A 288,358-nucleotide genomic window follows, 5' to 3' on the forward strand; every position below is an offset into this window, starting at 1 on the left:
TGAAGTGTACTAAAAGTTGTTTGAAAATAATTTAAAATATTAGAAAAATCGGTACTTAAGTAGCACTGCAACATATATATCTACTGTTGTAAAATCTTAAAGTGAAGTTCACTCCTCGTCTCTCCACAATCTGAGTACAGAATTGAGCTATGTAACTTGGAAATGTGTGTAACTTTCTACCCATGTGCAAAGCACAGCATGATACTCACTTATATTTGATTCCTGCAGGCCTATTCAAGCAAATATGGGAGACTTATTTTATAATTGGAGATTTTTTTTAAAATGAGGGCCTTTATTAATCTGATATGCAAGACTTCAAACTTTTGCACAATGCAGGGTCATTGTAACTGAGACAAGTAAAATATTGGACATAATTCATATTCTCTTCTTTTAAATTAGCTGACAAACATTTGTTTACTTAAATTATTTAACAAAGATCTTGAATTTTTCCAGACCTTAGAAGTGAAACAAAAATTTGAAGTACTTACTGGACCCTTCTTAGAAGTTGCAGCCCCATAGTTGAAGCTGTAATTGCAGCTTGGCTGTAAAAACAGTTCACCCTTAATTAAATCTAAGGCACACCAGCACATTTCTTAACTTACAATATTTAATTGTGTAAGTGAAAAACTTCTAAACTTTATTATTCTTTGTAAATACTATTGCAATCCTCCAATGATTCACCTTTCAATTTCAGTAACAGCAAACATATTTCAAAAACACAGACCTCATAACCAAGTACATACACAATCCATTTTTCAAACAATGCTGTTTTCTGATGAAGTACCTCTCCCATCCCTTCCCCTGTACCAATCTTATTTTTAACTTTTCTGACAGCACTAATTCATGCTGGTACACATTTGGTCAGCTGCCGGCAATTCTCTTGTAACTAGCACATTGCCATTCTTCATGCTGGAGCTTAGGCTATGAGTATTAGCAGGCAATTCAAATGTGGGGAGGATATCAGCTGAGTTGAATCCTATTCTCACCCGATGTCTGGACACAGTGACTTTCCTGCAAATTCACCAGCAGTGAGATTCCTTTCCCTTGCTCAAGGTTGAGGAGGCCAATTATAGCATCCCCAATGCAACCCTGACTGAGGTCAGCAAGCTCAAAACAGATCATGGATCATATCTTGAAAATTCCTGGTCTATAGGGCATGGTACTATGTCAGGAGTGTTTATCTACAGGTGAAGTGCTTTTAAGTTAATAAGGTGACAAGAGTGTGTCCATAGAGATGGACAGGCAGGTAGAAGGACATACAAGAATCAAAATCCATAATTTCTAAAGGCACTGGGAAAGGAGCCTATCCAGCAATTAAAAAGCATGCGATAATTTACACAAATTTTCAAAGTCTAACATACGACTGCAGGAGTAGCCTGATAATAAGCAGACTACACTGTATTTTTGTTGAGGTATTTCAACTCTGGCATACGCCTTAAGAGTCAGTATCCCCTATTAATTGACCAATGTACGCTACAATATAACCCATCCCTACCCTTCAAAAAAATTAGACCTACAAAATACCATTCAAAATAAGTCATTCTTTCAAATAAATATATGTATATACAGTAGTTGCTTTACAGAATTGAACGTTTTTTTTCATATAAAATCTGCAGACTCATTTCTTGCATTAATGAAAATAGAGAGCAAATTATAGAAATAGAGAGAACCACAGAACATTTGTTTGTTCACAGCATATTGGAATAAACTGAACAAGAAAACTGATCCTAATATTGTGATGCAGACATGCTCCTGCAGTCCTTGAAAGGGTCCAACACTTACAGTTTTATGGGAACTGTTGAACATGACAGCTGACCATCACTGTCTATCGTTTTACTGGAGTGAAAACAGAATTTTTGTTTTAAAAAACGATGAGCTTTCTTTTGACCCAAACAAGTAAAACAAGTTGCTCAACAGAGTTCTTATGCGATTGTTTTAATCCAGCTTATATACATCCTTCAAAAAGGATATCATCTCTAACAAAAATACTTGTTTTGACATCATGGTTGTAACTTCCACAATTCCAATGACCTACCTTCCACCAAAGAGGAGTGGGAGAGTGCACGTGCTTGGCTGAGCATCAGATCATAATGTTCAGCCTGGCACTGAATTTATCCAAGCAACCAACATTTCATTTACGTCACATCATCAAATCCTTTATAGAACCTTGGCTGATGCTAATTTAGAGAATGTAAACAATTACAGTACTGTTAACTCCACCTGGCCCAGCTGCATTTCTCATAAGCCCATCCATGCTCCATGCTAAGAAAAAAAAATAAAGTGCAATTTTTCCAACTTGTTGTGGTCAAACAGGTCCATTGCATTTATAAGGACATACTTTCAAACTTGATTTTTGGGAGAATATCTCTGCCTAAAATTCCAAAGGGCATTTGTTATTTTGTGGTAGCCAAATCATCATTAAAAACAAATTTTCAAAAAGCTTATTTAGAGAAAATCACATTGATGTTTCAACAAATTTGTTTTGTACAAATCTGCAATCATCCTGCAGGAAAACTGTAGAGCTGATTTTTTTTTAAGGACAGGATAAAAAGCCACATCAGGGTGATTTTGTGATCCAGTCTTCCAGGAAACATCACAAAAAAATAGAAGTCCACACACCCATGATTTTCTGAGATGAGTGTATTGCGAGTACTGTTCCCTGCATGTGCTAGATCATCCCATATGTTTCATGGATGTCATTTATTATTTCAGATTCAGCTTTCCAGTACAACTACTATGCCTAAGGTGATTTTCTATATATTATTTATCTATTTGCTATTTAAAACTTCAAGGCTGTGTGCCACATATCATTCATATCAAAGGAAAACAAAGAGTTACTGTAGTGGTACCACTATTCAAGATAGCTGTCAAGTTAACTGCTGTACTTTTTATAAAAACTTCTGGAATTAAAAAAAAGTCTCTTACTGCAGGATAAGCAGCTTGTGCAAGAAGAGTATGGAATAACTATGCTCAATGCACTACATTTGCTTTCACATTAGAGTGACTTCAGAGAGTAATACTACTGGATGCTACTCAGAACTCTCCAAAATATGCAGATCATAGAATCTATTTTTTTTATTAGCATCGAGCTCTGGGCAACGACCCTTATACAGATCTGACCCAATTAAAGAACAGAATAGATAACGTATGGTGACAAAAGGAAAATACTGCTAGCCTCCAAGGCACAAGTTAACATCCGGCATTATGAGCAATTTAGTCCATAACAGATAAAAATGATCAGTGGGGCCCAACCCTGTTTTGGTTTAGATATTCCCTTCCCTCCTTGTAACATCTTAACTGAATTGTAGCTTCATACAAATAATTTATTGCCACAAATTTACCTAAAACATCTCTCAAATCTATTTGGTGATTGAACTAAAATATGCATGGAATGAAATTAAATACTAACTTAATTTTTAAAAAAAATCAACTAAAATCAAAGTTTGTCAGATGTACAGGCTGCAATGGAGACACACAGAAATCCACTTACAGAACACAACAGAGAGGCCCAAACACTGACAGGTCATCTTCCAATAGTCTTTGTGTGACTAAGCAATAGTCTTGGGGCATGTAGCACAGTAATGAAGGCCCATGCTTTCCACTGCCTCATGATGTGCCCTGCCGCTTTTGCTGCTGGGCTCTTATGTATTCTAGCTGTTTCTTACATTGTTGATAGTATGTGGATAAACTTTTGTTTTCTTCCAAAAGCTTCTTATGTTCTTGAACCAGCCGGGAGGTATTCTGTTGATCTTTTTCATCCTGGTCCAGTTCTGCTATTAGTTCTTGTCTATAATTATAGAGGGAGAAAAACAATTTTGAAAAAGTTACTGAATTTCACACCTTTTAACAGAGCTGATGATACTATTGTGCTATGACATATGTTTCTGAATCAATCATTGGAGAGTGCTCAGAAGAGATTTAGTGGATTGGCACCATGTGGAGAGACTGGAGAATTTGGGGTTGTTCTCCTTGGAGCAGAGAAGGTTAAGAGGAGATTTGATAGAGAAGTTCAAAATCGTGAAAGATTTTGATAGTTTTTACTTATTTACCCGGTTTTCAGTGGCAGAGGGTAAGTAACCACAGGACACATTTAAAGCAAAAGGACCAGAAGCAATGAGGAAACCATTTTTAAAAACACTGCCAACTGTTTTGATCTGGAACGTTCTTCTTGGAAGGATTGTGAAGGCAGATTCTGACTACCCAAAGCCTGTCCACCATCTACATGGCACAAGTCAGAAGTATGATGACTTGCCCGGATGAGTGCAGCTCCCACAACACTCAAGGAGCTTGACACCGTCCAGGAGGAAGCAGCCCACTTGATTGGCACCACATCCACAAACATTCACTCCCTCCACCACTGATGCACAATAGCAGCGATGTGTACCATCTACAAGATGCACATCAAAGCTCCTTCGACAGGACCTTCCATACCCACGACCATTACCATCTAGGAGGACAAGGGCAGCAGACAGATGGGAACACCACCACCTGGAAGTTCCCCTCCAAGCCACTCGCCATCCTGACTTGGAAATATATTGCTGTTCCTTCACTGTCGCTGGGTCAAAATCCTGGAACTCCCTAACACCACTCTGGGTGTACCTACACTACATGGACAGTTGCGGTTCAAGAAGGCAGCTCACCACCACCTTCTCAAGGGCAACTAGGGATGGGCAATAAATGCTGGCCCAGCCAGTGAAGCCCACATCCTATGAATGAATGAAAAAAAGTAACTTTCAAGAGAATTAGGTAAATATTTTAAGGGAAAAAAGTTATAGGGCTATGGGGCAAGAGCAGGGGAGTGGGAGTAGTTTGATATCTCTATTAAAGAAATGTAACAGGGTTGAACGGCCTCCTTCTGTGTTGAATCAATGATTCAACATCAATAACATCTTTAAAAGAAATCTTACAGTAATTTTAGTACTGACCAATGAAGCCAAGACAAAGTGAGAATACTACATGGAAAGTACAGCACAGAAACAGGCCATAAAGTCCAATTGGTCCATTCCTGCGTTTATGACCCACACGAGCCTCCTCCCATCCTATTTCATTTAACCCTGTCAACATATCCTTCTACTCTTTTCTCCCTCACGTGTTTACCTAGATTTCCTTTAAATGCATTAATGCTAATTGCCTCAACCACTCTTTGTGGTAGTGAGTTCCGCATTTTGCCATTCTCTGGGTAATGAAGTTTATCTTCTGTTAACAACGATGAAAAGGGGGAAAATATCTCAGTTTTAGGGCAACAGCATTGAAAGCGGTGTGCAGGCACACATCTATTACACATGCCTAACATTGCTATTTCTATTTGTGTCGCAAATATATTTTGTGATAGCCATAGTGCATCGCTGCAATAATATGGGAACAGTAAACCATTCTGATCCCTGAGCCATTTACACTCATCAGTTATATCATGTCTGACCTGCACAGGATACAAAGTGTATGCAAAGGGATATAGATAGGTTAACTGAGTGGGAAGACATTTGGCAGATGGGAAGTATAATGTGGAAATGTGAAGTTGTTCACTTTGGCAAGAAGAATAGAAAAGCAGATGATTATTTAAATGGAGAGAGACTGCAGAATGCTGTATTACAGAGGGACTTGGGTGTCCTTGTACATTAATTGCAAGAAGTCAACACGCAAATACAGCATGTAATTAAAGGCAGCAAACTGAATGTTGCCCTTTATTGCAAGGGTAATAGAAGACAAAAGTAGGGAAGTCTTGCTACAACTGTACAGGGCTTTGGTGAGACCACACTTAATTTTTTTCAGTTTTGGCCACCCTACTTAAGGAGGGGCATATTTGCATTGGAGGTAGTTCAGGGAAGATTCATTAGGCTGATACCTGGATGAAGGGTTGAGCAGGTTGGGCCTATACTCATTGGAATTTAGATGAATGAAAGGTGATCTTATTTAAACATAAGATTCGGAGGGGGCTTGATAGGGTAGAGGCTGAGACGATGTTTCCCTTCGTGGGGAATCTAGAACTAGGGGGCACAGTTTCAAAATAAGGGGTATGCCATTTAAGATGGAGATGAGGAGGAATTTCTTATTTCAGAGGGTTGTTGGTGTTTGGAATCCTCTCAGCCAGTGAGCTGGGTCATTGAATATATTCAAGGTTGAGTTAGAAAGATTTTTGAGCGACACTCAAGGGTCCTGGGGGAAAAGCAGGAAATTGGAATTAAGGCTCCATCAGATCAGCCATGATCTTATTGACTGACGGTGCAGGCTTGAGGGCCATAAATGGCTTACTCCAGCTCCTATTTCTTATGTTTTTATACTGCAACTCTATTTAACAACTTTTATTTCATTTTACCTGCAAAATTCTATCAATTGCAGTCTAAAAACTGCAATTTACTCAGTGTGCACAGCTTTTATCGGGGTGACTATTTCAAATTTCCACTGCCCTTTGTGCAAAAAAGTGCTTCCTGGTTTTATTTCTAATTACCACTTAAAGAAACTTGCATTAACCCTACAAAATAAAATTCCACCCCTGAATTTATTTCTTTAGTTCCGTTGTTGGTATTTTTTTCCTTGGCTGCATTTGCTGACACCGCAGCTGCAGTGCACATACAGTCTGTAACGTCACTGCCAGCGACAACGCAGGTAGATGTCTGCATCAAAGAAGTGGACCATCTGTAGTACTGAACAGTGTGAAGATATTTTAACAAGTGCAGCATCAAAAAAATGTTTCTCCGATGTGCTGAGTCTTAAAGGATGTGCGACCTCACTGACCGCCTAACACCTTGGTTAAGGATTCCAGTTTTCACAGAATATTGATCCCCAAAACACGGGTTAAAAATCCTGGGATTGCATAAAAATTACAATTTGATCTTGCCTCCTCGCTCACCGACTCACTGGCCACCCTGCTCCCTACCCCTCGGCGCTTCCTGCTTACCACCCTACTCCCTTGCTGCCTATCAGTCACCGTGAGCGAGGCGAGCGCTCAGGAGAGGACTGGTGAGCAAGGTGGCTAAGGGCAGCGAGGGGCCAGGGACAGGTGGCAGCAAGAAGGTGGTAAGTGTTCAATGGGTGCAGAACAACAACGACAGCAGTGGAAGAAACCCGATGTGCTACGGACAGAGTGGGTGCCGAGTTCCTGTTCCGGTTTGGAGTCAGAAGATAGTCTTTTTGTCTTTCCTGCACTGAAAGCAGATAGAAAGTTTTCCTTTAACAATTCTGGCATTTTCTTATTACCCATTATAATCACAATTTTTTTTGCATTTGTGCAACCCTTTTGTTTTAGGTTGATATTGTCTTTTATCTCATTTGTTCACTTAGTTTGCTTAATTACACAAGTACGGCCTTTATCTTTTTGGGTTTTATGTAATGTTTCATCTACTTATTTGAATACTTCCTGCTGTTTTGGTTGCATGATTACCAACTGAAGAATTCGGCTCTGCATTCAAATGCATTTTCAAATCACACTGACACTGAGTCCATCTAGTGCTGTCCTCAAAGTTCTACCATTGTCTCTCTGCTGTCCTCCAATACACACATCATCTTGGCAATTTTTTATTCACGTATGGGATGTGGGCATTGCTAGTAAGAACAGTACTTATTCCTCATTACTAATTGTCCAAGAAGGTGGTGGCAGACCATCTTAAATCGCTATGGTCCACATGGTGAAGGTATTCCCATAGTGGTGTTAGATTTTGTCCCAGTGACGAAGAAGTAATGGTGATATGTTTCCAAGTTAGGAAGATATGTAACTTGGAGGGGAACTTGGAGGTGGTGGGGCTACCAACCACTTGCCCTTGTCCTTCAAGTTGCTAGAAGTCGCAGGTTTGGGAAGTGCTGTCAAAGAAGTCTTGACGAGTTGCTGCAGTGCATCTCACTTGTCCCAGATGGTGTCAGTCTTCGAGTGTCGTTGGAGCTGCACTCATCCAGGCAAGTGGAGACTATTCCATCATGCTCGACTTGTGCCTTGTAGATGATGGAAATGCTTTGGGGAGTCAGGATGTGAGTTATTCATCTCAGAATTCCCAACCTCTGACCTGTGCTTCTAGTCACATACTTTATTTGGCTGGTTCAGTTAAGTTTCTAATCAATGGTGAGCCCCCAGGATGGTGTTGATGATGGATTCAGTCAGATAGTATTGTCATTCAATGACAAAGGGAAATGGGTAAATTCTCTCTTGTTGGAGATGGTCACTGCCTGACACTTGTGTGATGCGAATGTTACTTGCCACTTATCCTTCCAAACCCGAAAGTTGTTCAGGTCTTGTTGCATGTGGGCACAGACTGCTTCATTATCAAATGAGTGTAAATGGAACTGAACACAGTGCAATCTGCGAACATCCCCACTTCTGACCTTATGATTGAGGGAAGTCATTGACGAAGCAGCTGAAGATGGCTGGGTCTAGAGCATTACCCGGAGGAACTCCTGCAGCAATGTTTTGGGGCTGAGATGACTGGTGACCAATAACCACAAGCATCTTCTTTTGTGGTCAATATGACTCCAACCAATGGCGAGTTGTCCCCACCCTACCCCGCTGATTTCCATTGAAAATTTTACTAGGGCTCCTTGATATCACAACTCAGTTAAATGCTGCATGATGCTAAGGCAGTCACTCTCAACTTACCGTTGGAATTCAGCTCCATGATTGACACAAGGCTGTAAAGCGGGCTAGAGCTGTGCGGTCTTGATGAAACCAAAACTAAGCATCAGCAAGCAGGTAATTGCTGCTTGATAAAATTGTTGGCGATTCCTCCCATCACTTTACTAATGATTGAGAGTAGACTGGCATGGTATTTGGCTGGATGGAATTCACCCTGCTTTTTGTGGACAGGAAGTACTTTAACAACATTCCACTTTTTCACGTGATGCCAGTGTTGTAGCTGTACTGCAACAGCTTGGCTAAAGGGTCAGTTATTTCTGGAGCACAATGCTAAGCACCATGGCTAGGATGTTGTTGGGGCCTTTGCTGTACCCATTGCTTTCAGCTGTTTCTTGATACCACACGAAGTGAATTGAATTGACTGAAGACTGCTTCTGTAAAAGCAGGGACTTGAGGTAGAGATGCAAGATGCATCATCCTCTTGGCTGAAGATGGTCGCAATCACTTCAGTGTTGTTTTGCACTGATGTGTTGGGCTCCACCAACATTGAGGATGGAGATGTTCATGGAGCCATCTCCTCCTGTTTAATTGTTCTCTGCCATTCGTTACTGGATGTAGTAGAAGTACAGAGCTTTGATCTGATCCATTGATTGTGGGATCACATAGTTTTGTTTACAGCATGCCTCTACCACTGTTTAACATGCAAATCCTGCATTATAGTTTCAACAGGTTGGCACTTGATTTGTAGATATGCCTGGTGCTGCTCCTGGTATGCTCTTTTACACTCCTCATTGCACCAGGACTGGTCTCCTGGCCTGATACAAATGGTAGAATAAGAGATATGCTGGACCATGTAGTTACAGATTGTGATTGAATAAAATTTTGCTGCTGCTGATGGTCCACAGGGCCTCATGGATGTCCAGTTTTGAGCTGTTAGATTTGCAAAGGATCTATCCCATTTAGTGTGGTGGTACGGTACCTCAAATCTGGCACCCTTGGGACCAAGGATTTCAGATACTGCTGGATTTGAGGTCAGGCAATTCGGGTCATGGGCAGTTCAGGTCAAGCTGGGTGAGGTGGGGTCAAGGGTCACTTAGAGCAAGGGACTGAGTAGCACATAAAATGGCAAAGCCATTAACTAGTCTGGAGCCACACCGTGTCAATGCAGCACCTAGCTGGATTGTCCAGGTTTAAGTTTTTAAAAAATTTTAGACAATTAAAATAGATATATGGAACATCATAAAAATGCCCAGTTTTTGGACACCGCTGGTATTAGGGTAGCCAGATTTGAGGTACTCTACTTGCAGTACCACACAACACAATGAACAGTATCCTGTGTGAGAATATGGAACTTTGTCACCACAAAGGCCAAAATGGTCATTCCTACCAATACTGACATGGCAGATTGATGAGAACAAGGCCAAGTATGTTTTCCCCTCAGCTTCGTTCTCTCTGCACCGGCCAGAGGCCCAGTCTGGCAGCTATGCCCTACAGAGATTGGCCAGCTCACAATATGGTGACGGAGGACTCTGAGACACTGTCTGAAAGGTGTGATTCTGTGACAGGTTGTTGCTCAACTAGCCTGTGGGGCAGTACTCCCAGTATTGGCATACGTCTCCATATATTCGTGAGGAAGTCTCTGCAAGGTCAACTGGATTGGTTGTGCCTTTTTGACATGGATATGTATCAAGAAAGAACCGGGAGTTAGTTAGTGCCTTTCCTGATCTCAGAGCATCACAAAGCCAATGAAGTATTTCTGAAATGTAATTATTGCTGTAAGATAGGCTAATGCAGGGATTGATTTGAACACAGCAAGATCCCACAAAGAACAATGAGGTAATGGTCAGATTTTCTGCTTTAGTGATATTAGATGAAGGCTAAACCTTGGCCAGGTCATTGGGAAGAACTCTCCTGCTCTCTGAATAGTGCCACAGAATCTTTCAATGTCCATCTGAGGCGCCTTGGTTTAATATCTCATCTGAAAGGTGACAACTTCAATAATGCAGCACTCCTCTGTACTGCACCAAAGTGTCAGTCTGGATTAGGTGCTCAAGCCCCTGGAATGGGACATGAATCCACAGCTATCTAACTCTGGCAAGAGTGCTAAGCAAGGTTGACACCGTTATTCCTTTGTCATCATTGGGAATCTCTACTCACATGATTGTGAAAGCACTATCAGCACAAGTGCTGTAGAGGCTAAAAGTGAAGGTAGTGATGGTCTTCCCATGTAATTGCTACTTTTGTCCTCTGTTAGGAGTCACATGCTGCAGCCATCACACTCCTTACTTAAACTTTGGAGATAGAGGAGAAGTCTGGAGGAATCAAGAGGTGAGCCAAGGATCAAAAAGGACCCAACCTCGGCCCTGCTCTTGTAGCCAGTATTATAACTGGTCCACCATCATCTTCTCAGTGCAGCCAGGAATGTGCAATATGGCCTTATTGCCCATGTAAGGAGAACAAATATAGTAATAAAAAAAAAACCATGGCACAGCTGAATTTGTAACAAGTAATTCTCTATTCTCACTCCACCCATGGAAATGAAATAATGCTGTATTATTAGATCTTTCAAGAACAAAAAACTTGCAAGTTAGGTATCATTTTCACTTAATCAAACCTTCGGCACATCAAAGCAAAGGCAAATAACTCTCACTTACTTTCTCTGTAGTAGCAATGCGATTTCAGTTTGAACTTTCAGGTATTCCTGAGCCATTTTGCAATGCTGCTCAAATACAGACATGGATTCTTTGGAGTTTGGACATGGAGCCAATGGCTGTAGAGAAATATAAACAAACTGTAAAATCTAATGCCTTTAAACATGCCTTTACAAACTGATCTAAAATAGTAGAAGGGAAGGATCACAGTTGGAAAAGTAAATAAGCAGTTCATCTGAGCTGTCAGGAAACTTGACCAGACATTCAGGAATACATTCAGAACATAGTTACATTCAGTATATAAAAGAACATAAGATATAGTAGCAGGAGTAGGCTATTTGGCCCTTTGATCTTGCTCTGCCATTCAAATTTACCTCAATTCCACGTTCCTGCACTATTCCCATATTCCATAAATTCCTTAGTACCCAAAAATCTATTAAACAACTGTACTGAATATATTTAACGATTGAGCATGCACAGCTCTCTGGGGTAGAAAATTACAAAGATTCACAATCCTCTGAGCGAAGAAATTTTTCCTCGTCTCAGTCCCGAATGGCCAACCCCTTATCTTCAGAGAGTGACTCTGTGTTCTAGATTCCCTAGCCAAAGGAAACATTCTCTCAGCATCTATCCTGTCAAGCCCCTTAATGACATAATAGGTACAGTGTCTCAAATCCAGCTATTTGAAACTGGTCTGAAAACTGGACACTTTTTAAGCTGCCATGCATGAATTTAAATTATTATTAGATGAGTAAAATACTTTACCGGCTTGTTTGGCTAGGTGCTGGGTTGGCGTTGTGGCACACCGACTAGTTATCGACTTTGCGCACCCATCTTTTCCTGTGGTCCAAGCGACCCTTAGCCTAATTTGACCTGGTTCGGCCCGATCCCCTAGACCAAAAACCATCAAGATCCGAAATCTGGCACGGACTCTGTCCTGAGGTTGCTGGTTTTGAAATACTGTACCTGTATCTGTTTCAATTTGATAGCCTCTCATTCTTCTAAATTCCAGGGAATATAGGCCTAGTCTACCAGCACAATCCCCCACATCCCAGTAACCAGTCTAGTGAACCTTTGTTGCACTCCCTCTAGGACAAATATGGCCTTCTTTAGGTAAGGGGGCCAAATCTGCACACACTACTCCTGGTCAACATTGCCTCTAATTTTTCTGTAGTGCGCTGCCTGCTCATACAAGTGCGAGAGCCCTTTCATTTTTTTTTTTGCACAGCCGCACACACATGGAGGGACTGTGTGCCCAACTGCAGGGAAAATTCTAAGTAGTTGCTTTGCTATGAAGCTTAGAGAGAACATTGCTCTAGGTGTGGCTTCACCAATGCCCTGTATAATTGTAGTAAGACAGCTTTACTCTTAGCCTCCAATTTCTTTGTAACAAAAGCTAACATACCATTTGCCTTTGTAATTGCTTGTTGTACCTGCACGTTAACTTTCTGTGATTAATGTACAAAGAGATTCAGGTCCCACTGAATGCAAACATTTCCCAATCTCTCAGCATTTAAAAAATATTTTACTTTTTTGGTTTTCCCATCAAAGCGGATAACTTTGAACTTTGGCACATGTATGCCATCTACCACGTTCGTGTCCACTTACCCAACCTGTCTCTTTGCATCCGCCTCAATGCTTACTTTCCCACCTTACATTATATCAGCAACAAACTTGGATAACATTATACTCTGTCGCCTCATTTTGGTCCTTAATATAGGTGGTAAATGGGTGAGGCCCAAGTACTGATCCTTGTCACACAGATATGATGTTAGAATGGAGTGAAGCGGGGCAATAATTTGACAAATGATTATTTGCATCAGTGCACAGGCATGTGTGGGGAAAAAAAAGCCAACTCATACAGTGCGAATGAGGCATACTATATGAGTCAGAATCAGGAACATCTTGTGCACTTCAGAAACTTATTCACACCCAATCAATTAATGAAAGTTAAACAAAACTGTCACCAGCTTTGGGGAAGATTTTTACAATCACAGTTCTGCACCTAAGTAGCTGCACACATTGACCTAAAATATTAACTCTGTTTCGCTCTTCACAAATGCTGCCTGACCTGCTGAGAATCAAATATTTTCTGTTTTCATTGCTAAGAGAATAGCTAAAATAGACTTTCCCGACCACTGGACATCTCACAGCACTTTACAGCCAATGAAGAACTTTCGGAAATGTAGTCACAGTTGTAGCAAAGGGACAAATGCTAAGGGGAATCCTCCTTTCTTCATGCAACTGGAATTCAAAGTGGACACAAGCTACTTTAGGAATGTGAAGATTTAAATTTATAACTGCATACTTAAAAATACCATTTATCTTAAGAGTGTATCCACTGGATCAATTAGTGGAAATTAGCCCCTTAAAAACAACAGAAGATAAGCACAAAGCCACTGAAGCAATGAGCTTTATAATGAGTAGAGGTTCAGTATTCAAGTGATCAAACTTGTTTTGGGCAAATCTTAAAGTTCTTACCTGTAACTGGTGATCCAGGGTAAGATATGCCATTGGGATAGAATTATCAGAACCATTTGTATCTGTGAAATAAAATAGCAAAGCATTAACTCAAATTATTACATGGTGTGATAGTATATTTTCTCATATTTATTTATGGGAACTGAGATCAAATCTTGTCAAAGTCCAGCTGGCAGAGGGCAGCTGCTTGCTTAGTCTGGTAAGGATCATCACATATAAAACAAGTTCAACAGATCAGCTGTTTGTTCAAGTGGATTTCTGCTATCTATAGCTCCATGCACACTACTCAACCAAGGGAGGACTTTTCATCTGTTCTCTTTTCATTATCTAAGTTTTGTCTTAAGGCTACTTTTTTTAAGCCTTAAGGTGGTATACAGGTTTTGATGATATAGTATGATGGCACAATCACAATACTGTTACAAGCTAGTACAGCATGGATTTTTGTCAAATTTCTCTACTGGGTGAGGTCCTGATCTTAGCTGGGCAATAATAAGCAGTAGCAAATCCAGTTCAGGGGATGGGGAGATATGTTAAAGAAAAAGATATTAACCGTCACTATATATAAACTAGCAACTGGCCTTAGAGCAGGCCGACTCTTAGTGCAGTTTGTGATATTGTAGACTATAAAGAGAAAATAACTTAAATACTTAAGGTAAAAGCTGCAGTGTTTGTGAGTGATACCAAATTATGTTTAGTAATCACCATAATTTATGCTTTTATCAATGGATACTTCTCCCTTCAAGTTATTTTCTTCATTCTCCTGCCAGGTTTCTTTCAGTAATATTTGTTTGGCTCTAAAACTGCCTATGCCACTTCTAATCAAGGCATGAGAAGAGCGCATAAGAGATGTAACTCCTTCTTGTCTGTAAATCACTGGACCTCCATTCCCATAGTAGATCACTGCGATTAACCAGTTAGCGGAGAAGTGATAGCAGATAAACAGTTTGGTTATCACCTACAAAAAGCAAACATCTTCAAAATGTGCCTTGCAACCTAGGCATAATTTTAAAAAGTTAAAAAAAAAATCAGTCCAAGATCAAAAGCAAAATATTGCGGATGCTGGAAATCTGAAATAAAAACAGAAAATGCTGGTAAAACTCAGTAGGTCTGGCAGCATCTGTGGAGAGAGAAACAGAGTTAACATTTCGAGTCTATATGATTCTTCAGGGCTCTTTAACTCTGAGGAAGAGTCATACAGACAGGAAATGTTAACTCTGTTTCACAGATGCTGCCAGACCTGCTGAGTTTTGCCAGCATTTTCTATTTTTATATCAGTCCAAGATCTGTTAGTTAAAATAGTCAGGTGAATATTATTCTAACACAACACACTGGAACTATTCCATACACATTGTTTGCACCTTTGACCCAGTGGGCTGATATTACTAAGCAATGTGAGCTCAGTCAGTTAAATATTCTTGTTGGACTCTCAGTGTGGACCACATGGGTGCACTGAGAGCACAGTGGCAGTTGGGAACCACAGTATCAGATGTTGGCAGCTAGCAAAGGGCTGCCCATAAAGCTGCAATATTTTATTTTTAAAAGAAAATTAGTGGTGACTGGGAGGAAACGCATATAAACAATGTCTCAAACCCAGTATGTGTAAAACAGCAAAAGAACAGGCTCATAATTTAATTTACTAGCTATAACAGCAAGCATTTATTATAAGTACCTTTAACATAAGAAAACCATTACAAACTGCTACACAAGTGTGTTATTAAGAAAACACACTGGCACATACCTACTGTATAGTATTCCTATTGCACATCACAAATGTTATTCTGCTTTTCAGTTTTCATCATGAGTCACATAAACTAAAAGATGGTAATGGATAGTGACTAACAGACAAGTGAACATATAATGACAACGCTCTGTAGCCTCAGCTCAAGTCATTACAAAAGGACTTGTATAAAATACAGAGTGTTACCTGTTGACCAGTGCACATGCAATGTGGTTCATTCCATCAACTTTTGTTACTGTCAGTTGATTTTTGTGAAGCAAACCTTTGACCTGAATGTCACCTCTATGGTTAGTTCAGCCAACTGATGTAAAATTCTTGATGTATCTCCCCCTCCCACACGTAGTACAGTTAAAGCCTCAATGATATTTAATTGCTTTCATTACTAAAAGCAAATACTGAAGATATCAAATTTTGATTCAATTTCACACATTTATCTCAAAAAAAATTATAAATGTCCATAGGACAAATTAAAAATACCAGAAGTGTATTTAAATGGTAAATAAAAAAAGTCTTAACCCAACAAAACGCTGAATTTCAGAAAAAGCAGTCTAGCTTTGGCTAAAGCGTCATATTTAGAGCCACACTGGAGTTTCAAAAGAAAGTGGCTGGAGAGTCCAGTTCTTTTCTGCTCTGATATCAGCACAATCCATGTGGAATCAATAGAAAATATTGTGGAACTTCTAATTGCAAGTGTATTATGCCTAAACCAGCTGCACTCATGCTTCTATGTTTTTTTTATGCTGGTTCAAAGGCTAATTAGATGAAAGCAGTCCCGCCCACAAAATTAGCCGAGCCCCTCATCAGTCGGCATGGCAAGTCTTCATTGATTGTACCCACTTGGGGTATTCATCACATTGCACCAGCAACCACAGTCATATTAATCCATCATTAAATGGCCTACACCTACAGAGACCAAAGGTTAACTGAAGACTAGCACTTGCCTATTTCTCACATTGATGCTACAATTACTTTAAGTTACTTAAACTCAATTTAAATGAGTTCAAATTCAGTCAATTGATTTGACTTGGTGCATACGATCTGTGAGACCAAAAGTCAACTGAAATCACCAACTGGTCCATTTCGTCAGCTGCTACAAATATTTGAACAAATTTTTAGTATAAATTAGTTTACTTCAGAAATCTTGAGGTCCCTTTGGCCATGTTCCAATCAACAACTGACGACAACAACAACTTGCATTCATTCATAAATAGTGCCTTTGACATAGCAAAACATCTGAAAGCACTTTACAGGAGGTGTTATCAAACAAAATTTCAAGCATCAAACTTAAGACAAGTGACCAGGCATTTGGTCAAAGTAGTATATTTTAAGGAGCAGGGAAAGGTGGAAATGCAGAGAGGCTTTGGGATGGAATTTCAAAGTTTAGGGCCTTAGCAGCTGAAGGCAGGGTCGCCATTTGTAGAGCCATGAAAATCAAGAAGCACAAAAGGTCAGAATTGTAGGAATGCAGAGATCTAAGAAGGTTGTGGGGCTGGAAATGGTTACAGAACTAGGGCGGGGTGAGACCATAGGGGGATTTGAAAACAAGGGTGACAATTTTAAAATCAAGGGAGATAATGTGGGGCAGTGGGCACAGGCATAATGAGTGAATGCGACTTGGTGAGAGTTAGAATACAGGCACAGTTTTGGATGAGCTTTAAGTTTATGGTGGGTGCTAGGTGGAGATTGGCCAGGAAAGTCACAGTGGTAGGTAGTACTAACTTCAGCAGCAGGGATTTGGTAACAGGGCACTTAGAATATCATAATATGATTAAGCAGAGTCAACATGAAAGGCAAGTAATGTTCCACAAATCTGTTCTTTTTTTTTGAGCATGTAACAAGTAGGATAGATAAAGGCTAGAGGATGCAGTGCATTTGGATTTTCAAAAAACATGCAATAAGCTGCCACACAAGAGGTTATTACACAAAATTGGGACTCATGGGATTGGTGGTAATATATTAGCATGGATTGAGGATTGGTTAATGAACAGAAAGCAAAGAGTAGGAAAAAATGGGTCATTTTTGGGTTGGCAGGATGCAACTAGTGTTATACCACAAAGATCAGTACGTGGGCTTCAGCCATTTACAATCTATATCGTAGATCTATATCCAGATGAGAGGACTGAGTATAATGTTATCCAAGTTTGCTGCCGATACAAAGTTAGGTGGGGAAGTAAGCATTGAGGAGGATGCAAAGAGACTGCAGAGGAACATGGACAGGTTGGATGAGTGAGCAAGGACATGGGAGATAAAATAGAATGTGGTAATGTACAAAGTTATCCACTTTCATGGGAAAAACAAAAAAGCAGAATATTATAAAATGCTGAGAGACTGGGAAATGCTTGTATTCAGAGGGAGCTGGATCTCCTCGTACATGAATCACAGAAAATTAATATGCAGGTACAGCGTTGTTTTCGTCTGTTGTCCCTCGATTTGAGGATGACGTTGACTCAGTGAGTTCCTGCCTTGGATCTTCATGTGATTGGACAAGCTGATTCTCGAACTGTAAACGGGGCAGTACGTCCCATGAGGGAGTGGATTGCAGGGTTTGCTTCTTTTTCTTTTCTTCTCTGCCGCTGCTCTGCCTCCTCATTAAGGTGTTTGGACTCAAAACTTGCTGCAGCTTGATGGACAAGTTTTCACCGTTTTGAACAATTGGTAGCAAGCTCCTCCCAGTCATTAATGTCAATGCTGCCACTATTCAAGGAGAGCTTCAGCGTGTCTTTGAAGTGTATTCTTTGTTCTTCCCTGGAATGTTGGCCATTTGAGAGTTGAGAAAACAGGACCTGGCAGAGTGGAGATGCTTTTCAGCCATCCGGACACAGTAACTAATCCATCAAAGTTGATTTTGCAGGAGTTTTGCTTGAATGCTTGTGGAGCTGGCTTCAATAAGCCACTAGCATTTGCTCAACAGTTCTCCCACTGCCTCCACCACATCTTCTGGATTCATTGCTAGTGGAATTTCTCTAATGTGCTTATCAGTTGCTGATACACAGTCCAGGTCTTACAGGAGTGTGGTGACGACAACTGCTCTGTACACCAGGACTTTTGTTGACTTGTGGAAGTCTTTGTTGTTGCTGCCATAGTTCATATAAAGCTGAGCAGGTGCAGCTGATCTGGTAGTGAATCTCCTCATCAATGGTGGTGTGAGAGAGCCAAGATGTGGGATGTGCTCAACATATTCCAAAGTCTTTCCTTTAACATTTATGGGAGGTGGACCATTTGACTGACAAGGTGTGGTTTGATATATGTGTTTTGTTTTGAAGCATTGAAGGACAGGCCGGGTCTCCTTATGCAGATTGAAGAGATTGAGAGTGGCTGGCAAGTCTGGTGTAGAGTGGGCAATGACACTGTGGTCACCCACAAATCATTTATATCTATGGTGGTCAGTTTAGTTTTGGCACTTGAGGCGATTGAGGTTAAAAAGTTTTCCATCCAGGCAGTATTTAATACTCACACCAGAAGGCAGTTGGCCTTTGATGAAGTGAATAGCCACTGTCAGGCAGATTGCAAATAGCATTTTTTAATTCTTTCACGGTACATGGGCATTGCTGGCTAGGCCAGCATTTATTGCCCATCCCTAATTGCCCTCGAGAAGGTTGTGGTGAGCTGCCTTCTTGAACTGCTGCAGTCCATGTGGTGTAGGTACATCCCACAGTGCTGAGGGATGGAGTTCCAAGATTTTGTCCTAGTGACAGTGAAGGAATGGCAATATATTTCCAAGTCAGTTTGGTATGTGGCTTGGGGGAGGAGCTTGTAGGTAGTGGTATCGAGGGCTATCACACAGCCTTGCTTGACACTGGTCCAGGTTTTGAATGGGATGGTTTCAGATCTCCCACTCAAGGAGGTTGCAGTCATATTATCACAATCCTGCCACAGTTTCATGATGAAGTTCCTTAGACACCCAAATCTCTGGAGCACAATCCACAAAGCCTCGCAATTTGCTCAGTCAAATGCCTGTGATTGACTTTAATGTGGGAACCTTGGGGCAAAGTCATTGTCCACACAATCTTGACAGGTTGGTGGTCAGGTTTTGGTGACATGTTGGATCATGCTGACCGGGACCACCTTGTTGCTGCAGCCTTCCTTCGCAGCTGGTGAGATGCAAAGTCTTTCTTCATCTGTTCTGCCTTTGGGAACTTTTTGGACCGCACTTTGTCCGGCACTTCCCCCCGATCTTGCTGCCATGAGTGGCCCTACTAGGAGCATCGCTCAAGGAAGGATTGTTGGAGCACATAAGCCTCTCCACCACGCCAGGGTGGTTATCCACAAAGGGGATGCAGGTATAATAAGTAATTAGGAAGGCAAATAGTATGTTAGCTTTCGTTACAAAGATTTGGGGTATGAGTAACTAAGTTTTACTGTAATTATACAGGATATTGGTGAGGCCACACCTGATATATTTTGTGCAGATCAGCCATGAACTCAATGAATGGCAGAGCAGGCTCAAAGGACCAAGTGGCCTACCCCAGATCCTATTTATGTTCTTTTGAGGGAATTGGAATTGTCAAGGCTAGAAGTAACAAAGGAATGGAAGAGGGGTTCAGCAGCAGATGAACTGCGGCAAGGGTGGAGATAGGTGACATTACAGGAGGTGGGTGTAGGGCTCTTGGTGATGGAGGATATTGATCAGTGTCAAAATCAGTGTGAACAGCCTGGTCCAGCCTTAGTGACCAGGGAGAGGGATGGAATAGGTGGGCTAGGAACTGGAGTTTATCGTAGGGACTGAAGAAAATGGCTTCAGATTTCCAACTATTTAGCCAGAGGAAATTTGTGCATCCATTACTGGATATCAGACAAGCAGTGTGACAGGTTAGAGGCAGTGGAGGAGTCGAGACTTGTGGTAGTGAGGTAGAGCTGGTTGTCACCAGCATACATGTAGGTTCTGACATATGGCGGGTGGACTGGGCGGGAGCAGGCGCAGAGCCATTCGTCACCTGCCTTCGGCTGCGCGCCATTTTATGCGGGCAGGCCATTTAAGGCCCGCCCAGCCTAATACGCGGCTGGTAGCGCTGAATGCTACCTGTGCGGGCTGGGGGAGGAGGGAGAGTTGGGGCCAGCACGAAAGAACGCAACAATCTCCCTGAGGCACGGAACTACCTTAGGGAGACGGAATGGATATTAAAAAGATTGAATAAATGATTTAAAAATTTATTTAAACATGTCCCATCATGTCACTGTGTCACATGATTTGGGACATGTTTTTAAATTTATAAAAAAATGTTTATTTATTTAATAAAAGGGTCAGGAAATGTCATCCCACCTGTGGGTGAGGTTTCCTGAAAAATGCGAAGGTTGCTTGGGCTTTTCGCCTGCCCGCCAATCTTAAGTTTGGACGGGCAGCGTTCTTAAGTGCTTTAATTAATTTCTTAATGGCCTTAATATGCAGTTTACATTTCGGCGGGTGCACAGCACCTCCGGCATGCGCCCGCCGAATGGAATATCGTGATGGCGTGCAATGACGTCGGGACGCACGCCTGACATCATCACGTGTCATTTTACGCATTGGCGTGCCAGGCCCGCACCAGCACACCGACTGGAAAATTCTGCCCATAGATAATGTTGCAAAGGAGCAGTATGTACTGAGACAAATAAGTGGGTCACAGATAGATTGGGGGCTTCAGAGGTGGGAAAGCAGGTAGAGAGGCCATCAGGTATTTTTCTGGCTACAAAGGATTAGATAGGAATAGAAACAGGCAAGAGCAATGCCATCCAGGTGGATCATGGGGAGACACTTTTTGGAGGAGGATAGTATAGCCAAGATTGTCAAAGGCAGCAGACAGATTGAGAAGGATGATGAGGGCTAATTTATCATGGTCACAATCACATAGCATGTGACTTGTGACTTTGACAACAACTGTTTCAGCACAGCAATGAGGCAGAAACATAACTGTTCATACATGGAGCCGCAAGAAAAATAGCCTGGATTTGGCAGGCAACAACACATTCAGAAACTTTGGAGAGGAAAGGGAGGTTAGAGATTGGGTGGAAATTTGCAAAAATACAGAGTCAAATGTAGGTTTCTTGAGGAGGGAATGATGACAAATTTGAAGGGGAGAGGGAGAGGGAACTGTTAATAATATTAACTAACATAGGAGCTAGGAAGCCAAGTTGGGTAGTTAGCAGTTTAGTGGGAACAGGTTCAAGCAAGCAGGAGATGGATCTCATGAACATGATGAATTCAGAGGGCTGATATAACAGGAGATAGGATAGGTTAAAAATTGGAGTCAGATTAAAATTCAAGGCCAGCAGAGACAGCTGAACAGATGGTCTTAATATTAGTGATAAAGAAGTCCTTTATCCCCTCGAACTTGTTGGAGGGGAGAGGGGTTTAAGAAGACTGCTTGTAGTGAAACATAAGAAATAGGAACAGGAGATGACCATTTGGCCCCTCGAGCCTGCTCCGCCAGTCATTAAGATCATGGCTGATGATCTTATCGATTTCCACATTCCCAACTAACCCCGATATGCTTTGATTCCCTTGCCTAACAAGAATCTATCTACCTCTGCCTTAAAAGATATTCAGTGACCCCACCTCCACCACCTTCTGAGGCAGAGAATTCTAAAGTCGCATAACATTCAGAGAAAAAAATTCTCATGTGTCCTAAAAGGGCGACCCCTAAGTTTAAAACAGTGCCCCCTAGTTCTGGACTCACCCACAAGAGGAAACACCCTTTCAACGTCCACCTTGTCAAGGCCGTTCAGGATTTTGAATACTTCAATCAAATCACCCCTCACTCTTCTAAACTCCAGTGGAAACAAGCGCAGTCTGTCCAGTCTTTCCTCACAAGACAACCCACTCAACCCAGGTATCAAACTAGTAAACCTCCTTTGAACCGCCTCCAATGCATTTACATCCTTCCTTAAATAAGGAGACCAACTGCACACAGTATTCAAGGTGCAGTCTCACCAATGCCCTGTATAACTGAAGCATAACATCCTTACTTTAATGTTCAATCCCTCTTGTAATAAAGGATAGCATTCTGTTAGCCTTAATTACTTGCTGTAGCTGCAAACTAACTTTTTGTGACTCATATACTAGAACACCTAGATCTCTCTGCACCTCAGAATTATGCAGCCGTTCTCCATTTAAGCAGTACTCTGCTTTTTTGTTCTTCCTGCTAAAGTGAACAACTTCACATTTTCCGACATTAAACTCCATTTGCCAGATCTTTGCCCATTTACTCAATTTATCTATATCCCTCTGCAACCTCATGTCCTCTTTGCAACATACTTTCCTACCTATCTTTGTCATCTGCAAATTTAGCTACCACGGCTTCACTCCCCTCATCTAAGTCATTGATGTAAATCATAAAAAGTTGAGGCCCCAGTACAGGTCCCTGTGGGATGCCACTCGTCACATCCTGCTAATCAGAAAAAGACCCATTTTTGCATACCCTCTGCTTTCTGTCAGCCAGCCAATCTTCTATCTATGCTAATACGTTACCCACTACACCACGTGCTTTTATTTTCCATAATAATCTTTGATGTGGTGCCTTATCAAATGCCTTCTGGAAATCCAAGTACAGTACATTTACAGGCTCCCTTTTATCCAGTGCACATGATACTCCTTCAAAAAACTCCAATAAATTGGTTAAACTCGATTTTCCTTTCACAAAACCATTGCCTTGAGCTCTTCTAGGTGACCAGCTATAACCTCCTTAATGATTAATCCTAATAACTTACCCATGACAGACGTCAAGCTAACTGGCCTATAGTTTCCTGTTTTCTGCCTCCCTCCCTTCTTGAATAGAGAGGTTATATTTGCTACTTTCCAATCTGATGGAACCTTTGCAGAATTTAGTAAATTTTGGAAAATTAACACCAGCGCATTGACTACCTCATTAGCCATCTCTTTTATGATCCTAGGATGTAATTCATCGGGACCCGGAGAATTGCCAGCCCGCAGCTCCATCAATTTGCTCAATACCGTTTCCCTAGCGATTTCAATTTCACCAAGTTCCTTTCTCCCGTTCACCCCCTGATTTGCAGCTATTACTGGAATGTTTTTTTGTATCCTCTATACGGAACACAGAAGCAAAATATTTGTTTATTTCTTCTGCCATTTCCTTATTATCTACTATTAACTCCCCACTGTCACTCTCTAGAGGACCAACATTCACTTTACTTACTCTTTTCCTTTTTAAGTGCCTGTAGAAGCTCTTGCTCTGTGTTTATATTTCTAGCTAGCTTCCCCATATACTCTGCTTTCTTTCTCCTGATTAACCTTATAGCCATTCTCTGCTGTTCTTTATATTCTGTCCAATTATCTGTCCTGCCACTCATCTTTGCGGAGTTGAAAGCTTTTTCCTTAAGTTTGATGCTTTCCTTAATATCTCTAGTTAACCACGAATGGTGGGTCCTCCCCTTAGAATTTTTCTTTAGAGTAGGAACGTACTTATTCTGAATACTCTGAAATATCCCCTCAAATGTCTGCCACTGCTTCTCTATTGATGTATCCCCTAGCCTGGTTCCCCAGTTCACTTCAGCTAGCTCAGCTTTCATCCCCACATAGTTGCCCTTATTTAAGTTTAAGATACAAGTCTTAGACTCACTCTTCTCCCTTTCAAACTGAATGTAAAATTCAAACATATTGTGGTCGCTGCTACCCAGGGGTGCCTTTACTCTGAGGTCATTAATTAATTAATCCTGTCACGTTACACAATACCAAATCTAATATATCCTGCTCTCTGGATGGTTCTAGAAAATGCTGCTCTAAGAAACTATCTCGAAAGCATTCTAAGAACTCCTCATCCAGACTACTACTGCTAATCTGATTTTTTCCAGTTTATGTGTAGATTAAAATCACCCATGATTATTGCCGTCCCTTTATCAAAGCACACAATATTTTCTCTTGAATACTTTGTCCTACACTGTGACTACTGTTATGGGGCCAGTAGACCACTGCCACTAATGACTTTTTTCTCCTACTATTCCTCATCGCCACCCAAAGCAATTCTATATCCTGATCTCCTGAACCATGGTTACCTCTATCTATTGTATCAATGCCCTCTTTGATTAACAGTGCTATCCCTCCACCTTTACCTAGCTTCCTATTCTTCTTGAATGTCATGTGCCCTTCAATATTAAGGACCCAATCTTTATTGTCCTGCAGTTACGTCTCTGTAATTGCTATCAGATCATATTTATTTACTTCAATGTGGGCCATCAATTCATTTACTTTGTTATGAATGCTATGTGCATTCAGATAGAGACCCTTCAGTTTTGTCTTTTTGTTACCGTTGTAACATCTCGTCTTGACTGTTGATGTATTCTTAGGTTTTTTCTCTCTGTCCCTTCCTGCCATTCTCTGACCCTCATTTCTCATATTACTATTTTGCTCTCCTGTCTTGACTCAACACCTTGAATTGCTACCTCTACCCAAGCTTGATCCTTCACTCCTCTTGTTCAGTTCAAAGCCCTCTCTACTTCCCTAGTTATGTGATTTGCAAGGACACTCGTCCCAGCACGGTTCAGGTGTAAACTGTCCCAATGGTACAGCCCCCACTTTCCCCAGTGTTGATGCCAGTGCCCAACAAACCAGAATCCACTTCTCCCACACCAGTTTTTGAGCCACGCATTCGTCTCTCCAATCTCATTTGCCCTATTCCAATTTGCACGTGGCTCAGGTAATAATCCAAAGACTATTACCTTTGAGGTTCTGCTTCTTAATTTGGTACGTAGCTCCTCATACTGACTTTGCAGAACTGCTTTCCTAGTTCTACCTAAGACATTGGTACCTACCACAACAACTGGATCCTCTCTCGACCACTGCAAATGCCTCTCCAGCCCTCAGCAGATGTCCCGAACCCTGGCACCAGGCAGGCAACATAGACGTCTGGGCTCTCGTTCTTTGCTGCAGAGAACAGTGTCAATCCCCCTCACTATACTATCTCCTATTACCAGGACATTCCTTTTTGCTTCCCACTCTTGAAGGGCTTCCTGTACCACAGTGCCATGGCCAGCCAGCTCATCTACCTTGCAGCCTTCTCTTTCATCCACAGAGGTTGTGAGCACCTCAAACCTGTTTAACAATTGCAAAGCCTAAGGCTCCTCCCCTACTGTCTGCTCGGTCCCATTACCTGCCTCACTGACAGACACATCCTCCTGTCCCTGACTGCTGACCAAAACAGATGACCCTCTTCGAAACACAGAAACTGGGGGTTATCTTTGCATTCCAGAACCTCCTGGAATAGTGAACAATTCTGGGAGATGAGAGCAGGACTCAACAGTGCTTTATGTAGCTAGAATGAATGACTGAATCACTATCTGCCTTAAAATGCTCAAATCTGCGTTTCCTGGACTTAAGGATTGTCACCAGGGTGAGAGAGTAATGGTTTTAACTGAGACAATGGCGTCAAAGGTGAAATGAAGGTGTGATTGAGCAGATTGGTAGCTGCAGAAATGTTATGGCGAATAAACAAAGGCTAGGCAGTTGAGAAGTGTCATGAGAAGCGATTACGATTGATTTGATTACTTGATTATGATAATTCATGACAGATTTACGTTCTGCCTTACTCAAATGAGTTTATGCAGAAACTTCAATGTAACTTCACCTTGGTAATTTCCTGGTCGCAGCCCTAGAGCTAACCCTGGCAAGTATTTTGTAATTAGCAAATTTGACTGCAATATTCAGCATGCAAGTATGAAAGTCAGCTGGAATGTAACATCATGAAAATCCCATACATATATGCACTTCGTGTAAGATAATAATTAATTACTTCCTCCTGTCACAATGTAGCATTACACAGGCTGGAGTTTCAGCTTTAAAAAAAAGTTTTGCATTTATAAAGTGCTTTTCACAACAACCAGAATGTCCCAACTGCTTTACAGCCAATGAACTATTTTTGAAGTATAGCCATAGTTGTAATGTAGGAAACATGGCAGCCAATTTGCACACAGCAAGTTCCAGCAAACAGCAATGTGATAATGATCAGATAATCTGTTTTTGTGATGTTAGTTGAGGAAAGTATTGGCCAGGATATCTGGGATAACTCCCCTGCTCTCCTTCAAAATAGTGCCATAGGATCTTTTACATCCACCCGAGAAGGCAGACTGGGTCTCGGTCTAACGTCTCATCCGAAAGCAAGTTGTGAAGAGGACATAAGGAGGCTACAAGGGGACATAGAGAGGTTAAGCGAATGGGAAAAGATCTGGCAAATGGGGTATAATGCAGGAAAATGTGAATTTGTCCATTTTGGCAGGAAAAAAAAAAAAGCATGTTATCTAAATGGTGAGAGACGGCAGAGTTCTGAGATGCAGAGGGATCTAGGTGTCCTAGTGCATGATTCAAAAATTAGTATGCAGGTACAGCAGGTCATTAGGAAAGCTAATAGAATATTATAATTTATTGTGAGGGGAATTGATTACAAAAGTAGGGAGGTTATGCTTCAGTTGCACAGGACACTGGGATGACCACATCTGGAGTACCATGTACAGTACTGGTCTCCTTATTTAAGGAAGGTTGTAAATGCATTTGAAGCAGTTCAAATAAGGTTTACTAGACTAATATCAGGAATGGGCGGGTTGCCTTATGGGGAAAAGTTGGATAGGCCAGGCTTGTATCCACTGGAGTTTAGAAGAGTAAGAGACAACTTGATTGAAACATATAAGATCCTGAGGAGTTTTGACAGGGTGGATATGGAAAGGATGTTTCCTCTTGTAGAAGAATTTAGTACTAGGGGCCACTGTTTAAAAATAAGGGGTCGCCTACTTAAGACAAAGTTGAGAAAAAAAAAAAATTCTCTCAGAGAGTTGAGTGTCTTTGGAACTCCGTTCCTCAAAAGGCAGTGCAAGCAGGGTCTTTGAATGTTTTCAAGGCAGAGGTTGATAGATCCTTGATAAACGAGGGGGGTGAAAGGTTATCGGGGCAGGCGGGAGGTTACAGTCAGATCAGTCATGATCTTATTGAACGGCGGAGCAGGCTTGAAGGGCTGAGTCGCCTACTCTTGCTCCTAACTCATATGTTTGTATGTATGTTCATATAACACCTCCAACAATACAGCACTCCCTTAGTATTGCAGTGGATTGTCAGCCTTGATTTTTATGTTCAAGCCCTGGAGTGGGGCTTGAACTGGGAACCTTGTGATTCAGAAGCAAGAGTGCTTCCAACTGAGCCATGGCTGATACACAAATCAGGAAATTGTGGCCAAAATATGCTTGAAATTGCGCTGGTTAAATAAACTATAATTACCACTAAAATTCATTTGCATAATCAAAAAAGTAGTAACTTCCATGATCCAGCTCAATCGGGCAGCATAATAGAACATGATTGTTTGTTCTTCTTCAGTCCATTAAAAATTATTCCCTGATGCATTTAAGAATGGTAACCTGGTGCAGTTTTATTAATACAACTGGTAATAGTTTTAACTGTAAAAATATGCATTTTTAATAAGGGTGCCCAATCCTCCATGAGCAGGTAACCTGGTTTTAAATCACTGAAAATAACTTTACAAAACATGGAAGCACTTAAAAGTTTAATTGCTGCACAATAGTCTGTTTCTTAGTAAATTAACTATACTATGATAGGGAAAAAAAATTAAAAAGGGTTTCCTCATGCCTGTGTGCCTAAGAAAATGAGTGTAATCTGAAGATCCTTCCTGAACCAGCACAATCAATGGAATTGTACAATTTTTAACCTAGGAGCGTTCCCAGTCTTATGGCAGGGCCTGACCCGGGTGAACTGTATCTTGGATGAGTGTAAAAGATGAATGCAAGTGGTTCTGGATGAAACATATGTTTAAAATTCCTTGATTTTTTGCAATTTGGTTTGCTCGATTCTGCCAGGATTGCGCTCATACGCAAGCAGGAGTAGACCATTCGGCCCCTTGAGCCTGCTCCACCATTAAATAAGTTCATGGCTGATCTGATAGCAACCTCAAATCTGCATCCTGCCTACTCCCAATAGCCTATCACCTCCTTGCTTACCAAGAATCTATCCACCTCTGCCTTAAAAATATTCAAAGACTCTGCTTCCACCGACTTTTCAGGAAGAGAGTTCCAAAGACTCACGACACTCAGAGAAAAAATTTCACCTCATCTCCGTTTTAAATGGACGACCCCTAATTTTTAAACAGTGACCCCTAGTTCTAGATTCTCCCACAAGAGGAAACATTGCCTCCACATCCACGCTGTCAAGATCCCTCAGGATCTTAAAGGTTTCAATCAAGTTGCCTCCCACTCTTCTAAACTCCAGCAGATACAAGCCTAGCCTGTCCAATCTTTCCTCATAAGGTCTGATAAACCTTTTCTGAACGGCTTCCAATGCATTTACATCCTTCCTTAAATAAGGTGACCAATACTGTATGCAGTACTCCAGATGTGGTCTCACTAGTGCTCTGTATAACTGAAGCATAACCTCCCTATTTTTATATTCAATTCCCCTTGCAATAAATGATAAAATTCGATTGACTCTCCTTATTACTTGCTGTACCTGCATGCTAGCCTTTTGCGATTCGTGCACAAAGACACCCAGATCCCTCTGCATCTCAGAGCTCTGCAATCTCTCACCATTTAGATATGCTTCTCTTTTATTCTTCCTGCCAAAATGGACAATTTCACATTTTCCCACATCAATTCCATTTGCCAGATCTTTGCTCACTTACTTAACCTATCTATGTCTTTTTGTAGCCTCCTTATGTCTTCACAAATTACTTTCCTACCTGTCTTTGAGTCATCAGCAAATTTGGTAACCATCCCATCCATTCCTTCATCCAAGTCATTTATATAAAATGTAAACAGTTGAGGTCCCAGCACTGGTCCTTTTGGCATACCACTCATTACACATTGCCACCCTGAAAAAAACCCATTTATGTCTACTTTTGACTTCCTGTTAGTCAGCCAATCTTCTCTCCATGCCAGTATGTTGCCCCCATACCATGAGCTTTTATTTTCTACAATAACCTTTGATGTGGCACTTAATCAAATGCATTCTGGAAATCTAAGTACAGTACATCCACTGGTTCCCCTTTATCCACAGCACATGTTACTTCCTCAAAGAACTCTAATAAGTTGGTTAAACATGATTTCCCTTTCACAAAACCATGTTGATTCTGACTGATTACCTTGAATTTATCCAAGTGCCCTGCTATAGCTTCTTTAATAATAGCTTCTAACATTTTCCCTATGACAGATGTTAAGCTAACTGGCCTGTAGCTTCCTGCTTTCTGTCTCCCTTCCTTTTTGAATAATGGAGTTACATTTGCTACCTTCCAATCGAATGGGACCTTTCCCGAATCTAGGGAGTTTCGGAAAATTAAAACCAATGCATCAACTATTTCACTAGCCACTTCTTTTAAGACCCTAGGATGAAGTACATCAGGATCCAGGCACTTGTCAGCCTGCAGCTCCAACAATTTAGTCAGTACCACTTCTCTGGTGATTGTAATTTTCCTGAGTTCCTCCCTACCTTCCATTTCCTGATTTATAGTTGCTTCTGGGATGATACTTGTATCCTCTATAGCGAAGACTAATGCAAAATACCTGTTCAATTCATCTGCCATTTCCTTGTTTTCCATTATCAATTCTCCAGGCTTACTTTCTATAGGACCAAAGCTCACTTTGTTAACTTGTTTCTTTTTAAACTATTTCTGGAAAATCTTACTATCTGTTTTTATATTTCTGGCTAGCTTTCTCCCGTATTCTTAATTTTTCTCTCCTTATTAATCTTTCAGTCATCCTTTGCTGTTCCTTATATTCTGTCCAAACTTCTGGCCTTCCACCTATTTTTGCATAATTATATACTTTTTCTTTAATGTTGACACTATCTTTAACCTTTTTGGTTAACCACAGATGGTATGTCCGTCCCTTGGACTTTTTCTTACTTGTTGGAATGCATCTATTCTGTGTATTCTGAAATATCCGCTCAAAAGTTTGCCATTGCATCTCTAGTGACCTATCCCTTAACCTAATTTGCCATATTACGCAAGTTAACTAGCACCTGCCTGCCAAGCTTCACTGTTGCAATCAAATTTGCCTAACTTAGATAAATGCAAAATACTACGGATGCTGGAAATCTGAAACAAAAACAAAACAAAAAATGCTGGAAAAACTCAGCAGGTCTGACAGCATCTGCGGAGAGAAAGACAGAGTTAACGTTTCGAGTCCGTATGACTCTTCTTCAGAGTGAACGGGCAGTAGAAATGTGGTGAAATAAATACTGTTTAAGGAGGGGGGCGGAACAGGTGAAACTGGATAGAAGGCCAGCAATGGGTGAAGGCAAAGGAGAGATTGAGAAAGGTGTCATAAACAAAAGGTCAAAGGGTTGTTAATAGTGGTACTGGCTAAAGGAAGTGCTAATGGTGACATTAAGAGTGGAAAGCAGAATGTGATAATGGCTGGGCCAGGGTAAGCACTCAGGAAAGTGACAGATGGCCCTAGTAGGGGGTGTGGTGGGGGGAGGGGATGGTGGTGGGAAAAAAGATTGAAAAGGCTAAAAGCTGGGGATAAAACAAAGAATAAAAGTGGAAATAAATTTTAAAAATAATGAAAATAAATGGGTGAATAAATAAATAAAAATTTAAAAATAAAAATGAAGAAGAAAAAAAGTGGGGGGATCAAAAAAGAGGGAGGCGATGGAGGAGAGAATTCATGGTCTGAAGTTGTTGAACTCAATGTTAAGTCTGGAAGGCTGTAAAGTGCCTAATCGGAAGATGAGGTGCTGTTCCTCCAGTTTGCGTTGAGCTTCACTGGAACATTGCAGCAGGCCAAGATGGACATGTGGGCATGAGAGCAGGATGGTGTGTTGAATTGGCAAGCGACTGGAAGGTCTGGGTCGTGCTTGCGGACAGACCGAAGGTGTTCCGCAAAGCGGTCACCCAGTCTGCGTTTGGTCTCTCCAATGTAGAGGAGACCGTATTGGGAGCAGCGAATGCAGTAGACCAAATTGAAGGAGGTGCAAGTGAAGCGCTGCTTTACTTGAAAGGAGTGTTTAGGCCCTTGGATGGTGAGGAAGGAGGAGGTAAAGGGGCAGGTGTTGCACCTTCTGTAATTGCATGGGAAGGTGCCATGGGAGGGGGTTGAGGGTGATGGAGGAGTGGACCAGGGTGTCCCAGGGGGTAACGGTCCCTACGGGGTGCTGATGGGGGGGGGGGGGGGGGGTTGTGGTGAAGGGAGGATATGTTTGGCAGTGGCATCATGCTGGAGTTGGCAGAAATGGCAGAGGATGATCCATTGAATGCGGAGGCTGGCGGGGTGGAGTGAGGACAAGGGGGACCTTATCATGATTCTGGGAGGGAGAGGAAGGTGCGAGGGCAGAGGCTCGGGAGATGGGTTGGACACGGTTGAGGGCCCTGACAACCACCATGGCTGGGAAACCTTGGTTAAGGAAGAAAGAAGACATGTTAGAAGCACTGTTTTGGAAAGTGGCATCATCGGAACAGATGCGACGGAGGCGAAGGAAGTGAGAGAATGGGATGGAGTCCTTACAGCAAGCAGGGCGTGAGGAGCTGTAGTTGAGGTAGCTGTGGGAGTTGGTGGGCTCGTAATGAATATTGGTATACAGTCTTTCACCAGAAATTGAGACAGAGAGGTCAAGGAAAGGAAGGGAAGAGTAGGAGATGGGCCATGTGAAGGTGATGGAGGGTGGAAATTGGAAGCAAAATTGATAATTTTTTCCAGGTCCAGATGAGAGCATGACGCGGCACCAAAACAGTCATCGATGTACCGAAAAAAGAGTTGTGGAAGGGGGGCCTGAGTAGGACTGGAACAAGGAATGTTCCACATACCCCATAAAGAGACAGGCATAACTGGGGTCCATGCGGGTATCCATAGCCACACCTTTTATTTGGAGGAAGTGAGACAAGTTTAAGGAGAAATTGTTCAGCGAGAGAACAAGTTCAGCCAGACGGAGGAGGGTAGTGGTGGATGGGTATTGTTCGGGCCTCTGTTCAAGGGAGAAGCGGAGAGCCTTCAGATCATCCTGGTGGAGGATGGAGGTGTAGAAGGATTGGACGTCCATGGTGAAGAGGAGGCGGTTAGGGCCAGGGAACTGGAAATTGTTGATATGATGTAGGGAATCAGAGGAATCACGGATGTAGGTGGGAAGAAACTGGACGAGGGGAGAGAGAACGGTCAAGATAGGAAGAAGTGAGTTCCATGGGGCAGGAACAGGCTGACAGAGTGCTTACCCTGGTCCTGCCATTATCATATTCTGCTTTCCACTTTTAATGTCACCATTAGCACCTCCTTTAGCCAGTACCACCACTATTAACAACTCTTTGATCTTTTGTTTATGACACCTTTCGCAATCTCTCCTTTGCCTCCACCCATTGCTGGCCTTCTATCCAGCTTCACCTGTTCCGCCCCCCCTTAAACAGTATATATTTCACCACATTTCTACTATCCTTTAGCTCTGAAAAAGAATCATGCGGACTTGAAATGTTAACTCTGTCTTTCTCTCCAGAGACCTGCTGAGTTTTTCCTGCATTTTTTGTTTTTGTTTGCCGAACTCAGAGTCAGTCATAGGCCAATAAAATGATTAGGTAAGTTTAACTGAAATAGCAAAGCTTGCCCAATGTGTCTAAACCCTGCATCTACTTTGTGAACAGGAATTACACTCATAAAGGCCCCATTGTTTCTGCAGGCTTATTATCTACGTCTTATCTACATGCCCTTACACCTTCCTCTATATCCTGGATTTCTAAAGAAACTATAACAGATAGAAATAGTTGCATTGTTAAAACTAACATTTAAAAGTAATCAGGGCCACTGATTTGCAGGTTCCACTCAGGTAAAAAAACTGGAAATCATCAACATTCTGACAGTAAAATGCTGTTTGACTTTCACAGCCACTGCAATTCAGTGAGATTTCACATTATGTAGCATAAGAATGCACATCATCTAATGCAGAGTGAGCAGCATGATGGGTAATATGCCCTCATATAAAGTGCAAACAGTGGATCTCTCTTACAGGCTGCAGGCCTCATCAGCTTCTTTCATATGTTGCACCACTTCACCCCATCCCGCTTGCTTAACCACACCCCTGCCATTAAACCCCTCACCCCAGGATACTGTTTCTGATTAACTCATTTCACAGCTCCCTCAGCTTCCCACTAATCCGGCTTTTATTTCATCCCTGAATACTCCCTGAAGCCTTTACTGCCCTCACTGCCTCTCCTTTCTGCAGCTCAGTCCCTCATGTCTCCACACCCACTATCCATTACTTTGCCCTGTGTTACTAGCCCTCACCCTCCCTCATATCCTCTTGCCCAATCATTTAACCTTTGAGTTGTGATTCTCTATCCTTCTTTGAATGCCCATTCCTTTGCCCAATCAGCCACTGCTCCTACAGATAGAGTCATAGAGGTCTACAGCACAGAAAAAGGCCATTCGGCCCATCGAGTCTACGCCAGTCAAACAAGTACCTAACTATTCTAATCCCATTTTCCAGCACTAGGCCCATAGCCTTGTATGCCATGATCTATGCTAGATCTAGCCTAGATATCCCCCTTACTACCCTTCTGCCTGACCAAAGGTCATGTTCCCTTCAGCTATTATCATCACTTCCCCCATCTGCCTCTACCTAACAGTAAGTGCAGCACAAAGGCAGGAGCAATGATTGGGAAGCAAGGCAGTAGGCTAGAAAAAGCTATGTTAAGTAACAGACTTACAGGAATTGGAATAACTTGGAAACCCAAAGAGGTAGGAGGCCTGTTACAGTGCAACAGGAAAATGTTTATATCAGGTTTCCTATTATAATTGCTGACACAGGGTTTTTGCATTATAAATTTTGATAGAAAAACATTTACTTAAAAATCATCGCACAAAAAGAAAGGGTAATTTGGACAGTATATGTACCATGCACATGACTAGACGATCTCCTAGTCGAAGGTGCATATAGGGAGTCAAGCCCTAGTGTCGTCCTTAGGTTAAGCCGGGTCATTGAGCAGAAGATAAATGGACCAACGTCAAAAGTAGACTGAGGCAAAAAGCTAGAGGGGGAAGATAAAGTACGGTGAGATGGAAAAGGAAATGGAGGGCTGGATTTTATGCATCCTTGCTGGTATGTTTGAAGGAGTGGGAGCTCATAAAATGCAGTGAGGGGCCTGCCTGCTGTCTCCCCACCCGCCCCTGACATGTCTCATATATTATGGGGGACAGTGGAGGCGTCGGGCGGCCTGTCCAACTTTGGGCCTATTGAGGCCCTTAAGTGGCCAATCAATGGCCATTTAAATGACTCATTCCACCCCTGCCACTATTTTACCAGCAGCAGGGAGAGGCCCAAGCCGAGAGGATATCCTGGCAGCTCTTACTGGAGGGGCTGGCGTCAGGAAAGGGGAGGAGGGAGACAATCGGGTTGGGCCATCAGCTCTCTAAGGCAGGACTTCCTTCCCAAATGGGGGGTGGGGAGGTGGGGTATAGAGGCGTGCGCAAGTCTCACCTTCAGTAAATTAACACCCTGTTGAGTGTAGAATGGCTGTGAGGCAGCCAACTATTTCTTTGGCGGGCTCTTGATCAACTTTTTAAGTCAGGGAGCGGGAAACAAAGCGCTCTGTAAAATCAAGCCCCGAGTATTATTAGGTTGGGTGAGGGGGCAGAAGAGAGGAGGGTGAAACGACAGGAGTGGGCGGTGGGAGAGGAAGGAGAAATTGAGGATAGGTTGGGGCTAAAAGGTGGAAAGGGAGATATATGCCTCCACTCAAGGAAACTTCAAACACTGGTCCAGATCTCCAGGCAAGGAGGAAGCAAGGGATCAGGCTGCATCATGGATTTATAATGGAAAAATAGACAAAATGTGACAAAGAAGGATCAGATGGCACAAAGAGGAAGTGCATGCAGACTTCTACTATATTTTAGCTAAAGATCACGCAGACAAGGCATACAAAATGTAGTTATCACACTTTTCCTGTTCTCCACATTTCCCCATATAATATACGTTCGCCTCAGGTTAAAATTAATCTGTATGTCATTTTTGTCATGCTGTTTATGCCAGGAAAATTGCATTCTATCAACTTCACTGTTGTAAAACATAAGTCAAAGCGAACCTGTCGATTCATCTGGTGTCCATGCATAGTTGCGGGTAGCTTTCTCAGAAGGAGTGCCTGTGGTGGTGATCATCCTCACGCTTGGACTAGATGACCGGCTGCTGTTTCTGCTGCCCTGCATGTGTGAACAAAAGAAGTCAGAATAAATTTCTCATTATATAAACCTGTTCGAACGATTTAAATTTACTTTTTGATAAACAATTAAAAAGTAATAATTACCTTCAGATAATCAAATTAGTGCCTTTATTCAATATACAACGAGCTTCAGCATAATGCACCTTTCAATAGATCTGCTTCTGTTTTAAAAGTACTCTTAAGTTGTTTTTCAAATGTATAGCTAATAAAATAATTTCTGAACTGATTTCAATGTATTAAAAAAATTAGGGCAGTTTTGCAATCAGATATTCAAGATTGTTATGCTGCCTCAGGGTTAAAATCCGTTAGAAAAAATTTCCACCATCAGAGGGGTGAAAAAACAAATTGGAATAAAGGATGAGAACAAATGTAATTTGTTTTCACACCTCGGTGTGATTCCATCTGTGACTTGTTACCTGTTTGTAGCATGAAAGGTAATCATTACCAACTGTAAGCAGTAGATACCACTGTGAAAAATTATTGATCTACTGTGAAGATTACAAAATGGAAACAAAGAGTACTTTGGGGGTTAGAGTAAAAGCAAGGTGCTGATTTAGGAATAGTGATAAAACTGAGGTAGAACAATTATTTAAATCTTTTTAAAACGGATTAAAAACAATGGCCTGGATTCTCGATAGTAATGACTGCAAAACTATCCGCACTCGCTGTCATTACTCCTCTGAAACTAACAGCAACTTCTGGAATCCTTTCAGTTCAACTTTCAGTTGCCAAGGCCCTAAACTCTGGAACATCCTCTCTACATCTCTCAGTTTACCTTGCTTTCCTTCTTGCTTTTTGTCTTGCACACAACAGGACAAATGCAAGAATGCCAAACTTCAAACAATCGCAATTTATACTACAGGGGAAAAAGATGCTGACTGGCTGGCGAGCTGACTCCGATTGGCCAAGGCATTGCCATGGAGAAAGTAACGGGGAACTATGGGCTCTCCAAGCTACTGGGTAAATCAAAAAAGGCATGAAGCTTAAACATATTCCTTTTGTTTGCAGAGAACGGGTCCCAGTGTATGAATGTATGTCACTCCTAGCAAGTGTAAATGAGCCATGTTACAAGCTTGACTGATTACCTTAAATTGTATGTTAGTGTAGCTATTAGCATAATCAGGATTGTTCAGCCCAACCACAGAATCACAACTGACAGTAGATGTTTTGTTTTGGGGTTTTGCAAGCATGGGCTAGTTGAGTCTGTACTCCACCTATGACAGACCTTGCAACTTTATACAATTACTCGGGAGCCTATAGTTCCCCGTTGCTTTCTCCATGGCGACACCTCAGCCAATCATGGTCGACTTGTCAACCAATCAGCACCCGTTCTTCCTGTAGTATAAATTGTGATCGTTTGAAATTTGGCATTCTTGGGTGGGAATTTCCCCACCTGCCCACCGCTGGGATCTTCCGGTCCTGCCGCAAGTCAATGGACTTCTGGCTGGAGCGCTGCCGCCTCGCCCACGGCAGGTCCCACCTGCAACGGGGACGGAAAATCCCGGCCCTTGCGTTTGTCCTGATGAGTGCAAGGCAAAAGATTTGGGGAATAAGTCTTTCTTTTCAGCAATACCCATTAAAGCCTATCCTTTTGCTTTGGTCATCTGTCCTAATAGCTCCTTATAGAGGCTGGTGTCATATTTTGTTTTATAATACTCCTGTGAAGCACCTTGGGAAGTTTTATTATGTTAAATGTGCCATATAAACTGCTGAGGGCACATGCTCAGTTAGATGTGGAAATCCAGAAGTTCAGTGATTTTATGCTTCTCCAGAGGCTGTTAACACTAGAATCAGAAAACTGACAAGAAATTCCTCTCTTTTTTGTGCTTAGTCTTGCTGTAAACACCCTTAAGTTACAGCTTGTTGAATGAATAACTGGGGTTTTAAATGGCATATTAAGTTCATAATTACTACTAACCAGCCTCATTGTGCCTGAAGGAGTCAGAATGTCAAATGTCTCCATTATGATAAGAAATTCCACAAATTTTTAAAAATTACTTCTTTAAAAGTTTGATATTTTCATTTTTATCTTAATCTCATTGGTATTTCTTAATCATTTATTTTGCTACCTGAAAAATTTAACACTTAAAAGTGAAGGGTTTTTCAACTTGCTAGCTTGATGTCTGTGAGAATACTTGAATGTTATTGGCTGCCTATCCTGCTTCAGGACATCAATATTGCTGGACACCTGGAGATTTTCTTGATTGGACGCCAAATCCAAACTGATGTCGGGAAAGAGGAAGCAATGTCACAGAGATAGCTAGGTTTTTGTATTGGTTGTTTCATTTCTGATTGCAAAATTTAGTGCCATGTTTTTTGCTTCCCCAATGTGAGGTTATATAAGCTGGCTGAGCCACACAGACCAAGAAGTCCTAAGTTGAATAGCCAGTCATATGATATTAGCTACTCTCATGGGGGATGAAAATAGGGGTGGAGGAAGGAGAGGTGCAACAGTTCGTCTTAACCTTCTTGTGTAAAAGAAGATTTGCCACGTTTCCTGATTCCGATGGCTGTCTATTGACCAAGGATGGAGGCAAGCAAGAGTGAAATTTAATGTCCTCCCTTGTGGTGAGTTTGATGGCAGAGGCAGTTAATTGGGCAGGAGGGTGATGGGTAGGGACCCTGCAAACTTCCCACGTCCACTCCAATTAACTCTGTGGCAGGAAGACCCGTGAATGGATTTCCTGCCCCTCCACCAATTAATGCCCACTGAACGTTGGGTGGGGGGGGGGGGGGGGGGCTTGCTTACAGGGAGCACAAGAAGCAAACCCATGTGGGGTTGCTTGCAGGTTCCTGGGGGTTCCCTCAGTAAAAGGCACTCAGTCACTCACCTGCGACCTGGGATCCAGCGATGACCCTAACCCCATGGCGCTGCCGTTCTCTAGAACTGCAGACCTTCGACTGGCAGGCCTACGATCATAAGACACAGGAACAGAAGTAGGCCATTTGGCCCATCGAGTCTGATCTGCTATTCAATGAGATCATGGCTGATCTGAAAATCCTCAACTCCACTTTCCTGCCCTTTTGATTCCCTTACTGATTAAAAATCTGTCTATCTCACCCTTGAATATACTTAATGGCCCAGCCTCTACAGCCTTCAGCGGTAAAGAATTCCACAGATTCACTACCCTCAGAAGAAATTCCTCCTCATTTCTATCTTAAATGGGTGACCCCTTGCCCTGAGATTATGCCCTATGGTCCTAGACTCTCCCACAAGGGGAAACAACCTCTCAGCATTTACTTTGTCAAGCCCCCTTAGAATCTTATATGTTTCAATAAGGTCGCCACTCATTCTTCAAAACTCCAGTAAGTACAGACCCAACCTACTCAACCACACCTCATAAGAAAATCCCCTCACACCCGGGATCAATCGAGTGAACCTTCTCTGATCTGCCTCCAATGCCAGTATATATTTCCTTAGATAAGGGGACCAAAACTGGTCTCACTAATGCCTTGTATAGTTTTAGCAAGGCTTCCCTATTTTTATACTCCATTCCCTTTGAAATAAAGGCCAACATTCCATTTGCCTTTCCTATTACTTGCTGAACTTGTATGCTGGCTTTTTGTGATTCATGCATGAGGACCCCGAAATCCCCGTGCTGCAGCTTTCTGCAGTCTTTCTCCATTTAAATAATACTCAGCTCTTCTATTCCTCCTGCCAAAGTGCATAACCTCACATTTTCCCACATTATGTTCCATCTGCCAAGTTTTTGCCAACTCACTTAACCTGTCTACGTCCCCCTGTAGACGCCTTGCGTCATTCTCACCATTTGCCTTCCCACCTATTTTTGAGTTATCCGCAAACTTGGCGATAGTACATTCACTTCCCTCATCCAAGTCACAAATATATACTGTAAATAATTGTGGCCTCAGCTGATGTCTGTGGCACTCCACTAGTTTCAGGTTGCCATCCTGAAAATACCCCCCTTATTCCAGCTCTCTATCTTCTATTAGTTAACCAATCTTCTATCCATGATAATATACTACTCCCAACACCATGGGCTCTTACCTTGTTAAGTAGCCTTATGTGTGGTAACTTATCAAATGCTTTTTAGAAATCTACTGGCTCCCCTTTATCTATTCTGCTTGTTACCTCCTCAAAGAATTCAAATAAATTTGTCAGGCATGATTTCCCCTTCATGAAGCTGACTCTGCTTGATTATATTATGCATTTCTAAATGCTCTATTACATCCTTTATAATAGACTTTAACATTTTCCCAATGACAGATGTTAAGCTAACTGGCCTATAGGTAATTTTTTTTTGTCTCCCTCCCTTTTTGAATAAGGATGGTACATTGGCAGTTTTACAATCCTCTGGGGCTTTTCCAGAATCTAAAGATTCTTTGAAGGTTACTACCAGTGCATCCACCATTTCTGTAGTTACTTCCTTTAATATCCTAGGATGCAACTCATCAGGTCCAGGGGGAAATTATCGGCCCTTAGCCCCATCAGGTTCCCTAGCACTTTTTCTCTAGTGATGGTTTTTTCATTTCCTCCCCCCACCCCTTTTGTCCCTTGATTATTTAGTACTTTTGGAATGCTATTAGTGTCTTCAACCGTGAAGACTGATGCAAAGTATTTACTCAACTCCTCTGCCATTTCCATTATTATTTCCCCAGCCTCATTCTCTAAGGGGCCTATGTTCACTCTAGCCTTTCTCTTCCTCTTTAAGGAAGCTCTTACTGTCCATTTTTATGTTACATGCTAGTTTACCCTCAAAGTTTATTTTCTCCTTTTTTTTTTTGGTTATCTTTTGTCGGTTTTTAAAACTTTCCCAATTCTCTGGCTTACCACTAATTAATCACGCTGTATGTTTTTTCTTTCAATTTGATAATATCCCTAACTTCCTTGGTTAACCATGGTTGGTTTATCCCCTTCCTGGAATTCTTCTCCCTCTCTGGGATATATCTTTTTTGTAAGTCGTGAACTATTTTCTTAAACGAATAGATAGAGTGGACAGGATAAAATTGTTTCCCTTGGTGGAGAATTCTAGAACCAGGGGATATAGATTCAAGATAAGTGGCAGAAGGTGTAGGGGGGACATGAGGAAGAACTTTTTTACACAGAGGGTAGTGGATGTCTGGAATTCGCTGCCCAAGTTGGTGGAAGGGGCAGAAACTCTAAACTCTTTTAAAAAGTACCTGGATCTCCACCTTAAGTGCTGTAAGCTGCAGGGCTATGGGCCGGGTGCAGGAAGGTGGGATTAGAAAGGGCACCTGGGTGTCCTCGGGCTGGCATGGACAAGATGGGCCGAATGGCCTCCTTCTATGCTGTAACTTTTCCATGGTTCTATGGTTTACCATTGATCACCAACCATCTTTTCTGCTAAACTCTTTTCCCAGACCACTCCAGACAACTCTGCCCTCATTGTTTTGTAATTACCCTTAAGTTTAGCACAGTTGTTCCCGAATGAAGTTTCTCACTCTCAAACTGAATGCTAAATTCTACCATGTTATGGCCATTGTTTCCAAAGGGATCTTTTACTCCTAGATCATTTATTAAACCAGCCTCACTACACACTACCAGATCCCAAATAGCTTGATCCCTGGTTGGATCCACAACGTATTGTTCTGGGCAACTGTCCTGAATACACCTATGAATTCTTGCTTGTGGCTACCTCTGCCAATTTGATTTTTCCAAGTTACAAGAAGAATATAGTCAGCCATGATTAATATACTGCTTTTATATTCCCTCATTATCTCCTGATTTATTCTCTTTCCTACAGTATAGCTACTGTTAGAGGGGGCTATAAACTAATCCCACAACTGTCTTCTCCCCCTTGTTATTTCTTACCTCCACCCGTATGGATTCTACATTTTCTGATCATTTCTTGCTATTGTACTTATTCCATCTTGTACTAACAAAGCTACCCCACCACCCTTTCCTTTCTGTCTGTCCTTTCAAAAAGTCACATACCCCTGTATATTTAGTTCCCAACTTTGATCTCCTTGTAACCACATCTCCATTATGGCTATAAGATCATACCCATTAACCTCTATTTGTGCCGTTAATTCATTTATCTTGTTCAGAATAATATTTGCATTTAAGTAAAGAGCCATTAGTTTTGCCTTTTTACCAATTTTCTCCATTTGACCCTATTTGCTGCTTTTTAAAAAATGTTTGTACATTCTGTTCCTTCCTGTCACATACTAGGTATCATTACCTAAATAGCTGCCCTGCAATGCTACCATATCCTTTTGCTTTGTAAGCCTACTTATCCCCTTTCCAAAACCCTACCCCCTCCCCGCTATTGAATTTAAAGCCCTCTCTACAGCCCTAGTTATTCGACACTGGTCCCAGCACGGTTCAAGCAAAGCCTGCCCCAATGGGACACCTCTCTTCTACCCCAGTACTGGTGCTAGTGCCCCATGAACTGAAATCCATTCCTCCCACACCAATCTTTGAGCCACGCACTTAATTACTTGACTTTATTTACCCTATGCCAATTTGCCCGTGGCTCAGCTAGTAATCCCAAGATTATTAGCTTGGAGGTTCTGCTTTTTAATTTAGCTCCTCACTGTTCAAATTCTTTCAGCAGAACCTCCTTTCTAGTTCTGTCAATGTCATTGGTACCAAAGTGGATGATGACAATTGGATCCCTCCCCTCCCACTCCAATTTCCTCTCCAGCCCTGAGGAGATGTCCTTAACCCTGACACCGGGCAGGCAACACAGCCTTTGGGGCTCATACTTACGGCTGCAGAGAACAGTATCTATCCCCTAATTATACTGTCCCCTACCACTACTATGCTCCTATTTCCTCCCCCAACTTGAATGTCTCCCTGTGCCACAACGCTGTGGTGAGCTCTTGGCGGGTGGGACCACCGCCCCAAGGTCCTTGGTCATGGGGAAAGCCTGCTTCTGTCCAGTTAAGTGTCCAAATGGCACTTAATATGTCAGGCCTTCCCTAAAAGAGGCAACACTGGGCTCTAGTGGGCTCTGCAGCCAACAAATAAGAACCCCATCGCCTCTATTAAATACCAGCCTGAGTGTGGATATCAGATGAGAGCAAGTTGGGCCTAGTTATGATACAACCAAAACTGAATAGCATTCCATCAATCACCAGGACCATATGAATAAAGACCAAAGCAGTTTTCTGGTTTTCATGGGAAAATGTACAGAATCATGCAATGCAATCCTCAAAATATGGGTTGAAGATTTGGATCCTCTTCTAATAAAAATGGATTTTAACTTATTTAGCTATGATGGATTACTAGTTTAAATAAATCATATTTTGGGTGAGGTATCAAGAGTGTCGCACCTGTGAAATTAATGCATTTAAGGGCAGTGGGAACTGAAGTAAAACCATGGTTATCATTTCTCTGAACTTTATTTTGTAATTAAATCAAAACTCTACATTACACAATATCATGGTTTATTCCTTCAACTCATGTTGTCAAAAAATACTACAGCAGTATTAGAGGAATCAGCACAGCTATAACCACGTCACCACAAGCATGTCATTTATAATGCATATCCTATTTGATATTTGGATGGTTAATAAATTTGAAGCGATTACACAGCAAACATTGATCCTTCAATAACACACCAAATACATGCTGCCTTCTCAACCTTAGAAAGTAAGGAAATTTGCACAAGACTGTTCCCCCAAAATCTGAAGTATACAGGAGTCACTTTAAAAGCTATACCTTGGAGTTCAGGCATTATACGGACGGGCATCTGATTCAATTAAATATCATCACCCCCAGATGTATTTGTTTACATTGTTCTGTGAAACTAAAAAATATGTTCCTGCTGTCTAAAGAGCAGGGTCACAATAAGCAAATAAAAAATATACAAAATGACATAGGTAAGTTAGAGCCAGAATATAACAAATCAAGCCAGTGAATTTAAGAGAAAATTAAATGTTAAAATAATTATTAGAAAAATCTTGCAGGCAGAGGGAAAATATTTAGAATGTGATAGGTAGGGTAATGGCAACAAAAACATTAGGGTTATCATTATAGAGCTGAAAGCTCTAATGGGGAAATTTGGGAACTGAAGGGGCTAAATCTCAATTGGCCTCTGCTTAAAATATTTATCCAATGTTTCCTTAAAGGATGCAATGGTCTTTGTGCCCCTGCTCTTACTGAAATGGGAGCATGAAATTTGTAGCTCTGTGCTGAAGCCCATAATTAATTTGTTGTCAATCAAGCATGTGGGGTAAGTGCTAATGGTACCAATTCAAAGATTTCATACTGTGTCTTCCTTAATACCAAACACCTTTCTTTTCTGATCCAATATCCAATATTCTAAAATTTTAATTATTACACTAAACTAACAATTTTGAGACCACTAACATACCCAGTAGGCCTTAGAGATGCTGTCAGACCAAATTACTTTAAATGAACAAGTCTTACCTGATTAGATTCTGTTCCAACAATTGTTAGGTCCTGAATAGACCTGCGCCTTTGCTGTTCACTGCCTGTCGAACAAAAAAAAGGCAATAAGTGTCCAGCAGCAAAATAGCACAAGCACAACTGCTGCAGGTGGAGCCCGGAATCTCTACACAGAGAGTGAGAGAGAGAGCGAGAGAGAGAGAGAGAGAAAAGAAACAGCTGCAATGATCTAACTAGGAACACACTGCCTTGTCAACATAAACTAAAACCCCTATTACAGTGACCACTCCTACCACATGAATAGCTACTTCAATTCCTCCGCCATTTTCTGTCACGTGTTCAAATAGACCATATGCTGGAGGCCAGTGCTGATGACGGCAACTATTTAAGGGCTCTTACGTTATGGATTGCAAGAACTGGACTGCTGACATAAGCCCCTACTTGTGCTAAGCTTTGCTTCTTGCTCTGAGACGTCCTCCCATAGCCTTCTGCTCCAGTCATCTCAACTTACACTGTGGGAAAGAAAAAAAGATTCTTCTGCAATTTAACTCGTAAACAGTACATGATTAAAAAAATGAGAGCATATTTAGCCCAGAGCCATTCAACAGAAAAGCTCCTGTAAAACCATTCTCCAAAACAGGTGGAAAAAAAATCTCATCTCAGAATCTAACAGAAAGCATTAATTTTCTCTCATAGGCCAAGCAGCAGCAATTATCAAGTGCAGGTCCCTTTCAATCTTGCATAGACACCATATTTGGAGACAAATGTATTTCTCATGAACAAGCAGATAGATCTCATTGAAATTAAATCTTGCATGCTATGATATTTACAAAAATCCACAAGTTTAAAAAAAATATTGCTGGCAGCTTTTTTTTGACCCTGTCTAGTCAGGTCATAATAACTTTTCTAGAATGACAATGTGATCATTTACTTCAACAACGTCAAACAGGTCAAACATTCCAGAATCTTTAGTGGTGCCTAAATGTTAGTCAGCTTTTCAGGGCCCTAAGGTTTTGTAGTGGCTTAATTGGTAAACAAAGATTGACAGATAGTGCCAAATGGCTGTCAGTCTGGATCATAGAAGACTTCTTTTGGGAAATGTCCCAGACAAGATAAGATTAACCCATGATACTCAGGGACTGTTAGTGTTGCTTGAAACTATGAGGGGTCTCAATCAACTTTTGATTTACTAAGTTGAGTAACATGCAATTAGCTTGCCTATGTTGTTTAGTACAGGCGAAAATAGAATGGATCATCTCTTTTGCCCCAGAACTGATTTTCATTATCTGAAGTTTTTCTCATTTATGAAATTCCAGTTTCCCACAGACAGTTCTTTTAAACTGATTAAAAAGTGGATCCGTATGCAACAAGGGCATCTCTCATTACCATAACAGATAGTCAAGTTACAACTAACACAGTAACGTTTACCATGAATCTTTCGAGTATACATAATAAACACTCTCCCACGTCAGGCTATAAATTTTTGGAAAGATGTAGTATCCATGCATAATACACACCTCTCACTTCTGCCTTTTGAAAAGTATTGTTTTACCATGATTAAATTATTTCTTGCAAGATGTGTCAGTGCTGCGGGAAAGGGTATATTGACCCGGATTTTGCAGACAGTACCAAATGAGCTATGCTAGTCATTGATTACACTTACTCCTGCCCACAGATTTTCTTTCAGTGCCTGCTGTGGCTCAGTTGATGGCACTCTCGCCTGAGCCAGAGGATTGTGGGTTCAAGTCCACCCCAGGACTTGAGCACAAAATTCCAGACATATACTCCAGTGTAGTATGTTGGTAGTGCTGGAATGTCAGAGGTGCTGCTTTTCAGGAGGAATTGTTAAAGGCCTCATCTGCCTTTTCAGATGAACACAAGAGGTCTCATAACTTTATTTTGAAGAGAAGTTGGTGGGGTTATCCTAGCTGTCCTGGCCAATATTTTATCCATTAATTCACAGCTCAAAAATAGGTTGTCTTATCTTTAATACATTGCTGCTTGTGGGAGTTTAATGTGTGCAAATTGGCTGCCATGTTTCATAAATTACCACAATGAATGACTACAGTTCTAAAGTTCCAGCATCTGCAGTACTTTGTTTTATCGTTTTTACTTCTAAATTACTTAATTTGCTGTAAAGCTCTTTGAGATGTCCTGTGATCAAGAAAGGCATTATATAAAAATTGCAAGTCTGTTTCTCTTCTTTTGATGGGTTTTTGCACTAGAAATGGCAGAGATACAAAATCGATTTGGTACAGCGCCCTCTACAGGGGGCAGGGCAAGCAACAGTGTTTCACCTTGACCAGTGCTGCTGCTGGAGGATGCACGCTCAATACCCATCAATCTCCTAGCCCTGGCAAAGTAAATTAACAAAAAAAAAACTTACCTTGCCTTGGAGGGCACCTCAGCATGGAGGTGCCTTCCTTTTCTTCATGCAGCCTCAGCAGAGGACACCCCTCCCAGCCCTGTGATTAGCCCAGCAGCTCTGGGAGGTGGGCCATTGGTCCTAGCAGCAACCTCTTAATTGGCCACTGCCAGTAAAATGCTGCCCAGAGTCTTGCCACCAATCCCTGCAGGCTCGGGTCCTGCCTGGCAGTGAAACATTCTGCCCTTTGACAAAATTCCAGCTGCGGGGTCCAAGTTAGAATAGTTAATCCAATGCCAATCATGCACAAAGTGGAATAAAGAGAGGGAAAGAAAGATATGTGTGTGAGAGAGAGAGAGAGAGAGAGAGAGAGAGAGAGAGAAAGATATATAAAAGAGTCAAGGAATTTTGGTAATTAAGAATCATCGCTCTTAAAAATTAATTTGGATTGGTTTGGACAAGTCCTAACTTTTTCTGGAGTTCAGTGGCTATCATGTAAGTGCCACAATTTCACACGTGTTCCAATGCTGAGTCTCTCTCTGAGATACCATTATAGTGCATCTTTTGGAGGGGTAGTGAAACTTGGACAGCATCGTGCTGATTTCCATGTCTATGCATGTGCGGTCACCTGAAGTTGCTCCCTGCTCTTTAATAATGGTGAGTGCAGATAGTGTCACCATTATTTCTACTGCAATATCTGGCCATTATTCAGTACATTGATATGCATAGCGATACAGCCTCTGTAGGTCAGTTCCAGGTGAACGAAAGTAATTTGTGACTGTTGTAATAGTGCAATAAAAAACAACTGGGAATGTAATCACAAAAAACACAGCTGAATATCAGCAGCTTTTCTGAGTTCAAAGAAAACTCGCTGGTAGAGGTCAACAACAGATAGGAGGGAGGAACTGGGGGAGAACCAACGGCAGTGAAGATTCCCACAGAGCACGGTCAGTCTATTAAACAGTGAAACAGCACTGGTGACTCCTTACTCAGTTCGACATATTTGATAATTATGCATGAAATTGCTATGATTTTTTTCACCACTCCTGTTTTGAGACTTACTGAAGTAGTTTTATGAGATTGCTATATGCTACACTTTGAGTAGTTCAATAAAGCTTTCCTATCATTTGAGTCTCTTCGAAATTATATTTCTTTTGACTATAAAACCCCGTAACATCTGCCATTTTTTGAGAGAACAGTATGCTAAGATTATATAAACAGTATATTCCCATGGCCGCTTTCCACAAGCAGAAACAAAGTGTATTTAGCTCCACTGAACTTGGTTTAAAACACAGCGAGAATTTCTAAATGCTAAGGCACTTACACTAATACCATGGAACTGCTGAAGCAGTTGAAGGCAAGTAATAGAACTGAAACAAATTATTCAAAGACCATTAAAACAAATATAATAGAAGAAAATAACAGTAATCTAAAACACATGGTTGATTACTCTGCAGTGTTTACGGGATAGCACAACTGTACAACTCTTTTGGGAATTAAATACTAAAATGATCATTTGTGATGAAATGGCAAGTGTTATTTTGGTTCTCATTAAAAAGATATTCACTGGCAGATGAAAAGCTGGCCAGATTTAGACAAGGAGACTATGGATATGGGAAGGTCTGTAAGGATACACAATAATAACCCCACCTTAAAAGGAAATGCATAAAAAGCCTCAAGATTTCAGCTATATGGGCGAAATCTACAACTAAGTGATTTCAAACTAACAGGGTTACACATGGAAAATGTTACATGTTATTTATATTTTTCAGATTTAAAAAGTGCGGTTGACTAGTCTCAGTGCTCCCACCGCCTTCCTAAACATGTGCAGTCAGCATCACTGCCAAACCTCAGTGCCAATAAGCCCTTACCTCTCCTGCCAGTTAATGAAAGCAAGGAAGGGCTATTTAGCACCTTCTACATCTTTAGGACAACCCACAGCACTTCATAGCCAATGAATTACTTCTGAAGTATAATCACGGTTATGCAGGAAAATATAACAGCTGAATTGTGCATAGCAAGATCCCATAAACAGCAATGAGATAAATGACTAATTAATCCTTTCTGGTGGTATTGACAGAAGGTAAATGCTAGCCAGGAGACTGGGAGAACTCCCTTATTTATCTTGACATGGAATCTTTTATGTTCATACGGAAAGACAGATAAGGTTTCCAACATGTAACACACTATGCTCAAAAGTATCAGGTTAGTTTATGTGGTTAATGACACTAGCAAATTAACTGGTTAAAAAAACTATAATCCAATTGTACATAACTGAACCAGGCCTTCAACACTTCTACCTGGAAATACTCCATAATCTACAATGAGTTTGCATTTGATGTTGTACAACTTTTGTGCAGCTTTATAAGAGTGGCAATGGTAATGGTTTAGAAATAAAATTATTGGCACTAAACTTGAAATAAACCTACAATTGTATTAAAATAACTACCAATGATTTCATATTCACTTGATATTATAACAGCTGTATCACAATAGCTAACAGCATTGACACAGCAACATTTTGCTGCAGTTATTCATATTGTAGTGGCTACAGTTAGATAACTAAGATCCATAGCAGGAAGAAAATACTTAAAATATACTTCTTCCTCTGTTGCTGCCACTGTTTATAAGGCCAAACCAACAAATAAATGTTAATTAAAATAAATGTTAATGAAAATCCATTTATGAGATGCCTGTTAATGTGCTAAATGCACCAGGACAGAAATTCAGATTTGCTGTTTTATCAAAGGGAAGTTTATGTAATCAACATGCTCACAATGTCAAAGCTGTAATACAGCTGAGCTAGTTTATTATGGTCAACTGAGTTACTGGTTGGATTGGCCATAATTTACGGGTTTCTTCTAAAAATAATGCTCCTGATTGTGTTCAGCAGAGTGTACAATTTGTATACAGACTATTTTGCTCACCAATTCTCTCAATTCATGACATCACTCTGATTATCAACTGGAATACAAAAATCACAAAAGCAATTGAGGGTAGTTGATCATTCAATGTGGGTGTAATTGCTGAACAGAATCTACAATTGGCTAGATTCAGTGGTGGTATTATGGAATACAAAGGTAACCAGAACATGTGAGCATATTTCCCATTGAACTGAATGTGTCTTTTGTCTCCACAAGACCAGGGAAGTGATCGATTTGTACATCTCCGAAAACTAGCAAAATCTGAATTGTCAATTTTTTTTGGTCAAGCAGCCCTCAATATAGTTCTAGGACGCATAATTACACTAAGTACAGTGGCCTTACTTAAACTTACAGGCACACCCAATATTCATTACTGACACAGTAAAAGACTGCAAAAAATCTGAAAATTTTAGCTCATTTGTTGCATAGAAATTGGAGGTGTCTGTGCTAAATTTTGGTACTCTGTTGTTAAATATGATAAATTGCTTTTCAGTGCACACGTGCACTCTACTCATAGAAAATAGTGAAACTTATTCCCTTCAGTTATTCCCCTCAGTTTATGCTGAAACTTCCCCACCCTTCTAGTTCAAGCTGGCATCTGTCCTCCTTCTAGTTCATGGTAGCACTCTTCCATTCCTCACAAGGCCACCACCACTCTTTGCCAACAGCATTGCACTGAAATCTACAACATGCCAGGGGCAGGAATTCCTGACTTTGAAGGAATTACAAAAACTCCCTGTCACTACATGCAATGGTGTTTGCATTCCACAGCAAACACAGAAAGGAGGAATGGAAGCAGCACTGGTTTTTAAACCGCAAGCTTCAGTTTGCATGAAGGTTTAAACAGGTGAAAAGAACTATGTAAGCAATTCTTTTTGTTTACAAACCTCTGACCTGAGAACATAAGAACTAGGAGCAGGAGTAGGCAATTCAGCCCCTCGAGCCCGCCCCGCCATTCATTACGATCATGGCTGATCTCATTTCGGTCTCAACTCCAATTTCCCGCCCTCTCCTCATAACCTTTCAACCCGTTACTAATTAAAAATTTGTCTATCTCCTTAAATTTATTCAGCGTCCCAGCATCCATTGCACTCTGAGGTAGTGAATTCCACAGATTCACAACACTTCGAGAAAAGTAATTCTTCCTCATCTCTGATTTAAATCTACTACCTCTTAGCCTAAAGCTATGGCCTCTCGTTCTAGAATGTCCCACAAGGGGAAACATCCGCCCCACGTCTACTTTGACTATCCACTTTAGCATCTTATATACCTCAATTATGATCTCCTCTCATCCTTCTAAACTCTAGCGAGTATAGGCCTAAACTGCTCAATCTCTCCTCATAAGACAAGCCCCGCATCTCTGGAATCAATCGAGTGAACCACCTCCAGTGCAACCACATCCTTCCTCAAGTAAGGGGACCAAAACTGTGCACAGTACTCCAGGTGCGACCAAAACTGTGCACAGTACTCCAGGTGCATCCCTTCACATCACATGCCTTTCTTTATAATACAGGCCAAGCTGGCGCACAATAGGTGCGAGAGGATGCAGACCGAGGGGCGTCCGACATCTTCACCCTCAGTGAATTTGAGGAGGCTGCAGCTGAGCTGGCTGGGGAAGACAGGGATTGCTCCTGTAGGAAAGGGGAGATCGGCCTGTCCAGCCAACCTAGTATAGATCACAGCTCCAACATCTCATCAATCCTGACATTCATAGTGAGTCACGTGCAGTCTTATCTAGCTCATGCTCATGAACTGAAACTCTCTTTTCTACTTTCTAGGCACAAGCATATCGAGGCCCCCAAGCCATTCCAGCACCACCAGTGCGAGCCCCCAGACCTCATCAGAGGACGAAGCTCCAGAAGAACCGTCACGGCACTCACATGCACCCTCTACTAGCTCAGAGACATGCACATTGATGGGGCACAGATGTGCAGCTGCTCACAGCCCCCTCTGCCTGTGACCCCACCTACTCCAGCTTCTCAGGCTGCCGAGGGCGCTTCTGCCCCTGAGCAGGTATCCCTCATCAGGCCGGGGCCCCGGTCACCAGATGACGTCTGCCAAGGTCATCACAGACATCAGAATGTAGCAGTCAGAAGGCTGCCTCCACCTCTGCTGTGGATGTCGGGGTTGCACCCAGACGTAGCGCTAGAGTTAGGAAAGTTAAGAAAAACTGATGTTACTTTTGGGTCACGGGTGTGCTAGACATGTAACTAAATTGCATTTTTGTTAATACATTTGATGGTTACGTGAATGCAACTGAAGGTGTGATTTTGTACTTTGGAGTCCTCTTATTTTGAGGTTTAGCCTTCTTCCCACTTAGTGATAGTGTCCCACTGTGAGATTCATATTCCTGTGATGTCAACCTCAGTTAAGCAGGTATCTGCACCCCTTGTGGGGAGATGTGTTTAAATCTTTATTGGAAGTGTGTGTTGCAAGTGTTTCATACCCTTCTTCCTCAAAGAACACCACTGAGTGAGGGTAGCTCAAGAGCATTGATAATCTAACGGCATGCGTGTCTCCTCAGTGATAGTGGAAGAAGACCTGCACGGGAGGAGAAGATTCCTAGACATGTCCACATCGGCGGCCTGAGAAGCTAGAGTGGGTGGGGTCACAGGCAGAGGGGGCTGTGAGCGGCTGCACACCCTTCTTCTGAGAGGAGGCCCCAGGGCTGTCCGGCTGACACTCATCCTCCCTGTGTGTGTCCAAGGGCCCTGCCCTGACTTCTGCAGGAAATGGTATACCCGGAGGGAGGTCAAGGTGCCTTGTCTCCATGTCATCTACATCCTGATGGTGCCCACCAGGATGCATTATTAGATGGCGACAAAGGCTCTAACTCTTCTCTTCTGAAACTCATCTTCAGAAGCCGTGTGGATCCATGAGCAGCATTGTAGCTCTCCTCGGAATGACTCTGGGGGCAATGCACCAGTGTCATCAGCAAGTGTTTCAGTGGGTACGCCTTATCCCCTTGCGTCCCTGCGGACGTTATGGCCACTCGAAAATCTCAGGTGCCTGGGAGTGACTCAGGATGTAAGAGTCATGGCAACTCCCAGGGTACCATGCACAAGCGTGCAGTATGTGCTTCCGGTGATCACAGACCAGTTGCACATTGATGGGATGATAGCCCTTGCAGTTTAAAAACATTAGGGACTGCTGCCATGGAGCCTGTATGGCCAGATGGGTGCAGCCTATTGCACCATGGACTCTAGGGAAGCCTGAGATGCCAGCAAAGCCAGTTAATCTTGCAACCTGGCTATCTTTGTCCAGAGCAACCTGACAATAATGGGCCTTCCTGTAAAGGGCATTTGTGACCCCCTTTATGCATCGATGTGTTGCGGACTGAGAGATGCCACACAGGTCCCCTGTTGATCCTTGGAAAGAATCAGAGTCCAAGAAATTGAATGCAGCGGTCACCTTCAAAGCCACTGGCAGGGGATATCCTCCAACTCCACATGGCATCAGGTCTTCACGAAGAACGTGGCATACGTGATCTCAGGGCAAGCACAGATGTGCACGACATTGCCTCTCACTCATCTGTAAATAGGAGGTTCTTGGGCGATTAGCTCTAGGTCTGGCGAGTCGACCCCAATGACTGGGTCTCTCTTCCTGACCTTTCTGTTCATGCTGTGGCTCCACTTGACCATGTCCCTCCTGCTGGAGCTCTTCACCTCCTCCATTGCATTAGGACCCTGACAAAGGCAGCATTGAGCCTTGGATCCATATGTGCTTTTGCCTTCTCGCTGAAAGGAAACATTGACGACATTAATGATTCAAGGGGCAAGAAAGCGAAGCTCAGAGGATGACATGTTTGGAGACTGTAAGGGACCAGTGTTTTTCCTGCCTACTTGCATGGGGGCTGATGCTGCCTTGTCCCTGAGACACCAGCACACACACAGGTGACCAAGATGGCATCACAGCTATGTAACATTTTGACCCCTGCGTGGGATGCTAAATTTTAATTGAGATGAGTGACCCAACCTAGTTGTGCTCCAATTAATGACCAATCAGTTGCTCATGGTCAATGAATGGATACCATTTGGCCCATTAGGAGTGTCACATCTGGTAAACTTTCATTGATGGAATCCCATATATGATACAGTTGTGTCTCCCTCAATGTTTCCTGCATTCCCAAATTCTACATTCCTATGTGCTACACTTGAGATGCAGTGACTGTGATGAGTAGCCACTGAGTTCTGAGTAGCCACTGAGTGGCCCTTTAACAGTGCTAATGAAGCCATTGGCTTCAAGTGACTTGCATTGCAAGGAGGTCTTCCTCATTACTTTCTAAGCAGACTCCTGCTCACTCCAGTGGCAATAAGAGGTTAGAGGGCGGCCCCAGAAAGGTTCCCCTGGTGTTCGCCCTTCCCTCTCACTGCCATTCTACAGTCTTCCCTCCCAATTGCCCCACTCATGTTTGTCAGCCTGACCCCTCGCCTCACAGCCCACCCCCTCCCCAGTTGAAGTGCTAGTCTCTGAAAGTGGGGGCCTGCATGAGTACCATAGCACAGTGGTGTTCCTGGGGACAACGAAGCAAAGAGCAGGAGCAGTCCAACCTTACAGCCCCAGCAGAGTGGCGTTCATCGCAACAAGACCAGCACAGCCCTATGGGAGCTATGTTCCACTCACCTTGAAGTTACCAGCGAACTGAGGTCTGACTTGTGCACGCCACCCCATTTCAAATGCCGACGTAATTTCCCACTGGCATGATGGGAGATTGGAAGGTGTGGCAAGATTCCGCCGAGCAGCTGTTTTAATGAGCATTTATAACATGCTAATGAATGCAAATGGCATTCGCGCCACTAGTCAGCAGCATAACCAACCCGCCATGAAAACATTGTCGGGAGAATTGCGACCTGATTTTGCAATGGCGGGTTTCCAATTTTTTGCCTCCCGCTGGATTCTTTGCTCCCACCTACCATGAAACCCGCCATGGGCGGGATGGGAGAATTCTGCCCTGGGAGTCTGGTGCCTGTCCTTCGGCAGCAGCCACAGCCTCTCCAGTGGCACTGCTGAGTGCAAGAGCTACTGGCCTCTGATTGGTAGGTGAAACTTACATCCCCCAGGGTCTCAATTCCAGGGGAAGCTCCACCGCTGGCCTCACCATTGCCTGATTGGCTTGTGATTCGGCAGGCCTTCCCAAAAAGAGCAGCATGGGTCTTTCACCGGCTCTTCAGCCAACAGGCAATACCCCCAACGCCTCAACAATATTCAGCCCAATGCGTACACAGAAGTTGATACCAGTTGTGAAAAGTCGAGTTCAGCCTCAGTGGCCAGGGACAGGGATAGAGCCAGTGGCGAGGGAATAGATTTTATGGCAGGGCCCATAAATAAGGGCTTCGGTTTTTTCAATATTTAGCTGGAGGAAACTTCTACTCATCCAAGGCTACATGTCTCACAAATAGCATGACAAATCAGAGACAGTGCAGGGTTCGAGAGTGATGTTGAGGTAGAACTGAGCGTCATCAGCATACATATGGAACCTGACATTGTCTTTGGATGATGTCGCCAAGCAGCAGTATGCAATTGGGAACTAGATGGTTGCCAAGGATAGGTTTTTCGGGGACTCTAGTGGGAGAAGGAAGAGAATCCAGGGCTTAGAGTGTTAAATTATGACACCAGATAGCATAAAGTTATCTTGTACTTGAGATTAGAATGTTGAGGGATGATTTCATTGAGATGTTTAATTGACATGATAAATGGGATTCAATAGGGTAGATACAGAGAAATTATTTCCATGGATGGGGAATCCATAACAAGGGAGCACAATCTTCACATTAGAACTACCTCATTTAGGAGTGAAATCAAAAAGTATTTCTGTCACAATGGGTAGAAGTCTGGAATTTCCTCCTATAAAAGGCTGTGGATGCTGGGGCATTTGGAGCTTTCAAAACCAAAATTGATTTATTTTATGAGGTAAGAGTATCAAGAAATATGTATTAAAAGTGGGTTGAGGTACAGATCAGCCATGATTGAATTCAATGGCAAAACAGGCTCAAACGGCTGAGTAGCCTACTCCTGTTTCTATGGTATGAGACCATCTCCAAGGGACAGTTATTATACTTCAGGTTCACATCTGTTGTAATACAAGTTTTCAAAAGTTTCATGTACTGCCAGAAACTTTTAGAAAATGTTTTTTGAATTGTTTTAATATTAACTAAGAGCCTACCATGGGCTCTTTGCAAACATTAGCATTTAACTAGGATTTGGACGTTTTTGAGTACTTCACATTAGTGTAAGCAGCCATTCACAGGCTTTTTTCCTGGAGAGATAGTGAGCAGGAGCAGCAATATAACTCATTTCTACCACCTTGCGTCATTTTAAATAGTGCTATTACCTAACCACAAAGATGCTTTGGACATGCCTGGGGTATTCTAATGATATTTTCAGCAACTAGTTAAAAATCAAAAACATAAATCAATGCTGCAAAAGTGTACTGCTTACCCAGTGCTCCAGAGTTAAAATGCAGGCTAATAGCGGTCATCGCACACAAGGCAAATTTTAATGTCATTGGGAGCATGAAAATTTTTTAAAAATGCTAAGCTGATGCAGCTAAGGACATTACAGCAAATGATAACATTTAATCTGACCAACAGCAATAGCTAGTATTATTTCAGCAGATTAGAGGGATATAATAATAGAATACATAAAACTAAAGCTAGGTGTAACTTAAGAATCAGCATTTTTAAATTTTCAGATAATTTACCCAGCCCCTTTTCAAACTTTCCAAAAAAAAGAGGGAAATGTGCACTTCTCTCTGATATTTTAACTAATTTTTAGTTTTTTCTGTTCACAAATTATTTTCTCAAAGAATTTCTTGCATCTCAACTTCTGCCCTTTGACGTTTTATTTTGAATCTTTTAACCACTTTTACACATGGATTCTTTAACAGATGTCCCTCCATTTTTACACTGAAGTCAGAGGCAATTGTCTCAGTTGCATAGTAAGGCACGGCTTCTGCAGCCAGGAGCTGTGAGCCAGACGCTTTCCCTTAATCCTATGAGGCTTTCATAAAAGTACCGCCTGTATGCCATATTTGTTTCATAATGACTTACTGCAGCTGAAGAATTGAAGGTTAAAATTTTGCATAAGCCACTGTGTTCTATATTTCTATGATATTAAAGATTTTGGCTATCTTAATTACATGCAGCACACTGCAGTAAGTCCACCTTTATTTTCAAGTTTATTAATTTCAATGAGACCCCTTACATCTAATGGTCCAAACCTGATCAAGAACTAATTGGATCACAATTAAATTTACTTGATTGGCTTCATCGAAGCACGATCTGTAGCCTAAACAGTTAACAGCCTGCGGGACTGTTTGCCCTCATGAATCGATGCAAGGCTGCATAGTGCCGCTCCAAATTTTTCCCTCTATACACTTCAATGAGATCGCCTCTCATTCATCTAAACTTTAAAAAAACTAGGCCTATTCCACTCAATTCCTCCTCAGACTAATCCTCTCATGTTTGGAATCATTTCAGCGAACCATCATTACGCTCCCTCGAAGGTACTTGTATCCTTCCTGAGGTTAGGGAATCAAACTGTAGACAGTATTTCAGGTGTGATTTTACCAAGGGCCGGTACAATTGCAGTAAAGTCGTCTTACTCTGGTACTCCAATCCCTTCATAATGGTGACATCACCTGTAGGCCGGTGCGCGTCACCATAATGATCAATAGATTGGCAATGTAAATATAACATTTTTCATGAGATTTCAGAATGCCCTAGCTTTCTCTTGTTTAATGTCTTCCAATTCACCCAACTCAGGCTGGAATCAACTTTTGTTGCCTAAGAGTAAAGGTGCAGTAGATCCATTAAAGCAGTCCAGCAAAACCAGTCCAGCCAACACCAAAAACAACCCCTAACGACACCCGATAACCACTTCATATCCAACACATTTGCCAGAACCTGCCCCTCACAGATTGGTTTCTTTAGCCATTAGTTAAAGTCCACCATTTGAAGCAACCCCATCCTAACAGATTTGATTTGCTGCAAGTCTATCATCTTCCATAGATGGAAGGATGCCAATGATTATATTGAAGGCTAACAAATAATTTTCCCAATTGTTTGATGAACCCGCATGCTAACTTTTCATGATTTCCATACAAGGACATCCAGGTCCTTCTAAATCCCAACATTTCCCAGTATCTTATCTGTTAAAAAAATATTCAGCCTAATTCTTCTACCAACTTCACATTTCTCCACATTACATTCCACCTGCCAAATTCTTTCCCACTCACCTAACTGTTCTATGTCCCTTTGCTGCTTCGCTGGCCTCCTCACAATTTACTTTCCCGACAAGCTTTGTATCATCAGCAAACTTAGATACAATACACTTAGTCCCCTCATCAAAGTCATCACTTAGATTATTTATGAATTTTAAGAATTTTATGCTGTAATTTACACAGCAATCCAGTCTTTGGGCTATAAACGCATTTCTTGAATTGAATACCATTATCAAAAATACCATTATTATTAATATAGACTGTAAATAGCTTAGACCCTTGCGGTACCTCACTAGTTACAGCTTGCCAACTTGAAAATTACCCATTTATTCCTGCTCTTTCCATTAACTAATCCTCAATCTATGCTAATATATTACTCCACAACTCATCAGCCCTAATTTTAGCAATAACCTCTTGCATGGTACCTTATCGAATGTTTTCTGAAAATCCAAATAAACATCATCCACTGGTTCCCCTTATCTACTCTTACAGTTGCAATCTCAAAATCTGACTGATCTGTCAAACATGATTTTCCTTTCATGAATCCACGTTGACTCTGCCAAATTCCAACGTGCCCTTTTTAAAAAAAAATTCATTCAGAAATGTGGACGTCGGTGGCAAGGCCAGCATTTATCGCCCATCCCGAACTGCCCTCGAGAAGGTGGTGGCGAGCTGCCTTCTTGAATTGCTGCAGTCCATGCGGTGCACTTACACCCAACAGTGCTGTTAGGGAGGGAGTTCCAGGATTTTGACATTCGTATGACATTACATTTGTAATAACAGGTTTTAGCATCCTAGGTATTATTACCGAAATGCACCATCTCACATTTACTGATATTTAATACCACCTGTCACTTATTTGCCAATTCTCCTTAGTTTCCTTTGGAGCTCAAAACTATCTACAATGCCTCCTATTTAGTTTCATCTGTAAACTTGTCCACATCACTGATATGCATAGTGAACAGACCTCGTGGGACAATACTAATCAGCTTCAACAGAGGTTTTCTTTAATTCCTGTTCTTCAATTCCTTCCTTCTGATCAGTTTTTAAACAAAATTTTCTATTATTCACATAACTCCACACTCATCTTGTGTGGCACCAAGTTAAAGGCTTTCTGAAAGTCCATATGCACCACTTTCACTGCAGTTCCCCCTCCACCAATCTCTTCAAATTAATTCCAAGATAATGACTATTTGCATTGGATTCTCTCAGAGTAAAAAATACATCAACCCAGCCAATTTTATCCTTTTTTTTAAAACATAAAACCTTTCAATTAGATCACCCTAACTGTCCTTATTTCCAGAGAATATATTATCCAAGTTTACCGTCTCTCATCATAAATCAGTCATTTGTTCACATTAGTTATCCTGTGAAATACCATCACTGGACTTTCCCTGGGACTAGTACACCCTTGCTTTCACATTCTAATCCTCATGTGATGAAACCCATAATTTCATTAGTCCTGGTGAACTAAACTGACTTATAGCTAATGAATTATATGCCAGGATTCTTGAATTGTTTTATTCAACTTGATCCCTAGCACCATTCAATTTAGATTACAAGCAGTAACTGCATGAACTGAGCAACCAGTGTTCCCCAAGGTGTGCTCCCTGCAAGTTCTTGCCAGAGTGCTGGATCATAATCAGTTTTATATCTGCCATTTTTGCATTCAAACTGTACTGTCTTATTGTTAACAACCTTTGCTGAAATCATTTTACCCATTCTCTTAATTTACATAATTCTCTGGTTTCTTCTTCACAATTCACTCTACCATAGCAAGATCTGAGTAATTGGATAAAATCTATTGTAAAATGCAGATTTCAGCTCCAAAATATTTTGGCAGGAGACCACTTTTCACTGCCCAAAGAATGAAAATCCCTTTTAACTCTGCTTTTACCTCCTAACTAGCTCCTTACCAATGCCTCAAGGGTTTTTCCATGCACCTTAATTTTAGCTCACATTCTATTAAGTGGAAGACAAAACATCAACAGATGTTGAATGGATAAATCAACAGAATTTTGAATTAATCGAAATAAGACAAAGCATTATGATATATTTAGGCTCCTATTGGAAAGGAAACTTTGTAATAGTAAATATTGTCGACATATTAATAAGTTTCTCAAACAGACCATGTCAATAAAAGAAATCATTATGCCTGTGATGATCAAATGACCAAAATGACCATTCACGGTCATCTCAAAAATATCAGTAAATCAAACTCAAAATTACAAAACACAGAAATAAGAATTTGACTTTTAAGCCATATGCCTTAAAGATGGACCAGATATTCACAAAATATAATCTACAACCTTAAGGTCAGCACCACAAAATTGACTCAGAATGGAAGATTATTTTGCTTCTCAAAACAATTATGTCTTTCCTTTCCTTCTTTTGAAAGAAGTTGAATTCACATGAAAAATGTGAGAAGTACTGGCACTGTAAACATACATCTGCGGTTTATATTTGACTAGTTTGTTAGAGAAGAAATGGCACATCTTTAAATAGATGTAGAAATGTTGCTACAGTACTCAGTTCAATACTTTCACAGCTTTTGTGAATACATACTTCTATCAGTTTCTAACTGCAAAATCTTTACACAATTCACAGCAAACGATGCAAAGCAAATCATAAAACACATAGCATGAAGCTCATGCAGGTGCGGCACAAACACACACAAATAATTTGGTCATTACATTAGCGGGTGTAGTTGTCATTAGCTCAAATGTCAAGCAGAGAAAAAAATTAAGGTGGAGAAAAATACTTATTGCACCAGAATAAATTTCATTGCAGCAGAACCACAGATTAAATAATTTGGGACAATTATACTTAGAAATACCACCTAAGATCACTTGTTTTATGTTGTAGATCTTATCTTTCAATACCTTGTATCATGGTACAAGTCTATGATTGCTATTGTAAGGACATTAAAGTTTTTAAAAGAAATGCTCAATAAGAGCATGATCCCTCCCAAATTAATTCACAATGAAGACAGTGTAATGTTATAAACCTACAACTCACTCTTAAAATAAGTTTAACTTTCTCATGGTTTCATAAAGAACATTAAGGACAGATTTAAATCCCTCTTGGAATGCTTGTTCATGATGGGCACTTTCAGATCAAAGGAACACAATTTTCTGCCTACAATTTATCTACTGAAATATAGCATGTACCAAAATATGATCAGAAGGTAGCTATAAAAGCATTGAAGATCTAAAGTATTAGTCCTACTAGAATTTTTTTCATAAGATTTCAGAATGCCCTAGCTTTCTCTTGTTTAATGTCTGCCGCTTCGCCAACTCAGGCTGGAATCAACTTTTGTTGCCTAGGAGTACAAGCTGTAAATCCATTATAGTAGTCCAGCAATCTATACTCCAACAGGTTACTAGGATTGCTGAGGTGCAGCCTCGTGCAGTATCAATGGCTCCATGGAGCACAAACCTGTTGTCCTCTGTCAGGATGACATCATCTGTGCTCTGACTACAGCCACTCTGCTAGGGCCCTTGCTGCTGTCTGTTAGCTAGCCAGCCTGGACTGCTGTGTCCATGCCAAGGTGGTGCATCCAAAGTCAGGACTTCTAGGCCCAGAGCTGTGCAAAGTCATCTTCTAATGCCATCTGCAGTCTCTCCCACTGAAGTCAGCAGCCTTCTGCCAGTCATGAGGTAGTATTGCATAGGAGCACTGGGCCTTGCAAAAGCACCCAGAAAATAGGCACCAAGAGAATGCACAAAAGCAAACAGCTGACTTTTGTATTGAATATTGGATGGTTTGTTTGATAACATTGATTTGAAATATTTGTGGCGGCCTTTATTGCAGCCTTGTGAGCAAGAAGATGCTGTGATGGGCTCTAACAGATGGATGGCAAGGTGTGGAAGTTATTGAATCGGGAGTTGGGGTTGTGTTCACTGGTACCACAGCTGGATGAGCCGATCACTGACAGCCAGGCATGAAAGGGGATGCATTGATTGCCTCCTTCTCAGCTGATTGCCATATTCCTGGTGGCAAGGGTTGTGCCCTCAAGAGAGGGTATGCAGGTGCAGCAGACAAATCATGACTTGCACCTTGGAGAGTCTGGTAGGACTCCATCATGTCAGCTTAGGCAGCGAAAGCATTGCTTAAGCACCCCGATATCGGCTCTATCACATTTCATGTGGTATACTGTGATAAGCATGCTGCCCCGTCCGCTGAATTGCACATCGAGTCATGAGCCATGGGTCAGCGGATGGTCTTTGTCATCCGGTAACCACCCTCTGATCTCTTGGGGTGGCTCAAATGCTGATGGTACAGCTGACTGGTGCAGAATAAAAGCATCATCACTGCTACCAGGTTACTGGACATTGACCTGCATGATGAGCTGGTTCACACCAGCTGCACATTGGTCCCAAACCAGCTCTGAAGAGTCATATGGACTTGAATCATTAACTCTCTCTCCACAGATACTGCCAGACCTGAAGTTTTCCAGCATTTTCTGTTATTACAAATTTCCAGCATTCGCAGTATTTTGCTTTTATTTTAGTTTTGTAAATTATGTTGTCAACTCATTCTCATTGTATGCAATCAATTATGACACAAATTTTCTTTACAATCTGAGTACAGGCTAATTTGTCAGTTCTGATGAAATGTTCCTTCTCTGCAGATGCTACCTGACTGATTGTTGACAAATTTTTGTTTTTATTTCATGTTAATAGTTTATTCCTTACGTTAGTTATCACATTAGCAGTTTTGTATTGCCAACTGTGATTTACGGTATTATATCCATTCAGTTTGAGTTTTTATGTGAAAAGTAGAAAAAATGGATCACAGATTATTACAAAGACAACAAAAATCATGCGATTTGGGAAGTATTAGGAAGATGTACACATTACAGTTGAATCATATTGTTGCGAATATCTAGTTCATAATTCATATGTTTTAGAATGTAACTTAGTGTTAGGAATTAAAGTTTTAGCTGTGGGTAAATGGGAGTTCTCCGATTGAGAAACTGATAAGCAACACTGAAGTAAATGCAATTCAAAGAAGCTTGGAGTGAATTACAGTTAAAGGATAACCTATGTTTACCTTACAAAGTCATGGTAGAGTTGTAAAAGCAATAATCAATAAGGGGCCTTTTACCTTGGGGGAATAGTGCCAGAAAGTCTGCACCTACTTCAATAAAATTATTAAATTATGCATGTGGAAGCCAGATCAAAAGAATATATAGCCAGGTTGTAAACAAGGGTGTTCCTTAACAGGACAGCAATTCTGGGAGAGAGGGGTCGTAAAACTCCATTAGCAATATAAATTATCCATATGGGTTACAGAACCAAAGAGTAGCATGAAAGATAAAAAGATTTGCTTACATTTCTGTTTGAAAGCATCCAAGAGCATGCTACATTGTCATGGAGACAAGGTGTTGGGATGAAAGATTCCTTTGTTTAATGTATCCGTGTTTCCTGAAAGAAGCACGCATTTCAGTGCAGTATGGGTTTTGAAGGAAAAGCAGCCAGAAGGTTTGCTCTAGCTTGCTGCTAGTGTTGGAAATCTAGAGTGGTCCTCAAACAAGTAAAAGGTGGAATTAAGTTAATAGCATAGTCTAGCTTATAAGCTATAGTGTTAAGTCAGTGGTGCTTGCTTTGTTTAATTTCTCTTTATACATACAGTAAAGTTTGTTTTTGTTAAAAAAAAAAGCAGGGAATCTTGTGGCGTAGTTCTATCAGTTAATTGCTGGGTGTTTGGATTTCTTTGTTAAATGTTAACTGTCCCGAACAGGATCGTAACAATATGCAGATGAACAAGTGGAAAAGTTTTGTACATCTTGGTGGTTAGAGAATGAGAGTTGCAAAGAACACATCAAAAGAATGAGTGGATTTGCTTCTACTCTTTTTGAAATTTTAGGTTAAGAAAGATTAAAGTTGTTTCAGTAAAAAATAAAGGCATGATTTTATGATGCAATAGATATCTTTATGTTGTTATACAGATCTGAGTGCTGTAACATAAGAAAATTTGATGAACCAAAAATACTAACATCTTTGGTTGAAAGGAATACTGGAAGTATCCAGGGTACAAAAAGTCAAAAATGATAACAAAAACATGACTTGGACAAGATTCTACATTTGTAAAGATGACCTAAAAATGACAACTGGGATATTATGTGCAAATTGTAAAAATGGAAGCAGAAAGGGTATCTTTCATGGCCCTCACAGAGGTACATGGAACAAGCAGTTGAGGAAGGTCAAGGAATGCCAACACAGCAACTTGCCCAAGAACTCGATACAGATAACTAAACCAACCAGGTGAGTTCAGAACCAACAACGGTGAAGTGAATTCACTTGGTTTCATTGTCACTGCTGAGTTGACAGATGAGAATTTAGCAGTAGTAACAGCAGAGTTTCTTCAAATGGATCTGCATCACATTAAACGTAAAGTGGTCATCTATTGTCTGCAGCACAGCCGAAAATAGACTGCTTGTTCCAATATGCCACATCCTCCAGACTCAACACTTTCAGTCTGGAGGATTTTATCCCAAATTATAAAGTTAGAGTTCTATTGTGCCTCATATGCAAACCTATTGTTCCAAATTCTGTCATTTCCTTCTCCTCCACTACAAACATTCAGAATTCGGTCCTTAAATACCACAAAAGTGGCATTGCGGAGTTGTTGCCGGCACTTGAAATTTTATGATCAGTGAGGAATTGTGTAGGGTCCAAGTAATTTGAATAACAATAAAACTACTAGTGCCTAGTAGTTTTATTCAGGAAGGGTTAAGTTAGAAACTCTTCCAGCTTACATGGAATTCTACAAGGTTCTCTGCAGTCTGGAGCAATGAGCATTCAAGCACCATATTTGTCAGCAGTTAGCCAGCTAGCTAGCCAGCCCAGTAGTTAGAACTGGTACCTGATATGACGATCTGAGGAACATCCAGTATGGTACCAAATGAAGCAGTTTTACGGTGGCCTCGTTTTGGCTTTGGACGGGCTGCAAAATACACACACACAGGTACGCATGCAACAAATAGCTAAAAAGGGTATGAAGCGCATTACAATTAGAACAATGCAGTCTCTTCACATGAAACAAAAAAATTACATGGGACCAGTCATGCACATCACAAGGCACCATGCAAAAGCAAAGATGTTACACTTTACCCAGACACATCGCTCATGAAAAGCACAATTAAAGCATAGAACAACCAACTTTGTAGATTACAAAATATTTTACTGAAAAGCCCGTTGAAAAACATTCATACCTTAAATTTAAACACACACAGCCCACACTGTTAAACTAAAATAGCAATGTTTAAAAAGTGTGGTGCAATGTACCACATCATTAACGATATGGCTAGAACAAGTACGTTGAAACAAGTCCGCATGACAAATATTTTGGGGTAAAACATTTGGCAAGTTGTCAAAAGTCAATTTGACAACCTCTTAATGTCAATTTAGTTTTGGAGTCATGTCAGGTACTTTTAGCTGTGGTCAAGTAATTTATTTTCTTAATTTCATATCTGAAATTAGTAAACATAAAGCTAGCTAATGTATTCCTGACACATCAATGGTTAAAATATGTACTTATACAAAGGATTACCAACTAAAAATGCTAAAAAAAAAACACTATCTCACATACACACAAATTACTTGGATTAATTAGTATTAGTCTGACAGCTTGAAGTGGAATAAAACAAAACAGCTACCTTTAGAAGTCAGAAATTAAATTTATGTTTTTAATCAACTGCAAATTCTAAAATCAAATGATTAATCCACAATAATCATCATTAATAATAAAGAATATTAATATTCTTGTTTCACACAGCTCTGACCCTTTTGTTCTAGATTTTTACCTGTGGTAGCATTCATAATTCTGGCCTCCAATTCAGAATAATTGCTGAGGTCAGCACTCAACCTTTTTCCCTCCAGAGTGGCAGCAGCAGACTGTGTGCGTCCTCCAGACAAGCTCTCAACGCTACTCCCTCGAGACAGTGGCAGGTTTAATCGTGCAGAGTCACCCTAAGTTACAGTAAGGTGCAGAAGTGCAGTAAGTTTCTGAAAGCAAGGATGCAGTGCTATTTGCAAATTTCTCAGGATTAGCAAATGACTTTTACAGTGAATTAGCAATTTTCAAAACATACCACAAATATTATTCCTCTGCACATTTTAGTGTTGCAAGCTAGATGCTAAGCATTAGAAATTGTATTTCAGTACACTATTCTCCTTCCATTAAATCTTTCCTATTAATCTGTGTAACATGTTAATGTCTGTCATTTTCTGATACGTTCTTGCTTATCCATCTGGATTTCCCCAGTTTTCATGAGACTGGTATAAAATTTATGAAAATTTTTGCAGAAATGTTTGACATGAACAAGTGATTTTGAACAGATCTATTCACAGCTTTGTATTTTTGCACATTGTAACAAGAAAATTGCAACAATAACATTTTAAAATTAAAGAATAACATTTTAGCTTTCTTTTTAACTAGACATTATAAATAGAAATTTTTTTGAGAGGTTAGGAAATGCTATTTTTTCTCCAATACATTCACCATCTGTGGTTGACAATCCAATCCTATGTTGCTTTGAATCAGCCTATAGGAGATATGATGGGCATGATTCTTCATAGGTTTTCCCACCTCTGAGGAAGGACTCTTTCTTTTGTTTAACACCTTGTCACAGCAGCACAGCCAACATTAGTAATGGCATACAGAAAACTAAACCTGCACTGTATCTTGCAAAATTAGCAACAGTTGAAATCAAATTTTACTTCTAGCACTAGTTGCTCCTGCTTCTCTCTACTACTACTCCTGCATCCTAGTTATTTTGCATTAGTATTGATCATTGATTGTGAGCACTTTGGGAAGAATTGCAGTATCAAAATTTTACCTATCACTGGTCCATAGCAATTGCTTATTGAGCTCTGGTAACCAGATAATCATTTTGAACTTCTCAAAATTCTGATGCCAGTACTGACTTATAGGCATGTTTCTGCTGAGGCAAGTTTAAAACCTATTCTGCAGTTGGAAATTAAGATTTTATTAAACACTGGTTCTAGGTTTGAAAAGATCCACCTGTTGCTGCTGCCTAAATTTAAATTTCTATTTAAAGGCAGTATTTTAAAATACAATATTCCCTCCCACAGTTTTGTGGATTCCTGTCCACTATTGCCTATATTCCATATTATTTAACTTGTTATATTTTTACATTTTGTTTTTAATTAGGCTGTTAAAAAGCCTTTTTAACATTATTACTCAGCCACTGATTCTCATGGATCAGTAACATTTTATTTAAGGTGTGTTTTCCTCTACCGCCTTCCACTTGTTTTATTTACTTTTAAGTGCTTTTACATTCACATAAACATCTCAACCAGGATGTTCATGTTGCACAATGCACCAATAATTCTGCTCCAAGACAGTTTCATACTTTGATATTCCCCATCACAAAATACATCTCCTTAACAGATGATGATGAATACAAGTTCAAATTTTCTGGAACAGGGGAAGGATATCAAATCAACGCAGTAGTTTTATCTTTACAAAAAAAAAAAAATTTTTTTCACTAGAATGGATGAATGGAATACAACCAAAGGAATGAGAAAGGCTATTTCAGTCATTGAAACTCATCACTCTAGAACATTAAATTTGCAATTATGGTAGCCCACTGTTTTGCTTGCAGATTATTTCAAACATTTATCCTTTAAAGTAATGAAGGCCATTGTGATATCCAGTCTAATCTTTGCTGCTTCTCATTTATGCCTACTGGTCCGACTTTCTCACTGTAATGATGTAATAATACTTATGAAACATACAGGAAAAGACCCGTTGGTTCATCAAGCCTGTCCCGTATGTTCATGACATAGCCTATACAAACCATCAGCCCCATCTTGTTCAACAAAAATAAATATAAATAAAAATACCTGGAAAAACTCAGCAGGTCTGACAGCATCTGTGGAGATGAACACAGTTAACGTTTCGAGTCCGTATGACTCTTCAACAAAACTAAGGAAAAATAGAAGAGAGGTGAAATATAAGCTGGTTTAAGGTGGGGGGGACAAGTAGAGCTGGATAGAGGGCCAGTGATAGGTGGAGATAGCCAAAAGATGTCATAGACAAAAGGTCAAAGAGGTGTTGAAGGTGGTGATATTATCTAAGGAATGTGCTAATAGGTGACACTAAGGGTAGAAAGCAGGACGAGCAAGGTACAGATAGCCCTAGTGGGGGTAGGGTGGGGGGAAGGGATCGAAATAGGCTAAAAGGTAGAGATAAAACAATGGATGGAAATGCATTTAAAAATAATGGAAATAGGTGGTAAAAGAAAAATCTATACAAATTATTGGAAAAAAGGGGGATTGGAAAGGGGGTGGGGATGGAGGAGAGAGTTCATGATCTAAAATTGTTGAACTCAATATTCAGTCCGGAAGGCTGTAAAGTGCCTAGTCGGAAGTTGAGGTGCTGTTCCTCCAGTTTGCGTTGAGCTTCACTGGAACATTGCAGCAGGCCAAGGACGGACATGTGAGCATGAGAGCAGGGTGGTGTGTTGAAATGGCAAGCAACAGGGAGGTCAGGGTCATGCTTGCGGACAGACCGAAGGTGTTCTGCAAAGTGGTCACCCAGTCTGCGTTTGGTCTCTCCAATGTAGTGGAAACCGCATTGGGAGCAGCAAATGCAGTAGACTAAATTGAGGGAAGTGCAAGTGAAATGCTGCTTCACTTGAAAGGAGTGTTTGGGCCCTTGGACGGTGAGGAGAGGGGAAGTAAAGGGGCAGGTGTTGCACCTTCTGCGGTTGCATGGGAAGGTGCCATGGGAGGAGGTTGAAGTGTAGGGGGCGATGGAGGAGTGGACCAGGGTGTCCCGGAGGGAACGATCCCTGCGGAATGCCGCCGGGGGGGTGAAGGGAAGATATGTTTGGTGGTGGCATCATGCTGGAGTTGGCGGAAATGGCGGAGGATGATCCTTTGAATGTGGAGGCTGGTGGGGTGATAAGTGAGGACAAGGGGGACCCTATCATGGTTCTGGGAGGGAGAGGAAGGTGTGAGGGCGGATGCACGGGAGATGGGCTGGACACGGTTGAGGGCCCTGTCAACCACCGTGGGTGGAAAACCTCGGTTAAGGAAGAAGGAAGACATGTCAGAGGAACTGTTTTGGAAAGTGCCATCATCAGAACAGATGCGACGGAGGCGAAGGAACTGAGAGAATGGGATGGAGTCCTTACAGGAAGCGGGGTGTGAGGAGCTGTAGTTGAGGTACATGTGGGAGTCGGTAGGCTTGTAATGAATATTGGTGGGCAGTCTATCACCAGAAATTGAGACAGAGAGGTCAAGGAAGGGAAGGGAAGTGTCAGAGATGGACCATGTGAAAATGATGGAGGGGTGGAAATTGGAAGCAAAATTAATAAATTTTTCCAGGTTCAGACGAGAGCATGAAGCAGCACCGAAGCAATCATCAATGTACCGGAGAAAGGGTTGTGGGAGGGGGCCGGAGTAGGACTGGAACAAGGAATGTTCCACATACCCCATAAAGAGACAGGCATAGCTGGGGCCCATGCGGGTGCCCATAGGCATACCTTTTATTTGGAGGACGTGAGAGGAGTTTAAGGAGAAATTGTTCAGTGAGAGAACAAGTTCAGTCAGGTGGAGGAGAGTAGTGGTGGATGGGGATTGTTCGGGCCTCTGTTCGAGGAAGAAGCGGAGAGCCCTCAGACCATCTCGGTGGGGGATGGAGGTGTAGAGGGATTGGACGTCCATGGTGAAGAGGAGGCGGTTGGGGCCAGGGAACTGGAAATTGTTGATATGATGTAGGGTGTCAGAGGAATCACGGATGTAGGTGGGAAGGGACTGGACAAGGGGAGAGAGAATGGAGTCAAGATAGAAAGAAATGAGTTCCGTGGGGCAGGAACAGGCTGAAACGATCGGTCTGCTGGGACAGTCCTGTTTAGGAGATAGAAGCGGGCCGTCCGAAGTTGGGAGACTATGAGGTTGGAATCTGTGGAAGGAAGATCTCAGAGGAGATGAGGTCAGTAACCCCATCTTGCTCCCTGTCCCAGAGTCTCGCAATCTCCTGGGACAGAGTACAATCAAAACTTGGTCAATTATTGAATTAAAAACAATCTAGAAAAATTCTCTCCAGCTCCAAAGGGAATCAAGCAAATTCCTGGAAAACATGGGGCAGAATTTTTTGCCTGTTGGGTGGGCGGGTCCGATCCAATCTCCGGCGGGCGGGGAGCCGATCCCCGCCGGAAAAGCGGGCCGCACCGCCATTTTACATGGACAGGCCAATTAAGGCCTGCCCAACGTGACGTTCGGCGAGAAACGCTCTGCGCTTCCTGTGCGGGTGGGGGGGGAGAATCCCCAAAAGCGAGAGTGCACTCTTTCGCGCACGCGCACGAAAGAGTGCACATCTCCCTGAGGCAAAGTGCAGCCTCAGGGAGATCGTTTCCACTTTGAAATAGATTAAAAATAAAAAAAACTCCCTAACATGTCCCCGTCATGTGACAATGTCATTGTGACAATGTCACATGAGATGGGGCATGTTCATAATTTACAGAATAACTTTATTAAAATGTTTAAAACCCTGCATGAAACCTCATCCCGCCGATGGATGAGGTTTCATGTTTTTTCCATTTCCTGCCGGGGCTCCTGGCCTGCCCGCCAACCTTAAGGTTGGACGGGCAGGTCCTTTAATTGTTTAAATGATCCTGTCAATGGCCTCAATTGGCCATTGATAGGTCAGCAGGCCTGCAGCTGATTTTGCTCAAAATTTAATTGGGGCGGGATGACGTCAGGGGTTCCGCCTGACGTCATCCTGCTTCATTTTACGCGTCGGCGAGTGGGTCCCGCCCCCTGCTCGCCGACGGCAAAATTCTGCTCATGGTGACTGAAATCATGAATCTCACATTAACTCAACTGACTGCTTCCACTCATTGGAAATCGTCTATCTCCTTTTTGAGCATCTGCAGTGAATCCACAGTTGCTGCATATATTGGCATACTATTATTTTGTCTACTTCAATGTCGCCACACTAATCTTAGACCGTAAATCTTTAATCCTTCCTCATAGCTCATCCCCATTATACTTAGGATTAGGTTTGTTGCTTGTTCTGTCCCCTAATATATATCCTTTGTTGTAATATAGAGACCTAAAATTAAAATAAAACATTCTAGATGTGAAATGACTTGTGCTCTGACATCTTCTAATAACTATTCTAGGCAAGTAAATCTTTGCATTTCATGATTTTAAAAAATTGCTTAGTCATATATTTTGGATTTATTTTTATGGAACTGCTTTTGCAATACACCTTAATACGTGTGATATGTGACATCAGGAGCTCCATATGAATCAAATAGTTTTTGAAAACAATGGTAAAGTTAATTCTAGACGTTTCCGTTTCACTGCATTGTTCAGATCTATGCAGCACTGAACTATTAAATAGCATTTGGCATAAAATCATTAACGTGATAATTTATTGCATTGCGAACTACTCATTGTAGAGATCGTGTAGCAATCGTATAGTTAACCTTCACAAATATTACCACTGCATATAGATTCCAAAATAGATAGCACTTGGTGACATGTTGGCACTAAGAAGATTTTGCAACTGTGATTTGGGCTTGAATCCAGAATTTCATGATAAAACTGACACTCCTCTGCTAACAATAAGCTCTATATGAAATAACTCTGTAGTCTCAGTCCAATGCGTAGAGGACAAACATTTATAATTCAACAAATTTTCAGAGAAAGCACAAGGTTAGCTGTGTGTAAGGCAGAGATTGTTGGAGCACAGTAGAGGGAACTTGACTGTTTACCTGTGACTGCTTGATGCTGACAGTGAGTGAGGAAAGTGCAGAAATGTTTCTAATCCACAAGGCTAACAAATGTCCCTTAACTCAAGAGTACAACATGCCCCCCTCAGAGCCTATATGCTGTGTGAATGTAAATAGCATAGCAGTAGAGAAGAAATGAAAACTAAACCTTGGCACTGTAGCATCTATTAAGCTTAAACAGCATATCAGTATTGTGTTAAAGAAAGATTTTTTTTTAAATAATGGAGATTTTTCAACTTAGGTAAAATAAAGTCTTCAATAGAGCAATTTACTCACCGCCTGCTTGGGCTGGAGTTTAAGCTGCTGGGCCAGCTTCGATTCCAAACGTTTAATTGTGTCATTGGTAGCATTTGCATGTAGGTCACTAGGTTCTGCATTAGCATCACTTTTGTTACTGGTATTTGTAGAGGTAATTTCCAGGAAAGATCCTAGCAAACAGACAGTACAATTTATGTGATTTTCAAGAAAAACTCTTCTTGCAACCATAGAGCAATTCAGAATGAAAGAAATCAGTAAAGGCATTTAATGTCATGTTTAGAAGAGTGTGTGTGTGTGTGAGAGAGAGAGTGGGTGGGGAGGGGGAAGGGGGATAAAAAAAGCAATGAAGAACTAACTTCATCTTCCAAATTTAGAGGGGTGATCACAAATCATGACAGGCATTAAATTAGTTTCCAAAATGCCCAATGCATTAACTGCAAAGAACACTCCTTTCAAAGGGCCATTGAAGTTATATAAACTAAAACTGAATTAAATAAGGACAGATAGTTGAATTATGTTAACATAAATCTCATATTGGGTTAACGTAGAAGGCAATTGAATTCAAATCAGTAGTAAAATGGTGTCACATTCAAACACAATTATTTTAAAGCAGCTTTTTGTTAATTTGGGCTATAATATAAAATTTGTTAAATATTATCAGATTGTATCAGCTAATTGTGAATGTATCTTATTTAAAAACATGTCAATCCAGTTTTCTATATCACGCGATAGGTAAATGCACTATATGGGACCAGAGATCAAGGAATAATTAGTTAGATATTTTCTCCAGTTGGGATGTGACAATTAGCCTCTGTAGGGGAATAGTGTAGTAATATGGGGGAAGAAGAATCAGGGTTTGTATTGTTGATTGGTATCAAGTGACTGTTGCTGACAAGTTCAAGTGCGGTGGTCAGAAAAGCATAATGTTGGGCTTAGCATTGTTAGCCCCTATTTGATGATCAGCACACTAAAAAGCAGCTCACTACCGACTTCTCAAAGGCAATTAGTGATGGGAAATAAATGCTGGTCTAGCCAGCAGCACCCACATCCCATTAACGAATAAATAAAACTCACAACGACTTGGGTGAGGTTGGGAAGGCTGCCAGCGCATATAGAATGTTAGTTCATATTTCCTTATTCAGAAATGTGCTTAAAAATTTCAGGAAAAGTGTCAAGGAGTTGTTCCAAGATTGTTTTGAACACATAATTAAACAGATTCAACTCTTTCTCTTCAAGAAAATTCAACATTGAAAAATGCTTGTTTGACACCAAACACCTTGAAACACATTTATGCATTTGCACTGAGTTAAAATCTGGAATTTGTGATCACAGTTATAAGCTTTTATCTTTATGCTATATTGGTCCTTCGATGGATTAAGCAGGAGGGGAAAGGGTTACATCATCTTTTTCATTTCAAGCTGATTAAAATATATTCAATAAACTATAAATGTCACGACAAAAAATCTTGAATAGAAGCCAGAAAAATAATCTAGACTTGATTATCCCAACGCACTCCTGGCCGGCTTCCCACTTTCTACCCTCCATAAACTTGACATCATCCAAAACTCTACTATCCCATGTCCTAACTCGAGCCAAGTCCAGTTCACCCATCACTCCGATACTCCCTGGTTTAGCAACAGCTCGATTTTAAAATTCTCATCCTTATTTTCAAATTCATCCATGGCTTCATCTCTAACTTTGCCGAATCTCCTCCAGCTTCATAACCCTTCAAGATATCTACATTCCTCTAGTTCGAGCTCTTGGGGGTCCTGGATGGCCATGCCCTCAGTTGTTTGAGCCTTAAACTCTGGATTTCCTTCCCCAAAATCCCTCTGACTCTCTTACTCATTTCCTCCCTTAAGATGCTCCTTAAAACATGCGCCTGACCAAGTTGTTGGGCATCTGCTCTAATATCTCCTTATGCAGCTCGGTATCAAATATTGTTTTAATAATTCTCCTGTGAAGTATCTTGGGATGATTTATTGCATTAAAAACACTATAGAAATACAATTGTTGTTGTCGTCATTACAAACATTTAAATTTTTGGAAAGCATACTTGCCCATAATTTACTTTTTAATCCTCATTAATGGTCTGGATGTCAACAAGAAAAAAAAACTATAGTAAACTTTAAAATCAACAAACAGGGATCCAATAATTTACAAGCAGGTAGATGGAAGAGAGCCACCAGCATTCAAACGCTGCACTATCTTCTGTGTTAATATTACAAAATGTATTTGACTGCTGATATCCAGCAAGGTATGAATGTACACCTCCTGTGTAGCATCAGTCGATTTTATGAATAAAGCGTGAATAAAATATTGCCAATGCATCTGTACTCTGCATATTAAATCCACTCAATGGTCAAATCCTGTTTGGCAGATTGCAGAGAAAGTCCATTGGCAGGATTTCCCAATCCTGCCAGTGAAAAGTCAATGGACTTTTGGCTGCTCTCCAAATTTTCCAGTCCTGTCCATGCCGTTTCCTGCCTCAGGCGGGGCCGGAAAATTCCAGCCTATATCTTGCTCCTTGATCAGGTGTCCCCATGCTAGGAATGTAGGAGTTGTAAACCCCCTAGCAGTTCAATTTCAATTCGGAAACTCTACAAACAATGAATTTTGAAGCATCATTTGTTACTGTCTGTTAATACTTTTATCAAGAATACTGTTGTTGGGATCTCTGACTCTTTCATCTAGTAGTTCAACATTATTTGCTAATCAGACTTACCAGAACTTCCACGAGAATATAGTTTTCACTCTGGCAGCTTTTACTGATCTATTTACCACCAGAATTGCATTCATAAAACAACTCTTTGTTAAGCTACTTTTCATATTGTTACAATCTTTGAGCGATATTCTCACGTTTTCTTTAGCTGATGCTACTGCTCTTAAATTAGGGCCGATGGAGGGGGGCGGTGGGGGGAGATTGGGGGCAGGGTACAGACTTCAGAGCTCCACTGTTAAAAGGAAGGGGAACTGATCATGTATCTGTAGAATCTGTGACCGCGACCTGTAGAAGAGTCATATGGACTCGAAACGTTATCTCTGTCTCTCTCTCTCCACAGATGCTGTCAGTCCTGCTGAGTATTTCCAGAATTTTTGTTTTCGAATCTGACCCTGTTGGCTTAAGCTTTTAAAAGGAAACTGAACTGCATCATGTGGGTTTAAGTTTTTAAAAGGAGACCCAACTACATCAGCTCATGAGACGCATGAAAATGCCACCAGATCTTCAAGTGTCAGGTCCTTTATATTATGGAGGATGGTTGACAGTACAGTTACATCATAGACAGCACTTCAATGTTGAATTGTTCTCAAATATTGCTGTTGTATCTGCTTTGCCCCTTATTATATAAACATTCCATGAAAAGACTGGACATCTGACAGTCAAGGCCACAAAGATTATTGTTCTTCCTCAGAAACTGGTTAAAGAAATGGGTTTTATTTTCACCAGTCCTGCTTGGTAAATAACCTCTCACTGGAATATTGGCTGTAACTTTTTATTTTCCATGGAGTGATTAAAGGTTATTACATATCACCATCAAGCAGCCTGGCAAACAGTTAAAGAAACTTATTTTTCTTTTCCTTTTCAAATTATTAATCTACTGTTGTTTCATACCTGTGCTTGTGGCAGAGTTACTCTGGCTCACATCTGAGTAGTGGCATGGGTATTGAAGAGGTTCTTCAGCTCCTGGAAAATACTGAACATAAAAGAATTAAAACTGACTCTTACTTCGGGTGACATGTTCGCAAGTCTCCCACAATTGACACATTTTATTTAGACAGAACCAGGCCTTTATGTACTAAGATTAAGAACTACAGGGACGATATAAGAACATAAGAGCTAGGAGCAGAAGTAGGCAATTTAGCCCCTCACGCTTGCCCCGCCATTCAATACGATCATGGCTGATCTCATTTCGGCCTCAACTCCAATTTCCCACCCTCTCCCCATAACCTTTCAACCCATTACTAATTAAAAATCTGTCTATCTCCTCCTTAAATTTATTCAGCATCCCAGCATCCACTGCACTCTGAGGCAGTCTTCTTCTTATCGTGTCCACGGACAGTCTATACATGGCCCAGCCAGAACTGGACACATTTCTGTGCCTTGTTGTTGAATTCGGCAAGATCTGCAACAGTGCAGGGTTCCTCTAGCGATAAGCATTGGAGGAGATGTTGCATAGTCCGTGGCTCAGTTCCACATTCACAAGTTGTCGGGCTGGTTGTATATCCCCATTTGCTTAGTGACACCTTTGAACTACCTACACCAGTCCAAGGCACTTCCAGGTTGCCCAGTTGCAATTAGCTCCTGGGGGAAGGCTTTCATCCGGTAGAATTTCCATCGCTGGGGGTTGTTCGAGCTGGCGAGCTGGTCTTTCCACAAGGCGATGTGGGCTTCAAATGGGGTTGATTGTAACGGAACAACACTGTTCATGAAGCTCTTCCTTGACTTTAGGCGGCTGGGTGTAGGTGTATGACCATGTAGAGGGTGCCTCTCATCTGATGTTTGACGGAGTCGCTCATCCTTGCTGGCTACCGTTCTTCTTATATCTGAGGTAGTGAATTCCACAGATTCACAACGCTGAGAAAAGTAATTCCTCCTCGTCTCGGATTTAAATCTACCACCCCTTAGCCTAAAACTATGGCCTCTCGTTCTAGAATGCCCCACATGGGGAAACATCCGCTCCATGTCTACTTTGTTTATTCCCTCTCATCCTTCTAAACTCTGGTGAGTATAGGCCTAAACTGCTCAATCAATCCTCATAAGACAAGCCGTGCATCTCTGGAATCAATCTGGTGAACCTCCTCTGAACCGTCTCCAATGCAACTACATCCTTCCTCAAGTAAGGGGACCAAAACTGTGCACAGTACTCCAGGTGCGGTCTCACCAATGCCTTGTACAGTTGTAACAACACTTCCCTATTTTTATACTCTATTCCTTTAGCAATAAATACCAAAACTCCATTTGCCTTCCTCATTACCTGCAGACTAGCTTTCAGCGATTCATGCACGAGGACACCCAGATCCCTCCGCATTGAAGCATTCTGAAGTTTCTCTCCATTTAAATAATAAGTCGCTTTTTTATTCTTCTGACCAAAAGGATAACCTCCCACTTATCAACGTTAAACTCCATTTGCCAGATTTTGGCCCATTCACCTAGCCTGTCCATATCCATTTGTAAATTTCTTATTTCTTCATTGCAACTTACTTTCCCACCTATTTTGGTGTCATATGCTCAGAGTGGTTTCAGATGTCTTGATCCTGTCTGCTTTAGCCTGGAGACTGAAGTGTGTCATTGCTCAATCATGATTTGACACACCTTTTTCAAGTAGCAGACTGGATTAAAGATGATTTAGCTCAGTCAGTGGCACCCTTAAAATTAGTCCGAGGATTTGGATTCACACGCCACTCTTGAGCGAGCACATTAATGAGGCAAACATTAGAATTCCTATTCCTATGCTCCATTATAAATCACCTTCTATTCATTAATAGCACAGCTGCAGTTAAGTAAAAAAGAATACTATCAGATATGCTTGAACATAGTTATTAGAACCTTATCAGCACTAAACATTAAATGTAGAAACTTACCTTCATTAAGTGAGTCATTATCCTCACTATCTCTTCCATTGAGGGGCGTTGTGCAGGATCTTTCGACCAACAGCGAGTCATTAGACTCTCAATCGGTTTCGGCAAATTTTTGATTAGAGGCGGTCGAGTACCTAATGCAACATGGATGGAACAAATCTGAAAAATCCTAATTAATTTACGGCATGTTTTAGTATTTGATCAATTTTACAATACCAAAATTATAGCCCAGCATCAATGTATTACTGCCGTCAAAGAAAGATTGCAATAATTTATTTCTCATTCTAACTTCTCAATTGAAAAATTCAACATCTTTTCATGGGGAGTTGGGCGAGGGAGGAAAAGAATGAATAGAGCAGTTGGAAGAAACATAGAAAGTAGGAGGAGTAGGCCATTCAGCCCTTTGAGCCTGCTCCGCCATTCATCATGATCATCCAACACAATAGCCTGTTCCCACTTTCTCCCTATATCCTATGATCCCTTTCAACCCAAGAGCTATATCTAACTCCTTCTTGAAAACACACAATGTTTTGGCCTCAACTATTTTCTGTGGTAGCGAATTCCACAGGCTCACTACTCTCTGGGTGAAGAAATTTCTCCTCATCTCAGTCCTAAATGGTCTACCCCGTATCTTCAGACTGTGACCCCTGGTTCTGGACTCCCCCACCATCGGGAACATTCTTCGCATTTACCCTGTCTAGGCCCGTTAGAATTTTATAGGTTTCTCTGAGATCCCCCCTCCTCATTCTTCTGAACTACAGCGAATACAATCCTAACCGACTCAATCTCTCCTCATATGTCAGTCCCGCCATCCCAGGAATCAGTCTGGTAAACCTTTGCTGCACTCCCTCTATAGCAAGGACATCCTTCCTCAGATAAGGAGACCAGAATTACACACAATATTCCAGGTGTGGTCTTACCAAGGCCTTGTATAATTGCAGCAAGGCATCCCTGCTCCTGTATTCGAATTCTCTCGCTATGAAGGCCAACATATCATTTGCTTTCTTTAGCGCCTGCTGCATCTGCATACTTACCTTCAGTGACTGGTGTACGAGGACACCCAGGTCTCGTTGCACATTCCCCTCTCTCAATTTAGAGCCATTCAGATAATAATCTGCCTTCCTGTTTTGCTACCAAAGTGGTAACCTCACACTTATCCACAGTATACTACAACTGCCATGCATTTGCCCACTCACTCAGCTTGTCCAAATCACACTGGAGCAACTCTGCATGCTCCTCGCAGCTCACCCTCCCACCCAGCTTTGTGTCATCTGCAAATTTGGAAATATTACATTTAGTTCCCTCATCTAAATCATTAATATATATTGTGAATAGCTGGAGTCCCAGCACCGATCCCTGCAGTACCCCACTAGTCACTGCCTGCCATTTGGAAAATGACCCATTTATTCCTACTCTTTGTTTCCTGTCTGCCAACCAGTTTTCTATCCATCTCAATACACTACCCCCAATCCCATGCGCTTTAATTTTACATGCTAAACTCTTTGAGAAAAAAAGTGGGACTTTGACGAAAGCCTTCTGAAAGTCCAAATAAACCACATCCACTGGCTCCCCCTCATCAATTCTACTAGTTACATCCTCGAAAAATTCCAGTAGATTTATCAAGCATGATTTCCCTTTCGTAAATCCATGCTGACTCTGTCCGATTCTGCCACTGTTTTCCAAGTGCTCAGCTATTAAATCTTTTATAACGGACTCTAGAATTTTCCCCACTACCGACGTCAGGCTGACTGGTCTATAATTCCCTGTTTTCTCTCTGCCTCCCTTTTTAAATAGTGGGGTGACATTAGCTACCGTCCAATCTGTAGGAACTGTTCCAGAGTCTATAGAATCTCGGAAGATGACCACCAATGCATCCACTATTTCTAGGGCCACTTCCTTAAGTGCTCTGGGGTGTAGATTATCAGGCCCCGGGGATTTATCAGCCTTCAATCCCATCAATTTCCCCAACACCATTTCCCTACTAATACCGATTTCTTTCAATTCTTCCTTCTCACTAAACTCTGTGTTCCCCAACATTTCTGGTATGTTATTTATGTCCTCCTTTGTGAAGACAGTATGTATTTAGTTGGTCAGCCATCTCCTTGTTTCCCATTATAAATTGCCCTGTTTCAGCCTGTAAGGGCCCTACATTTGTCTTCACCAATCTTTTTCTCTTCACATTCCTATAGAAACTTTTATAGTCAGTTTTTATGTTCCCCGCAAGCTTACTCTCATACTCTATTTTCCCCTTCATAATCAATCCCTTGGTCCTCCTTTGCTGAATTCTAAAGTGCCCCCAATCCTCAGGTCTGTTGTTTTTTCTGGCCAATTTATATGCCTCTTCCTTGGATCTAATACTATCTCTAATTTCCCTTGTAAGCCATGGTTTGGCCACCTTTTCTATTTTACTTATGCGCCAGGCAGGAATAAGCAATTGTTGTAGTTCACTCATGCGCTCTATGAACGTTTGCCATTGCCTATCCACCGTCATCCCTTTAAGTAACGTTTCCCAATCCATCATAGCCAACTCGCGCCTCATACCATCCTAGTTTCCTTTATTAAGATTCAGGACCCTATTCTCAGAATCAACTACGTCACTCTCCAGCTTGATGAAGAATTCTATCATATTATGGTCACTCATCCCCAAGGGGCCTTGTACAACTAGATTGCCAATTACTCCTTTCTCATTACACAATACGCAGTCTAGGATGGCCTGTTCTCTAGTTGGTTCCTCAATGTATTGGTCCAGAAAACCATCCCATATACACTCCAGGAATTCCTCCCCTACGGTGTTGTTACTAATTTGATTTGTCCAATCTATATGCAGATTAAAGTCACCCATAATTACAGATGTTCCTTTATTGCATATGTCTCTAATTTCCTGTTTAATGCTATTCCCAACATCACCACTACAGTTTGGGGTTCTATATACAACCCCCACTAACATTTTTTGCCCCAAGTGTTTCTCAGCTCTACCCATACAGATTCCACATCGTCAGAGCTAATATCTTTCCTCACTATTGCATTAATTTCCTCTTTAACTAGCAATGCAACTCCACCGCCTTTTCCTTTTTGTCTGTCCTTCCTAAATACTGATTACCCCAGGATGTTCAGTTCCCATCCCTGGTCACCCTGCAGCCATGTCTCCGTAATCCCGATTATATCATACCTGTTTACATCTATTTGCGCGGTTAATTCATCCACTTTATTGCGAATGCTCTTCGCGTTAAGGCACAAAGCCTTAAGGCTTGTCTTTTTAAGATTACTTGTCCCATTCCACTATTTTTCACTGAGGCCCTGTTTGATTCTTTCCCTTGATTTCTCTGCCTATCACTTTTCTTATTCCCCTGTCTGTCTTTTGTTCTTGTCCTTGATTCCCCCTCCTCTGACTCCTTGCATAGGTTCCCATCCCCCTGCCATTTTAGCTTAAACCCTCCCCAGCCACTCTAGCAAACATTCCCCCTGGGACATCAGTCCCGGTCCTGCCCATGTGTAACCCATCCAGTTTGTACTGGTCCCACCTCCCCCAGAACCGGTCCCATTATCCCAGGAATCTGAAACCCTCCCCCTCACACCATCTCTTCAGCTACGTATTCATCTGATATATCCTATTTCTAATCTGACTAGCACGTGGCACTGGTAGTAATCCTGAGGTCACTATCTTTGAGGTCCTACTTTTCAACGTACTTCCTAACTCCCTATATTCTGCTTTTAGGACCTCATCCTTTTTTTTTAACCTATGTCGTTTGTACCAATGTGTACCACGACCACCGGCTGTTCACCCTCCCTCTTCAGAATGTCCTGTAGCCGCTCTGAGGCATCCTTGGCCCTCGCACCAGGAAGGCAACATACCATCCTGAAGTCTCGTTTGCGGCCACAGAAACGCCTATCTAATCCCCTTACAATTGAATCCCCAAAAACTATTGCATTCCCACACTTTTTACTCCTCCACTGTGCAGCAGAGCCAACCGTGGTGCAACGAATTTGGCTGTTGCTGCTTTCCCCTGAGAGGCCATTCCCCCCAACAGTATCCAAAATGGTATATCTGTTTTGCAGGGGAATAGGCACAGGAGATTCCTGCACTGCCTGCTTAGTACTCTTGCTTTGCCTGGTGGTCACTCATTCCCTTCCTGCCTGTGGGCTCTTAGCTTGCAGTGTGACCACTTCTCTATACGTGTTACCCACGATACTCTCCACCTCGCGGATGCTCCACAGTGTCCCCAGCCTTCGTTCCAGCTCCGAAACCTGGGCTTCCAGGAGCTGCAGTTGGAGACACTTCCTGCACGCATGCTGGCCCCAGGCACTGGAAATGTTCCCGGCTTCCCACACAGAGCAGAATTTCCCTAGATCCAGTTGTTTATGCTCCATGCAAGCGTCCTCCGACCTTATTCACCTCGCCCCATTAATGTGTCCTTCTATTGCTTTCTTCATCATGTACTTATCCAGATTCCCATTCAATACATTTATACTGTTTGTTTCAAGCACACCATCTGGTCGCAAGTTCCACATTCTCACTACTTCTACTAAAATTGGTAAGGCAAACAATGAAGCTGAAACTGGCATCATTAAATATAGATAGAACCTGGTCTCCTAAAAATGCATAGTCGTATTATTTAAAAATCATCGCTGATTGATCAAGAAAAAACTGACCTTTAAGCAATCCTCTTTCTCTCCCTCTACAAAAAAATTAGAAGCAGAACTTAAAAAAACTACTTACAACTGAATGCTTCTCATTTTTTGGTAAATGTACTGATGGGTTGACAAACCTGTAATGAAGCTCTCCCTCTATTCAGATAGCCTTGAATAAAAATACTGGGTAAATGACTGATCAATCATTTTTCTGTTCCGTTAATTACAGCTTTTAATAGAGGTGGTATTTCACGTAAGTAGTTTTGCTCTTCATGTTAGGTTTTATATAAGTATTTTTTCAAGGCTTGCTACTTCATTAGCGATTTTAACTGCAATCTTTTATTGCACAAGTCAGTGTATTTCTTTTTTGCAACGAATCTACAATGCAAATTTTTGTCAATCAAATTAAAGTTCAGGAAGGTATTAATACAATACTTCTGGAATCAATTTTTTTTTGAAGAAAACAATAATTTTGCTTGCATGTGTATAGTGTAAACTACCGCACAACTGTTGAAATTTCATTTACAGTACATTTTGTAATTATATCTTTAAAAATTTCAGTTGGTCACAAGTTAACAATGGAAGTAGGCTATTTAGCCCCTCAAGCCTGATCTGCAGGCAATGTGCAATTGATTTTGCTCCCCATAAAGTGCCTCACTAAATCTATGACCAAAAACCATAACTATGGACTTATTCTTTTGTGTAAGCAGAATCTAATCTTATGGCCTTAAAGTATAATTGTGCCACAACTGCAGCTTTGGTACAAAGCAGTTTAGCTTCACAGTGACCATAAGCAATTGTCATGTAAATCAGGGCCTGGCTTGACTCCAGAGCAAAGCAGAGTGGCTTTTCCACCTTAGTGCCAGCTGTAGTCTAAAGACACCATTAAAGGGTTGACTTTATGCTTAAATGAATAGGAATATAAAGATACTATAAATGAAGAGCCTCAAGTGTGTGAAATTTGTTCCAACACTTCCACTGGGCCAAGACTGAAGATGCTAAATATTATCAAACTATCTCTTGTCCTACCAATTTTCAAAATAACTCAAACAGGACTCTGAATTTGAGGGAAATAATCTGCTCTCAGGTCACTGCTTGTACAATACAACTGGCCACTGGAAGGTTTAAGAGTGGAATATCTGTACATGCCTCAGATTCTCTCCTTCCTTACACTCCAGGTTCGAATTAGGATCTTCAGTGGGGCACAATGAGTAAAAGTTGATATACAGCATTACAGTCCTGCCAGCTTCCATAGCTATGTGAGGCTTGAAGTTTTATCATTCCTTCTTTTAAAAAAAAATTCTTGTGCTTGGGAAACAAATTTAGGCCCCTAGGGATCCCATTGGCAACTAGTAAAGTTGTTGGAACATGTCTAAATTATTTCCTAAACCTGATATTTGGCTCTTACGCTTATAAGGTCACTCATTTCAATCATGGACAATTGCTTGCTCTTAAAACTTAACACATTTGCGTCAGGCAAAACAATGTACATGTACAAAATAAAAAAAAAAACGCCTGGATATCCAAAGCCAGATGCAAAATCCCTTATTTACCATTAAGACTGAATTCTTGCTTTGTCACTCAGGGCAAAGAAGGTTTAAAATGTTAAATAACTGCTAAATAGCAAACAGACTGTACTGCAAAGCAAAAACAATGCAAATGCTGAAACAGTATGCAATTTCAAAGAGAGTACATTACCTGCACAAAGGGAATATGTCATTTCAGGACAAATGTACTTTGGAGGTTGGCAATATTGATATGGTATAGCACATTTCCTCCCAGCCTTTCAAAATTAAGAGCCCACATCTCAAAAAAAATTATTGCATCCATTACAAAATGTTATACAAAGAAGAGTCAATCTTGGCTCAGTGGCAACACTAGCTCAGACTCATAAGGTTATGGGATCAAGTCCCACTCCAGAAACCTGAGCACATAATCTAGGCTGACACTCCAGTCCAATTCTAATGGAGTGCCACACTACCAGTGGATCAACTTTCAGATAAGACATTAAACCAAGGCTCCATCTGCCCTTCCAGGTGGACATAAAAGATCCCATAACAATATTTGAACAAAAGTAGAGGAGCTCCCCTCTGGTGTCCTGGACAATCTCTCTCTTCAACCAATATGACTATAACAGATTACATGGTCATTTACCTCATTGCTGTTTGTGGGACCTTGCCGTGTTGTGGTTGTTGTGTTTCCAACATTACAATGGTGACAATTCAAAAGTGCTTAACTGGCTGTGAAGAGCTTTGGGGCATGCGGGGGTCATGAAAAACATTTTGCGAACTCTAAATTTATGCACTAAATAATTCAGCTAAATTCAAAACATTAAATTAAATTTAATGAAGTTTAACTCAACTCTACAATTTCCCAATAATACAGATGCAAGAATATAAGTTACTATCAGAACAGATGAGGCTTCCAAATTCAAAGTTACCACATTAATTCCAAAATAAAGACAAAAGAACATTCTTGAAATGTGAACTTACCATTATGGACAGCCCACATGATGCGAAATGCAGGGCCACCAATTTCATCAAAAGGCTTTCGTCGAGTTATTACTTCCCAAAGTATAATACCCCAGCTGAAGACATCACACTTTTCACTATAATTACTACCTGTGATAAAAATTCAACAAGTCACTGTGACATCACAATAAGACTATAGAAGTAAAAATAACATTATTTTAAATTTAAAAGATCTATTAGTCCATCAAGGTTTGCGAGACTTCAGCACTACTAATAATTTTAAAATATGCTGTCCCTATCAATCCTGCACATTTGACTCACTATTTACTATTGCCAATACTAAATCCGGTTAAAAAAATAGGCTCAGGATTGTTAATTATGCCTTTATGCATACTCAGCAGAATTAGGGCTTATTTAAATAATTAGTTTAGCATCAGTGAAGAGATTTCTACTTTGTACTGGTACTAAAGTGGTATTGTAATTCTGGGGTCAAAGGCTAAACTGAATCCAGAGAAGCAGAGTGAGACCTCCTCGTGAGGTAGTCTTGGGACTCAAACCCAGACCTAATATTATCTAGGGGAGTCTTTTCAGAACCCACACTTTTAATAGTGATTCTATGCATTAATTACAGTTTCCAAAATCTCTGACCAAACCTTTCCCAAGAGATAAATTTCTCTCATCAGATCAAGTAAATTGAAAGAAACAAAACGGCCATATTGCATATTATTCTGTCCCTATTAAAGACAGTCAGCAGCAACATAGAATTTATTTCTGACGCTGGCCAGGACAACTTCCCGGAGATTTCAATATTTGAGCCAACTACTTAATTTGTCTGTTTCCATTAGAATTTTCTCCCTTTCTCTCTAAGGAGGGACAACTCAAATTGAAACAAGTAGCTGCTTTGTGTTAAAAGCAAAATACTGCAGATGCTGGAAATCTGAAATGAAAACAGAAAATGCTGGAAAAACTCAGCAGGTCTGGCAGCACCTGTGGACAGAGGAACAGAGTTAGAGTGGCAGCAGTGAATTAAACACTAACTCTGTTTCTCTCTCCACAGATGCTGCCAGACCTGAGTTTTTCCAGCATTTTCTGTTTTTATTATAGCTGCTTTGTGTGTCTGATCCTATGTAGTGAAATATCTATATGTGCAGGCTTTCTAGGGGTCACTGGATTTTCCCAGTGGTGAACCCCCTAATTTTCACCTGTCAACCTCCCTACCCCCTCCCACTTAGCTGGGGACTGAGGACAGTTTCATTGCCATCGTTGGAATCAGTTAACTCAGCACAGAAAAAGGATGAAGGCTGGTGTCTTTGATTCTTCCAGCTTATTAGAGCGGTGATGCCTTTACCCACCAAGCCATTGGGAGAAACTTTAAAGTAATGTCTCAACAATGTCAACCCCTCACCTTCAAAAACCTCTGGAGCCATCCAAGCAGCACTACCCTTGTTGTTGGTCATGTGAGTTTGAATGTCACATGCTGTACCGAAGTCACAGATCTTCAGAACTGTCCCACCAGCAACCAGTAGCAAGCTGTCATAGTAAAACACAGGACTGGAAATATCAGCAAATTATATTCAGGGATTCAAAACATGCCTTTCAGTATTCAGCACAGTCAAAGAATAAGAATTATATTTGTAAAACAGCAGCTGTGAAAAAGGCAACGCATTATCACTGTTCAAAAGTCTCAAAGTGCTTCACATACAATAAGTTACATAGGAGCCCAGTTGCTATTATATAGGCAAATATGGCAGTCAATTATACACAGTGAAATCCCATAAACAAAAGGCTGATGAATGATTAGCTCATCTGTTTTTGACTGGGCTTTGGGCCAGCACATGGGACCGCTGCTCTTCAGCACTGCAATGAGATCATTAATGTCCACTTAAATAGCTGCCTGCCTGACGCTTAAAGTTCCATTAGGAGGATACCACTTCTAAAAATGCAGCACTCCATTATTACTACACTGGAGTGTTAATCTAGTGTATGTACTTTAAAACATAGAAAGTAGGAGTTGAACTCAATCTTTTGGTTCAGTGGTAAGAGTGCTGCCAGATGAGCCAAACTAAAATGAGCAGCTGACAATGAGTTTCTCCCAAAATGTGTTCTATTAAACTAAAAGAAAATTCCAAAGATTCCTATAGGTAATCTCAGGTGAGAAAATGCACACTCCAGTCTGTTCTATTACCCAGAGCAATTTTTTCCCCAACTTCAACAGTACACATTTCTGCCCCTACCTTTCTTATCGTTGCTAGAGAAACTCTGATCCATGCTTATTGTCTTGGGTTTGCCTAATGTTCTCCTGGAGTAGTTCACGCTCCAAAAATGACAACTCATGCAGAATGAAGTTCATGACCTCACCTATACCAAACCAAATGTTTCCTTCACTTCTTCCCTTACCCCATTCCCCAGCAAACCGATTTCAAAACCTATTTGTGCTTCCAATAGTCACCTAAGAACTCATCGCTCCAGTTAATCCTTAGCCCCCCCTCTCTATCTTAACTCTTTACTTTTTGTTTTTTTCTCATTCAGCATCCAGTAAAGTGCTTTGAGATGTCTTTGTTTATGTGGTAGTGCTATCTCATACATGTACATTATGCCAGTACATTTCATTGAATGCGCAGTCTGCAAACAACAACGACACTTGATACTTATATAGCACCATTAATGAACAAAATATTCCAATGAGCTTCATATAAGTGTATCCAGCAATAAATAGACATCAAGCTGGTTAGGTGGGGTAACTAGATGTTGGTCAAAAAGTTGGACTTTAAGGAAGGATTCAGAGGACAGGGATGTGGAGTGGCATAGGTAGGGAACTACAGAGCACGAGGCCTAGACAGCTGAAGGCACAGCTGCCAATGGCTGAGAGAAGACCTCTGAGAATAAATAAAAGGCTAAAGTCAGAGGCAGTTTGAGTGGGAGGGAGAGCTGAAGTAGGTTACAAATATAGGCCAGAGTGAGGCTGTATAGAGATTTAAAGACAAGGAACAGAATTTAAAATTGAAGATGTTTAAAGGCCATGAACCAATGCTGCTCAGCAAGAACAGGGGCGATAGATAATTGGAATGGTGCATGATAGGAGATGAGCAGCAAGGTGTTGGATGAGGTTAAGTTTTCAATGTGGGGAGTCAGTAAGGAGAGCACTGGAATGGTTGAGACTGGAGGTATGAGGGCTTCAGCAGCTGATGGGCAGAAAATGGAGGGAGCATAAAAAAAGACCCTGCTCAGTGCTACTTTATCTACACTCCGTGTGCTGCTTTGGGCACACAGAGTATAAAGGGTTGGGTGGGTGGGGGGGGTGAGAGAGTTAGGTGAGGGGGAAGGTCTCCTTTCATTTTCTACCTTCTTTCATCCACCAGTAGCTGGCTCTTACTTTGGTACAGAGGAGGAAGTTGATTGGTGAGTGACTATTATGTTTTTTCTACTTATTCCAATTATAATAAATAGTTTTTGAAGTTACGGTTTGGCAGCCCAGCTTGGCCGAGTGGAAAGTACATCCTGTGCTATGTGGGAAGTCATGGACGCACAAGGGGCAGAATCTTCGGCTCGGCGAGTGAGGGTGGGATCCACTCGCCGAGGCTTAAAATGCGTAGGGTGACGTCGGGCGTACGTCCTGTCGTCACCATGCGCCATTTAGATTTTCAGTTCGGCGGGCGCGCAGCCTGCCGAACTATCAAAGGCCTATTAAGGCCTGTTAAAAACCAATTAAGGCAATCAACTGAACTGCCCATCCAACCTTAAGGTTGGCGGGCAGGCAAAGAGCCAAGGCGGCCTTTGCATTTTTCATGGAACCTCATCGATGGGTTGAGGTTTCATGAATGATTTAAAATTTTCAGTAAAATTTTTATTAAAATTAATGCACATGTCCCAGCTCATGCGACAGTTTCACATGAGGGGACATGTCATAAAATTTTCTCGCTACTTTATTACGCTTTTTGGACTTAAAACTAATCTCCGAGGCAACTCTGTGCCTCGGAGATTTCTGCGCTCTTTCGCGCGCATGCCCGCACAGTGACCCGCCCACATAAAATGGCGGCTCGGACCTGATCAGGAGCGCCAATCAGGTCCACGCCCGCTCCCGCACCGCCTGCCCGACAGGCAGAAAATTCTGCCCAATGTGTCCCAGACGAACACATCTACCAGAAGTGTAACCGTGTGCAGAAGCTTGAGCTCCGGGTTTCGGAACTTGAGTGGTTGGGATGGAGTCACTGTGGTGCATTGGCAAGGCAGAGAACTATGTGGATAGTACGTTTAGGGAGGTAGTCACACCGCAGGTTAGGAGCGCAAAGGCAGAGATGGAATGGATGACTGCCAGGCAGTCAGAGAGAACAGGCAGATAGTGCAGGAATCCCTCGAGTCTATCTTGCTTGCTAATCGGTTTTCAATTTTGGATACTGGTAAGGGTGATGATTCCTCAGAGGAGTGTAGCCAGAGCCAAGTCTGTGGCACCACGGGTGGCTCAGCTACACAGAAGGGGAGGAAGAAGAGTGGAAGAGCAATAGCGATAGGGGATTCGCTAGTCAGGGAATCAGGCAGGCCTTTCTGCGATAGTAAACATGACTCCAGGATGGTGTGTGGTTTCCCTAGTGCCAGAGTGTCATGGAGCAGCTGCAGAACATCCTTCTGGGGGAGGGTGAACAACCAGAGGTACCAACGACATAGGTAGGAAGAGGGATGAGGTCCAGAAAGCATATGTTAGGGAGTTAGGATGGAAATTAAAAATCAGGACCTCAAGAGCAGTAATCTCAGGATTACTCCCTGTGCCACATGCTAGTGAGCATAGGAACAGAAGCATTGATCGATTGAATACGTGGCTGGAGAATTGGTGCAGAAGGGAAGGCATCAGATTTCTGAAGCATTGGGACCGGTGCTGGGACAGATGGGACCTGTACAAGATGGACAGGTTACACCTCAACGGGACCGAGACTAATGTCCTCACAGGGAGATTTACTAGTGCTGTTGGGGAGAGTTTAAACTAGCTTGTCAGAGGGATGGAGACCTGAGGGGTAGCTCAAATTGGAAAGAAGTAAAGCTGGTAACAGGAAGTAGAAAAGTAGCAAGTGAAATAAGGCAGCAGGCGAAACAAAGGCAAGCATCAACTAATCTTACAATGTGGAATAATGTCAAAAAGACAAAGTTAAGGGCACTCTTCCTTAATGCACACAGCACTCGTAACAATGGAGATGATTTAAAGGCACAAAGAGGTAAATGGGTATGATCTAACTGCCACTACAGAAACGTGGCTACAGGACGACTAAGACTGGGAGCTGAATATTCAAGCTAATTCGACATTTAGGAAGGACATACAAAAAAGAAAAGGAGGTGGTGTTGCGCTCATAATAAGGGATGAGGTCAGTACATTAGTAAGGGAGGATCTCAGATCGGAAGAACAAAATATGGAATCTAATTGGGTGGAGCTAAGAAACAGCAAACATTGGTATGAGTTGTTTATAGGCTACCAAACAGTAGTGGTAGTTTGCGGCATGGTATTAATCAGGAGATTAGAGAAGCATGTCGCATGAATAATACACTAATCATGAGTAACTTCAATTTGCATATAGAATGGGTAAACCTAACGAGCACGAATGCTGTGGAGGAAGAGTTTGAGTGCTTTAGGGATAGTTATCTGGAGCAGTATGTTGACGAACCGACCAGAGAACAGGCTATTTTAGGTCCAATACAATATAACAAAAAAAGGCCAATTAATAATCTTGTAATAATCATCCCTAAAGAACCTTTAGGGATGAGTGACAATAATAAGATAGAATTTTACATAATGTTTGAAAGTGAGGCAGTTCAATCTGAAGCCAGGGTGTTAAATGTGAACAAAGGAAATTATGAATGTATGAGAGGCAAATTGGCTTAGGTGGATTGAAAATGCATTAAAAGGTATGACTGTACATAGGCAATGTATATTCTTTAAAGAATTATTACATAGTTTACGGCAACTATACATTCCTTCAAAACAGAAAACTCAAAAAGAAAAGTCAGTCAACTGTGGCTAACAAAGGAAATTAAGGTATGTAAAAGATTAAAAGAAAAGGCCTACAAAGTTGCTAGAAATAATAGTAAACCGGAGGATTGGGAGCATTTTAGAATACAGCAAAGGAGGACCAAGAAACTGATAAAGAGGGGATAGTATATAAATGTAAACTAGCAAAAAAAAACCACAAAAAGACTGCAAACGCTTCAATAGGTACATAACAAGTAAATGTTTGGCTGAGACAAATGTGGGTCCATTACAGGCAGAGTGAGGCGAATTTATAATATGGATTAGAGAAATGGCAAAGAAGCTAAATGATTAATTTGTGTCTGTCTTCATTGATGAAGATACAAGAAATCTCCCAGAATTAGGGATCCAAAGGACTAGAGAGACTGAGGAATTGAAATAAATTAGTATTAGTAAGGAAGTAGTATTGGATAAATTAATGGGACTGAAGGTTGCTAAGTCAGGACCTGATATTCTACATCCCAAAGTGTTGAAAGAGGTAGCTATAGAGATGGTGGATGCATTGGTGATCATCTTCCAAAATTCTACAGATTCTGGAATGGTTCCTGTAGATTGGAAGGTAGCAAACGTCACCTCACCATTTACGAAGGGAGAGAGAAAACAGGGAATGACAGACATGTTAGCCTTACATCAGTAGTAGGGAAGATGCTAGAATCTATTATAAAGGCTGTGATAAAAGTGCACTTAGATAATAATGATCTGATTGGGCATAGTCAACAAGGTTTATGAATGGGAAATCACGTTTGATGAACCTGTTAAGAGTTTTTTTTTGAGGATGTTACTAACAGAATTGATAAAGGGGAACTGGTGGATGTGGCATACCAAGATTTTCAGAAGGCTTTTGATAAAATCCCCCACAAGAGGCTAGTTAGCAAAATTAAAGCACATGGGATAGGAGGTAATATATTGGCATGGATTACGGATTGGCTAACAGGCAGAAAACAGAGAGTAGGAACATACAGGTCATTCTCACATTGGCAGGCTGTGACCAGTGTGGTACTGTAAAGATCAATACTTGGGGCCCCAGCTGTTCACAATATATATCAAGATTTGGATGTGGGGGCAAAATGTAATATTTCCAAGTTCACGGATGACACAAAGATAGGTGGGAATGTGTGTTGTGAGGAAGATGCAAAGTGGCTTCAAAAGGATTTGGACAGACTTAGTGAATGGGCAAGAACATGGCACATGGGACATAATGTGGGAAAAATGTGAGGTTATCCATTTTGGTAGGAGGAACCGATTTGCACAGTATTTCTTAAATGGTAAGAAATTAGGAAGTGTAGATGTACAAAGGGACCTGGGTGTCCTTGTCCACAAGTCACTGAAAGTTAACATGCAGGTGTGTTATCCTTTGTTGCAAGAGGATTTGAGTACAGGAATAGCGAAGTCTTGCTTCAATTGTATAGAACCTTGGTTAGACTGCACCTGGAGTACTGTGTGCAGTTTTGGTTCCCTTACCTTAGGAAGGATATTATTGCCATAGAGGGAGTGCAACGAAGGTTCACCAGACTTGTTCCCGGGTTTGCGGGACTGTCCTATGAAGAGAGATTGGAGAAACTGGGCCTGTATTCTCTAGTTTCGAAGAATGAGAGGTGATCTCATTGAAACCTACAAAATACTTAAAGGAATAGACAGGGTAGATGCAGATGAGATGTTTCCCTGGTTGGGGAGTCTAGAACCAGAGGGCACACTTTCAAAATAAGGGGGAAGCCACTTAGGGCCAAGAGGAGAAGAAACTATTTTTCTCAGAGGGCTGTGAATATTTGGAATTCTCTACCCCAGAGGGCTGTGGAAGCTCAGTAATTGACTATGTTTAAAGCGGAGATTGACAGATTTCTAAATGCCAATGACATAAAGGGATATGGGGTGGTCTGGGAAAAAGGCACTTAAGTGGATGACCAGCCATGATCGTATTGAATGGTGGAGCAGGTTCGACAGGCTGAATGGCCGATTCCTGCTCCAAATTCCTAAGAGCAACTTGATTAGCATGAAACTCAAGAGGGTCTGGACTGTTGCAAGGGCTAGGCCAAGGAGGCAAGGTGCTGATTTTGGTCAATGGGGTGCACTGTCACGCAGCACCTTCTCATGGTAGGGCCAGGTTTGGCCACAGCTTGGACAATCCTTTCCTTGTGCCGGGGAAGGTAAACATTTTGTGGTTTTAGAGTCAACGTTAAGCACTCCCGTCAAGGCATATAATCAGCTAGCTCCTGAGTAAAGCTCTTTCTAATTTGCCTCGGCCCCAATCTCAAGTGCAGTTATTTTTCATTTTATGCAAATCCTAATGCTATTCATTGTTACATTCTAAAATAACTGCCATACTTGTATCCATTAACAAACAACTTACTTTGGTGGTTTGAGGTCCCTGTGGATTAAAGCCTTGGGTTTCATGCCATGGAGGTACGCCACACCTTGTGCACATTGTAAACACCAATTCATTGCGTGGGCCGCAGTGTAAAATGGTAGGGGTTCAGCTCCATGTAGCACTGTTAATCAACAAACGGTCTCATGAGATATTATTGAAAGATATTCTAGTTAAGTATTTGACAATTTTAGTTCAATATCAGAAATTCAACAAAGTGCATTAAATCCATCAAGAATGTACAAATACCAATTGAAGTTGTTAGCTTTTTAAAAAATTCATTCATGGAATGTGAGCGTCGCTGGCTAGGCCAGAATGTATTGCCCATCCCTAATTGCTCTTGAGAAGGCAGTGGTGAGCCGCCTTCTTCAACCGCTGTGGGTTCCAGGCATTTAAGAGTTGCTGTGGTCTGAAGTCACATGTAGGCCAGACCAGGTAAGGACAGCAGATTTCCTTCCTTAAAGGAAATTAGTGAACCAGATGGATTTTTACGACAATCGTTTCATGGTCACCATTAATTCCAGATTTTCACTGAATTCAATTCCACCACCTGCCGTGGTGGGATTCAAACCCGGGTCTCTAGAGCATTACTCTGGGTCTCTGGATTACTAGTCCAATGACAATATCACTGTGCCACTGCCTCCCCAAGCAATTGCCTCAAAAGCTACAGAAATTATTAAGTTTGTTTAGAATGCCCAAGGCACTACTGTAAATCAAACAGTACTAGCTTGATATTTATAACACAATGTACCATAGAAATTAATTGGAACAAATAGTATGATAATGTTCAAGAGATAATTGGGTGTTTCTGGAGAAAGAGGCCATTGCAGGATATGGTGAAAAAGTAGGATGACTAAGAAAAAGGGGGTAGGTTAGCTAGCAAAATTAGCTTTTCCTACTTCTTTAATGGTTCTGTAATATTTTCAGTCACCTACTGAAAAGTCAAAATCAAAGTGCACCAGCTGCAGCAACTATATCGGCTAATTTGCTATACAATGTACAGTGCTTTTTAAGGCCTATTTATCACAATAGATTTTCTCCTGCTGTTCAGCTAATCAAGTTCTAAATTTCTTTTTTAAATCCACTGCTATTATTATAAAGAATATTGTAGAAAAATTAAGGCACACATAAAACCCATAGTCAATGACAAATGTGCAGTTCTCTCCTCACTGGTTGGGCAGCTTTAAATGGAGATTTGCTGAGTTACACCTTGTTCTATCAATGGGGGACCATGTTTTTGCCAACTCGGTTTCTACTTGGTGCTTGATGGAGAACATCCATGGATGGAAGTGTAAAAAGGTGGATATGTGGATGGGAGGCCATTAGAATGCCCATGTACCAAAAGCAACATCAAGATATAAAAGTGCCTTACAAATTATTATAATATAACAGATTAAGTTCCTTAAAGTTGATAGAATCACCAGGAAGGTATTACAATGATTGTTGCCTCAGTCTGTATGAGATGGCTCTGAACATAAACCCTGACAAGGCTGTTTGACATGGAGAGATTAGAGCAGTTTCTCTCCAGCTTTACCCTTTCACAAAGTTTTCTTTATCCCATGTGAAGCCATCTACAGCAAACAGTAGGACGTTTGCAAGTTCAATACTAGATAAAGGGCACTTCAGCTTGGGGTTTCTGCCCTTGGCAACAAATCCAGACGTTAGACCTGAAAATGCACCCAGTGATGCTCTCACTCTGCCCAAATCAAGTTATACCCAAATATCTGCCCAATTTCATTGGAATGCATCCCAACATAAAATGGGCATATATCAATGTCAACAATCGACTCTTGAAGAAAATGTCAAACACATAACACTATATTTATCTTTTGAGTGTTAAAATTTAAGTTTCAATTCAGTTAATTATCATTCTTGAATGTCAAAAACAGTATGTGTAAGAATATGGAATCACAGAAGCTTTGAAATTTTAATTGTGACTCATATTTATGGCATAAAAATGAATTTAAAACCCTGGGCATGTCACAATGAGAATATTTGTTTTTTTTTTAATGCTCAAGAATTGCAGTTAAAATACCAGAAAAATGATCTTGCTTCACACTGCACCTGAAAATTTGGCTGCAATGTTGGCAGACCTTGCCACCACCTGACAAAGAGCAACTGGAGAATACTCGCATTTGAGTTAGGGGTGTGGCCAGCTGTGTGGGCCGAGACTGTAATCGATGAACATAAAAGATCAAGGAGATTTGGATATGTTATAGTTATGTGCAAAACTCACCAATGCCCAAAATTTCACAAGTTTTTAAAATCTAGATTACAGGTGTATGTGGGTGTAAAAACTGGAGTCAATGGGAATCAGGGGAAAACTCTCCACTGGTTGGAGTCATACCTAGCACAAAGGAAGATGGTTGTGGTTGCTGCAGGTCAATCATCTCAGTTCCGTGTCATTACTGCAGGAGTTCCTCAGGGTAGTGTCCTCGGCCCAACTATCTTCAGCTACTTCATCAATGGCTTTCCTTCCATCATAAAGGTCAGAAGTGGGGATGTTCATTGATGATTGCACAATGTTCAGCACCACACACAACTCCACAGATACTGAAGCAGTCCATGTTCAGGCTTGGGCTGACAAGTGGCAAGTAACACACATGCCATATAAGTGCTGGGCAATGGCCATCGGCAAAAAGAGAGAATCTAACCATCACCCCGCGACATTCAATGGCATTCAAGGACAGTATCCAAAAACTGTGGAACAATTGGATGTTGGAATGTGAAGAAACATTCACTAAAGGTGGAAATATGTGAGCACTTCATTAGCAACATTGTTTCAGTAGGTCTTGGATGCATGGAGTGAACTTGATCCCAATATTGTCAAAAGAAATCATGCAAATCCATGTCCGAATGCAGCAAGATCTGGACAATATCCAAGCTTGGGCTGACAAATGGCAAGTAACATTCACGCCACACAAGTGTCAAACAATGACCATCTCCAACAAGAATCTAACCATCTCCCCATGACATTAAATGGCATTACCACTGCTGAGTCCTTCATTATCAACATCCTGGAGGTTACCATTGACCAGAAATTGAACTGGATTAACCACATAAATACTGCAGCCAAAAAGAGCAGGTCAGAGGCTAGGAATCCTGTGGCGAATAACTCACCTCCCGACTCCACAAAGCCTGTCCACCAAGGCACAAGTCAGAAGTGTGATGGAATACTCTCCACTTGCCTGGATGAGTGCAGGTCCAACACTCAAGATGATTGACACCACCCAAGACAAAGCAGCCCACTTGATCGGCACCCCTTCCACAAACATTCACTCCCTCCACCACCGACGCACAGTAGCCGCAGTGTGTACCATCTACAAGACGCACTGCAGGAATTCACCAAAGCTCCTTTAACAACACCGTCCAAACCCATGACCGCTACCATCTAGAAGCACAAGGGCGGTACATAGATGGGAACACAATAACCTGGAATTTCCCCTCTAAGCCACTCACCATCCTAACTTGGAAATATATTGCCGATCCTTCACTGTCACTGGGTCAAAATCCTGGAACTCCCTACCCAACAGCACTGTAGGAGCCTAATTTTGGAGAATCATTATTCAAGTTAATCTTATCATAATTTCCATGAATTTTAGCTGAACCTATCTTACTTGTTTACTTGAAACTAGGATTCTGTTTTATATAATGGAACTTTGAAGTTGTGTCTATTTTCATAAATGTATGTTGTAGCTAACTTTTATCACAATGGGAATCCCTTTGTGTTCCCATTTTGCTCTATGGCTCAGGTGAGGGCAGGCTCTGAGGGAAGGTCACATGCAGCTACAAAAGTTTCTTAGTAAGTAGACATGAACCTATTAGTATTCTTAAACAGAGAAGATAAAAGTCTGGAGAAGGTAGGGCAATGGGACTAATTTTGGATTGCACTAACAAAGAGCTAGCATAGACTTAATGGTTGTCAGGAAGATATAATGTTATTGGAATTTATTGGAAAATAGTGGTATGTGTCTATATGTGCATGTGTATGTCTGCGTGTGTACAAGTGAGTGAGAGAGAGACTTAATTGGATTAAAGGCAGCTGGTCTGGTGGCTTTGATGTAACAATGATAAACTAGGTTTGAAATGTTAAATAGGTAAACATGAGGTAGATTAGAATGTAAGGTGTAAAAGGACATTTGCACTTTTAAATAAACCAGGCCAGATTGTTTTCAAAGGAGGGGTGAGATGTGTCGCCTAGCCAGGTGAAGTTCAGAAACAATGTATTTATTTTTCCCAAAGATTACTGGTAAAATTAGTACTGTGATAATTTTTTTATGATCAAGGAGGTGAAGTCCAAAGACATGGTGAAACAATGGAAATTTACATTCAAAGGGGAAAATGTGTAGAAGAGAGAAAAGGCTGTGTAAAAGCAGGCAGTTTAAGATCTAGCAAATGTGAAAAGCCTTCAAGCTGCTGCCTACAAAGAACTGAAGTTAAGACTCACTTTGAATTGGATTGTTCAGGGTACCATGTTTCTTTGCCTGTGTCTTTTAAAATCTATGTCTTACTGTTGCCTTAACGGAAGTGTAACTGGGAGTCAGATTAATTAGGGGATTTAGAAGTTATAATAGTAATTTGTAGACATATGTATGGGCTTAAAATCACTTATCTTATTAATAAATGTTTAATCTAGTTTTGTAGCAACCTATAAGGTTCGGTGGGTGGTCTTATTACTACCGAATTCAAAGCCTGCATCTCGAAACATACAAATTGCAAAAATTAGTTGTGCAGTTGTCTCAAGTTTCCCTCTGAGATTTGAACAACTCAGCATTTACTATCGGCTGTGCCATAACAATGGTCGCCTTCTACGCTACAAACTTCTATGGTTCTATTTATAGTCCTTAATAATCTGGGTGCACACTTCACTGCCATTGCCTAATGGAATTGGCCAAGCTATGCCATTCATATCAGATCAACTTGCAGACGATGGTCACTTCAAAAACTATGACAGCACTTTCCATTAGTTGTGAAGGTCACCACCACAATAAAGGTCTACACCACAGGACCCTTTCAGGTTACCTGCCAAATCAGCCCGTCGGCTGTTCATTGTAGTGTCAACTTTTTGATAATTTTCCAACAGCAAAGAAGGCAGCAGCTAGAGAGAACTTCACTTATCCCAAGTAAAGAAGATTCCCATGAATCCAAGGCATTATAAATGACTTTCACAGGGTGAGTCCTTATCACTGCTTGTGCGAATGTATTGGGCTATAACATGTATGCTATTCCTGAGGACAGTACTGGTGCATACCACATCTTTGAATATTCATAAGCTTTTAGTGTCCCATGCTTTTTGCACACAACGAATGTAGAGGGAAAATTATCTCCATGCTTTGCATTCTGTTTGCCCAAGGTGAAGCAACTTGTCATATAGACTTGTGCTCTATCGCCTTTAACTTAATAGGTTTTTCTCTACTGCAAAATATCAAACTCCCTCCACCCTCATCTCCAATAAGAGAGTTCATTCATTCACTTGTTGGTCACTGAAACCATCTGATCAGCTGCTGGTGTCACTTCCACCCCTCCCTTCCTCTAGCCCACAAAGCCAAGCTTTCTCCAAGGATACCCCTGCCTTAACCTGAACTTGCATTTTTCTCTAGTTTCTCTCATCTCTCCTCATGCCCCCTCCAAGCTCATTTTCATGGTTGTACACGAGACCCACTTTCTGCTCCTTTGACCATATTCTCAATCAACTGCCCACCACTCACTTTCCCTTCCTGGCACCCTGGTTAGTTGATATTGTTAATTGTCTTCTATCCTCAGGTTCTGACACTCTCTCATTCAAATCTGCTATCATCACCCCTCTCTGTCCATGCAAACTACCATCCCATTCCTCTTCCAAGTCCTTGCACACGAAGTCCCCTCCCAAACTGGTGCTCAGTTTCCCAGGTCTCCAGGCTTGAATCCTTCCAATCAAGTTTCCACCCAACACAATACTGAAAATGTTCTCAAAGTCACAATGACATCTCATGTGACTGCAACAATGGTAAACTATCCCCTCTCTTCCTAACATGGTTGACCACACCACCCTCCTGCAACTTCTCCATCCATGTCCAACTGGGCAGGATTGCATTTGCCTGGTTCCATTCTTATCTGTCTCATCATACCAGAGAATCACTTGCAATGGTTTCTCTTCCCAATTCTGCACTGTTACTTCTGGTGCCCCTACCCTCTCTCAAGGATCTATCCTTGGCCTCTCCTATTCATTATCTAAATGCTATCCCTCAGCAGCATCATCCAAAAACACAGCATGAGTAGCATACTGATGGCACCCTCTCTCAAATGCTCCACAGTCTCCAAATTGTCAAATTGCTTGTCCGACATTGAAGGCAATTTCTGCTCGAGTACTCAATTAAATTTTGTTATGACCAAAGCTGTTGTCTTTCGTCCCCACGACTGATTCCATCTTTCTCTCTGGCAATTGTATGAGACCTAGTGAGACTGTTTTGCAACCTCAAGATGAGCTTCCAACCACATATCCATGCCATCATGAAGAACAACTATTTTGCATTGGTAGCTTCGCCTGGCTCAGTCATTGCCTCAGCTCATTTGCTACTAAAATCTGCATCCATGCCTTTGTCACCTCTAGATTTGACTATTCCAATGCACTCCTGGTTGGCCTCCCTCGTTCTACCCTTTTTAAACATCAAGCCATCCAAAACTCTGGTGCTCATGTCCCAACTCGCACCAAATCCTGTAAACTCATCACCTCTGCTTGCTGACTGACAGTTTCCCAGTGAAACAATGTCTTGATTTTAAAATTTTCACCAGTGCTTTCAAATCCCTTCACAGTCTCGCCTCTTCCCATCTCTATAATCTTCTCCAGCCTTACAAAATCTCAGATGTCTACATTCCTCTAATTATGGCCCCTTGAGCAATTTTGATTTTAAATGCTCCTCTACTGGTGACTGTGCTTTCAGCTGCCTGGTCCCTAACCTCTGAAATTCCCTCCTTAAACCTCTCCCCTAACTCTTTACTCTTTTCGACACTCCTTAAACCTACCAGGCACAGCCACGATTTTATTTACGCTTTAAAGTTGGTACCATTATCTTAATCCAGTCAACTTCAGCAACCAAGGCATTTATAAATACATAAAATAGTAAAAAACGTAGTCAATTAAACATTGGAGCCTATTAAGGAACAAAAATGAGATCTTCTTGGGCAGATAGAAGTCATGATAGAGGATGGGATAAAAATAGACTTTTTTTTATTCAATCCCGAATTGCCCTTGAGAACATGGTTCCCTGCAGGACTGTGAAGTAGAATTAGCAGGATTTTGACCCAAGATCAGTGAAGGCAAGGCAGTATATTTCCAAGTTAGAATGATGTGACTTGGAGGTGAACTTGCAACTGGTGGTGTTCCCATGCACCTAATGCCCTTGTTCTTCTAGTAGAGGTCATGGGTCATGGATTTGAGGTACCGTTAAAGAAGCCTTGGCAAATTGCTGCAGTGCATCCTGTAGTTAGTACTCACATCAGCCACAGTGCGCCAGTGGTGGAAGAGGTGAATGCTTAAGGTGGTAGGTGGGGTGCCAATCAAGTGGGCCACTTCAACTTGGATGTTATCAAGCTTTGAGTGTCGTTGGAGCTGCACTCACGCAGGAAAGTAGAAGAGTATGACATTATACACCTGAATTATGCCTTGTAGATGGTGGAAAAACTTTGGAGAGTGAGGTGGTGAGTTACTCGCCACAGGATATCCATCTCTGACTGGCTCTTGAAGCCACAGTATTTATGCTGCTGGCCCAGTTAAATTTCTGCTCAATGGTGACCCCCCCAGGACGTTAATGGTGGGTGATTCAGTGATGAGAATGCCATTGAATGTCAAGGGAGGTGTCTCTCTCACTGGCGATGGTCATTGCCTGACATTTAAATGGTTAAAATGTCACTTGCTACTTATTGCCTGAATGTTGTCCAGGTCTTACTGTAAATGGGCAAGGACTGCTTTGTTCTCTGAGGAGTTGTGGGATAGAGAATAGATTTTTTAAAACTTTGAATGTTGGCTGCCTCAAAGTAGAAAAGTTACCCGGTCTGGATGGGATGCATCCTTCACTGCTGCAACCCAAGGATGAAAATTAGAGCCATGGTCACAATCTGCCAATCCTCCTTGAATGTGGGGGCATATCAGAGGACTGGAGAATCGTAAATGTTACATCCATGTTACCAGTTAGACTGATGTCAGTGGTGAGGAAACTTTGAGACAATAATCTGGTACTAAATTAATTGGCATTTGTCATATCAAAGTCAACACAGATTTGTAACAGGCAACTTTTGTTTGACTAACTTCAATAGGTTCTTTGGTGAAACAATGGAAAGGATTGGTGGTGGTACGTACACGTTGATTTTATGTGCGTAGACTTTCAAAAGATGTGACAAAGTACCACATAATAGATAATAAAAACAGAAAATGCTGGAAAAACTCAACAGGTTGGGTGGCATCTATGGAGAGAAAAACAAAACATTTCAGTTCGATGACCTTTTACCACAACTATTGGAGACGGGGACAGTTGTTGAGAAATGTGTCTCTGAAAGCAAGATTTGGTAGATACCTGATGGAACATCAGAAGGGAAATAGAAAGTAATGAAAGTGAACAAGGTAAATGAGACAATTGGAAACCCCGTCAGAGGGAACTGCAGAACTTCAAAGGCGGGCATTCCTGAAAGAAAAGTAGCAGTGAAGTAAGCACTCATACAAATGCAAAATATGACAGATGCATCAAATCTGAAATTAATAAAATGCCGGAAATATTCAGCAGTTCCAGCAGCATCTGTACAGAAAGAAAATGTTTAAAGCTGATGACCTTTCATCAGAACTATTAGTTGGAGAAGGCTGTTTAAAAAAGCATACAGGATCATTGCCTTTATAAATAAAGGCATAGAGTGCAAAAGCATGGAAGTTATGCTAAACCTTTGTAAAACACTGGTTAGACCTCAGCTGGAGTATTGTGTCCAATTCTGTGCACCATATTTTAGGGAGAGTGCAGAAGTGATTCACTAGAGTGGCACCAGTTAAGAGAGACTTCAGTTATGTGGAGACATTGAAGAAGCTGATAAAAAAATGAGAGACTTGCATTTGTATAGCACCTTTCAGGACCACAGGATGTCCAAAAGCACTTTACAGCCAATGAGGTCCTTTTGAAATTTAGTCACTGCTGTAATGTATGAAATACCACCACACAACAAGCTCCTACAAATAATTTGATAATGACCAGATAATCTGCTTTTTGATGTTGATTGAAAGCTAAATAGTGGTCAGGACACCAGGAATAACTCCTGTTCCTATTCATAATAGTGCCATAGGATCTTTTACATCTATCTGAGGGGGCAGGCGGGCCTTGGTTTAACATCTCATTCAAAAGACAGCACTTCTGAATACACTGGAGTGTCAGCCTTGATTTGTGTGTTCCCAAGTCCTGGAGTGCAGCTTGAACCAATATACTTCTGATTCAGAGTCATGAGTGCTACTAACTGAGCCATAGCTGACAAATCAAACAAGAGAAGATTAACAGGAGATTTGATAGAGGTTTTCAAAATAATGACTGATTTTGAGACAGTAAATAAGGTGAAATTGTTTCATGGGGCAGGTGGGTTGGTAACCAGAGGACTCAGATTTAAGGTGGTTGGGAAAGGAACCAAAGGTGATACATTATGTTGTGATCTGGAATGCACCACCTGAAAAAGCTGGTGCAAGAGTTGAATAAATACTTGAAGGGAAAGAATTTATGGGACAATGAGAGAAACGGTAGTGATGCACCATTCCATGATATTTAACAGCCTGTTGGCATGCAGAGGAAGTGTGCTTATTTCCATCAAGTTGAAAACTGAAAATACGAATTTTGCTGCCTGTGTTTCTTTTTAAATTATGGAAGAAACAGAGCAGCTAGTGCCATAGCCAAACAGCCAAGTCCAGTTCTGCACAGGTAACAGGCTTCTTGCCCTTCACTTGAGAGAGAATTCCCAGAACACAATCAAACTCGCTGAGTTATTTAGGAAGGTTAGATGGCTGCTACCCAAATCTTATGAGAATTGATTAGTAAATTATAAGTAAGAGAGCAATACAATCATTGTTTAATTAGAATTGATATTGCTAATTAGCAGCAGCTAAATCAGAAATATAAACATGTAACACTTTGAAAAGCGTTTTTGGGATTACGAAGAGCGTCCTAGAGACAGTTATGCATGAAGCAAACACACATTGCAGCCAAGGCTTTCTTTTGAAAAGTGAAATGTCACCTCTGTTGAGAGCAGCTCAACACACAGAAGCATTTCTCTCTCATTTGGTCCTCCTAGTGGCAGTATCCAGTATTGTGCTGATAATACAGTATGGTGATGCAGTCATTCAGCTTTTTAAACAGCTAACTGAAACTGCACCAAGTAACTGTTACCCAAATCTACACATATATCAGAGAAGCTGAAAGAAACTTTAGGGGTCATGTCACAATTTGGCACTTCTTGCAACAAGCTTTTCAGGAAATCACAGTCGAACATATTTTTAAACTATTAGAATGAATCACATTTCCCCAAGACACGGCCTGAACACTGCCTCTCTAAGTGTTCTGGATTGCAGAATCAATCATTTTCTCTTTGATTTATTTTTTCTTTAAGATTAAAACAGTAATAGTTAAGTAAATGGCATATAGAGTGCAAAAGCAAGTAAGTTATGCTAAACCTTTATGTATCTCAGGTTAGACCTCAGCTAAAGTGCTGTGCTCAATTCTGGGCACCAAACTTTAAGAAGGGTGTCATGGCTTTAGAGAGGGTGCAGAGGAGAATTATTAGAAAAATTCTGAGGGAGAACGAAGTTCAGTTATGTGAAGAGACTAAAGAAGTTGGGATTATTCTCGGCAGAGTACAGAAGGTTAAGGGAAGATTTAATTGATGTGTTCAAAATTATGAAGGCTTTTTATAGTGTACATAGGGAGAAACTGTTTGCACTGACAAGAGGGTTGATAACTAGAGTACAGAGATTTAATGTAATTGGCAAAAGAACCGGGGGGGGAGATTTTTTTTCCACGAGTTATGATCATCTGGAGTGGACTATCTGAAAGGGTGGTGGGAATAGATGCAATAGTAATTTTCAAAAGACAACTGGGCAGATACTTGAAAAGCAAAAGATTGCAGGGCCATGGGATAAGAGCAGGGCAGTAGGACCCCTTAGATAGCTCTACCAAAGATCTGGCACCGGCAAGATGAGCTGAATGGGTTCCTTCTTTAGTAGATGATATAAAAAATGTCCCAAAAACAATCTTTAAGATAAGATCATTTAGAAGATAAAGAATCAAGACAAATTAAGAAAATTAACCCTCAGGAAGTCAGTTGAAGATGACAAACTAAAACGATTAGAGAGAATTCCTAATGGTTGCTAGTATCAGGGGTCATAACATAGCTGGACTATTGGTCAATGTGTCGCATGCTTCATTGCGGTTTCCTGGAACTCATTTTGATCATCAAGGGATTGGTGAGGAATTTCCCAGACTTTCTTCTTCACCCTAAATTGGCCTAGGGTTTAATGCCTCCCCCAGGAGATTATATGTGGCTGTTGGTGTGTGTTTGGGGTACAGGCAGAGGGTGCATTAGATTTGATTCTCAGTTGCGCCACAGCTGTATGGGAGGTTTGATAGACCAACAAGGGTTTTACCATTTGTAAGGACAAAATAGAAAAGTAGATCATTGATGGTAGCTAAAGTGGAACAAAGCAATTAACTGCTTTAGTAAATGCAATGCCCAAGACCAGACACAGGTTAAGCACAATGAGAATTTGTTTAACTTCTACATTGTAGGGATGTCCTGGTAGATAATAGAGTTGCAACACAATGCAGGTGAGAGACCCAACTTAAGGTTAACCTGACATCAAAAGAATTCTACGAAACACTTTATTTTGAAGGGTAACTTGAACAGCCTGACAAAAGAGACAATCTGACTTGAATTCCTAACTAACAGTACAAGATGCAACCTGAAGCTACAGCTCAACAGTGCAAAAGTATGGGACACCTCAAAGCCCAAATGCTCATCTTGTTCCTCGTTAATCCTAAATGAAGACACTCAAAGGATGAATAATAATGGGTCCATCGTAGATACGTTCAAAGTCAAGTAACTTCACGTTCTTCAATTTTGCGCTTACAAGTTAAAATTACCAGTGACTGGGAAAAAACACCTTTTCCTTGCTCCAGAGTAGCAGATATACAGAACAGGCTCCAACATAAACAGTTAAGCTGGAGTTGTTAACATCTTCAAAAAGAACTGCAGAAATATCTGGCTGGAATAAGAGGTAGGTTCCTGCGATAGGCATTAATCATGACGATCAAATGTTCCACATGAGTCTATGACTCCCGTGCTGCTGGCAGAGGACGTTATCTATGGGGAACAAGTGCAATAGGTCTGGTTTGAACAGTGGGGCTGAAGAAAAGCTGAAGTTTTGTCTCAATACCTTTAGGAATTAGGAAATATTTGTGCAGAGCTTTCCAGGAGATTAAAGTGATATAGTGAAGCTCATTATTGGTAAGGCTATACAAGGTCTGTGAAAACAAGAGTTTGAGGTTCCAAGTGATTCTTTTTCGATCTATACTTTTTGTTGTAGGTTCTGAGAGACCTGCCCACCTTGCATTGTCACTCAAGTTCATGACATGGGCTGTTTAATATAAACACTCTTGCTGGGGTACAGTTTTTGAGTGCCAGGTGCCCGATAGTACCTCACTCAAGTAGCCATCTTCCATTTGTAAGCTTTCAGAGCGTCAGCAAATTCATAACTGAGTAACATCACAGCCAAATCTGATCTGGTTCTCATCTAACACTTGTACACACTCAATAGTTGGAGACTCAGAAGGAAACCTGGCAATTCCACCCCACCCCCCGCCCTCCTTAGCTTAAAAGTGCCATGGCCACTTGGAACATTCCTACTGTTGCTTCAGTTGAAATACCCAACACAGCTCAAACCAGGAACCTGCTGGTCTGTAAGACTTAGTGCCACACTACCGGATTGAGCACTTTACTCACCAAAGGTTAGGGAAACCACAATTAAATCACTTTTGTTTGTGATTTTATAACTCCTTGTACATTTCTAATTTTAAAAGTCACAGGAAACCTTGCATGTAGGTAGAAAAAATAGGCATGCAAGTGTTACTGTCTTATTGGGATAGTCATCAATTTCAACTCACCATTGTAAAGGGAGCCTCCTTCTGCATATTCCATAACAAGGCAGACCTGGAAGAAAGCATCACAGTGAGTTAAATAAATGGATTTGGCCATTCCCCATGAAATATTGATTCTGTCTTTCTTTTAAGAGAGAATATTGACTGACCAAAAAAAAGAAACTTAAGTTAAAACCTGAAGAGTTCATTCAATTAACACATTTTAACCCACTCCCTGAAGTATTTTTAATGCACTGAATGGCCCTAAACTTTATGACAAAAAGAATTCTCATGTGTAGAGTAAAACAGCAATTTTAAAGTTAAACATCTACTCTACAATATATTTACCTACTCTAAAATTATTACTGCATGGTCTCTACTTCTTGATTACGTTTTTCCTTCTGGTCTAATTTTTTTAGCCATCAGCAGACTAACACAGAGATATCAGCACCATACATTGTCAATGCACCAATATTGAATCTTCTTAGTAAAACCATTCTCCAAAGATTTTGAAAATACTGGAGAAGAAAAGAAACTCTCTCAGCTTTAACTTCTCTTTTCCACCATGAAGAGCTTACCTTCCACTTAGGAACACTGTCCAAGTTGTGCAAATCTTAGCAGTTTACTACATTTAAAAAGACTCCTTCCAGTGCTTTTTAAAGAACGTAATCCACTGTGCCATGAGATAACACAGGATGGGAAACAATGGCTATTTGGTTTCACTTGCACATAGTTGATTGTAACCTATATCTCTCCAGCAACGGCCTCTCTCCTCTCCAAAAACTATTACCTCTGGAGTCTAAAAGAATTTATCCTTGGCCTCCTCTTCTGTTATATACTGTCCCCTTGCTAAAGTCTCCTGTAGACATGGGATCAGCTTCCAGATGAACATTGCCTAGACTGTCCTCTTTCTCTCCAATACCTCTCTCAGGCCCTTACTGTTGTCAGGTGGCTTGTCTAAAAATCACTCTTAATAAACCAAAACTTCCTCCAGTTAAGCACTGGAAAGACCACCTCACCACAAACTGCATACCCTTGCTATCTATTGCATTCCCCTTTCAGCCAGTGTCACAGGCTGAACCATTCTGTCTGCAATCCCATGTTCGACTCTCTTCAATAATGTTGCCTCCCGTAACCGTTTTTGATGCAGTGAACTATACCACCAACTTCCGAGCTCTGCTCCAGTTTCCATCTCAAGAGATGCTGCTCATTCTTAGCTCTGAGTGCAGCTAAAGCATGAGCTGTAGTGGTTTTCCTTACATCCTACACCATTACTTCTGGAGTCACAGAACTCCCCCTCTTCATCTACACCCTGGTCCTTGGTGAAATTATCTACAGATACGGGATCAGCCTCCATATGTACACTGACAATCTTATCTTTCTCAGCTCCTCCAATGTCGTCATATAACAGGAGGAGGCCATTTAGCCCCTTAAATCTGTTCTGCCATTCAGTGAGATCATTGCTGATCTGCAATCAAATCCATATACCTGGCTTTGCCTCATATCCCTTAATACCACTGGATAACAAAAACCTCTCTCAGATTTAAAATTTACAATTGACCTAGCATCAGTTGACTTTTGGAGAGTTCCAAACTTCTATGACCCTTTACATGTAGAATAGTTTTGCTTTTTAGACTTCGCGCCCCCCCAGCCCGCCACAGAAGTGCTCGAGTTCCCAACCAGTAGGAATAGTTTCTCTCTATCCACCATTTCTATTTCTCTTAATATCTTTAAAACTTCCATTAAATCACCCCCTAACCTTCTAAATTTCAGGGAATATGCCCTGGTTTACTTGACTATTCCAACACACTGGTCTTCCACATCCTACGCTCCATAAACTTGAGATCATCCAAAACTCTGCTGCCCATGCCTTAACTCTCAGCAACTCCTGTTCCCCTTTCAACCCTGTGCTTTGTTGGCCTACATTGGTCATGCAACGTCTTGATTTTCAAACCCTTCCATGGCCTCGCCCCTCCCTATCTCTGTAGTCTCCTTCAACCTCAACACTCTCCGAGATCTCTACGCTCTTCTAATTCTGGCTTCTTGCACATCCCCAATTTTAGCCTCTTCACCACTGTTTGCCACGCCTTCATTGGCCTAGGCCTGAAACTCTGGAACACCCTCTCTGTCTCTCTATCTCCTTTAAGAGACTCCTGAAAACCAACCTACCTCTCAGACAAGCTTCTGGTCATTTGACCTAATTCTTATGTGGCTTAGTCTTGTATTTTGCTTTATAATGCTCCTGTGAAATGTCTTGGGAAATTTCATTATGTTAAAAGATGCTATATAAATATAAGTTGTTGCTGTAGTTTGTGTAATCATTCCTTGCAAGTTAACCCTTCGAGTCTACATACAATTCTAGTAAACCTACACTACACTCCCTGTAAGGCCAATATATCCTTCCAAAGGCGTGGTGCCCAAAACTAGAGCAGTCTAACCAAGGCTTTATTAGTTGAAGCATGACTTTTACCCCCTTGAATTCTGGCAGTTGCTGTCAGATATCCAGTTGTAGTTAAGCTGCAATTTCTTTGATTTTACACTGGGAGGATTAAAGCCACCACTTACAGGCCATGCAAAAAATTCCACATTATGCCACTGATTCCAGGCCCTTTTCAACGTCAAGCTGATTTACAACATAATCCAAATTTTTTGTTCCTCTAACTCTAGCCTTTTGTCCATCCCCCTTCTTCACCCAAAAAAGGTGACTGTCTTCAGCCATCTAGGCTCCATGCTCTGAAATTCTCATCTCTGCTTCTTCATCTCCCCCTTTAAGCCTCCTTTAAGCCCTCCTTAAAATCTTTCAGACCCTTATGAAGGGGTTTAGAATTTTTTTTTATATATATTAAAGGTGTTATGGAAATGCAATTTTTTGTTATGGTTGCAGTATAGATGGTTGCTAATGAGTAAAAGCCAGGAACTGTCTTTGCTCTCCAGGGTGATCCTAGAGTACGTGGGTTCAGTAGTGGTTTCAATCAATTTGTTCACAGAAAGGTCTAAAAGATGGGACAGAGGTAACTAAGAAGGGATTCACAGCTTGAGGTTCTGACATTGGTTTGAGCTCTATTTATAATTCGCTTATAATTAGGTGAGTCCTCTTTAGGAGACATTAGAATCATATCTAGGAAGTAAAATGTTAAAGCGCTAAATTTTGATCAAACAATAATAGTGCACAATTAGATTACACAAGCCGAAATGATAAATAGGATTTGAATTACATACTGGATTTAGGCAGGCTCCATACAGTTTCACAATATTGGGGTGCGTTACACGTGACAACTGTCGAAGCTGTAACAGGAGAGAGAAAAAAGTCATGAAAACAAAATAAAAGTGAGGCATAAATCTACGGGAGCTTCCATTGGCTGCTGCAGTGGGAGAACACCCCACCCACAAGATGGAGAAAGGAAATGAGCAGATAATCAGAAGTCCCCAAATGTGGTGTTACACAGTTGGTATAGCAATACCCTAGGCATGGGAATGAAGACAGTTCAATACAAATAAAATGAAGCTGAATTTAATCTTTCTTGACCTTCAAGATCAGTTTTGCTAGACAGGAAGAGATTAGATTAAGTGTGCTGCAGTGAGGCAAGTATTGCGCCTGTAGGATAGTCAGGAATGCAAATAATCAAGGTTCCACTATATTTACATTTGTGATGCTACTTGAATTTTGTGTATTTCACAAAATTATAATTTTTTTCCATAGCATAGCAATAGATGTTAGATGTTTAGAAAACATACTAGTAGAAAATTAATGTGAAATAAAATATTACATCAGCTAGAATTCTGTATAGAAGTGTTATATATAAAACTTAATCCCCTTGTCATGTTAACAGAAATCGTTGCATAATTAAACTTCAACTCAAGTTAATAAAATTCAACTCAGATGTAAAGCGAACTTCAGGCTAACTGGATGAATCACTGCATTGCTAATTACCTCCAAATTACTTTTCCTAATTATTTGAAATCAAAGCAATCTTCATGTACAAATCAGGATTTGCAACATCTCACTTAACCTCATGTCCAAATCCCCATTAGCAGACTCTCCCAAGAAAAATACTTATCCAAGTTTTATGGGAAACTCATCAAAAGACAGGCACAGAACTCTGGGATAAGGCTAAATATGGCCTTGCCATTCTCTGCTTACAACTGTCAGCAGCTGGCTTATCTCTTCCTATAATCTGTTCAATCTATTTAAACTGCAATGCAGTGACAAAGATTCATAGGGCATATTAAATTTATTTAGATATCAGGCAGGTAAAGGTGCTATATAAATATAAGTTGTCGTTGTAATTTATTTAATCTTTCTGTGTAAGTTGGCCCTTGGAGTCTAGGTATCATTCTGATAAACCTACACTGCACTCCCTCCAAGATCAATATACCCTTCCTAAGGTGTGGCGCCCAAAACTGGAGTGATTTAACCAGGGCTTTGTATAGATGAAGTATCAGCTGCTGTCAGACACCCAGTTGTAGTTAGGCTGCAATTTCTTTGATTTCAACATTGGGAAAATTAAAGCCACCATTGTCAGATCAATTTTGCCATACAGGATATGAGGCTTGCTAATGATACAGGTCCCTAGAAAAGGTAGAGAAAAAAGCTCAAAAATGCAACATATACACTTACAATTTTATTTGAAAGCAGACATTCACAGGATATATTCATAAAGTAGTAATAATAAATTTGGGCCATTAAATTACACCTTGGAAATACAAGTGGATGAATGCTTGTGTTCTTCTGAAATGTTTCACAGCTATTCTAGCAGGTGGTAGACTCATTCATTTTACATACATGGAGAACACAGCTGCACATCGTAACCAGAATTCTATAGTTCGTGCTGTGTGACCGTAACTCCCTGGTGGAAGCACAGGATGATTCAATTATCCATTACAGAATTGTGGACTTTTTTTGAAAGGTATATAATTTTCCTTATTGGAAACACCTCTTATTTCAAAAATCAGTGCCTATAAGATGCTGATCTAAAATACTATCATTTGAAAACATGTCAATTAAAAAAAAATCTCAAAAATATCTTGAATTCAAGGGCTTCTATCAAGACATCTTTCTCAGGGTACCATTTCCACCCCAGCACCCCCTAAAAAAAAAATCCCAAGACTTTTACATGAATCAGACATCACCTTCCAGGCAAAACGGTTTAAAGGCAACCTGCTACAAGCTCTTTACTAACATTGCTCCAAATACCAAAATATGAGAGAGAAGAGTTCAAGGTGGCTTTCTGGGAAATGCCTCGCCTCTACTTCATGATATGGCTAAAACTGCTCTAGTTTTTATTCTTTTCATGGGATGTGGATGTCTAATTGCCCTTGAGGTGGTGTATAGGGAAATAGCAATTAGAAATCTGTTTTCTAACCAGGCAAGTCCATGCAATTATTATGGAACTGGACCAGTTTTAAAAAAAATATTCAGCTATCTTTTAATGATGTGCCTGGAAGAGCCAAAATTTATCATTTGCAACTTTTAGGCCAATTCCCCCTCTTTAACAAAAACAACCTGAACCATATCCCAGATTTTGATCCTCAATCTCCACGACGAGAAGAAGGCATACAAAGCGGAATTACCTCTACGATGAACGCTTTCCTTTCTGATTCACTTTCAATTTGCTTTATAGCTACATCTTTTCCACGCCACTTTGCTTTACAGACAACCCCAAAAGCTCCTCTCCCAACAACCTGCAAGGCACAAAGAAAGGTAGTAAATAAACCAGATTTCCATAAACTCCTTATTTGTTCTTCATGAAATTCTCAGCTCAATATGTGTTTCTAATTTAGTTAGAAAAAGTTATTCAGGATATTATACACCGAAATATGAAGACAGTTTGTCCTGGAAGCTTTGGTGTGGCCACCCCTGCAAGACTTGCACTTCAGGGACCAGGCTGCACTAGAGCAGGTCTCACAGAGTATAAATGTGCTTTCAGTTAAATTGGGTTTGGGAGCAGTAGATTATGGATTAAATAAAATAAAATCACATAGTTGTGACAATGACTAAGTTGATTAAGTTTTTTGTTTTTAGAAACTGCTCCGCATATACAAGATCAAATGAATTAAAGAGATCAAAAATACACAAAAAGGGGTTTTCATTTTCATTGTATATTTAATCCAGTTTCAAGAAATTGTCATGTGCATCTTGGCTCCGTGTGACACTTTTACATTTGTACAGGAGATGTGCTCATACACTGAGAAAGCACTAATAACCGAGCGACACTTAAACTTCAGTTGTAAGGATGTCTCTGTTCATATACAGGGATTCAAAACACGATATAATTAACATTGAAGCCAAGAGTGATTTTTAAAAAAGAGAGAATGGAACACAATTTTGTCTTTGAAACTATCAACAGTATAGAAATTTACAGGATACTTGCATTTCTGAATGAATTGCCTTAGTACAAGTTTATCAATATGCTTTCATTTCAGGAAATGGAAAGAAAGATATGGATCTTAATCAAAGAATTGGCTCATCTCCCACTCAGCAATCTATTGCAGTGTACTGAATGACTGATAATCTCAAATAAGGAAACTCATATTGCACCTAATGCATCCTTTAAATGTTTTAACTCTTATGAACAATAAATGCTGAAAAACAGGGGGCAATTTTAACCCCCAATGACAGGTGGGTTCAGGGGGAGCAAGAGTGAGAATGAAAACGAATTTAAATTCTCATATCTGAACTCAACACATCCAATTCAGTTTAACAGAGACAGATTGGCCACTGAAATCTTTTCAGGAAGCTAAATGACTGATTTGAACTCAATTTCAATTTTTAAGTACACAAAGGCCAGGATTCCCAGGCTGTTGACATTCCAGCATGTAGAAGGATAGAAAATGGGACAAAACCATGAATGAATTAAAATAAAAGGACAAAAAATAAAAATGAATGTAGAAAAAAGGGAATTGAAAAAAGGGGGTGAGGATGGAGGAGAGAGTTCATGGTCTGAAGCTGTTGAACTCCATGTTAAGTCCAAAAGGCTGTCAGTACAGAAGTCTAGAGCGGCGGGATATGGGTTGGACACGGCTGAAGGTCCTGTCAACCACAGTCGGGGGGAAACCTCGGTTAAGGAAGAAGGAAGACCTCCTTCAATTTGGTCTCCTCTACATCGGGGAGACCAAACGCAGACTGGGTGACCGCTTTGCGGAACACCTCCAGCCTGTTCGCAAGCACGACCCAGACCTCCCTGTCGCTTGCCATTTCAACACACCATCCTGCTCTCATGCCCACATGTCCGTCCTTGACCTGCTGCAATGTTCCAGTGAAGCCCAACGCAAACTGGAGGAACAGCACCTCATCTTCCGATTCGGCACTTTACAGCCTTCCAGACTTAACATTGAGTTCAACAACTACAGACCATGAACTCTCTCCTCCATCCTCACCCCCTTTTCTGGATCCCCTTTTTTCTACATTCATTTTTATTTTTTATCCACATATTTTTATTAATTTATGTGTCTTTATCCCCTTTTTTATTCCCCCTTCTATCCCATTTTTCATTCTTTTTTTTCCCACCACCACCCCGTCCCCCCACGCCATCCCCTACAGGGCCATCTGTTACTTGTCCCATGTTGTTCTTTCACACAATTCTACCCTTGTTCTGCTATCATCGCATTCTGCTTTCTTACCCTTATGCCACTGTCAGCACCTTTTTTAGCACTTACATTATCATTAACACGCCCGTTGTCCTTTAGTTCATGACATCTTTGTCAATCCCTCCTTTGTCCCCACCTATCGCTGGCCTTCCATCCAGCTCCACCTGCCCCACCCCACTTAAACAGTATAAATTCCATCACATTTACACTTCTCTTCAGCTCTGAAGAAGGGACACGAAATGTAAACTGTTTCTCTCTCCACAAATGCTGCTAGACCTGCTGAGTTTTTCCAGCATTTTCTGTTTTTGTTTCAGATTTCCAGCATCCGCAGCATTTTGCCTTTAGCTAGAAAAAGTGATCCTTTATAGCTTGAATCCTGCAGATTTTTACAACAGAAAGAACTTGTAATCACAGAGATAGTACAGGTCGAGTATCATTTATCCGAAGTCTACGAGCCAGATTGCATTTCGGATTTCAGATAATTTCGGTTTTCGAGTACCGCATATAAACTTACATTACATTAGCCTAAGTCTCGGCTAACTACAGTCTAAAGTAAATAAACTGGCTAGAAAAGCAGAATGTATCACTGTATAATAAATAAAGAGTACATTTTTTTTGACATGTAGAGCGCAAGGTAAACAAACAACTACATAATGCCATAAGACCATAAAGACATAGGAGCAGAAATTAGGCCATTCGGCCCATCAAGTCTGCTCCGCCATTCAATCATGGCTGATAAGTTTCTCAACCCCATTCTCCCACCTTATCCCCGTAACCTTTGATCCCCTTACCAATCAAGAACCTATCTATCTTGGTCTTAAATACACTCAATGACCTGGCCTCCACAGCCTTCTGTGGCAATGAATTCCATAGATTCACCACTCTCTGGCTAAAGAGGTTTCTTCTCATCTCTGTTCTAAAAGTTCTAAAAATATCTTCCCCACGTCCACTCTATCCAAGCCTTTCAGTATTCTGTAAGTTTCAATCAGATCCCCCCTCATCCTTCTAAACTCCATCAAGTATAGACCCAGAGTCCTCAAACGTTCCTCATATGTTAAGCCTTTCATTCCTGGGATCGTTCTCATTAACCTCCTCTGGACCCTCCCCAGGGCCAGCACATCCTTCCTGAGATACGGGGCCCAAAATTGCTCACAATATTCTAAATGTGGTCTGACCAGAGCCTTATAAAGCCTCGGCAGCACATCCCTGCTTTTATATTCTAGTCCTCTCGAAATAAATGCCAACATTGCATTTGCCTTCCTAACTACCGACTCAACCTGCAAGTTAACCTTAAGAGAATCCTGGACTAGGACTCCCAAGTTCCTTTGCACTCCAGATTTCTGAATTCTCTCCCCATTTAGAAAATAGTCTATGCCTCTATTCTTCCTACCAAAATGCATGACCTCACACTTCCCCACGTTGTATTCCATCTGCCACTTCTTAGCCCATTCTCCTAACCTGTCCAAATCCTTCTGCAGCCTCCCCGCCTCCTCAATACTACCTGTTCCTCCACCTATCTTTGTATCATCTGCAAAACTAGCCAGAATGCCCTCAGTTCCTTCATCTAGATCATTAATGTATAAAGTGAAAAGTTGTGGTCCCAACACTGACCCCTGCAGAACTCCACTAGTCACCAGCCGCCATCCTGAGAAGGACCCCCTTATCCCCACTCTCTGCCTCCTGCCAGACAGCCAATCTTCTATCCATGCTAGTACCTTGCCTCTAACACCTTGGGCTCTTATCTTACTGAGCAACCTCCTGTGCAGCACCTTGTCAAAGGCCTTCTGGAAGTCCAAGTAGATAACATTCATTGGCTCTCCTTTGTCTAACCTGCTCGTTACCTCCTCAAAAAATTCTAACAGATTTGTCAGGCATGACCTCCCTTTGATGAAACCATGCTGACTTTGCCCTATTTTACCATGCACTTCCAAGTATTCTGAAATCTCATCCTTAATAACTCTAAAATCTTACCAACGACCGAGGTCAGGATAATCGGCCTGTAATTTCCCATCTTTTGCCTCACTCCCTTCTTAAACAGGAGGGTTACATTAGCGATTTTCCTGTCTTCTGGGACCCTCCCTGACTCGTGATTCCTGAAAGATCACCACTAACGCCTCCACTATCTCTTCAGCTATCTCCTTCAGAACTCTGGGGTGTAATCCATCTGGTCCAGGTGATTTATCCACCTTCAGACCTTGCTGTTTCCCTAGCACCTTCTCCTTGGTAATGGCCACCATACTCACCTCTGCCCCCCAACTCTCTTGAACTTTGGGGATGTTACTAGTGTCTTCCATCGTGAAGACTGGCGCAAATTCAGTTCCTCTGCCATTTCTTTGTTCCCCACCACTACTTCTCCAGCGTCATTTTCCAGCGGCCCAATGTCCACTTTTGCCTCTTTCTTACCCTTTATATATGTAAAAAAACTCTTGCAATCTTCTTTTATATTACTGGCTAGTTTACCCTCATATTTAATCTTCTCCCTCCTTATTTCTTTTTTAGTTGTCCTCTGTTGGTCTTTGTAGGCTTTCCAATCCCCTGGTTTCCCACTGCTCTTCGCCACATTGTATGCTTTCTCTTTAGCTTTTATGCTGTCCCTGACTTCCCTTGTCAGCCATGGTTGCCTTGTCCTCCCTTTAGTATGCTTCTTCTTCCTCGGGATGAATTTTTGCTGTGTCTCCCAAATTACTCCCAGCCATTGCTGTTCCACTGTCTTTCCTGCTAGGCTCATCTCCCAGTCAATTCTGGCCAGCTCCTCCCTCATGCCTCTGTAGTTGCCTTTATTCAACTGTAATACCGTTACATCTGATTCCAACTTTCTCCTCTCAAATTGCAGGGTAAATTCTATCATATTCTGGTCACTTCCTCCTAAGGGTTCCTTCACCTTAAGCTCCCTTATCAAATCTGCCTCATTACACATCACTAAATCTAGAATTGCCTGTTCCCTATTGGGCTGCACCACAAGCTGATCCAAAAAGCCATCTCATAGACATTCCACAAATTCCTTTTCTTGGGATCCACTACCAATCTGGTTTTCCCAGTTTATCTGCATATTGAAATTCTCCATGATCACTGTAACCGTGCCTAACTTACACGCCTTTTCTATCTCCTGGTGTATCTTGTGCCCCACATCCTGACTACTGTTCGGAGGCCTGTACATAACTCCCATTATGGTTTTTTTACCTTTGCGGTTCCTCAACTCTACCCACACAGATTCTACAACATCTGACCCTATGTCGTTTCTTGCTATCGATTTAATTTCATTTCTTACTAACAAAGCAACCCCACCCCCTCTGCCAACCTGCCTATCTTTTCAATAGGATGTATATCTTGGATATTTAGTTCCCAGTCCTGATCCCGTTGCAGCCATGTCTCCATGATGCCCACCACATCATACCTGCCAATTTCAATCTGCGCCACAAGCTCATTTACCTTATTTCGTATACTGCATGGATTCAGAATCAACACCTTCAGTCCTGTATTTCCCGTCCCCTTTCTCATTGTCGTTCATTTATCTGATGTGCTTGAAGTTAGATTTCTAGCCCTTTCCAAACACTCTGTCCTATTTTGTGTTCTGGAGACTTTAATAGCCTCTCCTGGGCTCCCCTTTCTTTTCAGTTTTTTCAGAATTTTCCATGAAGTTGAATCCACCCCACCACACGCTAACCTGCTGCTTTGTTTCCCATTAGTCATACTTCTTGGAGTTTTATCCTTCCCTTCCCCCCCCACTTTCTAGTTTAAAATCCTGTTGACCATCTTATTTACCCTTTTCGCTAGAACATTGGTCCCAGATCGACTCAGATGGAGACCGTCCCAACGGTACAGATCCCTCCTGTTCCAATACTGATGCCAGTGCCCCAAGAAATGGAACCCCTCTTTCCCGCACCACTCCTTTAGCCACGTGTTTACTTCCCTTATTCTTGCGTCCCTATGCCAATTTGCAAGTGGCTCGGGTAGTAATCCGGAGATTATAACCCTTGAGGACCTGTTCTTTAACTTAGTTCCTGGTTCCTGATAATCCCCAAACAGGTCCTCTTTTCTAGTCTTACCTATGTTATTTGTCCCGACATGGACCGCAACAACTGGATCCTCCCCTTCCCTCTCCAATATCCTTTCAAGCCGGTCAGAGATGTCCCTCACCCTGGCACCGGGCAGGCAAAATACCATGCGGGACTCTCGATCCTGCTTACGAAGGATGCTATCAATTCCCCTAATTATAAAATCCCCTACAACTACCACTTGTCTTTTTGCTCCCCCCTCTTGAATGGCCTCCTGTGCCATGGTGCCATGGTCAGCTGGTTCATCTTCCCTTCAGCCCTGTTCTTCATCCACACAGGGAGCAAGTACCTCGTACCTGTTGGACAAGGTCAAGAGCTGAGGCTCCTCTGTTCCTGAACACAGGATCCCTCTACATGCCTCACTTGCAGTCACACCCTGCTGACCCTGACCACTGACTGAATTTGAGATACTTAATCTACCAGGTGTGACCGCCTCCTGAAACAAAGCGTTCAGGTAACTCTCCCCCTCCCAGATGTGCCGCAGCGTCCAGAGTTCGGACTCCAGAACTCGGAACTACACTTCCTGTGCTAACAGTCAATGAGGTTCAAAAAAAGTGTGGTTTTCGCATGTTTTCAGATTTATGGATAAAAGATACCCGACACCTAATAATACCAATTCCTGAGCAATAACAAATTTCTTGCCCTAATTAAGAACACTTGAAAATTATGAAGGCAGAGACTAGTGGTCATCTGATAATCTATGTAACAAAGTAGCAAGGCTGGAGTCTTGGGGTGCAATGCCCTACAAACTGACCCTGATTGCTGCCTTACAAATAGAAAAAGTACAGGGTGGTGGCCAGGCACCTCCCCATAAAAACTGAAAAAAATAAACACTTTTGAGTCACACTGCACATATGATAGTAACATAGCAACCTATTACTGCAAGTGTTCCATACATTTTTCAATTAAACCAATTCCATCAAGCATTCTCTGTGTCACATAATGGGAACTCTTTCTAAATAGCATTGGCACAATTTTGATTATACTCACAGCTGTAAGGCCAGATTGCAATTAAGGTTTTAATCAGAGCAATTCACAGAATCGCTACAGCGCAAAAGCAGGCCATTTGGCCCATCGTCTGCACCAGCTCTCCGAATGAGCAATTCCCTTGGTGCCATTCTTCTGCCTTCTCCCCGTAACCCTGCACATTCTTCCTTTTCAGATAACAGTCTACTTCTTTTTTCAATGATTTGATTGAACCTGCCTCTACCACATTCTCAGGCAGCGCATTCTAGATCTTAACCACTTGATGCATGAAAAAGTTTTTCTCATAGCACTTTTGCTTCTTTTGCAAATTAGTTTAAATCTGTGCCTTCTCTTTCTCAATTCTTTCACGAATGGGAACAGTTTCTACTCTGTCCAGATCCCTCGTGATTTTGAATACCTCTATCAAATCTCCTCTCAACCTTCTCTTCTCAAAGGAAAACTGTCCCAACTTCTCCAATCTATTTTCATAACTGAAGTTCCTCAACCCTGGAACCGTTCTTGTGAATCTTTTCTGCACTCTCTCCAATGCCTTCATATCTTTCCTAAAGTGCAACGCCCAGAACTAGATACAATACTCCAGATGAGGCCGAACTAGTGTCTTAGATACAAGCTTAATGTGGCACCTTTCCAATTTTGTCTCTTACAAACCAGTAAGTCCAGTTTTGCCACAATTTTTCTTTTTTTTTGAGGTCTAGTTTAAAATATCTATAGGTGATGTTTATTTGGATGCCGTGTACCAGTTTCAATACAATACAGAAGTCATTCAGCTGACCACAGTTGTAGTACTAGTAGTCATTACAACTTACTTCACTGTTCCTTTTTTTCTGAATTATGAAGCAGAAATATCAGGATTCTCATTCACAATCATTGCTCAGTGACTCATGCTGAAAAACATGCATTTTTGAACACACAATGACAGGACTGGGTTCAGCTACAAAACTCTCCCAAAGTTGAGTAGCTTGTCATTTAGCGTCTAAACCAATATACACTTGCATACAGTACTAGATGATCACGGAACCATACTTCAGCAACTGTCAGTACCTTCAGGTAAAGAAAGCACCACTACAACCACTGGCTAAGCCTTTTTCCGTAGCTTTATTTGTTAAGGGTGAATCTTATTCAAAAAAATCACACTAGCTTAAAATTAAATGTTGCCATCCAGATCAACGGTAGACTAGAATTAAGCAACTAAAGTTCAAATTGTCATGCCACAAACATGACACGATTCAGCATAAACAGCCATTGATACTTCAAGACAATTTGGGGGAAGAAATTCAACTACCTCATCCTTCCATCAAAGCTTACACTTTCCTCCATGCCCATTACAACAACCAACTGTAATTTAGATGTTGTTGCCTCTACAACCCTTCTATAAGATCATTCAACCTATTGATCGCTTTTTTCATGACCAAGTACCAATTGAACCTTATCCCCTTGAATTATGGATGAAATATTGCTCAAAATATTGTGTTGCAGCTGTTTTTTCTTAATTTGGCACTTCATATACCTCTATACAGTCCTATCCCATTCACCTTCTTTAAAGAACTAAGTTCTTCTCGTCAATAATGCCAAAAACCTCCCTGTCGCTTGCCATTTTAACACTCCACCCTGTTCTCTTGCCCACATGTCTGTCCTTGGCTTGCTGCATTGTTCCAGTGAAGCCCAACGCAAACTGGAGGAACAGCACCTCATCTTCCGACTAGGCACTTTACAGCCTTCTGGGCTGAATATTGAATTCAACAACTTTAGATCTTAAACTCCCCCTCCCCCCATCCCCACCCCGTTTCTACCCCCCCCCCCCCCCCCCCCCCCCCCGCCCCCCTTTTTTTTCAATAATTTATATAGATTCTTCTTTCCCCACCTATTTCCATTATTTTTAAATCTAAAACTAAAACCTTGTTAGTCTTTCCACCCCACCCCCACTAGAGCTGTACTTTGAATATCCTGTCTTCCATTCTTAATTAGCACTTTTCTTAGACAAATATCACCACCTTCAACACATCTTTGACCCTTTTGTCTGTGCCTATCACTGCTTATCTCCACAATCACCACACCCTCAACGTCTCTCTTCCCCCCCCCGCCCACCCACCTTAAACCAGTTTATATTTCTCCCTTCTCCTAACTATGCTTCAGTTCTGCCGAAGGGCCATGAAGGCTCGAAACGTTAACTGATTTCTTCTCCGCCGATGCTGCCAGACCTGCTGAGTTTTTCCAGGTAATTCTGTTTTCATAAACTTCTGTGATCATTCTGTTTGAGCTCTAGGTGTTGGAATTGGGGCACAGTACTCAACATTACAGCCTGACAAAGGCATTACATAACTTCTGCCTGGTGAATTCATACTTGTACAATACTGATTTGGTAATATAACTCAATATTGTTACCTTTATGGATTCTTGCTCTAGAATGACTAGACATTTTAAGTGTTAGGCATACATCTCTTACAGCTTATTCTCTAATTGATACAATACCATTCCTCAACTCTTCCATTATTGCTGTCGCTGTAAATTATTTTGCATTCGTCAATTTTTAATTGTATTTTTTCTTCTTTTTGTCAATATTGAAAATCTATCTGGCATAAATCTACTCTCAAGCAAATTACAGATGTCTTACCTTTACTGCTCTATCCTCAACTCATTCTCCAGTATTAGGAGAGGGCAGGATTCTTGCCAAGTTGGAAGGTTATGACTTCAAGCCCCTCTCAAGGCATTAACATATAATCCAAGCTGACATTTCAGTGTAATTCCAAGGGAGTGCTGCACTCAAGAGGTTTAGTCTTATGGATGAAAAATAAGCTGAGGCCCAGTTTTCTCTCTTGAGCGAAAGTAAAAGATCCTAAGGTGCTAATCAAAAAGCAGGGGGGTTCTTCCAGAATCCTGGCAAACATTTATCCCTGAAACACCACCAACAGAATATCTGGTCATTTATCTCACTGCTGTCTGCTGGACCCTCCAATGCATAAATTGGCTGCCCCCAGCTGCCTATATTGCAGTAGTGACTACGCTTTAAAAATATTTTATTGGCTGTGAAGTGTTTTGTGACATCTGGAGGGCATGAATGGTATTATATAAACAAGTTATTTTCTTTACTAGGGAATCACCTTTATAACCCTTCTCCACATGGGTTTCAGGGTTTTCCCTTTTTATTTCAATGACCTGAACTGGATACACATGCAATGATCTGGATTTTTCAGTCAACAGTAAAGAGACATTGCTCTGTGGTAATCTCGAAAAAGCACAGGAGCAGGAGGCGGCCATTTGGCCTTTCGAGCCCGCTCCACCATTCAAAAAGATCATGGCGGGTCTGGTTCCAGTCTCAGCTCCACTTTCTTGCCTGCCCGCCAATAGCTCTCGACTCCCTTGCCTAATAAAAATTGGTCTAACTCTGTCTTAAATGAATTCAAAGGCCCAGCCTCCACTACTTTCTGGGCAACAGAATTCCACACACCAACGACCCTTTGGGAGAAAAAGTTTCTCCTCATCCCAGTTTAAAAATAAGAGGTCTCACTTTTAAAGGCAAGTTTTAGTCCCACCTATAAGAGGGAACATCTTCTGGGTATTCACCCTATCAAGTCCCCTCAGGATCTTATATGTTTCAATAAGATCATTTCTCATTCTTCTAAACTCTAATGGGTATAGACCTAACCTGTTCAACCTTTCTTCATAAGACAACGCTTCATCCCAGGAATGAGTCCAGTGAACCTTCTCGGAGCTGCTTTTAGTGTATTTATATCCTTTCTTAAATAATGAGATCAAACTGTACACAGTACTCCGGATCTGGTCTCACCAAGGCCCTGTACAGCTGAAGTAGAACTTCCCTACTTTTATATTCCATTCTTCTTGCAATAAATCCGAACTTGCCTTCCTAATCACTTGCTGTACCTGCACACTAACTTTATGTGATTCATGTAGCAGGACACCTAGGTCCCTCTGTACCGCCGAGTTTTGCAATATTTCTCTATTTAAATGATATACTGCTTTTCTAGTCTTCCTGTCAAAGTGAACAAGTTCACATTTACCTAAGTTATACTCCATCTGCCAATTTTTTGCCCACTCACTTAATCTGCCTTTATCCCTTTGCAGACTCCACTTCCTTTTGACAACTTACTTTCCTACCTATCTTGGTGTGATCCTCAAATGTAGCTACGATACATTCGCTCCCTTCATCCACGTCATTGATATAGATTGTAAACAGTTGAGGACCCAGCACTGACATCTGTGGCACTCCATTTGTTACTGCTTGCCAATCTGAAAAAGGTTTATACCTACTGTCTGCTTCTAAAGAGAGCTTCCCGCGAATACCTAGTGGATTTTTCCTTTCCCAGGAGTTTGTTTGAATCTAGCACTAAGTCAAGGAGTTCTTGCGGTCTCCAGCAATAGAAATGACATCAAGCAGGCTAAGCAGCTTGTTGCACTGATGCATTCTCAAAGACAACAAGCCAGGAAGAGAAATGTACTATTATCCTTTTTTAAAAAATTAAATTTCAGGCAGCAAAACGAACGATGGGAAATATCCATCGGATTAAGTAGACACTGAAATATCAACAAACTTTATTGTAAAAATATATAGAATTTATCGTATTGGAGAAATTTGACATTTAACAAATATAAAATTAAGTCTTTCAGGGCCAGAGAGGTTTGTCATCAATAACTACAAACTTAGTAAACCATTAAAAACCTAGTTACACCTCACTCAATAATGTGTAACTTCTTTTTCAAGAGTTTTCACAGCAATATTAACAGCATAAAAGGTCAATTAAATGATTTCTAATTGATTGCAATCTGCAGGGACTTAAACAGTGCACCCTATAGCAAACCATAGAATCATTGATGGAAGTTTCTGGATTTTGGCTACGCGTGTGCAGCCTGAGAAGTTGCTTTCAAAGGAGTAATGCAGTTTTACTATTACTATTGCAAAAACTAGGCCAAGGTTTAGTTATTGGTAGAGCGCTTATTCAGTTTCAGTACTAAAATTGCATGTGAATGATGATTCCCCTGGCCATTCTATACAGTTTATAGTGGGTGAAAGGGCATGGAAGTGCCACAGCTTGGCATGGGGGGGGGGCATGAGGACCACCTTTTGAACTTGCCATTCAAACGATTCGCTCATCCAAACTATGGTTCAATACATCCCTGAGGTGTCATGAACCATGAATCTTTGGAAAGTTGGTCCGAATCCATGGAAGTTGCAGAGGACAAGGACATGCCTATCACCGCAATGGGGCTGGCCAGGTTGGGGGTGCAGGGTGTGGGCTCACAACCCAAACCAGCCCGCACCTATAAAAGGCACCCCTGAAAATCGGAAACCCTGGAAACGGGGACAGGAATCCTGGATACGAGTCCCAGCCACCATTTTCATCCTTCCACTGAGTCTCCCAGACTTCATGAAAATCCAGACCTAAAACTCAATGTCCAAGATGAAAATCCTTCACTTTACACTGGTTGCAAAGATCGTGCAAAACAAATTCTGAGGAAGCTTGCAGCTCTTCTGTTAAAGCAAAACAATTGGAGTTATACTACAGATGGACAGCTCACCACCTTGCTCAAATCATTGCAAAGTTCTGCAATTTATTAAAATATGAGTTTAGTGTCAGCTTTGTTCAGGTGGTGGTACATGCATCTAAGTGATAAAATTGTTGGTTGCCTTCTTGTTCCGCTGCATTCCATGTAGTGTAGGGACACCCACAGTGCTGTTAGGGAGGGAGTTCCAGGATTTTGACCCAGCAACAGTGAAGGAACGGCGATATATTTCCAAGTCAGGATGATGAGTGACTGGAGGGGAACTTCCAGGTGGTGGTGTTCCCACCTATCTTGCTGCCTTTGTCCTTTTAGGTAGCGTGGGTTTGAAAGGTGCTGTCTAAGGAGCCTTGGTGAATTCAATAGAGTTGTGTCAATACTTCTGCTGCAGTAACAATGTACATAATGCCACTATAAGTATTTTTAAATTATTCATTCATGGGATGTGGCCATCGCTGGCTAGGCCAGCATTTATTGCCCATCCCTAATTGCCCTTGTTCAGAGACATTTTTTAAGAGTCAACCACATTGCTGTGGGCCTGGAGTCACATGTAGGCCAGACCAGGTAAGATCATTAGTGAACCAAATGTTTTTTTTTTATGACAATCAACAATAGTTTAGTGGTCATCATCAGACTTTGAATTCTAATTTCACCATCTGCCATGTCCCTACAGGATTACGCTGGGTCTCTGAATTACCAGTCCAGTGACAATGCCACTACGCCACCTCCTCCCCTAAATGTTATTTAGCATGTTATGGAGACTGCTTAGAAGAGATAATTTCACACTATTGGTGCTTTGCACAAACTACAGTATTTTGGAAAAAAAAATACTCAGGAAGCCTCTTCATTAGAAAATTACAGAGAGGCAGAATGCTGGTAAATCACACCCAGCATGCGTGTGCTAATGCATTTGTAGAACTCTTGCCATCATGTTCATAGCACCACCAGGTAGCTTAACTGTGCATGCTGCACACACAAACTGCTATATAAATGTTATACTGACAAAGCGCCAAATTAATTTAAATTGTCGTAACTCGTAGCAATGAGTTAGCATGTGCTGGTTCTTTTCCATTCAGCTGTGAATTTCTTTCCAGTTTCCTACTCTATTCTTGTACTGGGGTATGTTTCTATCGGCACCAACAGCCCTGACATGCCTCACACATCTTCATCCTTCACATATGAGCCGAGTATTTGATAGCAAACTGTTTAACTAAAGGGGAATCATTGCTGAGCCTAAATCTGACCTTGCTCATGGTCCACATATGCGCAATGTGTTCTGAAAGGAATTCCTAGAAAATTTGGACCTTCTTCAACTGTTCAAGAGATACTGGCATCCCAATCAAGTGGTAAAAATTCAGATATTAAGACTAGAGTTCAAATTGCCCACCCTGCCACCTGTCTCCGTCATGCCCCCTCCCGCCTCAACAAAGTACATTCATTCTGTACCTCTCACTTGGGGCAACTAGTTATTGGAATCCAACATAAAGTGTTAAAATAAAATTTTAACATGTTTCCAAAAAGATGAAATATTAAAAATAACAAGAAGCCTACAACAAAATAGTACTGGGCATTTTTTCATGATCAACATAAAGGTGAAACATGCCTCGAAATAGCACAACTTTGTTCCTGGCGTGATGTCTATTTTGAAGCCCAGATCAAAGAATCGGGTGTGGACTTACAGCCACTAAATCTGCATCAGATCACATTCTTATGATTTCAGGGCAATAAACATAGCTCTTAGCTTTCAGCCGTCACAGCAATGTTAGTTCAGAACAACAGAAAAGGAAGGCATCTGTAAAAATAGCTGTCACTCTTTTCCTTCCACAGCTACAAGTATTCTTTCAGTTTGATTATTTATTGCTTTATTTTGGCAGTCATGTGCTGAAACCCATCAACGTAAAAAGGATATCAAAAGTCAAGCTACTGTGAAATCAACGTTTGCCTAACATATTCCCTGAAGGGGGATCCTTGCCTAAATTTAGAGACCTTGGGTGAAGGTTGGCATAAACCCAATCCAATTAATGAGCTAGTCTAGCATATCACCCATCATCGGTATCTTAAAGCATTGTGGGCCTTCTTGGCTCAGGTACTGGATTATCAAATCTACCATAGAATGTGGTGTGGATTTTGACCTTCATCACTAGGAAGGCCATTTTGCAACAGTGCCGACTCTAGAAGTATCCTACCTAACCTCTCCTCAAGGAAGATAGTCAATAGCTGGGAGGAAGGGAGTGAGTGAGACAGAGTCCACATAGAAAGATTTAAATTTTAATTACTAAACAACTGTAAAATAACCATACATCAGTTACACAATAGCACAGGCGAGACTGAAACCTAACATTGTTACAGTAATACCGAATCACATCAAACTCAATGAAGAGTCTCAGGTCTTATTCACATTTATGTTTCCCTGTGACAACTTGGCTTAGTCGATAGAACTCTTACGACTGAGTTAAATGTTTTGAGTTGATTCCTCACTTCATAACCTGAACACGTAATGTAAGCTGACGCTTCAGTGCTGTACTAAGGAAGTGCTGTTAGAGGTGCTGTATTCCTTTTGAGGCATTAAACAGAGGCTACTTCTGTTCGGGTGGCTGATGCAAACATTAAAGGATTAATGGAATTTTCAAAGATAGCCTGCAAGCTCTTCTTGTAACTTAGCCAAAATTCCCTTAAATCAAAAAAAATTATTAACTGATAATTGATCTCAATCGTTGCTTTTGGGATCATGTGGGTAAACTGTTGACTGCACTTCAAAAAGTAATTCATTGGATGCACTGTGCTTTAGGACAGTGCTTCCCAAACTTTCTGCACTGCTGCCCCATGTTAATACTTGACACTTGGTGCAACCAGTGTGAGAAAATTCGGAGGTTTGGTGGGGTTGGGGGTCAGTGGCAAGTGTTGATAAGGTGTGAGGGGTTCAAACAGCAGGGATATAGGCACAAAATACCAATAAGACACCTCCTATTTTGCAGGCTCTGTTGGTGTCAGGGATCAGGCCCCAGAGCTCATTGATTAGGCCATGACCTCAGGCAAAACAACAAACGAGTTAGGAGCAGTAGGTCTCTTAACTCGTCAAGCCTGCTCCGCCATTCAATAAGATCATGGCTGATCTGATTGTGGCCTCAACTCCACATTCCACCTACCCCCGATAATCTTTGACTTCCTTGTTAGTCAAGAATCTATACCTCTACCTTAAAAATATTCAACAATAATATGGAAGAGTGTTCTAAAGACTCCCGACCCTCAAGAGAAAAAAATTCTTCTCATCGCCATCTTAAATGGGGAGACACCATATTCTTGAACTGTGCCCCCTAGTTCTAGTCTCTCCCATCCTTTCAGCATCCACCCTGTCAAATCCCTTCAAGATCTTATATGTTTCAATAAGATCATCTTTCATTTTTCTAAACTCCAATGGATACAAGCCCGTCCAATCTTTTCTCTAAAGGGCCTTTAAGGTTCAAAAGGCCTTTGCAGCCGATCCCAGGACTGTCAAATCTGAATCTCCGCTCCACATCAGTCATTGCTGCCTTGGAGCTCACGACCCCAAATGCTCATCCCCCAATCCCACTAGGGGAGTCGAGACCTACAGTTTGGGAACCCCTGCTCTAGCATGTTTCCAGTCTAATACCAAAAAATTGTGTTTGAGGAATGTTCTTGATGGTTGTCATTCTTAAGGTTTTTGATGTCATAAGCTTGCTATATAAGATCATTATTTTTTGTGCAAATCCTTGTCAATTTTCAAAGGCCAAAGTAGTGCAAGCCTTTATCTGCATTGCTTCAGTATCAATTATATTTTCATAATCTTATTACTTTGTCCTATAATTAGACGCTCTGGATGGTCTGCACGTGTATGTGCAACCTATGAAGTTCTTTGACAACAAAAACAGAAAATACTGCAAAAACTCAGCAGGTCTAACAGAATCTGTGGAGAGAAAAACAGTTAACGTTTCAAGTGCGTATGCCTCTTCTTCAGAGCTAAAGATAAGCAAAAATGTGGTGAAATTTATACTGTTTAAGGGGGGTGGAGCAGATGAAGATGGATAGAAGGCCAGCAATTGGTGGGGGCAAAGGAGAGAATGACAACGAAGTCATGAACAAAAGGGAGTGTTAATGGTAGTGGTAAAGGCTAAAGGTGCTGATAGTGGCATTAAGGTAAGAAAGCAGAATGTGATAATAGCAGGACAAGGGTAAGCACTCTGAATAGAACAACATGAACAAGTGGCAGATGGCCCTTGTGGGGGTGGGGTGGGGGGAGGGGGCAATGGTGGGGAAAAAAGGTCGAAAATAGGATAAAAGGTGGGCATAAAACAATTAATAAAAATGAAAATAAATAGAAATAAAAATAAATGGATAGAAGTAAAAAATTAAAAATGAATATTGAAAAAAAGGGATTTTAAAAAAAGGGGTGAGGAGAGTGTTCATGGTCTGAAGTTGTTGTACTCAATGTCAAGTCCAGAAGGTTGTAAAGTGCCTAATAGGAAGACAAGGCACTGTTCCTCCAGTTTGTGTTGTGCTTCACTAGAACATTGCAGCAGGCCAACAGCAGACATGTGGGCACGAGAGCAGGACGGTGTGTTGAAATGGCAAGCCACAGGAAGGTCTGGGTCATACTTGCGGACAGACCGAAGGTGAACTGTAAAACGGTCACCCAGTCTGCGTTTGGTCTCTCTAAATGTGGAGGCCGCCGCATTGGGAGCAACGAATTCAGTAGACCAAATTGAAGGAGGTGCAAGTGAAGTGTTGCTTCCCCTGAAAGGAGTGTTTGGGCCCTTGGACGGTGAGGAGGGAGGGGGTAGAGGGTAGAAGGTTGCACCTTCTTCGATTGCATGGGAAGGTGCTGTGGGAGGGGGATGAGGTGTTGTAGGTGATGAAAAAGTGGACCAGGGTGTCCTGGAGGGAACGGTCCCTACAGAATGCCAATGGCGGGGGGGAGTGAGGGGAAGGTGTGTTTGGTGGTGGCATCATGCTAGAGTTGGCGGAAATGACAGAGGATGATCCTTTGAATGTGGAGGCTGGTGGGGTGAAAAATAAGAACAAGGGGGACCCTATCATGGTTCTGGAAGGGAGAGGAAGGTGTGAGGGCAGAGGTGCGGGAGATGGGTCAGACACTGCCAACCACAGTGTCAGGAGCGCCATTTTGGAAAGTAGCATATCAGAACAGATGCAATGGAGGCAAACGAACTGAGAGAATGGGATGGAGTCCTTACAGGAAGCAGGGTGTGAGGAGCTGTAGTTGAAGTAACTGTGGGAGGCAGTGGGCTTGTAAAGTTCTTTGATAAGCTTTCTAAAGCAGGTTCAAGACTCAGTTATACAATGTAATCTAAATGATGGCCAATTAGCAGATCGACGAAATAAACTTCCTGAGTTTAAGGACACACCCATATTTTGGTAGCTGATTTTTTTTTTTAAATGCCTATTTTTTTCTTGCAATCAGCGCGACAAAAACCACAAATTTCTGTTTAAGCCAAAAAAACCTGCTGGGTAGTTTTAGCACGCTTTACAATTATTGACTTACACGGAAATAAAGTAATAGTTTTAACACAGATGATCATTCGGCTCATTATGTGCATATCAGCCAAACTTTTGCAGCTTTGTGTATTGACAAATTCTTACTTTAAATGTCACACTCCTGTCTTTTTAATATTGATTTGCTCATAAAAAAGAGCTCTGTCAAATTTACATTTCAACTCTTCTGCTTCCACTTTTTGATCACTTAAAGCTCCATTCTAGTGAACCAGAAAACATGAAAAGCACTTGAGTATTCAAAAAGAGGCGTTACATTTTAAAGATCTATAGCTGGACTTGATTTGTAACATAACTAGTAATCCTATCCAAAAGATATGTATAAATTATATTCATTTTGTGAGTGAACACCAACTTGAAATCAGCTACTGCAAGCATGCCATTATCAAAGAAAAATAACCACATTTTACAGAATTCTGCCAATAGTGATTTTCAGAGAGATACAGAATTTGAGTGACGTTTATCCTTTTTTTTGAGATGTCAATTGTTACCCAGCAATGGGTTGCAACTATGGCAAGTAAACAAATTGGAGCTCTTTATACTTTGAGACCAGTATCCGAATGCCCACGCCTTACACTGCTACACACAAGCTTAGAAAACTTTTCCAGTGGTATGAAAACAAATGTCAGCATCTTACTTTAACATACTCATCAAAAATGGCAATGTAAATTAGTGGTTTGCCAAAAATGTCATCTTGCAAATGACGCCCAGGAAGCCAAGCTTGGATAATTGTTTCTGAAGCCTAAATTATCAACATTGTCAAAGGCCTCAGTGAGGTCAACAAGCAGAGTACAGATCCCTGCCATGCAACAAAAACTATGCCAATTGTAACTCACTTTGCATGGAGCCAGTGCTATTAATATCATAGAAACCTCAATGTTGTTTTAGTTATATGATAACTTAGGGAAGAAACCTCAACTGCACAAGAGACTGGGAAGTGTTTATAAATAGAAAGAATGCAGAACTTTATGAAAGTGATGCAGAAGCTAAACACTTTACCCATTTCAGAACTCAGCCATTTTACAGTGAGGAGGAGCAAGAAATTAATAAGCTTTGAAACAAGGATTAATTTTAGTTCAGGATAATCTATTGTTAAAGTTATACATTACAGATGGCAACCATTATCTATTAAATAATTCTGGAAGAAAAAAAAATCTCAGCTGCCCTTTGATAAAAAAGCAAAAAAGGTGCAAAAGCACATGCCCCAATAATTATGCCGTCAACACATTACCTTCTAGTAATAAAAGGCTATTTGGAAAGAAATAGTAAACAATAAAAATGAACCAAAATTTATTCTCCATACATCTTGAATACATCTTCTTTTAATGATATGTTTTTCATAAGTTTTTTGAAGAAATAGGTAATTGTACAGTTTAGAATTACAAAATGGTAATAGCCAAAGTCCTAAAAGGACAGCGAGTCAGAACATTTCTCAACAATTTATTCAAGACTGTTATCTTGATCATACACTAAAGATCATGAATTGATATGCTCATCTGTTGGCAATCCGTTCTGCTGCCATAGGGAAAAATGAGAGTTTTTAAGAATGGCAGGTTTAAATGTTTTAAAATGGGAAATTGGACCTACAAAAGGTTCATTTCCCTTGAGTAGATTAAGGATTCATAACAATGCTAATTGGAGAGATTTTCTTCTCTAGGTTTGTTTCTGCGCTTTATAGAAACAATTAGTATAGTACGGGAGAAAAGAATTAAGGAAGATACTGTGAGCACAGAGCCAAATAATTCTAATATTCTAAAGCTAACAATAGTTCACAACACAATGTCACCATGAGGTCACTAGATACAGCTGACAACAACCATTCTGCACAACTACACTATCATGGTATGTCGCATCTTCTTGGTGACCAGAGACTGCTATAGGAGTAGTAAATTAGTTATTCTTTGAAAGAGCTGGTGCAGACTTGATAGCTTTAATCTAGTCAGTGAAACTACAAAAAAAATTTGATTCAAGATATATTTTTAGTTGATAACGGTGTATTAAAGAGTGTTTCTTATTTGGTCAGATAGGTTGAGAGATTTAATTTACGTTTTTTTAAAAATCCTGTGTAGTCATCAATCCATTTCTACTTACAAGTAACATTGTTCAGCTGGCTTAACTTGTAGGTGGCTGAAACAGTGCAGCATTTTCTCTCATTTCCTATATGTGTCTCCTTGAGTTGTGTAACAGAGCTATTTGAAACCGGACGAGGAGTTGGGATGCACCATTACTACATTACCTACTTTGCAGACTGGTCATCAGGCAGGCTATTCCATTGTCAACCAATTTTGTGTAAAATTATGATCAATTCTGTGTTGGAAAATAGTGTTCTCTAAAAAGTATGTCAAAAGTGAACAAAAATAATAATGAAGTAAACTAGGAACATAGTTTGAATGTAAATAGCACAAAATGCTATAATTGATTTTTCCTCGAAAGGACAGTTTCCTATCCCTTTTTCCTGCAACTCCATGTCTCAACCTTCCTATCCAGTTTCTGCCCCTGCCACAGCACTGAAACAGCCCTCATCAAAGTCACAAAAGACATCCCATTTATGTTAAACCATCCCTCCTCATTCTGCAGCTTTTGACACCCTGACCAAACTATCCTCCTCCAACATCTCTCCTTCACTGAGTGGGAGAGTCCTCTCCGATTACACTCTTAACTGTCCACTCATAACCGAAGAATCTCCTGTAATGGCTTCTATTTCCACCTCCACATTATTACCTTAAGAATCCCCCAAGGTTCCATACTTGACCCATTCCTATTTCTCACCAATATGTTGCCCCTCAGTAACATCATCCACGAATACAATGTCAGCTTTTACATGTAGGTTGATGACAGCCAGCTCTACCTCACCACCATCTCGCCAACACCTCCACTGTATTTTTGTTGTCAAACTTCTCATTCAACATCCAGTCTGGATGAACTAAAATTTCCTCCAATTAAACATTGAGAAGACTGAAGTCATTGTCTTCAGTCCATGCCACAAACTCCATTTCCTAGCCATCAATTCCAACCTTCTCCTTGGCCATCACCTCAAGCTGAACAGCAACCTCACCACCTCATTTTGACCCCGAGCTGAACTCCCAACCCCATAATCTGCTCCATCGAAAAGACTGCAAACTTCACCATGTCTTTTCATTCATTATTCTTGTCTGCTTACCTACAGCGATCCAGAGCAGTTACTTGGTCCATGTTTTTCTGTCCCTGATGAAAAACTACAGGGCCATAACAACTATCCTGGTTAAGATTAGTTAACTTGCCACAGACAATTCAAACCTGGAATCTCTATTCAGTATGACTTAATACCACACCATTTGGTATACTTACTTCTAAGTCATCAGATGAATCATTACATATATCTGTAAAATACTTTGCATTTTTTTCCCTTCTACACCATAAAATTGCAAGTGACAGGATAAAACCATTTCTGAAAATCTATTAAATTTAACAGAATATTTGAAAGGACTTAGTATTTCACTGTGCAATCCCTTTTAAAGAATGTCACATTTTATTTATCCGTCAGAAGTGCTGTGAACATGATCCAAAGCAGCTTATTAGTGGTAGCTTGAACAGTGCCCACCTTACTGCAACTTGATTCCCAAAGAGCGGAACAGGATCATTTTGTGAAACATTTTAAAACAGCACACTAAACTGAACCTTTTGCACTGTGACATGCTGATATTCAAAGTCATAGCAAATCAGAAGGTCATATTTCATTTTATTTATATGGTCCTGAACATTATCATAGAGTTATAGAAAGGTAGAAATAAAAGGAGGCCATTAGCCCATCAAGTCTGCACCTGCTTTTTTAAAGAATAATCCAATTAATCCTACCCCTTTGCTTTTTCCCCATATCCCTGCAATTATTTTCTTTTTCATTTAAAATACAAGTCTGTGTTCCATTCAGGCCATGGAACAACTTGCATTTATACAGTGCTTTTAATGCAGTAAAAGATCCCAAAGGCATTTCTTAGGAACATTATCAAAAAAAATTGGGCATTGAGACACAAAGGGGATATGAGGAAAGATGACCAATAGCTTGGTCAAATGGTAGGTTCTAAGGAGCATCTCAAAGGATGAGAGAAGTAGGAGTCTAATTTCAGTGGTAAACTCCTCAATATTCAAGTATATCCAAGCTCTAAGTGGTTTCTTAGTCTCCTGTGGATCCTCTCATAACTGAAGAATCTGATGTGGGATTGTCACGGATGTTCACAGGGCTAGCAGTTCATGTTGTCATCACTGGTACTTGAGGGAATTTCTGCAGCTGTGCCGCCTCTGGCCTTCCTCAGGGCACAACAGATGGAAAGACAGTGACGTAGTGGTAATGACACTGGACTAGTAATCTAGAGGTTCAGACTAATGCTCTGGGGACATGCGTTGGTGGAATTTGAATTCAATTAAAAATATGGAATTGAAAGCTCGTCTCAGTAATGGTGACCATGAAACTACCATTCTGTGTCGTAAAAACCCACTCGTTCACTAATGTCCTTTAGGGAAGGCTCTTAAACTGCCCTCATGTTGTTGAGCCCAGCACAATCAAGGATTTTGTTGTTTGTGAATTTGTCCTGCCATCAAATTCTAATAACTGCTGTTAAATAAAATGGTTTATTTATAAATCAATTAAAAAGTTGAAGTAAACACTGTGGGTTCATATAAGAGTTCAAACATAATTTTATCCAGTACTGCGTTTTCCAGGTAAGTTCCTTGCCTTCTTTGCGTACCACTACGTCACTGTCTTTCCATCTGATGTGCCCTGAGGAAGGCCAGAGGTGGCACAGCTGCAGAAATTCCTCCAAGCACCAGGGATGACAACACGAACTGCCAGTATGGTGAACATCCATGACATCTCACGTCAGATTCTTCAGTCATGAGAGGACCCACAGGAGACGATGAAACCACTTAGAGCTTGGGTATACTTGAATATTGAGGAGTCTACCACTGAAATTAGACTTCTACTTCTCTTGTCCTTTGAGATGCTCCTTAGAACCTACCATTTGACCAAGCTATTGGTCATCTTTCCTCATATCCCCTTTGTATCTCAATGCCCAATTTTGTTTGATAATGTTCCTAAGAAATGCTTTTGGGATCTTTCGCTACATTAAAAGCACTATATAAATGCAAGTCATTCGATGGCCTGAATGGAACACAGACTTGTATTTTAAATGATGAAAGAGAAAAGAATTGCAGGGTTATGGGAAAAACGCAAAGGGGTAGAACTAATTGGATTATTCTTTAAAAGAGCTGGTGCAGACTTGATAGGCTAATGGCCTCCTTTTGTATGATAAAAAATAACAAAGTAGTTATTCTTTACTTTGGAATGTGATAGAAGTGTATTTGATGCATTTCCTGTCTAAAATTACTGATGAATTTCCTGTGGTGTTGCTGACTGAATCATGATACGCTGTTTTTTTTTACTATGTAACATCCAAATACATTATCTGATACCCAATGTCTTTGTTGCAACTCCAAATATCACCTCAGCTGAATGAAGGTTAGTCTCTTCTGAGTGTCACTGGCAAGTTAGAAGCAGTAAGGAAATTTATGTAGGCCAGATCAAGGTGGCTGGTTCCTTTCCCTGAAGAACGTTTGTAACCCGGCTGGATTTTTACAATAATCATGGTCATTTTTTGTATGCAAAATCACCTAGGCAAATAATTTGATTTTTATTGAAGGCTTAACATGTAAAGTTTATAATTGTCTCAATAAGTTTCTCATCTGTTCTTTTATTCCAGCCAGTAATCAGGTTTAAGATGGCTAATATGAAACAGAGCACATATCTCTACAGTTTGCTTTAAAAGCAAGCCATAATAATTTCAGTTTAGCTTTTGGCTGACTGGGTGAGTAACCCGATCACTTGCACACAGATTATTTTACTTCAGCTGAAAAGAATACAACCTACACAGTAAATGCACTCTGAAAAATCCAACAATTTTTACATTAAGATGGACTGTGCTATTCCTGTGATTCTGGAACACTGATAAAAGGTAACTAGAGAAGGCAGCTCTGAAAATGTCACCACATCTTACCAACTTTGTAAGAACACCACAATTATTCAGTTAGAGCCCCCTTTCCTGACAGCTGATTCCAGTGGTTAGATTTTAGAGTTATTTGCCCTGAAATCTGCCACTTTAAAAATTGTATGTATTCATAAGAAACTTCTTTGTATGCCAATTAAAAAGTAGCATTAGCAAATACATTTACATTAAATGGGTTAGTGCCTCTGCTAAACTGCCAGAGGAAGCAATCTCTTACTTCAAATAGCTCAACTAGGTACTGTGTCCTAATTCAGCCATGTAATGGAGCCACATTGAAATAAAAAAAAACTTAAGTTACCATTAATTAACAGAAAACATGGCCTCTCAAACAAGATCTTTAAGCAACCATATATACCTTAACTTCAAATGCATAGGCATCAACTTGGCTGTTTGGGAGCAGGTGGTGGTGGGGGGTGGGGCGGGAGGTGGTGGTGCAGGGTGTTGTGGAGATCAGTGAAATACAAACTCAAAACAATCTCCTGAAATATCTCAGATATTCCTTGGACTCATGGTGGAAATGAAATGCCAAAACTCTGGCACAATTGTAAGAAACTGGAAAAGCTTATTTTTTCCCTCCCCATAATGGGCATTCCCTTTAAGAAATAAGCACTGCACCCAGTCCAATAGTTCCTTCCAGTTAGCACTGTTTTCCAAATTTCTGAATGTTGTTTAGAAATATCCATTGGCTTGTGAAGTACACAGATGAACGAACTTGGTAAATGAGATATGAAGCTGGTATATATGAAGAGATGATGGAGGAAGAACAGGAAATACTCAAATCATAGGAGTGGTTGCTAAATGCAACTTCTTTCCCATACATGTTTAGAATCCCACTTATAACATATTTATCATGAAACCCAGATATGTTCAAGACTCAGTATGAAGGTTCATATATGTAGTTTGGGCAGTTTACACTCAAAAGGTTGAAGTACCTTACTTCTGTTTTAAGTACATGGATTTCTAGACCTTCAGGTTCAATTCCAAACGTGAAACCTTGGATGTCATTGAAAAGGTATCAAAACCTTGAACAGTGCTGCTGTAAAAGCAGAAGTATGTTCACTTCTCTACAAATAAAGATAAAAGCTACAAAACTTGCAAATTGTCTATTACAAGTAATGAGCAAATATGTGATATTCAAGTACAAGTTGCTAACTGCATTTTCAATTTTACTTTCTTCCAAGGTTTTCCAAGACAAATTGTTTACAGAAAGGTTGGTTTTAAAACATAATTACAAAATTCCAAAAAGCTAGGATAGCATACAATGACAATATCTGTATTCATTTTAATGATGTATTTCTAAAAGTTATTTTTGTCTCCTTTTTCCATGCAATTTTCCAAATGAGAAAGTAATGAATGCCACACTGTAACTGACCAAAAGGAGGTGTACAAAGGAGACCAGTGGGGAAGGAAATTTACCTTGGGCTTTCTGTCCGGTCACAAGAACTTTCTAAACAGAGGACCATGGAAATTATTCTGATATATCCGGGAAAGTGAATAAAATTAAATAAACTATATGTACTTAAGCAAAATGTTTCTGAAAACACAAGGCCGCTCAGGATTGATCAGTACAGCTGAGAAAAATAAAATGGGACTCGCACAGGTACCAGTGCAAGTGTCTTGGCATTTAAGAATGACAGAAACAAAACTTCAGCTCACTGTACCATACTTAGAAATCAGCTTCAAGGCCTGCTGCAAGCAAGTGACATGGAATTGTTGCAGAGTTTAAAAAAAATATAAAACAGGACTTGCCTATAAAAAGAAGAGAGTCAAGAACAGTGTCTTTTGTTCAATATTTAATTAGAAATACATTTGAGCTTGAAAAATTAGTTAGAATTTTCCACTGGAGTCGCCTTCCCTCTGCAGCTCAATTCATTTTAATAGAGCTCATCATTTTGTGCCAGACTCAAAGACAATCTGTTAGAAGCTTAACTCCAGGAAAACAGATTATAAACTGGCACTTGGAGAAATTCAAAGTTTTTGTCCCAAAATTACAAAATATATTGCTAGATAATATACTTTTGTAACCAATAGGCAGAACAAAAAGCACTTCCCTCCAGACTTGCATTCTCCCTTATGAAAATGCACGAATTTAAAAGATGAATGTCAGCTTGATAACAGATGCTACTGCATGGTTCAGATGATATCAGAAATGGTCAGTACTCCCAAATCTTAAATCTCATTAAGAATGCAGCGTTCTAATCCAAATCAACCCAATGTCCATTTTATATTCTAAATTCTTGCCCAAAGCCACCTAAACCTCTGATCTGCAACCTTAATCCCAATTTGGAAAGGTGCACTATACAGGGTGGATCCACTGCTGGATTTCGCAATCAATATAGCTGCCACTAATCCACACAATTTATTTCCCTTTACTCCTGTACAGTGGTCACATTTCAAAACACCATTGTCTGTCCACCGGTTTCCATTGTTATCAAAGATGGTAGTTTCTTGCATGCATATTCATCTGTTGCCTGCTCTAACATGGCTGTGGAGCCTGATTGCAGACTTGTGCGGTTTTCCACAGTGTAAGCAAGGATGAGCTGTCTGATTTGTTGGGACTGTCCAGTCTTTATAGCTTGCCTTTTATCCTTAGCTGTCTGTTTGCTTTGTTGTTCGAAGGAAATAATGCCATTACTTGAGACTACTCCCCAGATAGTTCTTTCATTTGCGTTTTTCTCCCAGTCTTTGGTGGACATGCCACTTTTCCTGATATTCGCTTCAAGCAGTCCTTAAACCTCAGCCTACTTCACAAGCAGTGAATGTGTGGCCGCTTTAGAGATTTTATCGTCAGTAATACATAGTACAAGTCCACACCATCCAAGCTTGGCTCTGATGACGAGTGCTTCAATTACAGGCATTTCTGCTCTTTGAAGTACCTCAGTGTTGAACACTTTGTCCTCCCATTTGATGCTCATGAGTCTCTGAATGCATCTCATTTGGAGCCTGTCCAACTGCTTAATGTGCCTAGAGTAGGTGTCCATGTCGCAAGGCACATAGAAGGGTAGGTATTACTACAGTTTTGTACACAGCAGGTTTTGTTTTAAGTTTGATACCTCATTTCCTCCACAGTCTCTTGAGTAACGGGCAAATGCTGAGCTTGTTCTGGCAATTCTATTTGCCACCTTGCTGTCAATGGAAACGTTTCTGGAGATTGTGCTTCTGAGATAGGTAAATTTATAAACAGCTTTCAGGGATGTGTCATTGATAGCTGTAGCAGGCAGGGTATATTCAGAATTTGGTGGTAATTACTGAATCAAACGCCTTCATCAGATCAACAGCAGAGTCCCATCTGTTGTTCATAGCATTTCTCCTGTATTTGTTGAAGAGTGAAGATCATGCCACAAGCGCTTCTGTCTTTCCTGAACCTTCTGGCAGTACACGTTCTGCTATGTAGTTACCAGTCTATTAAGCAGAACTTTTGCTGGAATCTGATCAGCTCTTATAAGCAACAAGATTCCTCTTTAGTTGTTCTGCACAAATTTTTGTCCTTTTCCCTTTGTACAAGTGAACAATCATGGCATCCTTGAACTCCTGAGGAATGGTTTGATGATCCCACATTCTGTGATACAATTGTGCAGTTTGATTGCTAGCTGGGGTCTCCCACATTTGTAAATTTCTCCTGGGATCCCATCTGAGCCTGGAGCTGTCCTTGAGAGTAGGGATCTGAAGACTTTGCCAGCCTTCACAACAGAGGGCTTGCTGTCCTAGTTTTCACATTTGGGCCAGTTTGGAAGCTTGTCTATAGCTACCCCATTTGTGGTGGATGAGCAGTTAAACACATCCCTAAAATGCACAACCCAGCGCTCTTTGATAACTGTCAAATACTAAATGGATAAAAATACACAGGGACTAAAGGTATGTGACATCACCAGTGCTATGAGCTTTTCTAACAATAGATTACTGGGATTTTGCATATACATATAGTTGAAACAAATGGAATGTTAAAAACATATTAATAGTGTAATGATTATTTTAAACTTTCCCTTACCATTCAAACAAAAATTAACAAAATTAACTGCTACCTTCTCAGATCATCTGCGATTGATCTAAAAGGGTTATCCTGAGTAATTCTGCTTTGAGGTGTACTGTAGAATACCAATACGCAGCACAACGCTGAAATGAGTTAATAATTAATTAAATTTCACTCTTATACATCAACATCAACCAGTTTGTAGCTATGTATTTTACATACTGCAAATGTAGCTCATAACTTTACACAAAACACCCCATCCTATAATTCCAAAAAAAGGCTGTCGGGTAGAAATATGTTACACACACAAGACCAACAGATACACTATTGTTTCTCTTCCTCCCTTCTTCAGATTACAATTTATTTCACATTACCATGAGATAATTATGCCAAACACCATGGCAAATAAAGGAATCCCAAGGTATGCATTGCGTGTTGCATGTTAAAAAGAGTGCAGTTTACTAAATTTCCCATAGCCCAAAATGATAAATCAGAATCACTGAATGGTTACAGCTCAGAAGTAGGCCATTTAGCCTGTCATATCTGTGCTGGCCCTCTTCAAGTGCAATGAGAGGCAGTGCAGTAGTGGTATTGTCATTGGACTAGTATTCCAGAGGCCCAGGGTAATGCTCTGGGGACCTGAATCCTACCATGGCAGAGGTGAAATTTCAATTCAAGAAAAATCTGGAATTAAAAGTCTGATGATGACCACAAAACCATTGCTGACTGTCAGAAAAACCCATCTGGTTCACTAAATTCCCTTGGGGGAAATCTGCTGTCTTTACCTGGGCTGGCCTACATGTGACTCCAGACACACAGAAATGTGGCTGACTCTTAAAATGCCCTCTGAATGAGGGAAGTTAGGGATGGGCAATAAATAAATGCTGGCCTAGCCAGCAATGCCCACATCCCATGAACGAATAAAAAAAATTTGTCTCGTACCACTCCATCACCTTTTCCCTGCAGCCCTGCAATTTTTTCCTCTTCAGATAATGATCCAATTCTCTTTTGAAAGTCATTATTGAATCTTCCAATCATGAAAACATGCAGACTTATTAATATCCCTCAAATCACTTCATTCTACAATTTTATGCTTTCTAACTACTAAGTGAAGGAAGCTTCAGCACATTTTGCGCACATCTCCCTCAATCAACATCATGAAATGGCAGTGTGGATGAAATTCCCCATTCACGTCATCCCTGGAAAGTAATTTCATGATGTCACTGGAGGAAGATCATTACATCAAATGTCTGTCTCTACTCAGTAGTTCTAAGGCTAGTAACAAGGTGTGGACCTATTAAAAGGATCTCCCCTTTATAACATTAAGGATATGACAATTCAGTAACACATTTGCCTTTTAACACAAGTTGTACACATTTACTATTGATATTACAATGCTAGCATTCAAATCAGATGTATCAAACTACTTCAGAGATGTATTAGCTAAAACTATAGAATATGAAGTTTTAATACCAAATTTAGAGTATTCATTTGGTATTTTTACAAACAGGCTTTTCAAACCAATGAGAGGTTTTGGATTAAATGTATTCAAAAATTGAATATTTACAAACAAGAAAAATCAAAATTTTAATCTACAGTCCCTGCTAAATTAACCAACTTCAACCAATTGATTGAGAGGGGGTGACAGCAGTCAGGCTACTTGAGTGTACCTGAATTAGGAACAGGGAATGAAACAGTCAAGGGTTTCCTGCTCCTGACCGCTTTGCAGAGACCTCTGCTGGAAGTCCACATTGGATAAGGATTGGATTGGGCTCTGTAGTATAGTGTTATACTACCATTTCTCATATTTTAAAATATTTCAGCACTATTTCAAACATTTAGAACTTTAGGATATTCCTTTTGTACTTCAGTTTTTTTTCACCTAATAATTGGCAACCAGCAATACTTAAGGGAAAATCATTACATACTTCTAATATGCCACATATTTTGCAATTCTCCCAAAACACTCCAGTGTAACACTAAATTTGTCTAACTGGGCTTTCTCATGGATTGAGATCAAAAGCCAATTAGCTTTTCCCTCCCAAACATCAGTTTTATCCCAATTTATGCAATTCACAAAATAATCTGCTAACAACAGTAGCTGGGGTTCATGGTCATTCACTTAACACAATACACTAGATAAATGCACTTCATGCTCATATTAAAAAATGCAGACTGAGCTGTATGAAGGACCAAAACAACACTGAAGAATTTCTGCTGGTTCACTAACAGAGGGAGATGCTAATGCATCACAAATATTGTTGCAGCAATATTACAACATCACAGCATTTAAAAAGGTCAACCAAAGTTGAGATATTTGCATTGTTACATATGGAGTATCAAAGGTATGTCGAAATTTTGCAATGTTTACTTGATTACTTAAAGGGATGGAGTGTTCTTAAAATAAAACATTTTAACCAGACTCTCTCGACAGAAGGCTCTTTGGAAGCCTAAATGTCCCATCAGCAAACATTTAAGGTTTAGAATCCTGGAATAGCTGTAGCAACAAAGCTTATCACATCCTCGTAATTCTTTACTGCAGTGCATAATTTAGCAGCAAGTTATATAAACCAAATAACCACAGTATAAATTTCTAGTTTGGGGCAAAAAGTTATTGGGGAAAAATGCAATCAGTTTGAAAAGCACAAAGGAACATACTCGAATGGTTTCTGATAATACGCTTATCCTGGGTGTATATAGAAAAGCGTGCAAATATAACAAGGGTTAAAATAAGTAAGTGTGCCTCACCTGACCAAGTCTAACTGTATAGACATTTTTGTTCATTGTTTTATGCTGGGGGCGGGGTAGTGGGAGGAACAAACATTTCAAATTACTGTTTAAATAAATACTACACAATGAAACTCCCCACACAATTCGAGCACTGTAGTGCATTAGAGAGTGAGATTACCAGGGGAACAATACACAGGACAGGATGCACCTTTCAGTAACCTGTTTACAATCTGACTAAATGTTCATCGCTGGACTTTAACCCATTTCCTTATTCTCCTAAAAATGGACAGGCCGGGGGCCCGGGGGCTGCGGCCAGGGCTCCTTCCCCCTCTCCAGGCTATGGCCCGCTCTGTCCCCCTGGCTCTGTCCCTTTACTCACCCACTCACCCTCCCCGGTCCCTGCCTCACCTCCTCCACATCGATCTCATTGTAGTTGATCTCCTCGAAGTGCAGCGCTTGTGGGTTATCGATCATCTCCGACGACATCCCTGCAGCCAGCAATGAGGCGCGCGCGGGGTGGGGGGGGGGGAATCAACCCCAGCCCCCTGGCCCAGTCCGCCCGGCCGTCCGCCGCACTCGGCCGCTCGAATTTGCCGCCGGTGTCACAAACCAGATTTTGCCCAGGCCGAGCCGCGATTCCTGCAACGATCCGGTCCCACCGGCTTCATCCGGCATTTCCGGGGTTAATCCGGCCCGCAAACATCCGGGCAAGCGCTGCTCGTTGCCGGAACTGACGTCGACCGGGCGGCAGAAGGAGGGCGGAACCCGAGTCAGCGGGAGGTGTGGGGACGTCTACGCACGGCACTGTCGCGCCTGCGCGGGAGGGCTTGGAATGGCTGCGCGTGGAATTTAAATTTGAAAATTTAAAAGAAGCGGGAACTCGATCCGTTACCAAAGTGACAGTTGGGAGAGAAACTGGGAACAAATTGGTCAACATCTGGAAAATGTTTATTTGCAAGAATGAAAATCGATTTAAACTTTTTTTGCATTTACAAGCAATATGTTTCTAAGAGGAACATTTTACATTAAACTAAATGGTCTTTAGTAGTTGTGGGTGTTATGAAGATAAATAACTGCTTCAGCAGTGTGTCAGTGAGCTTCAGTATGGCTACAACTGAGGCGAAGGGCCAGGAATGGGGAGGCGATGTGGTATTGTCACTGGACCAGTATCCAGAGAGCCAGGGAAATGCTCTGGGTTTGAATCCCGCCACGGCAGATGGTAGAATTTGAATTCGATAAAAATCTGGAATTAAAAGTCTAATGATAACCATTGTTGATTGTTGTAAAGACTAATGTCCTTTACTCAGTGCCACCATGCCCTTTAGGGAAGGAAATCTGCTGTCCTTACCTGGTCTGCAACTCCACAGCAATGTGGTTGACTCTTAAATGTTCTCTGAACTAGGGATGGGTAATAAACGCCAACGACACCCACATCCCATGAACAAACAAAAAAATAAAGGGTTAACATCAGAAGCATACATGATACTGATGCAATAACGATGTCAGACCACATGACAGAGAAATGTGGAAGTAGGAGATGCTCCAACCTTGTGTAGAAGTCCAAATGTGTAATAGTTTTGAGAATCGATAATGCCCTGACAAGATCCAACCATACAACGAAACATGGTGGCAGCAAGTAAATGGCCCAAAAGAAGCTACAGAGTTGGCAAAAAAAGAGAACCTTGAAGGAAGGACAAAAAAATGAAGACTCAGAACATCATGGGAGCAGCAGATGGAAGCTGAGACACAGACCCAGAGACCAGACAACAGTGAGGACGGTCCTGTAGCAGCAAAGAAACAGGAGCAGCTCCAAGGTTTAGCAGAAGCATGGAATCCACACTACCATTCCCAGAACCATTTCAGAGTGCAGAAAGATTGCAACAGGCCCAGAACTAGGACAACTGGAGAAAAAAGGTTCACAAGGTACATAACTGTTTCAGGATTACATAAAAAAGGTCAAAAAGACCAGGCCAGTATACTACTTTATGCAGTAGGATCTATTGCTGATAATGTGATAGCAAGGCATGAGGTTGATAAGACTTCAATTTGTTTTGAAGACGTCCTGCAAGCTTTTGACTCGTTTCAGCATCCTTCAGAGCTTAATAATTGAGAGGGCTAAATTTAACAGAAGAAAACAGGCCAGGCAAAAGCATGGATTCATTTATCAACGATCTCTATAGGCTGGCAGGGAACTGCACTTATGTAATTTTAAAAGATTCACGACAGGAGCGCAGTAGAGGTGTAGACAGAGCATTATCAAGATCTCTTACAGACAAGGGAGGATTCCACCCTGGTGAAAGCAGTGCAAATCGCAAGACAAGCGGGACTTAGAAAACAGATTTGGCTGTTCGTTTGCCGGGAAGGAGAGGACCCGTGGAGAAGATCGAGTAAGATCATTCAATTCATAGGCCATAAAATGGAAAGTGCGCCAAAGCCTAAGAAGAAGCGCGTCAACCACCACTTTAAAATGTTTCTCGTATGGCAGGAAGAAGCCACACAAAGGAGATGAATGCTCAACTTGGGGGGACTTGAGTGGGGGGGGGTGGGGGGTGCAGGGTGCCGCAACTGTGGAAAAATAGGTCATTTCAAAACTGTCACTCAAAAACACTGGAAATCTGTAAAAAGAGGGAGAAGCAGAGCAAGGTACAAGAAGCGGAAGAACCACAAGAACAGAAATTTGGGGGAGATAAATTACACTGAAAACAACTATTGGAGTGTTAAACTCGAAGTGGATGGACACCCAACAGAGTTTTAATTAGGCACAGAGCAGGTGTGTCTGTTCTTTCAGATGAAGTCTGATGGCTCAAACGGATTTCATTGCAACCCTTATCTGTTCATTTGGGTTGGGCAGGTGGTGACTACACAAAAAATGAAAGGCCAGCTCCTGGCTAAGCTCAAATATAAAGATTGAGAAATCCTCAAACCTCCCGATGTCATTCAAAATCAAGAATGCTCTCTTAAAAGCAGAAAGGCATGCTTAAAACTGAAATTAATCTGTAAAATGGACGAAGTTGCTGCTGCGAATTACAGCACTGCATTCCGAATTAAATTCCCAAAATTGTTTACAGGGTTGGGAAAATTAATGACCGGATCTCACATCACCCTATGAGCTGATGGTAAACCAATCTGCCTCTTTATACCGAGGAAAGTCTCTTACCCACTCTTGGACAAAGTCAAGGTCAAAATTGAAAGGATGCAGCAGCTAGGGGATATCTCACCAGTCCCATGCCAACAAAATGGTGTTCAGGTATGATTACAGTGCCAAAACCAAACAGCTCCATAAGAACCTGTCTGGATTTAACGCAGTTCATAAAGCAGTGGAACGTGAGAATGACCCAATGGTCTCAGTGGATGAGCACCTAGCAAAACCAAAGAGCACCTTGTTTACCAAATTGGATGCGAACAGTGGGTTTTGACAGCTGCCTCTAGACAAAGAAGCCAGATTGCTGACCACATTTACAATGCCCTTCAGTCATATCGTTTCAATAGATTGCCTTTGAAATCACATCGTCCAGAAACTTTCCAGAGAACAATGTCCAACACCTTAGAAGCCATGGAAGGGGTAATATGCCATGTGGACAATATACTCACACATGGATCCACAAAAGAGGAGCATGATCCCAGGGTCAGAGCAGTGCTGAGAGCCTTACAGGATGCAGGTCTAACACTGAATGAAAAATGTGAGTTTGCCAAACCCATGACTAAGTTTCTAGGTCACATAGTACAAGCCACTGGAATCACAGTTGATCAGTAAAGAACAAAAGTTATAAGAAAATTTCAGCAACCTAGGAACATAATTGAGCTTCAAAGATTACCAGGGATGATCAACCAAGTAGGCAAGTTCCTACTTAATTTAGCCCTTGAGACAGCTTTTGAGACAGGGTCAAAAGTGGTACTGGCACATGGATCAGCAAGCTGCTTTTGAAAGGATTAAACAACTTTTAGTCTCCCCTGAAATCTTGGCACATTATGACCTGAACTTACCGAGCATAGTAGTGGTGGATGCATCGTCTGCAGGTCTGGGTGCAGTACTATTTCAAGTGCAAAATGACAGCAAGCGTAGACCAGTCTACTATGCCTCTAGGTCACTGACAGAAATAGGAGAACAATATGCCACGATAGAAGAAAAGTTTTGGCAGCAACGTGAGCATGTGAAAAATTTTCAGACTATGTTATGGGATTACGTTTCAAAATCGAAACAGACCATAAACCACTCGTCACCATTCTGAACATGAAAGAAGTTGAGATGATGCCGCCCAGAATCCAGTGGTTCAGACTAAGATTGATGGCTCCATCACAATTTGTGCAAGGAAAATGTCAAACAACAGTGAACACACTGTCACAAATATCATCAGAAGGAACAGAACAAGAGGATTTAGACTTTGTTGAGGAGGTTGAAGCATATACATCCTTAATCACTCAGCATTTACCAGCTGCTGCAAGAAAGGAGAGAAAACAAGCTCAGAAATGGGATAAAGAATGTCTTCAAATCTGAGAATATTGTTTGGAAGGATGGCCAGACTTTATCTCCAGTAATCTGACACTATATCAGTATATTGAACAGCGCAAGCACCCCATTGTCATTGACAATTTACTAGCCTTCAATGAGAGATTAGTGTGAGAGCTGTTCGGCTTGATACTCTTCACCAAGGATATTTAAGAATTACAAAGTGTCGTGCGAGAGTGCAACAATCAGTCTGGTTGCCAGATGTTAGTCACTCTATAGAAGAAATTATTTGTAACTGTATTACTTGTGCTGTAAAAAGTCAAGAACGAAAAGAACTACCATTACGTTCTTTTCCATCAAGGCTGTGGAAGCGGCCTTATTTGAATTTAAGGGGAAAACCGTCCTTATTGTTATAGATTAATATTCAGGGTGGATTGAAGTAAACCGATTGCATAGCATCATGGCAGAAGCAGTCATTCAATCCCTCAAGATAATTTATTCAACGCAAAGCATTCCAGATGTAGTGGTGTCTGACAACAGACTACAACTTACAAATAAGCAATTCCAAAATTTCGCAAACAAATATTGCTTCATCCATTTAACCAGTTCTCCTTGTTATCCTCAAGCAAACAGAGAGGCCAAGAGAGGGGCACAAACCATTAAGGAATTATTAAAGAGAAATGAAGACCTTAATCTAGCTCCTCTGAGTAATCGATCTTCACCACTACAGAATGGGTTCTCACCATCAGAATTATTATAGAATAGGATATTGAGAACACAGCTTCCATTTCTGATGCAAAAATTCAAACCCAGCTTCACCACGGGCGACTACGAGAGGATAAAACAGTGTGAGGAAGAACAGAGAAATGACCAGGCTTTGGAGCTGTAATTACAGATAGAGCATGTGAAGCCTGGGTAGAGAGTATGGGTCCCAGACCAACAGAGAGAAGGTACAATCATTGAAAAAAATTCCACTACCAAGATCATACAGAGTTGAGTCAGGCCAGGGTATCATAAGAAGAAACCGCAGTGCCTTAATATCCTTGAAAAGAAAGCCATTAGAAACTTGGGCTTACAACTCAGATCCTGAAGAAAAGGAAAGTCCAACTACAAGCTCTGCGGTCGTACGAGGAAAATACTCACACTGACAGAAGGGAGAGCACTGACTATCCTCAACCTCAAAAGCATATCAGAACAAGATCAGGGAGATTGATCAAGGCACCTCAGAGACTAACCCTGTGAAGTCTGAGACTTTTGTGGGAGATTTAGGAGGGGTAAATATGATGGGGATAACGACTTGGGAGATGTAGAATAAAGGGTTAACATCAGAAGCATACATGATGCTGATGTAATAATGATGTCAGATCACATGACTGAGAAGTAAGAGAGATCTGGAAGAGAGCAGAAGCTCTTACCTTGTGTGGAGGTCCAAATGTGTAAATACTTGCTGTAAAGAAAGAGTTCTTGTTAAAAAGACTATGGACTCGAGCAGCATACTTTTGGGAGACTAGACAATCCCCAAACCCCATCTGAACCTAAACCTAAACCCACCTACCACACAACAAAACAAGGACCATCTTCTTTCTGCTTCACTGTGCTTAGCATGGTTCCAGTTGTCAAGCTGCAACACAAGCTAAATTTAACTTTTTTGTTAATGTTTTTTCTGATGGAAGATTACGCTCCACTATCAGTTAACTGACAATTTCACCTTTCCAACATGATCAGTAATGCCACCTTCAGACGAAGGGTTACCTCCAAAACTCCACTGTAAAATGTTGATTTCAGCCTGAGCCAACTCCCATGAAAAAATTCCCTTCCTCCCATACAGCTTTCTTCATTCATCTCGACCTACATATCATATCTCAACACCAAGGACTGACCAAGAACATTGAGGGAAGCATGGGATAGAGATCTAAGCCAACAGTTATGGGAAGAGGAATGATGCATGCTGTGGTGTTAGATTTTCAACAATCACCTGCAGAAATACCTGTGGAAAGAACTTGCATTTATATAGGACAGAATTGTCCCAGATTTGCACTAAGTGTGGAAGTGGCTGGGAAAAATGATTTTTTTACCCGCTGGCCACAATGGCGTCTTTTTGCGGTGCGTCGTCCCATTTCACCTCATTAATTATGCAGCAACAGGAAACGCTGTCTCACAGGCGGGCGGCCTCGGATTTGCCCACTATGCCATTGCCTCACCGCTTCCTCATGCAGGGCGCCATATTTAAACTGCAGCTGCGCACACACTTCAGCCCAGGAGGGCACAGGTGAAGACATGGCCCCAAAAGCCAAGAAAAGTGCAGCCCCCTGATTCAGTGACGCATCCTTGGTTGCCTTCTGGACACCGTGGAGGTCCACTGCAATTTCCTCTACCCCCGTTCTGGCCGCAGGTGGCCCATCAGCCTCACCACTCTGGCTTGGGAGGCGGTGGCAGGGGTGGTCAGTGCCAGTGCTGCACACAAGAGGTCTGTCATCCAGTGAAGAAAACGGATGAATGATCTCGTCCAAGCTGCCAGGTAAGGCAGTTTCATCACTCTAAATTCACACACTCACAAGGCCATCACAGATTCACTGGCATCTCACTCACTGCCAGCTCAAGGGACATTAACTCACTCTCTCACACAAACCCTCACATCACGATCTGGCCTCCTCCTCTCGAGACTGCCTCCTCAGCTCTCACTATCTTGAGGCTACTTGCACAGATCACATATGCCCCCACAGACTCCCTGGGATACCCCTCTTCCCCAGTACGGCCCTTGCCCTGCAGCGCCTTCCCTTGTCTGAGGCCACTTATGCCCCTTCGCCAAGCAAGCCCAGCCCTGCAGCTGTTGAAAAGCCAACGCCCCATCTTAGGACTAGTCTGGTAGGTAGAGACCTGCTCATGAGCCCCCCTAAAAGTGATTTGGTGCTGCCTGCGAAGCCTGGCGCTGATGATCATGAGTGCTGCCCAAAGAAAGGTAGGCAAACAAAACCTCGAAGTCCCGAGCGAAGTGCTGGCGGGGCGCACGTTGCTTATGTACAGTTGTGAAACATGCTAACATGCCAGGATGATCCAGCATGGGGGGATGATTCTGCCAAGCAGGGCTTATAATGAGATGTATGAAAATGACGTTCCCAATGTCCGGCGGCTGGAAACGTGGCCTTTCATTGACGGGTGGAGCGGACGATCATAAGCTGGTTTCACGACGTTGTGAAACCAATTTTTGGTTGTCTTGCCATATTGTCCGCTCATGCCCGCCATGACAAACGATGTCAGTAGGGCTGGAAAATTCCGCTGTCAGTATTTTTCACAGCTACCTGACATCTCAAACCTCTTTACAGCCAATGAAGTACTTGCGAAGTGTAGTCACAGTTGTGATGTAGGAAATCTGGCAAACAATCTGTACACAGAAAACTCCCACAAATGTGATAATGGCCAGATATTCTTTTTCTGTGATGTTGTTCGATGGATAAATATTGGCCAGGACGTCAGGGATAACTCCTCTGCCTTTCTTCAAAATAGTGCCATGGGATATCTTACATCTACCTGGGCAGGCAAATGGGACCTCGGTTTAACTAAAACTTATCAAAAAGACAGCACCTCTGACAGTACAGTGTCAGCCTTGATTTTTATTCTTGAGTGGGACTTGAAACCAGAATCCAGTGACTCAGAGGCAAGAGTGCTACCATTAAGCCATGGTTGAAGGGTACCTTGAGCATATGTAGTAAGACATTGTTATCCTTGCATACCAGACAAAGTTTAGGACAAATAGATACCCTCCTCCATTTATTCTGGGCATGACATGGATTCCAACCATTCTGGTTGGGAGTTGGGAAAACCACAAGGAAGATGACTGATCTTATAGACCTGTCTTCTTTAAAAGGTCCCCTCCCTGCCATATTTCCATTCCTGGGAGCCAGGGGCAAAATGAAATCGGGTCTTCCACCTTCGGAGGCAGGCCCAAGGTGGCAACAGAGATGTGCAGATGGACAGACGGCAGCCTAGAATGCCTGTCTCCTTTTACTAGGACTTTGAGAAGTTTTAATGATAAATGTCAGCCCCTCACCCCTACCCACCCCACATGCCCCCTCCATTTCCCCTCAGACTCCCCATGCCCCCTGACATTTTCCATGCCCCTATGTCTCTTCCATGCCTCCTCATATCCCCCATGCTTCCTCATGTAAGCTCCACAGCCACTAACCCAGTGACCACTATGGACAGAATTTGAAATGAGCTTTATGTCTTTGAAATGGACATTAAAAAAATAAACTTCTAACAATCTAATTTCATTCAAACACGCCATACTGAAAAAAAACCTTTCAAAAAAAGCCGCTGCAGAAAATTAAATCCCCTCAAGTGATCAATCAGTTGTTAAAAACAAACATCAATTTCAGTAACCACATCAAAGACAGATAATTCTTTAATAACTCCTTAAAACAAGCAAAATGCCCCCTGGTGAGATATGTATTCTGGAACTTTTGAAACTCAGCTAAGCATTCATAATGGGCTCAGCTATAATAACAAACTCTGGAAAAAAAAATATTGAGAATGGAACCCAATTCACCTCCAGAGAATCTAAGGAATTGGTTGAATTTTATGGGTTCAACAACATCACCTCCTCGACACATTATCCAAGGGGATGCAGGTTTATAGAAATATACATCCAGAACCCTCACAAAATGCCAAGAGTCAAAGGATGACCCAAACATTGTTATATTGTCACTCCGAACTACATCTCTCAAAGCTAATATGAAATCACCTGCAGAGCTGTTGAAAGAAGGAAAATATGAGACAACTATGCTAAGGAAGACACTCTCTCTAAATGACCGGGAGGAAGCAAGAGAGCAACTCGATAATGCACAGGTAGAAGGAGGTCAACACTTCAACAAGCATGCCAAGTCCCTGCCTGAGCTGTTAAAAGGATAAACTGTACATGTATAGGATCCAATCATGAAAACCTGGAACCCAGCAAAAGTTATTGAAGCTAAGACTCCAAGGTCATACATCTTTGGACGGAATTATGTGGCCCTGTTGGTGTCGGGCCTCATGGTACAATATCGCGAGAAGGCCAAAAATCAGTTTTATGCCGCTGTGAAACCAGTTTGCGATCGTCTGCTCCACCTGTCAATGGCAGACCACATTTCCTGCTGCCACATGTCGGGAATGTCATTTTAATACGCCCTGCTCGCCAGAATTATCCCCACACATTGGATCATCTGGGCACGTCAGCACGATTGCACGCCAATGCGTTTCACAGCTACACATAAGCACCATGCACCTGAACTTCGAGGCAAATCCGGAGATGAGTGCACACAACCTTGCGCAGTGCTTGCAAGCGTCGCACGTAGGACATCAAGGAAGAGGTGGCGCGCATTCAGCGCGGTTGGTGGGCACAGGCAAATCGCTTTTTCCTGGCTAGCTTTCAGTGCGGCGACAGGTCAAGGGCTCCAGTGCAGGTCAGGCCATGGTGGGGGTGTGGGGGACAAGGCAGCACTGAAGGAAGTATACAAGCACATACTGGGGGGGGGAGGTGGGGGGTGGCGGGGTGAGGGAAGCAGCCACGCACTTGGAGAAGCTTGTCAAAAGTGAGCATTTTTCAGCAGCTGAGCCTGTTCGACTGCAGCTCCATTGACATGCTAGGAGTCGGGCTTCTGAAGCTTTTCTGCTCAACACAAAAGCATGAAAGTGCCACCAAATGCTCCAGAACTTTTCACCCCTCAGGCGCATACTGCAAATTAATGTGCATTTTAGAGAGCAGCAGAACATTTGGCCGAATGGGCAAGTTGTAGAATCCCCTTGCAAAAGGTGGCCATGGTGCAGTCATTGGTGGAGGTGCTCACAGCCCCTTGCAATGCCTTTATTAAGGTTTGGACCAGTATACATCATGGTTCAAGCTGGTTAGGAGAATGCCTGCACCTGAGCTGAGAGCACAGCATGCAGTACTGTGGCCGAAGCTGCCACAAATCGCTCAAGTAGAGTGGGCTGGAGGTGGGTGGGGTTTCGGACAGCCAATGAGCACACATCCAAGTGGTGGCCAGCACTTTCCTGCATGTGTGAAGGAACCTTCAGACTTAAGAACCTCTCTTTGTTAAGAGAGGTAACCCACACATCTCTCTCTTTGATCCTGCAGGAGGGGAACATCAGGATCATGGAGCCTGGTGATTTAGTGCGATGCCTCATGGCTTACAGGGAGCAGAGAAGAAGAAGAGTGCAGTGGAGGCACCTGGCTCAGCAAAGGGAGGAGCACCTCCCTCAAGATGAAGAGGTGGCAGGGCCTGCTGCACACGCAGCTGAAGATCCACAGAGAGCTGTCGCTCATAGGCGCCTCGCTGGATCCAGGGACTATAGATGGCGTTTGTCATTCCTGCAGATGACTGAGAACCAATGTCGCCAAAGACTGTGCATGTCTAGGAAACTGATTGATCACATATTCCACCTGCTGCAGGATTTGGCATCACTGGGACATGGAGGGCATCCACTGCCAGTGGCCATGAAATTGACTGCGGCGCTCAATTTTTACCTCAGTGGCTCCTTCCAGGGCTCCACAGGTGACCTGTGCAGGATCTTGCTAGCCTCCACGGACAAGTGTATCCAGGGGGCCACGAGCGCCATCTTCGCGAAGGGACAGAACTTTGTGCACTTCACTCAGGATCAGGAAAGCCAGTAAGCAAGGGCACTGGGATTTGCACAGATCTCAGGTTTTCCATCAGGTGCAAGGTGCCATCGACTGTACTTACGTGGCACTTAGATCTCCGTAACAACAAGCAGTCAACTACATCAATCACAAGACCTTCACTCGCTGAATGTTCAGCTGGACTGTGACCACCACAAACACATCCTACAGGTCTGTGCACGATTCCCAGGAAGCATCCATGACTCCTCCATCCTTAGCAGGTCTCAGATCCCTGACAGCTTCCAGGGTTCAGAGAGACTGCAGGGTTGGCTCCTTGGGAACAAGGGCTACCCACAGGGGATGTGACTGATGACGCCTGTACGGTGGCCTCAGACTGCAGCAGAGCGATGGTATAATGAGGCTCATGCTGCGACCCGGACTTTGGAGGAGCAAACGATATGCATCTTGAAAATTAGGTACCGGGGCTTCTACAGGTCCAGTGGAGCACTGCAATACAGTCCCCAGAAGGTGTCGCACATTATCGGCACTTGTTGCACACTACACAACCTGGTGCTGCAACGGGGGAGGACATGGCTGAGGAGAGGATGAAGGTGCTCGAAGGCGAGGATGCCGGCAATGAGGCCATTGCACTGGCCAGATGAGGCAGGCATGCTTGGGAGGCCTTCATGGCTGCAAGATTTGTGGAAGATGATGACGAGATGCAGTAAGGACAGTCCTGACATCCTCACCTTGCATCTGTGAACGTTTGACTCCTGTGTGGCTGATGGCACGGGAGGTACCCTCAATGCTCAGGCTCATGTCATGGAGACACGGCGGAGATCCTAACTGTCACTAGATTCCAGGAGTATGATGACGACATGCAGCGAGGACACTCCATAGATCTTCATGTAGCCTCTGTGAATGTCTGACTCCTGTCTGGCTGAGGGCAGCTTGCTTGCATTCTGTGATCAGGGTCATATCATGGAGACGCGTGAAACTTTAAATGCACCTGATCCTTTGTCAGCTTTCAGCACCTGTCCCCTTCAGGAGCACACTGTCACCGGTGGCAGATGCTGAAGAGATGGGGTGCCAGTCCCACCTCAAAGGTGCTGCGAACGCACAGAGAGAATGACGGAACTCTGTGATGCCTGCCCGCCACATCTGGCAGCGATGACAAGCAGTGTCAAGGTGTAGGCTTCACTAATGTGTCCAGTGAGTGTGAGGCCAGAACACCACTTTGGTATGAAGGTTACACACTGCACAGGGAAGAGAGCCTGGAATGAGGCACCTGCCTTAACCTTGTGCAGGAACCATAAAACCGTAAGACGTAGAGCAGGAGTAGGCCGTTCGGCCCATCAATGAGATCATGGCTGATCTGATAATCCTCAACTCAATTTTCCTGCCTTTTCCCCATAACCCTTGATTCTCTCACTGATTAAAAATATGTCTATCTCTGCCTTGAATATACTTAACGACACAACCTCGACAGCCTTCTATGGTAAAGAATTCCACAGATTCACTACCCTCTGAGAGAAGAAATCTCTCCTCATCTCTGTCTTAAATGGGCAACCCCTTACTCTGAGATTATGCCCTCTGGTCTTAGACTCTCCCACAAGGGGAAGCAACCTCTCAGCATCCACCCTATCAAGCTCCCTAAGAATCTTATATGTTTTAATAAGGTCGCCTGTCATTCTTCTAAACTCCAATGAGTACAGGCCCAACCTACTCAATCTCTCCTCATAAGAAAATCCCTCCATACCCAGCATCAACCTAGTGAACCTTCTCTGGACTTCCTCCAATGCCAGTATATCTTCCTTTAGATAAGGGGACCAAAACTGTTCACGGTATTCTAGGTGTGATCTAACCAGTGCCTTGTGTAGTTTTAGCAAGACTTCCCTATTTTTATACTCCATTCCCTTTGAAATTAAGGTCAACATTCCATTTGTCCCCCCTATTACCTGCTGAACTTATATGCTAGCCTTTTTGTGATTCATGCACGAGGACCCTCCAACCCCTCTGTGCTGCAGCTTTCTGCAGTCTTTCTCCATTTAAATAATATTCAGCTCCTCTATTCTTCCTGCCAAAGCGCATAACCTCACATTTTCCCACATTATATGCCATCTGCCAAGTCTTTGCCCACTGTCTTAACCTGTCTATATCCCTCTGTAGACTCTTTGTGTCATCCTCACCAATTGCCTTCCCACCTACTTTTGTGTCATCTGCAAACTTGGCAATGGTACATTCACTGCCCTCATCGAAGTCATTAATATAAATTGGAAATACTTGTGGCCCTAGCACTGATCCCTATGGCACTCCACTAGTTACAGGTTGCCAGCCTGAAAATGCTCCCCTTATCCCAACTCCCTGTCTTCTATTAGTTAGCCAATCGTCTAGCCATGCTAATACACTGCCCCCAATACCATGGTCTCTTATCTTATTAAGCAGCCTTATGTGCGGTACCTTATCGAACGCCTTTTGGAAATCCAAATATATTACATCTACTGGTTCCCCTTTATCTATCCTGGTTGTTATCTCCTCAAATAATTCTAATAAATTTGTCAGGCATGATTTCCCCTTCATGAAGCCATGCTAACTCTGCTTGATTATATTATGCATTGAATGCTCTGCTATTACATCCTTTATAATAAACTGTAACATTCTCCCAGTGACGGATGTTAAGCTAACTGGCCTATAGTTACCTATTTTTTGTCTCTCTCCCTTTTTGAATTGGTATTTTTCATCCCTCTGGGACTTTTCCAGAATCTAAGGATTCTTGGATGATTACTACCAATGCATCCACTATCTCCGTAGCTACTTCCTATAATATCCTAGGATGCACCCCATTAGGTCCAGGAGACTTATCGGCCTTTAGCCCCATTAGTTTCCCTAGTACTTTTTCATTTCTAGTGATCGCTATTGTATTTATTTCCTTGCCCCTACCCCGCTTTTGCCCCTTGATTATTTAGTATTTTTGGAATGCTATTAGTGTCTTCTACTGTGAAGACTGATGCAAAGTATTTATTCAACTCCTCTGCCATTTCCTGGTTCCCCATTATTATTTCCCCAGCCTCATTCTCTAAGGGGCCTATGTTCACTTTGGCCTCTCTCTTCCTTTTTATATATTTAAAGAAGCTCTTTATATTACTTTTATATTTTTATTTTTTATATTACTTTTTATATTACTTGCTAGCTTAACCTCAAAGTTTATTTTCTCCTTTTTTTTTGGCCTTCTTTTGTTGGTTTTTTAAAAACTTTCTCAATCCTCTGGTTTACTACTAATCCTTGCCATATTATATATTTTTTCTTTCAATTTGATACTATTCTTAACTTTCTTGGTCAACCATGGTTGGTTTATCCCCTGCCTAGAACCCTTCTTCCTCACTGGGATATCTTTGTTGTGAGCCATGAACTATTTTCTTAAACGTCTGCCATTGTTCACCAACCATCTTTTCTGCTAAACTCCTTTCCCAGTTTACTCCAGCCAACTATGCTCTCATTCCTTTGTAATTACCCTTATTTAAGTTTCCGACCCAAGTTTCTCACTCTCAAACTGAGTGCTAAATTCCACAATGTTATGGTCACTGTTTCCTAGGGGATCTTTTACTCTGAGATGATTTATTAAACCTGCTTCATTACACATTACCAGATCCACAATAGCCTGATCCCTGGTTGGATCTACAACATATTGTTCTAGGAAGCTTTCCCGAATACATTCTATGAATTCTTGCTCGTGGCTACCTCTGCCAATTTGATTTTCCCAATCTACATGAAGATTTAAATCACCCATGATTAAAGTACTGCCTTTTTTACATTCCCTCATTATCTCCTGATTTACTCTCTCTCCTACAGTATAGCTACTGATAGGGGGCCTATAGGCTACTCCTACCAGTGTCTTCTTCCCCTTGTTATTTCTTACCTCCACCCATACATCTTCTAATCCTTGCTATCATACTTATTCCATCTCATGCTAACAAAACTACCCTACCACCTTTTCCTTCCTGCCTGTCTTTTTGAAAAGTCACATTCCCCTGAATACTTAGTTCCCGGCTTTGATCTCCTTGTAACCACGTCTCAGTAATGGCTGTAAGATCATACCCATTAACCTCTATTTGTGCCGTTAATTCATTTATCTTGTTCCGAATACTATGTACATTTAAGTTAAGAACTATTAATTTTGCCTTTTAACCATTTTTCTCCCTTTGACCCTATTTGCTATTTTTTTTTATGTTTGTACACTCTGTCCCTTCCTGTCACACTCTGGGTATCATTACCTAAGTAGCTGCCCTGCAATGCTGCCAGCTTTTGCATTGTAAGCCTACGTATTCCCTCTCCAGAAACTTACCCTCCTCTATTTAGTTTAAAGCCCTCTCTACAGCCCTAGTTATTCGATTCGCCAGGACATTGATTCCAGCATGGTCCAAGTGAAGCCCGCCCCACCGGAACAGCTCCCTTCTACCCCAGTACTGGTGCCAATGCCCCATGAACTGAAACCCATTCCTCCCACACCAATCTTTGAGCCACGCATTTAACTCCTTGACTTTATTCACCCTATGCCAGTTTGCCCGTGGCTCAGGTAGTAATCCCGAGATTATTACCTTGGAGGCTCTGTTTTTTAATTTAGCTCTTAACTGTTCAAATTCTTTTAGCAGAACCTCCTTTCTTGTCCTATCAATGTCATTGGTACCAACGTGGACGATGACAATTGGACGACGACAGCTGGATTCCTCCCCTCCCACTCCAAGTTCCTCTCCAGCCCTGAGGAGATGTCCTTAACCCTGGCACCGGGCAGGCAACACAGCCTTCAGAACTTACGCTCACAGCTGCAGAGAACAATATCTATCCCCCTAATTATACTGTCCCCTAACACTACTACATTCCTATTTCCTCCCCTTACTAGAATGGCTCCCTGTACCATGGTGCAGTGGCCAGTTCGCTCATCCTCCCTGCAGTCTCCGCTCTCATCCACAGCTTGCAAGAACCTCGCAACTATTGGACAATTGCAGGGGCCGAGGCTCTTTGAATGCTACCCCTTGGGTACCCATACCTGCCTCACGTGCAGTCACACCCTCCTGTCCCTGATCACAGAGCAAATTTGAATTACCTAATCTGACCAAGATTTCACATCTGAATGATACAAACACTGCTCATCACAACAAGGAGCTACAGGCAAGCAGACATTCTTGGGAGTTTATTTACAATAGTGAACATTATGTACAAATGATTAACATCTGTGCCATGGCTGTGGAACTACATCTTCTTAACCTTCCTAACCCTGCTGCTACATCTTGGTGCTCCCCTGACATCCACAGTGGAGGTGGAGGCAGCCCGCTGACTGCTACGTCCTGTGTGTGATGACCTTGGTGGGTGTGCTCTGCAGGGCCAAGGCTTGGAGGGCCCCAACCTACTTTCAGGGTCCTGCTGTGTGGTAGTGGTACCCTCCTTGGCCCATGGAGCTGGTGCTGCTGAGGTCATAGGAAGAGGGGATTTGGATGGGTCAGACACTCCTGGAGTGACTTGTGTCGATGGCCCCGGGGTATGCAACTGCTGATCCTCCTCCCTATGGGTGTCTGAGGGCCTCTGGCTGACTCCTTGAGAGGAAGGGGAAGCTGCTCCACATATCTCATATGTTGACACTGTTGGAGGCCAACTATGGCATCAACAATGGAATTCAGCCTGTGCAGCAGTGCTGGACCAATGTTCTGGACCAAGGTCGCCATGGCGGCTGCCACCCTTCCAGCGTTAACCTTGATGCATTGGCATGTTAGAGCTATTATCTCAGACTGAACGCAGAAGGTCTCCTCCATCGTGCCTTGAAGTCTAGGGAGTGCAGCGCACATTCCTCATTGATGTTCCCAAGCTTGTCTTTGTAGCTCCAGCAACTGAGGTATGACCAAGGCCAGAGGCTCCTCATCCTACTCGGACCCAGTAGATTTCTGGCTTGTAGCAGTCTGCTGAGTGCTGGAAACCTGGGAAGTCCCTGCCTCCACCTGCTGTGGATCAGACAGTGCAATGTGCTCACCAGATTGTGACCCCAAGGCTACGGCAGAACTAGATCCCACCGAGGTGTATGTCTCTGTGCTGGTGGAGGTTGTGGGTGAGCACTGGTCTTCAATTAGGGTGTCATCAGATTCATCTTCCGAGGTGTCTTCGGGGCTTGAGTTGAGGACCTGGCTTGTGGACCCCCCTCGGCCGCTTCCCAGTTGTGCCTGGGAAGCATGGAGAGATAATTAGTGCATGGCAGGGGACTGCAGAACAGGGGAACTCGCTCATAGCATGGCTGTCTGATGGATGTTGCACTGCTAGATCCTCACTCGGTTGAGCACCGCAGACCTCACCTTCAGCATAGCAGCAGTCCAGACCCTCACCGGCTCACTGGTTGACTTATTTCAAAGTCTGTGAGTACCTTGGCGTCAGGCATTCCTCCACTGGTCTGCGACCTCTCCCTTTTTTTGTGTTCCAGCTTGTCCTGCATGAAGACAGATGTAGAGAGTGTAAGCAGGACCCCTGCTGGGCCAGATGAGAAGGATGCCTGGCACATGTGGGTGGTGAGTTGTGCCATGGACGGGATGAGGACATGATCCACAGGGCAGATGAAGGTGTGTGTGTGAGAATGAATGATGGCCCTTGAACTGGCAGAGTGAGATCCCTGTGGACGTGTGATGGATTTGTGAGTGTGTGAGTGGAGAGTGATGAGAAGAGTGACTTACCCTGGTGGAACGGAGGAGATCATTCATTCTTTTGCAGTACTGGGTGGCTGTCCTCTTCTGCAGGTGTTGGTACTGACCACTGCTGCCACTGCCTCCCATGCTGGATTGGTGACCTTGCTTATAGGTCTTCGCCCAGAGGGCAGGTACAGCACTTCACATTGGGCCTCCATTGTATCCAGTAGGCGCCCGAGGGAGGCATTACTAAATTTGGGGGCAGCATGTTTCCTCCCTTTGGCAGCCATGACTTTGCAGGAACTTCCAACCCTTTTGAGAGTGCAGGGGCACACTTTAAATATAGTGCCCAGATTACTGATGACTGGAGGTGACGGCGGCATGGGCGAATCAGAGGCCACCCTGCCAGTGATCCAGTGTGTTTTCTGGAATTGCATTGTGAATGAGGTGGGACGTGCCAGAAATGAGATGATACGGTGTGAAAAGCCACCATTGCAGCCGGCAGGTAAAACGTCCTTTCTGCAAATCTGGGACAATTCTGCCCATTGAGACCAAAGCCAGCAGGCTAATGAGAAGGAACAGAGTCCATATTTGACCTATACCTGTGCTGGAAAAGCAGGAAGATCATCAATAACACCAGCAACATCAATAACCAGCGAGACAACATTAACAACATCACCAACAAGTGCTGCAACAACAACATCACCAGCAAGTGCTGCAACAACAACATCACCAGCAAGTGACGCAACATTAGCAACATCAAGATCCTACAATTTAAAGAGCAACATGCACAACATTGCCTGTGCCAACTCATCACTCAGAGCACTGAAAGCCAAATATGACAGATGGAGGCACAACATCCTACTATCTATGTGATGCCGTGAATAATATTTTTAGAAAAGAAAACAAGCTATACAAGACTTTTAAGGTGCTCAGTTTATGTAAAGAAGTTGACTGTTAATCTTCATTACTTTACAGCAATAAAGTTAATGGTTGGAACAGTTATATTGATAAGAAGGCATTATATACTTTTTAAAGGAAGGAGGGTGTTATATTGTTATATTATTTGTAAAGAGTTAGGAACTAATTGTTATGAGAATGTACATCTGGGGTGCCACATTTTACTGCTGCGTTGAGGTGATGTGCCGAGTAACAATGTATCAGTCTATCAGCCCATCAGTCACATGGAGAGCATCAAGAAATACAGAGGAAAGCTTGAATAGGATTTTTAATGGGTGGGCATGTGACACCATATTCCCTGGTCCATTTTCCTCATCCACCTGCTCAAAAACACAATGGACAGGAATTTTAGTTCAGTGGGCATGTGCAATCGGCGGGCCCGGGAGTGGCTGGGGAATGGACCGCCCACTGTGTTCGGCCCCTGACCGCGATTTCATGCTGGCTGGCCAATTAACAGGCAGCCAGCATGAAAGGCACACCGAAATGCTCAGTGATGCCGGGGTGGGGGCAGGAGGAGGGTGGGCACTGATGTAAGCACGGGCGCGGGAGAACGTGCAGTGAAAGCTCCCTGAAGGCAGAGAGCTGCCTCAGGGAGCTGAAGAGCTTAAAAGCAAGCAATAAAGATTTTAAAATCCAGAAAAAAATGTCCACGCATCAGAATCAGTCAACCTGACTATATAGACGATGAAAATTCTGTCCAAACATTTTTATTTTTTTAAGATTTAATAACGGAAATCTCATCCCGCCCTTGGGTGAGGTTTAATCAAAAATGCAAAGTCCGCCTGGCAGATTTGCCCATCCGCCAACCATAAGGTTGACAGATCATGAAAAATTGGAGTGAACTGGAACTTTAGTGGGTTTAATTGCCGTCTTAGTTGTCAGTGGGCGTGCTTCCGATGTTCACGTGCACCCACCGACCGAAATGTCGCACAAGCACAGGATGACGTTGAGACGCTCACCTGACACCAACACCCGCTATTTTACGCTCCAGCGGGTCAGGTGCGTGCCAGCATGCCGAGCTAAAAATCCTGCCCAATGAGGTCTAGCAGCTAAACTATCAAGTTGACTCCAGCTGAAATTACCATAGTCCAGAAAATATATGGGTCAGGTCTTCCATCACTGACAGAACCAAAGCTACCTGTTAACTTTGTCTGCTTTGCAGATGTGTGTGTCATTAAGGGCACATACAGGACTTCCCCTCTTCTAAGAGGCTGGGAATCCCATCTGAAGTTGGCTTGCTTCATGTTACGGATTATATTGGAGCTTCCCCTCAACATGAAGAGAGTTTCAGACAACCATCGGCTCCTAAGGCCTTTTTATTATCCTGGGAGAGGGGATATTATTAAAAAATTATATTTTGTTTCATTTTTAGCAAGCCTCTGGGGCCCTGCAGAACCTTACGCCATGGAGGTCTCAGGGCGGGCCCTTAAATACAGATTTTTCAGGTGCTTTTGTACAAGAGCACCCACTGAACAGGACAAAATGAGGTGTAAGATGAAGCATGTCCCCTCCTTCTCCTTAAAAACTAATGCTGCTACTTCAGATCAATGATGCGTTGCTGGCAAGCTACAGGATAGCGTAGAACAATGTAATGGTACAGAGACCTGAAGTGATGGGCCTCTATCCCATTTTGCTGATTCCTTGGGCAGAGTGAAGAAGACAATGTAACTTTATATTTGTGACTTCTCTAAACTATTTAAATCATTACAGGTGCAACACTGGGAGTGAATTCCCTTGGAGCTTCTGCAATCATGCACAAACAAGGTTCTACAAACTTCCACCAAAGTCATGGAAGTAGAGAGGATGAAGTTCTGATCGTGTGAAAGCAAAAAATTGTGACAAATATATTCTCTAAAAGGGGGAAAGAATTAAATGCCTTTACTACAGGGTAACAGATTCAGAACTTTATGTAGTTCATAATGGATTAATGCAAGGAAGTAAATGGAAATGATAGTTTTGGAATGCTGCTCTAGTTGTGTAAAACAGTTCTTTAAAAATGATGGTTATAAATTATTTTGTGTCTACTGAGGATGTTGTTCCTTACAGCTAATATTGTCACATTGAGAGTATCCTTTCTGAGAAAAGTGAATAAATGTTGGTTCTCATTTGTGTGAACTGTCATAACAATAATGGATGTTGTAGAGACAATTGGAAATTACAAGTAGTATTACTGCTCTTATTAAAAACAATGTTAGAAATGCTGCACATACTTGACCTGAAACAAGAGGCCAGAAGCACAGGTGGTTCAGGTGGTTTGCCAAGAGGTATCAAGGCATTGTGCATTCAATATATAGCCAGGTTGTTTACTATGGTGCACTGATGTGGACCAAATGAGTCATAAAACCAATTTTGACTCCACAGAAATTTTCATTGGGCCCAGGAGCTAAACAGAGGATTGTTGAATTGGCCCCAAGTCAGTAAAATATGATCCCTGGATCTGAGATCCTTTTCTGTTCAGAATGGAAGCTACTCAGCAGGCACATGCTTTCTTCCTGACACTTCTTTTCCTTATAAGTAAAACAGACTTTAATGGTAGGCTTGTAACTGATAGCGTGAATCATGTGTGGCTATGAGACATCAGTCAGACTGCCTACTCATCGGAAAATATCTTGTAAGACAGCAGTCAGACAGCAGAAATTATATTGGACTTAAACGATAAAAGTTATGAGCATTATATTAGTTGTGCGATGAATTCTGCAGTCAAACCAACCCCAGCTTACCTCTAATATAAAAACAAAATGCTGGAAATGCTCAGCAGGTCACGCAGCATCTGTGGAGAGAGAAACAAAGTTAATGTTTCAGGTCAATGATCTGTCTCTCTGCGCGAATGCTGCTGGACCTGCTGAAGCCTCAACCATCCAAGCGTAAAATTGTGGAGAGGTTGGGGTGGGTGGGAGCTCAGTAGGAAGGCCATCTGAGAAATTTTACAGTTACCACCCTGCTTACGAACTCACCGGCAGGGGAACATAAAATTCTGCTCCATATCTTTTTTAAAATTCAATACTCTTATAACCAACGCAGGAGTGAAGTCAGCTCACCCCTCTGTACTTGGTTGTAACACATGGAATGAATTGAATTACATACGAACATATGAATTAGGAGCAGAAGTAGGCCACTAGGCCTCTCAAGCCTGCTCTGCCATTCAATAAGATCATGGCTAATCTGATTGTAACCTGAACTCCACATTCCCACCTACCCCAATAACCTTTTAACCCCTTGCTTATCAAGCTTCTATCATCAAGAAGATATAGTAATGTTATTGGAATTTACTGTAAAATAATGGTATCTGTGTCTATATATATGTGTGTGTGTGTGTGTGTGACTTAATTGGATGAAAGGCAGCTGGTCTGAAGGTTTTGATGTATTAGAAGATGAGCTAGGTTTGAAGTGTTAAGTAGGTAAACATGGGGGAAGTTTAGAATATAAGGTGTAAAAGGACATTTGCATTTTTAAATAAACTAGACTAGATTGTTTTCAAAGGAAGAGTGAAATATTATACCCAAGCAGCAGAAGTTAAGAAACAGTGTGTTTATTTTTCTCAAAGATTACTGGTAAAATTGTAACTATAATAATTTTTTATGACCAAGGAGGTAAAGTCCAAAGACATAGTGAAACAATGGAACTTGCATTTAAAGGGGAAAATAGGTATAAAGGAGTAAAGGTTGTATGTGAGGGAAGGCATTTTAAGATCTAACAGTGTAAAAAGCCTTCAGCATCTACACCCCAAGCTGCTGTCTACAACAAACTGAAGTTAAGAAAACTAATTTTAAATTGGATTGTTCAGGGTATCGTGTTTGTTTGCCTGGTTCTTTTAAAATCTATGTGTCTTACTGTTGCCTTAACGGAGGTGTAATTGGGAGTCAGGTTAACTAGGGATTTAGCAGTTATTATAATAGTAATTTGTAGATGTATGTACATGCTTAAAAATCATTTTTCTTGTTAACAAATGTTTAACCTAGATTTGTAAATATCTATTAGACTCGGAGAAGTTATTACTACTGAATTCAAAGCCCGCATCTTGAAACATACAAATTGCAAAATTAATTGTGGTAGTTGTTTCAAGTTTCCCTCTGGGATTTGTACAACTCAGCATTTACCATCAGCTGTGCCATAACGCTATCTAGTTCTGCCTTAAAAATATTTAAAGACTTCTTCCACCATCTTTTGAGGAAGAGAGTTCCAAAGACTCACGACACTCTGAAAAAAAAAATCTCTTCATCTCTGTCATAAATGGGTGACCCCTTATTTTTAAATAGCCCTAGCTCTAGATTCTCCCACAAGAGGAAACATCCTTTCCACATCTACTCTGTCAAGACCCCTCAGGATCTTATACATTTCAATCAAGTCGCCTCTTACTCTTCTAAACTCTAGCAGATACAAGCGTAGCCTGTCTAATTTTTCTCCCATTCCAGGTATTAGTCTAGTAACCCTTCTATGAACTGCTTCTAATGCATTTACATTCTCCCTTAAATAAGGAGACCAATACTGTACAGTACTCCAGATGTGGTCTCACCAATGCCCTGTATAACTGAAGTATAGCCTCCCTAAATTTGTATTCAATTCGCCTCGCAATAAACAATAACATTCTATTAGCTTTCCTAATTACTTGCTGTATCTGCAGACTAACCTTATGCGATTAATGCACTGGGACACCCAGATCCCTCTGCATCTCAGAGATCTGCAATCTCTCATCATCTAGGGGAGGAATGGTGGTGGTGGTGGTGGTGGTGGTGGCGGTGGTGGTGGTGTGTCATTGGGTTTAGTAACCCAGAAGCCCAGGCTAATGCTCTGGGGACATCGGTTCAAATCCCAGACAGTCAATAACAAATCTGGAATTAAAAGTTAGTCACAGTAATGGTGACCATGAAACTATAATAATTTTTCATCAAAACCCATCTGGTTCACTAATCCCTTTAAGGAAGGAAATCTGCTATCTTTACCTGGTCTGGCCTACATGTGACTTCAGATCCACAGCAATGTGGTTGAAACTTAACTGCCCTATGAAATAGCATAGCAAGCCAGTTCAAGGGGAATTAGGGATGGGCAACAAATACTGGCCTTTCCAGCAATGCCCACATCCCATGAAAGAATAAAAAAAAAAATGCTTATTTTTTATTCTTCCTGCCAAAATGGACAATTTCACATTTGCCCACATTATATTCCATTTGCCAGATCTTTTCCCACCCACTTAACCTATCTTTAATCCCTTTGTAGTTTTCTTTTGTCCTCTTCACAACTTACTTTCCTACCTATTATTCTGTCATCAGCAACTTTAGCAACCATACCTTCAGTTCCTTCATCCAAGTCATTTACATAAATTGTAAAAAGTGAGGCCCTAACACTGATCCCTGCAGCACACGACTCGTTACATCTTGCCAACCAGAAAATGACTCATTTATGCCTACTCCCTCTTTCCTGTTAACTAGCCAATCTTCTATCCATGCCAACATGTTACCTCCTACGCTACGAGCTTTTATTTTCTGCAATAACCTATGATGTGGCATCTTATCAAATGCCTTCTGGAAATCTAAATACAGTATATCCACTGGTTCCCCTTTATCCACAGCATATGTTACATCTCCAAAGAACTCCAATAAATTAAACATGATTTTCCTTGCACAAAACCATATTGACTCTGCCTGATTACTTTGAATTTATCTAAGTGCCCTGCTATAATGTCTTTAATAATAGCTTCTAACATTTTCCCTTTGACAGATGTTAAGGTAACTGGCCTGTAGGTTCCTGCTTTCTGCCTTCCTTTTTGAATAAAGGAGTTACATTTGCTATTTTCCAATTTAATGGATCCTTCCATGAATCTAGGGAATTCTGGAAAATTAAAACCAATGCATCAACTATCTTACTAGCCACTTCTTTTAAGACCCTAGGGTGAAGTCCATCAGAACCCAGGGACTTGTCAGCCCACAGTTCCAGCAATTTGCTCAATACCACTTTGCTGGAGATTGTAATTTTCTTGAGTTCCTCCCTCCCATTTCCTGATTTACACCTATTTCTGGGATGTTACTTGTATCCTCTTATAGTGAAGACTGATGCAAAATACCAGTCAAATATGTCTGCCATCTCCTTATTTTCCATTATTAATTCCCCAGGCTTACTTTCTATAAGATCAACACTCACTTTGTTAACTCTTCTTTTTAAAATATCTATGTTAATTGTTCCACTATCTTTACCCCTGGCAAGGTAACCCAATTCCCTTGAACTTGTTGCTAGCTTAAAGCCTCAACTAAAAGAGATTTCTAATTATGAAAGGAACATAGTGTTAGACTGGGTCCTCAAATACAGGTCCTCTCTTCCAGGAGTCTCAAAGCCCACAAAATTATCTTACGATCAGACATACATTGAGGCATGTCTTAGTAGACCAACTTCTTTGAAAGTTTACAAATACCAGCTCTTAGAAATATAACCAAGACTTTTAGAGTAATGTGTTTATGTGGATTCTCGAGATAAGATACTTTAGACTACACCCTTTGTATGCTTCAAAGATATACGTCTTTTATTGAAGCCAATTATAGATTACAGCTTATACATGAGGTTATAGGTAGTAACTAAAGTTAATCATAATATGTCAATAATGTAGCAAAGATACATGCAATTTTGATTCCACCTTATCACCAAACCTTATCTAAAGATACTCAAATATATGAAAGAAAATTGATACTCACAAATTCCAATATGGTTTAATGATATTTCTGTCTCAAAACCCAGGGAGGGGGAATTTAACAAAAGAACTAGACCCCTTTATTTCCCAAGATGGCTGAATGCTGACTGACCTATCATTGCTAATAGTGTGTCAGTTTAGTTGAGATAAAAAAAATAGCTGACTAAAATGTCCCTTCACTATGGGCAGAATTTTCCATGCCCACTGGCGTCGGATGTGCTCAGTGGCTGTCCAGAGTGTCCATGGTGTCCGCCATCCTTCTTATGGAGGCTTTCATACGCACGCATGTGGGCACCACTTCACATGTCACTAAACCGGGGGGCTGCAGTCTTTTTGCCTTTCATGGCCATCCTGTCTTCTATGCAGCAGTTGTGGGCTGGAAGCGCTGAGAGGTGTGCACGCCACTGCACTTTAAATGTGGCATCCAGCGTGATGAAGTGGCGAGGTGATGGCATGGCAGGTGAATGAGAATGTGCCCGCCATCAAAATGGCATGTTTCCCAGGAATGCATAATTAATGCGGCAGGTTTGGGACGATACGGTGTGAGAAACCGTCATTATGGCTGGTGGGTTAACTGTAATTTTTCCCACCCACTACTGCACTTAATGCAAATCTGGGATGATTGCACCCTACGCATCTGTTTTAAAATTATCCTAGCTGAGCTTAGAAAAGGCTTCTATTATTCATTGTATTTGTGTTGGTGAAAACATTTTATTATCTGAGAGTGACCTTGTTCACACTGTTTTAAGATTGACTTCATTCTTGAGTGTTTGACTCCAGACATACACCTGGCTATCCTGGCCGTGTCCCAATTTTCACAGACTGAAGGATATCATGTTACCTTATACGTATTGATATAATTCAAGTTAGCAGCCATTTTCATGTTAAGGTGGCTTTTATATCAATTCTGCCATTTTATACTGTTAACCTGCCATTTTATACCGCTAATTCAGGATTAACACCTTATCTCATCTTAATTTTCCCATTAGATTTATGAATTTCTTCACATCGATAGAAACTCTTGTTTTATGTTTTATATTTCTACTGGCTAATGACAGGCATCTGTGATGCTGGGCACCTCAGGAGGAGAAGATGGATCATCCATTCAACACTTTTGGTGAGCCTCCTCCTCCAGTTAGTTGATTAATTCTCCACCACCATTCACGACTGGATGTGACAGGACTGCAGAGCCTTGATCCACTCCATTGGTTGTAGGATCACTTAGTTCTGCATATTGCATGCTGCTCCTGCTGCTTGGCAATGCAACTAGTCCGGTGTTGTGGCTTCACCAGGTTGACACCTCAGCCAGGATTTTTAGGTTGGCGGAGTTTCCCAATCCGCCATCCCAGGAGTCGGCGGCAAATATATCCCCACCTAAACTTGCTGTCCCACAGCTATTTCACGCTCCAATGAGCATTAATTGGAGACGGGACTTTCACTTCTCAATTGGGAGGAAGCCCCACCTCAGAGAGCTGCTGGCCAATTTGAATAGCCAGCATCTCTCTAGTCCCTGCAGCATCAGAAGATGCAGTGGACAGGACTGGCACTGCCTGCTGCCCCCAGAGCCTATGTCCAGGAGTCCAGGACCAGGTGAGTTTTGGGGGTCTCAGGACAGGGAGGAGAGATGAGGCCCAGTGGGGTGGCCAGAGGGTGGGGGAGTGGGGGTGTTGGTGGAGAGGCCGGTGGGGCTGGAGGACCTGCAAGAACTGGAGTTCTAGGGGGGCACACGATGTTAAAAGGAGGCTTCTGATGGAGGTACTCGCCCCCTCCCACTGAAGGCCTGAACCTGGTTAATTTTCAGGGCTCCCCCTTGCCCCTAAACTTCTCCTTCCAGCCTGAAAATTGAGGCTGGATGGGAAAAAGGCCCTTGAGTGGTCAATAATTGACCACTTAAGGGCCTCAACTGGGTCAAGGGCGAGTGGGCCTTGCCTGCCCAAGCGTAAATTGCAGAGAGGTCCAGGCGGGTGGGAATCTGGTGGGAGGGCCATCTGAGAAATTTTATGCTCATCCCCCACCTGCAAACCCACTGGCAGAGCAATGTAAAATTCTGTCCCTCATTTTTAGGTACGCCTGGTGCTGCTCCTAGTCCGCTTTCTTGTACTCCCCATTGAACTAGGTTTGATCTCCTGGCTTGATAATAATGTTAGAGTGAGGGATGTGTTGAGGTTACATGGATGCCCAGTTTTGAGTTGATAGATCTGTTCTGAATCTATCCCATTTGGCATGGTGGTAGTGCCACACAATACAATGGGCAGAATCGTCTGGCCCCATTGTTGGTGGGCATCATGGTGGGGGTGGGGGGAATAATATTGCAGGTAAGGCAAAAATCGGTTTCATGCCGGTGTGAAAGCACAGCGAGATGTCTCTGGTGTCCGCCATGGCTGAATCTCGCTGGAGGCCAGCGTGAACCCGATTTGGGGAGAAGATGGCGCAGTGGTATTGTCGCTTGACTAGTAATCCAGAGACCCAGGGTAATGCATCTTGCCACAGCAGATGGTGGAATTTGAATTCAATAAAAATCTGGAATTAAAAGTCTAATGATGACCATGAAGCCACTGTCGATTGTTGTAAAAACCCTCCATCATGTTGTGTGGCACCACCATTGTGATAAATGGGATAGATTTTGAACAGATCTAGCAAGTCAAGACTGGGCATCCATGAGGCACTGTGGGCCATCAGCCGCAGCAGAATTGTACTCAAACACAATCTGTAACCTCATGGCCCAGCATATCCCCGACTCTACCATTACCATCAAGACAGGGGATCAACCCTGGTTCAATGAAGAGGGCAAGCAAGGAGGAACACCAGGCATACCTAAAAATGAGGTGTCAACCTGGTGAAGCTATAACACTTGCTTGCCAAACAGCATAAGCAGCAAGTGATAGACAGGGCTAAGTGATCCCACAACCAACGGATCAAATCTAAGCTCTGCAGCCCTGCCACATCCAGTCGTGAATGGTGGCGGACAATTAAACAACTCACTGGAAGAGGAGGCTCCACAAATATCATCATCCTCAATGATGGAGGAGCCCAGCACATCAGTGCAAAAGATAAGGTTGAAGCATTTGCTACAATCTTCAGCCAGAAGTGCCAAGTGGATGATCCATCTCGGCCTCCTCTGGGGGTTTCCAGCATCACAGATGCCAGTCTTCAGCCAATTCAATCGACTCCACATGATATCAAGAAACGGCTGAAGGCACTGGATACTGCAAAGGCTATGGGCCCTGACAATATTCCAGCAATAGTACTGAAGACTTGTGCTCCAGAACTTGCCGCACCCCTTGCCAAGCAGCTCCAGTACAGCTACAATACTGGTATCTACCCGGCTATGTGGTAATTTACCCACGTATGTCTTGTACACAAAACGCAGGACAAATCCAACCCGGCCAATTACTGCCCCATCAGTCTACTCTCGATCATCAGTAAAGTAATGGAAGGGGTTATCAACAGTGCTATCAAGCACTGTTATTGCTTAGCAATAACCTGCTCACTGATGCCCAGTTTGGGTTCCATCAGGGCCACTCAGCTCCTGACCTCATTACAGCCTTGGTTCAAACATGGACAAAAGAGCTGAACTCCCAAAGTGAGTTGAGATTGACTGCCCTTGACATCAAGGCAGCATTTGACAGAGTGTGGCATCAAGGAGCCTTTGCAAAACTGGAGTCAATGGGAATCAGGGGGGAAACTCTCCGTTGGCTGGAGTCATACCTAGCACAAAGGAAAATGGTTGTGGTTGTTGGAGGTCAGTCATCTCAGTTCCAGGACATCACTGCAGGAGTTCCTCAGGGTAGTGTCCTCGGCCCAACCATCTTCAGCTGCTTCATCAATGACCTTCCTTCCATCATAAGGTCAGGAGTGGGGATGTTCGCTGATGATTACACAATGCTCAGCACTATTCGCGACTCCTCAGATACTGAAGCAGTCCATGTCCAAATGCAGCAAGACCTGGACAATATCCAGGCTTAATCTGAGAAGTGGCACCACACAAGTGTCAGGCAATGACCATCTCCAACAAGGGAGAATCCAACCATCACCCCTTGATGTTCAATGGCATTACCATCACAGAATCCCCCACTATCAACATCCTGGGGTTACCATTGACCAGAAACTGAAATAGACTAGTCATGTAAACACTGTGGCTACAAGAGCAGGTCAGAGGCTAGGAACCCTGCGACGAGTAACTCACCTCCTGACTCCCCAAAGCCTGTCCACCATCTACAAGGCACAAGTCAGGAGTGTGATGGAATACTCCCCACTTGCCTGGATGAGCACAGCTCCCACAACACTCAAGAAGCTTGACACCTCCCAGGACAAAGCAGCCCACTTGATTGGCACCACATCCACAAACATTCACTCCGTGCACCACCGGTGCACAATAGCAGCATTGTGTACCATCTACAAGATGCACTGCAGGAATTCACCGAGGCTCCTTCGACAACACCTTCCAAACCCATGACCATTATCATTTAGAAGGACAAGGGCAGCAGATAGATGGGAACACCACCACATGGAAGTTCCCCTCCAAGTCACTCACCATCCTGACTTGGAAATATATCGCCATTCCTTCACTGTCGCTGGGTCAAAATCCCGGAACTCTCTCCCTTACAGCACTGTGGGTGCACATGGATTGCAGCAATTCAAGAAGGCAGCTCACCACCACCTTCTCAAGGGCAACTATGGATGGGCAATAAATGTTGGCCCAGCCAGCGAAGCCTGCATCCTGTGAATGAATAAAAAAAAAATCCCTGTAATGGGATGCAAGGTAAGACTCGACCGGAATCGACCACCCACGCCCGATTTACCATTACGCTGGTGGGAAAACACGCCAGCTCAGAACACTTCTGAACAAGTGAGATGTGCAGAAGTTAGGACTTACCGTCAGGGCCTTGCTCAGATCGCGGACATCCAAGGAGCAGAAGATGCTGGAGCCCTACGGCTACTGGGCCCTGGAGGAATGCATGCATCGCATGCTGGGTGGATTCTCATGGACATGGCTCTGCCCCAAAGCAGCTCATGGAAGGTGGGAGGTCTCCATTGACGCTTCGGGTCCGCCTTGGAACATCACGGTCTTGGCCAGGGGCTGCTACGAATGATCGGCGAGGGGCAGAGAGGGAGGTTTAGGTGTGACTGGGAGAGGAAGGTGTGCTGGGTGGGGGTGTGGTGGTGAGGTTGGGATGCGGGGGAACGGAGGTGTCGGGGGGTAGTGAGATTAGGAGTGGGTAGTGGGGTGTAACGGGGGAGAATGCAGCAAGCTGGGAGGGAGGTATTAAGGGGGAGGAAGGTGTAAGGGAGGAAGTTCGGAGTGGGGAAGGAGTTCAGAAGTGGGAAGGTGTCTGGGGGGAGGGGCAGTTCGGGGGTGGGGGAAGGTGTCCAGTGGGAGGAGGGAGTAAGGGTGGAGGGGGGAATAAGTTGGGCGGGGTGTCCAGGTGAACGTGCAGGAAGAGGTCAGTGAAGTCAATGACTGCCTCCTGGGGAGCAATCTGAGGGTTGGTGTGGTAGGTGTAGATGGTGAGTATAAGAGGGGGCAGAGGGAGCCAGTGGGGTGAGAGGGTGAGGGTGTGTCGGTAGAAGGGGCAGCGAAGGTGGTTGTTGGGGACTTGGAGGTAGACACAGACCCAGGGGGTGGGAAGGAGGAGGTCAGGGAAGGTGGTTGGGAGTGGGATTCTCAGGAAGGTAGGAAACCTGCACATTCACCTGGACATCCTAGAAAGGGAAGGGTTCAGGTTGGTAGGTGACGGTGGGGACGTGGAAGGTGATGCCAGGGGTTCGACAGTGATGGGAGAAAGGACATGGGTGACGAGGGGACGGAAAAGGACGCGGGAGATAACAATATGCTTCACTACTACCATGGTTGTCGAAATCAAAAGCGAGCAGGGCCTCGTGTTGGATGAGCACAGGTGCTGCATGGGAGTGCGATCAGTGGGTGGGCGGAGATGCAGGTCAGCTCAGATGGACCGCAGCAGGCAACAGTGAGATGAGTGTGATGGATGAAGGCTCCGCATGGGTGGGAGAGAGCTTGCACGAGGCTGTGAAAGGCCCTGCCACTGGACTAGTATTCCAGAGACCTAGGGGACCTGGGTTCGAATCCCACCACAGCAAATGGTGAAATTTGAATTCAATAAGAATCTTGAATTAGTAGCCTGATGATGAATATGAAACCTTTGCCGATTGTTGTAAAAACCCACCTGGTTCACTAATGTCCTTTAGGGAAGGAAATCTGCCATTCTTACCTGGTCTGGCCTACATGTGACTCCAGACCCACAGCAATGAACAAGGACAATTAGGGATGGGCAATAAATACTGGCCTAGCCAGCAACACCTGCATCCCATGAATGAATAATAAAAAAAAACACACTTCTCACTCCATAATCACTTGTGGTCTGGCTACATGCAGCTGAACTGCTCGTGGAGGGGGCCTGCAGGGGGAGGACTCACGAAGCCTGTCAATGAAGTTGGAAGACAACATTACACATTACTCAGTGAAAGTGAATATATTTTCAGATTATAAAGTGACAAAATGTGTTCACCCGTGCAACCACTTGCGATCAGAAATTCTTAACATTTCTAGGCCTACCACTTCTTCTAGGTGCTGCCCTGACATCCACAGCAGGGGTGGAGACAGCCTGTGCAATGGTTGGCCCTGTTGCCTCTGATGATTTTGGCGTGCGTCCTCTGGAGATCGGAGGCCTTGAGGGCCCCGGCTTGCTTTGGCTGTCCTCCTGTGGACCAGCTGGTCCCTCTGCAGTGACAAAGGATGAGGTTGGGGGGGGGGGGTCACAGACAAAGGGGACTCGGAGGAAGCGGGCGGCCTCTGAGATTCCTGAGTGGATGACCCAGGGGTGTCCAGCTGCTGCTCCTCCTCACTTCGGGTGTATGAGAGCACCGTTCTGATTCCTTGGGGGGAAGGAACATCTGGATGGACATTGAGGTGTCCAGTTTCCCTCTCATGTTGCCACTGCAGGAATCCACCCATGGCTACTGTGATGGAGTGCAGGTCTGTGTGCATCTCCGCATTTTGCTGGACCAGCGCCTCCATGGCAAGCACCATTCTTCTATGGAGACCTCCATGGGTGCACATGTGGGCACCACTTCATCAGAGACCAGGCGGACGCACTCCTCTGACTCGCATGTCACTCTGTTGAGGGCTTCAATAGCTCTGCGTGATGTTCCCCCATCTTCTGCTGACTCTCCAGGAAGAGTTGGAAGGCCGAATCCATAGGCTCGTCTCTTGACTTGGACCTCACAGATGCCTCTTCCCCAGCAGCCCTCTGAGTGATGGGGAGCTCGGCTGAACCTGCCACCTCCTGCTGCGGAAACGTGTCCGTGCGGTGACCACCAGATTGTGAACCTGAGCCTGCCCTAGATCTAGGTCCCACCCAGGAATTCACCCATGGCTACCACGCTGGAGTGCAGGTCTGCGTGCATCTCCACATTCTGCTGGACCAGAGCCTCCACTGCAACCACCATTCTTCCTATGGAGACCTCCATGGTCGCACATGGGGGCACCACTTCATGTGTCTCTGTGTTGGTGGAGGGTGCGGGTAAGCGCGATGATGGGCCTTCCAGGCTGCTTATTTCCAGCTCTTCAATGGAGGAGGTGTCCTCTTGGCTGGAGGTGAGGATGTGGATGGGGCTGAGGGACTGGGTGGCTGAGGGTGTTGATTGCTTGGCAGAACTCCCTGTGAACCAAAGTAGAGATAATTAGTGCATGATAGCAGAGTCAAAAACAGGAGAGAGAGCACTCACAGTTGTGTTGAGAGAGGGATGATGTGGTGCAGTATACTCACTTGGATGTACACTGCCAACCTCACCATCACCGCAGGCACAGTCCATGTCCTCACCAGTCAGCATGATGACATGCTCCTCAAAGTGACTGAGGAGCCTAATGTGGGCCACTCCACCCTTAGTCTAGAACCTCTCGCTGCTGTTGTGATCCAGCTTCTCCTGCATGAAAACAGATGGAGAGAGTGTGAGCAGGACACATGGCACTGTGTGGAATGTTTGTGTGGTGAGCGGAGCCCTGGACAGGATGAGGGCGTGAGCTCCAGAGGATATGAGTCTGATGGAGATGTGAGGGTGTGTGTGAGAGTTAGTGGTGTTGTCCCTTGAGGTGTGAGATCCCTGTGGATGTGTGATGGGTTTGTGAGTGTGTGAGTTGAGACTGATGAGGTGGTTGACTTGCCCTGGTGGAACGGATGAGAGCAGTCATCCTCTTCCTGCACTGGATGGCTGACCTCCTCTGTGCTCCGTTGGCATTGACCTCCACTGCCACTGCCTCCCAGGCTGGATTGGTGACTCTGGTGAACCTCCAGTGGCCGGGGTCAGGGTAGAGGACATCGCGGCCGCCTTCCACTGCATCCAGCAGGCGTCCCAGAGAGGCATCATTAAATTTGGGGGCTGCTGTCTTTTTTGCTTTCAGGACCATCTGTGGCCTGGAGCAGTCCTGGCCTGTAGACATGAAGTAGACTGCGCTCTGGTGCGCTTTAAATATGGTACCCGGAGCATTGAAGCTCTGAGCTCACAGTGTGGTGGGCAAACCCGAGCCCGCCCACTCGCCCGCCCGCCAATGATCTGGAGTGTTTCCTGTGAATGCATTATTAATGAGGCAGGGCTGGGAATGGGACGATATGAAAACCTGCTGTTGCATTAGGCAGGTAAACATCTTTTTTCATGCCCACTACTGCACTTAATGCAAATCTGGGACGGTTCTGCCCAATGTGTGACTTCATGGGATTCGGAGTCAATTTTGAGGCAACTCCTTCCCAACCATATACACTGTGTTGCCACCTCTGCTGTGTCTGGCAGTGTTTAATCTTTAAATGCTTTGGGAGGTCTGGCAGTTGCTAGTTGCACTGAAGCAATTTCTGTAAAGCAATGTTGTTCTTAAACCCAGTTTTTGTTATTACAGCAACTTGAATTGTTAATTTCAGTTTCTAAGTTATTTCATTCTAAAATTATAATTTGGTTCAGATCTTGCCAATGTGACAGGATATACGAAGGGATGGAGGTATCCAGAGTATTGGCCATAAGTTATGATTCAATGAGTAGGATTAAGTCAGGCTGTTGCTCTCCCAATCTTGGCACAAGTTTCCAGATGCTGGTGAGGAAGACTTTTCAGGGTCAACTGGTAAGAGTGTGCCCCTGTCATTTCTCGTGCCTAGGTCGATGCCAAATGGTCTGCCACGTTATCAAATCAGCTTCTTTCATTTTTAATTATTCTCCTCCTCTTTAACCTTTTCTATCCTTCCTAGATACCCTGCATATCAAAGTCATCGCCATTTTCTGGAAAAAGCTGCGTTTCTGTAATTTTTGTAATAAAGGAGGTGAAATTAGATAGAACTGCACACTGCCAACATGGGCAGACCCGTGACACACCTGATATCAGGCATTGAGCCTCATTTAAATTAGGAACGGCAAGTTGCGGAAATCTGCTGCGCATTCCCAAACAGCTTACTGGTGCAACAGATCTAAGTTATATGCAGCTGCATTGCTGACTGATCACCCTTGGGTAAACCCTGGGAGAGAGGCGGAGGCGATTGGCAGAGTGAGGAGTTCGGCGATATGGAAAGGGACACTTAATATCGGCAGCAAACTTGGGTATGCATCATTCTTTTGAGGTCATACAATAGTTACAACTTAGAAGGATGCCATTCGGCCCATTGAGTCCATGCCATCTCTCTGCAACAGCAATTTAGCTAGTCCCATTCCCCCACATTCAATTTCATTTATTTTTATTCAACTTCTCTTTGCATTGTGTGGTATCTTTGCCAGCAGCAAGACAATGAAGAGTATTAGGATTGTTGAGGGGGGTTGGTGTTTGGGCAGAGGGGCTATAGTTAACATTATTTAAATATTGTTAGGTGGTTTTTGGGGAGTATTGGGGTACTCACCATGGCAGGGAAGGAAATATTGGTGGAGACATGTTGGATCAAGGAACCACGATCAACCCTCAACATCCTCAGCGCACATTAGCCTCATTACGTTTGGCCTGGAGCCCCAGGTGGGCCCCATTTCTACCACAGGAGGGCCTTTTCTCTAGCTGATTCCCCGGGGGCAATGAAATATGTGCCCTGGGTGTCCCCTTCCCCAGTCCATGTTCCCGCTGAAGTGGCTAATGTGGGGAAGATGGAATTTTGCAGCCAACAAGGTGCAGCAGAAATTAGTAGAGCAGGGCAAGATCCAGATTCACTTGAATCCAGACCTAATTTTCAGGCTTTCCTGCCAAACTAATAGTAAATGAGCTGCAGAAAACTTGCGAAAATTCAACATTTTTCTTTCCTAAATTAGGGATATCTGATTGGCTGCCATTGCCGCATCCAGTCCACTACTCAGCAAGCACCACACACCTTCGACTTTGCAAATTTCTAGTTTCTCTCCAATATTCTCCCAGCCTGCAACAAGATCATTGGCCCTGATATTTATTGCAAGCCGGGGAAGGTGTAGGATAGCCGAAAACAGTCAAAGAGCCCAGCAAGCCCAGGGGCACAAAAGTCCTGTCAAAAGTGAACGCAGGACCTCATTAGCATTTTTGGCATCCGTTTTGCTGCTTAGCCAACCAAATTGCTCTTGCAGAGAGCACACACGGATACAATGGGTTGAATGGCCTTCTGTGCTTTAACCATTCTGTGATTCTATGATAAATTGACCGCTTGGCTAGCCACTGAGAGATAGAGGCAGAAGGTTGCAGTTGGGGACCATCCTCAGCAATTGACAGGGAACGGGAGAACATGATTGGTGGGGGGCGGGGTGGGGAGGTCAAAGGCTTCTTTGAGAGCCCTGCTCCTCTTAGCCCACAAGGAGTTCTGTAAAAGACATGGAACTGGCAGCTCTTTAGCAGTTTGACCATTCCATCCTTCTCAACTATGTCTCCACCGTGGGCTATCCTAAAAGCACTGCCCTTACCTGTCCCAGAACTGTATGTCCACTTCTCACAGTCGTTTCTTCTCTTGTATCCCTTATGCATCCCTTCCACACCTGTATGTTGTCCCTCATTTGCTACCATAAAATCAACTCTGTAAACAAACTGATGACGCCTCTAAAGTAAGACCAGTTCTGCTGGAAGCTCTCATTGAGAAAAATTACAATGGAAAGTGCTGTTCTTTCCCACAAGGTGGCAGTATTGTGCCGCTGCCTTGAATCTACTCGTCCACAAATTCAGTGTATACATACTAATGTTAAAAAAAAACTGGAAAAAGTTGGAAAAAACCCTTGAAATCAGCATTGAATATGTGTTACACTAAAAGTATGGTTGGACACAGGCTGGTCATGATTAACCTGCAGCTGTACTCAGTATTTCATCAGTTTAATTGCAAAGTGAAGCAAAAACAAACTTATATAGTGTACACAGGACTGATTCTTTCAGTTATAAATTTTGAGAATGCTACAGAAGGATGTAGCTGATGAGGTTTAGAGGTTGAAGCAAAAGAATTGCAGCTGGTGCAAGATTCAGAGGTTAATGGTAGGCTGCTGAAATATTTTGCATTAATAAAGTCTGCTGGTTTACACATACTTCTTGGTTTTCAGTCTCTAGAGTAAAATAAAATAAAAGCTCATCTCAATCATCTGTGAATTGCAACTAGGAGTCATTTAAACAGCTGAGTGTTAGCTACGTGAAGGAACTGGCAAGAGCAGGAGTGCAGCATGCAGGCTAACTGCTCACACCCTTTACCCGTGCCGGTGACATTAACTGGAAATGGGAATGGGGTTGGAAATCCTTGGGATACTTACTGAGCAAAATTGCTCTAGAACTGGGCATTACAGAGTGAGGGAAAGAAATTTGACTGTTCAGGAGGACAAAGTACACCCACTGTGGGACTCCTGAACAAACCCTTCCCCTGCACCAGCCATGAAAGGTGATGGTAGCACCAGTCATCCATTGAACCTTGATTGCTCACAATGATTAGTGAAAGGAAATCTGAGACCAACAGATTCCCAACTGGCTGTCAATGAAATCCTACAGCTAGTCTGTCAGCCGGCCTTATTCCTTCTCTGAAGCGATCACTTAGAAGGAGCATGTCCGAATGCAGCAAGACCTGGACAATATCCAGGCTTAGGCTGACAAGTGGCAAGTAACATTCGCGCCACGTAAGTGCCAGGCAATGATATTTCCAGCAAGAGAGAATCCAACCATCACCCCTTGATGTTCAATGGCATCACCATCACTGAATCCCCCACTATCAACATCCTGGGGGTTACCATTGACCAGAAACTGAACTGGACTAGCCATATAAATACTGTGGCTACAAAAGCAGATCAGAGGCTAGGAATCCTGCGACGAGTAACGCACCTCCTGACTCCCCAAAGCTTGTCCACCACCTACAAGGCACAAGTCAGGAGTGTGATGGAATATTCCCCACTTGCCTGGATGAATGCAGCTCTCACAATGCTCAAGAAGCTTGACACCATCCAGGACAAAGCAGCCGCTTGATTGGCACCACATCCACAAACATTCACTCCCTCCACCACCGATGCACAGTAGCAGCAGTGTGTACCATCTACAAGATGCACTGCAGGAATTCACCAAGGCTTTTTCGACAGCACCTTCCAAACCCACAGCCACTACCATCTAGAAGGACAAGGCAGATAAATGGGAATGCCACCACCTGGAAGTTCCCCTCCAAGTCACTCAACATCCTGACTTGGAAATATATCACTGTTCCTTCACTGTCACTGGTTTAAAATCCTGGAACTCCCTTTCTAACAGCACTGTGGGTGTACCTACACCACATGGACTGCAGCGGTTCAAGAAGGCAGCTCATCACCACCTTCTCAAGGGCAATTAGGGATAGGCAATAAATGCTGGCCCAGCCAGTGACGCCCACATCCTATGAATGAATTTTTTAAAAAATAAGTCATAGGTTAGGTGTTTTGGGAGAAGGCCAGAGGATTACGTGCACTTTGCAATTATTGTATTAAACTAGTGCAAGAACAAAATGTTGTAGGTGCTGGAAATCTGAAATAAAAACAGAAAATACCAGAAATACCCAAAAGGCCTGGCAGCATTTGTGGAGCGAGAAACAGAGTTAACGTTTCAGGTCGATGATCTTTCACCAGTTCTAACGGACTTTAGCCCTGTTGAGGGGTCATTGACCTGAAATGTTGGCCTGGATTTTCGTTGAGTTGGGTCGACTTGGGAGCCCTTTAAAAATGGCAGGCAGGACCCGATTCCGGGATTCCCACCCCCATTCCCATTTCCAGCAATTTTGACCAGCGTGGAATAAGAGCGTGGGCAGGTAGCCTGCATGCAGCACTCCAGCTCTTGCCGGCTCCTTTCTGAGGGTGGGCAGTTCAAATTCACCTGTAATATTGGTGGAGTTGTGCCCGTGTAAGGAGACGTGGTTCATGGCCGCTCAGAGGAGTTGTGAAGCCTGGGGGAACCCCAGTCCCAAGCGGGGAACCAAATAAAAACAGCTACCTGCCCCTGGAATTCTTTCATTGAAACACAACAAAAAACCATTTGTTTGATCAGCTTCAATACTTATTTACTTTATTGTAAGTTAGATGTGTTTTTACTGCAGCGATTGATTATAGGGCACTGCCTTGCTAAGATAAGTAGACCATTACATTGATCAGCATTGTCTAAGTGTTTAGGTCAGGCTTGTTCAACCTTTTTTTCTGGGGGGGGGCCACATTGCTATTTTTTCTCACTCAAGGGGCCAATGAGTAAATTTTGGAAGGATTGGCACAACATTAAACTGGAATTTTAAAAAATAGATTGAGGTGTGAACAAAATAAACAACTTGCTGATCAAAAATAAACATAAAAACATAGAAAATAGAAGCAGGAGTAGCACATTCGGCCCTTCGAGCCTGCTCTGCCATTCAATATGATCATGGCTGATCCTCTATCTCAACGCCAGACTCCTGCTCTCTCCCCCTGCCCTTTGACATCTTTAGAGTCTAGAAATCTATCTATTTCCTTCTTAAATATATTCAGTGACTTGGCCTCCACAGCCTTCTGTGGGAGAGAATTCCACAGGTTCACCACCCTCTGAGTGAAGAAGTTTCTCCTCATCTCAGTCCTAAATGGCCTAACCCGTATCCTGAGGCTGTGACCCCTTGTTCTAGACCCCCCCCAGCCAGAGGAGATATCATCCCTGCATCCAGTCTGTCCATCCCTGTCAGAAAAAAATAAATTGATAATTAAAAAAAGAACAATTAATAAAGGTGACCATTAAAGTGTCAAAAGGTGAGAGTGTGTGTGTCCGGCTCACTCCCAGTCTCAGGGCGCTCACTCACTCACCCTCACTCACTGTGAGACTGGGCAAGAGTATGTGTTGGTGTGTGGGGGTGAGAATCCTGAAGCTGGGAGTGAGCCAGACACACCCACACACTCTCACACACATTCACACACTCTGTCTCTCTCTCTCTCACACACACACACACACTCTCTCTCTTCCTTACACACACTCTCTCCCGCTCCCTCACACACACATTCTCTCTCTCTCTTCCGCACACACACTTTCTCTCTTGCTCCCTTATACACACTCTCGCCCTCACACGCACACACACTCTCTCTCCCACCCTCACACACACTCTCTCTCTTGCACACACACTCACCCACTCTCTCTCTTGCACACACACTCACCCACTCTCTCTCTCACACACACAGCCTCCCCACACAGCCTCTCTGACTCCTTCAGGCCCCATCAGCCTCTGTTTCCCCCACGGGCTCCCGCAGCCTCTCTTCCTGACAGGCCCCCGCTGCCTCTCTCTTCCCCACGTGCCCGGCAGTCTCTCTCTCTCTCTCTCTCCTGAAATCCTCTCCTTTTCCCTCTACATACTCACAGCTGCCAGTGTTCACTGCTCCTCCAATCACAGCCTGTTTCTCTCCCACCTTTGCTGCTCATAGGCTCACTAGTGAGCCGGGACTGCCGAGACAGGAAGTTTTCCGATTCAACATTCCCACTTCTTCTGCAAAAACCCAGCCCATTCACTCTGTTTCTCTCTCCACAAGAGCTGCCAGACCTGTTGAGTATTTCCAGCATTTCTGTTTGTATTATTGTATTAAACTAGATTGTGAATTGACTCTTTGTTTTTCATGGAAGTCATAGTCATTCAGGAAAGGGGCAAATAGTGCTAGTGTGTTGTCACGTGGTAGGATGGATTGTGGTTTGAGGGAATGCCCCTTTATTTGAAAGGTAGTTGTGTCAAAGGTAGACTTTGATCCATGGAAGAGAAGACGACAGTGATGATATCTGATGCAGTGCTTTTGCAGTAAATGTAGCCTGTAGCTCCCTCCTGTGGTTCTCCTCCATTCTGCATGATAGTGGCATAAAGCCTATTGTTCCTGAGAATGCCCGACTGTGGTTATGTGGTTCAAGATCTTCTGATGGTCTTACCCCCCACACCCCACCCCCCACCAAAAAGATCTTTTAGAAGCATTTCCCAGCTGCAGAGATGTGGTCAAAATCTCAGGACTTTCCTGTGCCAGGAGCTCCTCATTCTGCTTGTATCCATGGAATCTGGAGGTCACTGTGCCTCATAAATCTCAGTCTGCTATGTAGAGTCCGTTAACAGTGCAAACCCAGGGACACAAGAACGCACAAGAATTCGGAACTTGCGACTGCTCCATCGCTGGCTCTTAATTGCACGTGTGGATATAAGGTCAGTGAGGACTCGGTGGGTGGATTACGGGAAGATGCAAAAAACTTAAGAGAACTTGGGGTGAATCAGTTTAAGCTGCACAAGCACTGGGCACAATTTCTACTCAACAGTCTAAGTTAAAAAAAAAATCCTACGCCATTGACAGGCTGATTCACTCCATGAACTGTAGAAAAATCAACGTGGGCCGTGGCAGGGTCAGGATTGGCAGCTGAAAGTCCTGCCCTAATTTTTCTTCAAAGGGAAGAAAATAATCAATAATCTTGAAATCTTAAAGTGCACGGCAATAACCTGCTGAATTTTGTGCTGTCAGGGGGACCTAACTCATTACTTCCAGTTCAAGGTTTGCATTCTGTTGTTATTGATTATTAATGTCATTCCCCATGTTTTATTTTAGTATAAATGGCGCAGACTCTGCTTTCTAGGAGAAATGTTGGCAATTAACACATTCATACTGAAAAGAGTTTATAACCAGCCTGGAAGGAAATATTCCTTCAAACAGTCAATAAACATTAACTGCTACTCTAGTAACGAGATGTATTGTCCCTCCCTCCTGTCAATCACTCATCATGCAGTTAGGGGGCTTCAACCAACAAGCTTGTCGTGCGGGTAATCCTGTGGGTGGGGCTTCTGACGGAGAGGTCACGTCTAGCATACAAGCATCTCTACGTGTCTCTTAAATAAAGTAAAGCCTTTTCTTCACCAAACCTGCTGCTCCATTGAGTTATTACATTTGGTGATGAGGATAAATCCGACTTCTGCTGCTTACTTCGCCCTGATTGATGTGAGTAAAATGAAGTTGAATAATGCTAACCAGTCATGCCGCTGTTTGGGAGAATCAATTCATACAATGGTAACATTGAGATTGGAGTCAGCACGTCGAGTGACTCGGGGTTCTATTTCTGAGATTAATGCTGAAGAAAAACGTAAAGCTATCCTGCTGAGTGCACATGGAAGTGAAACGAATAACCTGATTTGAAACCTGGCTGCCTCGAATGTGCCCAGCTCTAAGTCATACAGTGAGTTGGTGGAACTCATGAAATCGCAATTTTAGCTCAAACCATCTGTGATTATGCAGCACTTCAAGTTTAATTTGAGAGCTCGCGTCCTGGGAGAGTCCATTGCTGCCTTTGTGGCGAATCTGAAACAGTTAACTGAACACTGAGAGCTTGGGGATGCCTTGAATGATATGCTGTGGGATAGACGTGTATGCAGAGTTGAGGACGATGCCATACAGCGCTGCTTGCTAGTCAAATCTGACATTGAATTCAAGAGTGCCCTGGAAATTTCTCTCACTATAGAAAGTGCCGCAAAAGGCTCACAGGCTTTGTAGCATGTGAATAATGGCACCATACTCTGCGTTGGACAGGAACCTGCTGCTGAGCATGGCATGAAAAACAGAACAGCAGATTTTAAACATGATTCTATGCCCAATACATGAAGACTTAGGAAGCCTAATGGTAACACATCAGCTAATAAGATACGCATTTGCTGCAGATGTGGAGGAAATCATGGAGCAGATGTTTGTAGATTCAAAGATGCAGAATGCAATTATTGCCAGAACATACACTGGAGAATCCATTCAGGTCAAAGGCATTGCTGCTGTCCCAGTCTGCAACAAACAACAGACAGCCCAACTGCCCGTGATAAGGTGGGAGGGACCCAGTCTTTTGGGTCGAGATTGGCTGCAGAAAATAAAACTTGACTCTTCAGAAATATTCCATTTGAAATCTGATGGAATTCCAGAACTCTTGAAGAAATATGACACTGTTTTTCAAGATGAATTGGGAAAACTGAAGGGCATGGAAGCTAAAATGCATATCGATCCCCAGGCAACACTACGTTTCTTCAAGGCCAGACCAGTGCCATACTCACTAAAAGAAAAAGAAAGGAAGCAGAGTTGTGCAGGTTGGAAAACCTGGGAATAGTTCAGCCTGTCCAGTTTCCTGAGTGGGCTGCACCCATAGTCCCAGTTGTCAAGCCAAACCTGACTATATATATATATATATATATATGCAGTGACTACAAACTGACAGTCAACAAAGCAGCAAAGTTAGACAAATACCCCATTCCTGGAATCGTAGCAGAAAGCAGGTCATATAGAAAACGAGACATGAGTCAAGCCTATCAACAATTGGAATTGGATAGTATGTCAAAAGAATACATGACAATACCCATAAAGGCCTTTAACAGTACACTGAATTACCTTTTGGAGTTTCATCAGAATGCACTATTTTCAAGTGAACCATGGAGAGCCTCCTGCAGGGACTTCCTCATGTTGTTGTGTACTTAGATGATATTCTCATCACTGGACTGACTGAAGCTGAACATTTATCGAACCTTGAGGAAGTGCTGAGAAGAGTTATGAAAGCAGGTGTATGTTTGAAGCAAGAAAAATGCACATTTCAAGCATCTGAGGTAACCTACCTAGGCCACAGAGTGGACGCTATGGGGTTGCATCCTGTTGAAGACAAAGTCTAAGCAATTAAAGATGCACCATCACCCTCTAATGTGACAGAGCTTAATCTTTATTAGATATGATTAATTGCTATAGCCGTTTTTTACCTAATGTATCTACTGTACTGGCATCACTACATTTGTTGCTGAGTGTTATGGCACGGCGGATGGTAAACGCTGAGCTTCTCAAATCCCAGAGGGAAACTTGAAACAGCTGCCAAAATGGTTTTTGCAATTTGTATATGAGGAGCAGTTTTGAAATCAGGAAATGATGTCCCTGACTACTTGTGATGGTTTTATAGTAAAGTAAACATTCATTAAAAGAATAAAGAAACAAACAAATAAAACACAATTACACTTAAACACATGAATGGCTTCACACAGTACTTTAAAACAGTTCCACAAATCTTAACTACCTTCAGAGCTAACGTTCCCCTTTTCTGTTCAACAACTATCCTTATAGATCTTAGAACCAAAGAAGTCCAGTAATTTTTACCACACAATACTTTTTCCTTGGGGTGCCCTCTGAGGCTGGCAGCAACTGGTTCTTTCGGTCTGGCCTTGTTCGCACTGTCTCCTGACAGTTCTGACCAGCTACCCTGCTGTCTTCTGGGAGATCTAAGCAGCTACCCACCGCACCCCCCTCACATAGGCTTCAGTATTTCCTTAAATGCATTCCTTCCTTTTGATCTCTCTATTGTTTCAACCAGTCTCTTCAGAAATGCTTTCTTCCCAGAATTGATTAAATCACTCTTTATTTTAGCACTTAGACTTGTAAAAATAAAGTTACCCTATCTTTACATCACTTCCTTACACCTTTTTACAACCTGCATATATCCCCCTTTGAGCTAAAACAACTCCATTCAAACTATTCCTGTAATTGCTTTAAGTAAAACCCTGATTGAAGTTCCTCTTGCTTCATTAACTTATCAAAACCACTTCTTACTGTTGACTTTAGACCCTTGCTGTCACTCTAGCTCTTAATCCAATTACAGCCTGACTTCCAGTACATAAGAAAATATGCCAGGGTTATTATCTGAAGCAAAATATTACAATTTCTTGACATGAGGAAGAACCACTGCTGGTCATGAAGTTCACAGCAAGAAGGAGCCTTTGTAACAGCAAAGAAAGTGCTTCAGTCATCATGCCTGTTCGTACTTTATGACCCAGCTAAAGAGCTAGTGTTGACATATAATGCTTCTCCTTATGGTGTAGGAGTCCTTCTATCACATCAAATGGAGGACAGATCAGAAAGACCCATTGGCTACGTTTCAAGAACACTTTCCCAAGCTGAAAAGGGCTACTCTCAGTTGGAAAAAGAAGGATTATCGGTTGTATTTGGTGTCAAGAAGTTTCACCAATACCTACAAGGGCGACATTTTACAATTGTGTCTGACCATAAGCCGCTGACAGGTTTGTTCAGCGAAGACAAAGTTATTCCACTTGTAGCTTCAGCGAGAATCCAGCGTTGGGCTTTGATGCTATCAGTTTACAAATACACATTCATGTACCACCCTGGCTCACATATAGCCAGTGCAAATGCACTTAGCCGTCTTCCGTTACTGGCTAGTCTTGTCAATACACCTGTTCCACAAGAGTTAGTGTTATTGTTAAATTTCTTGGATTCATCACCTGTATGTGCCAAACAGATCAAGAATGGATGCACAGAGACCCAGTATTGTCAAAAGTCAAAGACTTAGTTTTACAAGGACGGCCAAGAACACTTGTGTCTGATGCCTTATGATCATTTTATTCCAGAAACACTGAACTGAGTTGTCAAGAAGAAATTTTGCTGTGGGATTCAAGGGTGGTGGTCTCATCACAGGTTAGAGAGCTCCACAATGCACACCCAGGCATATAGAAGGTGAAGTTGCTGGCACATAGCTACGTCTGGTGGCCAGGAATAGACAGTGAAATTGAGAGCATTGTTAAATATTGTTCCCTTTTCCAGCAATACTAGAAGCTACCTGTTCCAGCTCCTCTTCACCCATGCGAATGACCTGGTCAACCTTGGGTTAGACTGCATATTGACTATGTGGAACCGTTTCTAGGCATCATGCTCCTATTAATCATCGATGCACATTCAAAATGGCTTGATGTCCATGAAGTAAAAATGCCAACTTCAGCCACAATTATTGAAAAGCTGCATCATTCCTTCAGTGTACATGGTTTACTTGAAATTATCATTTCTGATAATGGATCAGCTTTCACCAGTGTGGAATTTCAGAGATTCACGGACCTGAACTGTACCTGGCACATAAAGACTGCTCCCTGGCATTCTTCATCCAATGGTCCTTCTGAAAGAGCTGTCCAGACCTTTAAAGCTGGTATGAAGAAGTTATCTGGAGGTACTCTGGGGTCTCGCCTTTCCAGATTTCTCCCGTTGCCATACAACACCATGCTTGACACCATCAGAGTTACTGATGAAACACCGTTTGTGTGTGCATTTACACTTGATGTTTCCAAATCTAGACCGGAAGGTGACATAGAGCCAGAATAATCAAAAATTGAACCACGATCTACACAGCAAGGCTCGTACGTTCCATGTAGGTGACACTGTGTATGTGCGTAATTTTGGAAGTGGACCCTGTTGTACCGCAGGAGCCATCATTTCAGAGACCGGTCCATTATCTTTTCAAGTGCAAGTTGGAGATAGAGTTATATGTAAACATATGGATCATATTAGGGCTAGAGAAACATCCCAACGAATGCAAGATCAACCTCTGATTGATGTTTCACCGCCGACTGCTGAGGTGTGTGATTGTCCTGGAGCTGATATTCCAGACGTATCTAACGAGTTGCCAAATACAGAACTACCCAGTTCCAACCATGTATCTCCTAGTGCAGCTCCAGATCCCTGTTCAGGAACCTCCTTCAGTAAAGTTACGCTGCTCTAACCATCACTGCTGTGTTCCTCAAAGACTTGATTTGTAATCACCAGAGACTATACAAATGTTTGCTGGTTTTTCTGACATTTTTAAAATTGTAAATGTAAGAAACTAGGGAAGAAATGTAGTAACGAGCTGTATTGTCCCTCCCTCCTGTCAATCACTCATCCTGTGATGCGATTACGGGGCTTCAACCAATAAGCTTATTGTATGGATAATGCTGTGGGCAGGGCTTCCGACAGAGAGATCATGTCTAGTGTGCAAGCACCCCTACGTGTCTGCTAAATAAAATTTAGCCTTTTCTTCACCAAACCTGCTGCTCCATCAAGTTATTACAGTCACTATCACAGGCAATTATCTTCAAACATTTAGGGAAAATGTGTCTGACAGCCAACAGTCTTACCTTCCAATTAGTCACATTTGTTCTAATGGATCACAGATCTGTCCCCTCCAGGTGATCTTTGATTATGAAATCCTTTATTTCCCCTTCCAATCAATCTAATTGGTTCAATTTAACAGTGTCCAATCATAAAATTATGGAATCTTGGAAAGGTTGCAGGATAGAATTAAGGAGACTGTTCGGCTTATCGTGTCCGTGCCAGCTTTTTGTAAGAGCAGCTCACCTACCCCACCCTCTCTGTTTCTCTCTTCAGGTGCTCATCCAATTCCCTGTGAAACTTGAATGATCGAATCTGCCTTCTCCACACTCTCAGGCCATACATTTCAGATGCTAACCACTCACTGCGTAAAAAGGATTTTCCTTGGCTGTTCTGTTGTAAGGTCAATGACCTGAAACATTGGGCTGAATTTTACTGGAGTGTGAAGTTGTGGGGGGTGGTGGGTGCGGGCACGTATGCTTGCCCACCCCCCCGCACCCCCAACCCCCACCGCCCACCCGCCCCCCCGATAGAAAAGTCGGTCATGAGCTGATTGACTTTAAAAAAATGCTGCTCTGCAGCAAAAATACCCTGGGGCGGCCTTAATGAGGCAACTGTGGGACTCTCACCCCTCAGAGAAAGGAGGTCCCAACCTTGAGAGCTTCTGGCTAATCTGATTGGTCAGCAGATGAGTAGCCCCAGCAGTGCCAGAACTCAGCAGCGGCTGCTGTTGGGTCTACACACAATCCCAAGAAGGAAGACAACATTTATACTGGACTAGGATGGGTCTGGGGTTTTTGGATGGGGAGTGATTAGGGACCTTAGGGAAGGAGTGAGGGGGTGGACTTTTGGGTTCTAGGGGCTGGGAGGGAGTCACAAGGTAGGGGAGGTGCCCCGATGGGCACAGAGAATCCCAAAGGGGGTTACCACTTCTCTCTTGTCACTACCCGTGCTGTGTATTGCTTCGAAACCATTAAGCAGTCTCATAGAAGTTAACAAGCTGTCTTTATTAACATTTCTGAACTATGTACATATTTACAGTAGAGGGCACAGATATGTAGAGGACTCCACGGCATGTCCTTACCCATTGCTACCTATCCCTACGTTGCCGCCTAAGCTCTAGGTCTTCTTACGTCACCAGTGGGCGGTAGTGTACTCAGTCCTAGGTTAACCCTTAATGTACTTGATTCTTCTACTACACCTCCCGCCTTCCCCTGCCCATCGTATTATGATGGTGGAGGCGGAAACAGGCCCTAAAGTGGCCTTTAATTCACCAGTTAAGGGCCGCAATAAGCCTAAGAGCAGCAGGCTGGCTGATACCTTACCTGCCCACTCTATTATGGGGACAGCTCAGACTGCAGGAAGATTGTGGGCTAGCCACCTGTCCTATTGTATGTACTGGCTGGGGGACCATAGAATTCCCACCGTTAATTCTGTTTCCCTCCGCAGGTGCTGCCTGGCTTGCTGAGTATTTCCAGCATTTTCTCTTTTTCAGATTTGCCTCCCAAATCCACACCCAATTTCCACGGTACTTCATGTTTGAATCACTCCAATCAGGTTTCCGACCCTGCCATTGACCAAAATAGCTCTTATTAAAGTCACAAATTGCAACCTATGCAACTATGATAAAGATAAAGTATCCTCCCCCATCCTTCTTGACCTGTCTGCAGTCTTTGACATCGTTGACCATGAAAATTTGCTCCAACACCTCCCCACTGTCATCCGGCTAGAGCTGCACTTGCCTTGACTCCCATTCTTAGCTTTCCAGAGGTTGCCAGAGAATTAACTGCAATGCCTTATTAGCTCCCCCCCAAGCATCTATCCTTGGTCCCGTGCTATTTCTCATCTACTTCCAAAAACACTGTGTCAGCTTCCACATGTATGATGATGATACTCATCTCATCCACACTTTCACCTCCCCTGACCTTTCTATTGTTTCTAAACTGCGGGACTGCTTGTCTGACATCCAGTACTGGGTGAGCAGAAATTTCATGATAGAATTATTGCCTTTGGCCTCCTTCACAAACTCTGTTCCTTTGCCACTGACTCCTTTCATCTCCATGGCAACTATGTGTGACAGAACCAGACTCTTCACAACCCTGGAGTTATATTTGATCCAAAAATGAGTTTACTACCACAAATCTGCACCATAGCTAAAACTGCCCATTTTCACCTCTGAAACATTGTGCGACTCCACCCTTGCCTCAGTTTATCTGCTGCTGAAGCTCTTATCCATGTTATCTATAGATTTAACTATTCCATTGTACTCCAATGTACTCTCTAGTTCCACCCTCGGCAAACTTGAGGTCATTCAAAACTCTGCAGCCCATGCCTTAAATCATGCCAAGTCACTTTCACCCATCACCCTTATGTCCGCTGGTTTACACTGGCTCCTGGTTAAGCACGTCTCAATTTTAAAATTCTCATCCTCATTTTGAAATCTCTCCATGGTCTCGTCCTCCTCATCTTTGTAATCTCCCCCAGCCCTAAAACTCCCCAAATCTCTGTGTTCCGCCAATTCTGGCCTCTTGAGCATCCCCAAATTTAATTGCTCCACCATTGGTGGCCATGCCTTCCGTTGCCTCGGCCCTAAGCTCTGGCATTCTCTTTATCTCTCCTTCCTCCATTAAGATGCCTTCCTCTTTCACCAAGCTTTAGGTCATCTCTCCTAATATCTCCTTATGTGTTTCAAAGTCAATTTTTGTTTGATATGTCTCCCGTAAAGTGCAATAGGATGTTTTATTACATTAAGGGTACTATCTAGATGCAAGTTGTTGTTGTTGTTGTGAATGTGATCCACTTGCAAGAATCAAGAATTTACATACTGTCATGAACAACGTATAATTTTTAAGTTGAATGTACATATATATAATATGTGTGTTAAGAAAGGTAAGATGGTTTCAGTTTCAGTTAGGTTGTTTGTGAGCCTTGGTGCCTGGGAGTCTCAAAAAAGGTCAGGTCTTTTGGGTGTGTTTGGATATTATATACATTTTTAATGAGGTTTTACAACCCGTGAAGTTAGAGAGATGGGTTAAAAGGGGTTAACATTTTAGTGATTGTGGGGAGAAAAGCACAAAGTACAAAAATCTTTACTGTCGCTCAGCGATAGTGGTCAAGTGACACTGACAAGGAGAAAAGACAGGGAAGAGAGTTCAGTGTGTGTCAGAGACAGAGAGTACAGGAAATTTTAAGCTCTCTGATAAGAAAGACTACAAGGCCGTTGGGCACAGTAGTTGACTGAATAGTCAGTTATAGAACTTTGCAAAGCGACCAATTTAGCAGAGGTGCTACTGGAAGACTGAGTTTAGGAAACTCATTTGTTTGCTCTGCAGTTGAAGAAACAATGATTTTGGAGTGCGGTTTTGGATACCTCAGGGAGAGATACGAGATGGGTGAGAAACATTGAGTGAATGTTCAGGAATTCACTGGAAGAAAGCCCTTTGCCACTGTGCCAGTCCCAAGCGAGAAGCCTTTGTGTCAAGCTAGTGGTAACTCTTCACTGGTTTATACATCTGTAAAGATCTTGCTGGGATAAATGAATAGTGTGAATTTGAAGTGTCTTCTTGTGTTTGCATTGAGATCTTTCCAACCTTTTTGTCTGGTGTAATATAGTTCATTTTTCTTGTTTAATAAATGTTTTATTGTTTGTGTTAAAAGTTTCCTAGCAGACTCATGTGAATTTGTTCAGTAACTTTCCTCCATGGTTCCTAAAAAGAAAGTTAGGGTCTATCAAGCCAGGTTTCACTCTATGAGTTCTGAATTGTTCAGTATTAAGACCAGCTGGGATCATAACAATAGTAACAAAGCAATTTGATCTGAGATGAGTTTTGGAAAATATTGTTTATGCTTATAAGACTTTAATCAACAACAAAAGCTTGCATTTAAATAGAACCTTTACTGTGAAAATGTCCAAGATGTCTCATAGAGGAATAAGGAAAACTAGACAATGCCCAAAGAGGGAAAGTTAAGAGAAGTGACCAAATAGATAGATTATAAGGACTTAAAGGAAGAGATGAATGTGAAAGGGTTTGGGGATAAAATCACAGAGAGTGGGACCTAAATGACTAAATGCTCAGCTACCAACGGTAGGATGAAGGAAAGGTACCCAACAGAAGAGTGGAGGCTTTGAAGAGACATGTAGGGCTGCAGAATGTTACAAAAGTAGGGAGGGCAAGGTCACAAGAGAAGAAAACTTTTAAATATGGTGGATTAGGATGAAAAATTAGTGAAGCGTAACAAGGTTCATAGAAGACTTGGAGATTCAAATAACACTAGATTAAAGGATAGATCAAGAATAGGAAGGATTAGATGGGGGCAAATGCGAAGCAGTGTAAAATGAGTTTGGAGTATATATGCATAAATTCACGGAATATGGTAAATAAGATTGGTGAGCTGCAGGCACAAGTCTCCACCTGGGACTATGCTACAATGGCAATAACAAAGACATGGCTCTTCCTTTCCCCATTGCCAGAATATGTCTATTCTGTACACAAACTATCTCCTCTTGAAAGTTTCCCATTATTTTAACGTTGTTTTGCCTACCAATTTTTGATTCCAAACTATAGCTCCCCGAATGATTAAAGAAATAGGGATTAAAGTGAAGCAGAAAAGGAGCCTTACAAAAATGTAAGGTTGATAATACAGCAGGGAACCAAGTAAATGCAGAAAATACAAGGGAGATCTAAGAATAGGTGTAAGAGGGGCAGAGAGAGATTAGCGGCTAACATTAAAGAAAAGCTAAAAGGGTAGTAAAAGGAAGAGTGGGGCAAATTAGGGACAAAAAGGAGATTTTCCTTTGGAGTCAGAGGGTATGACTGAGGTACTAAATGAGTAATTTGCTTCTGTTGCGTTACGACCGGGATGGGAGGAGAGCGAGAATTATCAGGCCCCACTATTCCGCAGGCCGTAATATTAATTTAAATGTCTAATAATCTCACTGAAACGGCCAATTGTTTACCTATGCTTCTAGCACCCAGGAGAAAAAGAGACTCTAACCAGGCTTCTTTCAAAAAGCTCAGAATGATTAATTCATTTTAAAACAAAACTCCTTTCAAACAAGTTTCAAGAACTGGTTGGCACTCGATTGTAATCCGGGAGTGTAACTAACTAACCCTTTAAATGTCCCCATCAAAAACACAGCCACACAGACAAACAAGAGACACACAGATAGTCTCTGCAGAGCTGGGTGGATGGGAAAAAAACTTTCTTAGAAAGAAAAAAAAAATTAAAGTTCATGGAGGTTCGATGCAGTTCCCTTGGATGAAGACGTGCCACTAGGCCCCATAGATGTCGGGAAGTTCACCATGCTTCAGAGTGGAGGAGGGTATAGCTAGACAAATTCCTCTTGTCTCAGCTAGCAAGTCCAAGATCATGCAGATAAACTACACTCAGATGAGGATTACCTGGCTATGGGTCAAGGACCACACATGGTTTCACAAAGCAGAGAGGGAGAGAGAGCTAGTCAGGGTAACCTTCTATTTTCAGCCTTTCTCCAACAAGACTGAAAGCAAAACCCACAGGTTCAAACTTAAGGTTTGCCTCTGCCATGTAATTGCCTTTTTGCCTTCCAGCTTTTCATTAATTAAAGTGCTTTGCAGTTCAAAGCAAACAAACAACTCCTTCTCAAGTACCATATTTTCAGATGATTTCTTGGAAGAGGCCTGCTTGTTGACAGTTCCAAGGTGAACTTATGACCCTTTTAAAAAAATCTCGAGCAGCCTCCAAATGTCCAAATACTGCAATGTCTTTCCATATTTTAAAAAGAAAAGTCCAGTTAAAGAGATATGATTCTAACAGTCATCACTAGAGAAGATGCTGCTGCCAATTTAGAAGTAAAGCAGTAGTCATACAGGATAGCTTAAAAATAAATCCAGAAGAGGTACTTAAAAGGGTTGGCAGTATTTACAATGGAAAAGTCATCTGGTCAAGATGGGATTCATGATAGTTTACTGAGGGAAGTAAAGCTCGAAATTGCAGAGACTCCAGTCACAAGGGGAGGCAATGGTGTAGTGGTATTGTCACTGGACTGGTATTCCAGAGACCCAGGGTAATTCTCTGGGGACAGGGGTTCGATGGTGGAATTTGAATTCAATAAAAATCTAAAATTAAAAGTCTAATGATGACCATGGAATGATTGTTGTAAAAACCCAGCTGGTTCACCAATGTCCTTTAGGGAAGGACATCTGTTGTTCTGGCCTACATGTGATTCCAGACCCACAGCAATGTGGTTGACTCTGAAATGGCCTAGCAGCACTCACTGCCACCTTCTCAAGGGCAACTAGGGATGGGCAATAAATGCTGGCCTAGCTAGCAATGCCCACACCCTGTGAATGAATGATTAAAAAAAAGCTTCCAGTCTACCTTATTGATGAAGGTGGTGCCAAAGAACTGGAGGATTGCAAATGTTATACCGCTGTTCAAAAAAGGGGAGAAGCATCCACCCAGCAAATATAGAAAATTATAGACTGGTCAGTCTAGCTTCGGTGGTGGGCAAATTATTGAAATCAATTCTGAGAGACAAGATAAACTGTCACTTGGAAAGGCACGGATTGACCAGGGAGAGTCAGCATGGTTTTGTTAGGGGGAGATCATGTCTTACTAATTTAATTGATTTTTTTGTGAACGTAATAAGGAGGATTGATGAGGGTAGTGTAGTGGATGTTGTCTATATGGATTCGAAAAGGTCCCACATGGCAGGTTGGTCAGAAAACTGAGATCCCATGGGATACAGGGGAAGGTGGCGAGTTGAATCCAAAATTGGCTCAGTGTCAGGAAACAAAGGGTAATGGTTGATAGATGTTTTTTGTGAATGGAAAGCAGCTTCCAGTGGCATTCCACCAGGCTCAGTGTTGGGTTCATTACTATTGTTGTATATATTAATGATTTGGACTTAAATGTGGGTGGCATGATTGGGAAATTTGCAGATGACACAAAAAATGGCCATGTAGTTGATAGTGAAGAGGATAGCTGTTGTCCCCAGAATGATATCAATGGTTTGGTTGAGTGGGCAGAAAAGTGGCTATTGGAATTCAATCCAGAGAATTGTGAGGTAATGGATTTGGGGAAGGCAAACAAAGCAAGGGAATACTCAATAAATGGGAGGATATTGAGAGAGGTTGAGGAAGTGAGAGACCTTGGAGTGCATGTCTACAGGTCCCTGAAGGTGGCAGGACAAGTGGATGAGGTGGTAAAGAAAGCATATGGAATGCTCTCTTTTATTGCACAAGGTATTGAATACAAAAGCAGGGATGTAATTATGGAACTGTATAAAACTTTGCTTAGGCCAAAGCTGGAACTTTGTGTACAGTTCTGGTCACCATGTTACAGGAAGGACATAGTTGTTCTGGAGAGAATACAGGGGAGATTTACAAGAATGTTGCCAGGGCTTTAAAATTGCAGCTATGAGGAGAGATTGGATAGGCTGGGATTGTTTTCTTTAGAGTAGAGGAGGCTGAGGGGTGACCTAATTGAGGTGTATAAAATTATGAGGGGCCGAGATAGGGTAGACAGGAAAGACCTGTTTCCCCTGGCTGAGGGGTCAATTACCATAGGACATAGATTTAATGTGATTGGTAGAAGGATTAGAGGAGACATGAGGAAAAACTTCTTCACCCAGATTGTGGTGGGCATCTGGAATCCACTGCCTGAATTGGTGGTTGAGGCTTAAATGCTCAACTCATTTAAACGGACCTGCAATTGAATTGCTGTAAGTTGCAAGGATGTGGATCAGGTGCTGGAAAGTGAGGTTAAAATGAGCAGCTAGCTTCTTCTTTTTCTCTTTTTTGGCCGACACAGACACAATGGGCTGATTAGCCTCTTTCTGCGCTTTAACTTTTCTATGGTCCTAGACCAGTTAGCTGAATATCAGTGGTGGTGAAACTAACAACCAGGGAAAAAAATAATTGACTTTAGAAAATTATGGGCTAATAAATGAAAGTCAGCATGGGTTTGTTAAAGGCAATAAAAACAGAGAATCCTGGAAATATTTGTTCCATTCTTCTATTCGACATAAAGTTATCCACCATACAACAAGGACTGGTGAAACAATAATGTGCGTTCCTTATCTGAAGATAAGACTATATGCAACTAATGTTAACTAGGATGCCAAGGTTAGTACACTTGGTCTCTACTGCTGCTGCTTGCAGGCTGAATATAGGTCATTAAACTAATACACCACATCCTGTTGAGGTGGTAGTGATTGACAGCAGTTTCAGATATGTCCTCTCGAAGTAATATATGCCTCATATCACGACATCCTCTTTTTTCTAAACTAAAGGTTTACCTTTAAAGAATCAAACAATTTACATGACACTAAAAGAAAATAACATTGTGTCTCAATAAATCATTATACATGGTCATAAATTTACAAATCTCTGAAACGTATCTACAGTTTGCTTATCTGTCCAGACTTAGTTATGGTGATCTTTGCTGGAGGCTGCTGTACATCTTCACAATGCTGGTCAGGGGTGCTTTGTTAGTGTTGCATCTGTTCGCAGTAGGGCTGCTCGGGTGTTTTTGGTTGTGTTATTGTTCTGATTTGGCATCTGTTTTTTTGCACTGTCATGCATTTGATGTTTTTACTTTACATGTTCTTGGTTCTGTGCACATAATGATGATTTCTGCCGGATTCCATGTACCATCAGTTGGGTGTCATATTTGAACTTTCTGTCCAATGTTCAGGTTGGGTAATTCATTGTCCGCGTGCCTGTCTTGGGCATCTTTCAACCTCCCCTTTTCAAGTAACGCATCACATACACCCGGGAGAATCAACAAGTGATGATTGGGTTGGGTTGTCCACTCTTGACTGTCAACTAGTAATTCTGCATTGGTTCTTCAGTATGATGAAGTGCACACATTTGGAATGGGTAAATGTATTTGGTTCAAATTGTACCACTCAGCCTATTGGATCTGCATTGCAGAGTTAGGTGATCTTCTCCCAGTGTAAGCGCAAGGTTTCCAACGATACTCCTTGTGGTCTGTGATCTTTGCCATTGTCTTGACAATACCATGGATGGTGACCAAGTACACTTTCTGCATGCCAGTAGGCGTAGGATCATTGGACCTCTGGTGTCCACAATATAAAACAGCTAGGGTAACCAGGATGAGCTTTTGTAGTGACACTTGAGTGTGATGGATCACAGAGATGGAGGGTTGAATTTTACATGCCCCCGGTGGACATGCTTCCTGCAGGAGGGGCACATAAAGGGTCACAGTTTCAGGATACGGGGTATGACATTTAGAACTGAGATGAGGAGAAACTTCTTCACTCAGAGGCTGGTGAAGCTGTGAAATTCTCTACCAGAGAAGGCTGTGGAGTTCAAGTCACTGAATATATTTAAGAAGGAAATAGATACATTTCTGGACTCTAAAGGTGTCAAGGGGTATGGGGAGAGCGCAGGAGTATGACATTGAGTTGAAGGATCAGCCATGGTCAGATTGAATGGTGGAGCAGACTCGAAGGGCTGAATGACCTACTTACTTCTGCTACGATTTTCTATGTTTTTATGTAAAATAGGGTGGGCACCATCCCACCGCCTGCCCATCCCTGAGCAGTACAGTCCCCCATAATACATAATACAAGGACCCGGGCGGGAGGGCAGTGGTGGCACCGAAATCAGCAGCCTGCCTCTCGTATCTAAATGAATAATCATGGGTCAATTAGGCTTCTTATCAAGTCAATTGACCCTGATGATATGCTGGTCATCTTTATCATCTGACCTTGTAGCTTATCTGGACATTATGTGGATCTTGTCATGACACCGTTTGGTGCGCACTCTTTGTTGTTTGGGATGCTGTACTTGTCCGGCTTTTGATTGTGGCTTCTCATGATGTTGAACCACTTGTTCCAGCCTTTGCTTTTTGCCTTGGCGGCTCCAGTGTCCTCTGGTGCCACATGCCTTGCTTACAGCACTAAAACCTGGGTGATTTCTGGGTGCATGTATGAGATATGTCATGAAATCCATTCATTCTGTATCTCTGTGTGGTATGTAACCTTGTAGTCCATGGAGATATTGTAACATTTAAGGTATAGGATGTTCCACTGCTTGTTATATTTGTTCCTGCCAAGTAACAAAGGTGGGACCCTCTTGGAGTGTTTTGATAGGTCACCAGCTCAGTTCAAGGGTCAGTGAACAGCACTTCTTGAATAATCAGTTTGAATCTGTCAGCTTGCAAGTGTCCTAGGTGAGTGACAATGATAAAAGAGCCAGAAACAGATCCCATTTAAGTTGAAAGAAAGGACCAGGGAAACAGGCTCCAAATTAAAGAAAGGGCTGCAGGGAGCAAACTTTAAGTGAAGTGGGCTCAAGAAAAGCCATGATGATTCAAGGAGGCAGCAGAAGGTTGGTGACTTCGTGCTGTGGGCCGTTGGGGCAAAGGTGCCCCTTTGGAGCAGTGGTGTTCTGCTTGGCATGAAAATCTGAGATTATGCTTGTAAATTGATGCTTGAATGTAGTCGTAAATCCAGGGGAATGTAATTTCGGAAGGTGCGACTGAAACCTTGTAAGGTTGGCTGTCGTTGAAGCCATCCGAGTGGGAGTGATTGTTGGAGAGAATCCCAAGGTGAGATCTTCAAATGTTTGAGTTTGAAAACCCTTGTGAGAAAGAGGAAGTTTCAGTGAGATTGGTTGGCTCACAGTGTGACTAATGTCTGGGTGGGTTATTGAGAAATCCATGGAATTTGTTTTGGTTGCATCTGTCATTTATTAAGTAGTGTGGTGTGTCCGACCACAGTTTGTCTGTTAATTCACATGTACTGAATAGTCTCAGCTGTGGAAGAATGCTCACTTTTGACAAGTGTGTGGTCACTTCCCTCACCCCGCCTCCCCCGACCGACATGTGTTTGTGTATTTCTTCAGTCTGTACTGCCTTGCCCTCGACCCCACCCCGCTACTGGCACGTGCTTGAGTATTTCCTTCAGACTGTGCTGCCTTGCACACACCCCATCACCCCCCACCAACCTCCCGGCCTGACCCACACTGCAGCCCTTGCCTTGGCATTGCACTGAAAGCCAGCCAGTAAAAAGCAACTTGCCTGTGTCCCCAGCGAATGCACAGCGCCTCTTCCTTGATGTCCTATGGGGGATGCTCGTGAGTACTGTGCAAGGTTGTGTGCACTTTTGATTTCCCCTCGAAGATCAGGTCGCCAGGTGCATGCCTTTTAAAGGCAGACGTGAAGCACGTCGTCCTGAAGCCGCGCTGACGTGGGTGGTAAATCTGATGTGAGGGGATGATTCTGGCGAGCAGGGCAGGATGCAAATGTATTAAAATGACGTTCCCAATGTGCAGTGGTGGGAAATGTGGTCCGCCATTGACGGGTGGAGCAGATGTTCGCAAACTGGTTTCACAACATTGTAAAACCGATTTTTGGTCTTCTCGCCATATTGTACAACCCTTGCCCCGCCTGATGCCGTTGGAGCCGGAAAATTCCAGCCTATGTGTTGTTGAAACAAAGTAAATTGAGATAGGGAGTCCGTTGCCTTCCAACTGAGTGTTGGAAATTTTGTGGTAATATTTCATTTTTTTCCAGGGTTTTTATTGCTGTCTGGAACTGTTGAAAGCTACTTAGCTCTTGTGATGGCTCTTCTAAAGATAACTTAGCTCTGAGTTGCTGTCCCTTTAGTTAGCTTCACAGAAACACAGAATTTTTACAGTGCAGGAGGAGGCCATTCGGCCCATTGAGTTCGCACTGGCTCTCTGAAAGAGCATTCCACCTAGTCACACTCCCCTGCCTTATCCCTGTAACCTTGCACATTATTTCTTTTCAGGTAGCAATCCAATTCCCTTTCGAATATCTCGATCGAACCTGCCTCCACCACGCTTTCAGGAAGTTTGTTCCAGACTCCAAGCATCCTCTGAGTGAAAAGATTTTTCCTCACATCACATTTACTCCTTTTGCCAATGTTTGTGATAGGTTATTGGCTTAGCTGCAATCATGAAGCTGTTGAACACTTTTTTTGTTTTTAACTTTTTTCCCTGGATTCACTGAAGCTCTGTGCACAAAACAGTCACTTTAGGCGTGAATAGGAACTGCTGATTCAACAGTAAAACAAAACAGTGAAGAAAGCTTTTTTACAGGCTTCTTCTGGCTGTTAGGAGCTGTTACTGGATGGATTCTTCTTCCCAGCCCAGTTTTCAGTATTTTACCTTGCTCCAGACCTCGTGGTAAGACAGGAAGCAGCAGCAATGGTCTCTCCTGTCTGTGAGTTCTGCTTAAAGTTAGACTTTCTAGAGTCAGCCATTGAATTTCTGTTCCTGCTGAACCTTAGCAGCTGGTGCACATATACTGATTAAACTCCCAAATTTGAATAATCTTGCTGGGACCTGGTGCCTGCCGACTGTGAGGTGCGATGATGTCCCAGTATTGAGTGTAGGATTCCTAGAGAGCTGCAGGATCACTTACGCATGGTAAGGCTTGATAATTATTTCACTTTCACACCAGTTCTCTTCCTCTGCTGCATGTGAAGAGTTGGGGCCTGTTTACTTCTCAGTCAAATATTCAAAAAACCAGGCTGTCACCATGTTACATTCTTCCATTTGATGTAAACGTACCAATCATACAACAAAGAATGATTAAAAAAAAATGTGGGTTCTTTACTTGAAGATAAGGCTATATACAAATAATGTTAACCAGGAGGCTAAGTATAATAGGTCTGATCTCTCCTGCCGCTGCTTGCAAGCTGATTACATTACATCCTGTCAGGGAGGTAGTGATTGACAGCAGTTTAACACAAGCCTCCTTAAAGGTAAATATATCTCATATCACAACAATACTCAGCAGGTCTAGCAGCACTTGAGGAGAGGGAAACAGAGTTAATGGGGCGAATTTTACAGTGAGGGATATTTTCCGCATGCCCAAGTCAAAAGGTTGGTTGACACCTCACAGACTCTAAACCTGGCTGCCCCGCCACGATAATACATTGGGGCCAGCCTTGCTTAATTAAGAATGGGACTTCTGCCCCTCAGGGACAGAAAGTGCCACCCTTGAGAGTTGCTGCCCAATCTGATTGCTGGTAGCTCTGTAGTCCCAGCAACAGTGGTGGCCACTGCTGGGACTACAAGCAGTCCCCAGGAAGGATGAAGATGGATACCAGACTTGAAGGGAAACCTGGGAATTTTGGTTGGGCAGGGATTGGAGACCCCGGCGGTGAAGGGAAGGGGAGTGGAGGGATTGGGTTTACAGACCAGGTGCAAGGCACAAAAGGGGGTACCATCTTTGGGGGAGGGAATGCTAGATACAGTGGACCCCCCCACAAAAGCAGGTAACCCCCTTCCTGCCTGCCTTTAGCCCATGCAATGAAACCTGTCAGGCTGGTCGCCTTCCTTCCACTTTCCGCAGCTGCACCACTTAAGGAACTCAATAGCGCTAAGGGAGGGCGGGTTGCCTGATGCCTTACACACCCCCATGTAATGTCAGGGACAGGTCGGTGGGGAGGGGGGGGAGGAAGATGGTGGGCTGGCCACCCACTTTATTTTACGTGCCCCTCATTTTCTGTTGGCAGAGGCTGTAAAATTAATCTCCATGATTCAGGTTTTGTCAAAACAGTTCACAAACTGTTTCTAGTTGCAGAAGGGTCAGTAACCACAGAACACAGATTTAAGATGCTAGACAAAGGAATGAGAGAAGACATGAACATTTTTTTTATGCAGTGGGTTGTTGTGATCAGGTGTGCACCAGACTGATTCCTGGGATGGCAGGATTGTTGCATGAGGAGAGATTGAGCCCTCTAGGCCTCTATTCACTTAGTATAGAAGAATGAAAGGAGATCTCATTGAAACATAAAATTCTGACAGGGATGGACAGACTGGATGCAGGGATGATATCTCCTCTGGCTGGGGGGGGTCTAGAACAAGGGGTCACAGTCTCAGAATACGGGGTAGACCATTTAGGACTGAGATGAGGAGAAACTTCTTCACGCAGAGGGTGGTGAACCTGTGGAATTCTCTACCACAGAAGGCTGTGGAAGCCAAGTCACTGAATATATTTAAGAAGGAAATAGATAGATTTCTGGACTCTAAAGGCATCAAGAGGTATGAAGAGAATGCGGAAGTACGGTGTAGAGATAGAGGATCAGCCATGATCAGATTGAATGGCGGAGCAGGCTCGAAGGGCCGAATGACCTAACCCTGATCTTATTTTCTATGTTTCTATGCTTGGAAGGGTGGTGGAGCAGATCCAACAATACATTTCAAAAGGGAAGTGAATAAATACTTGTACAAAAGAGCAGGGGAGTGGGACTAAATGGATAGTTTTTTCATTACACCTAGCACAGGTGTAATGGGTTGAATAGCCTTATTCTGTGCTGTATCATTTTATGAATCTATGATTAAAAGTCAGCAGGGACAGGGGCAAGCAGGACTGCTTTCAGGAAAGGTTATGGGCAGCAGAGTTTTGGAGGAGCTGATGTTTACGGAAGCCAGCAGGAAGCACTGAAGGACTTCAGTCTGGAGGTGAAAAAGTCTGAACGACAGCTTCAATAGCAGATTAGCTGAGGTAAGGGTGGGGCAGGGAGGTGTGGGTGCGTGTGATGTGGTGGTGGGGAAGCCTGTGATGTTACAGAGGTGGATGTCTGCAGCATTTGTGATGGAGAAGGGATTGTATGAATATCTCAGGAATGACTAGAATGGTGAGGTTATGAATAACCTGTCTTAGAATGAAGAAGTAACCAGGAAAGGAAATGAAATCAGTGATAATAATATGAAGCCTATAGTGAGGGCAAAATAAGATGGCTTCAGTCTTCCTAATGTTTAGTTGCAGGAAGTTATGGTTTATCAAGGGCAAAGAGTTGGACAAGCAGTTTGCCAGCACAGAGCCAGTGGAAAGGTCAAGAGGGATCATGGAAGGGAAGATCTGGGTGTCTTCAACATATATATTGAAGCTGACACCATGGGCAGAATTTTCCGTGCCCACTGGCGTAAGGCGTGCTCAGTGGTGTGAGCAGACAATATGGTGAGAAGGCCAGAAATTGTTTTCACGACATCATGAAACCAGTTTGCGATCGTCCGCTCAGCCCGTCGTAGGCGGGCTGCGTTTCTCACCATCGGACATTGGGAACCTCATTGTATTACATTTGCATATCATTATAAGGCCAGCCTGCCGTGAATCATGGCTCGTCTGCACATGTCAGTGTGATTGCATGTCAGTGCAGAAGATGTCTTGACAAGTCTGACGTTCAGAAGTCGGGACTTACCGCCAGGGCCTTGATCACATCGCGGACGTCCGAGGAGCAGAAGGTGCTGGAGCTCGACAGCAATGGCACACTGGAGGAATGCCCGTGGCATGCTGGGTGGATTCTCATGGACATGACTCTGCTGTGAAGCAGCTCACAGAAATTGGAAAGTCACTGTTGAGGGTCTGCTCACAGCGGATGATGGTCGAGAAGGTGGACAGGAAGGTCCAGCTGTGTTTGGGAGAGGAAGAAGTACTGGGGGTGGGAGAGAAAAGTCTAGGATTGACTGGGAGAGGAAGAGGCATCGGGGGGGTGGTGAGGTTGGGAGTGGGGAACAAGGGTGTTGGGAGGGTGAGGTTGGGAGGGGGGGATCGAAGGTAACGGGGGTTGAGGTTGGGAGGGGGGATGGAAGGTGTCGGTGGGGAGGTTGTTGGGGAGAAGGAGTACAGGGGGAGGAAGGGGTAATGGAGAGAAGATGGCAACTGGAGAGGTAGGTGTAAGGGGGGGTGTAAGGTGTAAGGGAAGGAGTTCAGAGCGGCGAAGGAGTGTGGAGTGGGGAGGGAGTCCGGGGGAGGAAGGAGGGTGGAAAGGGGAGGGAGTCCGGTGAGGGGAAGGGGTGCGGAGAGGGGAGGGGGTCCAGTGGGTGGAGAAGGAGTGTGAAGAGGACAGGGAGTAAGAGTGGAGGAGGAAGTAAGGGTGGAGGAAGGTGTCAGGAAGGGGGAAGGACTAAGCAAGGGGAAAATCCGGGGATGGGGGAGCCCAGTGGGGAGGAAGGGGTTCCAATGGTGGAAGTGGACCAATGGGGGGAAGGGGTCCAGAGGGGAATGTCCAGGTGAACCTGCAAGGGAGGGCTCTGATGAATCCATGAACTGCCTCCAGGGGAGCGAATTGAGGGTGGGCATGGTACGAGGGAATGGTGAGAATGACCGAGGGCAGAGTGAGGGTGAGGGTTCGACGGTAGTTGTAGAAGGGACAGCGAGGGTGGGGAGTCACAGGCAGACATGGACACTGGGAGTGAGAAGGAAGAGGTTGGGGAGGTTAATGTCAATGGGGGTGGGATTTTTGAGAAGGAAGGGAACGTGCATCTCCGAAGGAAAAGGGTTGTGGTTAGTAGGTCATGGAGGAGAGGTTGAAGGTGATGCCAGGAGGGTCAGTTGTGATGGGAGAAAGGAAATGGGTGATTGGGGGAGGGGAAAGGACAGGGGAGCAAATGAAGAACTGAATCATCAACATGTTGTCTAAATAGAAAGTGAAATGAGAGTCGTGGTGGGTGAGATCAGGTGCTACATGGGAGTCTGATCTTTGGGTGGGCGGAGATGCAGGTCAGCTCAGATGGACAACTGAAAGCAAACCCCAGCAGGCAGCATTGAAAATGCTCAGGACATTGAGGTGAGTGTGATACATGAGGGATCCGTGTGTGTGAGAGAGTGCTTGCACAAGGCTCTGAAAAGCCCTGCCACAAACACACTTCTTCTTCCAGAACCACTTGTGGGCCAGCTGCTCCCTCTGTGGTGACAGAGGATCAGGTTGAGGGGGTCATGGGCAAAGGGGACATGGAGGGAGAGAACAGTCTCTGAGATTCCTGAGTGGATGACCCAGGGGTGTCCAGCTGCCACTCGTCCTTCCTTCAGGTGCCCGGGGACCCGTCTGACTCCTTGAGGGGAAGGAGCACCTGGATGGATGTCGAGGTGCCCCGCTTCCCTCTCGTGTTGCCACCATGTGCCATCCATGGCTCCCGCAATGGAGTTTAGGTCTGCACACATCTCCGCGTTCTGCTGGACCAGGGTCTCTATGGCATCTGTCATCCTCCCCATGGAGACCTCCATATGTGCACATGTGGCCATCACTTCATCAGAGAGTAGGCGGACACACTCCTCCGATTCGCGTACCACTCTGTTGAGGGCTTCCAACAGCTCTGTATGATGTTCCCCCACCTTCTGGTGACTCTCCAGGATCAGTTGGAAGGCCAAATCCAGACGTTGGTCATCTGACTCAGACCTCAAAGGTGTCTCTTCCCCAGCAGTCCTCCGAGTGCTGGGGAGCTCAGCTGAACCCACCTCTTCCTGATGCGGACATGTGTCCATGCGATGAACACCAGATTGTGAACCCTGGCCTGCTCTGGACTTCGGTCCACTGAGGCCTGTGTCACTGCGCTAGTGGAGGGTGTCGGTAAGCGCTGTGACGGTCTTCCAGTCTGCTTAATTCCAGCTCTTCAATGGAGGGGGTATACTCTTGGCTGGAGATGAGGACCTGGATGGATTTGAGGGATTGGCTGGCTGAGGGTGTTGGTCGCTTCGCAGAGCTCCCTATGTACCGAAGTAGAGATAATTAGTGAATGGCAGAAGGGTCAAAAGCAGGAGAGAGAGCACTCACAGTTGCGTTGAGAGAGGGATGATGTGATGCAGGATCGTCATGAAGATATTCACCGCCGACCTCACCATCAACGCATGGTCCATGTCCTCACCAGTCAGCGTGTTGGTACATTCACCAAACTAAGTGAGGGGCCTAATGTGGGCCACTCCACCCCCGGTCTGGGACCTCTCGCTGTTGATGTGAGGAGGCTTCTCCTGCGTGGAAACAGATGGAGAGAGTGTGAGCAGGACACATGGCACTGCATGGAGTGTTTGTGTGGTGAGTGGAGCCATGGACAGGCTGAGGACACTAACTCCAGAGGATATGAGTCTGATGGAGATGGGTGGATGTGCGTGAGAGTTAGTGGTGTTGTCCCGTGCGGTGTGAGTTCCCTGTGTTTGTGATGGGTTTGTGAGTGTGTGAGTTGAGGGTGATGAGAAGAGTGAGTTACCCTGACAGAACGGATGAGGCCATTCATTCTTTTTCGACTGGGTGACTGTCCTCTTTTGCAGGGAAATGGTGCTGACCACCACTGCTGCTACCTCCCATGCTGGATTGGTGATGCTGCTGTAAACAGCAGCCAGAGCAGGGGTAGAGGACATCACAGCAACCATCCACAGCATAAAAGGCGCTCGAGAGATGCGTCACTAAACCGGGGGGCTGCAGCCTTTTTGCTTATGGGGCCATCCTGTCTTCTGTGCAGCATTCCTGGGCTGGGAACACCGAGAGGTGTAGACACGGCTGCACTTTAAATGTGGCGTCCGGCATGATGAAGCGGCGAGGTGATGGTGTGGCGGGCGAACAAGAGCGCGCCCGCCATGGAAATGGTAAATTTCCCGGGAAAGCATACTTACGTTTGGGATGTTATGGTGTGAGAAGCCGCCATCGCGGCTGGAGGTTAAAATGTTGTTTTACCCGCTCACTACTGCACTCCATGCAAATCTGGGTCGATTCTGCCCCATGTTTACAGATGATTTTAATATTGACAGAAATAAAAATTAGGAGAAATGTAAAACAGGCTACTGTGATCCATTTTACACCATTGCAAAGCATCAAGATCTATCCCACAGAATGTACAGAGATAAGACCCATGCTGAGAAATAGTTTACAGTTCCCTTTATCAGGGCATTCACTTTCTGTCATTCTGGTATATTGGTTAACTTTGGGACATTTGTACCCTCTAGTCAGTGCATGGCTGATTGCAGTACAACACAAATATTGGGTCAGATAATTGAAACAGCTATTTATTTGATAACGGTAACATGAGAGTATTACTCAGCTTCAACAAAAACATCAGGATAGGTCATATTATGACTTGACATTCAGGAACTTGAAGAAAAATGTCCCAGTGCCAATAAAATCCATTAAAACAGCAACCATATATATTTCACTAAGAATTCTGGGAACATTTGTTCATGTAAAAGCAATAAATTAGCTGCTCTAAGAAGGCAGTACTGTGTTTGAGTAATATTGATTTTCCACAAAATCAATACATTCCTGACAAAATTACGGCTACTTGTCAAAACATAGAGAATATACAGTATACGCGATGATGGCAAAGAGCAAGTCAATCAAAAGCAGTTTCCTGGGCTTAAATACAAAGTACTCTCACTGTCAGAATTCTTCCTATAGTGTGGTGCAGTATTTGGGATATAAAGAGATTTTCAAACAAGTTATAATTATTACTTATTTTCTGTTATCCCTCAGACCTTTCGCAGCCTCCATGCATTGGTTTCAATACAAGCTTATATGGGCAGCCCTTTCTAACGGCTAAAAATGGAACTCATTTGTCTGACCATGGCAGTGTAAGTCGTGATAATGGGTGCTTTGGCAACACATTGGAATCCATTTTGTTTGCAATACACAGGCAGATTACTTGACAGTTTTGTTAAATTGCATTTGCATTATGTGAAAATTCATCAGATGTGATGCAAGGTCATCGACCTGAAACATTAACTCTTTTTCTCTCTCCGCAGACACTGCCTGACTGTCTGAGTTTTCCAGCATTTTCTGTTTTTATTTCAGATTTCCAGCACTGCAGCGTTTTGCTTTTCGCTTCATCCTAATTTTGACCCCAGTTCTTTCTAATCTCTAGTCTTACTTGGATCTCGAACATTTTAAACCTGCGTCCTTTACTTCTCAGTCTAAGCCTGCTTCTTCCCACAAGGAGAAAGTAATCTGTAATCAGAGAAGCAGAACAAGACACAGCACAGACTTGTTGCTACGGTGCCAGGGAAATCTTATTCATTATAAATATCCATTTTATAGGTTTGGGCAGAAATGTTTTTAATATCTAGAGTGATGAAAAAAGTCCAGTTTAATGCTAAACTTCAAAAGCAGTGGCCTGTAAAATTATTCATTCTGTACCTGTATTACACACTTACTGGGCGGAGTGTGAGTACACATTTTGAACTGAGAGTGCATCAAACTCCACACTGGTAAAGGCTCAAGTATAAGCATCCAGGGTCCATGCATGAAACAGGCATTAGGAACTTTGCAAATGCACAAATAGGGGGCTTAACACTTGTTTCGGGATCAGCTTCTGAGCCAGGATTTTACGCTCCCCCACTGACAGGTTTTTAGGCAGGGGATTGCGTGAAATTGAAGGGACGAGATTCCCTCCGGATTCCCACCTGCCCCAATCACAAAGTGATTTTATGCTGGGGCGGGCAAGGCCTCGGAGGGAGGCCCTTGCCCCAATCGAGTCCCTTAAGTGATGGCCACTTAAGGGCCATTTCCTGCCCAGCCTCAATTTTTAGGCTAGCAGGAAGATTGAAGCTCTATGGGAGAAGTGTGACGTACATCAAAGTTACATCCTGGGAAGGAAGGGTGAGGATGGAGGGTGGCGACTCCATCAGAAGCCCCCTCTGAAGCCGGACGCCCCCTTCTTAAGGTCCGGTGGCCTCTGGACCTCCCTACCCAACGGCCTCTCCCCCGAGACTCCGATCGGCCTCCTTGTGTGCCCCCCCCAGGCCTTCCCTACCCTCCCCACCCTAGGACCCCCTGAACTTACCTAGGCCTCTGGTTCCCGGAGTCTCCAATGTCTTCTTGAACTTCCTTTTCTGTCCACTGCTGTGCTGTTGCTGCAGGGACTGGAGAACAGGCAGCCAATCAGATTGGCCGGCAGATCGCTAAGGCGAGACTTCCTCCTGAGTGACGGGCAGAAGTCCCACCTGCAGCCAAATAACGCTTGTTGGAGTGTAGATTGGCTGCAGTGCAGCCGGAGTTGGCAGGGATGTATTCCTCGCTGACTCTTCGGATGGTGGGAAACAAGACCCCGCCATCCTAAAGATTTAGGCCTTGAACTCAGCCAGTACTGGGATTGCTGCATTCCAGAGAACCAAGCGCACAAGTGGCTGAACTGGCAGGAATGGAGGCCTTCACCAGAAAGGTAATGTAAAAGGAAAAAAAATACCTGAATGTGGAGCTGGGGGAAGTGGGAGTACTCCACCAGGCTCCACAGTAGATGTAATGACAATTGCTAGCCCCCTCTCAGCCCCTCTCCCGATTATCTCCCCTTGCCCCACAAGCATCCCATTTCCCAATCATCCTTTTTTTTCCCCAGTTGGCCTTTCCCTCTCAATAACATGTAGCGCCTTCCAGGACTTACCTGCATTCAACTGTGAGCGATGCAGTGGCCTGTAATTTACAGCCACTTTACTGGTGAGCTAATTGGGAAAGTGCAACAGATGTCCACAGCTTGCTAGTCTAATTCACATGAGGCTTGAGGCCCAATTATGATCAGATCCCAGATCTGCTTGTTCCAGCGCAGCGTTCATTCGCTGCATCTAGTGTGCTCCGGTAGGCCAGTGCTATCCGATTTCATTCTTTGTGTGTTCTAATGTTTCAGATGAAGCAGATAAGTACGTCAAAGGCATGGGGGTTTGTGTGAAAACATTTCACTCCAAAGGATAACAAAGAGTAAGAGTATACTTGATTAACTGGAATAAGTTACATATTTTCATGTAACAGTTTCATTGTTTGAAAACAAACAGAAATGGAATAGTCTCTGGAGGATCAACAGAAATTTCACCATGAAAAATGACACTTTGTATTCTGATATTGAGTTTTTAATTTTAATCCCTTTGCTTCTAAAGGTATTCATTGCAGGTAACATAACTAATCATTGAGCACAAAATAAATCAATTGAAATAACTCTACACAGTAAGAGTACCCAATTCAGCACATCACAGGATCATAGGGCAGAATTTTACGTTCTGTGGGCAGGCGCACGCCTGACCCGAATGGACGTAAAATGGCACATGATGATGTCAGGCGAGCGTCCCAACATCATCCCGCACGTGAGCAATCTTCAGGTGGTGGGTGCGCCCGGGTGTCAGAGCCTCGACCGCCAACAATTAAAGGACCACTTAAGGCTATTAAAAAGGCAATTGATCCCAATTTTATTTTGCCCATGCGATTTCGTGCTCATCGCTTGGGCAAAATAGGCAGACGGGCAGCCCACTTTTAACGGAACCTCATCCAAGAGCGGGATAAAAAGGATCAGTGGCATTGCCATTGTGAGTAATGAGGAGCTTAGGAGATAGTTTGCTGCTGGTTGCTTATTTGAACTTAACAGCTTAATCTCTGTTCTGAGCTTCAGTTAGCATTTCTAGGCTTCATTTCCGGACTCATTGGTGTCTTTAAGACCCCTGGAAGATTTTGACCATGTGGACCCTTCCAGGCACCAGAAAGCCTTCTGTTACCCTGGTAATGGGGATTGTTGTCTCTGCTGGTGGCACCTCCTCTGAGGAGGAAGAGAGGGGCAGGAGGGAGAGGAGGCCAGGAGGCCCAATGCAGCTTCCAGGGGAGGGACCTGTGGAAGAGAGGAGCAGGCACAAGGGGTGCAGGGCCAGTAGGGAGTCCAAGGCAGAAGAGGCAGCAGAAGACGTCACTATCCTGCTGCCAGGGTATACAGACGGCGATGCAGCTACCTTAACATGCCCGACGTGCAATGCCGAAGGAGGCTCCGTCTCTCAAGGGAGAGTGTGACCTCCATTTGTCAGATGATTGGGCCTGAGATCAGCTCCAGCTGTGTGGGTGGAAACCCCATGCCAGTGGCTCTGAAGGTCACAGTGACACTCAACTTCTATGCCACCGGTTCTTTCCAGGGGTCATTGGGGGATCTTTGTAGAGTGTCACAATCAGCTGACCACAGTTGCGTTAAGCTGGTGACAGAAGCTCTGTTCAGGCGGGTAATGACATTTATTCATTTCCATATGGACAAGGTCAGCCAGGCTGAGCGAGCCAGAGAGTTTGCAGCGATCGCTGGGTTCCCCCACATTTAGGCTGCAATAGACTGCACACACGTGGCTATCAAGGCACCAGTGGGTCAGCCGGGTGCTTTCATCAGCAGGAAGGGATTCCACTCCATGAACGTGCAGATAGTGTGTGACCACAGGATGCAGATTCTGCAAGTCTGTGCAAGGTAGCCTGGCAGCTCCCATGACACTTACATCCCGAGACACTCACTTGTGCCAAGGCTTTTCACTGCTCCAGTCCGACTGGATGGATGGCTGCTGGGTGACAAGGGCTATCCGTTGAAAAGTTGGCTTATGACGCTTCTCCGCCACCCAAGAGCAGAGGCAGAGCAATGTTATAATAGGAGTGATGCCTCCACAAGGGCGGTGATAGAGAAAACCATAGATCTTCTGAAGATGTGCTTCTGATGCCTGGACCATTCAGGGGGTACATTACAATATCCCACAGAGGGGGCATCACTGATGGTTGCATGCTGCGCTCTCCACAATCTGGCGTTGGCAAGGGAGGGACCCACTGGAGGAAGAGGATCTTGACACAGCTGCACAGGCCATGATGAATCCAGTGGTGAGTCAGATTGAGGAGCCCGGTGAGGAGCCAAGGTGAGGCCATGGAGGCAGACCTCTGTATCCTACAGGGAGGCAGGGACACCAGGGATGCCTTGATCCAATGTTCCTTCAGCTCGGCTGCCAAAGATCTGCTTCCACCTTATGTCAGGGCTGCCGCCTCCATCCTGGATGTTTGAAATGATCAGTTCATTTGAACCCAAAGTCCACTCAATGCCTGTGGAATAAAGTTTAGAGCCACTCACAACCAGCATTAGACACTGGTGTTCCTGCATCTACAAAACAAATGAAGCATACTCAGGCCAATAAGGCAAAATCAAAATTTATATCATGTTGGCAATCACACCAAATGAACACAACAATATATGGTGTTAACGGTCAAACCCGTAAGCATATTAACAAAACACAGTAGAACAGAAGATCACCCATGAATAGTCCCTCTTGTGCTCACAGTGCCTTAAACTTATGCTTGTGAGTGCTGTGTCTTGTTGCCCCCCCCACTTTGCTAGCAGCAACATTGGAGGCAGCCTGCTGACTCTGCTGTCTTGTTGGCCTTGATGAACTTGGTGCTTGTCCTCTGGCCAGTGAAACCTATGCTGGCTCCGTCAGGGAGGGAAAGGCCAGTGCCAAGGCTGGCCTCTTCCTAGTCATCGCAGCCTTATTAGATGCCACGGGTCACTGGTTGGGGGGTGGGGTGGGGGGGGGGGGGGGGGGTGGTGCTGTGGAGGAGCTGCTGCCATCATCCAGAGCACCCTGACAGAAGCCTGCGAGACAGCAAGTTGCTTGTGCACCAACGTGAGGTCACTCTGGACCTCCCTGCTCATCATTGATGGACAGGCACCTAGCTGGGATACTTGTTACCTCATCCATCTCCCACACTGGCATTGACCACCTGAGGTCATTGCCTGTGTGAGGGCTTGCAAGTCCGAGCTCAAACCCAGGAACCCCTGATTCTGTCCTTGGAGTTGCCTCCCCATGAGATTTGCCACTCTGATAATGGAGGAGGCAGTGCGCTCAGCCATGGGGGTCAATGGAGTGCTCATGCTCCGCATGTGCTCCTCCATAATGGAGATCATGGTACGCATACCCTCATCTCATGGATCTCCACCAGGTCCTCCTACACACCCTGCTAGACATCCAGCATCTTCCACCTAATGGACAACTCTAGAGGCACATCATTTGTCTTCAACTCAGCATGGTCCCGGTCTCCAGCAGTCCTCTGACTGCCGGCGCCATGGGCACTCTCTGCCTCCGCCTGCTCTTCAAGCGAGTGTGAAGTGTCCTCACCGCTGTGCACTGACATTCTAGCTGCCGACCTAATGCCCACAGGGATGCTGGTATCTACGCTGGTGCTTGGTCCAGAGAGAGGTTGTGACATAGGTGCATCTAAAGCCCATTGGTCCTCAGGTATCAAGGGGGCTCTTTGGAGTCATGAGTTCATGGGCGAGCTGGTGATTCTAGGAGAGAGCAATGACATGTCATTAGTTTAAGTCACCACACTGTCACTGTGCATACCAGGCACCCTGGTGAGACAACGGAGATCTGCATCATGGTGCCATCATCTTTAAATAATCAATGGGGACTCCAGGTTTGAGGCTCCCATTAATGCTGTGACTACACAAGAATGTTTGCACAATCCGACACTCTCACCTTTGTGCACTGCACTCTTACCTTCGTCAGAGAACCTTGCCTCTCCACGACCAGCTGACCAAGGTGGTGGCGGCATTCCAGCTCCAAGGCATCCATCCATCAGGATGAAGAGGTCTGGGGGGCCTCTGCCTGTCTTAGTTCTTTTGTTGGGCGTTATGGCTTCTTTTCTCCTGAAATGACAGAGGAGCATTGATTTCCCCACTCTCTATCTGCAGCGCCATTACACCGCTCCCCCCCCCCAGCCCCACAACACGGGACACCTTGCAGGGCACATCTGAGTCGTGGCACTCTACCATCAAGGCACTCAGGCCAAGCAGGCAAGGCTCACTCCTTTGACCTGCGCCAAAGTCAGTGACACTCAGACTGTAACACCCCTGAGCTCCACAGGGGGACGACCAGCTGTTAACGCTGATCCATGCCAACTTGGTACTCACCTTTGCCGAGCACAGCAGATCGTTGAACCCTTTGCGACGCTGCGTCCATGTGCTCTGCTCAATGTTGTGTTGCGGCCACTGACCTCGGTTGCCACCTCCTCCCAGGCTTTCTTTGGTCAGGTACGGTGGGCACCTCCTGCCATCCCTGGGTGCTAGAATATCCTGCATGACCCGGCCTCCTCCACAAGTACCATGAGGCACTCGTCTGAGAAATGGGGGGTCGAGTGTCCACCCAACATTCCCTCTTCCCTGACGTCTCCAGCCGCTTGTGAGGCCATTGTTTGAATTAAATGGTTTCCTGGACAGACTCCAAAGAATCTCCCCTGGCAGCCTTCAGGGAGCTGCCTCTGCTGGATTTAAAGTGCTCGCCGGGCTGCCATTAGACCCGGGGCCTAACAGGCTCGCGCCCCTGCCTGGCCTTCCCGACCATTGAGAAAACGTGTTTCATGCTGGGCGGACCTTAATTGGCCATCCAGCGTGAAATCACGTTTGCAATGCGGCCGGGAGCGGATTCCACATCCACTTCCGCTCCTGCTGACTTGGCGCATACGCCAAATGTGAAATTCAGGCCATAGAAATTTATGACAAAGATGGAGGTCTTTTTTTCTAAAGTATCCGTCCTGATCAAAATAAATCTTTCCAGCTGAATCCCAGCTCTGGGTCAGTAGCCTTGTAAATTATGGCAGTTCAAATGCATATCCAAGTACTTTTTAAATGCAATAAGGGTTTCTGCCTTCACTATGCTTTCAGAATGTTAGTGACAGATTCCTACCACTGAAAGGTTTCAGATCCTACCACAGTGAAAGATTTTCTTATCAACTCCCATCTAATCATTCTGCCAATTGCTTCAAATCTATACACCCTGGTTAGTGACTTCTGCTAAAGGAAGTGCGTCATTCCTATCCATTCTATCCAGGCCCCTCATAATTTTATACACTGCAATTAATCTTCCCTCAGTCTCCTCTGTTCCAAAGAAAACAGCCCAAGATGCCCCAATCTTTCCTCATAGTTAACATTCTCCAGTCTATGCAATATCCCTATAAATCTCCCCTGTTCCCTCTATAGTGTGATCACATGCTTCCTTAAATATAGCGATCAGAACCGTGTGCAGAACTCTAGCTGTGGCCCAACTAGTGTTATATATAGTCCGAGCATAACCTCCTTTCCACTATATTATATGCCTCGGATGTCTTCTTAACCATCTTATTTGCCTGTGCTGCTACCTTTAAGGATCTGTGGACATACACGGCAAGGTCCATTTGCTCCTCTACACTTCTAACTAATCTACATTTATTGTGTATTCCTTGCCTTGTTTGCCCTCCCCAAATCTATTACTGCACACTTCTCCTGATTGAATTCTGATTGCCTGAAGACTGTTGATAACTTCCTAGAGTCGACAATTTTCTTCCTTACTCTCAGCCACACAACCAATTTATGTGTCATCTGCATGTTTTTTAATCATGCTCACTACATTTAAGTCCAAATCATTGCTATGTTCCACGAAAAGCAAAGGATTGAGTACTGAGCCCGGTGGAGCCCCAACTGAAACAGCCTTCCAGTTATAAAAACATCCAAAAATCATTACCCTTTTGCTTCCTGCCACACAGCCAATTTTGGATCCAACCTGCCACTTTCCCTTATATCCCATGAGTATTTAATTTTCTGCCCAGTCTGCCATGTGGGATCTTGTCAAAAGCCTCATTAAAGTCCATGTAGACTACATCAGATAAAAACAAAAAGCTAAAAGCTTTTTAAACGTTAACTGATTTCTTCTCCGCCGATGCTGCCAGACCTGCTGAGTTTTTCCAGGTAATTCTATTTTTGTTTTAGACTACATCAAATGGGTTGCTCTTTTTGATGCACCTTGTTATCTCCTCAGAAACTTCAAACAACTTGGTCAAGTTCAAACAAGACACGACCTTCCCTTAATAAATCCATGCTGACTGTTCTTGGTTAATTCATCCTTTTCCAAATGGCAGTCAATACTGCCTCTTAGTATTTTTCCACCAATTTGCATATTAACAAAGAGGCTGTCTAGATATGAAATGGAATGGTTCTTGATTAATTGATATCCAGTTCAGTTGAGCAAGAAACTGACGTTACCCATTTTGATTTACTACAAGTGCAGTCACAAGTAGAGCCATTAGTAGTTGCAGAGAAATTTGTAATTTCAACTTTCCTGTGTGCATTTAGGAAAACTGTTGTGTAGAGGGAGATGGTTAAACAAATGAGGGGAGAAAGGATGTACAAATAAAATAAATTAAAATGTAGGTCATAGAACTATGTTGTATTCTATTTTTGTCCATTTAAACCAGGACTGTTAAAGCATTTTGAATTTTTGGCTGAATGGGGGCATTTTATTTTTTACCTCCCTTAGAAACTCAGCTTCTGTATTTTATAGATTACTCTCATAGGTGAAGCTTAGCTCTCTCCACTCTCAAGTGTATCTTTCTATGCCCTAATACCAAAGTAAATTTCTGATAGTGTTGACAAGTGGAAAACCTTCCTGTGAATTAGTGAATGAATTTATTCTATGCCCACATTTTCAAGAAGTGGTGGAGATTCTCAACAGACTCGGTTTTAGGTTTTTATTTATCAGATCAATTGAAAAATAGGTAAAAAGGAATTATGTAACCAAAATACCATACAATTTATTTATAATATATAAATTATACATATTATATAATATACATATTATATAATATATATATTTTTATATATAATATATATAAATACCTCCCATCTTGAAATGACAAACAACAAAGGGCTGTAATCTATATGTTAACCTTTTCATGAACATTTACATGCATAGCTTATTTTTGCTTCTTAGAGTCTTTTAAAGTATAACTTTTTATTTCCTGAAGGTTACAACTAACTTTATTCAGCTGAACTCTATTTAGCTTATTGGACAGCTTAAGCTCATTGACTATTCCCAAAATCAGCAGTCATCAGAGTTTGCTGAATTTGAATAACTGTAAGATCTATTTTCAAATAGAACATTGATATAGATGTTTCAAAGTGCTTTACAGCTGATTAAGTACTTTCAATGTGTAGTCACTGTTGTAATGTCAGAAAAGTGGCAGTCAATTTGCACGCAGCAAACTCCCACAACTGTGATAATTACCTGATAGTCTGTTTTTTTGATGTTGCCTGAGGGATAAATATTGGTGAGGGCATCAGGGATAATAACTCTTCTCATCTTCAAAATAGTGCAATGGGATCTTTTAGATCCATCTAAGCAGGTAGATGGGGCCTCAGTTTAATGCCTCATCCAAAAGGCAGCACTGCCAACATTGCAATGTTCCCTTGGGAATTGGGTCGGATCCTCCAGGCTTACCTTCCTGGGAGTTGGATTGGAGCGGAGCAGAGACAGTCGGGATTCAGGAGTGCCTGAAATACAGCCCGGGGATCGGAGCATGCCTGACCTACCTGTGACTGGAATTGGAGTGGAACAGAGACAGTCAGGAGTCAGGGCATCTTAAATGCAGCCCGGGGATTGGAGCGGGCCTTACCTACTTGGGAGCGGAATCGGAGTGCAGCAGAAAGTCAGGAGCACACCATCTCAGCTTCTGAAGAAATTGAGTGAGAAGAACAACTATGACATCACAGGAAACTAGTAAGTTGATTGGCTGGTAAGTTTTGGTTTTCGGGACAGTGTGTTAATAGCTAGCTCAGGACACCAGAGTTAAAGTAGATCTATAAATAAAAAGAACTAAAACTTTAATAGATAATAAATAAAAATAAAATAAAATAATTGAAATAAACACCTAATGCACATACCTGTATAATTAAGAAACTTCAGTTGTAGGTGGTACTTAAGAAAGTAATTAAATTAAACTAACTAAATAACATAAGTAACAATGGCAGGACAGATGATATGTTGCAGCTGCGGAATGTGGGATCTTTTGGACGCCAAGGCGATCCATGACAACTATGTCTGCAGTAAGTGTAAGCAGCTAGAGGAATTCCAGATTAGGGTTATTGATCTGGAAGCTGAACTGCAGACACTGCTCAACATAAGGTGGGGGGACAAATACCTGGACACTTTGTTCCAAAAGATGGTCACACCTCTTATAATAGGCTTGTCTGTTTTGTTCAGCAGTGAGGGACAGGAGAGTGTGACTGTGAGTGAGGTAGGTAATGGGACCGAGCAGACAGTAGAGGAGGAATCTCAGGGTTTGCAATTGTCAAACAAGTTTGAGGTGCTTCCAACCGGTGTGGACGAAAGCAAGGTCAGCAGCTTGGATAAGCAGACTGGCCATGGAACCATGGCACAGGAAGCCATTCAAGTGGGGGGAGCAAAAAGGAATGTAGTTGCATTAGGGGACAGTATAGTTAGAGGGGTTGACACTGTTCTCTGCAGCAAAGAGTGAAAGTTCAGAAGGCTTTTTTAAAATTCATTCATGGGATGTGCCCTTGAGAAGGCAGTGGTGAGCTGCCTTCCTGAATCGCTGCAGTCCATGTGGTGTAGGTAGACCCACAGTGCTGCTTGTTGTCTGCCTGGTGCCAGGGTTCAGGATATCTGCTCAGGGCTGGAGAGGAACTTACAGGGGGAAGGGAAGGCTCCAGTAGTTGTGGTCTATGTAGGTATGAGCGACATAGGCAGGACCAGAAAAGAGGTTCAGCATAGTCAGCATGAGGAGCTAGGCACCATATTAAGAAGCAGAACCTCAATCCAGAGATTATTACCTGAGTCACATGCAACTTGCAAAGGACAAATAAGGTCTGAGAAATGAAGGCGTGGTTCAAAGACTGATGTGGGAGAATGACTAGCCTTGATATCAAGGCAGCATTTGACCGAGTGTGGCATCAAGGAGCCCTAGCAAAACGGAATCCATGGGAATCGGGGGGAAAACTCTCTACTGGTTGGAGTCATACTTACCACAAAGGAAGATGGTTGTGATTGTTGGAGATCAGTCATCTCAGCTCCAGGACATCACTGCAGGAGTTCCTCAAAGTAGTGACCTCAGCCCAACCACCCTCAGCTGGTTTATCAACGATCTTCCTTCCATCGTAAGGTCAGAAGTGGGGATTTTCACTGATGATTACACAATGTTCAGCATCATTTGCGACTCCTCAGATACTGAAGCAGTCTATGTCCAAATGCAGCAAGACCTGGACAATGTCCAGGCTTGGGCTGACAAGTGGCAAGTAACATTTGTGCCACACAAGTGCCAGGCAATGACTATCTCCAACCAGAGAGAATCCAACCATCGCCCCTTGACATTCAATGGCATTACTATCACTGAATCCCCTCACTATCAACATCCTGAGGGTTACCATTGACCAGAAACTGAACTGGACTAGCCATATAAATACTATGGCTACAAGAGCAGGTCAGAGGCTAGGAATCTTCCAGTGAGTAACTCACCTCTTGACTCCCCGAAGCCTGTCCACCATCTACAAGGCATAAGTGATTGAATACTCTCCACCTGGATGAGTGCAGCTCCAACAATACTGAAGAAGCTGGACACCATCCAGGACAAAGCAGCCCACTTGAATTACACCCCTTCCACAAAAATTCCTTCCATCCCATGACCTTATTGAATGATGGAGCAGGCTCGAAAGACAGGATCGCCTACTTATGCTCCTAATTTGTATGTTTGTACGTTGACCACAGAGATCATTGTATGGGTTTGGTTCTGATGGGGGAGAGCTTGAGGCTGTGAGAAAGTTCTCCTGCTCTTCCTGGCCCAGAAGCAGTGATGTGAATGTACTTCTCCCTGTCCCATGCTCCTCTCCCTTTAGTTGCCTGTTTTCCCAAAGCCTGGGAATCCAAGCCAGCCATTGTTAAAACTGCAAAGCAGGTTAAGTCTGAAGCTGCCACCTTCGTTATAATATTTGAATTACTGTTGGAAGCCCCCTTGTCCCCCCTCTATTAAAAGTGGAAGTGGGTGGGTTGGAAGAAGTATGGGATCGGGTGTGAGATTTTAAAAATTTTAACATCTGACCTGATCCCAGCCAAACTGTTTGTGGGGTTTAAGATTCACTCGTTTGTTTCAGTCTGTTCCTTACAATCAAACATTTCTTCTCATCTATTTTCTCCCCCATTGTCCAGTCTCTCCACACTAAATCTGCGACTCTTCTGATCCATTACTACTTCAACAAATATTAACTGCCTGGTATCATCTGTTTCCTTTTCCCCTTCTATATATCCATACCAACTTATGTTCTCTCCATAATCTCTTTTTCTGTTAAAGGATGACTATGTTGGCGCTGTTTCCTGTTCTTGCTCTGATCTAGAGAACTTCATTAACTTTGCTTGAAGATTACACCCTTCCCTTGCCTTTAAGTGATCCATCTCTTACTCTTCCCTTCCAAGACTTCTCTATCTTTATCTCAGGGCAGAATCTATTCATTGCCATTCACTGCAAAGCCCGCTGACTCTCCCAACTACCTGGCTTATACTTCTTCCCATCCTGCTTCTCTTAAGGGCTCCATTCCATTTACTCAGATGTTGCCACCAGCCTTTCTGAAATGTTCTACTTCATCTTTAGTTAAGGTTTTCCCTAAACCCTTGAGCCTTGACCCTTCTCTCCCAAATCAGAGCCATGATGGGTGCTATTATCCTCACCTGCCACCTCACAGGCCTTTGCATTTGACAGGTTATCCGTCACCATTTCTACCATCACCAACCATCACCTGTGCGTAGTTTTCGACCAAGACCTATTTGTCTATTTGAAGGTGGACTTGATCTTCCTTACGAACTTCCAGTTAGGAAGTGAAAAGCAACTAATCATAAATTTAATATTAAGTTAGACTGGGACATGAACTTTAATTGCAATTTCTTTTTAAACTCCTTGAGGCCAATAATGCTTTGTCATTCCAGTGCATCCCAACTGCAAGTTTGGCTGGGAGTGTGTGAATGGGGCCTTGAGTTCAGATGGGACCAGACCTGATGTCAGGACATCCATGGGCCTTGGAATGAGTGGAACCTCCATTGACCCCTGACAAAGCCAGTGTTTCAGAGGGAATGGCGAATCCCAATGTCAGGACATCCCTCATTCCTGGCCTCACAGTAGGGGCAGAATTTTGTGCTAGCCTGCTAAAGGAGAAATGTAGAAGCCACCTGAGGGGCTAAACTGAGATCATGTGCAACTTCCTTCTATTGTTTTGTGTTACAGCCCCAAAGAAACTGTAAGAATTTTATTTTTGTTCCTCAGATGCAACTCCCTTACAATTTTGGGGACGACTTGGCTTTTGGAGGATTTCCAAGAATTGCCCCCTAGATATGACAGCACTTGCTGGATTTTCTGACATTTTGGAAAAGGCAGGCACCCAAGGTGAACTCTTGTGATGTTGGCACCCCATTCCCAGTAGTCCAAGGTGGAAGGGGCTGTGAAAGACGCCACTATCTTGCTGCCAGGGTTTACAGGCAGCGATGCAGCTACCTCAACATGTCTGAGGTGCAATGCCACTCCAGGGAGAGTGTGACCTCCATTTGTCAGACAATGGGGCCTGAGATCAGCTCTGACTGTGTGGGTGGACACCCCATGCCAGTGGCTATTAAGGCCACAGTGGCCCTCAACTTCAATGCCTCCGGCTCTTTCCAGGGCTCAGTGGGGGATCCTTGTGGAGTGTCCCAATCAGCTGTCCATAGTTGCTTCAAGCTGGTGACAGAAGCTCTGTTCAGGCAGGTACTGACCTTTATTCTTTACCGTATGGAGGACACCAGTCAGGCTGAGTGAGCCAGAGGCTTTGCAGCGATTGCTGGGTTCCCCTGCATTCAGGGTGCAATCGACTGCATACATGTAGCCATTAAGGCACCAGCAGTTCAGCCGGGTATCTTTGTCAACAGGAAGGGGTCCCACTCCACAAACGTGCAGATAGTCTGTGACCACAGGATGCAGATTCTGCAAGTCTGTGCAAGTTACCCTGGCAGCTCCCATGACGCATGCACCCTGAGATACTCCCAGGTACTGGGCTCTTCAGTGCTTCAGTCCAACTGGATGGATGCTGCTGGGTGACAAGGGCTATCTGTTGAAGTGGCGGCTCATGACGCCTCTCCGCCACCAAAGAACAGAGGCAGAGAAGTGTTATAATACAAGTCATGCCTCCACAAGGGCAGTGGTGGAGAGGGCCATAGGTCTTCTCAAGATGCACTTCTGATGCCTAGACTGTTAAGGGGGGAGCACCACAATAGCCCACAGAGTGGGAGTCATTAATCGAGGTTGCATGCTGCGCTCTTCACAATCTGGCACTTGCAATGGGGGACTCACTGGAGGAAGAGGATCTGAACATAGCTGCCCAGGCCACAGATGATGAGTCCAGTAGTGAGTCTGAAGAGGAGCACGGTGAGGAGAACGCTGAGGGCATGGAGGCAGACCTATGTAACCTGCAGGGAGGCAGGGACACCAGGGGCACCAGGGACACCTTGATTGAACGTTCCTTCACCTAGGTTACCAAAGATCAGCTTCAAACACATGCCAGGGCTGCTGCCTCCTCCCCGGATGTCTGAAAGGACCCTTTCATTTGAACCCAAAGAACACTCAGTGCCTGTGCAATAAAGTTCAGAGTCACCTACGTACAGCTTTACATACTGGCGTTCCCCGTACTAATGAAATAAAAAGGTGAAGCATACTCAGGCCATGACAACAAAAACACATTTTATGGTATTCTGGCAGTTCAATATTCTTAACAGAAACATTCCTGGTATTCAACAGCAGACCAGTATACATAAAGTAAACAAAAATGAACATAAAATCACCCGTGACCTGTCCCTCTTGTGCTCATGGTGCCTTTAACTTACGTATGTGAGTGCTACGGTCTAGATGCTTCCCCCATGCTGGCAACGACATTGGAGACAGCCTGTTGATTCTGCTGTCTTGTTGGCCTTGGCGGTCGTCCTCTAGCCAGTGGAACCTGTGCTGGCCCCACCTGGGAGGGAGTGACCACTGCCATGGCTGGCATCTCCCCAGTCGCCGCACTCTCATCTGATGCCACAGTCATTGGCAGAGGCAGAGGAGCTGCTGCCCTCATCCGGAGCACCCTGAGAGGAGCCTGCAGAGACGACAGGCAGCTCATGTGCCAACATGAGGTCACCCTTGACCTCTTTGCGCACCACTGATGGACATGGACCTAGTGGGGATACTGGGTGCCTCATCCATGTCCCACAGTGACACTGACTGAGGTCAGTACCTGTTAGGGCCTGCAGATCTGAGCACAAGCCCAGGAACCCCTCAATTTGTCCCTGGAGCTGCCTCTCTATGAGAGATTCCACTCTCTCAATTGAGGGGACAGTGCGCTCGGCCATGACGGTCAACGCAGTGCTCACGCTCCTCATGGACTCCTCCATCATGGAGACCGTGGCACGCAGACCCTCCTGGATCTCTGCCAGATGCTCCTGCACACCTCGCTGGGCATCTAGGATCTGCCGTCTAATGGACGACTCCAGAGGCTCATCATCTGTCTTTGACTGAGCATTGTCCTGGTCTCCAGCAGTCCTCCTACTGTCAACGCTCTGGGTACTCTCAGCCTCCGCCTGTACCTCAAGCGATTGTGAAGTACCCTCACCAATGTGCACTGAGATACTAGCTGCCGCTCTAATGTCCACTAAGGTGCTGGTATCTGTGTTGGTGTCTGCTTCAGAGAGCAGGTGACGTGGGTGCAAATGATGCATGGTGGACCTCCGGTGACAGGGGTGGCCTTCAGGTTTCGGAGAGCGAATGCCTGCTGGCAAACCTAAAAGTGAGATCAAGGAGATGTCATTAGTTAAAGTCATCACACTGACTGCTCATGCCAGGCACCCTGGTGAGACAACAGAGATCTGCATCATGGTGCCCTCGTCTTCCAATGATCAATGGGGACTCCAGGTCCAAGGCTCATCTCAATGAAGAGACTACACTCGAATAGTTGCATAACCCAAAATTCTCACTTCTGTGCACTCTACTCTTACCTTTGTCTGGCACCCCCGCCAATTCAAGCCTGGTTGCATGTGGTCATGCCAGCTCTTGAGTTCCAGGGCATCTTGCTCATGTCGCGAGAGGATTAGGAGGCTAACAGGGCCTCCGCCGGTCCGCGACCTTTCTATATTGTTGTGGGCCATCTTCTCCTGAAACAACAGAGGAGCATTGATTAGTCCACATTGTACCTGCAGCACCATTGCAGCCTGGCCAACCTCAGCTGAGGAGCACCTGGCAGGGCACTTCCAAGCCATGGCCCTCGAGCCACAAGGCACTCAGTCCAAGTAGCCAGGGCTCACGTCCTTGGCCAGCTCTGGCTTGATTGACAGTTGGCACTGAGGCTGTAGCTCTCATGAGGTCCACGGGTGGACGGCCAGACCTTAACATGTCTGCACATTGACCCATGCCAACATGGTATTCACCCTTCCTGAGCGCAGCAGGTCATTGAAGTGCTTCCAGCACTGCACCCAGGAGCGCCGCATCATGCCCCAGCTGTTGACCAGTGTTGCCACCTTCTCCCATGCCCACTTGGTGAAGTGCGGCGGCCTCCTCCTCCCATCCCTGGGGACAAGGGTGTCCCTCCTGGCAGCCACCTCCTCTGGGAGGGTGGCGAGGCACTCAGCAGAGAAGTGGGGAGGCCAAGTGCCCACCCAACCAGCCAACCTGCCTGCCGTGTCCAGCTGCACTTGGGTCCATAGTGTCGGCTCAAGGGATGTCCTACGTGGCGGCCTTCCAGGGGCTGCCTGGGCCGCTTTTAAACTGGCAACCGGGTCGCCATTGGATTCAGTGGCCGACAGCAGCCCCCCCGCGCCTGTTTGGCCCTTCCCGGCCAGTGCGGAGCTGCGTTTCACGCTGGGTGGGCCTTAATTGGCCCGTCAGCATGAAATTGCGGTCGGGGCCCGATCGCGGATGGTGGTCCGCTTTGCGGCCACTCACAGGCCCGCCCGCCGTGCCCACCCGACGAAGGGAAAATCCTGCCCTAGATATATTAACGCAAATAGGACCAATAGTTGCTTGGTTTTCGTTGGGCAAATTTCCAGGACTTGATGGTCAAGTAGTCTGTGGGCTATTGATTAGTTATTCTGATATAAATTAAATTTCTATTCCGGTCATTGATTCAGTGAAGAATATGGTGCTGCCATTGAGAAATTATGTATGAAACAGTGCGTAGGCTCCTTTCATTTATAATTGGACAAATTATTTGTATTCACATTTTAGGATGCACCCTTCAAAATTATTATGCTGCATGGCTCATATGCCTCATATTTGAGTCATATTAATCCAACAGATTAGACTGTCTGAAATAATTGTCCTGAAAAGGATTCACTATATGGCTTGGATAGTAGGACGTGAATTTGCACATGGTGAGTTCATAGAATTATGGAATGAATTAGCACAGAAGGAGGCCATTTGGCCCATCATGTCTGCCGACATTTGAAAAAGCTATCCAAATATTTCCACTGCCCTGCTCTTTCCCCATATCCTTTCAAATGTTTCCTTTTCAAGTATCTACCCAATTATCTTTGAAAGTCACCGTTAAATTTGTTTCAACCACCCTTCTAGGCAGTGCTTTTGAGATGCTGTTAGGGAAGAGAAACTGTAAGCTTGACAATCTGCTATAGTGTATGATGGAAGAGAAAAAAAATAAGAGATCATGTTACTTAGATCCATTCATATGTATAACTGCCAGCTTAAATCTATTCCTGACGAAATCTTAGGAACATAACGAGAAAATGCCAGAAAAACTCAACAGGTTTGGCAGCATCTGAGGAGAGAGAAACAGAATTAACATTTTGAGTCCAATATGACTCTTCTTTGGAACTGGAGCGAAGTAGATGTGATGGGCCTTATGTTGTTGAAAGAAGGGTAAGGGGCAGGTGGAGCAAAATAGTCACCCAGTCTGCATTTGGTCTTCCCAATGTAGAGGAGACCACATTGTTAACAATGATTTACATGTGCTTCCAAGCTTGCAACTTGCTTGTACTTCTTTCAGCTCAATTTACTGTTTTTCAGTTTAAGTGCTGTTCACAACACGGTCTCCTTTACATTGAGGAGACCAAACGCAGACTAGGTGACCACTTTGCAGAACAACTTCACTCAGGCTGCAAGCATGACCCCGACCTTCTGGTCACTTGCCATTTCAATTCAACATCTTTTTCTCATACTCACATTTCTGTCCTCAACCTACTACAGTGTTCCAGTGAATCCCAATGCAAGCTGGAGGAAGAGCACCTCTATATTAGTGAGAAATAAATTTGGTTTTTCTTTCTCTCTACTGTGTGGGATATGATTGGTCTTTGATGTGCATGACAAAAATGAGGAGATCTTATGGCTCAGTAGCTAATGGCACTGCCTGTGAACCAACCACAAGCTTCACATTCAAGTCCCACTCCAGGACTTGTTGATCATGGAAGGAGTGTTCATGGCACAGTTCAACTGGTTGACAACCAGTCTGCCAATACTTCGAACACTCTTCCACTATTCCCCAAAGTGTGCATGAAGATATCAAACAAACCATAAAAACAAGTTGGGAATTGTAGGTAAAGCCAAGGATCAGGAAAAGCCTTTTGGCTTATTGCTCTACAGTCATTGCATCCATTTTTACTTTGGACGTTTCTGATATTTTTGCCTGTTAGTATTCTGCTTGGCAGATTATTCCAAATATTTATCATTAATCTGCAATATTCAAGAAAATACAAAGATAATCTATGCAATTTAGCTCTGGTATCATTCTGAGTATTCTGGGTTTACCTTATCCATGCAGTTAATATTTCATAAATCTTGATGAATTACCCTTCAGTTGTCGTCTAGAGCATAAAATATATACTCCATTAATCTTTCCTGATAGTTCACCTCCTTTCTACTTTGATACGCTTTTGCACTTGGGATTGCTTACTTGCAGTTGCAGATACATACTTACTATGTATCATTCTCAATGTCTGTAGTTCTGTTTAACAGCATGGTGACCAGAACTGATTCTCCAACTGAGCTCTTACTGATGCATTGTAAGGCCTTAGCATCACCTCTATAAAGTCTACTTTTGTTCCACCATTCATTTTAACAACTCCCTGTGCGAATTCAGTCATGAAGCACATTTTAATCATTTTTTGATACTAAGTTTCATTTGAAAGAAAAGGAAAGAAAGACTAAAATTTATATTGTGCTTTTCATGAACACTGGACATCTCAAAGTGCTTTACAATGAAGTATGTTTTAAATGTAGTCACTGTTGTAATATATGAAACATAGTAGCCAATTTACAGGCAGCAAGCTGCCGCAAACAGCAATGTGATAATGGCCAGATAATTTGTTTTGTGATGTTGAGTAATAAGCATTGGTCAGGACACCAGGGATAACTCCACTGGTCTTCTTCAAAATAATGCCACGGGATTTTTTTTACATCCAGCCGAGCAAGCAGATGGGGCCTTGGTTTAATGTCTCTTCCAAAAGTCAGCACCACTTCAGTACTGCATTGCAGTGTGTTATTCCTGCTTAATATGGGTGCAGATTTATTAAAACATGTAAGTCATTAAAATGAATATGATCTTGCAGGTGTTGATGACTGCCCTTCTTCATTTCAATTGAAGAGAATTAAAGGGACAATAGCTGTCAGACTTGTCTGGCCCAATGAAGATGGAATTATAAATAAAGATATTCAGAGGCTGAATGTTGATCAAACATCCTCCATTGTGTGACAAATTGTTTTACCATCAAACCATTTCTGTGGACAATAGAAACATCAATACAATTACCACATGACAGAAACTGGCTTATGGTTGAAATGAACTGATATCTTTAAACAGCAGCAAGCAGTCTGGGATCGATTATGGAGAGAAACCATCTCGCTCAGCAAAAAGAGGAGCCCTGCCTAGAAAATCCACCACAGGCAGAGCAGTGGAGTTAATTTATTTAACCTGCAGAAATATACCTTCACTACAGGGGCTGAGCTACAATTTTGAATGGGAAAGCTGGAAACATGCTGTTGCATGAAGTAGTCGGCATAGTTCATCAACAGAAACTTACAACCTGCATTTTTTCTTCAGTGAAGCAAAGGAGAATAACCAGCCCTGCAAAGTTTTCAACTACCATCTTAAAAAATCAGTGTAATAGTGATTTTCAAACTCTTTTAAAGATATCAGTGCATACTACCATTTTTGTCATCTTGTCTTCATATGTATGTGTGTGTGTATGTGTGTGTTTGTGCTGTTACAGACAGGGATAAGAGAGAACTGAAATATCAATTCCCTTCCCATGTTGTCCATAATCAGTACGTTTTTGAAAAGGAAGATGTGTACGTTCCTTAACCCTTGAGTGTGTGGTCAATTTGGATAACCAACAGCAAGTTTTTGTGGGTTTAAATAAAGATGATTGCTTATTTATGTATTCCCTCCATAAGTCCAATTCTACATCACTCACTCAACTCACACACACACACACTCGAGGAAAAAAACAGCTAAAGAGAATAGTGCACTTTCACAAGTCATAAACAAAAGAATAGTTCATAATTCATGTGTTTAGCTCTTCTTAGGAAGAAGCATGTGTTGAAGGCCTTGTGAAGAAGACATTTTCACTCCTGAAGGGTAGTCCAGATGGATTCGATAGCCAGAGTTGTATATCAGGATTATTGCAGGATTCTTTCGTAGAGATGGATTTTAATCAGCTCTTTTTATTATGTATAGAGTTCAGAGACAGTGGGCCAGGGGGTGTCCATTGATTTTGAGTTTCACAGAAGTCCACAAAAAATAGGAGGCATGGATTACTCTAGTGGTTTTCATTTTGGCATGTCCATTCAAGGGAGGCCCTCCACCCATGGTCATGCAGTTAGGAACTTTCCAGAGACTTGTGATACTTTGGAGTCTATGCAGAAATTTCAGAAGTCACCTGACCCTCTGCAGCTGTTGTGAGGTTGTTGGTTATAGAACAGTATCTCTTAAAGAAGCCTTAATAGTCTTCAGTATGTTAACAGCAAGCCTCTAACTACTTATAATACTATAAAGGGTACAGGCATTGAGCTATCTCCATACCTAGGTCTTCACACATCTCTACTCAACACTACACTGACTCTAGGTCTGGGTCTTGTGTGTTCTTGCATCACTGTATGGGCGGTACTATACTCAGCCCCACATTAACCCTGTATGTGCTAGAGTCTTATACACCTGCCCCAAGTCTTTATCCAATGTATATGAAGTTACACTGGTTTACTTCCTGTCTTACATTGTTATCAGTCTCATGCATTTACATTGTTGTTACCATATTATTACTATTACTACTTTATCACAACTATAATACCACTACCCCATCTCCCCTCTTCTAGTGCTTGACTTTACAGGTTTAGGCGGTCTGGAGGCCTTATGATCCTTCCATATCTCTTCAACTGTTCTGTTGGAAGACTGGTAGGCTCTGTTGGTTCTGGTTCTTGCTGTTGGCTTGGAGGTTGGACGGACATTTGGGTATGCTTTCATTCTTTTCTTCCTTTGCTTCGTGTTGAACCATGCTTGGTTGGTTCAGCGGTTGGGTTGATCAGGGGTTGCTGCTACCCTGAATCACTTCTTGCATGGTGGACGAACATTGAATTTGTCTCCTTGGTGCTTCTTTTTCTTCTTCTTTCTCTGTGTAAGCTATCTCGATGCTGTCTTTGGCTGAGGAAGAGCGTTCCTGTTGTGAGAATGTTTAATAGTACCTCATCTCTTTTTCTTGTTGTCAATGGTGTGAGACTGCTGCCAGGTTCCAGGTATCTCTTCTGTTTGTGGCAAGCTGGCTGGGAGCCACAGTCTGTGCACGGTGGTTACTATGTTGACCAACTGTACCATTGTCACAGTTGGAGGTAGAGGCTTCTCGGATCGCTGATCACTCTCTTGTACCACTTTCACTGGAGGCATTGTGGTAAACCCATGGACGGTAGACTGGTCTGACCACTGGAGATTTTCTGGAACCTGCAGTGAGAATGGACAGACCTACCTCGTAAAGATAGAAGGGAGTTCAAAGCTGAAGTCAAAGTCTGAATACTCTTCAGTGTTTGGGAACTTAGGACCATGCAATTGTGGTTGGCTAACAACAGTGGTAGTCTTGACATTCTTTTGCCTTCTGGAGGAGATCTGAGGCTATTCAGGCATCCCTGATCAGGAAAGAGAAAGGCTGGTTACGGATGATGTACATCAGTTCAAAGATCAGTCTGCTGCCATACCTTCGTGGTTCCAGGATCATGTCAATGATTGGAAGTCAGATACCTCCTGCACCATAAAGTGGAGTACTCGTTGTTCAAAGCCAGACATCTTTGAGCCATGGTTCCTTGTCTGACAGGATTGTCAGCCTGGCACCTGAATCTAATTTAAAATTTGTTAGATGACCATTTACAAGGATGTCAGAATTCCAAAGTGAAGAACCACAATCCTTGACCTCACCCAAGAAATGTGGTTGTGCGTCTTTTTGGTCTTGCCCTCATGGATTACTTTTGTACTTTCTGTGCATTTCTGGGGTTTTGACTTGCACAGTTTGCCATAGTGTCCAATCCTGTTGCAGTGGAAGCATTGAGCTGTACTTGCAGGATGCTAATCTGTCCTGTGGGGGCGCTTTGCACCACAGCGCTGGCAAGGTCGCTCTGCTGGGTGGCTCAGGAATTGCTTTCCCTGACTTTGGATTGTCCCTGTATCTTTGTGATCTGATAAGCTGGACTGAGGTTAAAAACAGAAAATGTTGGAAAAACTCAGCAAGTCTGGCAGAGTTCTAAGCTGGACTAAACTCTTAAGATTGTCCTGTGTTGCTCATGTAGTTCAGACAGTCTAACTATTTGGTCTGCCTTGTCTAAGGTTAGACCATCTTTATCTTGTAGGAGGTCAGAGAGTGAATCATCTCGACACCCACCACTATTCTATCTCTGATGAGTTCAGACTTTAAATCTCCATATTCACACCCCTCTGCCATCCTGTAGAGATCATTTATAAAGCAATCGACAGGTTCCTGGGGCAGTTAGACTCTCTTATTGAATTTAGCTCTCTCCAATATTTTGCTAGATCGCAAGTTGAAATAAATGTCAAAAGATTTTAAAACCGCTTCAAATTTGGTGGATGACTCATTAATATCCTGTCTTACAATGATGTTTTCTGAAATTGACCCTATAGAGTAAAGAAATGTGTTCCCTTGCTCTACATATGACTTTTTATTTAAATCAGAAGTGATGTTGCGAGGAAGATGTAAAGCAGCCACAGGAGGATTTGGACAGACTTAGTGAGTGGACAAGAACATGCCAGATGGGATATAATATGGAAAAATGTGAGGTTATCCACTTTGGTAGAAGGAACAGATGTGCAGAGTATTTCCTAAATGCTAAGAAATTAGAAAGTGTAGATGTACAAAGGGACCTGGCGGAGCAGGCTTGATGGGCTGAATGGCCTTCTCCTGTCCCTATGTTCCTAAAGTGTGGGTACAGCTTTATGAGCTTACAGGCTTTCAAGATGGTGTCACCATTCTCTGTGATACAAAGGATTTCATGAGCTTGCAGGTTTTGGCGGGCTTCAAAAAATGATGATGGCATGCGTCTTAAAGGAAAATTTTTAACAGTGGCTGCCTAGGTCGGCTGCTTGTTGACTTATTTTGTGCAACGATTTGCTTTTCCAAGTAATGAGGAGTTCAAATTTAGGCATAAGCTTGCTGTTTTCCATGTTGGATAATTGTTCCTGAATTTGTTCCTGAAACTCCAAATAGAAAATCAAGTTTTAGCAATGGGTTTTGTTCAAATGACACTTCTGACATGGATTAGTGAAAAGATTCTTAGGACTAGCTGCAGCCTGCAACTTTAATATATTTAGCTCACCCTTGCCAGTTGTGTGGACTCTACTTTCTGAAGCTGATCTTCCAAGGGAGATTCAATGGAATCTTCTGCTGCAGTTCTGCAGTCCGCAGAGGGTGTCACGCATCATCATTGTCTGTTGCATCCTTTACAACCTGGCGCTGCAATGGGGAGACAAGATGACTGAGGAGGAGATGGAGGAGCTGGAGCTCTCCTCAGATGAGGAGGAAGCCGGCGGGGATGAGGGTGAGGGGTTCCTCTGTGTTGATGATGACAGAGATGAGGCAGGTGCACTTGGGAGGCCCTCATAGCTGCCAGAGTTGTGGACTATGATGACGACATGCAGTGAGGTGTCCCCATAGATCCTCATATTACAGTTGTGAATGTTTGACTCCAGTCTGGCTTATTGCAGTGGCAATACCCTCTGTGAGAAGGCTTTTGTCATAGAGGTGCATTGGAGGCCCTAATAGTTGCTCGGTCGCAGGAGGATGATGACAACATTCAGTAAGGACACTCTATAGATCTTCACATAGCCCCTGGGAATGTGTGACTCCTGTCTGGCTGAGGGCAGCTCGCTTGTGCTCCATAATCAGGGCCATCTCAGAGATGCAGCCATGAAACTTTAGATGCATCTGATCCTGTGTCTGCCTTCAGCACCTCAGCCCTTCAGGAGCTGGTGCACAGCATCACTGGTCGCAGATGCTGGTGTGATGGGGGCCAGCCCTGTCTTAAAGGTGCTGAGAGCACACAGAGAGTATGAGAGAACTCTGTGGTGCCTGCCCACTACATTCTGGCAGCAATGAACAGCACTGCCAAGGTGCAGGCATCAGTAATGTTTCCAGAGAGTGTGAGGCTGGACCATCACTGTGGTCTGAAGGCTGCACAGAGCACAGGGGAGAGGCCATGGACTGAGACACCTGCCTTTTATCTTGTGCAAAAAGGTTTCACATCTGAGTGACAAGAACACTGCTCATCAGAACAAGGAGCCACAGGCAGGGAGACATTCTTCGGAGTTTATTGACAATAGTGAACAGTGTGTACAAGTGATCAACACCCATGCCCAGGCTGTGCGACTATTTTTACTTAACTTTCCTAACCCATGTCTTGGTGCTCCCCGGACATCCACAGTAGAGGTGGAGGAAGCCTGCTGACTGTGATGCCCTGCCTGTGATGACTTTGGCGGGCATCCTCTGGAGGGCTGAGACTTGGAGGGCCCCGGCCTGCTTTCGGGGGCCTGCTGTGTGGCAGTGACACCCGCCTTGGCCTGTGAAGCTAGAGCTGCGGAGGTCACAGGAAGATGGGTTTCAGATGGGCCAGTCATTCCAAGAGTCATCTGGGTGGATGACCCCGGAGTGGGCACCTGCTGATCCCCCTCCTTATGGGTGCCGAGGGCCCTGGCTGACCCTGAGAATGGAAGGGGTAGCTGGAGTGAGATCGAGCTACCCAGCACCCATCTCATGTAGACACTATTGGAGGCCAACTATGGTATCAGCAGTGGAGTTCAGCCCACGCAGCAGTGCAGGAGTGATGTCCTGGACCAAGATCCCCATGGCGGCCGCCATCCTGCCAGCGTTGACCTCGGTGCGTTGCAATGCTGGCGCTATCACCTCACCCTGAAGACGGACGGACTCCTCCAACGTGCCTTGAAATCTGAGGGGTGCAGCGGACATCCCTTCCTGATATTCCCTGGCTTGCCTTTGCAGCTCCTGCAACTGTGACATGACCGAGTCCAGAGGCTCGTCATCTGACTTGGACTCAGCAGTGTTCTGGCCTCCAGCAATCCTCCGAGTGCCGGGGACCTGGGAAGCCCCTGCCTCCACCTGCTGTGGATCAGAAAGTGCGAAGTGCTCACCAGATAGTGATCCCGAGGCTACTCTAAAGCTAGGCCCCACCAAGGTGTGTGTCTCTGCTCTGGTGGAGGGCGTGGGTGAGCGCTGTGACAGGACTTCAGGGGGGGTGCCTCCAAATTCCTCTTCAGAGGTTTCTTCGGGGCTTGATTGGAGGCCCTGGGTCATGGACTCTGTCGGCTGTTGGCAGATGTGCCTGCGAAAGAAAGGGGAGATAATAAGTGCATGGCAGTGGCCTGTGAAAGAGGACACACTACTCACGGCAAGGTTGTCTGATGGATGTTGTACTACTGGATCCTGATTTGGTAGAGCAGCACCAACCTCACCGTCAGCACAGGACCGGTCCAGATCCTCACCAGTCAGCTGAGTGGGTCTGTTTTTGAATTCTGTTAGAACTTTGATCTCCAGTATCCCTCCACCTGTCTGCGACCTTTCCCTTCTGTTGTGTGCCAGTTTGTCCTGCATGGATAGAGATGGGGAGAGTGTATCAGAATGCCTGCCATGCCAAATGATAAGTATGCCTGGCCTGTGTGGGTGGTGAGTGGTCCCATGGATGGGATGAGGACAATGACGGTGTGTGTGAAACGGTGAATGGTGATGTCCCTTGTACTGGCAGTGAGTGAGGGCCCTGTGAATGTGTGATGGGTTTGTGAGTGTGTGAGTTGGGAGTGATAAAAAGAGTGACTTACCTGGTGGAACAGAGGAGATCATTCGTCCTTTTGCAGTACTGGGTGGCTGTCCTCCTCTGCTGGGTGTTTGCGCTGACCACTGCTGCCACCACCTCTCATGCCGGGTTGGTGACTTTGCTACCCATCCTGTGGCCAGAGCAGGGTTAGGTCACATCCCTGTGGGCCTCCATGGCATCCAGCAGTCGCTCGAGGAACCCGTCGTTGAAGCTGGGGGCTGCAGTCTTTTTTCCTTTGCTGGCCATGTCACCCAGACAGCGATGGAGAGCTGGGGGCGATGAGTGCTTTGTTGGAGGCTGCCTTTTGAAGATGGTGGGAAACTTGAAACAACTGCCACAACTATTTTGCACTTTGTACATATTTCAAGAGGTGGGCTTTGAATTCAGTAAAATGAAGGCCACCAAGTCTTATAGGTTTGTTAAAAAACTAAATTAAGCCTTTATTTTTAGAACAAATTATTTTAAGCACAATACATAGATTAGAATAACTTCTAAATCCCCTAGTTAATCTAACACTCAGTTACACTTTTGTTAAGGCAACAGTAAGACACAAAGATTTTAAAAGACCCAGGCAAATTAATAGACAATACTCTGAACAGTCGAATCCAAAGTGAGTTTACTCAGCTTGAGTCCCTTGTAGACAGGAGCTTCAGGCTTAGATGCTGGAGGCTTTTCACACTTGTTGGATCTTAGCATGCCTGCCCTTACACACAGACTTCTCTCCTTTATACGTATTTTCCCCTTGGAATGCAATTTCCCATTGTTTCACTATGTCTTTGGACTTTTACCTCTCTAATATTAAAAAGCTATCATAGTACCAATTTTACTAGTAATCTTTGGGAAGAATAAATGCATTTTTTCTTAACTTCTCCTGGCTAGGTGAAACATTTCACTCCCTCTTTTAAATTCAAGCTTGTCTGGTTTATTTAAAAAATGCATATTTTCCCTTTACACCTCACATTCTAAAACTTCCCCTGTGTTTACCTTCTTAACATTTCAAACCTAACTTATCTTCTGATACACCAAAGCGGGCAGAACAGCTGCCTTTAATTCAATTAAGTCCCGCACACACACATACACACATAGACACAGACCCCACTATTACTCTACAATAAATTCCTATAACATTATGAAAATTATTATATCTTCCTGACAGTGATGGAAGCAGTTCAGAGAAGGTTTACCTGTAATGGGTGGTTTGACTTATGAGGAAAGGTTTGACAGACTAAGCTTGTATCCACTTAGAACAGTAAGAGGCGACTTGATTGATACATATAAGACCCTGAGGGGTCTTGACAGGGTGGATGTGGAGAGGATGTTTCCTCTTCTGGGAGAATCTAGAACTAGGTGTCACTGTTTAAAATTAATGGGTTAGCCATTTAAAACAGAGATGAGATAAAAAAATTTTCACTCAGAAGGTCGTGAGTCTTTGGAACTCTCTCCCTGAAAGGGTGGTGGAAGCAAAGTTTTTGAATATTTTTAAGGCAGAGGTGAATTGATTCTTGGTAAGCAAGGGGTGATATGTTATCCACGGTAGGTGGGATGCAGATTTCAGGTTACTATCAGATCAGCCATGATCTTATTAAATGACGGAGCAGGATTGAGGGGCTGAATGGCCTACTCCTGCTCCTTGATTGTATGTTCTTATGTTCATATGTAGGTCTTTGATGTGATTACAATTTCAGGTGTTGTGAAAATAAACATTTATACTTTCTTTTGATTTAAACTTACAGGAAAGCCTGTTTTGTGCCTGTTCTTAAAAATCACAGTGCTTAAGGGGTTAAACGCTTCTTCTCTAAAATACATCTTATTGCAGTCAGTCAATTGGGAAAAAAGGGAGAAATTACCCTACATCTCTCCCCTGTCTTCAAATGATGTTAGCTTGGATTTTTTGTTCAAGGGGGGTGGGATTCAGATCTGGAACCTTGTGATTCAGAGGCAAGGGTGTTACCAACTGAGCCATAGCTGATACACAATTGCTCACTTGCCTGGCTAAAACAAACTTTAAATGCACAATTAGGGACACAGTTTCAGCTCTGGGTGCAATCGGCAAACTGGGTGCCAATTGCAGTTAAAATCCGGCTGGTTTTCTGAAATGAAGTTCTTGTTCTCATCTTTGTTCGAATCCATTTACATCATCACAAATGTGATATTTTCCAAGTAACACTGCTATTGGGCAACATAAGGGACATTGTTGTTCATTTTGTTTTCCTTGAATTAAAAAATATCATTGCTGTATCTAAGGCCAGGATCTTTAGGTCGGCGAGCGAGATCCGGGGCCCGCTCGCCGACTCATAAAATGATGCTGGATGACGTCGGGCGGAACTCCCGATGTCACCCCGTGTCATTTCCATTTTCAGGTCGGCGGGGGCGCAGCGAATCAGCTGTGCGCCCGCTGACCTGTCAACGGCCTAATGAGGCCATTGACAAAGTCATTGACATAATTAATGGACCTGCCCGTCCAACCTTAAGGTTGGTGGGCAGGCCGGGAGCCCTGGCAGGCTTTAGAAAACACATCAAACCTCATCCATGGGCAGGATGAGGTTTCATGAGTGTTTTTGAAAATTTAATAAAGGTTTGAGTTAAAGTAATGGACACGTCCCAATTCATGCGACAGTGTCAAATGAGGGGACATGTCAGGGAAATGTTGTTTTTGTTCCTTTACCATTTTTAAATGTGGAGCTGATCTCCCTGAGGCAGCACTTAGCCTCAGGGAGATGAATGCACTCTTTCACGCGCATGCGCGAAGGAACACCTTCTCGGCTGAGGGAATCCTCCTCCCCCCGGCCCTCACAGGGAGCGCATAGCACTTCCTGGTGGACGTCACGCTGGGCGGGCCTTAATTGGCCGCCTATGTAAAATGGTGGCGCGCCCCCAATTAGGGGTACTGATCGGAGGCGCGCCTACCCACGCCCGTTCCTGCACTTCCCCCCCAATGGGTGGAAAATTCTTGCCTAAGAGCAATTACAATTAAAAATAGGCTTATCAAAAATTGTAAGCATTTTTAATAAGAGTATTTAGCCTACCTGATTTTAAATCACTGAAAATAACTTTAAACAACTATACTGAACCATTTATTGGGTTTATTGGTGTACACAAGTCTGTTTCTTGGTAAATTAAATATCGTTTAATATTTAAAGCCTTAAAATGTGTCCACTTTGCACCCAAAAATCCCAATTTAATTTTAAGATTCTTCTTAAATTATCACAGAAGAATGCAATTAGGGGAATCTTGCAATCTTCATTATTTTGATTTGGGGGCATTTTTTCTACTCTTTTATGGAATGTGGGCATCACTGACAAGGCCAGAATTTGTTGTCCTTCCCTAATTGCCCTTGAATTGAATGGCTTGCAAGGTCAGCATCTGTTGTCCATCCATAATTGACCATGAACTGAGTGGCTTGCCAGGCCGTTTCAGAGGGCAATTAAGAGTCAATTGCTGTGGGCCTGGAGTCACATGTAGGCCAGACCAGGTAAAGATGGCAAATTTCCTTCCCTAGAGGACATTAGTGGAGCAAATGGGTTTTTACGACAATCAATGATAGTTTCATGGTTACTTATTACCGAGGCTAGCTTTCAATTGCAGATTTATTAATTAATTGAATTTAAATTCCACCAGCTGTTGTGGTGGAATTTGAATCCGTATCCCCAGAGCATTAGCCTGGGCTTCTGGATTACTCATCCAGTGAATTATCACTACTCCACATTCTTCCCCCAGTCAAATTTGTGAGTGGGTCTAGATTCAGTGCCATTTTTTAAAACTAGCATTAAAAAATCCCAGAAACTTGATTTATGTTTGATGTAATTTGTATTTAAATTTCTTGGTCTATTTAGATGGTTTGGCCTGTTTCCAGAAGCGAACAGAACATCTGTGCCTTTGTGTCTACTTATCATTATTTTATTTATCAAACTTACGATTCGTTTCAGTATCTTCATTCACCTGTGCTCTCCCCAAAGGCAGGTCCTTGGCTTATTGCATGCTGATGCTTCATCCTCTGCCACTTTCTTGGCAGTTTTTTTGTCAGGGATGGTTGTCCAGTCCCTGGGGCAGGGAGTTTACCTCAGCCAGAACAGAAATCAAACCCACACTGTTAGAGCTATTCTGGACTACATGCTAGTCATCTACCCAACTGAGCTAACCAGCCCTCTTTCAGAATCTAGGGTCTGAATTTTCATGGAGTTGGGACGAATAGGGAGGCCTTGGGGGGTGGGGTGGGGTGGGTGTGCAGGGGTGGGACCTGATTCTACAATTCTCATTCCCATTCCCATTTTCAGCAATTCTTGCCAGTGCACAATGTGTGCGCGGGTAGCCAGCTCACATGCAGCACTCCCGCCCTTGCCAGCTCCATTGCAGGGGTGGGTTTATCAAACTCCCTCCTGCCCCCCAACAATTTTGACAGAGCTGAGCCTATTCTGTTAATAAATGTTGTTCAAGCCACCTCAGAGGAATCGTGAACCATGGGTGAACTGAATTGGGAACCAAAAAAAAAACTGCTGTTTAACATTTCCTCTGAAATACACTGTCACTCTTGCCTTTTTATGAAGGTGCCGATCAATCACAACCATTCATACTATCAGTGACAAAACCTTTTTTCTACTTTATACCTCTTAACTGTATCAATGAAAACAGGCACGAGCAGGCCAGGCATCTGCTTTCATTTCCAGATGGTCTCCTAATGAATGTTTGGCTGAGTTTCAAGAATGCCTAATGGACTCAGTCCCGTAGGTAATGTTTATGCAACCTACAGGGAGTGATACCTTTGTCTGATAGACGTCTTTATTACCTTATAATAACCTGATTTTTCTTTGGAGTTTTTTCAATGCCTGTGTGCTTATTTATACAAGATTAAAAGGTGTGAAGTGGATATGAGTTTTTGCTATTGATACTATGAATGGCTATGTTTGATTAACAGCAATCTTTTACAGAGGAGATTTTCAAAGCCTCTTTGGTTACTGTGTGAGTTTCAGGAACATTTCAAAGATTTACCAGGCTTGTCAATGGCTCATTGGTTCTGTACATAGTGGATACTGGAACAGTGGGTATGGAGAATGCATGAGGCATGTGAGGGATCAAGGAGGGGGCATGGGAGATATGTGGGGCATGGAGGGTCATGGGGCCATGGAGGAGCCTAAGAGATATGAGGGGGAATGGAGAAGGATTTAATTCATGGAGGGAATATTGGGGGTGGGTTGATGGTGAGGGGTGAGGGCCTAACAATCGTGGCTACAACTGGGACAATGTCCCAGTAAAGATCTAGTCTGCCAGCTTCGTCATCTATCTGCCTCTGTTACCACCTTGGTTCTGCCTCCAGAGGCTGTGGGTCTGACTCTATGCTGCCCTCACCTCCCTGGAACAAATATATGGTGGGCTGGATCCCCCTTAATGGAGATGGGTTTGTGGAGTCCATAACTTTTTTGACTCATGCATCCTGTCTCCTTCATGCAAGTTCGGCCCTGGATCATTCATGAAAATTAGGGGGCCAGTCTTGACTCCTAAAGACTCAGATAGTATTTAGCTGAGAGATATGAGGGAGGAATGGAGAGTCTTGACTCATAAGGACTCAGACACCTATTACAGTATTATTTGGGGTATATTTTCATCCCCTTCACTCAGGACACTGAATTTTGTGCATACATGGAACTTATGTGCACAAATATTCTATTTTCACATTTCCAGGATTTTTAGCTTTTTATTCAACAAATACATTCATTTTTAATCATTCAAGCAATTTAGGAGCTACCCATTGAAAACTTTCCTTTGGATTTTGGGATGCCCTTCTAAAAGCAACCAAAATGTGGTGGAACAGCAACTAAATGATATTTGCACCAGCCACACCAATATAGGTAAGAAAGATCAGAATTGGATAAGAAACTGGCAGAATAAAATCCTACTCTGGCTGGATAAATACCAATTAAAATAGATTGGATAGTTTAATTTCAATTTATGATTGCAATTAAGTGTTCAGGGTGAGCTGATTCTTTTAAATTTGACTTGGGGCAAACCCTTTGAGATTCTGTTTTTCATCTTTACCACCAATTATCCAAATCAAAAGTAATGCTGTGGATTCAAAATGATACATCAGAAAACTTGCTTCTGAAAGGAAAGAATCAGATTTGCATGGCTCACTACTCTTTATTAATGGTAGGCTACTCCATTTACATTTTAAGGGAAAACTTTCACTCAACATGATCCAGTTTAGTGATTCTTCAGCAGCTATATTCATATGCAAGAGAAGCATTCATGGGGGAGGATCTTCCGGTCAGTGAGAGGGGGTGGGGCCCGCTCGTCGATGCGTAAAATGATGCAGGATGACATTGGGTGGAACTCCCGAGGTCACCTCGCGTCATTTCCATTTTCAGGTCGGCAGGGGCGCAGCCGAATCAGCTGCGCGTCCGCCGACCTGTCAACGGCCTATTGAGGTCATTTAAAAAGTAATTAACATCATTAATGGACCTGCCGTCCAATCTTAGGGTTGGCGGGCAGGCCGGGAGCCCTGGCGGGCTTAAGAAAAAGTTTAGGTTATGAAACCTCATCCACGGGTGGGATGAGGTTTCATGAGGATTTAAAAATATTTAATAAAGGTTTCAGTAAAAGTGATGAACATATCCCAACTCATGTGACAGTGTCACATGAGGGAACATGTCAGGGAAATCTTGCTATCATTTGTTTAATCTTTTTAAATTTGGAGCCGACCTCCTTGAGGCAGCACTTAGCCTCCGCGAGATCAATGCGCACTTTTGCGTGCATGCACGAAAGAGCGCACTCTCAGCTGAGGGAACCCACCCCCCTCCCCCGCCCCGCCCCCCACCATCCGCCTGCACAGGGAGCGCACAGAAGCATAGAGCCCATAGATGTCATGTAAAATGGTGGCGTGCCTCCAATCGGGGGCGCCGATTGGAGGCGCACCTGCCTGTGCCCGCTCCTGCATTCCCCCCCTGACAGTGGGAAAAGTTTTCCCATGATATCTGCAATGCATGTGTTGAGACTTATGTTCATCATCAGAATGGCAGAGGCACAGAATTTGAGATGTATTCTCAATCATAGATAGAATATAAATTGAAATTATCTTTAAAATAATGTGAAATATGAGCTTATGATTTTCCTTCAGTTTTTGTTAACGAGCACTGTAGCATTTAATTATTTTTTCTCATTTCTTAATCTAGTTTGAATTCAATGGAAAAGCTGATTTGAGAGAGATTTTAAAAGATGCTACAATCTTTTACCTGTAATATAAAACCTCAGTATGGCACTAAATCTCACTGGTGCCATACATATTTTACAGAGCTCATCAACTTGTCAAGAGGCAAATTTCATCCTGATGTTAGTTGTATTGAGATTTTGAAAATAATTACATTGAGGAAGCTGAATTGCAATTAAGTCTTTTAATAGTTCTTGAATCGTAACTAAAGCTTTAGCATCTGGTACTTGAAATAAAATGTATGATGTACCACTGATTCTCAGTTGGAAAAGTGTAATCCTAACAGTGTCTTCAGCAATGCGGTGTGTCTGGGAGCAGCCTGTGCAATTGAAGTCATTCTTGCTAATTTGAAAATTCAGCAGAAATATCGGCTTTTTTTTTAAACAAATAACACTCAACAGTACCAAATGCAAATGTTTGAAAGTGGCTCAATTAGCTACGTAACATCTGTTGTAACCATACTGATTCAGTGCATTGTCTTTAGGTGAAAGGTGAGGCATCTGAACAAATTATGTTAGTCTTTGTAATGCCATTAGCTATTAAGGGGTTAGTTTTCCCAGCTGAGTGGAGGCAGATTTTGGTGTGAGTGGAGTTCAATTCCCTGAAATTGATCCCAACGTCATTCTCTCTTCTTCCAGCTTTCCCCTTGGTGGGTTCCAAGTCGACCAGGGAGTCCCCTTGGGTTTGACGGGAAATAAAGTGAACCAACTAAAAAGGCAATTATCAGTCTCTTTAATCTTGGATTTCTTCTTTCCCATCCACTGTGCGGGTTCCACACTGTCTGCACCTCCCCAGCTTGGCAAAGACGAGTGCACAGCGGGAACTCATTGTTGAGTGAAATTGACCTGATAGCAACAATATAAAAACTAGTCATCCTCTGAGGTCCTCTCAGTCTCCTCTCATCTCCTCCCTCAGTACCTGCGATGTACTTGTGGGAGATGAAAGAAATGAGTTAGTGGGGAGTGCAGGTGAAATAGAGTTCAAAGTTCGCATAATCAAGATCACGACATTTAATATATTGCTGACATTAATTCAACATGAATGACAGTCAAGTGGCAGTGTGACATCTAATGCTCTCACCAGATAAGTCATCCCATTTCTCCAGAGCTAATGGCCAGAACTGCTGATAAACTGCCAATCTCCAGGGTTTCAATCATGTTACAGTGGAAAATCTTCACACATCTAACTAAATTCCAGAACGTGGGGTCAAATAAAGTCAGCTGTGTCCAGACCATTGGGTTCAACCATCGTCGTCACCAAGACTGGTTCAACAAAAATGATGCTGAAATATATGACCTCCTCGAACAAAAATGAGCAGCCTTCATTGCCTTGTGGAACAACCCAAGGTTGCAAGTCAAGAAGGCAGCATTCCTACAGTTCAAGGCTGAAGCCCAAGAACAAATCTGGAAGATGAAAGATATGTCGTGGGAAGAGAAAGCCCAAATATCCAAAAATATGCTATAAATCATGACAGGTTCACAGATCACAGAATTGTTACAGCGCAGAAGGTGGCCACTTGGCCCATGGTGTCTGCACTGGCTCTCCAAATGAACAATTCACCTAGTGCCATTCTCCTGCCTTCTCCCCGTAACCCTGCATGTTCTTCCTTTTCAGATAATAGCCTAATTCACTTTTGCATGCCTCTATTGAACCTGCCTTCACTACACTCTTAAGGCAGCGCATTCCAACCACTCGCTGTGTGAAAAAGATTTTCCTCATGCCGCTTTGGCTTCTTTTTGCCAATTACTTTCACTCTGTGTCCTCTTGTTCCCAATCCTTTCATGAGTGTGAACAGTTTCTCCCTATATATTCTGTCCAGATCCCTCATGACCATGCAAAGCTTTTCTGAAGCCACCAGGGCATTGACATTAATGACTGGGAGAAGCTTAATTGCTACCAATTGCTCAAAATGTTGACAACTTGTCCATCAAGTTGTATCACATTTTGAGTCACAATGCCTTAATGATGAGGCAGAACAGTGCAGAGCAGGAAAGAAAAAGAAGCAAACCCTGCGCTCTGGATCCCACTACCTTGTGGGGTGTTCTGCCCCATGCGCTGAAAGATCTATGGGTCGAGAATCAGCCTGTTCAGTCACATGAAGTGCCAAGGCTCGCCACCCTGAGTAAGCATCATCTTCGAATCGAGGGACTGCCGCCACCACCGCCACCGAGGCCATGGCTGCACCTCCACTCCCCCAGTTTTCTGCTTCTCCCTGGAAGTGTGCTCTCATCTCCTGCAATGAGTAAAAGCAGAAGTGTGAGAAGTGAACTGTTTGCTGAGAATGGACAGTGAATATTTGAAGAGGATGACTGTGAAGAATGGGCACGAGAGGGTAAGGTTGAGTTTGAGTGTTGTCTATTTGGATGGAGGTTTGAGGGGGAGGCTGGAGAGAAAGGAATGTGTGTGACAGCAAGGTGTGTCAGTCAGAGGAGTGCTGTGTAGGAAAAGGCTGGGGAGGTGAGAAAGTAATGGCTCACTCAGGACACTCACCCCTATCTCAAGAGGTCATGGGGCAGAATTTTACAATCTGCGGATGGGTGCGCAGACAACCCGATCGAGCGTAAAATCATGTGAGGTGACGTCGGGTGAGCGTCCTGGCGTCATTGCGCATTATTTTGCTCGGCGGGTGCGCTTTCAACTACAATGCGCGCCCACCGACAATTAAGTGGGCAATTAAGCCCACTAACGGCGCAATTGTCAGCGATCTTACGTGGCTCGTCCAACCTTAAGGTTGGCGAACGGGCCAATTGGCCAGGCGGCCTTTAATTTTTTCATAAAACCTCATCCAAGGGCGGGATGAAATCTCCGTTAGGAAATCAAATGAAAGTGCTGGGGACAGCATTGTTATGAGGTATGATTTCAGGTGCTTGATTGTGCTGCATGGACCTTCTTTGCAGCTTTTATGTGCTTTATTTTATTATTTGTAGGTCTGCAGCTCCCTGAGGCTTCTGCCTGCATTCACGGAGCTGTCTCGCAGTGCTTGCCCGCGCTTGTATTGACGTTGTCGCTTACCCTCTTCCCACCTCCACTCGGCAACGCTGAGCTGTTCAGCGCATGTTTCATGCTGGCTGGCCCGTTTCCCGGCCGATCCCGGACCCGTTGATCGCGTGACCCCGGTGAGGAAAAATTCAGGCCACTAAACCTTAACTGGCACTGGGTTTGGCCCATGATGCCACAGTCCTGCTACTGGCAGCCTCTGTGACTTGCATGCAGTCTTGCCTGCTGGTTTCCTGCTGCATCCTCAGGGAAGAGGACTTCTCTCCGAGCCCTCATTGCATCAATCATCACCTCCAGGGATGAACCTGAGAACCGGAGAGTGGCAGGGGTGATAGATTTTCCATGTATTGCCTCTATTCTGCACATCTTTGCTCCTTCCCATTAGCGTCCTGAATGTTGAAATCAATGCTGCCATTGTTAATTCTGCCAGGGTCCCTTTAATTTGAGGTCCTTTCTTGTTTGTTTAGGTGAGTCATCTGCAGGTGGAATGACAATTACATTGATCTGGGAAGGAGCCACTGTGAGGCATGTAAATTAATTAATCAGGTTCCTGATCCAAAGATGGACCTGCTGTTAGTCAACAATATTCTGCCCCACATCTCTGAACTTTGATAGCAGATCATTTGCTTATACTATTCAACAGTGTCATGAGTAAAATCTTTTCTAATTTTGTGCTAGATTTTTGAAGTGTTGAGGTCGGAACTTTCTTTGCTTTCAGTCACGATATGTCTCCTTAGTCCACATATTCCAAAAAGGTAGAAGTACCAGTTGGTAGTGTACAAAAATTATAAAATAGCAATTAGCCAATCATATTACATGTAGAATTAAAGATACCAATGATGGACGAGATGTTGTGACAAGGCATTAGTAAAATCAAAGAATTGGGATAGCTTTGTAAACCATGATATTTAGAGTGGAACTTGAAGATGGTGGTGTTCCCGTGCATCTGCTGCCCTTGTCCTTCTGGTTTGCAGAGATTGTGGTATTGGAAGGCGCTGTTGAAGGAGCTTTGGTGAGTTGCTGTAGTGTATCTTGTAGATAGTACATATTGCTGCCACTGTACATCAGTGATGGGGGGAGTGAATGTCTAAGGTGGGGATGGGGTGCCAATCAAGCGGCCTGCTTTGTCAGGATGGTGTTGATCTTCTTGACTGTTGTTGCAGCTGCACTCATCTAGGTAAGTGCAGAATATTCCATCATACTCCTGACTTGCGACTTGTGAATGGTAGACAGGCTTCAGGGGGTGGCAGGAATTGAGTTACTTGCCACAGAATTTCCAGCCTCGATCTGACTTGCTCTTGTAGTCACAGTATTTACATGGCTAGTCCAGTTCAGTTTCTGGTCAATGATAACCTCCAGGATGTTGATAGTGGGTGTATTCAGCGATGGTAATAGCATTACATGTCAAGGGGAGATGGTTAGATATTCTCTTGTTGGAGATGGTCATTATCTGGCACTAATGTGGTGCAAATGCTACTTGCCACTTATCAGCCCAAGTCTAAATGTTGTCCAGATCTTGCTTAGTTTCTGAGGAGTTGCTAATGGTACCGAACATTTTGCAGTTAGCAGCGAAAATTCTGACTTCTGACCTTATGATAGAGGGAAGGTCATTGATGAAGCAGCTGAAGATGGTTGGGCTTAGGACACTACCCTGAGGAACTCCTGCAACGATGTTCTGGGACTGAGATGATTGACCTCCATCAACTACAACCATCTTCCTTTGTGCTAAGTATGACTCCAACCAGCGGAGAGTTTTCCTCTGATTCCCATTGTCTCCAGTTTTGCTAGGGCTCCTTGATGCCATATTCAATCAAATGCTGACTTGACATCAAGGGCAGTCAGTCTCACCTCACCTCTTGAGTCCAGCTCTTTTGCAAATGTTTGGACAAAAGCTGTAATGAGGCCAGGAGCTAAGCTGCCCTGATGGAACTCAACTTGAGCACTGGTGAGCAGGTTATTGCTGCTTGATAGCACTGTTGAAGACATCTTCCATCATTTAGCTTCTGGTCAGGAGCAGAGTTATGGGGCGGTAATTGGCAGGATTGGACTTGTCCTTTTTTTTGTGGACATGACATGCCTGTGCAATTTTCCACATTGTCTGGTAGATGCCAATGTAGTAGCTGTACTGGAACAGATTGGCTAGGGATGTGACTAGTTCTGGAGCACAAATCTGAACATGCAGGCTTGCCTGTCCCCCACAGAATAGCTACTGTTTCCTCTGGTGGTGCGTCATCTTGCCTTGAAGAAGAGAGGCAATTACGTCAGTTCTGGAGCACAAGTCTTCAGTACTATTGCCGTAATATTGTCAGGGCCCATGGCCTTTGTGGTATCCAGTGCCTCAGCTGTTTATTGATATCACATGGAGTGAATTGAGTTGGCTGAAGACTGGCATCTGTGATGCTTTGGGGAGCTCAGGAGGAGGCCAAGGTGGACCATCCACTCAGCACTTCTGGCTGAAGATGGTTGAAAATGCTTCAGCCTTGTCTTTTGCACTGATGTGCTGGGTTCCTCCATTATTGACAATGGGGATATTTGTGGAACCTCCTTCTCCAGTGAGTTGTCTAATAGTCAACCACCATTCATAATTGGATATGGTAGGACTGCAGAGTTTAGACCTGATCTGTTGATTGTGGGATCGCTTAGCTCGGTCTATCACATGCTGCATCTGCTGTTTGGTATGCAGGTAGCCCTGGGTTGTAGCTTCACCAGGTTGACACTTCAATTTTAGGAATGAATGCCGATATTGTGTTCTAGCTCATAGTGGATATACATTTGCAAATATTTGAAAGTAGCAGGTCAAGTTGAGAAGACTGTTAAAAAGCCCATGGGAACCTTAGCTTTAGAAATAGAGGTGTAAAGTACAAAAGCAAGGAAATGTCATGAGGCTATGCCCCTTTAATTGACTTTTCAACTTTCAACTAACTGGAAATGTTGCGATTTGAAATGAGACAGAACAAACTACTTAAAATACAATGCCACTTTCCAAGGTGAAGGTGAAAAAGCAAACAGGACACACTCAGGGGAGTGTGAAGAGAGAGACATTTCCTAAAATTCAGAGACCCATTGAAACTCATCACTGTCTATGGAAGAGACATTAAAATGCAAAGTGCTGGATATTGGAACAATGACAGCCACAGACAGACCTACCCAAAACCCCTTGGAAATATACAATAGGTGAAATATAACAGGCCAGGCTGCAGCTACTGCAGGGACATTTCAAGAAAAACTTCAGTGGGAGAGACAAGCTGAAAGCTCTCTCTCTCTCTTTTGGATCAAGTGTATCGCCCGGCTCGGAAGCCGATGTACTAGAAATCTACCAGTGAAGCGAGATCTCGTAATAAATGCAACACCTTCTACTCTGACTGCATCCACAAAACCAGCTAATCCAAATCACTGCACCCTTTAACAATCCACACCCCAAGGACAAGCAAAGGACACTTAACCATATATTCTTTGAACTTTTTTCATTGGATTCTAACTCCCCTTATTTCTGATACCTGTGTATGTGATGTCACGTTTTTATTAATATTTTTCTTGGGTTTAGTGGTTAATGAATATGATCTTTCTTTAATTCAAGGAAACCTTGTTTGATTGACTCCTTATTGCTCACAGCTTAAATAGTCAAATACATTCTGATTTGAAAAAGGCATATCCTTGTGAAAAATAAACTTAAACCTTTGTTGTGACCAATCGAGGAGGTTCAATAGAGGCAAACCAGTTCACTCCTCCTCACCTGGTCATAACAGAAGTTATGCTAAAGCTTTATAAAACTCTGATTAGGCTTGAGCTGGAGTATTGTGTCCAATTAGGGCACCACATTTTAGGAAGGGCGACATGACATTGGAGAGGGTGCAGAACAGATTAACTGAAATGATACCACGATAAGGAATGTTAGTTATGCAGTTATGTGGAAAGACTAGAGAAGCTGGGATTGTTCTCCTTGAAGCAGGGAATGTAAAGGGGAGACTTAACAGAAGAGTTCAAAATTATTAGTGGTTTTGTTAGAGTAAATAAAAACTGTTTCCATTAGGGTCGGTAACTTGAGGATACAGATTTAAGGTAATTGGCAAAAGAACCAAATTGGAGATGAGGATTTTTATTTTTTTACACAGCAAATTGCCATGACCTGGAATGCCCTGCCTGAAAGGGTGGTGGAAGCAGATTCAATAGCAACTTTCAAAAGGGAATCGGATAAGTACTTGAAGAGGAGAAAATTGTAAAGCTATGGGGTAAGAGCAGGGAATGAGACAAATTCAATAACTCTTTCAAAGAGCCAGCACATGTCAGGCCAAATCACCTCCTGCTTTATCTTTCTATGATTTTATGAAATAATTTTACTCATATAAAAGACAAACCTGAAGTATTTTGTTTTAAATGGTGAAAGTTTAAGAGCTAAAAATTGGATAAGGCCCATTAGCAAATGTGGGATTACAACGTGCGCCTACTCTGTGCCTAATGGAAGTGATTTAAGTAGCACACAAACTACATGCTGCCTGCTCTTCTACATGATTGTGGCGTGCAGCCATTGTTAAGCATGATGCTAAGTGGCTGCATGCACCATCATGAGTGATGCGAGGCTAACATCAATTAAAGCTAGCCTACACTTCTTAAAGTCAGTCTGCATCCCTGAAGGAGGCGTTCATTCTGCCTGCAGTAGGTGCTGGAAGTGGATTGGACAGAGATCCTCCTCTCTATGGGTGCCTGACAGCCCCTGGTTGACTCCTTGAGGAGAAGAGGTAGCTGGAATGAGATCGGATTGCCCAACACCCTTCTTGTGTACACATTGTTGGAGGCCAACTATGGCGTTGGCAATGGAGTTCAGCCCACGCAGCAGTGCAGGAGCAATGTCCTGGACTAAGTCTCCATTGCAGCCACCATCCTACCAGTGTTGACCTTGGTGCGTTGCAATGCTGGCGCTATCACCTCAGCCTGAAGGCGGGCGGACTCCTCCATCATGCCTTGCAATCTGCGGAGTGCAGCGGACATCCCTTCCTGATGTTCCCAAACTTGCCTTTGCAGCTCCAGCAACTGAGACATGACTGAATTGAGAGGCTCATCATCTGACTCGGACTCAGCAAACTTCTGATCTCCAGTAGTCTTCTGAGTACTGGACACCTGGGAAGTCCCTGCCACCGCCTGCTGTGGATCAGACAGTGCAATGTGCTCACCAGATTGTGCTCCCAAGGCTATTCTAAAGCTGGGTCCCACCGAGGTGTGTGTCTCTGCGCTGGTGGTGGGTGTGGGTTAGCGCTGTGATGGGTCTTCGGGGGGGTTTTGGCAGATTTCTCTTCTGTGCTTCCCTTGGGGCTTGATTGGAGGCCCTAGATCGTGGTCTCTCTTGGCAGTTTCCCAGATGTGCCTGTGAAAGCAAGGAGAGAGGCAATGGCCTGTGAAACAGGACACATCAGTCACAGAATGGTTGTCTGATGGATGTTGCACTGCTGGATCCTCACTTGGTAGAGCAGCGCTGACCTCATCACCAGCACAGGACCGGTCCAGATCCTTGCTGGCCAGCTGGATGGCTCTGTTTTTAAAGTCCATGAGGACCTTGATTTCAATCATTTCTCCACAGGTCTGCGACCTCTCCCTCTTGTTGTGTGCCAGCTTGTCCTGCATGAATAGAGATGGATAGAGTGTAAGCAGGATGCCTGCTAGGCCAGATGATAAGTATGCCTGGCAGGTGTGGGTTGTGAGTGGTCCCATGGATGGGATGAGGACAATGACGGTGTGTGAGGCAGTGAATGGTGATGCCCTTTGAACTGGCAGTGAGTGAGGACCCCGTGGATGTGTGATGGGTTCGTGAATGTGTGAGCTGAGAGTGATGAGAAGAGTGAATTACCCTGGCAGAACGGAGGAGACCATTCATCCTCTTGCGGCACTGGGTGGCTGTCCTCTTTTTCAGGGCATTAGCACTGACCACCGCTGCCACCACCTCCCAAGCTGGATTGGTGATTGTTGCTTCCCATCCTGCAGACAGAGTAGTGGTAGAGGACTCCACTGTGTCCATAAGGTGCTCTAGGGATGCGTCATTGAACTTGGGGGCTGCAGCCTTCTTGTCTTTTGGGGCCATGTCTTCCGTGCAGCAGTCGTCGGCTGGAAGCATTGAGGTGTGCTCGGGGCTGCACTTTAAATGTGGTGCCTGGCGAGATGAAGCAGCGAGGTGAAGGCATGGCAGGTGAATGAGAGCCCGCCCACCATGGAAACGGCGTGTTTCCCGGGAATGCATAATTAATGCAGTGGGTTTGGTGTGATACGGTGTAAAAAGCCGCCACTGTGGCTGGCGGGTAAACATCATTTTGCCCGCCCGCTACCACACTTAGTGCAAATCTGGGATGATTCTGCCCATTGTCTCACAATCACTGATATTTTTCCCACTTCCTTGCAGGACAAGGGGAGGCAACAACAATGAACCAGTGGGGGACAGGCATGGCTCCATGTCTGCTGAGAAAGTGCTCACCATCATTGGCGCAGTCATCACTGATTCCGTGGCAACTGTTGTTGCTGAAACCATCAGGCCCAGTGAACTTCCAAATTCCCAGCACCCTCATCCCACAATCTGGTATGACCTATAAGGTGAACATGCTGTAACCATGCACCTCTTGGTTTCCACCCCCACCCCCAGCTCCATCCCTCACCCCAACCCTTCCTTTGTGAATTTATGCTTTTAGATGTCCAATACCTGCTGCCTGGTCAGCCAGTTGTGCCAGAGAATGGAAGCCCAGAAGATGGGCAGACCTCTGGTGGAGAAGCATCGTCACTTGACCTGACATACGCAGCCACCAGCTCAGATCCTGGCACTCCGTGTACTTTAGACGGTAGTATCTGCATGCCGTGAGACACTGGGCAGCAGTGGGCTGCAGCAAGTGCAGGGGGAAAGGATAGTTTGTGTGCCAGCCAGAAGCTGTGGATGAACTCTGCTGTGGAGAATCAGGGGAGGACGTTGATAGGACAGAAACAGGAAAAGGCTGATGAACATACACAGAAATGCTTGGTGCATTGGCAGGTCTTCCAGGGAGCCTCTTGTCACTGTCAAGGAGCATGGAGGCGTCTGGCTCCAACTTACCATGCGGCTTTGCGCAGAACTTTGATCCCGTCCTTTCCAGCATGGGAATGATGGCCAAAGCCATGAGTACACTACTTTTAGACCCTTCTGTGATGGCGAGTCTGATGGCTGATGTCTCAGCTTCCATTGCAGCACAGGCAGAAGCCACCCAATGTCTGAGTGCTGCATTGGAAGTTTAGACTGATGTCATGAAATCTCTGCTTGTTGCCATACAAGCACAGGTTGGTGCCATGCAGGTTCAGAGTGCTGCCATCATGGCTGTGGATAACAGTGTTCAAAGGGTCTTGTAGGCTCTCCCTGAAGTCCAACAAACTGTGCTCCAGCAGATTACTAGGATTGCTGAGGCCCCTCCCCGGAGAAGTGACAGTGGCTTTTGGTGCACAAATTTGCTGTCCTGTCTCAGATAATAGCATTTTGTGCCACACCACTGCTAGGACACTTCCTATTGCCTGTCAGCCAGCCAGCCCAGAATTCCACCACCCAATTCAAGGTGGTGCAGACCCTGGGCCCTCGAGGCCCAGAGCTGCTTGAGGGTGTCATTTCCCATTGATGGTCTGTAGCCTTCCACCAGCCATGCTGCAATCACTGGGGAGGAGTACTAGTTCAGGCAAAGACACCCACTAGACAGGCACTAAGGCAAAGCACAAGGGCGAATTTTTGAGCACTGTATGTATTAAAGGAAATGTTGCTTTATAATGTTAGTATGTAAGGATTGGTTTGTGGTGTCTTTTCTTTCAGGATTTTGGTCAAGAGGATGCAGTGATCATCTGAAAAAGAGGGATGAAAAGGTGTGGAAGTGCAGAACAATGATGATCTGGGGATTTATTCAGGGAGCAGGAGTCTGATGAGTCATTCATGGACAGCCCACCTGGAGCAATGTCTGTAAAACCCAATATCAGTGTAGTGCGGGCTACCATGCTAATGATAGTCTGGAGTAGGGTCTGGTTGGAGAAGCACACATCATGTTAGTGCTCTGTTGTTTGTGTAAATAAATAGCATGTGCTTCATTTCATATTGGTTGCTGCGTCTGCAGTATATTTTAACGACTCACCTGCCGATGGATATGTATGCAACCTGTTTGTGAGTAAAGCGACCCCATAGTAGAACATAACAACCGACGATGAGGCAAAACACAACTAGTCGACAACACCAAGGAAAGCCGCGAAAACTCAACTGAAGTGAATCAGCCTGCAGACCATCTGTAAGTACATTACAATTGTAAACCCTCAACATAGTCATCAAAGTTATCGCCCTCCAGTCTGCCACAATTTGGCTGCCTCAAACCGTTTGATCAGACTGCATATGACTAGTCACATTATATTGAACGCCTTGCGTTTTTCTTTTTGGCCAATGACATATAGGGGGAGGAGAAGAGGCGGGCAATCCTTTTATTGACATGTGGCAGTAAAACATACGGCCTAATTTATTGTCTAACGGCACCCAACACCCCAGATTCCAAGAGCTTTGATGAGTTGGTGAATCTAGTGAAAGGCTACTTCCAACTGAAACCCTCAGTAACAAGCAACTTTTTAAACTCAATTGGAGGTGTCATGCCCCAGGAGAGACAATTGCTATGTCGCAGCCTTAAAACAACTGACAGAGCACTGTGAATTTGGGATGTTGATTAATGACATGTTAAGAGACCGATTAGTGTGTGGGATTAACGAGGACGCCATTCAAAAAAGGTTGCTGTCAGACAAATTTGGATTTCAGCTAGGTGCTGGAGTTGGCGCTTGCAATGGAAAACGCAGTCAGGGACAAAAGAAGAAATGAAGGGAGCACAAAATGGCACCATTCTTCACTCCGGGTGGGTGACACCTGCTAGAAATGGAGCGGAAGCGCAGGGGCTCTGCAGAAAGGCAGGAAACAGCCACTATTAACAGACTAGCAAAAAGCAATGATTTAATGGATAAAAGCAACATTCATAATAGCAGAATTGGAACAAGACAGCCTACAAATGAATGACAATTTAAAAGAACCAAATGTTTCTACTGTCATTGTAATGGGCACATTATGCGATATTGTAACGAAAGATTGAGGCCAAATTTCAAACAAAAAGGCAGAAGTTGTGAGATTTATATAATGGAGAAACCAGAAGAAACAGAGTCAGATATTTACTCGCTACACGATTTAAAAATGGGCAGAACAGAGCTAATCTATGTGACAGTAGAAGTCAACAGGAAACCCATTTGCATGGAGATGGATACAGGCACATCCATGACAGTCATAGTGAAACACATGTTTAAGTATCTGAATGGAGGAGGCTACTCACCAAAGCTGAAAACTCAGATGCCAGAATAAAGACATATACTGGCAAAAACATACAAGTGAAAGGCATACACAAGGTTCCAGTACAATATGGGAGCCAGTCTGCTAATCTACCCCTGATAGTGGTGGCAGGGAAGGGTCCAACTTTACTTGGCTGGAACTTGGTTGAGGAAATAAAATTGGAGTGGACTGAGATTTTTCAACTCAGAATGAAAGATCTGCAAGAATTATTACAGAAATATGCCCCTGTGTTCAGGGAAGAGCTCGGGAAGATTCAGGGACTGCAAACTAAAATCCATGTGGATCCTGGAGCAACCCCCAGATATTTGAAGGTGAGGCCAGTCCCCTATGCATTATGGGAAAAAGTGGATATTGAATTGGACAGGCTGGAAAGGTTGGGAGTCTTACAACCTGTACAATTTTCCGAATGGGCAGGGCCCATAGTTCCACTACTAAAGCCTGACCAGAGTGTATGAATATGCGTGGACTACAAGTTGACCATTGACAAAGTGGCCAGACTTGATAGGCACCCTATATCAAAATTTGATAAATTGTACTCCAAGCTGGCAGGGGGAACTGCATATATGAAACTCAACATGATGCACACTTACCAGCAAGTTGAACTAGAAAAGGCCTCCTGGGATTTTGTGACTATCAACACACATAGGGGGTTATACCAGTATATCAGGTTACCCTTCAGAGTCTCATCGACTTGTACCATTTTCCAACGGACTATGGAAAATTTGCTCCAAGGTCTACCCCATGTGGTGGTTTATCTCGATGATGTCCTAGTAACAGGGCTAACTGATGAAGAACAACTGGCTAACTTGGAAGAGGTGTGGAAGCATTTCTCACAAGCCAGAGTACGCTTGAAAAGGGAAAAATGTTTCTTCCAAGCAAAATAAGTGATTTACTTGGGCCATAGGGTCGACTTGCAGGGCCTTCACCCAGTAGAAGACAAGGTGAGTGCTATTCGTGAGGCGTCAGCCCCGAAAAATGCCCAGAACTCAAGTCCTTCTTGGGAATGGTTAACTACTATGGTCATTTTCTCCCAAATTTGTTGACAGTACTGGTTCTATTATACAGGTTACTCAAGAAAAACCCACAAGGTGGACTTTGCAAGCCCCACAACAACAGGCTTTTATGGCAGTAAAGCAGTTACTACATTCATCGGCCCTGTTGGTACATTTCAAACTGAAGAAATAATTGATTTCAACATGCGATGTATCCCCTTATGGAGTAGGAGCAGTACTCTCCCACCAGATGGCGGATGATCTGAAAGGCTCATTGGCTACGTTTCAAGAATGCTCAGTTTGGCAGGATGAAGAGACTCACAAATAAAAAAAGAAGTCTTATCCATTGTATTTGGCATTAAGAAATTCCACCAAAGATCCATAGTCATCATCTCACCATAGTATCCGATCACAAGCCATTACTAGGCTTGTTTGGGGAAGATAAGGCAATACCCCAAGCACCTCGGCATGCATCCAAAGGTGGGCACTCTTTCTAGCTGCTTACGAATATACTTTTATCCAGTGGCCGGGAAGCCAGATTGCCAATGCCGACACGCTGAGCCGATTACCTACTCTGTTAGATTCAAGGTTGTTATGGAAAAGGACAAGGATGGGCCAGAAATCAGAGCTCTAAATTGGGGGAAGGCCGATTTTAATAAGATCAGATATGATTTGGCCAGAGTGGACTGGGAGCAACTGCTTTTAGGTAAATCTGCGTCAGAGCAGTGGGACTCATTCAAGAAGGAAATAAAGAGAGTACAGGGCCAACATATTCCAGTAAAGACAAAGGGTGGCACCAACAAATCCAAGGAACCCTGGATGTTGAGGGATATACAGGTTTGGATAAAGAGAAAAAGGGAGGTTTATGGTAGATACCGAGGGCTCAAAACAGCAGAAGCCCTAGAGGAATATAGAATGTTTAGGGGGGAACTTAAAAAGGGAATTAAGAGAGCAAAAAGGGGGCATGATAAACATTGGCAGGTAAAATAAAGGAAAATCCAAAGTTATTTTACAAGTACATTAAGAGTAAGAGGAAAACTAGGGAAAGATTAGGGCCCATTAAGGACCATAGTGGTAATTTGTGTATGGAGCTGGAAGACGTGGGGAGGGTTCTAAATTAATACTTTGTTTCGGTGTTCACATGTGAGAGGGACGATGTGGGCATGGAAATCAGGCAGAAGGGCTGTGATATAATTAAAGAAATTAGCATAGAAAGGGAGGAGCTTCTAAGTAGTCTGGCAGGCTTAAAAGTAGATAAATCTCCAGGCCCAGATGAAATGTATCCCAGGCTGTTGAGTGAGGCAAGGGAGGAGATAGCAGGGGCGCTGGCAATAATTTTCAATACCTCTCTGGCCACAGGAGAGGTGCCAGAAGACTGGAGGACAACCAATGTGGTACCATTATTCAAGAAGGGAGGAAGGGATAAACCAGGGAACTACAGACCAGTCAGTCTAACCTCAGTGCTGGGGAAACTACTGGAAGCAATTCTGAGGGACAGAATTAATCTACACTTGGAGAAGCAGGGATTAATCAAGGACAGTCAGCATAGTTTTGATAAGGGGAGGTCATGTCTGACCAATTTGATTAAATTTTTCGAAGAGGTGACCAGGTGTGTAGATGAGGGCAATGCATTTGATGTAGTCTACTTGGACTTCAGCAAGGCTTTTGATAAGGTCCTGCATGGGAGACTGATAATGAAGGTAAGAGCCCATGGGATCCAAGGCAATTTGGCAAATTGGATCCAGAATTGGCTGAGTGGCAGAGGGTGGTGGTTGAGGGTGTTTTTGTGACTGGATGCCTGTGTCCAGTGGGGTTCCACAGGGATCGGTGTTGGGTCCCTTGCTGTTTGTGGTATATATAAACGATTTAGACTTAAATGTAGGAGGGTTGATCAGTAAGTTCGCGGATGACATGAAAATTGGTGGGGTGGTAAATAGTGAGGAGGATAGCCTTAGATTACAGGAGGATATAGATGGGCTGGTCAGATGGGCTGATCAGTGGCAAATGGAATTTAACCCGGATAAGTGTGAGGTGTTGCACTTGGACAGGACAAACAAGGCATGGGAATACACAATGAATGGTAGGACCCTGGGAAGTACCGAGGATCAGAGGGACCTTGGTGTGTGTGTCCAGCAGTCCCTTAAGGTAGCGGGACAGGTAGATATGGTGGTTAAGAAGGCTTATGGGATACTTGCCTATTTTAGAGAACATAAGAGCAGGGAGGTTATGTTGGAACTGTATAAAATAACGGTTAGGCCACAGCTAGAGTATTGCATGCAGTTCTGGTATCTGCATTATAGGAAGGATGTGATTGCACTAGAGAGAGTGCAGAGGAGATTTACCAGGATGTTGCCTAGGCTGGAGAGTTTTGTTATGAGGAGAGATTGGATAGACTGGGGTTATTTTCTCTGGAGCAGAGGAGATTGAGGGGGGCGTGATCGAGGTGTATAAAATTATGAGGGGCATAGATAGGGTAGACAGGAAGGAACTTTTCCTCTTGGTGGAGGGATCAATAACCATGAGGCATAGATTTAAGGTAAGGGGCAGGAGGTTTATAGGGGATGTGAGGAAGAGTTTTTTTACCCAGAGGGTGATGGGAATCTGGAACTCACTGCCTGAAAGGGTGGTAGAGGCAGAAACCCTCACAACATTGAAGAAATATTTGGATGTGCACTTGCGATGCCATGGCACACAAGGCTATGGGCCTAGTGCTGGAAAATGGGATTAGAATAGTTAGGCACTTGTTTGACAGACGCAGACTCGATGGGCCGAATGGCCTTTTTCTGTGCTGTAGACCACTATGACTCTATGACTCTTTGACCTCTAAAGGACAGCAATGTGCTTGTCCCCATCCCTCAAGAACTTGTCTTGTTATTTAACTATCTGGATTCATCACCAGTGAATGCCAAACAGATCAGGGAATGGAGAAACTGTGATCCAGTTTTGTCTCATGTCAGGGAACAAGTCTTGCAGTGATGGTCTGAAGAGCCAAAGTCGGACAAAATGAAGCCCTATTTTAACAGGAGATACGATCTGACCTGCCAGGTTGGCATCTTACTGTGGGGAGCGAGAGTCATTGTGCTTCCCAGAGGAAGACAACCATTATTAATAGAATTGCATAGTGCCCAGAATGAAAATGTTGGCGTGCAGCTACTTATGGTGGCCAGGGATGGACACTGAAATCGAAAACATGGTCAAGAGCTGCATGCAGTGCTAACAGATGCAGAAATTTCCCCCTTCTGCTCCACTGCATCCCTGGAAATGGCCAGGAAGGCCATGTGTCCACCTGCATGTTGACTACATGGGGCCTTGTTCCTCTTGTTCCAATGTTCCTCTTACTTAACAACGCTTACTCCAAATGGATGGATGTATACGAGGTGCGATCACCCACATCTGCTGCCACCATAAACAGATTGTGTCAGAGTTTCACGATACACGAGTTACCAGAGATAATAGTGTCTGATAATGAAACAGCATTCACTAGCAGGGAATTCCAAAGATTTACGACTCTCAATAGCATAACACATGTCAAGACTTTGCCATACCACCCTGCATCCAATGGGTTGGCCAAGAGGGCAGTTCAGACCTTCAAAGCCGGAATGAAAAAACTAGACGGGGACTCTATAGCAACGAAGTTATCACACTTCCTGCTCAGCTATAGGACTACGCCTCATACAACCACTGGTATTGCCCCTGCAGAGTTATTAATGAAGAGGCGTCTCAGGACATGGTTAAGCCGCATAAGGCTAAATTTAGGGGGAAGGCTAGAGAGAAATCAGGAGGCCCAGAAAAATGGACACGATTACCAGTCATGAAAAAAGCTTCACTGTAGGAGAAGCTGTTTTCACAAAGAACTTTGAGGATGGACCCAAATGGGTATCAGGTGAAGTCAGTGTAGTGACCAGACCCTGTCCCACCACACATCGGTTGAAGATCGGATAATCAGGAGACATGTAGATCACCTCAGGAAACGGGAAACAGATCAACAAGAAAAGGTGAACCAAACATTCCCATTGGAGCCTACACCGCAGGCAGAAGGAACTCCTCTTACTTTGGAACTACCTGAAGAACCCATTGAGCCTGAGAGAGTTGAAGAGGCAAACTTAACAGGTTCCTACTGGAGAGCCAAGTGGACAGATAACTCCTGAGAGGGAGGCCTCAGATAAACCATCCGAAGTCGTAGAACTACGACAGTCAACATGTTTGAAAAAGCCTCCTGAGAGACTGAATTTGTAAATAGTTCATTTTGTAAATAGTTTATTTTGTAAATAGTTAATATGTTGTAAAATGTACTTTCAAGTAAAGGAGGAGGAATGTGGTAATCTGAGGTAAAATACACCATTAAGGAGCTGTGAGCAGATTGACTACGTGATTGTAAGACCCAATAGCTGTGTAGTGCGGGCTACCATGTTAATGTGTCTAGAGTAGGGTCTGGTTGGAGAAGCACACATCATGTTAGTGCTCTGTTGTTTGTGTAAATAATTAGTATGTACTTCATTTCATATTGGTCTTTGCGTCTGCAGTGTATCGTAATCGACTCACCTGCTGACAGATAAACGTGCAACTGGTTTGCAAGCAAAGCACCCCATAGTAAAACATAACAATCACCACCAAGTCAGAGGATCAACCCTAGTTTAATAAAAAGTGCAGGAGGGCATGGCAGGAGCAGCACTAGGCATACCTAAAAATGAGGTGTCAGTCTGGTGAAGCTACAACACAGGACTACTTGCATGCCAAACAGCGATATCAGCATGCGATAGGCAGAGTTAAGTGATCCCACAACCAACGAATTAACTCTAAGCTCTGCAGTCCTGCCACATCCAGTTGTGAATGGTGGTGGATAGTGAAACAACTAACTGGAGTAGGAGGCTCCACAAATATCCCCATCCTCAATGATGGGGGAGGCCAGCACATCAGTGCAAAAGATAAGGCCGCAGTATTTGCAGCCATCTTCAGCGAGACGTGCTGAATTGATGATCCATCTTGGCCTCCTCCAGAGGTCCCCAGCATCACAGATGCCAGTCTTCAGCCAATTTGATTCACTCCACATGATATTAAGAAACAGCTGAAGGCACTGGATACTGCAAAGGCTATGGGCCCTGAAAATATTCCGGCAATAATACTGAAGACTTCAGTACTACTCCAGAACTAGCCGTGCTCCTAGCCAAGCTGCTCCAAGTACAGCTACAACTCTGGACGATGTGGAAAATTGCCCAGGTATGTCCTGTCTACAAAAAGTAGGACAAATCAAATCCGGCCAATTACCGCCCCATCAGTCTGCTTTGGATCATCAGTGATAGAATGTGGTGTTGGCAGTGCTATCTACGACACTTGCTCAGCAATAACCTGTTCACTGATGCCCAGTTTAGGTTCCACCAGGGCCACGTAGCTCCTGACCTCATGACGGCCTTGGTTCAAACATGGACAAAACAGCTGAACTCCCGAGATGAGGTGAGATTCACTGCCCTTGAAATCAAGGCAGCATTTGACCGAGTGTGGCATTAAGGAACCCTAGCAAAACTGGGGTCATTGGGAATTGGGAGAAAACCTTCCACTGGTTGGAGTCATACCTAGCACAAAGGAGGTAGCTGTGTTTGTTGGATCTCAGCCCCAGGACATTGCTGTAGGAGTTCCTCTGGGTAGTATCCAGGCCCAATTATCTTCAGCTGTTTCATCAATGACCTTCCTTCCATCATAAGGACAGAAGTGGGGATGTTTGCTGATGATTGCACAATGTTCAACACCATTCGCAACTCCTTAGATTCTGAAGCAGCCTGTATCGATTTGTAGCAAGACCTGGACAATATTCAGGCTTGGGCTGTCAAGTGACAACTAACATTTGCGCCACACAAGTGCCAGGCAATGACCATCTCCAACAAGAGACAATCTAACCATCGTCCTTGACATTCAATGACATTATCTTTGCTGAATCTCCTGCTATCAATATCCTTGGGATTACCATCGACCAGAAACTGAACTGGACCAGCCATGTAAATACTATGGCTACAAAAGCAGCTCAGAGTCTGGGAATTCTGTAGAGAGTAATTCATCTCCTAACTCCCCAAAGTCAGGAGTGTGATGGAATATTCTCCACTTGCCTGGATGAGTGCAGCTCCAACAGCACTCAAGAAGCTTGACACCATCCAGAACAAAGAAGCCTGCTTGATTGGCACCCCATCCACCACAATATATATTCACTCCCTCCACCACTGACGCACAGTAGCACAGTACTATCTACAAGATACACTGGAGGAACTCATCTAGGCTCCTTCAACAGCACCTTCCAAACCCGTGATCTCTACCATCTAGAAGGACAAGGGCAGCAGATACATGGGAACACCACCACCTGGAAATTCCCCTCCAGGCCACTCACCATCCTGACCTGGAAATATATCACCGTTCCTTCACTGTTGCTGGGTCAAAATCCTGTACCTATACCACATAGACTGTAGCGGTTCAAGAAGGCAGCTCACCACCACCTTCTCAAGGGCAATTAGGTATGGGCAATAAATGCTGGCAAAGCCAGCGACGCCCACATCCCATGATGAATATATTTTAAAAATCCAGGCAGCGGAAGTGTTGTTTCAGAAGGTTGATGGTCTGCACCACAACATTCCTAATTGCAGCATGGCTGTCATTGTATGGACACTGTCCATCAGTGGTCGGTTTGTGAAGATATATGATTAGCCACACAAAGGGTGGATAGCCTCGGTCTCTGAGCAGCCATCCTCTGTTTTATAATGGTGGCTTGTAGATGGTGGGAATGATTAACTGGTACAGGATGAAAACATCCTGACTACTACTGGTGTAGCGAGAATTTACCAACATGATAATCTGTGCATGGCTGCATACCTCCATGTTCAGGGAGTGGAACACTTTGCAATTCCAGAACAACTCCCTTTTGCTCACAATTAGTGCAATAAATAGCTCCCTGCACCACAGCAAAGCCTGCCATCCTGGCAAAGCCATGTGCCCACTCCTCCTACTTTTCTCTATTTAGAGAAAAGTAAATTAAGTCCCTCTCCCTATGTGGAGGGCCTTAGTGACCTTCTGGATACAGTGATGCATGATGAATTGAGAAATGTTGGCAATGTCCAGCCTGGAAATGTCTGTTTGTCTAGAAATTAAGGGTATGGTGACCTTGATGGCCACTGGCAGTACCATCCTCACCCTGTTCTTCAGCTGCAGATTTGAGGAAATTGCAGAGTTCTGTGACCAGCTCCTTGGTGAATCATAGCCACTGCAGACACTGCTCCAGGCTGTGGTGGAGAGAGAATTGCTCTCTGAATACCCTAGGTGTAAGACTTCCTACTGAGAGCCCTTCCTCCTTCCTCTGTGGACAGATGCCTCTCCCAGCTGTCTCTGCTCCAGCTCCATGTCATGCTAAAGGCCAAAAGGAACTGCATCGATAGCCCCCATGACTGACAGCAAGTTTTCTGCTCAGTTGTGCGCATGGAGGAGAGAGCATCAACAAGATGGGAGATCTAAAATGTCGGATCATGTGCCAAATCAGTATTAGACACTGACTGTTGTCACAGTGTGCCCAGTCTGCATGTTACCAGCAGATGCATGGCATTCCCGGGCAACAGGCATTCAACACATGGCAATTGGCAATGGCCTCACCAGAAGTCATCAGGAGTGGATGCCCCATCAGTTCTTCATCTCCTGGCCTCTGTAGAGCTGGAACTAGTGGCACTGTAGAGCTAAATTTTGTAGCTTAAATGTCTTGAATATAAGTTTGGCCTCTCAATGGTGCCTATTAATTGTTTTTGAAAACTACTGAACTCATCTTATTTATCTTACCAAGCATAATTCTGTTAATGGTTATAGTACTTTTACAGCTCATGTTTTATGACTATGGAATGTTGGACTGATGCCGTATAGGATTTCTACTACAGTCCTAAAAATGGTTCGGGCAATAGACGCAAGATAATTTTCAAGATTTATTGAACATATAGCTGATCATCTATTCATCTATTACACCTGGAAGTTGGATTGGCGATCAACAGCATCCTCAATCCATGCCAGTTCTTGGTGAAAAGTGCTGCCCAAAAGTCCATTGCATTTTATATTTATACTTTTAAGATAACATGCCTACTTTGGTCACTAGATATGATATAGTCTTGTCATCATGCACTATTCCTTTGTCTCAAACTTACTCAAAGCAGTTCTGTTCAATTTTTCAGTAAAGCAAATGACTGGTTTTGGCACGAAGCTCTTAGTAGTTACTTGAGATCCCAATCCTTGGGCAGAATCTTGTGCCCACCCCTGTGTTGTGTTTGCAGGTAGGAGAGGCATTTAATCAAGTGGGAGGGTGGCGGGTGGGGATCCTGCCACCTTCCCACATCTACCTTGATTAAGACCATGGAGGGAAAGCCCACTTAAGGGCCTCATTAAACCAGCAGCTGGTGGGGGGGGCTCGCCATGCAGTATGCACAACAAGCAAACCCTGGTTTGTTTGCTTGTTAGCTCCTGGAGCCGGGGTGGGTTGGGACCTGCGTTCAAAGGCACTCAGCACCTGATCGAGGCATCTGGCATCAGGGAGGAGGGCGCACTAACCTTGCTGTTGACACCCCTATACCTCCCTCCCCCACAACACCCACCCCATGAACCCACCTCCTTGGTGGCGCTGCCATTCTGAAGAGCTGCTGATTGCTGATTGGCTGGCAACTGTCTGTAGACAGGATATCTGCCTGCAGGGTCCTGATCCCGAGGAAAGGCCTGCCATTAGCCTGTCAACTGTCTGATTGGCACATACCTACTGATGGGCCTTTCCGGCAAAAAGGCAATGCAAGAGCCTTGCCTGCTGTCTCGCTGGTGGCCAAGATCCACCTCTCTGTCACAAGATTCTGTCCCTTACCCCGAACATATAATATCAGTTATCAAGTTTTTAGATCTGCTTTTATAATTATCATTGGTGAAGCAGCCTGCTCTGTAGACTCAGCAGAATTCAGTTAGTCTCCTTTATTGCTCTGCACACATTCTTACACCCACCCACCCTCTCTCTCTCTCATTGTATTTTCCTATATATTACTGCATGATCAGCATATATTACCCATCCTTAATGGCCCTTGAAGTGGTGGTGTTGAGCCACCTTTAAATGTTGCAGCCTGTGAGGTGAAGGTACTCCTACAGTGCTGTTAGGATTTTGACTGAGCAACAGTGAGGGAACAGTGATATATTTCAAAGCCTGGATAGTGTGTTATTTGGAGGGGAACTTAAAGGTGATAGTATTCCCTTGTATCTGCTGCCCTTGTCCATAGATGGTAGAGGTTGTGGTTTTGGGAAGTGCCGTTGAAGAAGCCTTGGCAAGTTGCTGCAGTGCATCTTCTAGCTGGTACCCGCTACTGCCATGGTAGAGTAGGGAAGGAATGCTTAAGGTGGTAGATGGGGTGCCGATTAAGCAGGTTATTTTGTCCTGGATTGTGTTGAAACTTTTGAGTGATTTTGAAGCTGCACTCATTCAGGCAAGTGAAGAATATTGTGTCATATTCCTGACTTGTGGCTTGTAGTTGGTGGACAGATTTAGGGGAGTCAGGAGATGAATCACTCACCATGGAATTCCCAGCCTCTGACCTGCTATTTAAGTATTTAAGTAGCCAGTCAATTTAAATGTCTCGTCAATGGTGACCCTCCAGGATGGATAGGTCAAATAATGCCTTGATGTCAAGGGCAGTCACTCTGACCTCACCCCTGGAATTCAGCACCATTGTCCGTGCTTGGACCAAGGCTGCAATGATCCAAGTGGTCATGCTGGAATCCAAACTGAGCATTGGTAAGCAGGTTACTGCTGAGTAAGTGCCACTTAATAGCATTGTCAATGGCCTCTTCCATCACTTTGCTGATGATTGAGAGCAGGCTGGTGGGGTGGTAACTAGCTAGATTGGATTTGTCCTGCTTTTTGTGGGCTCAGTATACCTGGGCAATTTTCCACATGGTCAGGTAGCTTGTCTAGAGGTGCGACTAGTTCTGGAGCACAAGTCATCAGTGCTGCAGCTGGGATGTTGCTGAGGCTCCAAAATCTTTGCTGTACCAAGGGTGCTCAACCATTTCTTGATATCATTGAAGTGAATTTAATTGGTTGAAAACTGACTTCTCTGGTGATGGGGACTTCTGGAGAAGGCCGAGATGGATCATCCAATGGGCACTTCTGGCTGAAGATGGCTGCAAATGCTTCAGCCTTGTCTTTTGCACTCATGTGCTGGACTTCACCATTATTGAGGATGTAGAGCCTCCTCCATTAGTTGCTTAATTGTCCACCTGTGACAAAAGTATAATAATTTTCATAATATTTATCTGGTTTATTGTGAAGTAGGTTTATGGGGGTAAGTATAGTTGGGTCTTCTTGTGTGATTTAGTTACATTTGGAGTCAAGTAGACTGCAAGCTTGAAATCGTCGAAAGAAGCTAGGCTTTTGACATGCTAATGAGTAAATATGGATGCTGGCTTAGCATGTAAAGGTGAAGGGAATTTGCATTTTTAGATAAATGAATGGATAGTTTGGATTTCAAAGCGATCTTAGTCTGTTTACAACTAGCCAGGTAAGCAAGGCTAAGGAGTGTGTTTATTTTTCCCAAAGGTTACTGACAATATTGGCAACATGGAAGTTTTTACATTATGAGGAAGATACAGTTTCAAAAATATATGGAACAGTAGACTTTACATATTAAAAGAGAGAAGCACATATAAAGAAGAATGAATGGCTATGTGGGGGAAGATGTAAGATCTAACAGAAGTGTGTAAAATAGACTTTATGAAGCCTCCAGCCATTTGTGCATAAGTCTGCTATATAACAAAACTGAAGTTGGGGAAAAACCATTTAGAATTCCACTGTTGAGTGTGTATTGTGTTAACTTGCTGGTTCAGTTTTAAATCTAAAATCTATTTTGGTCTGTTTCCTTAAAGGGGGTGTAACTGGGGGTCAGATTAATTAGGAATTTTAGTAGTAATTGTAGTCTTATGTAAATGCTTGAAATCTTTTATTTCGTTGATAGATATTTTAATTTAACTTCTAAAATCTCTAAAGGTTTTGGTGGACTTATTACTTTAAATTCAGTGTACACATCTTCTCATAATAAATACAAATTACAATATCATTGTGATAGCGCGACCAAGTTTCCTTTGTAATTTGGTCCACCGGCACACATCACTGGCCATGTCATAACACACCAGCATTCATGAATGGATATGGCAGGACTGCAGAGCTTTGACCTGATCTGTTGGTTGTGGGATTACTTAGACTGCCAGCTTTTAGCTGCAAACTTATGTTTAATGCTGGGCCGCGAATGGGAAGTTTAAATTTTACTTAATAGTCTACTAGAAATAATGAATGATTATCTGTCATTACTTTCACAGTGTGGCAGAATTGCATGAAAAACAAAAAATGAAAAGCCTGACACTTAAAATGGAAGCAATTCATAACTATGTAAAATTGATCTCACTTTTAGTGCCTGCAATCAAATTTTCTAGTTTGACATCTGAATCTACCTGATTGCTGCTACCATTTCTGTACAGTCTATTTTCACAAGTTGCACTTATATAGTTACTTTCATGTTCTCAGTATATCCCAAAGCAACTCACAGTTAATGGATTGTTTTTGAAGTGTAGTCACTGTAATTCTATAAACTGAGTAATTAAACAAAATCTAAATTATCAACATGGCTTCCCACAAAATTAATTAAACTTGTAATTTTTCTCAGAATATACATGCTGGACAATATGTATAAATATTTATCTATCCATGTGGTTCTTTCATGGGACTACAGGCTTGTGCTGCAGTAACTGATAATTTTCTTGTTTTACTCATATACTTAACTAAACCTCGCATGCTTAGCATTGTTGCAAGCCTCACATCCACATCTCACAACTTGCAGACATTGCCAGCAATTCAACCGTGACAGGCATATCTAGCCTAACAGAATGCATGAGTGACATATTGCTTCTCTCTTTCAGGGCAAGGTGGAGTGCCACCAGACGCAGCAGCAGCTAATCTGTAAGTGCAGGTGAGCCTAGGTGTTCAGATTGGTGCTCCGGGATCCTGCATATGCACTATTTTGCCTTTTGTTAAAATGGAAGATAGCGAGATCCGGGCAAGAAATTGGAGGGTAAATCACTGGACTGAGTTAACAGCCTAAGCAACCAGCTTCAGCCAGCTGGGTACAGTTAATATTGGTCTCTATGTTTTTTCCCTGTAACATACTGGTCAGTTAACATGACAACCAGCAGTGAACAAATATTTTGAGATCCAATCACTAAATTTCAGTCTGCAGATTGTACTGACCGTTTTAATTTTTTTTTTGTGATTTTTGTGATTTCTTTAAAATTAAATATTTTTGAAATTAGATTTTGTGCCACTGTCTCATTCCCTATTTGAAAACAGGGCACCATATACATACATCTTAACCCAGAACCTGGTGGCTTCATTTTCACTGCTAATTCCCACTGTCACTCATTGCATTATTATCTCCCCTTTTTGGAAATCTAGTATGATTGCTTTGAATTTTGAGATCTGTAATAGAGACAGAATTGAGAATAACTTCAGCATAGAAAACTTTGAAGGTTTTCAAAATGCTAATGAACTTGAATTTTTAAAATAATATCACGTTAGCCAGGCAAACATAGAATAAGGCGTAATGGGTTGCACAGTGGATCATTAACTACAATGATCATAGATTTGAATACTAGACTTTATTAGCATCCACTTTTGGATTACTTCACATTGCATGTTATTAATCTTACCATCAGCTGCTCCACTGATTTCCCAGTTGATAGTATGAGTTTCATGAGATTATGCTTCAGCAACAGTGAATGGCTGCTAAAGAGCAGTAACGAAGGATTTCTGTGAACTAAATGAGCTAAATGTATTTTGTTTGCTTTACATTAGAAGGACGTCAGGAACATGAAATGGGTGCAGAAGAGATTTGTTAAGAATATGTCAAGGATGCCAAGGTGTCAGTTATGAAGAGAGATTAGAGAAACAGGCTCTCTTTTCATCAGAACAAAAATGGTTAATATGTGGAATGCTGTGCCAGGGAGAGTCATGGGGCTGAATTTTCCGTTTGTTGGGCGGGCGGAGCCGTCATTTTGCGCGGGCGGGCCAATTAAGGCCTGCTCAGCGTGATGTCCGCACGGAAGCGTTATGGACTCCCTGTGTGGGCGGGGGGGGGAATCCCTAAAATCAAGAGTGCGCTCTTTCGCGCATGCTCACAAAAGAGCGCACTCATCTCCCTGAGGCTAAGTGCTGCCTCAGGGAGATCGCCTCTACTGTAAACAATATAAAAAATAGAGAAAAAAAATTCCCTTACATGTCCCCTCATATGACAATGTCACATGAGTTGGGACGTGTTCATAATTTCCATAACAAGTTTATTAAAATTTTAAAAATCCTACATGAAACCTCATCCCGCCGGTGGATGAGGTTTCATGTTTTTTCTAGTTGCCACTGGGGATCCTGGCCTGCCCGCCAACCTTAACGTTGGACGGGTAGGTCCACTAAGTACTTTAATTGATCTGTCAATTGGCCATTAACAGGTCAGCGGGTGCGCAGCTGATTTTTGCTGCGCCCCCGCTTCCCTGAAAATTTAAATGGGGCGGGGTGACGTTGGGAGTTCCACCCGGCATCATCCCACGTCATTTTATGCGTCGGCGAGCGGGCCCTGCCACTGCTCGCCAACGGTAAAATCCTGCCCATGGAATCAAAATCCAAGAGTTTTAAAGGGAAGTGAGTAAGTATTCTTAAGAAGAAAATAAATTAAGAGTATGAAAAATTGACAGGAGAATGGCACTAATTGGAGCAGTCTTTCAGCCCACTGACATAGATAGGTTTTGTTGTGTTTCGTACCTCAGAGCTATGCAGAGATGACACAGAAGTTTCTATGTCTGAACAAGAGTTTTATTTACAAGTGCTTTTTAAAATTGTCTGCTCTCATGCTTATAGCTTCCTGCTTCAGTGTAGTTTCTGTTTCTCAGGAACCACACCCAGGCTTGCCTAATAGCACACAGAATAAAGGAGAGTCAACAGACGCACAATAATAAATAAAATAACAATAATAAACGCTGAACAATTGAACAATTGAATAATCTTTTTCCTTTTAAAATTAAAGGGCCTTATTTTAAATTAAACTATGCTAAAGAATAAACATATGTACATCGAGTCATTTCTTAGAGTTCAGAGTGTCTGTTTTCTCTAAGTACGAAATAGTCTTTGAGATGTGAAGGTTTTTAATGATGGTGCTGAGATCTATGGACTGAGGTTGTGGTTGTGCGCGATCAGCTCAATGAGGTGGGCGATCATCATTGAAGTAACATTTTGGAAAGGGAAATGTATTCTTATAACGACTGTCCTCAAGACATCCTGGTCTGCTTAATATCAAGTGTCTTGCACTTCGCTTTGTGTTGTCATCCAACAGGTAAGCGTTGGTACCAAGCATCCACTTGACCTGCATTGGTCTTGATACCGATGAACGGAGACCGTGGTCACGATTTGACCATTTGATGCAAGTCCAATCTCTAAGTTCAAATCGTGGTTTCCTTGTGCATGTTTGCTTGTTGAAGTATGCTTCAGCTTTACCCTGTTGCTTTGCAATTCTGTTAAGAATTGTCAGCAACATGCAAAAGTTACAACCTATTATCAATTTGGCCGGTATCGTTCTGGTTAGAGAATCTGGGTGGATTGATTTGTGCGAAGTAGGACATGAATGGACTGTTCAAATATTTTCCCCTCCAACATACCAGCTCTCAGGCTGTCCTTTATCACACTGTGAGTCATTTGACACTACCGTTTAATTGCAGGTTCTATCGCAATGTCAGATGATGATGAGTTCCATAGCTTGTTAGGAAATCTGTGAACAGACAGGAAACAAACTGCAGTCCATTGTCTGTAGTAATAGTCTCCGGCAAATACCATTTTGTAAACAACTTGTTTAAAATGTCACTGACTGAAGTGATGTTTATGGAATTCGTTGTAGCGAATTCCAATAGATCATTTAGCAAAAGAAACGTCGGTAATAGGAGTTCCTTGCACTTCTCCTAAAATGTCAACTTGGAGTTGTTGTCATGGTTTTGTTGACCATGGGATCAGTTGTAGAGGTGTGGGACACGGTTTAACAGACTTATCATTGAGTGTGAGTGTACATGCTACACAGTTTCTAATGAACTATGTGGTAATCTATTGTTGGCCACCAGATGCTTCACAGGGTCATCGTTTCCTATTAATAACGCACGGATGTTTTTTGTGGGCAAGATGCAATGCACATTGCTGAAGCACTTTCGGGATAACCACTCGAGTTCTGCACATGATACAGTTGTCACCAAACAATGCGAGTTCAATGAGTGCTCTGTACGGGACTAGTTCTTCCTCCATTTCCTGAGGCCATTCGGTTTTTAATCTCTGGCTTACTTTCAGCAGTATGCAGTCTGTCACCGATTCTGCCTCCAATTCCTTATGCATAACAAGATTCACGGTCTCATTTGAAATCACTGTGATTGCATAGTCTTCAATGTTGCAAATTGCTTTGCTATCATTAACGCTGTCTGAGATAGTATTATGGCTAAGCATGTCAGCTACTCATTTGCGTGACCCTGTTAGCTACCCACCCTCGAAGATGGTGAAGATGATCTAACCATTTGCAAATGCATAGAAGTCGATGGCCAGATCCTGATGTGGCTAACAATGTAGTCAATGCTTGGTGATCAGTGTGGAGAGTGAACTTTCTACCAGAAAAATACATGTGCCAATGTTCACAAATGTAGGTGGAGGCTAGTGCACCCCACTCTCCAACAGAGTATTTGCATTCAGTTTCTGACAACAGGCATGATGCGTAAGCGATTGGCCATTCGCTTCCTTCAATGTACTGTGAGGGTACAGTTCCTATTGCATTTCCTAACAGATATATTGTCATGTATGTTTCCACATGTGCGATGAAATGCGAGGGCTGGTGGAGATACGATCTTCACCTTTAACATTTCAAACAATGTTTTTTGTACGATTCAGCAGGTCTGGCAGAATCTGTGGAGAGAGAAACAGAGTTAACTTTTCGAGTCCATATGACCCTTCTTCAGGGCTGAAGAGAAGTGGAAATGTGATGAAATTTATACTGTTTAGTGGGGTGGGGCAGGTGGAGCTGGTTAGAAGGCCAGCGATAGGTGGGGACAAAGGAGGGATTGACAAAGATGTCATGAACTAAAAGACAAAGGGAGTGTTAATGGTAAAAAAGGTGCTGATAGTGGCATAAATGTAAGAATGCAGAGTGTGATATAGCAGAACAAGGGTAGCATTGTGTAAAAGAACAACATGGAACAAGTAACAGATGGCCCTGTAGGGGATGGCGTGGGGGGTGGGGGCGGTAGTGGGGGAAAAAATTGAGAATGAGATAGAAAGGGGGATAAAAAGGGGGATAAAACCATGGATAAATGAATAAAAGTAAAAATAAGTGGATAAAAATAAAAATGAATGTAGAAAAAAGGGGGTTAGAAAAAGGGGATGAGGATGGAGGAGAGAGTTCATGGTCTGAAGTTGTTGAACTCAATGTTAAGTCTGGAAGGCTGTAAAGTGCCGAATCGGAAGATAAGGTGCTGTTCCCTCAGTTTGCGTTGGGCTTCACTGGAACATTGCAGCAGGCCAGACATTCCTTTCAGGTGAAGCAGCGCTTCACTTGCACCTCCTTCAGTTTGGTCTACTGCATCCACTGCTCCCAACGTGGTCTCCTCTACATTGGGGAGACCAAACACAGATTGAGTGACCACTTTGCGAAATACCTCCGGTCTGTCCGCAAGCATGACCCAGACCTCCCTGTCATTTGCCATTTCAACACACCATCCTGCTCTCATGCCCACATGTCCGTCCTTGGCCTGCTGCAATGTTCCAGTGAAACCCAACGCAAACTGGGGGAACAGCACCTCATCTTCCGATTAGACACTTTACAGCCTTCCAGACTTAACATTGAGTTCAACAACTTCAGACCATGAACTCTCCCCTCCATCCTCACCCACTTTTTCTAACCCCCCTTTTCCTACATTCATTCTCATTTTTTATCCACTTATTTTTATTTTTATTCATTTATCCATGGTTTTATCCCCCTTTTTACCCCCCTTTCTATCACATTTTCTATCCTTTTTTTCCTCACCACCGCCCCCTCCACCCACCCCATCCCCACAGGTCCATCTGTTACTTGTTCCATGTTGTTCTTTCTGCTATTATCACACTCTGCTTTCTTACCTTAATGCCACTATCAGCGCCTTTTTTAGCCCTTACCGCTACCATTAACACCCCCTTTGTCCTTTAGCTCATGACATCTTTGTCAATCCCTCCTTTGTCCCCACCTGTCACTGGCCTTCTATCCAGCTCCACCTGCTCCACGCCCGTTAAACAATATAAATTTCATCACATTTCCACTTCTTTTCAGCTCTGAAGAAGGGTCATATGGACTTGAAACGTTAACTCTGTTTCTGTCTCCACAGATGCTGCCAGACCTGCAGAGTTTTTCCAGCATTTTCTGTTTTTCAGATTCCCAGCACCTGCAGTATTTTGTTTTTATCTTTGTTGTACGATTGTCTATTCCCATTGTGAATCTTTGCACAGCAGTTTTTGAAGAGGTTCCATGATCTCTGCGTATGTAGGAATGAATTTGTGATGAAAGTTAGAGTACCGAGGAACAATGCCAAATATTTCATGTTAGATTGGGTTGGAAACGTATGAATGGATTTGACCTTTTCCTGTGTAGGTGTTGCTCCAACTAATGTCACTCTGTGGCCTAGAAAGTCAATCTTGGGTGATGCAAATGTGCATTTGTCCTTGTTGAAATTGTGTTGTGCGAGTCAAGTGAGCACCACGCTAATCACTGATCATGTTATGCTTTGTCCCTTCTGTGGACAATTATGTCATTAAGTAGATTGAGCATGCCCTCAATGTCTGAATACTGAAGAAATTATCTTCTGGAAGGCTGGGCACTGAACTTAGTTCATAGGGCATTCTGCAGTACTGAAGCAAACCTTTGTGTGTAACAAAAGCTGTAAGATATTGGCTTCGCTCCGCTAGTGGTATCTGAAGTTAGCACTGTCGCATGTCATACGAACATAACAGCCTGCTCATTAGAAGCAGGAGTATGCCATTCAGCCCTTTGAACCTGCTTCACCATTCACTAATGGCTGATCTGATTGTGGCCTTAACTCCACATTCCTCTGACCCCCGGTAACCATTGACTCCTTGTTAGTCAAGATTCAGTCTACCTCTGCATTAAAAATATTCAATGACCCTGCCTTCACTGCTCTCTGGGGAAGAGAGTTACAAAGACTCATGACCATCACAGAGAAAAAATTGCTCCTCATCTTCATCTTAAATGGGAGACCCCTTATTTTAAACTGTGCCCCTTAGTTCTAGTCTCTCCTACAAGAGGAAACATCCTTTCAGCATCCACCTTGTCAAGTCCCCTCAGGATCTTGTATATTTCAATAAGATCACCTCTCATTCTTCTAAACTCCAATGGATACAGCCTGTCCTACCTTTCCTCATAATTTAACTCTCTCATCCCAGGTATCAGTCGAGTGAACCTTCTCTGTACTGACTTCAAATGGATTTATATCCTTTCTTAAATAAGTAGACCAATACTGTACACAGTACTTAGATGTGGCCTCACCAACACCCTGTACAACTGTAGCAAAACTCCCCACTTTTATGTTCCATTCTCGTTGCAATAAGTGACAACATTCCATTTGCCTCCCCAATCACTTGTTGTACCTAGATACTTTTTGTGATTGATGTACCAGAATATCCAGAACCGTCTGCACCTGAGAGTGCTGCAATCACTCTCATCTTAAACAGTATAATGCTTTTCTATTCTTCCTGCCAAAATGAACAAGGTCACATTTTCTCACATTATATTCCATCTGCCAATTATTGCCCACTCACTTAACCTGTCTATATCCCTTTGCAGGCTCCTTATGTCCTCTTTACAACTTACTTTCCTACCTATCTTTGTGTCAGCAAATTTAGCAACCATACATTCTGATCCCTTCAACCAAGTCATTAATTGTAAATATATGAGGCTCTGGCACTGATCCCTGTGGCACTGCACTCATTACATCTGCCAGCCTGAAAAATGACCCATTTATGCATACACTCTTTTTCCTGTTAGCTTATCAATCCTCTGTCCATACTAATATGTTACCCCTACACCATGAGCCAAAATTTTTACCTCGTCGGGTGGGCAGGTGCACGCCCGACCCGAACAAGTGTAAGATGACGTGCAATGGCGTTGGGCGCGTATCCCGATATTGTCACGCACTGTGGGATATTTTGGTCAGTGGGCATGCGCGGGAGTCGTCAGCATGCCTGCCAACAATTAATGGACCTATTAAGGCCATTAAAGTCCCAACTAAATGTAATTTTTCGCTGCTCATCCAACCTTACAGTTAGTGGGCAGACGAAAAGGCCAAGTGGCCTTTGCATTTTTTGGGAAACCTCATCCACGGGCAGGATGAGGTTTCCAACAGCAAATAAAAATAAAATAAAAATGTTAACTTTTGATTAATAACATGTCCCTGCTCATGTTACAGAGTTACATGAGCGGGGACATGTTTTGTAACATTTTTAAAATCTCAATTTTTATTTCTTAAAATCTTCATCTCCCTGAGGTAGCACTGGGCCACAGGGAGCTTTTCCTGTGCGCATCTACATGCATGCGTGAAGTTCCATACTCGCCCTCCTCCACCCTCCCCCCCAAACACACACAGGCTGCGTTGAGCACTGCAGCACGTGTTTCATGCTGGGTGGGCCTTAGTTGGCCCTCCAGTGTGAAACACGCAGTCTGGCCCCAATCACGGGGACAGTTGGCTTCCCGGCTGCTCCTGCCTGCTCCTGCCGAGCCCACCCAACGAAGACAAAATCCTGGCCCATGAATTCTTACTTTGTGTAGTAATCTTTGATGTGGCAACTTGTCAAATGCCTTCTGGAAATCTAAGTACAGCACATTCACAGGTTCCCCTTTATTCAGGTTTCTTGTTACTTGCTCATAGAACTTCAATGAAATAGTCAAACATGATTTCCCTTTCACAAACCATGTTGACTCAGCCAGATTGCTTCGAGAATTCCTAAATGCCTGGCTCTTTAATCTCTTTGATAATAGATTCCAGCATTTTTCCTATTACAGATGTTAAGTTAACTGGCCTGTAGTTTCCCGCTTTGTGATTTTCCTCCTTCCTTAATTAGAGGAGTCACATTCACTATGTTGAGCTTTGTGAAGATTGTGGAGTCATGAAATGATGCTGATAGAGCTTGGATTTTAGGAAGTGAATACTTGTCTAGAATGATTACTTTGTTCATCACCTTAAGTTCGAAACATAGGGGAAAATTTTTACCTTGGTGGGCAGGCGCATGCCCGATCCGCTCAAAGGGAAGACCTTTTAGAACAGAGATGAGGAGAAACTTCTTTAGCCAGAGAGTGGTGGATCTATGGAATTCATTGCCACAGAAGGTTGTGGAGGCCAGGTCATTGAGTGTATTTAAGACCGAGATAGATAGGTTCTTGATTGGTAAGGGGATCAAAGGTTACGGGGAGAAGGCAGGAGAATGGGGTTGAGAAACTTATCAGCCATGATTGAATGGCAGAGCAGACTCGATGGGCCAAATGGCCTAATTTCTGCTCCTATGTCTTATGGTCTTATGGAGTGTAAAATGATGCATATTGACGTCAGGGTCAGCGGGCATGCGTGGAAATCGACAGCATGCCCATCGACAATTAAGAGGCCTGTTAAGGTCATTAAAGTCTTAATTAACTTACATTTTTCGCTGCCCGTCAAACCTTACAGTTGGCGGGCAGGTGAAAAGGCCAAGCAGCCTTTGCAATTTTAAGAAACCTCATCCATGGGCGGGATGAGGTTTCCAAAAGCAAATACAAGTAAAATAAAAATGTTTAAATTTAATTAATAACATGAGCAGGGACATATTTTATAACATTTTATGAGCCTTTATTTATTTTTTTGAAAACTCTTCATCTCCCTGAGGCAGCTGTGCCTCAGGGAGATTTGCAAGTGTGCATTCACGCGCAGGCGTGAAGTTCACACTCGGACTCTTCATCAGCTCCCCCCACGCCCGCACAGGCAGCACCAAGCGCTGCTGTTTGCATTTCACACTGGGTGGGCCTTAATTAGTCCGCCAACATGAAATTGTGGTCTGGCCCCCATTGCGGGCAGTGGTCGGCTACCCAACTGCCCCTGTCCGCCTCCGCTGAGCCTACCCGATAAGGGCTAAATTCTGCCCATAATCTAAGTTTGCCATTTTCGTGTTGTGCAAGGATGAGGGTCAATATCCACGGCAATGAGTCGATTCACTGATTGACTGATTTCAAGTCATTTCAGCCCCTGTGATACTTTGGCACTGATTGCAAACAGCAACCATGTCAAATTTTACAAACGTCGCAGAATCAACATGTTGACATGGAGAGCATGACAGTACCACTTAATCTCCCTAAATCTGGTAAAGAAGAGGGATACCATTGCGTATTGTCTGTGTCATCGATTATGTTAATGTGTGCTCCAATGGGGTCTTCGAGTTTGAAGCCAAGCTTATCCAACCTGTCCAGGCTGATATTTTGTAGCATACTGGAACTGTGATTGTTCCCAAAACCAGAAAAATTGAGTTATCATAAGCTTGAAGAGTGTTTGTCGCAGGAGTCAGAGAAAGTTGTGAAAAATACCGATGATGGTACATAGATATCTTTGCGCCAACATCAATGAGAACAACACTGAAATGCCTGCATTCTCGACTGAGCATTTCTCAAAATGACCTGGTGCTTTACCAGCCGTGATGATATACACATGCCATACCTCACTCTCAGGGAAAGACTCCCTCCACTTGTCGAACCGATGAAGTCTTCTTTAATGGCCTGCACATCCTTGCAAAGTGGTTCCACTTTAAGCATGAATTACATATTTTTTCCCTTGTGCTGGACATGGTGTTGGGAACTGATGAGTACCTCCACAATTTGGGCACATTTTTGAAGGTATCTGACTATAATGGGCTCACTGGCATATCTGCCAAAATGTATATCGTTCAATCATTGCACTTATCTTTGGCCCAGTGTATTTTTTGAGAGCACTTGCCACAATAGCAAACGTAGCTATGCCTTCTGTGAGCTGCTTGAATATTTGCTGGCTTTCAGCTCCAAGGCAATGTATGAATATTGCCTTCTGTCATCCCTGTAGTAACCAAGCAGTTCTTGAACCCCAAAATCTCTCTATCCCATGGCATGGGTGGATCAGGAAGGAAAGGTGCTGGAGCTGGTAAATTTGAATGATTCTCCATCTTGTCACTAACTGTTGTGTTTTGTGCCTCAGAGCTATGCAGAATTGACACACCAGTTTCTACGTCTGAACAGGAGCTTTGTATACAAGTGCTTTTTAAAATGTCTGCTCTCATACTTGCAGCATCTTGCTTCAGTTTAGTTTTTGTGTCTCAGTAGCCATACCCAGGATTGACTAATAGCACACTAATAGAGTCAGACACATATAATCAAACACAAATCAGTTGAGCAATTCAATACTAGAGGTTAAATGGCCAAATGCCCTCCATCCATGCTGAGGCATTCTATGTCGATACAAAATTATGTTGACCATCCAAGTTTAGAACTTAACAACCAGCAAGGTTCAGCCCTCCTGAAGGAAGACATAAGGCTGAGTATTAAAATAAGATCAGATGACAAATTACAGACATGCAGTGGAAGCAATGAAATTTATGTTCATCAAGCCACAGGCACAATATTAAACTCTTTCATCTCTTTTTATGAATTTGACTGATTTCTAGATAAAATATCCTTGTTGGTCATAACCAAAACATCTGCAGGAAAATAAAGGGCTTGGTAAACTATGTCAGCAAAGGTTAAGTTTCACAAGGTGTTGCAATTTGAACTGTCATCAAATCCTTTGTGCTGACGATTATGAACTGCAGCCAAAATACCTCCTGAGAACTCCAGTTTCTAATTCCATTCTTATTCAGGGTGAAGTGAATGATACATTCTAGTATTAAATGCCTGATTATTATAACACAAGCAATAGGCCTGCCAGGTGAGAGCAGAAGAGGCATTAATCTTCGAGGATTACACGCATCTTCCGTTTCTTCCCTTCCAGCTATCATGATAAAATCCAACTAGACACTTGCTAGTCTGTTTGCATGACAAGTCAAATTACATAGCCCAGACAGAGGCATTTTGTATTCCCTTGTGACAGTGAAAATAACTGGTAGAAACTGAGAAAAATGGAGCCAGTCAATTTTATGATGTGCCTAAGGCAGAGAGAGAACGCAGTAAGAGAATATATTTCCACAACATAAATGTTGACCTTGATATCGCTGCTATTTATGTGGATGTAACCAGGCAGATGTCACAATTTTCAGTCAGGATAATAGACAAGTGAGTGTTGCTTTTCAAAATAAGTATTATTTAGTTTTCCACCAGCTGAAATATCTGTCTTCACTAATTTTAACAAGCAGTAGATGGGTGTAAAAAGTTGTATACTACTTTTTATTCACATCTACTTTCTCAAAAAATCGCCAGTCTGGACATTGTGTACATTAATTGCCCATGAGTGATAACAGTGAATTTATCTGTAAAAACACTAATCTGTGCAAATACTTTACGCAAGTATACAGAAATATACATTTATCGAGAGGGTTGAGATCTGATTAGTTCCCAGGAGATCTTGGCCCTGCTATTTAAGGAAAGGCAAGGGCACAGTTAGGATATGGTTTAGTGGGTGGGAAATACAGTGTTTCCCTGAGGTCCTGTCAAAGTTAAAGACAGAATGTGATTAATGATTTTGGATTCCATTTACAGGCTGAAGCCAGCCGGACTGAGAGGCTTGTTGAGCAGCTAGGCCTGCAGTACTAGGCTACAGCCAAAGGAGAAGGGCATTGGGAGGAAGGGAGAGAATGTGGGTGGATGGAGGTATTTGGCAGGCAGGAACTCAGAGAGACCATGGGTCGGAAGTCAGAGACATTGGTGGGGTGTGGAGACATTGGTGGGAGGGTGTGAATGGAGAGTTAGGCTAGGGATTGGGGAGTTTGAGGGAGGGGTTTGATTTCATTGGTAAGAAGCAGGTAGCATGGTGATCTGGCAGAAAGTGTTCCCACTCCTCCTGGCCCACAAGCAATGTTGAACAGGCACTTAACTTTTTCCATTCTGCAGCTCTCACCATCTTTCATCTGTTAGGTTTTCCTGAGGCCTGAGAAATTCAGTTGGTCAGAGTTAAACCTGAAGTACAGATACAATCTGAGGCACTTGTCTTATTAGGATATTTAAATGATGGACCTGCCTCTGATGAGCAGATTAGTTTTCCATCCTTCAACCTGCCACTGCTAAAATAAATAGGTTTCAAATGAGTTACAGTTGGGTTTCCAATGGAAGTGAGTAAAGCAGACAGGTCTGACATTAATCAGTATGCAACACTGATTTGATTCTATCATTGCAATTTTGTAGCTCAACAATTCAGCGAATGCCACCCCTTAGTCACTCTCAGCTGAAAACATGTTCAGCAGTGGGGTTCTTTAAAAAGGTCATCAAATATTTACATGAGTTGCTGTTTGATTTCACCTGACCATTCCTATGATTCTACAAGTGGATGTTTTCTATAATTGTTTCAAGTTGCAAAAATCTACAGGGAGCGGGGTAACAACTGTTGGAGGACTTTGCTCACTTCAGGTTTCTGCATGAATCCATTGCTCTCAGGCATGGGTGCACTACTAGGTATTCCTATTAGGGACTCTCCTTTGAATACAGCATGTCTTGGAGAATGAACAGAGGGCACACAGAGCAGGACAAGCTGTGGCAAGAGGGAGGAAGGTGAGTGGGAGAAGGGTTCTCAGCAGGAGACCATATCTGCTTGGGGTATTCAGGGAGCAATTCTCCTACCAGAACTTCTGTTGTGAACACCATGTGTCATGTCTTCACTTCCATTAGGTTGTCCTCACTGATATTGACCATCTGCTGCAACCACAGCTTACAATACCAGAGCATTTATTGTGATCGCGGTAATGAACATTTATGCATCTGGCTCCTCCCAGACTGAAGTTGTAGTTAATCACAATATCTCCAAATTTACACACCAGTTTCATAAGAGAGGTCACTGACATTCTCTATTCATTGGAAGCCAACTATATTTCATTCTCTCTTTCCAGAGAGCAGCAAGCAAGTGAGCATGTGGCTTCACAGGAATTTCAGGCTTCCTTGAGGTGGAGGATGCCATTAACTGCACTCACATTGCTTTGCCAGGCACCATATGCCACTCTGCCCTATACTGCAACCAAAAGGGAATTCACTTCCTCAGCATTAGCTGGTATGTAATCTTAGGCATCAGATCGTGCAGGTCAGTGCCCATTTTTCTTTTATTCATTCATGGGATGTGGTCTTTGTTGGCTAGGCTAGCATTTATTGCCCATCCCTAATTACCCTTCACAAGGTGGTGGTGAGCTCCCTTCTTGAACTGCTGCAGTCCATGTGGCATAGGTACACCCACAGTGCTGTTAGGAAGGGAGTTCCAGGATTTTGACCCAGTGAAGGAATGGTGATATATTTCCAAGTCAGGATGATGAGTGGCTTGGAGGGAACTTCCAGGTGGTGGTGTTCCCATGTGCCTGCTGCCCTTGTCATTCTAGGTGGTAACGGTCGTGAGTTTGGACAGTGCTGTCTAAGGAGCATTGGTGATTTTCTGCAGTGCATCTTGTAGATGGTACACACTGCTGCCACTGCGCGTCGGTGGTGGAGGGAGTGGATGTTTGTGAAGGGGGTGCCAATCAAGCGGGCTGCTTTGTCTTGGGCGGTGTCAAGCTTCTTGATTGTTGTAGGAGCTGCACTCATCCAGACAAATGGAGAGTATTCAATCACACTCCAGGCGTGTGCCTTGTAAATGGTGGACAGGCTTTGGGGAGTCAGGAGGTGAGTTACTCACCGGAAGATTCCTAGCCTCTGATCTGCTCTTGCAGCCACAGTATTTAAATGGCTAGCCCAGTTCAGTTTCTGGTCAGTAGTAACCCCCAGGATGTTGATAGTGGGGTATTTAGTGATGGTAATGCCATTGACTGTCAAGAGGCGTTGGTTAGATTCTCTCTTGTTGGAGATAGGCATTGCCTGGCACTTGTGTGGCATGAATGTCACTTGCCACTTGTCAGCCCTAGCCTGGATGCAGTCCAGGTCTTGCTGCACTTGGACATGGACTGCTTCAGTATATGAGGAGTTGCGAATGATACTGAACATTGTACAATCATCAGCGAACATCCCCACTTCCGACCTGAAGATGGTTGGGCTTAGGACACTTCCCTAAGTAACTCCTGCAGTGATGTCCTGGAGCTGAGATGATTGACCTCCAACAACCACAACCATCTTCCTTAGTGCTAGGTATGACTCCAACCAGTGCAGAGTTTTCCCCTGATTCTCATTGACTCCAGCTTTGCTAGGGCTCCTTGATGCTACACTCAGTCAAATGCTGCCTTGATGTCAAGGGCAGTCACTCACACCTCACCTTGGGAGTTCAGCTCTTTTGTCCATGTTTGAACCAAGGCTATAATGAGGTCAGGAGCTGAGTGACCCTGGCAGAACCTAAACTGAGCATCAGTGAGCAGGCTATTACTAAGCAAGTGTCACTTGGAGGCACTGTTGGTGACCCCTTCCATCACTTTACTGATCGAGAGTGGACTGATGAGGCATTAATTGGCTGGGTTGGGTTTGTCCTTCTTTCTGTGTACATTTTACATTGCTGGGTGGTTGCCAATGTTGTAGATGTACTGAAATAGCTTGGCCAGAGACACGGTAAGTTCTGGAGCACAAGTCTTCAGTACTATTGCCAGAATATTGTCAGGGTCCATAGCCTTTGCCGTATCCAGTGCTTTCAGGCATTTCTTGATAACACATGGAGCGAATCGAATTGGCTGAAGACTGGCATCTGTGATGCTGAGGACCTCCGGAGGAGGCTGAGATGGGTCATCCACTTGGCACCTCTGGATGAAGATTGTTGCAAATGCTTCACCTTTACCTTTTGTACTGATGTGCTGGGCTCCCCCATCATTGAGGACAGGGATACCTGAGGAGTGTCATCCTTCAGTGAGTTGTTTAGTTGTCTGCCACCATTCATGATGGGATGTGGCAGGACTGCCGAGCTTATATCTCATGCATTGGTTGTGGAATCGCTTAGCTTTGTCTATTGCTTGCTGCTTATGCTGTTTGGCATGCAAGTAGTCCTGTGTTAAAGCTTCACCAGGTTGACATCTCATTTTTTGATTTGCTTGGTGCTGCTCCTGGCATGCCCTCCTGCACTCTTCATTGAACCGGGGTTGATATCCTGGGTTGGTGGTAATGGCGGAGTGAGCGATATGTCAGGCCATGAAGTTACAAATTATGGTTGAGTACAATTCTGCTGCTGCTTATGGCCACAGGGCCTCATGATGCCCAGACTTGAGTTGCTACATCTGTTCGAAATCTATCCCATTTAGTATGGTAGTGGTGCCACACAATATGATGGAGGGTATCCAGCAACGTGAAGACAGGGCTTCATCTCCAGAAGGACTGTGCGGTGGTCACTCCTACTGTCATGGACAGATGCATCTGCAGCAGGCAGGTTGATGAGGATGAGGTCAAGTATGTTTTTCCCTCTTATTGGTTCCCTCACCACCTGCCACAGACCAGTCTAGCAGCTTATACCCTTTAGGGCTCGGCCAGCTGGTCAGTAGTGGTGCTACTGGGCCACTCTTGGTGATGGACATTGGAGTCCCCCACCCAGAGTACATTCAGTGCCCTTGCCATCCTCAATGCTTCCACCAAGTGGTGTTCAACATGGAGGAGTACTGATTCATTGGCTGAGGGGGGAGAGTGGGGGGGTGGGGTTGGGGTTGGGGCAGTACGTTGTAATCAGCAGGAGGTTTCCTTGCCCACGTTTACCAAATGCCATGAGACTTCATGGAGTCTGGAGTTGGTGTTGAGGATTCCAAGGGCAACTGCTTCCCGACTGTATACTACTGTGCCGCCACCTCTGCTGGATCTGCCCTGCCAGTGGGACAGGACATACCCAGGGATGGTGATAGTGATGCCTGAGACATATCTCTAAGGTATGATTCTGTAAGTATGACATTGTCAATGTTACTTGACTAGTCTGTGAGACAGCTCTCCCAATTTTGGCACAAAGCCCCCAGATGTTAGTAAGGAGGCCTTTGCAGGACCGACAGGGCTGAGTTTGCCCTTGTCACTTCCAGTGCCTAGGCCGATGCTAGGTGGTTTATTCAGTCTTATTCCTTATTGATGTTTTAACTTGATACATCTTGATATATTTGATACAACTGAATGGCTTACTAGGCCATTTCAGAGGGCATTTAAGAATTGCTGTGGGTCTGAAGTCACATGTTTTTAAAATTCATTCAAGGGATTTTGGCTTTGCTGGCTAGGCCAGCATTTATTGCCCATCCCTAATTGCCCTTGAAAAGGTGGTGGTGAGCTGCCTTCTTGAACCGCTGCAACTCATCTGGTGTAAATACACCCACAGTGCTTTTAGAGAGGGAGTTCCAAGATTTTGAACCAGCAACAGTGAAGGAATGGCAATACAGTTCCAATTCAGGATGGACATGTGGCTTGGATGGGAACCATGTGGTTCCCATGCATCTGCTGCCCTTGTCCTTTTAGGTGGTAGAGGCTGTAGGTTTGGAAGGTGCTGTTGAAGAACCCTCGATGAGTTGCTGCAGTGCATCTTCTAGATGGTACACCTGCTGCCACTGTGCGTTGGTGGTGGACGGAGTGAATGTTTAAAGTGGTGGATGGGGTGCCAATCAAGTGGACTGCTTTGTCTTGAATGGTATCTAGCTTCTTGAGTGTTGTTGGAGCTGTACTCATCCAGGCAAGTGGAGAGTATTCCATCACATTCCTGACTTGTGCCTTGTAGATGGTGGACAGGCTTTGGGGAGTCACTTGCTGCAGAATTCTGAGCCTGTCACCTGCTCTTATAGCTGCAGCATTTATATGGCTAGCCCAATTCAGCTTCTGGCTGATGGTAACCCCCAAGATGTTGATAGTGGGGATTCTGTGACGGTAGTTCCACTGAACATCCAGGGGGAAAGGTTAGATCCTCTCTTGTTGGTGATGGTCATTGCCTGGCGTTCCAGTGGTGGGAATGTTTTCTTTCTGAGAAAGGACAGCAGGTTTATGTTCCACAGACCCACTGCCACTCCTAGTAATCTGTTAAAGGGCAGATAGGTGGATTGCTGTGACACCCTGCAAGTCCCTTTGCCCACTGGAATCCACGGCCATGATGACAGCAGTCTGAGCTTGCGTGGAAGCAAGCTGACCTTTCACAACTTAAAGCTAAGGTTTCACTGCAGCACTCGGAGTTCTGGTGGAAGCTGCTGGTGCTGCACTGGAAGTGGGAAAGGGGCCATTAGACACTACATCATGGTTGGTTCCACAAGTGTGTGAATGGAGTCGGCCACCACTTCTATTCTGGAAAGGACATGCTCCAAGCTCTGCGCAAAGCTCTCTGCCAAGTTGGTGCTACCAAAGGCTTTCTAAGAGGATTCATGGTGCACCAAATATTTTGTTGGGCATACCAATCACCATTCTTCTGCAGGTTTCTCCATCAAATTGCTCATCTAAAACCTCTGCAGTAGAGCTTTTATGCGACCTTGCCATCCTGTGAGTTGGCACGTGTGATATACTTGGCCCCCGCCCTGGCTGCAGGCCACTGATTCTCAGTGACTCCCCACATGTAAAACCCACCTCCATATTATCCTCTGAATTAGTGTCAGCATTTGAGCTGTTGGCTGCAAGTGTGAAATCAAGTGTAGTAGTTATGGCTTCATCATCACACTCATCTTGCCGTTCCTGCACTGCTTGGCCAGCTTGCACTTTTTTGGGTATCTGAAAGGAGAAAGAAACAAGGGTAGGGCGCTGGCATAGGGCTGGGGGAAATCAAGATATACATGGTTACACCATCTGCAGTTAGAAAATCAGAAGGTAATGTGGGATGAGACACATGGGAAGGCCATCTGCAAGTTTCCCTCCAAGTCACAAGCTATCCTTCATTGCCACTGAATTAAAATCCTGGAACTCCCTTCCTAACAACACTTTGTGTGCTCCTACACCACATGGGCTACAGAGATTCAAGAAGGTGGCTCACCACTACCTTCTCAAGGGCAATTGCAGATGGGCAACAAATTCTGGCCTAGACAGTGATGCCCACATCCTAGGAAAGATTAGGAACAAAATGATGGGGAGGTGGGATGCGAGAGGGAGAATTAGGTATGAGGATGCCAGCATCTTTGATGGTTTCAGCCCCATCACAGGCCAGGACCTCAGCAATGGATGCTCCAATGGTGATGAGCACTGTCTCCTCCATGGGGATGTCAGACAGTGCAAGTGTACCTGGTTACCCTCTGGTTAGCACCATGCAGTTGTGTGCCACCTTGTCCTGCAAGAGAGGGGGAACTGTGTTAGGCGTCAGTCATCAAATATATTTGGCTGAGGTGGCGTCATGATTGAATAGCTGACTGTGTGTGCAAGCTGTGAGACGCGGGAGTAAAGCTTACAGCATTGCGAAGTTTGTGAGTGTGCAGTGCAGCATGTGAATGTCATGCATCTGTCCTGATTGGCAAAGATTGGTGGTAGGTGAGTAAAGTGGCGGTGATGAATTGAGCACTGTTTGAGGTTAGTGCTTTAGTTGGTAGGCTATGTCATTTGAAGATGTATTCACTGACCTTGATCACTCGTGTGAGGTCCTTGTTGCGGCAGGGCATCCACGTTCTTGAAGATTAACTCCTAGCATTTGCCTCCACAGCTATCTGCTTCCACTGCTTTCTGAATATGTGTCCACAGGGATTCCTTACCCCTGTGGATTGTGACATCCCTTCCTTTGCACTTCCTCCACTGAGGCTTTCAGTGCAGAATCTGAAAAAAAATTCATTTATGGCCTGTGGGCTAGGCCAGCATTTATTGCCCATCCCTAATTGCCCTTGAGAAGGTGGTGGTGAGCTGCCTTCTTGAACCACTGCAGTCCATGTGGTGCAGGTACACCCACAGTGCTGTTCCTGTCCCATGTTATGCCATATCTCACTGTTTCAGTCTCAGTTGTAGAATAACTTCCAGCACCAGCCCCAGCCACAATGAACCTCCCCTTTAAGAAATGCAGGCTGGTCTTAAATGGTGCTAGTCCCTCATAATTTTGGGTTTCCTGCTGAAGTGTGCAATCACTTAACAGTGCAGTGAGTGATGGCTGCACACTGTAAACATATTACTTATCAGCTAGGACCAAGTTGGAATTCTGCCTGCGTGACACTAAATGGGCATGGGTTAATTGTGCATCGCAATGCCTGTGCCTGTTTTCCAGGGCTATCAAATTTAGCTCCCATGTTCATGGTCTGTAGATCAGATTAAGGAAAAACATTTTTTGTAAAAAAATACAGCACAATGCATAATGGTCCTCATGTTTTACTATAGCCTTAGGGTTTATTCAGTGAGCGAGAACTGTTGTTACTCTATATACCCTGGCATTCTTAAACAAAATATTTTGGAACAAAATGCATGGTAAAGCCCAACTGTGTTTAGGACATCATAACAAATTGCCCATTTTCTTTGAACGTTTCAGTTGAACTTTGGGCAGTTTCAGCCGCAATTTAAATGGGTTATACTAAATTACTAACATGTCACAAATGAAATGACCCTGGTGCATTTGAGCTTCCAATAATTTTGGTAATAAATTAATTTCCAATAATAATAATCTGTGATTTAAAAAATGAACACTTTTAGCCCTCAGAAGCACAAATTTGTTATATTACAATTTTATGAGAAAGCTCATTAAAATAATGAGGAATCACAATTGCTCAATGTAAGGTAGTTAAGTTTGGATAACAGTCTCTGTATTAATACCACATGAGAACACATTTACTCATTACAGCAATAGCTGTGCAACTGTAAGAATTAAGTCCTGTTCATTTTATCCATCATGTTGGCATGCGCTAGGCACATATGCTAATACGTATATGGGTAGGCCCATATTTAAATAAGACCAGCAAACTGCAGACATCTGCTGGGGCTTCCCGGCTAACTCTCCAGTGAAGAGGCTTTCAGATTTGGGGCATTTGTTGCCCACTGCAGACCTCAAGTGGGTTGTAAAAGGTGAAGGAGATACGACCGCTGGGAATTGCTAAACAAGAAAAGGGGGAAGAAGCGAATCGAGAAGTAAGGTACAACCAGGGAAGGGAAGGCTACCAGTAAAGGCAGGTGAGAAGCGGAAGATGTTTGTGAAAAGGGCTAGGGTTTGGGGGTAGGATTGGAGAGGTGGCCAGCAGCAGGCCAGGCTATGAAGCAGGAACAAGGACTCTTGATTCTCCCAGCCCCACATTCAGATAAGTACTTTTTACACTTTTATGCCTATTGATGACGGCCTGCAATATGGCCCCTTTAAGGACCTCTGCTTAGGCTGCATTTATACTTGGGGCCACAGTTTCACTGCCTTGATCTAGCAATAGTGGGGCAATAATAGCTTTAAGGTGGGGTCAGTAGCCCTTCTACCTATTAGGGCCGGTAATGCAGCCAGTTCTATTTTGAAAGGGGCCGATTGAAATGGTCAGTGACAGTGGGGTAGAATTTGACTTTGTGAGAATATATAAAATGAATGTGATGAATCGACAACCCATTTTACATCTCCTGTCTTCAATTGCTCCTGAGGGCTTTGTAACTGTGAAGTTGGAAGTTGGAAGTTGGAAGCTATTCCCTGCAGCCGTCTGTGTTCAGAGGACCTTTGAATGCTCATAATTCAGTACAAGTATTGATTAATTATTGATTGGACATGCAACAATGTTATTTGAGAGTGACATGAAAGAACAAAGCACTGATCCTCTCTTTCCTGTATGCGCCACAGACTGTTGCTGAGGATTTCAAGTTGAACTGTCTTTTTAACTGTTTTCAGGGAGTTCAACTGTTTATATTGATTTTATACAGGCTTTATGCCAATGAGGATGCAAATAAGCAGACCCAGGAAACCCGCAGGCAAGTTCCTATAGAGGCCTCTGATAGGCACAGCAGGGGTTGAAACAGAATTTACATTTTTGGTGCAACACCTGCCCCTTTACCTCCTCCCTCCTCACTCTCCAAGGGCCCAAATACTCCTTTCAGGTGAAGCCACTTCACTTGCACTTCCCTCAATTTGGTCTACCGCATTCGCTGCTCCCAATGTGGTCTCCTCTTTACAGCCTTCCAGAATCAACACTGAGTTCAACAACTTCAGACCATGAACTCTCTCCTCCATCCTCACCCCTTTTTTAATTCCCCTTTTTCAATATTTATTTTCGTTTTAAAATTTTTATTTTTTTCATTTTTTCATTTTTATTTTTTACCACTTATTTTTATTTATTTTCATTTTTATTCATTGTTTTATCTCCACCTTTTATCCTTTATTCAATCCTTTTGCCCACCTCTGGCCCCTCCCCCCACCTCACCCCCACATGGACCATCTGTCACTTGTTCATGTTGTTCTTTCCAGAGTGCTTAAC

General features: G+C 43.2%; 1 protein-coding gene across 6 annotated transcripts; it reads right to left on the reverse strand.

The window, feature by feature from the left end:
* Nucleotides 1-271: 271 nt before the first annotated feature.
* Nucleotides 272-142,739, reverse strand: map3k7 (mitogen-activated protein kinase kinase kinase 7). 6 transcript variants are annotated; one of them, XM_078542263.1, is made up of 17 exons: nucleotides 142,416-142,738; nucleotides 111,175-111,285; nucleotides 108,823-108,888; nucleotides 105,631-105,676; nucleotides 92,462-92,600; nucleotides 85,510-85,634; nucleotides 84,126-84,254; nucleotides 77,008-77,138; nucleotides 75,038-75,119; nucleotides 71,443-71,594; nucleotides 65,200-65,365; nucleotides 64,260-64,340; nucleotides 43,901-43,965; nucleotides 35,407-35,521; nucleotides 13,690-13,751; nucleotides 11,212-11,327; nucleotides 272-3,787 (listed from the first exon to the last, which is right to left on the reverse strand). In XM_078542263.1, exons 1-17 carry the CDS (start codon nucleotides 142,491-142,493, stop codon nucleotides 3,607-3,609), a joined length of 1,845 nt encoding a protein of 614 aa, XP_078398389.1. In that variant the 5' UTR covers nucleotides 142,494-142,738; the 3' UTR covers nucleotides 272-3,606. The 6 variants fall into 6 exon arrangements, with proteins under 6 accessions (XP_078398389.1, XP_078398394.1, XP_078398392.1 ...); XM_078542268.1 differs by having other exon boundaries at nucleotides 142,618-142,684; XM_078542266.1 differs by lacking the exon at nucleotides 111,175-111,285 and having other exon boundaries at nucleotides 142,416-142,739.
* Between the last annotated feature and the right edge of the window lie 145,619 nt (nucleotides 142,740-288,358).

This window comes from Cetorhinus maximus, chromosome 5, assembly GCF_964194155.1.
Source record: "Cetorhinus maximus chromosome 5, sCetMax3.hap1.1, whole genome shotgun sequence".
NCBI classification, from domain to species: Eukaryota; Metazoa; Chordata; class Chondrichthyes; order Lamniformes; family Cetorhinidae; genus Cetorhinus; species Cetorhinus maximus.

Bases quoted from the DNA above. Each gene is read 5' to 3' on its own strand.
- map3k7 (XM_078542263.1), bottom strand. From the start codon at position 142,493: ATGTCGTCGGAGATGATCGATAACCCACAAGCGCTGCACTTCGAGGAG. The intron at 71,595-75,037 runs GTATGAAACAAC...TCTGTTTGCTAG, and splicing joins TAACTCTGCCACAAGCACAG to GATCTTTCCTGGAAATTACC. The intron at 35,522-43,900 runs GTAAGACTTGTT...TCACACATGCAG, and splicing joins TTGGAACAGAATCTAATCAG to GGCAGCAGAAACAGCAGCCG.